This window comes from Chlorocebus sabaeus, chromosome 1, assembly GCF_047675955.1.
Source record: "Chlorocebus sabaeus isolate Y175 chromosome 1, mChlSab1.0.hap1, whole genome shotgun sequence".
Classification (NCBI taxonomy): Eukaryota; Metazoa; Chordata; class Mammalia; order Primates; family Cercopithecidae; genus Chlorocebus; species Chlorocebus sabaeus.
In genome coordinates, this window is record NC_132904.1 from 21608658 (window position 1) to 21897015 (window position 288358).

A 288358-nucleotide genomic window follows, 5' to 3' on the forward strand; every position below is an offset into this window, starting at 1 on the left:
CTTTCTACCTCTATGACACAGTAATATATGAAAGCTTAATGTAAAATTAGAGCTAAGTTCAAGTATACAAAACAGTGGTGGCACAAAGAAAGGGTGGTCAGCTCTACTCAAGGGAGTCATGTACTGAATCTCCAAGATGACAAAGGAGCAACCCAGGCAAAGAAATGGAAGAGAGTTCTATGAGGAGGAAAATCCATGGAGTGGGCGAATGCGTCATGTTCTTGTGGGAAAAGGTAGAACTTCAGGGTCAGTGCAGAGAGATGAGGTAAGAGAAGCCAGATCACGAAACACCTTGTGTTTGGGACTAGGAATGTGAACTTTATCCTGGAAGCCTTGCCAGATGTGTATGGGGGTGGGTAGTGTAGATCATCTAGGTAGCAGGATTGAAGGAAGGGAGTGACGTGATCAGATTTGACTTCTGTGTGAAGAATGGATTGAGGGGGTTGTGAAGGGACTCAGAGAAGCTAGTGAGTGGGCAGAAGCAGAGTACAGAGAGAGAACAGAGGGCTGGACCAGGACAGTAGGGATAGAGAATAGAGAAACTATTGGAGAGTATTAGTGATATAACTGAAATCTGTTAGTGACAATGTAGTTATGAAGGACAAGGAAACGGGAAACTTAGGATGACTCCTGGCTATCTGGTTTGAGGGCCTGTGTGGACAGTGGTGCCATTCACAAGAAAAGTGCTTACGGAGGAAGAGTAAATATTGGGGGAAGAGGAATTCTGATGTGGACATGTTGAGATTGAGATGTCTGTGGGAGATCTAGGTAGAAACACATGTCAAAAGTTATTAGGCTTAGAGAGTTGTTAGATATACAGTCTGGAAGTCAGGGTAGAGATGTGTACCTGGGAGTTGTCAGTAGTTGAAGTCATGGAGTTGGATGAGGTTGCCTAGGGTGAACCATTAGAGTGGAAAAACCATGTAGGGCTCAGGAGGAAAGCCTTGAGGAAAAGTGCATTCCTTGAGGAAAAGTTCAAGTGGGATAAGGAGCCTCCAAAGGATATAGAGTCGGGTGTCCCATCTTTTGACTTTGTGGGCCATATTGGAAGAAGAATAATCGTCTCAGTTCACACATAAAATACACTAACACTAGTGACAGCTGATGACCTAAAAAAAAAAAAAAAACAAACCAAAATCTCATCATGTTTTAAGAAATGTTCTGGGACGCATTCAAAGCCGTCCTGGGCTGCATGCAGCCCATAGGCTATGGCTTGGACAGAGACCAACCAGATGATTCTGGAGAATGGCCTGGGGAATATGTTGTCATGATGGTTATGGAGGAGAGAGGCAATGCTGTCCAGCGATCGAGAGATCAGGTAAGGAAAGAGACGAAAAGAATCCTTTGGATTTGGCCATAAGGTGGTCATTGGTTACTTCACTGAGGTCAATTTCAGTGGAAGGAGGGCAACAAAGATTAAATTGCAAGGACAGAGGAGTGAATGGAAGGGGAGGAAGTGGAGATGGATAGTATAGATGATTCTCGTAGAAAGGTTGGCAGTGATCCTAGCTAGAGGGAAACAAAGATTTAGAGTTTTTTTTGCTTTTGTTTTTGTTTTTCATGAGAAAGGCTTGGTGGTGTTCTATAAATGGATGAACAGAATAACTAGAGTGAGAAGTTCAAGAAACGGGAAAAGGGGAAGATTTGTGGAGATGGAAAAAGATGGGATCCACAGCAGAGATGGATGAGTTACTCTTGTAAGAAACAGTTGGATGGGTTACTCTTGTAGGAAAGATATAGAAGAGGAGGTGAGGGTGAGTCCAGAGACCTTACATGGATAGGCAGAAAGTTGAGAAGTTTCTAAATAATCTTGTCTATGTTTTGCCCATAAAATGCAAGTAGTGAGTTCATCTCTGGGAAGTAAGATGAGAAATGGTTGGATAGTAGAGAAGAAAATTGATGGGGAGGAAAAAAACTTGAAAGGGAGATATATTAGAGTTCAGTTGCAAATAAGAGTCCATTCTAGCTATTATATGCAGAAGAGGACTTAATACAGTGAATTGGGTGCTTACAAAATCATTAGAAGAGCTAGAGGGCCAAACTCTAAACTGAGACTCTAGGAATGAATCCAGGACATCTCATCCCTGATCCCCCAGAGGAGTTGCTGCCTCTACGACAGTCAAGACACTGAAGAGTCTGGAAGTCACTACTGCAACTGTTGAATCTGGGAACATTCTCATTAGCTGTGTTATGGGAATCAGGAAGCTGTGACTACAACTTTTGGATACAGAGGGAGGGTTTCAAATTCAAGTCTCTCCAGGTGTTTCTCATTGGCAGACCTAAGTAACAATTTAAACTCTATCTGCAAAGAACTCTGGGAAGTTTTTAGATTTTTTAAATCTCTGCAGTGTAAGAATACACAGTTTTATTTCCATACTTAAATTCTAATAAAGCAACAACACCAGTAGCAACATGCTCCTACCTAATGTAACTATCCTTTGTTACAAACATCCTCCCTTCCATGCAAGCATGTGTTCATCCATTCATTAATAGTAGGTGCCAGAAGTGGTGTTTATATGGATAGTAAATAGACAAGATCTGGAATAGCAGCAACCATTGAAATTACAATCGAATTATTCTTACATAATCTTCCATCATTCTCCAAGTTCAAGATACATCTGCACAAGCCAAAGAGGTAAGTTAAATAATAATATGATAGGTATCACTAGGGATTTTCTGGTAAACTGGCTCTTAGAAAAGGAAAAAAATATACCCTGACGTGTAGTACTGTTTGCCAATTGCCATGGTATAAATACTCCCACCATGGCTGATGCCAAACTACCAACATGACATCACTGAAAATGAAGTTGTGAGGCAGTGTTAAAAATCTCGTGGTAACTATTCTCATGAATAAGTGATAACAACGACAAAAATTCTCATGAGCCTGTACTAGCTGATTCCAGCCCACTGATGGGTCACCAACCTTGCATTTTTCAAGTCTTCTGTAGTGGCACTAATCTCTGTTATTCTCCTAGAAATGTGACATTGGTTTTGATTTACTGCTTTGTTGGGAAGAAGATTCACTAGGAGTTTTCGCTTGGTCCTTCCTATCTTGACAGTCTTTAATCAATAGGTCAGGAAGTCAGTATGGAGAACCTGCCTATTGCTGAGTATATATATTCCAACTCTACATTCAGGACCTGGAGAGATAACCACAGATGGGTATGAATCTATTTGGCCCACTGTGAAATGGTTTGGGCCAAAATGCCATTTGTTTCCTGACTCACATTAATTCCCACTCATCCCATGACCAGGGACTAGCATCAGCTCAAAGCCAGTAATAAGCCCTGAAAAGTGTGGTATTTCTCTTTTCTCAGTGCAAAGTCACTCTCCTAAACGACCACAGTTCCCTTGGGGGAAAATTGGGAGGAAGATTTACAATATAAATTTGCACTGTCATATGCTACAGAGTACACAGTATTTCTAGTCACCTGATTTTAGTGTGGGAATTTAGTGAAAAGTTATGAACCCCTGATTCTACAATCAAATAGGACCTTAATGCCTACTGTGTATATTTTAGTCCTTGGTCTCCACGGTCAATTAGCCACCAACATAGTTCTCTGTGTGTCAGTCTATTCTGACTACTACTCTGGCCCTGCTGCCTTGAATGTCCACTTCACTTGTGGTCTCTGTGTGTTACTACACAGTCAATGCCGGGATCTCATTATCCCCACTAAGCTTCAGGAACACATGCAATGGCAGTATTTCCATCATCCCCAGCATATATGCTATTTTGCAACTTAGCACCTTTGAAGGAGGCTGGTACTCTCCTCATCAAAGTATTTGTCTCTGTCTAGATAAAGGGGGAGTCCTCTGGTCTCTCCCAGGAAATATACAGATGTAACTTGTTTTGTTGTGCTTTGCTTTATTTCACTTTGCAGACACTGTGCTTTACAAATGGAATGTTTGTGTCGAGTAAGTCTGTCAGCAACATTTTTCCAACAGCGTGTGCTCACTTCATGTCTCTGTGAGACATTTTGGTAATTCTCCCAATATTTCAAACTTTTCATTATTATTATGTCTGTTATGGTGATCTGTGATCAGTGAGCTTTCACAGTACTGTTGTAATTGTTTTGGGGTACCATGAACTGTGCCCATATAAGATGAAGAACTTATTCAATAAGTGTTGTGTGTGTTCTGATTGCTTCATCAATTGGCCATATCTCTCCCTCTCTTCTGGTCTCCCTATTCCCTATTCCCTGAGACACAACACAATTGAAATTTGGCCAGGTAATAAACCTGCAATGGCCTCTAAGTATTCAAGTGAAGAACACTTGCATATCTCTTCCTTTAAATCAAAAGCTAGAAATAATTAAGCTTAGTGAGGAAGGCATGTTGAAGCCAAGATAGGCCAAAAGCCAGGCTTCTTGTGCCAGTTAGCTGAGTTGTGAATATAAAGGAAAAGCTTTTGAAGGAAATTTAAAGTTCTACTCCAGTTAACACACAAACGATGGGAAAGTGAAACAGCCTTATTGCTGACATGGAGAAAGTTCTAGTGGCCTGCATAGACGATCAACCCAGCCACACAATTCCTTTAAGGCAAAACCTAATCCAGAGCAAGGCTCTCACTCTCTTCAACTGTCTGAAGGCAGAGAGAGGGGAGGAAGTTGCAGAAGAAATGTTGGAAGCTAGCAGTGGTTGGTTCATGAGGTTTAAGGAAAAAAGCTGTCTTCATAACATAAAAGTGAAGGATCGACAGCGAGTGATGATGCCGAACTGCAGAAGCTCTGAAGCTCTGAAGCCAGGCATTGACTCCTTCTCTCTAGCTGTGAAACCCTGACATGGTTTGGATTTGTGTCCCTGACCAAATCTCATGTCAAATTTTAATCCCCATTGTTGGAGGAGGGACCTGGTGGAAGGTGATTGGATCATGGGGATGGTTTAGGAACTGCAGCAGGCTGTCCAGAAGATCTAGCTAAGATCATGCATGAAAGTGGCTACACTAAACAACAGATTTTCAATGGGGATGAAGCAGCCTTCTATTGGAAGAAGATGCTATCTAGGGGCTTGTGTTAATCCATTCTGGCACTACTATAAAGACGTATCTAAAACTGGATAATTCGTGAAGAAAATAAATTTGACTCATCGTCCCACAGACTGTGCAGGAAGCATGACTGAGGAAGCTTCAGGAAACTTACAATCATGGCGGAAGGCAAAGAGGAAGCAGGCAAAACTTAAATGGTGGAAGCAGGAGGAAGAGAGAAAAGGGGGAGGTGCTACACACTTCTAGACAAGCAGATCTCTGGAGAATTCTGTCATGAGACAGCACTAGGGGGACAGTGCTAAATCATCAGAAACCATCCTGGACTATTATGGAGTCCAGGTTTCAGTTTATCTACTAAAGTAACAATAGAACTTGTATTAAATTATTGAGTGTGTACGTCAGCTCCAGCATCTCTGGTAAGCAAATCATACTGATAAATTTAGCCAGAATTAAAATTATGCTCGTCTCTACCTACCCAAGCATGGTTAGGACATATTCCTATGCCTATTCTCCAGGTTTTTAATTGGGATATAAATTTGCATGTTTTGTCATGTAAGCATTGCCTGGGTACAACTTTACAGTTGGTTCCCTGTGCACAGAGATTGTTTCTAGTCATGGGTCTGGAGTATGTGTGAAGCAATGAGGGTGGAGAATAGTCATAGAGTCTTCCACCAGGAAGCAGGACCATCCTCATTAGGTTAGATAAGAGGAATTGTTTCTACTGGTAAGAGAGGTTGGTAGAGTTAAGGGTTAAGGGTCTTCAAAATTAACTGAGTTCCCCTAAATGTCACCATTCTAATCTTTTGGAATGGTCTTTCCTAATCATTGCCCTAATTTTCACATATGAAATCTGGTGAGACTATGAATTCAATCTATGTTGTAAATCAGCAACCTATAAGATAAGAATCTGTGTCTAATTTTCAGCTACATCAATTTACTAGCTCTAAGAGATAAGATTTTTTTTGGGACAACCATAAAATGTTCTTTTAGGACAATTATAGGAAACTCCTGCATCTCTGGCTGTATTTTGAGCCATGAATTTAGAACCCTGAGCTTTTTATTATATTACTTTAGACTCTCCTGGATGGTTAGAAGTAGTTAGGCTACCTCATAGACCTCATATTCTTCATGACTATTGAACTCTGCTATGGCCTTTGCCATTTGATCTGCCAAAGCCATTTCTCTCTCTTTTTTTTTTTTTTTTTTTTTTGAGACGGAGTCTCGCTCTGTCGCCCAGGCTGGAGTGCAGTGGCCAGATCTCAGCTCACAGCAAGCTCCGCCTCCCGGGTTTACGCCATTCTCCTGCCTCAGCCTCCCGAGTAGCTGGGACTACAGGCGCCCGCCACCATGCCCGGCTAGTTTTTTGTATTTTTTAGTAGAGACGGGGTTTCACCGTGTTAGCCAGGATGGTCTCGATCTCCTGACCTCGTGATCCACCCGTCTCGGCCTCCCAAAGTGCTGGGATTACAGGCTTGAGCCACCGCGCCCGGCCCATTTCTCTCTTTTTTTAATTTTAATTACTTTTTATTGAAAACTGCACTGAACACTAAATGTCTGCCTTTACAATAAAGAAATACAGTAATGGTAACTCACACTAAAACAAAACATACTTCTGTTAGCCATTATTTTTCTGTTTGGGACAATTTTAAAGTTTTTCTTTTGTCACAAAAACAGCATTGTACCTGCACAAAGGCTCCAAATAGGCCATCTTTTAAAACAGGCAATGATTCACAAAAGATTATGAATAGAACATGTAACTAGTTGAAACAAATCTAATAGGATTTGTTAAAATAAGTCACATCTAATACATCTGAAGTGTTCTCATATAACATATCACATGAAGAAAAGAATACTTTATCAAAGTCAGAAAAAGTGAGTTTCTTTATTATTCTTCTTGAACTCCTTTAGTTCAAGACTTTCCACTCAATAAAATAGCAGAGGATCTGAAACTGAGAAAATACAAATGAGTACAAATAGCTTGTGAAACTTACTATTTTCTTTTCATCATCAGAGGGTTTTACTAAACTTACGACCAACTTGCCTGCTCAGTATGCAGTTCAGATGTGAGAGACTTTTCTCTGTACAGGAGCCTGTACTGTTTTCAGTCCTACGCATGCAGGAGTGTACCACAGGCAAAGAGTTTTCTCCCCACTTTGTAGTAATGTGATCTTCCTATTAGCAAGAAGAGGTAACCAGCCCCTGTAGAATGAAAGAACTAGAGTCACAGGATGAGGATTTCCTCTTAATATTTTTTATTTTTTATTTTGATATTTGAACTCCTGATGCAACATTCTAGAGCTGGGTGTTCAGGACCTGCTCTACCCAAGGGACTGATAAAGGAAAACGCTCTACTTATTCTTTGTGATTTGATGCATAGATGAAAAACTTAACACACAATAACAGAAGTTGATCGTTAATAAATCACATCCGCATCTTTCAGTGCTTCTGTAATCAGAAGACATCTTCAGCTTTCTAGCTCTTGCAGTTTTAACACTGCAACATCAATGATGCATATGTCCAGAATCAGTTAAAAAGACCATCAGATTCTTTTTCTCTTAGTTCATCTATGTTTCACTGTCTCTTGGTCCCATATGCATCTGAATGATTACTTTTCAGCATTGTTTGCTATTCCTCCTTGGGGTGCTCTCGATTGTCCCCGTGTTTTGTGGGCTGGTTGGGAGAGGGCGCTTGGGAAGGATGTGCCACTGTTGGGAGGTTGTGAATCACTGGGATGCCTCCAGGGATGATCCCTTCCATGGCTGCAGGAAATCCGCCTGGAGCCACACTCAGGATGCCTGGCGGATATCTGTATGTGGCACCATTTAGCTCAGGATGAATTGTTTGCTGGTCTACTGACCAAGGAGCTGATGTGACAAAGAATTCCTTGTTCACACAGTTTCTTAAGCTTTCCGGGATGCGAACTTTGATGGCTTGGTGGATCTCAGTGGCAGCCGCCTCCCTCATCTCCAGCGACGCCTGCTCGTTATACCAGGCAGTGTGAGAAATGCAGATGAGATTTGGGGCATCTTTCAATGGACCCTGAACAAAGTTGTCCTTCGTATCCTGCCCTCCTTGAGGGTCTGTGCTAAGGCTTTCTCGCCCACCAGGCCACCACGGGCTGCGTTCACAAGGAATGCTCCCTGCCTCATCTGCTTTATAGTAAAGTCGTTGATGAGGTGGTGGTTATGTTCATTGAGATTGTAGTGCAAGGAGACACAGTCACTCTGACACAGCAATTCCTGCAGGGTGTAGACCCTCTGAATGCCCAGGGACCATTCTATCTCATCCTGCAAGTAGGGGTCATAAAATATGACTCTGAATCCAAAGGCCTTGGCTTGAACTGCAACCGCCTGCCCCGTGCGACCAAAGCTCATGAGACCCACAGCGTCTACCCACGGATGCGGACCACTCCTGAGGCCACGTCGTGGATCTGCTCCATGCTTTGAACTCACGTGCCTTCCCGCAGTGCCTGGCACACCCACGTGCTCCTCCGGTACAGATTGAGGATGTGGCAGACGGTGGAGTCGGCCTTCTCTTCCACGGCTCCGGAAGGGATGTTGCACACAGCAATTCCAAGCTCGCAGCAGTCTTGATGTCCACATTGTCTTTGCCACTGCCTATCCGCACAATGACTCTCAGGGCCTTGAACTTTTCCAGGTCCTCCCTGGTGAGGGTGACGGTGTGGTACATCATGGTGCCCACAGCTTCATTTAAAACTGTCTTGTGGATTTCCTTTGAGGACTGCGCCTCACAGAAGGCCATGGTGGCCAGGTTCTTAGGCCGCGGTGCAGTCTCCACCATACAGCAGCACCACCAGGGGTGGGAGTGCCGGGGTCCATTCATGATACCTTCACAAATTCTGTCCAATTGCTATCTCTTGACTTTGTGCTTATCCACAAGGGCCATTCTTTATGGAACTTTGCAATTATTAGATCAAAAGGCAAAGCAGTCCTCTGAGAACTTATGGGAGCTCGCAGGAGTCTGAGTGCATGATACCACTATGAATCCATTCGCTTGCAACGCAGTCTGCATCGCGCAGTCAGTCAACGAATCTCACCACTACCCCAGGTCTGGAGTGCCGTAGTCCACAATACCAGGGGGTAGAGGCAGCTCCGGCCCGGGGGAGCCAGGTTCCTGCCCCTGCTCTGAGCCTGGGAAGCGAGCTGGGGGCCCACCCAGGGTGTCTGTGTGGTCTTGAGGCTCCTCCCCTGCTGGGGGCCCCACGGACCAGAGAGGTGCTGGGCACCCGCTGGCGTGAAGCGGCATCTGGCTGGACCTGCCACTCCAGTCCGAGCTGGCCCGCTCAGCCCATTTCTTTAAGAAAACTACTCCATTCTATGTGACCACAGATGATACATTAGGACAAAAACTGCTCTGTGAAGAGAGAATAAGAAAAGAACTCTAAGAAGAAGTATGGTAGCAAAGGAAATCAGATAACTAGGTGGCATAATTAACAAAGGACTTTGATATGGTTTGGCTGTGTCCCCACCTAAATCTCAACTTGAACTGTAGTTCCCATAATCCCCACGTGTGGTGGGAGGGACCCAGTGGGAGGTAATTTAATCATGGGGATGGTTACCCTCCATGCTGTTCCCCCTGATAGGAGTTCTCATGAGATCGGAGGGTTTTATTGTGGGGCTTTGACGCGTTTTGCTCAGCACTTCTCCCTCCTGCTGCCATGTGAAGAAGAACATGTTTGCTACCCCTTCCACCATGATTGTAAGTTTCCTGAGGCCTCTCCAGCCATGCTGAACTGTGAGTCAACTAAATCTCTTTTCTTTATGAGTTACCTAGTCTTGGATATTTCCTCATAGCAGTGTGAGAATGGACTAATACAGATTTTTATAATAGAGATCTTTGTAGGCTAAGAAGGCAGTCTAGTGAAATGGAAGAGCTAGGAGTTGCAAAGATGACTAGTAATGAGACAGGAGGAGCAAATTCTTAGCGGGGCTCTAACTTCAAACAGGAAGAAGGTTTCAAATGCAGTAATGATGCTGGGGAATAATCTGGGGACTGGATGGAAAAATATCATGAAATCAGAAAATGAGCTCCAATGACTGGATAGATGGGGAAAATGAAAGCTGGGTCACTGTATAGGATATTGGAATATCAGGAGTCTGAGATCTCAGGGTCAGAGCAGCCCTGAAGGATGACAAGGTCCAGGTGTGGCCTCACCTCTGGCTGGCTGAAGTGCTAAGGTGATCTGAGAACTGTAAGCTGATAAGATATCAGCCTGGATGTGGAAAGGTGAGAGCAAGGCAGAGTGTGGGGATGGACCTCATGAGTGATCTGATGTGCACAGTCTGGAGGAAGGTTGGGGTTGGAAGGAATCCTGTGGGCTGACAGACAACACAGAGGAATGAAGGTGGGTGGATGGGACATCAGAGGATGAACTGGTTTTATGAGGAGGACATGCTGGTAGAGGGACCTGGAAGTAGCTATAGGAAGCCAAGTAGTACCCTAATCTTTCTAACCTTCTGCACTGGGGCAAAGGGTGACCTCTGTTAGTGAGCTTTGTGTGCAAATGAACTCAATGAGGAACTAAATGAAAAACACTTAGTGCAGTGCCAGTCCCATAGTTGGCACTCAGTGAATGTCAGCTCGGATGGTTGTTAAAGAAAGGGATCAGTGGAAGGACTAAAAGATGGACTGATAGGGGTGACAGAGAGAGGGGCAGGTCTGCAGGTGATGAGGGGACAGGAAGGAGCAGCACCAGAAGTAGCGTCTTCCATCACAGGACTAATGAAGGCTTCTCTCCTCCCTTCCCTCCCCTCCCCTTCCTTCCCCTTCCCTTCCTACGAGCTTTATCAAGACGTAATGCACATACCATATAATTCACCCATTGAAACTGTACAACTCACTGGTTTTTAGTGTATTAACACAATTGTGCAACCATCACTACAATTGATTATAAAACATCATCACCTCAAAAAAAACCCCTCCCAACAATCCTCCTGTATCCTTCAGCCATCCCCCCCAATCCTAGGAAACCACAAACCTACTTTCTGTCTCTTTATTTTGGACATTTCACATAAATGGAATCCAAATGCACGATAAGTAAAATTAATTTCTTTCTTTCTTTCTTTCTTTCTTTCTTTCTTTCTTTCTTTCTTTCTTTCTTTCTCTCTCTCTCTCTTTCTTTCCTCTTTCTCTCTTTCTCTTTTCTTTCTTTCTTTCTTCTTTTTTTTTGAGTCTCGCTTTGTCACCCAAGCTGGAGTGCAGTGGCGCCATCTCAGCTTGCTGCAAAATCCACCTCCCAGGTTCACGCCATTCTCTTGCCTCAGTCTCCCAAGTAGCTGGAAGTACAGGTGCCCGCCACCAGGTCTGGCTATTTTTTTGTATTTTTAGTAGAGATGGAGTTTCACCGTGTTAGCCAGGATTGTCTCGATCTCCTGACCTCGTGATCCGCCCACCTCGGCCTCCCAAAGTGCTGGGATTACAGGCGTGAGCCACGGCACTCGGCCTCTTTTTTTTTTTTTTTGAGACAGAGTTCACTCTTGTTGCCCAGGCTGGAGTGCAATGGCGCAATCTCGGCTCACCGCAACTTCCACCTCCTGGGTTCAAGCGATTCTCCTGCCTCAGCCTCCCAAGAAGCTGGGATTACAGGCATGCACCACCATGCCTGGCTAATTTTGTATTTTGAGTAGATACAGGGCTTCTCCATGTTGGTCAGGCTGGTCTCAAACTCCCGACCTCAGGTGATCCGCCTGCCTCAGCCTCCCGAAGTGCTGGGATTACAGGCATGAGCAACCACACCTGGTGCAAATTTTCTTTTAAATCACTTTTTAACTGGAAAACTACTTCAATGCAAAGGAATGAAGCACTAATGGTGCACTCTCAGGCACTAGCAACAGGGATGTACATTGGGAATGGCAAGAAGGGGACAGGATTTGGAGACTCAAATGTTGCTTCCTCTCTGCATAAACTATCCTGCTTGTTTTTCCTCTTGAAATGTGCTTAGAAGGGAAAATGTCAAAAGTCAACCAGCCACAGAATCCAGGAGAAGGCCAATGAGTCACTGCAGTGGCTGAGGCCTTGCTGAGCATTGCACAAAGGCAAGGCTGGGGAATCTCTGCCCTTGGGGCTTCCCTCTTGAGGGGGAGACCACTATGTGAAGGCATGTGGGTGGGGGAAGAGACCCAACAGTGCTGATGGGAAGCTGGCAGCTGGGGTGGAGAGATCGTGATGGTGGAGCCACAGCACCTTATTATTATTAAGGGAAAGGATCAGAGGGAGGGACAGAAAACTAGGCAAGGGACTGCACAGAGGTCATCCCGAGGCCCTGACCTGTCCTTTAGTCTCCCCAGCCCCTCCATGGGACACAGTAACCTGTCCAGGGAGGGCTCAGGGCCCACCTGTGTTTCTCAAAGAGTGGGCGTAGAACGAGCAGCTCCTGAGATGACGCTGGGTGACTCACCCCATGACAGCCCCTAAATAACATTAAATCACACACTAAAAATAGTTCCTTTCTTTTAAATTCTCTTTCAGACTTTTCAAATAAAAGAGAAATGATCAACTCGGTGCCTGTTTCTAATATCTCACTAACATTTGCTCATTTATTTTTTATTTTTGTTTTTGGGACAGGGTCTCACTTGTCATCCAGGCTGGAGTGCAGTGGCGTAGTCTTGGCTCACTGCAGTCACAACCTCCTGGGCTCAAGCCATCCTCCCACCTCAGCCTCCCAAGTAGACGGGACCACAGGACTGCACCACCATGCCTAGATAATGTTTTATAGAGATGGGATTTCACCATGTTGCCCTGGTTGATCTCGAACTCATGGGTTCAAGTAACTGGCCTGCCTTTGCCTCCCAAAGGGCTAGGACTACAGGTGTGAGCTACCATGCCTAGATCATTTCTTTTTTAAATGAAGAGAATGGGTCTTGGAATCAGGGTCAGCCGCAGCAATGCTATTGCCCTAGAATTTAATAACACTGTTTTGTGAGTGTATTTTATGTGTGAAGTGTGTGTATTTTTTACATAACTTGGTCTTCCATCACTGGTAGTGATATAAAGTTTCCATCTTACGTACATTTTTTTACACCTTAATCAGTGAGTCAGTGTAAAGGAAAGGAAAATATGAGTTACATAACAGTGGGTGGGATGTATATATGGCAAAAATAGGGATGGTGGTCCATAAAAATGACCAAGGCAGGTGAAAACTGAACTAGAAGAATGGTCTGGTCTATGTCAGCTCAGCTGGTCTGTGACTCAGTGCTTCAGAATATGAGAAACGCCATTGCGGTCAGCCTGAGAGTCTTCTGACTTTGAGTCAGCCATGGACCCCAGGTTGAGGGATGGCTTCCCCAACGTTTGGACTTCCCTCCTTGTTGCTGTCACCTCACTGCACTGTAATGGGCAATTTACTTGTCTGTCTCTCTCACCAGACATGGAACCAGATAGCTGCCTTGTTTTCTTATGTCCCCAGCACCCAGCATGGTGCCTGGCACAGAGAATCCTCAGTAATTATTTACCGAGAGTAACAAATGAATGAATGGGTGTCTTCCAGGTTATTGCCCCTAATATACCGCATAGTTACCCTGAATATGCTTATTCAGTCACTGCAATGCTTACTAAGCAGCTACTTTGTGCAAGATGACCTGCCCTTAACGGCTTTATTTTCAGTCAACAATCCAATTATTTTGCACAGGGATAGTCAAGATAATGTCAGTGGTGGGGAGACCTGAGTTTGGATCCTGCCTCTGACACTCAGTATCTGGGGTGCCTTGGACCATTCACCTTCTTGAGTAAGAGTGTCCTCATGTGTAAAGTGATTTTATAATATTAACTTGTAGGATGGGTCCTGAGTCACTTCGGTGAATGCTGTTGCATCAATCAGAGAGTCAAAGTGAGTGAATGAATGAAGGAATGAATGACAGACAATGGCCCAGATCAGGTGGGGCGCAGCGTTGCTCATCTCTCATGGCCAGGAAACCCAGGACAGGTATAAGAAATCCTAAGCCTTGAGCTTTGTTTAACAAGGCAAAAATGGAGCAAACTGGTGAAAAAAGAGAAAGCTAGGAAAATTCTCTCCCACAGTGGACCCTGAGGCTGTGGCTGGACCCGAGCAGGGGATTTTGAGCAGGTGAGCCACGAAACAGACTGCTCCCTAGACTACTGAACGTCCCACTGCTGTGAGTACCCCTCCTCCTCAGAGATGTGGACTATGTGATGTTGGCATGGTGACCAGTTAGCCAGTCCCCCCACCCCCGTCCTCTGCATCCTGAGGTGACAAAGAGGCCCTGAGGAGTAGAATGAGCCCCTGACGGTTCCCCAGGCTCACGAATGGTAGGGAGAGCCGGGTCCAAGAATGAAGGGACCTGGCACCAGTCATGTGAACAATGGAGCCGTTGCCCTGGCAACCAAGCAGGCCTCTCCCTGGGCCTCAAGGCTGAGTCTGGGAAGAGGTGTCCTAAGAAAGGGAGGTGGGAACGGAGGGGGGTGTGCCAGTTTTCAGAACTGTCTGCCCAGCATGCAAGGGCTGCAGGAGGACCCTTTCTTGGGGAAGACGACCAGAGTCTCTGTTGGCCCATTCTCCAGAGCCACTGGGGGAGACCCGGGTGTGGACACCTCACTGCATCATCTGATGAGGACTTCCCCTCATGCCTACCCCTCCTCCCTGGCCTCCTGAGGGCTAGTTCAGGGGCGGGGGCTGTGAGATGAGGACATGGGAACTGACGGCAGGCATGACAGGTCTAACCTTGGGGTTGTCCGGGAAACTCTGCAATGCTTGCGGATCCTGTAGATGCAGGTGAGGCGTGTAGAGCTGGGGGTGGCCAGATTAGGGCTGCATTCTCCGAGCCTGAGAGCAGAGCCTTGCCCTGAGAGGCCCCAGGGGTTTTGTTAAAGTGCCAGCTTCTGGAGCAAGACAGTCCCGGCCTCAGCTCTTGACTCCATCACCCTGGCTGCATGACCCGGGGGAAGTCATTTCATTCCTCGAGGTCTCAGTTTCCTTGGCTGTAAAGGAGGAATAATACCAGTCATAGTATGGTGGCTTCGAATGAAGAGGGCAGCCCCTGTCAACACAGTGTTGGGTAGGGTAGCTCAGTGTGCATTCACTTCCTCTCCTCACCCTCCCCAGATCTCTCATTTCTCCCTCTAGGCACCTGTGGCTCATAACCCTGGAGGGATCGCCCTGGCCCCCGTTTGCACACAAACTGCCCAGATGCCCCATCAACACAAACTCCCTCCATTCTCCCTGACAGTCGCGGCTGTTGCTTGTTAGCCTCCTGAGGAAGATGGCCTGTGAGGGCACCGGGTGGGACGTGAGGGCACCGGGCGGGACATCCCCAGATGGTGGTGCTGGGGTTTGTCTTTGAGAAGTGGTGGTTACAGGTGTCCTTTGTCTGTCAGAATTTTCTCATTTTCCCCTTTGAGCTTGGGTTGCTTTTGCCATAAACAAAAACAAACAAAAAAACCAAAAAAAGCAAAAGAAAGAAAGAAAAGAAAAGAAACAGTGAAGAGGGGTTGCTGTACACCTTGAAAAAGGCCTGGGCACTCAGAGGCATTGGGGTTGACCGTTCAGGGCCCCAAGGGTGTCCTGGTCTTATGCGTGGATAGAAGCAGGTGGCTGGAGTAGAACCTGACTCAGCTGGTGGCCACCTGAACCCTGCACCCCCATGCCTTGCCTCCTCCACAGTCAGCGCTCAACACCCTGGTCAGGGAGCCTGCGTGGGCGTTAGGGGTATGAAGGCAGGGGACACCATCACAGCCAGACTCCTGGTCCTTTAGAACAAATGGGTCCCTCTTGTGGCTGCTCTCAGAGCAGACAGGCTGGCGGGGAGGGGTACATGGTGCCTGAAGGGAGAGGCACCAAGGACTCTGAAGCTGCTCTGGCCTGGCCCTTGTATGCCGAAAGGAAAGATCATTCCTGGCCTGACCCCCTGAGTCAAATTGGAACTGCAAGGCTCTTTCCTGCTTCTTCCCAACAGCAAGAACCTTGTTGAGGTTGAAATGCAGCCATTCTGAGAAGCCACGCTACGTGCAGGCTGCACTGCCGAGCTGAGAAGGGGCCCCTGGGGAGGAGCTGGCCGCAGGGATCTCGCCCACAAAGTAATAATCTCAGAGAGAAGAAGATCATACAAGTAGTTCACATACTATTTCTGGAGAACCTGTCAGGTCACAGCCCTGGACTGGGCTCATTGTGGGGGTGTGTGGGCAGAAACTAAGAAAACCACACTTCTTGTTCTCGAGTGCCTTAAATCTAGTTTGTGTGCTCATTCCAAACAGAGATTCTTACCTTGGATCCTTGGATTGGCTTCACGGGGTTCACGGGTTTCCTCAAATTATATGCAAAATGTGAGCTCATAAGCATTTTTCTGGGAAGAGGGTCAGTGCTTTCATCAGATTATTAAAGGATTCAAAAGAATAAGAACCACAGCTAAAGTAAATGAGATCAGAATGTTCTCATCCAATGGCACATGGGCCCTTGCAAAACAGTCACCTTGGGAGGGGGTATACGTGCTCACCAAACATCATCTTTCCTTCCATCAGGGGCTCCTGTAGGCTGTCCTCGGGGACAGCTTTAAAACTATGAAGGAATTTCAGGCTTACTTCTTCCTGACCACATTTCATTTTGTACCTAGAAGGACCGAGCTTGATCACCCACCTTACTTACCAGCTTTGGATCCAAATGACTGTTAGCTGTTTCCAAAACTTCCACTACCTTAACAAGGCAAAGATTTGTCACCCTCAAGAGTATTCAAACGAACATGATGGCATTACTGCAGGATTTCCCGAAACTGCCTTCGGAATGCAGAGTGGGAAGAGAGTATATCCAAGCATGTGTACTCCATGTAGTCTTTTGAGAATGACTAGAGTCTGATAGGTCAGTAAAAAGACGGCCGGGTGCAGGGGTTCACGCCTGTAATCCCAGCGCTTTGGGAGTCCGAGGCAGGTGGGTTGCACGATCAGGAGTTCGAGACCAGCCTGACCTACATGGTGAAACTCCATCTCTACTGAAAATACAAAAAATTAGCTAGGCATGGTGGCAGGTGCCTGTAATCTTGGCAACTCGGGAGGCTGAGGCAGGAGAATCGCTTCAACCCTGGAGTCGGAAGTTACAGTGAACTGAGACCACACCACAGCACTCCAGTCTGGCCAACAGAGTGAGACTATGTCTCAAAAAAAAAAAAAAAAAAAAAAAAAAAAAAGTCCACCAGGTAACTTTATAAGTGATGAATTGTAAACATAGCAAATTAACTAGCATACTCAGAAAATGAGATGAAGGGTCAAAAGAATGTGTAGAGAAAGACAGAGAACAGAGAGGTCACGGAGGCCAGGAATGTGCTGTCGTTTATACAGCATTCAAGAGATGTTTATTGATATCCACTTAGGACCGAAACAGGAGCTTCCAGTAGAATAGAAGAGACAGACACACAAATAACCAGCTATAGAACCATGCAGAATATGTTATAACAGAGGCAGGTGCAAGGCACTAAGTTCACTGAGGAAGTGACACCCCAAAAGTTTACTCATGTGGCACAAAATTCACCCCAAAGTGACAAATCCTTGAAGAGTTGTAGGGTGAACGGAGAGTACAAAGCAAATGTTCTCTTTATCTGGCCCACTGAAGGCAAAACTTAGAAGAAGGCTGTGGTAGGTTGTGTGAATGGTCCCAGTTCTTTTCTCCTCCCTGTAGTCTTGTCCATTGCCAGGTAACTTTGCAGTGCTCTCCCACCCTGGGCAGGTTGGAATCCCTGCTCCCGGGAAATGGGATATTAGCAGACATGTGAGACAAGCAGGATCTTTAAAAGGAGCTCACGTGATTCGGCCTGTTCTCTAGCACCCCTGCCATTGCCGTAAGAAGAATATTCTGGCGACTCAGGAGGCCAACGCTTGAGTCAAGGCTTGAGTTTGAGAATGGTCTGGACAACACAGCAATACCTTTTTCTAAAACAAAAAATTAACTAAAAAAGAATATTGCAGGCTACTTCACTGATCATAGGAAGAGAATGAGAGATATGCAGAGCAGAGTTGTCCAAACCAAGGTGTCCTAGCCAAACCCAGCCTAGAGAAGAACCTCCAAACAACCTCAAGATGCAGGAGTGACCCCAATAAAATCAGCATAACCCCTGACCCTCATTCAAGTCCAGCCTTGATCGGCATACTCCTTGTCAACCCAAAGAAAGGCAAAACATAATAATAATAAACTGTTGTTTTAAGTCACTGAGTTTTGGGGGTAGTTTGTTACACAGTGAAAGCTAACTGATACAAAGATCCCTTTAACAGAATTTTCAGTAAATTTCCCACTGTTGAGTTATCTAAAAGACAAGGCACTTTGTGAATTTCATAAAACAGATTCTTTCATCATTCAGTGATTATTCCTGAGAATCTGCATCTATCATGCTGAAGGTGCTATGGCAATTAAAATGGCCACAGAACCTTGAAGTCCAATTAAGGAGATGATATAGGATATAAATACGGAGAAGGTAGAATGTGATTAAGGTGTCACAAAAGAGATAAGAGGAGGGACTAAGAGAGTTGAAACGATTTCTTTCAAGAGAGGAGTTGATCAGGAAAGCCAGGATTTTAATAGACAGTGGAGAAAAGAATGGCTCTTTCCCATAGGGGACTTTGAAAGCCAGGACACAGGGATTGGGTCTTATTTCTTAGGCAGGTCACTCTCACTTGGCTGGCTAGACAGCTTCTTCCAGAAGCAGTATACTCCCAGGCAGAAGAGTCTCCTTCCAAAAGGACGTGAAATATAGATTACATCACAAGCCTCAGAGAAAATGCTCCATCAGTTATTCACTCACCCCACAAACCTTTACTGAACACCGTGCCAGACACCATGGACTCAATGATGTCTAGAAGCCAGCCCTGGCCTTGGAGGTACTGGGAGCTGAGGGAGAGGGGTAGAAACACACAAGCACATAGTTATAGCCATGTGACAGGTGCTACAGCCTAAGTGAAAGCAAGGCATTGTGGGAACCCGCAGAAGAGAGTGCTCCACCCTGCTCCATGAAGGCAAAAAGGGCTTCCTAGAGAAGGTGATACAAAAGCTGCGGCTGTGAGTCTTGGTGAATGCGGAAACATTTCCCAGGCAGACACAGGGAGAGGGATCGGGGGAGAAGATACTGGTATTTTCTAGGGTTCCATCCTTGGCCATGTTTCTTTTCTATTCACTCTTGTTCCACTATCTTCTTAGTCCCGTGGTTTCAAATGTCTTCTAGATGTGGATGACTTCTCAAGCTATGTCTCCTCAGAGGTTCAGAGCTACATCAGCTGCCTCCCAGACTTCACTGCATGGGAGTCCCACAGCACCCTAAATTCAGCTGTCTGGAACGGAGGTCCTCATAGTTCACCCCCAAACCTGAATCTTCCTTTGAAATTATTTTCTTGGTGAATGACTCCATCTCCTGCCCAGTCACTCAAGCCGGTGGGTCAAAAGTTCTCTCAGTTCTTTCTCTCTTTCCCTCTCTCTCTTTCTTTGATAGCAGTAAAATACAGATAACATAAAATGTACTATCTTGACCATTTATCAGTGGACAATTCAGTGGCATTAAGTGCGTTTACACTGTTGAGCAACCAACCTCACCATCTGTCTTCAGAAATTTTTCATCATCCCATACTGAAGCTAAGCATCAATTAAACAATAACTCCCCATTTCCCTCTTTCCCCAGCCCCTGGTCATCTCTATTCTACCTTCTGTCTCTATGATTTAGAATATTCTAGGTACCTCGTATAAGAGGAATCATACAAATCTGTTCTTTTGTGTCTGGCTTATTTTACTCAGCATAATATCTTCAAGACTCATCCATGTTGTAGCACGTCTCAGAATTTCATTCCTTTTCAAGGTTAAATAATATTTGATTGTATGAATATACTGCATCTGTTCAACCATTTATCTGTCAGTGAACACTTAGCTTGTTTCTACTTTTTGGCTATGGTGAATAATGGTGCCATGTACGTGGTGTACAAATAGCTATTCAAGCCCCTGCTTTTAATTCTTTTGGAAACATAATTCTAGAATTGGAATTGCTGTATTGGATGATAATTTTATGTTTAATTTTTTGAGGACTTGCTAAATCGTTTTCCATAATGGCTCCACCATTTTTTATTCCGCCAGCCACATACGGGGGCTCCAATTTCTCCATGTCCTTACCCAACACTTAACTGTTTTCTGTTAGGATTCTGTTGTTGTTTTTATTTTATTTATTTATTTTTTTTGAGATGGAGTCTTACTCTGTCGCCCAGGCTGGAGTGCAGTGGTGCAATCTTGGCTCACTGCAACCTCTGCCTCCTGAATTCAAGCAATTCTTCTGCCTCAGCCTCCCAAGTAGCTGAGATTACAGTAGACAGCCACTACGCCTGGCTAATTTTTGTATTTTTAATAGAGGCGGGGTTTCATCGTGTTGGACAGGCTGGTCTCAAACTCCTGATGTCAGGTGATCTGCCGGCCTCAGTCTCCCAAAGCACTGGGATTACAGGCATGAGCCCCCTTGCCTGGCCTGTTGTTTTTATAATAGCCATCCTAGTGGGTGTGAAGTGGTATCTCGTTGTGTGGTTTTGATAAGCATTCCTCTGATAGTCAGTTGATATGGAGCAATATTTTCATGTGTTTATGGGCAATTTGTATGTTTTCTTGGAGAAATATCTATTTATGCTCTTTGACAATTTATTAATCGGCCTGGTTTTTTGTTGTTGTTGAGTTTCAGGAGTTCCTTATATATTCTGGGTATTAATCTCTTATGAGATGCGTGATTTGCAAATATTTTCTCCCATTTTGTGTATTGTCTTTTTACTCTCCTGGTAGTGTCCTTTGATGCATGAAAGTTTTAAATTTTGATGAAGTCTGATTGCGTCCATTTTTTTTTCTTTTTATTTATTTATTTTGCTGTCTATACCTAAGTTCTTCTTAATAAACCTCCATCTCATTGTCATTACCACCTTAGTTTACAATCTTAGTCCAGGCTCTTATCTCCACATCTCCAAGCTCAACCTTAAAAAAAAAAAAAAGAAAAAGAAAAAGAAAAAGCATCAGTTAGCCACTCTCAAAGACAAATGTAATCATTTCACATCTTCACTTATTTATTTGGCTACATTTACAGAGCACCAGGCACTCTACTAGGTGAGGAAGATGGGATTGTAAATAAGGTAGGTCCCAGCCCTCAGGAAGTTTCTGTTCTAGTGATGCAGACAGACAACTAGCAGATAAATGCAGCCAAGAAAATGATTTTGAAGTATTTCTGATGGGCCAGGCGCAGTGGCTCACACCTGTAATCCCAGCACTTTGGGAGGCCGTGGTGGGCAGATCACCTGAGGTCAGGAGTTCGAGACCAGCCTGGCTGACATGGTGAAACCCCATCTCTACTAGAAATGCAAAAATTTGCCAGGCACAGTGGCATGTGCCTGTAATCCCAGCTATTTGGGAAGCTGAGGCCAGAGAATCACTTGAACCTGGGAGGCAGAGGTTGCAGTGAGTCAAGATCTCGCCACCGCACTCCAGCCTGGGCGACAGAGTGAGACTTCGTCTCAAACAAAACAAAACAAAATTCTGATGTGTCTTCCTTCTCAATCATTTGCCTCTCCCCACCCTCTTTCCTTCTGCAGTATTCCACCATTAAGGCTGAATCATGAAGACGACATCGCAGGGAAGGAGAGAGAGACACTGCCCAGAACCAAGAAGTTCATTGCGAAAGGAAGATGTGCTATTTGGGGGATCCTTCCAGACAGGAGGAGGAAAGAGAAAGCACTTCAGGGAGAAGGAAGAGGCCAGGAGTCTGGACAAAGGCCTCTTTGCCAAAGGCAGAGGCAAAGTGCACTGTTGTCAGCAGCAGCGGCAGCAGCAGTGATCTTCCTGGCGCAGCCAGACTCACCTCGCTGTAGATGAGGCCAGCGAAGACTGAAGGGTGGTGTTGAGAAACTCCCCTCCGGCCCCTTCTCCCTCTCCAGTCCCGCTCCCAATCACTCAAATGTGTGTGCTTTGCCCTTGGGTCCAGATGCCAGTTGAAAAGAAAGTCAGAAACAGCAGAATGGAGAAGAAAATCCTGAAGAACTATTTTTCTTAAAGCGACCACAGTCTGAACTGAAGAGTGAATGAGACAATATTTAACTTGAGCTGAAAAGACCCCTATTATATTGAACCCAGTATCCTGGCCTAGGAAAGAGTCAGAAGAGGGCCTGGAGAACAAAGTTGAATTCAGTTACAGTTCAGTTATGGGAACTGAAACATAATGACTTTTTACCTTCGCCACAGAAACAATGAAGATCATTATCGCCAGGGGCTACTGCTGTCTACGGCAAGGAGACGGGCGGGCTGCTGTGACAGGCAGGACCAAGGAAGCCTATTTCAATTCAGGTCATGGCCAGGGAGGGCCCCTTGGAGGAGGTGACCCTTGGCTGAGCCTCAAAGGATAAGAAGTAACCCAGAGGAGAGCCAAGGTGAGAGAGTTTCAGGAAGGGGAATTGTGGAATTGTGGACCTAACAGCAGGGGTTGGGAGATTGCACCACATGTGTGAGAAACAGGAAATGACAGTGCCAATAAGATGCAATGATCCAGGAGAGGGCATTAGAACCTTTAGAATCTTCCAACATAATTATAACCCTCCACCGCTCCACATTTTTAAATGATTCCTCATATGTTCTAAAATAAAGTTCAGATTCATCAGCTCCGAGCCCAGGACCCTTCTCTCCTGGCTTCCTGGGCCTCACTTGCACCACTGGGCCTCGTTCCCCATCCATCAGTTCTCCCCAACAGGCCCCTGCAGACACCTCGTTCTTCCCTCCACTCTGCCTTTCCTTTACCTGGGACGCTGGGCTCCCACTTCCCGACCTGCCTAATCCCCTCCCCTTCCTGTGTTTAAAGACCCAGCTCCTGCCATTTCCTCCAAGAAGCTTCTCTGACCTTCCCAGGTTGAGGGGGACCACCCCCTCCTTTGTGTCCCCACCGTTCTTCCTGGGTACAGCCACCATTCCCTCTGCTGTGACTGTTTGCCTGTCTTTCTCCCCATGTGACTGCATGCTCCTTGGGGGCAGGGACTGAGTCTTATTCATTTTGGCACACTCCGTGTTTTTCTGGTAGGTGGTTGTATATACACTGACATCTCCAAAACCTTTTCTGCCTCCCAGTTCTCTCTTGAGCTTTAGACCCATATGTCTTCCTGCCCCCCAGATACATTCGTGCAACTGGCCTAGAGCAGTGGTTCTGGCACAGGTGTGCATTGCAATCACCTAGAGGCCGTTCATGCTGCTGCTGCAGGAGACAGTGTGTGCACCTCTTCCCAATTCCCCGTTTAGTGATGCATGTTTAGTGATGTCAGAGGTAGCTTGAAATCAGTCATGACGGGATTGGCTCCCCAGGAACTGGAAAACACCACCCATCAGGGCTTCTCCCTATCCCTGGAGGGCCTGTTGCTAAGCCTTTGGCAGGATGCCTCTAGCTGGTGGACTAGACAGTTTATTAAAACCCAGATTGCTGGGCCCACCCACAGAGCTCCTGATTCGGCAGGGCCTGAGAATGCGCATTTCTAACAAGTTCCCGGTGATGCTGATGTTGTTGGTCTGGGGACCACAGTTTGATAACCATTGGCCTACAGGCACCTCAAAACCATGTCCAGACTCAAAGCCATCATCTTTCCCTCACACCCACTCGTCCTCCTGTGTTTTACGTTGCAGGGAATGGCAGCACCATCTACCCTGCTTCTGAAGTCAGAAACCTGGGAATCCGCTTGAAGCCTTGCCTCTCTCAGCCTCTGTGGCTCAGTGATCATCAGGTCCTGGCAACTGTCCTGCAGCAACCCTCCTCTCATCCTTCATCTTCTGCCCAGCCCCAGCGCCTGGGCCCTACCTACTTGTGCTTTCTCTCTCTCCTTATCAGCAGTCCTGCATCAGTCTCCTTGGTGAACACCGAGCTTTCATCCTCGCCCCCCGCGGTCCCTTCTCTGCATCACTGCCAGGACGGTCTTTGTGAAGTATCTGTCCAATCATGTTATACCCAGGCTGAACGATGTCAGCGGCTCCCCATTCATTTTCTTTAGGAGTGCTTCTGTCCAGAGCTCCTATTCCTCCCTCAATCATCAACACTGGCTTCCCTGTCCCCCTCCTAGAAACTGTTCTTTTTTTTTTTTCTTTTCTTTCCCGAGATGGAGTTTGGCTCTGTGGCCCAGGCTGGAGTGCAGTGGTGCGATCTTGGCTCACTGCGATGTCTGCCTCCCGAGTTCAAGTGATTCTCCTGCCTCAGTCACCTGAGTAGCTGGGACTACATATCACCACGTCTGGCTATTTTTTGTATTATTATTATTATTGTTGTTGTTATTTTTTTAGTAGAGATAGGGTTTCACCATGTTGACCAGGCTGGTCTTGAACTCCTGACTTCAAGTGATCCACCCGCCTTGGGTTCCCAAAGTGCTGGGATTACAGGTGTGAACCACTGCACCCAGCCCTAGAAACTGTTGTTAACCCTCTCCCCTTCCTAGGCTGTGCTGGGGTCTTTCCTGGGGCAGAGCTGCTTACCCCACAGCCTCCGGATTGCGTCTCTTCCTGCCTACTTTGTGCATTTCACTGCAAACTCATGAGACATAAGGGAGGAACTGAGTCTATTAGTTCTTTTTTTTTTTTTTTTTTGACAGAGTCTTGCTCTGTTGCCCAGGCTGGAGTACAGTGGCACTATCTCAGCTCACTGCAACTTCTGCCTCCTGGGTTCAAGCAATTCTCCTGCCTCAGCCTCCCAAGTAGCTGGGATTACAGGTGCGTGCCACTAAGCCCGGCTAATTTTTGTATTTTTAGTAGAGACAGGGTTTCACCATATTGGCCAGGCTCGTCTTGAACTCCTGACCTTGCGATCCACCCGCCTCGGCCTCTCAAAATGCTAGGATTACAGGTGTGAGCCACTGCACCAGGCCCATTAGTTCTTTTTAAATCTCTTCTTCTTCTTTTTTTTTAATGCTTACCACTGTGTCTGGCACACAGCAGGCCCTTGTCTTAGCTCAAATTGCCCCGTAAGAAGAGTAGGTATTCAAGTGCAGGCCATTTATTTGGGAGGTGACCTGAAGAGACACCAGTGGGGGAAGTGGAGAAAGCCAGTGAAAGATGTCTTATCAGGCCAGCTGCCCCCGGGGACTAACAGAAGCTCAGTCTCCGGTTGGGGCGGGTAGGGGGGCGCTCTGGGAGAAGATAAAGAACACACTTCAGAGCGATCTTCCTCAAAGGGGTACATATCCACTGTTAAAGCAAACTAACTATGGCCTGAGAAGGACTCCTTACTTCTGTTTCTGAGTCCTTGTGGATGAACTGTAATATAGCTTAATAGGCAGACAAAATTGAAATCCTAATTTAGGAGTATGCACCTGTAACAATAGCTGAGTCTCGGCCAATCCCAGCAGCCATACTTCAACCACTCATGGACTGGCGAATGTTCAAACTGTGTTCAGATAAGGCAAACTCTGTAACCAATCCACCTGTTTCTGTACCTCACTTCTGATTTCTGTACATCACTTCCTTTTTCTTTTTTTTTGTCTATAAATTTGTTCTGACCATGAGGCACCGCTGGAATCTTTCTGAATCTGCTGTGATTCTGGGGCCCACCTGATTCGCGAGTCGTTCATTGCTCCATTAAACTCCTTTAAATGTAATTTGGCCAAAGTTTTTGCTTTGACACCACCAACACCCATCTGTTGGTGACTAAGGGGTGCTTCTGGGGGCACCAACTCTCCAGTACTGCCCACCTGTGCAAAGGCCATTTACATAACCAGAACCAAGCCCTCAGTCCCTGTCTGCGTGGCCTGCAGTCTTGGGCTCATAGAAGTGGATGCGGAGGGATGTGGGCAGGCACCGCTGGCTCTGGCGCAGCTCTCCCTGTTTGATAAGTAGATCTGAAGGAAAGGGCGTGCTGGGCCAAGCTGATAGCACATTCCAAAGCCCTGAGGCTGGAAGGAGAAGCCTCGGGGAGCAGTAATTGTTCTCAAAACGGCGGTGAGGAGAGGTCTGCTTTGGGGCCTCCTAAATGGGCATGTTCCACGGATGAGTCTGGGTGGTGGAGCTCATGGTTCAGAGTCATGCTATCCCATGGGACTTTCTGATGATGGAAATGTTTCATATCTGCACTGGCTAAAACAGGAGCCACTGTGGCTGCTAAGTGCTTGAAATGTAGCGAGTGCAAGTGAGGAAATGAATTTTACATTTTATTCAGTGTTAATGAATTTAAGTGTAAATGTCCATAGGTAGATGTGATTAGTGGCAGATATGGTTGCTGTACTGGACAGGGCAGGGCTAGAGGCTCCATCCACCTCTCCTTTCGCTTCTCTGTCCTCTGCCACTAGAGCAATTATGAGCTCCCGTGACAGTGGGCATTACGGTACCCAAAAACACATCACCTGGAATGCTACAGGGTCCTCCCCTTAGTGGCTGAGTTTGGTCCTCAGAGCCTTAGCCTTGTGTCCAGCTGCCACCTGCAGGATTTGGAGAGCAATGTGCACAAGGTGTATTGATCCCTTGTCCCTGAGCTAGAGATGGCTGGTGCCTGGCAGCAGCCGAGCCCCTCATCCTCACTGCCCTTGCTCTGTGGAAACCCCTCTCTACAGCATCTGGCTGTATAGAGGATGAGTGGGGAGCACAACTCGCGACACATTCTCAAAACTCTTGGAGAGGGCTTAGTGGGGAACCCCCGGGCTCCCGGTAGCCATTTGTATGAAGTTAGCTTGTGGTAAGGGCCTTCATTTCAACAGGGGTTTGTGTCTCTGATGGTTAATTTGATGTGTCAACTTGACTGGGACATGAGGTGCCCAGATACCTGGTTTGACATTATTTCTGGGTGTGCCTGTGAAGATGTTTCTGGGGGACATTAGCTTTGAGTCAGTACACTGTGTAAAGCAAGTGGCCCTCCTCATGAGAGTAGGCATCATCTCATCCACTGAGGGCCTGCGGAGAACAGAAAGAAGGAGGAAGGTTTTCTTTAGCCGATGGCTTGATCTGGAACACTGATATTCCTCTGCCCTCTTCACTCCTGATTCTCAGGCTTTCTGACTTGGACTTTTTTTTTTTTTTAGATGGAGTCTCGCTCTGTTGCCCAGGCTAGAGTGCAGTGGCCCAATCTCGGCTCACTGCAACCTCCAACTCCTGGGTTCAAGTGATTCTCCTGCCTCAGCCTCCCGAGTAGCTGGGATTACAGGCGCCCGCCACCACGCCGGGCTAATTTTTATATTTTTAGTAGAGACGGGGTTTCACCATGTCGGTCAGGCTGGTCTCAAACTCCTGACCACGTGATCCACCTGCCTCGGCCTCCCGAAGTGCCAGGATTACAGGTGTGAACCACCACACCCAGCCCAGACATGGAGTTTAATCTCTACTATCAGCGTCCTGGCTCTCAGGCCTTCGAAAGACACCACCATTTTTCCCGGGTCTCCAACTTGCAGACAGCAGATCCCGGGACTTCTAAACCTCCATAATTGTATGAGCCAATTCCTTATAATAAATCATGTATGTTTATATAGACATATATGTATTATAATGACACACACACACACAGACACACACACACACCCTATTGGTTCTGCTTCTCTGGAGAACTCTAATACAGGGCCCATTTTTAAATAATAAAAGGCAATTCCCCAAAGGAGCTAGACATTTTCAGAGATGCTAGGCTTTCTGCAATAGGCCTCTACAGAAATTTTGGAATTGGAGGGCATGGCCTAACTCCAGACTCTAGGCTGAACTCATGGCCATGGAAGGACAGAAATTAAGCCTCATGGACAACTGAGAGATGGAACTAGGCTCTAGGTGTGGCCAGGCACCAAAGGCAAGTCACAGACCAGAAAGCCCCTTTCCACCAGTGGCTTTATTAGGACCCTAAGCCTCCCATCTGTGGGAAGATGGAGTCCTAATTCACGTTCTCCATGCTGTGTAGAAACCCCAAGCTGAGAAACTAACATAAAAACATGTTTGGCTGGGTGCGGTGTCTCACGTCTGTAATCCCAGCACTTTGGGAGGCCGAGGCAGGAGGATCACCTGAGGTCAGGAGTTTGAGACCAGCCTGGCCAACATGGTGAAACCCTGTCTCTACTAAACAGAACAAAACAAAAATATTAGCCGGGCATGGTGGTGCACGCCTGTAGTCCCAGCTACTCTACTTGGGAGGCTGAGGCAGGAAAGTCGCTTGAACCTGAGAGGCGGCGATTGCAGTGAGCTGAGATAGTGCCACTGCACTCCAGCCTGGATGAAGGAGGGAGACTTTGTCTCAAAAAAAAAAAAAAAAAAAAAGTTCAACTTCATAGGGGATGCAGCAAAGACAACCTCAGAAACTTCTCTGTGAGGAAGTGTCCTTGACCCCACATAATGTATGAAAATACTTCAAGCATTAACTGCTGCTGAATAAGGACAAAAAAAATAATAAAATATATGAGGAAGTTCAGCACTACTCATATATGGATTCATTCATTCATTCAGCAGTTTTTTTCTGGACACCTACTATGTACCCGGGACTAGGGATACATTGGGGTACAAAACAGGTCCAAATCTTGCATTCTTATAGCTTATGTTCCAGTTGGGGGTGGCAGACAATATATAAGTCACGTACAGAGCAGACTTGATAATGATAAGAGCTACGAAGAGAAGTAAAGCACAAAAGGGGATTAGGAAATTGTGGAGGAGGATGTCACAATTTAAAATATCATGATTAGGGAAAACTCACAGAGAAGGTGGTGAGAAGGTGAGCAAAGTGGGTGTCTGGGGAAAGAGTATTTCAAGCTAAGGGAATGGCAAATGAAGATGACCTGAGGCAGAAGCATGACTGGAAGTTTCAAAACACAGCCAGGAGGTTAGTGCAACTGGAGGAGTGAACAAGAGGGAGATTAAAAGAGATGAAGCTAGAGAGGTGAGCCACATTGTGAAATTTTTTTATTTTTTAGGGTTTTATATGTTATTGCAAGCCAATAATTTTAAGCAGAGGAATGACATGCTCTGACTCATGTTTTAACAGGAGTCAATAGTTACTCTGGGAATTTTTTTTTTTTTTTTTTTTTCAGACAGTCTCGCTCTGTTGCCCAGGCTGGAGTGCGGTCGCGTGATCTCAGCTCACTGCAACCTCTGTCTCCCAGGTTCAAGAGATTCTCCTGCCTTAGCCTCCTGAGTAGGTTGGACTACAGGCATGTGCCACCGTGCCTGGCTAATTTTTGTACTTTTTTTTTTTTTTTTTTTAGTAGAGATACAGTTTCACTATGTTGGCCAGGCTATTCTCAAACTCCTGACCTCAAGTGATCTGTCTGCCTTGGTCTCCCAAAGTGCTGGTACTGCAGGTGTGACCCACAGCGCCCGCCCTAGGATTTTTTTTCCTTTTTTTTTTAGACTTGAATAACTAGATGGAGGGAATTGCTATTAACTCATATGGGAAGACCAAAGTTAGATAATAATTTTGTGAGAAGATATGGAATTCTGTTTTGTACAGTTCATGTGAAGATACTGGTAGAAAGTTGGATAAATGAAATGAATTTAGAGCTGATAGAGGACATCTATGCTGGACATATAAATTGGAAGGTCACAAGCATGGAGACAGTATGATGGTATGATATCACTAAGAACTTGAGAGAATATATTAGGCTGGTGCAAAATTAATTGCGGTTTTTAGAGTAGTGATCCAAAGACTGAGAACTCAGAGGGTTACAAGGCTATAGGGTCAGACAGTCCAAATAGCCAAGAAACAGGATAATTTTCCTAATGAACAAAAAAATAGACTAATTTGAAAAGTAAGTATGCTGAAAGTGTTCAAGTAGTTAAAAGAGTAGCATCCATAACACACACAAAAAGATTATGAAACATGAGCAGACAGATATGATGAAAAAGAACCAGACAGAAATCATGCAAGTGAAAAATGTCATTACTGAAGTAAAAATCTCAATGGATGAGTTGGACAGCAGGCTAGACACAGCTGAAGAGAAAGCCAATGAATCAGAAGACAGAATGGAAGAAATCCATCAAACTGAAAAACAGGAAGATGAAAATTTCCTCAATTTTTAGGAAATAGGTGTTCGTATTAAGTGCTGTCTTTGGGTGAAAGCCCCCCTTCTTAAAAGCTAGGGGTCACTGTCCTAACCAGTCAAGCTTTTGAGTCTGAATCCAGAAATGGAACAAAATCCATTTGTTTTTGTTTTTGTTTTGAGACAAGGTCCCAATCCAAGGTTGGAGTTCAGTGGCATAATCAAAACTTAATGTAACCTTGAATTCCTGGGCTCAAGCAATTCAACCATCTCAGCCTCCTGAGCAGGTAGGATTACAAGTGTGTGCCACCACATTTGGCTTTTTCTTTTTCTTGTTCTTTTCTAACAGACAGGGTCCTGCTGTGTCACCCAGGATGATCTTGAGCTCCTGGTCTCAAGCTATCCTCCCACCTCAGCCCCCCACAGTGTTGGGATTACAGGCATGAGCCACTCTGTCTAGCCTGGAACAACATTCTTAGCAGAAAGGAAAAGGTAATTTATTTCTAGAATTAAGGAGTCACTGGCAGGATTGAAGTCCTCTGCTAATAAGAAGAGCTAACATTTATTGACTGCCTAGTGTGTGCCTGTCCCTGTTCAAGACACTTTACATGGGTCAGTAGCAGCTGGTGGCTCAGGGATGGGCTGAGGGAACAGGCAGTACCTCTGTAGATTAAGCGAAGCAGCTTCTCTCCATATCTGCTGGAGTTCTCCCTGATTTCGTCTTCCCTCTCGGTTTCAATAGCTCCTATTTCCAATCTCTTGTCTTCAATGTTGCTGTAGTTTCTCTAGGGTATTGTTGGGTCAGTTAACCATCAATTCAATAGTCAAATAACTGTTCTGTTTTTTTTTTAATTAAGCAATTTCATTGTGCCAGGTTTTTATGTTGTAAAAGTAAGGGACATAGACATTGATTAGACATGGAGCTAAGCATCTGATTGGGGACCAGATACATAGCTCATTTCAATACTATGTGATGAGTGTCACCATGGGGATTATGGCAGGTGCCTTAGAAGCATGGCATCTTGAGAACAATGCCTCAGAAAACCAGTAGACCTAAATAAGTGAAAAAAAAAGGGGGGAAGATTGCAAGGATTTGGCATTCCGGGTAATGGGAATAGAATGATCACAGGCATGGGAATGTAGAATTTTGATGCATGTAGGAAATCCTAAATTGTAGCCTGAAGTGCAATCTGGGGAATGGCTCTCCATTTCACTGAGGACAAAGTCCAAACTCCTCAGCCATGTGTATGATGTCTTTCATGATCTGGCCCTAGCTTCATTTCTTAGCACCTGTCCCACCCACCCTCTATTCTTGCACCATATTGAACTACCTGCAGTGACCAACTCAGTGCCTGGCACATAGTAGTTCTTCAATACATGTTCATTGAATGAATAAATGAGTGGCAGAAGACAAGCATGGAAAGGCAGGCAGTGGCCGAGCCATGGAGGACTCTGCTTGGAGCGTCGAAACCGAGATGGTTTATGCACCTAGGCAAGGCTGACTGTCTCAGAGGACCCTGTGTATTTATCACAGAATTCAGTTTCTGGGTCTTCAATATTCAGGCTTCTGCTGGAGTGGACTTTGTGTCCTCAAATTCTCTATCTTGTCTCTCCAACTAGATTGTGACTCTTTGAGGGCAGAGACCATGTCCAATGTCCCATCCAGTGTTGGACATCAGTACATGTTGAACTAAATCTGTTTGTAGAAAGAGCTGGAATTGCCTGTTTACATCTCCACAAAAAGGGGAAACATGAGATTTGATCTAGGGATGCCTGTCTGAACATTAGAATAATCATAAAAGCTGAATTTAGAAGCTAGTCCCCCCTGCTGCTGGCTCAACCATGACGGCAGGGTGGATCCCCTGAAGCTGGCCACACCAGAGTGGTCGCGTCTTCTCCCAGCAAGTGGTGCAAAGCTGTTGGGCAGTGAAGGGCAGAATAGGCCTTGTGAGGTTCATGGGCAGCGAGGCACTTTCCTCTACCAGCCAGACTGAGAGCAGTGAGCCTGAGGCAGAAGGATGGAGAGAGCTTTTTGTCTTCTTCAAGTTCCATTGCAGAGAAAGCAAGATACTTCACTTCCCTAAGCCTGGTTCCCTAAAAGATTGTGAGATGTGGGTGGAAAGCCCTTCGAATGCCAAAAGCAGGAAGCAGAGGAACATATCAGTTGCACTGCTTGTTAACCACTAGCATTGACTATTTACTATATATGAGCTCCGCCTTCAGTGCGATGAGACACAGACATGTGACATATGTACACAGATGGGAGAGAGAGCAACACACCTGAAAGCAAATAGGAAACAGCTCATAATGAAGAACTTCCTGGAAATAAGCACTACATAGAAGCAGAATAGAAGAGGAGTAAGAACACCAAGTTGGTGTTAGGCAAATCCGAGCTTGGTTTGAATCTGAACTCTACCACATACTGTGGGATTATGAGCTGGTTACTTTACTTTTGAGCCTTGGTTTTCTCATCTGTAAAACAGAGATAATGTTGCCAACCTATTTTGTAGTTGTGAAGACTCCATGAGATAATGGGTGTATAGCATGGTGGTTAGGAGTACAGCCTCTAGAATTAGACTCCCTGGACCCAGACCTTGACTCCCATCACTTCCTAGCTGTGGTCTTGGACAAGTTACTTAAATCTCAGGCTCCAGTTTCCCATTCTCACAATCAGGATAACAACAGTACCTACACCATTGGTTTGACGTGAGGCTTAAATGAATTTTATTTCATGTAAAGCTCTTACAATAATCTTGTAACATAGTAAGAGCTCAACAAATCTTAGATATTTCTGACTACACACAGCTTCCTGTCTGGCTCAATGAATTGAAGTCGTTATAAGAATCAGAGAAGATGTAGATCAATCAGTGTCATCACGAAAGCTTGGGTAAAAGAGGCCTAGAAGGGGGACAGAAACCAGAGAGAAGAGGGGACATTTTTTGGGGAATGGATTAAGCAAAAGCTTTGGAAATCAGAACAGCGAGGCTGGCCTGACCAGAAGATGTGCCAGGGTGGAGTTGAACGGCTGGGTCTTGTTTAAAATTAACTTAAGTAAATTCCTTTAAAATATCCAGTTTCTATAACGTGGTGCAAAAAACAACAGCTACCCCTTCCTGAGTGTTTGCATCGTGCTGAATGCTTCATATTTTAAAAATCTCATTCACTTCTCACAGCTATCCCCTGTGAAGAATAGTAGCTCTTATCATTCTCAGATTATTTTATTTCAGTGAGAAATTCAGCTCAGAGCTAAACACTTGTTCAAGATCTCCTTGCTAGTGAGAGGCGGGACTGAGATTTGAACCCAGATTTGTTGAACCCATTCTGAGGTTCTCTGAGGCAGGAACAGTCCTACCACAGAGGAGTTGCTACAGAGCCAAAGTTCTCATGACGCCAAAGATCTCGGGGAATCTACCTTGGAAGCTCTCAGACCCTTGCTGTATGTGGAACAGAAAGGCCACTAACAGCCACCCCTTGTGCTGGGGAGTTGGGCTCCAAGTTTCATTCCCAGCTAGTTGGTGCCAGTGTCTAAGTCTAGTGCGAGTCAGAGCTTTGACCCATCTAGTGAATAAGCCCCACAGAGTTCCAGGATGGCAGCCACAGGGCAGGGCAGCTCCCTGCCGGTGCATGATCACTAGGCCCTCCGTCGCCAGCCCTGCAGGAGATACACATTCATGGTCTGTCAGCCGTCCCGCAGTACAGCTTCGCACCACACCTGATTTGAAGCAGCATCTGAAATGAGGCTGGGAACAATGCTGTGGAGGCAATTCCAAGTCATTTCAAAGAAAGGTCAAGCTCTTTCCTCTTCCTTTCAGATAAGCAGATTTGTAGCTGTCCCTACCCCGCACTCCTTCTGTATAAAACCGACTTGAAGCTGCCTCCATTCAGTGTTGGCTGACCATTCCTGCTTTTAAGAGATCGAGGCCATCCTGGCCAACATGGTGAAACCCCATCTCTACTAAAAATACAAAACTTAGCTAGGCGTGGTGGCGTGCACCTGTAGTCCCACTGCTTGGGAGGCTGAGGCAGAAGAATTGTTTGAAACCAGGAGGCGGAGGTTGCAGTGGGCGGAGACTGCACCACTGCACTCCAGCCTGGCAACAAAAGCGAGACTCCGTCTCAAAAAAAAAAAAACAAAAATAACAGTCCAGAGTAGAAAAATACTTGCTGAATTATCAACGTAATAGAAACGAAAACCTATGTGCAAGCAAAAACCTATATGCTTTTTTTTTTTTTTTTTTTTTTTTTTTTTTAAAGACAGAGTCTCACTGTCCCTCAGGCTGAGTGCAGTGGTGCGATCTCAGCTCACTGCAACCTCTGCCTCCCGGTGTCAAGTGATTCTCGTGCCTCAGCCTCCTGAGTAGCTGGGATTACAGGCGCCCACCACCACGCCTGTTAATTTTTTTGTATTTTTAGAAGAGATAGGGTTTCACTATGTTGGTCAGGCTGGTTTGGAACTCCTGACCTCAAGTGGTCCGCCCGCCTCGGCCTCCCAAAGTGCTGGGATTACAGGCGTAAGCCACGGTGCCCAGCCAAACCTACATGCAAATGCTTATTGCAGCTTCATCCACAATATCCAGAAGCTGGAAGCATCCCAGTGTCCTTCAACAGGCCAACAATGGAACACTACTCAGCAACAAAGTATCGAATCACTGATCCACACAACATGGGCAAACCCCAAGTGCATTCATTATGTTGAGGGAAAGAAGCCGGACGCAAAAGGCCATACCCGAATTCCATTTATATGACATTATGGAAAAGGAAAAGCGATGGGGTGGGAGAGCAGACTCGTGGTTGCCCAGGGTTAAGGGTTGGGGAGGTTCGACTACAAAGGGACAGCACGAGGGAGTCTTTTGGGGATGATGAAAGTTTTGTATCTCAATTGTTGTGATGGTTGCATGATAGAACGGTATACCAGAGTGAATTTCATAGTATGTTAATTTTAAAAAGTCAAGCAACTGGGCTGGGCATGGTGGCTCACGCCTGTAATCCCAGCACTTTGGGAGGCCGAGGTGGGTGGATCACCTGAAACCAGCCTGGCCAACATGGTGAAACCCTGTCTCTACTAAAAATACAAAAAATTAGCCAGGTGTGGTGGCACATGCCTGTAATCCCAGCTACTTGGGAGGCTGAGGCAGGAGAACTGCTTGAACCTAGGATGCAGAGGTTGCAGTGAGCTGAGATCGTGCCATTGCACTCCAGCCTGGGCAACAAGAGTGAAACTCTGTCTTAAAAAAAAAGAGTCAAGCAACCGTTGAAGGTTTCAGGAAAAAATTGTAGTGAGGTGGGGAAGCAGGGAACTACATTTAGATACAAGTTAATTTCGATGGATCCCCGAGTGAATAAAGGCTCACTGTATTCAGTAACAAACGAGCTTGCTGTTCTCAAAATATATCTGATAAAACTGGAGTTTGTTGGACTTCAGCTGCGTAAAGAACAGAGAAGTCACAGGTATGTCTGGTGTAAGAAATTAGACTTTGCTTCTAAGAAATTACACAGTCTGTGCTAGAACTAAACCCTTCAAGTTCCACGAGCCATTATCCGAGATGATCAGTGTCTGATTGCGTCCTAGGAAAGTCCACAGAAATGCTGTCTTCAGTGGAATCCTGTCCCAAGGGGCATGCCCAACCTACACGATGCACCCCAACGCTGTCTGTGAAACTTACTTGGATGAATGTTAAGATCAGTGCTTACCTGAGGGCCATGACTTTGTGGCTTAGATGATTCTTCCTTTGCCAGGAAGGTCAATTATATACTGAACTCCGAACATGTGCTGACTGTATGTCTTTCCTGGTTAAATGCATTGTTCTAATAAGTTTATCAACTATAAAACCTAGTGATGATGGATTGTTTTTTTCTCCCCTCACCTTGCTGCTGCAAGAAAGATAAAGCCAATGTAGGGCTTGGGACGATGAGATCCAGAGTTAAAGTCAGGCTTCACAGCTGCCCAAATTAGCCAGGTTCTAAAGAAAAATCACGTGACCAACCTATTTTGCTCATAAACAATTTTATTTTTTTTTCTCAGTATGTGCCCTTGAAGATTCCAAAATGTTGGAGTTTCTGATTCTCCTGGGACCAAAGGTAAAAGCATTGTATGGAAACACTCAACCTTGGCTCATTACTCTCCTGAGGAGCGAAGTCGGGAGGCCTCAGAGAGAGGGAGCTGACACTCACACCTTATTCCAAGATGGGTAACACAGTGAACAAAGAATTAGTAAAACATAGACTCAGTCTGTAGAGGGCTTCAAATATACATATTCTATATATATAAACCTGTTATATAGGATTTCAACTTATTGGTTTCCTTGTGATTTGTAATTAAAGTACAAATGATAAAGATGTTGCACACTGCTGATTTCCCCTTCTCAGCCCCCCTCCCTCCCCAACATAAATAACATTACAAAGGTCAGCTGATCCTAAGAATTTTTGTTGTTGTAAATATTTTGTTTTAAAATTCATATTCCCCTTCCTCCCCTGCAAACTACCTCTGAGAGTTTGTAACATAGCAGCATGGAACGTACAAGACTGGGGACAGCATGGAGGTCTAACGGAGAGAGCGCAGAACGTTGCTTCTCACCGACGGGCACCAGATGGGCTTCTGCATTTCCACTGACAACAGAGGCTACGACAGGAAGCAGAGAATGAGCAATGCGGCTTTGTCCTCCTCCAAAGAGGAGGTTAGCTGGACCACTGAGAAAAGCCCTAAAGGCAGTGAGGTTTTTGGAGACAGAGCACAGCTCCAGAAATGTCTTGGCTCAGTATTTACACAATATCTTGAAGCTGCACTTTCCTTTTAAGAAATGTGTGTTTCTGAAGGTGCCTCTTCTGAGGCTGGTTGGGGGAAAGGAGAAACTTAAAAACAAACCAATTCCCGCATATGTAAAAGTCCTGTTATAAGTCTTAGTTATTTTCACACACATCATTAATAGTAGATACTGACAATGATTGGTTTCTTTTTTCTTTTTTTTCTTTTTCTTTTTTTTGAGAGCATGAGTAAAGAGAAAGAGAGAAAGAAGAAGTGCACTAAGGAGAGCGCCGTCCCTTCTTCAGCATTAAGTGACACTGGATGGTCTGGATTCGGTTCTTGGCTGGGACAAACTCGGGCTGAAGCTTCAATGTGGATTCATACCACACCAGTGCTTTTTCAAATTCTTCCTGTGAGGGTCAAGGAGACAAACGTGAGGGGATGGCATCACCAGGCTAAATAAATATTGTGACCTCTTTTTTCTCAAGAAGCACCTCTGTGCTAGGGACAACCCTGCAGCATTTGCTCAATGGATCTAAGTCTCTGTGGAAAAGTCTGAGGTTCCTCTGGGAGGAAACAGCTGCCTTCATCCCCGAGGTATAACATCACAAAGGAAACTACGGCAGAGCCCAAGAACAAAAGGAAAACAGGTACAGCAGCTTTTACAAACCCAACAACAGTCATAATTGTGGTAATAAGAAGACCTAACAGTCCTGAGTGCCTGAAATGTGCCAGACACTGTGCTAGGTGCTTTATGAAATCCTTCCATTTAATCCTCACAGAAACCTCTAGAACCATGCCTGACAAATGCCCATTATGCATCTGCCTAAATTTTCTAATGTAGCTAGAAAGACGGAAACTAAGTCAGGTATCTCAATTGGACTCGAACATTTTGAAGAGTTTTAAAATTCTCTTTAACATTTAAAAACTCCAACAAAGATTGGGAAATGATCCCTGCCATACTGAAGGTTAATCTTTTACTTAGAGTTACACTCTTAAAGAAGAGCCCAAATCAACTGGTTCAATGACTTCTAGCCAAATGAGAGACACAAGTCCTCGTTCATAGTAGCAAACTTCACATTTACTGGGGGCAACAACAGATTCTTCAATTTAAGAAGCAGAGGGAAATCTGCATATTCGGCAATACCTCCCTGGCAAAATACTTCTCGCCTCTGAAGTCAAGGAAGCTGGCAGCCCAGGGCTGCTCACTCCATAAGCCATTACTGAGAGCATCTTGGGAACAGCCCTATGTGTGATGCCACATTTTAGATGAAAGTGAACGGCATGATTCTCATGCTAAACTGGGTTATGACAGCTTTTAGGGGGTCCCCCTGGGATTTTCAGTTCTGAAATCAGTTCTTGTTTCTGATCAGAATGAGGGATCTGGATGACTTTGCCATTTTCTCTCTAAATGGTATTCCATGAAACTAGCGGAATTTCATCATTCATTAACTACTTGGTGAGCACCCACCACGTGCCAAAAACACTGTGAGGCACTGGGAACAGGGAGGTGAAGAGGAGTCTTGTCCCCAATGAGCCCATAGGCTACAGGGAAAGACAAATCCTTAAACAAAAAATTATAAAACAAGGTGAAAATCCAGCAAGAAAAATATGCACAGGGTGTCAGGAGGGCGACAACAGGTACCTTAGCCCAACCTGGAAGCAACAGAGCATGTGTGTGTGTGCACGACGTGTCAGGAGAGGGTCTCTGGAACAGGTGGTGTCTCCAGGAAACTGTAGGTAAATCTGACTCTGCTGTTGGTGTTAACTCATGTTGAGGAACTATGTAGTTGCAAATACTTAGAAGAATTTCATGTATTATTTTTTTACACACCTCTCAAACCCTTATCCATAAAACATAACATTTTTTTTTTTTTGGAGCTAGCAATTTTAGACAAGTTTACAGGACACTGGTGGGCAATGACATATTCAAAGAGGTTTTGAAATCAAAGATGTGCTACTGTTTGGCAGAGTTGGTACATTCTGCTCACACCCCCATCTCACCATTGCCACGTAGACATTGCCCAGAGTGAAGTGGTTCACAGCAAAGTGTGGTGCGATCTCTACTGCCATGGTGGCTACTATGACGGCATCGTTCCAGAGCTTGGCATTGTGCAAGATGTTGGCCAGGCTAATCAGGGGCACATCCTGGGAGAAGAAGGAGAATGGTGAGAAGGGAAAATTGGGTTTTGAGCTTTCATTCTTGTTTTTGGTGATCATAAAGAATACAGTCGGTGCTTCCTGGTGAATGATTAGAATAGTGCCACTCAAAGCGCTTTTCTGCTGTTTGCTACTGGTCTGTGATAGATAAGGTGCTTGTACCAGAATATCAATCAATTCCTTCTTTCATTGGCGGAGTCTTGCTTCGAAAACCAAACACAACAAAATGTCAGCTAAAGTAAACAATCTGCTGAATAATGTAGTTGGTTTCTACTGGTGAAGCTCCTTGTCTCATTGCAGACTGCTAATAAAAAGTCTGTGTACTGTCCACAGACCACACTTGAAGTCATGCTGTCAGAAAGTCAAAATAATTTCTGCAAGAACCATCATCTCATTAGGGGTTGGCAAACTGAGGCCTAACCTAGTCTGCTGCCTATTTTTAAAAAAGTTTTATTGGGACACAATCACTCCCAGTCCTCTACGTATTTCTGTGGCAGTTTTCATACTACAATGCTAGAATTAAGTAGGTGCACCAGAGGCTGTCTGGCCTCCAGAGTCTAAGTATTTTATTCTCTTGCCCTTTTCAGGAAGTTTGCTGACTCTTAGAGGTAGAGCCTCAGCCCTTCCCTATTGCCTAACAGTAGAGAGTACAAAATGATGGATGGAACAAGTAGCAATATTGTTGCAATACTGTTATCATCACAAATATCATTCCCTTTAAGTGCCTTACCTGAGCAATGCTACCCGTATCACGCCATATTGGGTTCTATAGCGACACAGAACAGAAAAAAAGGACCCATCTTTGTGACAGCCACAGAATGCATGACCCTAGATGAGCTCATTGAAGTTCAATAAGGTGCCCAAATTCACAAAGCTAGTAAGAGGTAGAGCTGTGTTTAAAACTCAGCAATGCCTGGCAGTGAATCCTGTGTTCCTTCCATCATTCCATACACTGCCTTGATGAGCAAAGACGACACCAGCCACGTCTTTAAAAAGTGTAAGATCTGGATTAATGCAGAACTCAGAACACATGGATACAAATGTGCTGATAAAAACCGTACTTTCTCACCCATCATAACAACAACTGGTCTTCTGGAAAAGTTTGGTGTCACACAGGGTTAGCTGGTTTGTTTTTTGTTTTGTTTTGTTTTGTTTTTGTGGAAACAGTAGAAGTCAGACAAGGATCAGGGACTGACCAATGCACGTGAAGAAATGGAAATTCGCTTCTATCTCTGTGCTTGGAAGCAAGCTCAAGCCAAGAGGATAAGCAAAACAAGTCTAAGAGGTCACCAGGCCCCTGAGGGCAAGCTAAACTCAGATTGACTTCTATGTGTCAGCCCACTTTGGCCAGTGCATTTGCTATATGTTGGGTGGCTCTGAACACAACAGAAAGGGGACTCAGTGCAGTAACGTCTTACAGTGATCTGGAAGGCCTTCCCCACATTCCAACCTGCTGAGGCTGGGGAGGCACACAGCAGGGATAGTTCACAGGCTTGCAGGGGCACATGCCCAGTCAGAAGGTCTCCTGCCCCATTCTCTCCTTGTAACATGTCCTCACTGGCTGAGCATGAGGGAGGCTGGTTGAAAGGTCAGAATAAACCATGGGGAATGGAAAGGACCAAGGGGCAGAAATTCCCACCTTCGGAGTCCCACTCACCTTCATCTGGTGTGGTGCATAGTGCAGAGCCTGGCGGAGGCAGTCGATTGCCTTCTTTCCTTGGCCTTTCACCCTCCAGTAGAGGGCTGCCATGCTGGAGAGGACCCAGGACGTCTGATTCTGCAAAGGAATGTTAGCTAAGGCTGGTGTCCTTTCAGGAACATACTCATTTATTACCAAGATTAAGTTCAGTTACACAAGTCACGACCATTCAACTGAGTATTTACTAAGTGCTGGCACTCTGCTTAGCACTTTCTGTTCCTCCCGTCCTTCATTAACCCTTAGAACAATCCTGTGAGCTTGATACGACGATTACAGCCCTTCTATAAATGAGAAAACTATGACTCAGAGAGGTTAAGTGTCTTGCCCAAGTTCACTCAACTACTGAATAGCAGAACTATATCTCATATCTATGTTCTATTTTATTTAACTTTCTGAATAGGTAACATATTCACGTGTTAAAAACCACAAAGTATACAGAGTTATACTGTGAAGTCTACCTCCCATCCTTGTCTCTATGGTAGACAAGGAAACGCTATTTTTAGTTTCTTACGTTTCCTTCTAGAATTTCCTCCCCTCCCCTCCCCCTCCCCTTCCCCCTCCTTCCTCCCCCCCCTTTCCTTTCCTTTCTCTTTTTTTTTTTTTTTTCCCTGAGACTGAGTCTCTCTGTCGCCCAGGCTGGAGTGCAGCGGCATGATCTCAGCTCACTGCAACCTTCATGTCCCAGGTTCAAGCGATTCTTCTGTCTCAGTCTCCCGAGTAGCTGGGGTTACAGGTGTGCACCATCACGCCTGTCTAATTTTTGTATTTTTAGTAGAGACAGGGTTTCGCCATGTTGGCCAGGCTGGTCTCGAACTCACGACCTCAGGTGATCCACATGCTTTGGCCTCCCAAAGTGCTGGGATTACATGAGCCACAACGCCTGGCTGGATTATAACAATTTAATCTCCGGCCAGAAATATGTAAGTATCACCACTTCCTTATAGCCCCATCACAGAGTTTGTTACTATACTCTTAGGCCTCTGCCAATCTGATGGGTGAGAAATGTGGTTTTAATCTGCATTTCCCTTCTTATGAGTGGAGCTGACCATTCTTTCGTATTTGTTAGCCTTTTGTACGTCTTTTCTGTAAACTATCTGCTTTTATATTTTAATTGTTCTGTGAGGCTTTTGTCTTGTCTGTTGGTAAAAAGTTCTTTATATTTTAGGGAGATCATCCTTGCCTATGATTTACAGATACGTTTCCTGAGTTTGAAGTCTGTCTTTCGACTTATGGTGCTTTGTGTGATGCAGATTTTGATTGCTACAGAATTTGTTTTTTTCATGATCTTCAATGACTTCTGGATTTTCCAGTTGTAGTTAGGAAGCCCTATCTCATTCCAAGGATATCAAGAAATTTTACTGGGCCAGGCTTGGTGGTTCACAGCTGTAATCTTAGTGCACTGGGAGGCCAAGACAAGAGGAGATCAGCCTGGGCACCACAGCAAGATCCTGTCTCTACAAAAAATAAAAAATGTAGCTGGGCATGATGCTGTGCATCTGTAGTCTCAACTACTCAGAAGGCTGAGGCAGGAGGATCACTTGAGCCCAGGAGTTTGAGGTGACAGTGAGCTATGATCACACCACTCAATGCACTTTAGCCTGGGGGAGACAGACTGAGACTCTGTCTCTTAAAAAAGCAAAAGAAATAAATATTTTACCATTTCCCCTACAGAATTTTTACAATTTCATTTTTTACATTTAAATATTTGATCCATTTGAAATTTAATCTGCTATAAGGTAAAAGATATGGCTCCAACTTAATTTTTCTCCAGATAGCTACTAATTTGTCTCAAAATTTAATTAATAATTCACCTCTCTCCCCAGTGAGATACTACCTTTACTATAGATAAAACTACAGTACTTAATTTAGGCTGAATTTTGAATTTAGGTCTAACTTTGGATTTTTAAAATCTATTTCATTTGCAACTTTTGGTTGATCTCTGACTCCCAGCCATTACAGAAGAGGCACTCAGAAGACATAACTGCTTGTCTGATTTCGGTTTTCAATAACATTTTTGTTAATTTTAGGATTCTACATTGTCAGGGAGTATAGTATTTACCTTCTGACCTATCACCCTATGCCTCACCTTTGTTTTAGTATTGGTTTTACAGCTGAATATAATCAGTGATCACTGACATTACCTTTGTGTGTTTTCCCCAATCATCTCCTGGTTGGCTAAAGCTCATCTTCTAATAGTTTCCTCAAGAAGGGCTCATGGGAACAATATTCTTTGAGATCACTGCTATGGGTTGAACTATGTTCCCCCAAATTTCATATTTTTAAGTCCCAATCCCCTGTACCTCAGAATGTAACTGTATTTGGAGGCCTTCAATGCAGTGATTAAGTTACAATAAGGCTATTAGAGTGGGGTCCTAACTCTAAATGACTGGATTTGTATGAAGGAGTTAGAAGAGGAGAGACACACCAGGGTCCTATGTGCACAGAGGGACAACCATGTGAAGAGGCAGCATGAGGCCAACTGCAAGCCAGAGAGGTCTCAGGGGAAACCAACCCTGCCAGCACTTTGATCTCAGGCTTCCAGCCTCCAGACCCGTGAAATAAATTTCTGCTGCTGAAGCTACCCTGTCTGTGGTATTTTATTCTAGTGGCCCTAGCAAACCAATACAATCATATATGTTGAAAACTTTCTGTCTGGTGCTTTCAGAGCTAAAAGACAGCTTGGTTGGATTTAAAACCACAGCTTATTCTTTCCTCAAATAATGTATTGGCATTTCTGTATTGCCTCTTGGTGTGGAATGCTGTTGAGAGAAATCTGAAGCTAGCCCGACTTGTTTCTCCTTGTTAAGTGACTTGTTCCTCCTTGTTAAGTGACTTGCTCTTTTTGACTGGTATTCTAAAAGGATTTTAAATAAAATGATCTTAGGCCGGGTGTGGTGGCTCACACCTGTAATCTCAGCACTTTGGGAGGCTGAGGCAAGCGGATCACTTGAGGTCAGGAGCTCGAAACCAGCCTGGCCAACGTGGTGAAAACCCATCTCTACTCAAAACACAAAAATTAGCCAGGCGTGGTGGCAGCTGCCTGTAATCCCAGCTACTCAGGAAGCTGAGGCAGGAGAATCACTTGAACCTGGGAGGAGGAGGTTGCAGTAAACCAAGATTGCACCACTACACTCCAGCCTGGGTGACAAAGCGAGATTCTGTCTCCAAAAAAAAAAAAAGGATATTTATTTAATGCTAATATTTGACACACAAAAGAACATAAATCATTAAATACATGTATAATATATAATTTCTTCTTTTTTCTGAGGCAGCTCTTGCTCTGTCCCCCAGGCTGGAGTGCAGTGGTGTGATCATAGCTCACTGCAGCCTTGAACTCCTGGGTTCAAATGATCTTCCTGTCTCAGCCTCCCACCTCAGCCTCCTGAGCAGCTGGGACTACAGGCATGCACCACCATGCTTGGCTAATTTTTAAATTTTTTGTAGAGATGTGATCTTGCCATGTTGTCCAGGCTGGTCTTGAACTCCTGGGCTAAAGTGATCCTCCTGCCTCAGTCTCCCAAAGTGTTAGGATTATCGGAATGCGACACCGTGCCAAGTAAATATAAAATTATATAACATAAATAGTAAGTATATAACTACGCAAAACATATTCACGCTGTAAAACATACAATAATGAATATTCCAGAAATGACCACCTTACTGAAAAATGAACTTGTATTTACCGATGTGTTCTTACACCATTCCATCCTCACCCACTATTCTAAATGTTATCTTTAGTATTCCATTTCACCTTTTAAACATAGTTCTATCTCTGACATACATGTATACTTGATTCAACAATATACATTAGTTTACTTCTTCCTGCACTTTATGAAAATGGTACAGTAGTTCCTCCTACTTGAGGGGGATACATTCCAAGACTCACAGTGGATGCCTGAAACCATGGATAACATCCAGTTTTATATCTACTTTTTTTCAATCTGATTACTGAGAGGCAGGGAGCATCTACAGTGTGGATACACTAGGTAAAGGGATGATTCACAACCCGTGTGGACCGAGCCCAATAGCAGGTGGTTTCATCATGCTACTCAGAATGGTGGACAACTTAAAAACTTATAAATTATTTTTTTTTCAATTTTCCATTTAATATTTTTGGACCATGATCGACTGTGGATAACTGAAACCGTGGAAAACGAAGCCGCAAAGGGGGGGACTATGGCATACTGTATGTAGACCTGTCGAACTTGGGGCTTTTTATTCAACATTGTATTTCTAAGATTCATTCATGTTGTATTTATTCAATTCCCTGCTACACAATTAAATGCTCATTAAGTTGAATACACTACATGGTATTTATCCATTTTCTGTAGATGGGCATTTAGATTGCTCCCTGTTTGTCTCCTGTTACAGTCTAGACTAGATACTGAAGAGTAGAATTTCTGGGCCACAGGATATGCATATGTTCAAAAAAAAAAAAAAAAAAAAAAAAAAACCCAGAGATTGCCAAATTGTTTCCCAAAGGCGCTATGCCAACTTACAGCCCCATTAGCATTGTTTAAAAGGACCTCTTGATCCATATCCTTCTTAACCCTAGGTATTATCGGTGAGGGGAAAATGGCATCTTCCTGTGGTATTACTTTGCATTTCCTGATTACTAGTGAGATTGAGAATTGTTTCTCATGTTTATTCATCACACAGATCACTTCTGTGAAATGCCTGTTAATATCTTTAATGCATTTTTCTATTTTATTACTTTTCATCAATTTATATGTTTTGTATATTAATCTTTTGTAGATTAAATGTGTTACACATGTTTTCTCTCTGGCCTGCCTCTCTTTAATTAAAAAAATTAAACTTTGATATACTTGAATTCATTAACATTTTCTTTTATAGTTATTTTGTTTCTTCTTTAAGAAGAAAACTTTCCTTACTCCATAGCCAGAAAGGTCATCTCCTACATTTTACTCTAATTTTTAACATTTTGTTTTTGATACTTGACTCCTTAATTCACGTGGAATTGAATTTTTGTGTCAGATATGAAGATTGAAATTAACTTAAGCAATTGCCCCAGTACTATTTCTTGAATAGTCCCTTCTCTTTCCACCAATTTTCAATTTACTTTTTCAATATATCACAGTTCTGATGTCAGAGCAGAGGTCCTTAACCTTTTTGGCACCAGGGACTGGTTTCATGGAAGACAAATTTTCCGTGGATGGGGTAGGGGGTGGTTTCTGGATGATCTGAGTACATTACATTTATCGTGCCCTTTATTTCTATTATTATTACATTGTGAAATAATTATACAACTCACCATAATGTAGAATCAGTGGGAGCCCTGAGCTTGTCTTCCTGCAACTAGATGGTCCCATGTGGGAGTGATGGGAGACAGTGACAGATCATCAGGCATTAGATTCTCATAAGGAACTTGTGTGCAACCTAGATCCCTCACATGTGCAGTTCACAATAGGGTTTGCATTCCTATGAGACTCTAACGCAGAGGAGGCGGAGCTCAGGAGTAATGCGAACGGTGGGGAGTGGCTGTAAATACAGACTAAGTTCACCTGCCACACACCTCCTGCTGTGTAGCCCGATTCCTAACAGGCCACAGACCAGTACCCATCTGTGGGGAGCTGGACCCCTGATTAGTCTATATCTGGGCTTTCTATTTACTCTTCCTAGCCATTTTTATTTATGCTTCAGCAAATAGCATAATGTCTTGTTTTATTAAAAAAGTAAGGCAACTCTCACTTTGTTTTTCTTTTCAAGAGTGTCAGGTCTATTCTTCATGCTTTACCTTTCCATATAAAGACCTGCTTTTCAAGTGCCATAAAAAAACCCTGCTGATATTTTGATTATAATAGCATTGACTCTATAAATCAAATTGGGGAAAACTGACATGTTTATAACATGTGTCTTCTTATCCATGAACATTATATATGTTTATTTAGGTTGTTTAAAATGCTTTTGGATAAAGTTATATCTCTTGCTGTACACAAGTCTTGATAATTTTTGTAAGATTTATTGACTTTATATTTTTACAATGAGGTATATTTTTAAAAATTACACTTTTAAGTTTTGTGCTGCTGTACAGAAATGCAACTTTTTATTTATTGAGTTTACAGGAAGCCACTTTGAGAAATACATTATTTCTAAAAAACTATCTGTGGAGTCTTTGGGGTTTGCTATACAGATAATCATATCATCTCTGAATGATATTTTGTTTTTTCTTCTTTATACTTATGCCATTTCTTTCTTTTTCTGAGATGGAATCTCGCTCTGTTGACCAGGCCGGGGTACACTGACGCAATCTCAGCTCACTGCAACCTCTGCCTCCCGGGTTCAAGTGATTCTTCCGCCTCAGCCTCCTGAATAGCTGGGATTATAGGCCTGCACCACGACGCCGGCTAATTTTTGCACTTTTAGTAGGGAGGGGGTTTCACCATATTGAACAGGCTGGTCTCGAACTCAAGTGATCTGCCCACTTCGGCCTCCCAAAATGCTGGGATTACAGGCGTGAGTCACTGTGCCCAGCCTAATTTATTTTTATTGATTTACTATACTTGCTAGGAGTTTCAGTACAAGGTTGAAAAGAAGTGGTGATTCTTTTTCCTGATTTCATGGAATTATTTTTCATATTTCCTCATTAAGAATCATCTTTGAAGTAGATGTGCTGTTGATTATTTTCACCACATTAAGGAAGTTAGTAAGTTTTACACCATAAATGGGTATTAATTATATCAAATGCAATCTACTGAAATGATTGCACGGTTTTTTTCCTTTAATGTGGTGACTCAAATTTTATGTTTTCCTGGAGTTAGACCATTTTCAGTATTTCTGGGATAAACCCAACTTGGTCAAGGTATATCTTTTTTTAAAGAAATGTGCTGCTGGATTCAGTCTGTGAACATTTTGCTTATGATTTTGATACCTAAGTTTACGAGTAAGATTAGTGCTAACTTAAAAATTATATATGACAACATATATATATATATGTAAAATTTTCCTTTCTCATAATGTCTGATTTTGTTGTAAAGGTTATACCTGTCTCAAGGAATTAACTGGTATGTCATTCCTTATTCTAATGTCTGGAAATCTGTTTATATTAGGATGAGGTATTTCTCAAAAGTTTGTAGAATTCACACTTGCAAAATCAACAGATCTTGTATTCTTTGTGAGATTTTAAAAAAACTTACTACTTAAATTTATTTGAGAATTATAAGATCCTTCAGGTTTTCTTTTTGTTCTCGAAACAGTTTAAGTCCATTACATTTTTCTAAGAAACCATCTACTTTTTTTCAAATTTATTGCCATAAAGTTGCAATTATATGCTTTTCTTATCTCTTAATTTGATATAAATGTAGTTTTGTTTCACCCTTTTCCTTGACATTGAGTATTTGTACTTTCTTTTTATCTTAATTTTGCCAAAAGTTTATTTTACTACTTGTTTCAAAGAAACAACTTTTGGATTGTTCATCTTCTCTATTGTATCTTTGTTTTCTATTTCATTGATTTCTACATCTAGTAACAGAACTTAGGAATACACAAATCGAAAGCTTACAGCACTAAAATAAGACATAAGCAAATTCGTAATTATTAATATAGTTGAATATTTTAGCCTCTCAATAACTTATAGAAGACCAAAAAAAAAATCATTAAAACATAAACAATACTATCATGAACTTAACCTAATTGATACTTCTAAAATGCTCTACCTAACAAAAGCAGAAGACAATATTCCTTTCTAGTGCACATGAAACATTAACCAAGATAGGCCATATTCTGGCCCATAAAACAAGCTTGAATTAAGCTGAAAAGAATTCAAATCATACGAAGTATGTTCATTTACTACAATAGAATTAAACTAGCTATCAATTAAAGAAAGATATCTAGAAAACACCCAAACAGTTGGAAACTAAATATCATACTCCTAAATAACTCAAGGGTCAAAAAAATCACAAGGAAAATTACAAAGCACTTTGAATTGAATGAAAATGAAAATATGACAATTAAATTTGTTGTAAATTTATAGGAAACTTTTAGCACTGAACATCTACATTAGAAAAGAAGACAGGGATCAAGTCAATAATACAAGCTTACATTAAAACCCTAAAAAAAAAAAGAAACTATTAAAAACCTAAAAAATGCAAAGCAAATTAAGTCGTAAGCAAGTAGAAGACAAGGAAATTACTAAGATAAGAGCAGACATAAATGAAAGAGAAAACAAAAAGATGGTGAAAAGTCAGTGGATCCTCAAACTGATTATTTAAGATCAGTAAAATTGGCCAAGCATGGTGGCTGTAATCCCAGCACTTTGGGAGGTCATGGTGGGAGGACTGCTGGAGTTCAGGAGTTTTGAGACCAGCCTGGGCAACATCGTGAAATCTCGTCTCTACTAAAACTACAATAAATTAGCCAGGCGTGGGGGTACATGCCTGTAATCCCAGCTACTCAGAAGGCCGAGGTATGAGAATCACTTGAATCCAGGAGGCAGAGGCTGCACTGAGCTGAGATCACACCATTGCACTCCAGCCTGGGCGACAGAGTGAGACTCTGTCCCCTCATCCCCCAACAAAAAAAAGTCAATAAAATTCATAAACTTCTAGTGAGTCTGATCAGAAAAAAAAGAGAGAAGATACAAAGTACCAATATCAGGATTAAGAGCGGGTCCATTACCACAGATCCTACAGATAGTAAAAGGATAAGAAAATAATATGAAGAACTTTATGTCAATAAACAATTTAAATGAAATGAACAAGTCCCTTGAAAGACAAAATTGCCAAAGATCACCAGAGAAGAAAGAGATAATTTGAATAGCCCTATATCTATTAAAGATATTAGAGCTATAATTAAAAACCTCCCACAAAGAGAACTCTAGGACCAGATGGCTTCACTGGCAAATTCTACCAAATATTTAAGGAATTCTCTACAGACTTTTTCAGAAAACTAAAGTGAAGGAAACACCTCCAACTCATTAAACAAGGTCATTATTATCCTGATACCAAAACTTCACAAAAACATTGTAATTAAAAAAACCACAGACCAATATCCCTCATGAACATAAACACAGGTACAAACTGACTGACTTATCCATAATGGAGGGTGTTTATATCGACAGATTTGCAATTTCTAACTGTAGATCTATCTTTCGTTTGCTTTACATATTTTGAGGGTATTTTATTGAATATGTATAAGTTTAGAATTGGCATATCTTTCTGGTGAATTAAACATTTTATCATTATGTAGTCATTCTCTCTACTCCTAATAATTTTTATTTTGAAATATATCTTGTTCAGGTAATTAATATAACTATGCCTACCTCCTTTTTATGAGTTTGTACCTGGTATTTCTTTTCCAACTTTTTAACATTTCTATTATGTTTTAGGTGTAGTCATAAAAATATGCAGTTCCTTTAAAAGTTTTCCAATTTGACATTATTGTCAATGCTATATTATAGATCTTTTTTATTTGTCCAGATTCTTGAATTTTTTTTTTTTGCATTTTCTTGTATTGAAATTTTTTTGGCTCATCCTCTTCTTACTTCATTATTTTATCCTCATAGGTTTTAGATTTGTGCATTCTTTTAATGATACCCTTACATTTTACTGTAAAAATTCAACAAAGTCTAAACAAACTATTTGCTATTTTGTAGTTCTACTATAATGTATGTAGGTATGGATTTCTTTTTATTTTTCCAGCTTGGAATACATGGTACTTCCTAAGTCTGTTGATTCATTTGTCTCCTTGTCTCTATAATATTCCATGTAAATTTTTTATGAAGCTTGCAATTCACTATTTAATTATGTCTAATTCATGTAACCCATCAACTGAATATCTGACTTACACAATTTATTTTAGTTTAAGATGTGCTAATTTGCCTTTTAAATTTACCTACTCATTTCTGATGCTATTTGTTTTCTCATCTTTGTAATCACATCATTTAAATGTTTTATAATGAAAAATTTCAAGTATATACAAAAATAAAGGAACTACTTTTTTTTTTTTTTTTTGAGGTGGAGTCTTGCTCTGTCATCTAGGCTAGAGTGTAGTGGTACAATCTTGGCTCATTGTAACCTCTGCCTCCTGGGTTCAAGCTATTCTCCTTCCTCAGCCTCCAGAGTAGCTGGGATTACAGGCCTGAGCCATCACACCTTGCTAATTTTTTGTATTCTTAGTAGAGACGGGGCTTCACGATGTTGACCAGGCTAGTCTCCAACTCCTGACCTTGTGATCCACCCACTTCAGCCTCCCAAAGCCCTGGTATTACAGGCATGAGCCACCACGCCAGGCCTGGAACTACTCTTTTTAAAGTTGCACTTCTGGCTGGGTGCAGTGGCTCACACCTGTAATCTCAGTAATTTGGGAAGCCAAGGTGGGAAGATTGCTTGAGGCCAGGACTTTGAGACCAGTCTGGGCAACATAGCGAAACTACATGTTTACGAAAAAAATTTAAACATTGGCTTGGTATGGTCCATGCCTGTCATCCTAACTACTTGGGGGGTTGGAGGATGGGGCAGGGAGGATGTGGCAGGAGAATCACTTGAGCACAGGAGTTTGAGGCTGCAGGGAGCTATGACTGTGTCACTGTACTCTCGCCTGGGTGACAGATGGAGACCCTGTCTCTTTAAATTACATATATAAATAAACAAAACAATATAATGAACCCTCACGTGCTCATCATTCAGCTTCAACACTTATCAACTCATGGCCAGTGTTGTTTCATCTATACCCTCGTCCATGTTAATGTGAAGCAAATTCTAGATTTCATATAATTTCACCAGTAAATTCTTTAGTATGTGCCTCTAAAAGATAAAAACTCACGTTTAGAACATAAGCTTATCTACATTATGCCTAAAGAAGTGAAAATGATTATTTAATATCATCAAGTATTCAGTTGGTGTTCCTATGTCCCCCAAGTGTCTTACAAAAGCTTCGTTTTGCTTTTACAATTTGAATCACAATCTAAATGAGCTCCATACATTGTAATTGGCTGCTTTCTCCTTAAATCTGTTGTGATCTCTGGAGTCCATCTTCATTAGTGTTTTTCTTTACAAATTTATTTTTGTAGAAGAAATAGGGTTATCTGTCCTGTAGGTTTCCAGCATTAGACTCTGCTACTGCATCCTCATGGTACCATTTAATGTGCTCCTTTGTTCCCTGTTATTTCTTGTAAATTGTAATTAGAGAAGTGATTGGTTTAGATTTAACTTTTGGGGGAAGAGTAGGGACAAAACTACTTTATAGATAGGAATGTGTACTTCTAATGATACGTACTTACTATCTGGGTGTCTCTATTTGAGATGTTAGTAGCCAGTGATGATCACTGCCGAAATTCATTAAGGGTTACAAAACTGTAATATTCTAATGTTACCACTTTCAGTTTATTAATTGGAATATTCCTAGAGAGACTTTTCCTCATCAGTTACTTACCCCCTCAAAAAAATTAATTTAGAAAAGGAAGGATACATGCTTTTTACTTTTAATTATATCTACATTGAAAAAAAAAAAAACTATTCCCATTTGATATGGTTTGGCTGTGTCCCCACCCACATCTCAACTTGAATTGTATTTCCCAGAATTCCCATGTGCATGTGTCGTAGGAAGGATCCAGGAGGAAGCAACCGAATCATAGGGGCTGGTCTTTTCCATGCTATTCTCGTGATAGTGAATAAGTCTCATGCGATCTGATGGGTTTATCAGGGGTTTCCGCTTTTGCTTCTTCCTCATTTTTCTCTTGCCACCGCCTTGTAAGAAGTGTCTTTTGCCTCCTGCCATGATTCTGAGGCCTCCCCAGCCATGTGGAACTGTAAGACCAATTAAACCTCTTTTTGTCCCCGGTTTCGGGTCTGTCTTTATCAGTAGCATGAAAACAAGATAACACAGTAAATTGGTACCAGTAGAGTGGGGCACTGCTGAAAAGATACCTGAAAATGTGGAAGCGACTTTCCAACTGGGTAACAGGCAGAGATTAGAACAGTTTGAAGGGCTCAGAAGAAGACAGGAAAATGTGGGAAAGTTTGGAATTTCCTAGAGACTTGTGGTGTAGCTTTGCCAAAAATGCTGATAGCAATAAGGACAATAAAATTCAGGCTGAGGTGGTCTCAGATGCAGATGAGGAACTTGTTGGGAACTGGAGCAAAGGTGACTCTTATGTTTTAGAAAAGAGACTGGTGGCATTTAACCCTGCCTAGAGATTTGTGGAACTTTGAACTTGAGAGAGGTGATTTAGGATATCCAGTGGAAGAAATTTCTAAGCAGCAAAGCATTCAAGAGGTGATTTGGGTGCTGTTAAACGCATTCAGTTTTATAAGGGAAACAGAACATAGAAGTTTAGAAAATTTGCAGCCTGACTATGCGATAGAAAAGAAAAACCCATTTTCTGGGGAGAAATTCAAGCCAGCTGCAGAAATCTGCATAAGTAGCAAGTAGCCTAATGTTAATCCCTGAGACCATGGGGAAGATGTCTCCAGGCCATGTCAGGGAACTTCACGGCAGCCCCTCCCATCACAGGCCCAGAGGCCCAGGAGGAAAAAGTGGTTTTGTGGTCTGGGTCCAGGGTCCCTGTGCTGTGTGCAGCCTAGGGACTTGGTGCCTTCTGTCCCAGCCACACCAGCCGTGGCTGAAAGGGGGCTGACATATAGCTTGGGCTGTGGCTTCAGAGGGTGGAAGCCTCAAGCCTTGGCAGCTTCCATGTGGTGTTGAGTCTGCAGGTGCACAGAAGTCAAGAATTGAAGTTTGGGAACCCCCACCTAGATTTCAGAAGATATATGGAAAGTCCAATTAAACCTCTTTTTGCTCCCAGTTTCAGGTATGTCTTTATCAGCAGCAAGAAAATAAATTAATACACCATGCATTCTCCAAGGTACAATTATCATTGCAAATTCAGTAGTTTAATTGTACGTGATGCATTTCATTCACTGCAGTTATTATCCTCCTGTTGCTCAAACTGTCTTATGTTTGGCCAATGGGAGCCTATTCAAGTTCATTCCAAATTCTTTTGATACAACCTTTGTTGTCATTGCCAGCTTCCTGGCTTTCCCAGACTTGGTAGAAGCTTTTTCTCCAAAGAATACTGGCTCAAATACATGGTAGAAGCTATTTCTCCAAGGAATACTGGTTCACCTAGATTGTGACCTTTAGGTACCATTTTCCACTAAAATGGAAGCTAAAGTCCACAATCTAGAGACTAAAGGTGCTTATTAATACTGGACCTGTCATTACCTCTAGTTTTTTCAGCAAATAAAGCTAGGACGTTTGTATTTTAAAAATGATAAAACACATCAGAATTTGTACCAATATTCCCAATTCAGGACCACAGGTGTTAATATCATCATTCTCACATCTGTATCTCCTTTCATCTCTACTGAAAATTCCAGTTCACACCAAAAAAGAACTCATTCATTTCACAATACATACACTTAGAATCTCAGAAGAAAACCATCAATATCATTAAAAACATTATTGAAAATAGTACAGGTTGAGTATACATAATCTGAAAATCCCAAATTTGATATGCTCCAAAATCTGCAACTTTTTGAGCACCAACATGATAACCAAAATGCTCATTGGAACATTTTGGACTTTCACATTTGGAATGCTCAAGCAGAATAATGCAAATATTCAAACATCCAAAAATATCTGAAATTGAGGACAGGTGTGGTGGCTCACACCTGTAATCCCAGCACTTTTGGAAGCAGAGGTAGGTGGACTGCTTGAGTCCAGGAGCCTGGGCAACATAGGAAAGACCTTGTCTCTATTAAAAAAAATTTAAAAATTAGCCAGGCATGGTGGCACATACCTATAGTCCCAGCTGCTTGGGAGGCTGAGGAGGAAGAACTGCTTGAACCTGGGAGGTCGTGGCTGTAGTGAGTGGTGATCACTCACACCTTTAGCCTGGGCGACTGTTTTCCTTATAAAACTGAATGCCTTTAACAGCACCCACGACACCTTTTGAATGCTTTGCTGCTTAGAAATTTCTTCCACCAGATACCCTAAATCATCTCTCTTAAGTTAAAAAAAAAAATCTGAAATTCAAAACACTTCTGGTCCCAAGCATCTTGGATAAAGGATAATCAATCTGTAGAAGATTTTCTTTGGTTCTTAGGGTAAATCTCATTAGGGATGTATTGTCAAATACAGTTGACCCTTGAACAACAAGGTTTGAACTGTGCAAGTTCACTTATACATGGATTTTTTCCAAAAAAAGTTAGACCAAGTGTGCTTGCCTCTCTTGCCTCCCCTTCCGTCTCCTTCACATCTTGTGCCTCTAATACCCCAGAAATAGCAAGACCAACCCCTCCTCTTCCCTTCCTACTCCTCGGCCTACTTAACATGAAGACGGTGAGAATGAAGACCTTCAAGATGATCCACTTCCACTTAATGAATAGTAAATATATTTTCTCTTCCTTATGATTTTCTTAATTTTATTTTCTATAGATTATAAGAACACAATATAAAATATGTATTAAACAACTGTTTATATTATCATAAGGCTGTCAGTCAATAGTGGGCTATTAGTTAAGTTTTTGAAGAGTCAAAAGTTACATGTGGATTTTAAACTGTGTAGGGAGTTGGCACCCATAACTTCCATGTTGTTCAAGGGTCAACTGTAATTGTGTTTTAAAGTCACTTGGAATAATTTCTCTTGATAATTCCCCTTGGTATGGTTATACTACCAACTGAATACATGGGCTCATTTAATTTTAAGTAGAAACTGCCTTATTAAAAATTTTGTGTAATTGTGCAAAATATTTACTTAGTTTCAAAGTCAAATTGAAAAAAATAATGTAGATTCAAGGAACCTAGCTTCATTCCTTGTCCTCTCTACCCTATTTTCTTTCCTCTATGGAAAACCATTTAAAAATATTTTTAAGATTTAGTCTTCCATTTTAAAATATCTTTTTCTCTATATATATTCACTCTTCCCTTGCCATTTTTTAAAAAAGCTAAATAGTATCCTAAGATATTATTTTTTTCCACTTTTTCTCCTCCACTTGACATCCTGGAGATTTTATTTCATTGAAATGGTCCTTGTTCTTTCTGACAGCTGCAGAAGCCTGCACTGTGTGGAAGCTTCCAGTGTGTGGATGTTCACACACAATGTATATCCATGGGGAACTTTTCATTTAATCACTCCACTACTGCTGGGCATTTGGGTTGTTCCAATTTGCTACAGTTCAGGTTACAATAAACAGCTTCATTCATAAGTAGTTTTGTTTTAATGTTTTTGCCAATGTATTTTTGGGAACAGTTACTAAAAGCAGAATTGCTGGCTAAAATGGTAAATGAATGTATAATTTTGCTAGATATAGTCAGTTTCTTCCCTGTAAGATCATCCATTTCACTTTTTTTTTTTTTTTTTTTTTCTTTTTGAGACAAGAGTCTCACTCTGTTGCCCAGGCTGTGCAGTGATGCAATATTGGCTCACTGAAACCTCCGCCTCCTGGTTCAAGTGATTCTCCTGCCTCAGCCTCTCAAGTAGCTGGGATTACAGGTGCCCACCACCACATCTGGCTAATTATTTTTTTTTTTATTTTTAGTGAAGACAGGGTTTCACCATATTAGCCAGGCTGGTTTTGAACTCCTGACCTCAAGTGATCGGCCTGCCTCGGCCTCCCAAAGTGCTAAGATTACAGGTGTGAGCCACCGCACCTGGCCCATTTCACATTTTTATTAGCAATGTATGGCAGTGTGTTTCCCCACAGTCTAAGAGGTTTTGTCTTATCAAACTTCTGAATTTTTTCCAGTGTAATGGGTGAAAAATATCTCAATGTAGTGTGGTTTTGATTTGTTCTTTTTCCAGCTTTTTGAGATAGAAGCATAGATCACTGACTTTCATCTCTTCTCCTCTTTCTGATTTAAACTAATATATCAATTTAGGATATAAACTTCCCTCAAGTATTGTTCTAACTGCATCCCACATGTGCTGATACACCATATCTTTTATACTGTATCATACATTTCAAAATATTTTCTAATTCCCTTTGTGTTTTCACTGATCCATGGATTATTTAGAGGTGTACTGCTTAATGTTACCAAAATAGCTAAAGATTTTTTTTTTCTTTCTTTTTTTTTTTTAGATGGAGTCTCACTCTGTCGCTCAGGCTGGAGTGCAGTGGAGCGATCACAGCTCACTGCAACCTCCGCTTCCCAGGTTCAAGTGATTCTCCTGCCTCAGCCTCCCAAATAGCTGCGATTACAGGCAAACACCACTACGCCTAGCTAATTTTTGTAATTTTAGTAGAGAAGGGGTTTCACCATGTTGGTCAGGCTGGTCTTGATCTCCTGACCTCAGGTGATCCACAGGCCTTGGCCTCCCAAAGTGCTGGGATTACAGGCTTGAGCCACTGTGCCCAGCCTGGAGATTTTCTATCTATTCTTTTGTTTCTCATCTTTTTTTTTTTTAGCTTAATTCCACTATGGTCAGAAAACATACTGCAAATGTTTTAAATGTGTTAAATTTAACTGAGGCTTAATTTATGACTCAGGTTATGATCAAGATGGCAAATGTTCCATACGCCTTTTTAAAAATGAGTAGTTTGTCATAGTTGAAATCAACTTATAGAAATGTCAGTTAGGTCAAGTTTGTTTTTTAGTAAGATGATTTATATTTTTACTGATTTTTTTGTCTGCTTAATTCTATTACCTATTGAGAGGTATGTTAAATTCCACTAAGACTGCAGATTCATGTTTAATACTTATATAACTTAAAATTATGCTATTAGTTACATATAAATTTACAATTTTCTATATCCCTAGTGGACTAATCATTTTATCATTATGAAATGTCTGTCTTTAACCGTAGTAATGCTTCTTACCTTAAATTCCATATTGTCTGATATTAGTATAGCTATACCAACTTTGTTTTTACTAGTATTTGCATGATATATCTTTTTTCTTTTCTGAAACAGGGCCTTACTTTGTCACCCAGGCTGGAGGGAAATGGTACAATCATAGCTCACTGCAGCCTCAAACTCCTAGGCTCAGGATTCTCCTGCCTCAGCCTCTGGAGTAGGTAATACTATGCTTGGCTAGGTTGGTTTGTTTGCTTTTTTTAGTAGAGATGGTCTCACTATGTTGTTCAGGCTGGTCCCAAACTCCTGGTCTCAAGCAATCCTCCTGTCTTGGCTTCCCAAAATGCTGGGATTATAGGCATGATCCACTGTGCCTGGCTGATACATCTTTTTAAAATTTGTTTAATTTCAACTGTTGCATATTTATATTAAAAAGCACATAATTTGGTTCATATCTGAAAACCCAGTTGATAATGTCAGTACTCTACCTGGAGTACTTAGTCCTTTTACATTTATTCTAATCACTGATATATTAGGTTTATCTGTCATTTTACTATTTGCCTTCTATTTCACACATTTCCTTTTGTCCTCCTTTGTCTCTTTTTAAAAATTAATCAAACGTTTATTCCTTTTCCTTTAATTATACAAGTTTTGCTATTCTTTAAGTGGTCAGCCTAAAGATTGCAACTTGCATCTTCAACCTATTACACACTAAAAATATGTATTATTACTTTAATTTCATTACTTTCTTGATAATGCTAAAACCTAGCACTTTATCCATGAATACTCACGGGAAGTTGATCTCATGTTAACCTTTTGGCTATGTTCCCTAGGAAATCTTCCCCTTGTGGAAAGGGATGAAAGCTGGAGACAAACTTATGCTGAGAAGCGGTCCACTCCTCTCCACTGTCCATAAAATGGACTTGACCAGAAACCAAGCTGCAGCTGGGCTGGTTGGCAAAAATAATTTTGCCTTGGTGCAGCTGATGCATTAGGCCAAACTAAGCATCGATGACTGGCTGGGGGCGGGAAGGAGACAAGCACAGGACTTGAGAGTTTATGTCTGTGACTGGGTCTGTGATAGGACAAAGTGGGTGGAGCAGCTGGCTGGCTCTGACCAAGCTGAGTTGCCTGCTCATCCAACGAGCACGGAGTAATGTCGACGAGCCTCTACCTGAGGCAGCGGGGGACAAAAGTAGGGGAATTACTCTGCAGCAGCCCACACCGGTAACCTGGCATACAAGCTGGCACAGTGGCAATGGCAGCAGCTTGGTGCAAGTCTAGGGCCACTGGTGGAGCCCTCTGAGCTGCAGCCTGAGTCCCGTCCTGAAGGTTCTGATAGCATAGATGGATCAGATGGATTTAACCCTAAAATAGAGTCTGGTCAATGCCATCTGCTGACAGTTAGTGACAATTAAAGTCAATGTGAACTCAAAAACTCCCTAAAGAGACAATTAAGAGATGGGCTTTTGAAGCAATAATAAATAATGTCTAGTATTTTAAAGGTTGAAGCTAAGAGAACATACCTTTTGCGAACAGTAAACAGGAAAGGGGCACTTTTACTTTGTTATCAATGCCATTGAATAAGGCATTGGTTTCAATTGTGGTCCTCGGGTCAGCAGTATCACCTGGGAATTTATCAGATATGTAAATTCTCAAGCCTCGCCCTAGAGCTACTGAGCTAGGAAGTAAGTCATAGGGCACCAACAATCTGTGTTTTAACAAGGCCTCCAGGTAATTCTTATCTACCCTAAAGTTTTAACTCAAGGTCGTGGAAGTCAGTCCATGAGCCTAAAATGGAAAACAATGTTGGATTAAACTTCTAGCTTTATTTCACTAAATATCTAATATCTGTTACAGGTAACATATGGTAAAAAATAACACTGGTTGGTAAACCTATCTGGACTGAGATGATTGTGAATAAACTACAAATACCTGAAGAATAGCCACAGCTTTGAGCTTCTGAGTGTCAGGGTTCTTGGAGCCAAGCCATGTCCCTCTCCAGGACTCTCTGCTCATGGGGCTATTATAAAAGATATTGATTCTTTTTTTGGAACTTAGGGTATCTAAGCTAGGGTAGTTCCCACAATTAATACTTTGATTTGTTCCCTTCTACCTGAACTGACACTTGGCAGAAAACGCGGGTGGGCAGAGAATGGCCCCTGGACTAAGGTGTGAGCTATGCGAGGGCTCACTCTGGGGGTGTACCGGATGCTGCTGCAGGGGCATGAATGTGAAATGTCTAACTGGTCCTAGGACTATCTAATATGGTCTGTACGGTTCCCTTCTGCCTTTTATTGTTTTATTATTATTGTTATTTCATTTTTATTTCAGTTCCCATCTGCCTTTTATTGTTTTATTATTGTTGTTACACATTTTTACTTTGGAAGATGTTACTGTCCTCGTTTTGTAGAGCCATTCTCATTTCTGTCTCCTCGAATATTTACCCATGCTGTGGCTTTGTGCTCTTTCCTATACTTCTGAGCCTCCACGTGGGATAGTTTTCCTTCTACCTGAAAAAACCCTTTAGTGATTTTTTAGTACAATCTGTTGGTAACACAAATCTTCCAGCTTTTAGTGGTCTAAAATCTTTATTTAACTTTCATTTTTTAAAAGTGAGGTATAACTTACATAAACAAATGCTCAGATCCTAAGTGTAACATTCCCTTTTGACAATTAAGAAACAAAGACATAGAAATATCTGACACTCCAGAAAGTTCTTTCATGCTGTATCCCAGTCAACACCTTCCCCCATGAAGTAATTACTGATCTGATGTCTATCCCTATGTTATTTTCCCCTATTCTAGAATTTCATGTAGTTAGAATCATTATACATTTTTTTGTGACCAACTTCTTTTGTGAGAATAATATGAGAGTCATCAATGTTGTGGATGTTGGTTCTTTTTTGCTGAATAGCATCCACTGTCTCAATAGAGCACTCTTTACCTATTCTTCTATTGATGGGCACCTCACTGTTATCAGTTTTCTTGGCTGCTGTAAATATTTTTTTCCAAGTATTTTGTGGACATACATTTTCATGCCTCTTTGATAAATTTCTAGCAACAAAATTACTGGGTCATGTATATATAACTCTTTAATAAACCGACAAACTGTTTTCCAAAATAATCATATTATGTCTACTCCCACTAGCAACATATGAAGGTTCCAGTTGCTCCACATCCTCTCCAACATTTGTCATTGTCTGTCTTTTTCACTGTAGCCCTTCTAGAAGGTATGAAGTGGTATTTCACTGGGATTTTACTTTTCATTTCTAGATCACTAATACATTGGGTACTTTAAAAATATAATTACTACACATATATCGTGTTTTGTGAAATGCCTATTCACAAAACTCACCTTTAAAAAACTGCATTGTCTTTTTAAAAATTACTAAATTGTAGTTCTTTATATATTTTGAACTCAAGTCCATCAGATATATGTATTGTGAATTTTTTCTTTAAGTCTGTTTTCTTGTATCTGTTGAAGATAAATTTTATTTAAATTTTTTTTTAAGCTGGAGTGCAGTGACACAATCATGGCTCATTACATCCTCAAAGTCCTGGGCTCAAGCAATCCTCCTACCTCAGACTCCTCTGTAGCTAGGACTACAGGCATTGCTGGCTAATTTTTAATTTTTTTGTAGAGACGGGGTCTTGCTATGTTGCCCTGGTTGGTCTTGAACTCCTGGCTTCAAGTAATCCTTCTGTCTTGGCCTCCCAAAGTGCTGGGATTGGAGGTGTGAGCCACCATGCCCAGCTGAGAAACTGTAATGAAGTCCAACTTACCAATTATTTTTTTCTTGTATAGTTCATGCTTTCTAAGAGGTCTCTGCCTACACCAAGAATTTAAGGAGAATATCTTATGTTTTGCTCTGGTAGCTTTATTGCTTTAGCTTTACTTTTATGTCTATAATTTATCTCACGTTGATTTTTGTGGATGATGTGAGGTATGGGTTAGGTTTTTTCTTCTATATGCATATCCATGAGTTCTAGACATATTTATTAAAGAGATTTTATTTCCTTCATTCAAATGATCTAGTGCCCTTTGAGGAAATAATTTGACCATATTTGAGAAAATCATTTGACCATATATGTAAGGGTGTATTCTTGGCCTCTCTCTTCTGTTCCACTGTTCTGTTGGTCTATCATTTTGCCAATAACACACATAATGATTACTTTATTTGCTTCATTTTTAAAGGATATTTGCAGGGTACAGAGGTCTAGGTTGGTGCTGTTTTCTTCCAGCAATTGAAATGTCACTCTGTTGTCTTCTGGTTCCACTGCTCCTACTGAGAAGTCAGCTGTCGGTCTCGGACATTTGAAAGTGCGTTCTTTTCTCTATCTTTTAAGATTATACTCTGTCTTTTGTTTTCGGCAATTTGTTATGATGTTCTAGTAAGGCTTCTTTGTATTTATATCTGTGGATCACACACTTTCTTGATTCTGTGAAATAATGTCTTTCATAATTTTTAGGAAATTCTGAGCCATTACCTCTTCAAACATTGCTCCTGCCTTGTTCTCTCTCCTCTTCTCCTGGGATTCTGTATGTTAGATTTTTTTTGGATGTGACCCACATGTCCTTTATTCCCTTATCTCCCCTCTGCCTCCACAAATTCCTTTATGTCTTTATAAATCAGTTGGGATATTTTCTAATAACCTGTTTTGACCTATCTTTCATCTTTTCTGCTGTGACTAATCATCTGGTTTACTGTTCTACTTGTTATTGTAGTGAAAACTCATAAAATTTATCTTAACCATTCTAAGTATATGGTTCAGTAGTGTTTAGTATGTTCACATCAGGTAACCAACCTTCAGAACGTCTCCATCTGGGAAAACTGAGGCTCAATATCCATTAAAAAACTTTTCACAGCCCCTTCCTCCCAGTTGCTGGCAGCAATCATTCTATTTTCTGTCTCTATGAATATGACTACTCTAGATACCTCACGTAAGTGGAATCATTCAGTATTTGCCTTTTTGTGACTGGCTTATTTCACTTACCGTAATTCCTCAAGATTCCTCCATGTTGCAGCATGCGTTGGAATTTCCTTCCTTTTTAAGGCTGTATTCATAGTATGTATATCCCATATTTTGTTTATCCATTCATCTGTGGATGGGCACACAGATGGCTTCCACCTCTTGGCTACTGTGAATAGTATGGCTATGAACATGGATGTGCAAGTATTTCTTTGGAATCCTGCTTTCAGTTCTTTTGGATATATATCCAGGAGTGGAACTGCTGAATCATATGGTAATTCAATGTTTAATTGAGAAACTGTGATACTGTTTTCCATAGTGGCTGCATCATTTTTTTTTTGTTAGTTTTGATTTCATAATCATAAACTTAACTCTGCAATCCAGCTATATGTGGAGGGATATAATGAAAATGTAGAACTCAAAGAACTGCAGTGAGAATACAAATACTATAGGATACTGTGAGCAAATGGGGTGGAATGGTGCTCTCCTGAGCTACAAAAGGAAAGGTCTGGTGGTTAAGATAAAACAGAAGTGAAATTTATTAGAGTTGTCTGCAGTCGGCAATGGCGATCTTCTTGCTTGTCTTGCCATTCCTGGACCCAAAGCATTCCATGGCTTCCACAATATAAGATCACATGCTTGCCAGCCAATCACTTGGCCATGGCAGTGCAGATGAAAAACTGGGAACCATTTGTTTTGGGTCCAGCATTTGCCACGGACAAGATGCCAAGACCTGTATGCTTCACAATAAAGTTCTTATCAAATTTATCCCCATAGAGGGACTTGCCCTCAATGCCATTATGGTGTGTGAAGTCATCAACCTCGATATTCCATATAAACTCTGGAATAATTCTGTGAAAGCAGGAATCTTTATAACCAAATCCTTTGTCTTTATTGTTCAGAGTGTGAAAGTTTTCTCCTGTCTTTGGAAATGTGTCTGCAAATAGCTGAAAGGAGATGTCTCCCAAGGGCTTGCTGTTGATGGTGATGTTGAAGGGCACAGTGGGGATGACCATGGCCTAGTGACAGGGGCTGATGGGGGGCAGCAGTGTCTGCAAAGCCAGCTGCATCATTTTATATTCCCACCAACAGTGTATAGGCATTCCAATTTCTACATCCTTGCCAATGCTTATTAATTTTTTTTTTTTTAATAGTGGCCATCCTAATTGGTGTGATGTGATATCTCGTTGTGGTTTGATTTGCATTTTCCTGATGATTTGTGGTATTGAGCATATTTGCATATGCTTGTTGGCTGTTTGCGTATCATCTTTGGAGAAATGAGTATTCAAGTCCTTTGTATATTTTTTAATTGGGTTATTTTGTTTTTAAGTTGTACAAGTTGTTTATGTAATTTGGATATTAACCCTTTATTAGATGTGTGACTTGCAAGTATTTTCTCATAGTCTGTAGGCTGTCTTTTCACTCTATTGTGTCCTGTGATGCCCAGAAGTTTTAAATTTTAATATAGTCCAATTTGTCTATTTTTACATTTGTTGCCTGTGCTTTTGTTGTCATATCCAAGAAATACAACGTCTTAATGCTTTTTTCCTATGTTTTCTTCCAAGAGTTGTACAGTTTTAGGTCCTACACTTAGGTCTTTGGACCATTTTAACTTTTGCATATGATATAAAGTAAGGGTCCAACTTCATTCTTTTGCATATGAATATACAGTTTTCCTAACACCACTTGTTGAAGAGACATCTTTTCCCCATTGAATGGTCTTGGCATCCTTGTGGAAAATCATTTGACTATATATATGAGGGTTTATTTTTGGGCTCGCCATTGTCTAATTTGATTTTATACCCATTGACTGAGTTCTTAATTTCAGTTATTGCAATTCTCAGCTCTAGAATATCCATCTGATTCTTTTTATCTCCCACAAGTTCCAATTATCTGGGGGGAAATTTCCCTTTTATTTATTTTCTCCTTGTCTTCTATTTTCTTGAACACATTATCATTGTTATTTCAAGTCCTGGTCTTAACTCCACTGCCTAAATCATCTGTGGGCATATTTCTATTGTGTGCTCTTTCTCTTGGTTTTCAGTTCCATCTCTTGAATGTCTAGTATAATTTTACTAAAGGCTTGACATTGTGTCTAAGAAGGTGTCGAGGCTCCATATGATGTTATCTTCTAAAGAGAGCATTCATACATTCTTTAGCTTGGCAAGTAGACAATAAACTTAATTCAATAGCTGACTGAATTTGGGCTGCCATGCCATTGTGTAAAGGCTACAGTTGGCAATGGTGATCTTCTTGCTGGTCTTGCCATTCCTAGACTCAAATTTCACTTACCCTTAGTTTTGTCCCTTCATAAAAGGCACAAATCTCCAGACTTTCCAAATGAAATCCCGGGATAGTCATCAAAAGCCTCTTGTCCTCAATGCTGGGTCTTTAACTCTAATACTAGCCTCCTAAAAACGGTTTTTCACAGCTTTCTACTTGGCTTTCTGGTCTCCTGTGTTTTGTAGCTTCAAAATTTGCCTATGTATTGTGAAGAGTACTAGGCTCACATCTGTCTTTCCCTTCTCAGCAGGATCTTAGCCCTTCTAGTATTCAATCTTATTTCTCTAGCCCTGCATGACTTCTAAAGGCTGTTTTTTTTCTCTGCCTAGACTAGCCTCCTGTATTGTAGCAGATCATTCTCTCTTTTTAAAAAAAGCTTGCTTTCCATCTTTTTCCTCTTTATAATTCCGTTTGGCTATTTTCCATAATTTTCTGCTTTCATTTTCTCTTCTGCTGCATCTAGTCCATTTTTCTAAGATTGTTGACCTTCTTCCTTCCTTGTAAAAAAACTCCTTAGAAATTAGGTTTAAAATCCCTTTATCTGTAATATAATTTGAAAATACTGTTCCCGGCTTTTCATTTTGTTCATTGTGCTTGCTTGAAATGCAAGTTTTTAAAAAAAATTAAGTTATTCATCTTTTTCCTTAGTGTGTATGAATTTTGAGTCAATTAGGAATTTTTCCCTATATCCAATTTACAGAGAAATTCCCATGCATTCTATTTGTCCTTGTATGAAGTCATTTTGTTACATTTATTTTAATCTCTGATCCATTTAAAATTTATCTTGGTGTGTAGTGAAGGAATGGATGTATTTTTTTTTTTTTTTTTTTTTTTTGAGATGGAGTCTCACTCTATTGCCCAGGCTAGAGTGCAGCAGCACGATCTCGGCTCACTGCAACCTCCGCCTCTCGGGTTCAAGTGATTCTTCTGCCCCACCCTCCTGAGTAACTGGGATTACAGGTGTATACCAGCTAATTTTTTTGTATTTTTAGTACAGACAGAGTTTCAACATGTTGGCCAGGCTGGTCTCGAACTCCTGACCTCAGGTGATCCACCTGCCTCTGCCTCCCAAAGTGCTGGGATTATAGGCATGAGCCACCACACCTGGTGGAATGGATACAATTTTATCTTTTCCTCTATTTAGCATTAAAACATACATTTCCTTTCACTGATGAGATGCTGCCTTTACAGTACTCAAAATTGCCATATGCAATTAGTTTTCTATTCTTTCCCATTGGTTTGTGCATTCATGCAGCAATATCAAACTACATTAATTAAAGGCTTCATGTACATTTAATGTCTTCTAGGTTAAATCCTCCTCTTCTCCCACTGTTCTTTTTTTCAATTTCTCTAATTATTCTTGATTGTTTCTTCTTTGAGATGAACTTAAACAATTATTAATAGCTTGCCTGGCACCAGAAAAAAACATGGCATTTTTGTTATTGTATTAAAATGACAAATTAACTTAAGAGAACTGACATTGTATGACGCTGAGACTTCACATGCAAGAACATGGTTAAGTCTTTCCATTTGTTCAAGCCTAGTTTGCATTTTTCAGAAGAGTTTTAAATTTTGGAGATTTTAGAAAAACTTGCCCAAGGTATTTTCTTTTAAAATTCTCTTACAACTTCTGTTTTTTTTTTTTAATTGCATATATGAAAAGTATTTATTTTTGTATGATAACTGTACTGATTTCTGGCTTAATCTGTTTTGGTCAATATCCATTTCCATGCTAAGTACTTTAAATCTTTGGAAATTTGTTGAGTCCTTTTTTATGGCTAAGTAATATGTTAAGTGTTCACATATGATAAACGTTCCTTCCTTGTGCATGTAAAAGAATAAATTTTGGGCTGAGCATGGTGGCTCACACCTGTAATCCCAGCACTTTGGGAGGCCGAGGCGGGAGGATCATAAGGTCAGGAGTTCGAGATCAGCCTGGCCAATATGGTGAAACCCCGTCTCTACTAAAACACACAAAAATTAGCTGGGCGTGGTGGTGCACACCTGTAGTTCCAGCTACTCGGGAGGCTGAGGCAGGAGAATCACTTGAACCAGGGAGGCAGAGGTTGCAGTGAGCCAAGATAGCACCACTGCACTCCAGCCTGGGCAATAGAGCGAGACTCTGCCTCAAAAAAAAAAGAAAAAGAAAAAAAAAAGAATTTTGTCACTGCTGGATGCAGTGCTTATATGTCAACTAGGTCCAGTTTGTAATTGTGGTTTTTTTTGTCTGCTATAATAATAACTGCTATCAGTTATTATAATTTTATTCAAAACTACTTCAATTAGGAGTATGTCTATTTCTTCTGCCAGTTATGTCACCAATGCTTACCTTATATATTTTAGACTATATTCTTAGGTTCATACTGTTTACAGAACATACCTACCTGTGAATTAAATCTATATTACTTTCCTATAGCTACTGTGACAAATTAACACATACTTCGTGGTTTAAAACAATAAAAATGTATTATTTCACAGCTGTTAAGGTAGGAGGTCCAAAATCAGTATCATTGGGTCAAAGTCAATGTGTCAGCAGGGCTGTGCTCCCTTCAGAGGATGAAGAGAATCTGTTACTTCCCTCTTCTGGTTTCTTGTAGCTGCTGGCATTCCTTTGCTTGTGGCTGCATAACTCTGCCTCTATTGTCACACAACCTTCTCTTCTGGATTAAGTCTCTCTCTGTCTCCTTCTTTATAAGAATACATGTGATTGGCTTTAGGACCTGGATAATCCAGGATAAACTGGATAATCCAGGATAACTGGTCCATCTCCAGATCCTCAATTTTATCTGCAAAGTCCTCTTCTTTCCATGCTGTGTATGTACATAGTTTTCACAGGTTCCAGGGATTAGAACATGGATACCTTTGTGGGGGACACTATTCAGCCTGCCACAGATCCCTTTATTGTTATAAAATATTCCACTTTAACTCTAGTAATGCTTCTTATTATAAAGTTTACTTTCTCTGACAAGGGTATAGTTATATAGCTGTTATTTTCTTATTTTATTTTATTTTATTTTAAATCTAGCCCACATTTAATTCTTAAGTTACACAGTCTTTCTCCATTTAACTACTGATGTACTTGGGTCTATATTTGCCATTGTACTATTTGTGCTCTACTTTTATGTACCTTTATCTTCCTTGACTTCCTTTGGATTAATCAAATGTTCTACATGATTCCATTTTCCTTCTATTAAGTTACATTTTAAAATAATTTTTAGTTGTTAGCCTAGAGCTTAAAACATGCTTTTTTACTTATTAAAGCCAATGCAAATTATTACTTTTACTACTTGGCTGATACCAATTAAGCCTTAGGACTTCTAAACTCCATTTGCTTCCCTCTCGTCATTAATAATATTGTTACCATGAATTTCAGATATACAGGACATAAAATTGAAACTCCTCAGGGTGTACAATTATTATTTTGTACAGTTACTATTCATTTACATATGTTTCCCAGTGTTCTTCATTCTTTCTTCCAAGTCCATATTTCTATCTGGGATTATATTCCTGATGAACTTCCTTTAATTTTTCAATGCAGGCCTACTGGTACCAAATTCTCTCTGTTTTTGTTTGTTTGAACACATATTTGTCTTGCCTTAATCTTTTTTTTTTTTTTTTTTTTTGAGACAGAGTCTCGCTCTGTGCCCCAGGCTGGAGTGCAATGGCGCAATCTCGGCTCACTGCAAGCTCCGCCTCCCGGGTTCACGCAATTCGCCTGCCTCAGCCTCCTGAGTAGCTGGGACTACAGGCGCCCGCCACCGCGCCCGGCTAATTTTTTGTATTTTTTTTTAATAGAGACGGGGTTTCACCGTGGTCTCGATCTCCTGACCTTGTGATCCGCCCGCCTCGGCCTCCCAAAGTGCTGGGATTACAGGCGTGAGCCACCGCGCCCGGCACCTTAATCTTTTAAGAAGATTTTGGCTGGTTTAGAATTCTAAGCTTGCAGTTTTCTCATTCTTGCACTTTAAACATGTTGTTACAACGGCTTCTAGTTTCTATCATTTCTGTTCAGAAGCTAACAGTCTCATTGTTGCAACTGTGAAGGCAACTGGCGAATTAAAGATGGGCTACATATTCTTTGTCACTACCATCAGGTAGAGGATATTTTCCCTGTCTGTAATTTTGAGCAGGCCCCAGGACTTGCTTTGAAAGGCAGCATGGATGAAGTAGTGCTGCTTCAGTTTTATGCACAAGCTCTGAGAGGCCTGGCCTGGATGCTTCTGCTTTCACGCTCTTGGAGCCCTCAGCCATCATGTGAAATGGCCCAGGACCCTGCTGGAGAGGGAACTGCAGCTGTGCCCCAGCTAATGCAGCCACCCCAGTTGAGGCACCAGACATTTGAGTAAAGCCATCTTTGGTGGCCAGCCCCAGGGGAGTCCCCACATGTCTGCAGTTGTGTAAATGACTCCAGGTGAGACCAGAAGAAATGCCCAGCTGAGTCCAGTTCAGACTGTAGAATCTTAAGCAAAGAATAGTTTTGTTTTAAGGTAGTAAATTTTGGGGTGATTTGTTAGGTAGAAAAAGATAACTGAAATAGTATTTCGTATTTAAATAGAACATTGCCATGGTAGAAACTTAAGACATGTAGCACTAGTTTGGGGACTGGGTTATAGATATTTGCTGGAAAAGCAGCAAAGAGACTACTAATGGAAGCTGGAAAACCACTGAGGAAATAGGTATTTCAGGCTGGACAGAAGCCATGTAATCTACTGACAAAATAAGTGAGACTATATCTTGGAAGATACAAAAAGTACCTAGTGAAGTTATATATCTGGCTAAGGTTTCCAGGAAGAATGCTGAAAGTGATAAGCAATTTTTCAAAAAACACCTGTAAAAGGTATTAAAAGAGAGAAGAACTAAACAAGGAACTGCTCAGTTTCAAGCAGAATTTAGAGGAACATACTTTCAACCTGGGACTTGCAGGGTTACAAAATCAAACTTTCTTGTTACCAGTTTCTCCAGCAAAAGGTTCTGAAGTTTAAAAAATAAAAATAAAAATAAAAATAAAAAAATCCAGAGCGTTAACAGTAGGACTATGATCTCAGGGTCAAGATAAAATAAAGGACATGCAATACAACCTTGTTACTACTACAGATGCTCCCTGACTTACAGTGGGGTTACGTCTTAATAAACCCATCGTAAGCTGAAAATATTAAGTTGAAATGCATTCAGTACACCTAACCTACTATACATCATAGCTTAACCTGTCATTGCTTAAATGTGCTCAGAACACTTACATTATGCTATAGTTGAACAAAATCATCTAACACAAAGCCTATTTTATAAAGAAGTGATGAATATCTCATGATTTACTGAACAGTGTACTGAATATAAAAAACAGAATGGTTGTATGGGTAGTTGAAGTATGGTTGCTACTGAATGCATATTGCTTTCATACCATCCTAAAGTAAAAGAATTCTAAGTTGAACCATCATAAGCTGACGACCACCTGTACTTCAGAAAGATTTAAGCCAGTGCCTAGCGGATGCTCTTAGTTAGACAAAAGGCATCTAAGACTCTAAAGGGTATCATCCCTGATTCACATTCAAAGTATATAGAGGACTTCTTGAAGAAATTTGTGGGTGTGGCTTCTCTCTGGTGGGGTGAGTGATTTATAATTTGAAAGTCCACAAAGTTTTTTAAAGAAGTTGTGCCAGTGTGGATAACTGTGCCAGCTGCGACAGAGCCTAGAAGCAGGCTGAGAAAGCTATTCAGCTACAAAAACAGGACATTTCTCGTGGACAAGGAAAGACAGCTCAAAGAAAAAGTCAAGAACTGAGAAACAGAAAAGGGAGCCAACTTCAGAGAACCAAAATAGACTAATCAAACGTTCCCTACCCCTGGAATTGGGGGAATTGGTGACATACAGCCAGATGGAATTCACAACTGCCATGGGATTGCTATATGCCTTCAATTTCCTCTCTTGTAAATTTAGTCAATTGATGTGACATCATATCCTTGCCATAACAATGCAGGTTGTATGTGCAGGGGTGGATTAAGACCAATAACTTTTTTTAAAATTCATAGGTTTAGAGGTGAAGAGAAGCTGCATCTGAGGAGTCTCTTCCATACACAGGAATCCTCTCTTATCTGAGGGGAATATGTTCCAAGACCCGCAGTGTATGCCTGAAACTGTGGATAGTACCGAACCTTATACACACTATTATTTTTTCCTATATACATGCCTATGATAAAGTTTAATTTATAAATTAGGTACAGTAAGAGAATAACAATAAAACAACAATTAAAATAATATACTGTAATAGAAGTTGTGTGGATGTGGTCTGCATCTTTCTCTACCTCAAAATGTCTTATTTTACTGTACTCATCTATTTTTGAACGTCAGTTGACTGTGGGTAACTGAAAACCATGTAAAGCGAAACCCACAGTTGAGGGGGAACTACTGTACACAAGTAGACTCTGAGCCTGATGCCATAATTGGATGGGACTGTGGTGTTCTTGGGGTGGGTGTCATTTTGCATGTAGGAGGAATTTAAACAATTTGAGCCAGTAGGAAGACTCGGGCAAATGAGAGATGCCCTAAAATTCTATTTGCTCTCCTCTTCACCCATGTCTTATCAAGAAGTGAAGTCCTATCTGTTTCCTTGAATCTCAGCTGGTTTTGTGATGACTGGCTCTGACCAACAAGAATGCAGTTGAAATGATGCTATATCAGTTTCTAGGCTTTGAGAAGCTGGGCAGATTCTGTTTTTTACCCTTCTGAAGCCCTGACCCATCACGTGATTATTACTGTGCCAGAGAGACCATGTGGAACTGGAGAGACCAGATGGACTTGGAGGGATCACATGGTACTTAAGAGACCACCTAGAGATGGAGCCTGGACAGCTCCCACTCTTCCAGGCTTCCCCAGAGGCACCAAACATGAGAGTCAAGGGCTCTTGGGTGTGCAGCCCCAGCAACGTAAGTGACTTCAGGTGAGATCAGCAGAAGTGCCAGGCTGAGCCCATCCCAGACAGCAGAATTACAAAGAAATAAATGGCTGCTAAGTTCTGTAATTGTAAACAGCCATTTGTTTGTTTGTAATGATAGGTAACTGATATAGAAATAGTATTTTTCCTCCTGCCTTTTAAGCTTTTAATTTTCCTAGGTGTGCTTTTCATTGTACCTATTCTGCTTGGGGTCTGCTGAGCTTCTAGAATCTGTAGGCCACCTTTCATCCATTTTGGAACATTCTAGCCCATTTCTTCAAATATCACTTCTGCCCGATTCTGTTACTTCTCTATCTCCCAGACCCTAATTAGATGTATGTTAGATCTTTGGAGTTTTTTCATCAACGTTTCTTATGCTCTTATCAGTCCCCACACTTCCTTATTTTCTCTGTGGTTCTGTCTGCATATTTTTCTAGTTCACCAATTCTGGGCTGTGCTCTGTTCAATCTGTTATTAAACCCATTCAATGAGTTTTCATTACTCTATTTTTAAATTCTAGAATGCTTATCTGATTTTTAAAATAGTTTCTAGTTCTCTGGTGAAAAGGTACTTCTTTTCATCTATTTTCTTCATGTTTTCCCTTACTTTTGTGAATATATTAATTGTAGTTATCTTAAAGTCCTTGTCTACTGAGTATAATATCTCTATTATCTGTAAATCTGCTCCTGTTGTCTACACTTTGCCTTGTTATCAACCATACCTTCTTGCTTCTTTGCGTATCTAGTATTTTTTTCTAAAAATTGTATTCTGGTCTTTCTGTATAAAAGAACCACAGCAGCTCCAGATATTAAAATATTTCATCAGGGCAATTTTTCCCTTCATTCTATTAGGCAAAGAAGTTGTAAGACTCATCAACTCATTCCTGCCCGATAATGAGTTAGGTTGGGGCATGCAGTTTGGCAAGACTCAGTCTGTCTGGGTCATTCCTGTTTCTTAGTTGTGGCACACCAGGGATTCTGATTATTAACTAAGCTAGACCTAATTAGACCTAATGCTAGATTAGGAACTAATTTAGACCTAATCAGAATCCCCAGAGTGCCACAACTGAGGAACAGGAATGACCTCAGGTGTCTGAGTAGGTAGGTTAGGTGTCTGTCTCCTCAGCCCTAAAGACTTCTTCCTGTTAGAGGTCCCCAGCTCACTTCAGTCTTGCATCCAAGTAGTATCTAGATGAAAATCCTGAGGGGAAAAAGCCATATGATTATGGCTGGCTCTGTCATTCGGCATCTCCTTATTTCCTAAGCAGTGCGAGATGGAGATATTTCACTCTACCTTTCCTAAGTTTTGGGCCTAATCCCCCAGACTCCTGTGTAGCCTTAGCTCTAATCAAAATGCTCCTTGGAAAACAACTGGTCATGTGTTTGATTTCCAATCTGTTAATTCCACCTTGAACAACTGCTAAAAGCTTTACTGCTTTGTCTTTTTTCTCAGTAATGGCTTTCTCCCTAGGCTAAGGCCAGTTCTTAGCTCATACCCAGAATCAACAAGCGCTGGCGGCATAGGCAGGAAGACACAGCTGGCAATCACCACTCACTTTGGAAAGGTTCTTCTGTCACTAGTAATTTAGTTCTTTCATATCTTGTTGCTTGCCTAGTTCTATGATAGCTTTAAAAACATGATTTTAGAAGTTTATCTGGTTCATTCAAGTTATTGTAAGGCAGTGAACTGCCCTGACCTACTACATCCTAACTAGAATATTACTTTTACATGTGTATTAACTTTTAATGTTATTTGACTAAATTCTTATATTCTTTGTAGTTGGTTTTCCATGGATTCTTTTGGGTTTTCCAGACATATGATTTCATCAGATACAGTAGGCAGTCTGAATGCCTTTGTCTATATTAATACATTTAAACTCATGTTGAGTAGTAGTAGATAGAGGGGACGTTCTTGTCTGGTTCTTGACTTCAGTGGAAAAGCATTTAGAAGGCACCTAGTAAGTTCCTGGCTTTTCTGCTAAGAGTGTGTGTGTGTGTGTGTGTGTGTGTGTGTGTGTGTGTGTGTATTGTGCTAAGAAAAGTATCAATTCTTAGAGTTCTTAACCTAAGTTTGTATTGAATATATCCAATGTTTGCACAAGTCTGGATATGATTATATGATTTTTCCCCTCTATCAATATGAAGGATGATATTAATGGTTTCCAAATAGTAAATCAATTCTGTATTCCTAGAGCAGCCTTTTAGTCATGAAGTGTTTTTCAAAAAATGCTGTTAGATTGTTTGCTACTATTTTATCACTTTTGAATTGATAACAAGTGAAACAGGTTAGTAGTCTTTTTTTTTTAATGCCAATTTTTTCAGATTTGGGGAACAATGATACGTTTTCTTTGTAAAATACATTTTCTTTTTTTGATACTCTGAAATATAGCAGCATTGGAAATTTTTGGTCTTTAAAGGTTTGAAAAAGTCCTCTGTGAAGTCACCTGGGCCTAGTGTGCTTTTGGGTTGGAGTTAACGATTTTTTTCCATTTCTTCTAGGGCAATCTTTCTGATTTAGATGCTGTTTCTACTGAGGTCATTTTTTCTGCATTGTAGGTTTCTAAAAAATATTATTTCACCTAGGTTTTCAAACATATTTGAATAAATTATATGTTTTGGTCAAATTAGTGTGATTCTCTAAACGTCCTATTTTTATGGTCATGTCCTCCTGTCTTTCGAATTTTACTTTGGCGATCTCATTTTCCTTTATTAGGTTAGCTAATGATGTATCTATTTTATTGATACATACCTCAAACTCAACTTTTGGATTCATTATTTCTTCTGATTTTCTGTATAACTAATGCATCTTTTTTCTTTCTTAATTCTTTTGCTTTTAGTTTGGTTTATCTTTTCATCCCAGTTTTGGATGTTTAATTCATATCTTTTCTTATTTTTCATTTTTACTGCTACAGGTACTTAACGCTATGAAAATTTCTCTGAAAACTGTTTTAGTCTGTTCTACAGACTGTTATTTTATTTTCATTTATCTTCAAGAAATTCTAAATTTTTTAGTTTTCCTTTGACTCAGGAGCTGTTTAAATGACATGTTTTAGAATTTCCAGGTAGGAGGGCTTTTATATTGTTATTTATTATTATTATTATTATTTTGCATTCTGGCCAGAAAATGCTACTTTTATTTTTTCCTTGGAATTTGTTCACTGCTCTGATACAATTTTCACGAATGAACATTCTATGTTCAAATGACAAAAAGATGTATTTCCTATTATCAAAGTTCAGAGTTTGATATATCTAATAAGATCTACCTTACTGATTATGCTATTTAGGTCTTTTATATCCTTATTAATTTTTTGTTTGGTATTACGTGGTATATTTTAATGTTTCCGTGAATCTCCCTTAGTCTCTGCTTTATGACATTTGTTTCTGCGTTAGTGGATATATAAATACTAATAATTATTACAAGTTTATTGTAAACTGTAGTCTTTAGCATTATAAAGTATATTTCTTTGTCATGTCAAGCTTTTTGATCTAAGTTTTTCCTTGTTAGGTATGGAGATCATAAACTTTGATCTCTTATTTGTATTTGCCTTGTACCCTTTATCCATTCTTTTATTTTTACCTTAAATCTTGTTAAATTTTATTTGGATGTTTCTTGAACATAGGATGTTTGGTTATGCTTTGTTAAACAATTTGAACATCTTGTTCTTTTAATAGTTAAGGTAAGAACATTTGCAATTATGGATATAATTGTTTGTCCTTGGTCCCTTGAATACATCTGTTTAATATGTATACATGTGTATTATTTTACTATATTGTCTATCTTATTTGCATACTGTGTCTTTTCAGGTTATCTTTTGGTATTTAGGAAGGCTTGTATTGTATCTATACAGTAAGGCCTTTATACAATACCATTACTCTCCCTTCCTTCACACTTTTTTTGGGCTATGTTCTATTGGTCAAAAAATACATACAAACGGTATGGAAATTACCTGTAACCTTTTCTTACATTTCTACCTTTCCTCCCCACCAGCATTTAATTTGAAGTATCATTCTTTAATTCCCAACCAGTACCTATTAAGTAATCAGTGAGCTTATTTCACCTCTCATATATTCTCCTATTCTCTCACCATTTTTTGATAATTGTACTATAACTAAATTTTCAGAGCTCAATCCCCAACTTAGGATTTTTCAACTTTGACAGTGTGAAAGCAACAGGCATACAGTAGAAAACAGTACAACACTCTCGTGAGCTGTAGCTGCTAGTCAGCCACATGATCACAAGGGTAAACAGCTGATACTCTATAATATACTGTGCTGCCAGATCATTTTACCCAACTGTAGGCTAATGTAAGTGTTCTGAACACATTTAAGAAAGGCTACACTAAGCTATAATGTTTGGTATGTTAGGTGTACTAAATACATTTCAACCTATGGTATTTTCAACTTAACAATAGGTTTATCAGGATGTAACCCCATGGTAAGCTGAAGAGCTTCCATAACACACGATACTGTCTTGCCTCTCTTAGAGTCATTATTCAGTCTTGGCTCTATAGACAATTATATAATGCTTGCTACTAGTCCCTTATACCAATGCTGCTCTGGTCATTTTCGCTGTCTGAAGTTTATCTCTAGACAGTCTTCTCAAGAAGGGGCTCATGGAAACAATATTTGTTGCATGTTAATGGCAATTTGTCTGTGGACTCTATATTGATGGTTGGTTTGGTAGTACATAAAATCCATGGCTCATCTTTTTTTATTCTTTAAGTATCCTAAATATGTTACTCCATTGTCTTCTGGAATCAAGAGTTGCTGTTGAAAAATCTGATTATATTTGTTTTCTTCCAAGATGGAGTAATTTTGCTTCAATAAGCATTGCTGTTGACTGTTCTGGATCAGTTTTCTATGGCACACAGTGCACCCTTTTAACAAAATCAGAAATAGAAAAAGACTCAAATCTTATTTGAATATAGAGCTTAAAATATGTTCCTCTCTAACATAATATCTTCAATTTTTCTTTAACTCTCTATTTTATTTTAGTCACTTGTCACTTCTGTCCTCTATGTCCCTTTCTGTGTTTGTGCTGTATTTCTCTTGCTGCTCCTTCCAATTTTGTCATCAGTTCTGTGACAAAATTTTTCTACTACTGACCTGTTTGGCCTGGCACTCAAGTTTAATATATATCAGTTTTCTATGTCCTGTTTTTATATCCATTGCTAATCTTTCTCCTGTGTTTTTATATTTTTGCTTTGTGTTCTTTATTTATGCAGGCAACTGTTTTTTTTTTTTTTTAAATGAGACAGGGTCTCACTCTGTTACCCAGGCTGGAGTACAGTGGCATGATCATGGCTTACTGCAACCTCAATTTCCTGGGCTTAAGCGATCCTTCCACCTCAATCTGTCAAGTAGCTGAGACTACAGGTGTGTGCAAACATTTTAATTTTTTTGTAGAGACAGGGTCTCGCCATGTTGCCCAGGCTGGCCCAAACTCCTGGGCTCCAATGATCCTTCTGCCTTGTCCACCAAAGTGCTGGGATTACAGGCATGAGCCACTCTGCCTGGCCTAATATTTTAATCCATGGAGAAAAGTTGAGTCTGAATTATAATGTGTTCCATTACAATAGTTTCCTGCTGTGTGTTCTTTGGTAAGTTTTGCTGCTTTTTCCTATAGTATTCATTCATTCATTCTTTATTGAGACGGAGTCTCACTCTGTCACCCAGGCTGGAATGCAGTGGCATGATCTCGGCTCACTGCAACCTCCGCCTCTTGGGCTAGCACTGATTCTCCTGCCTCAGCCTCCCAAGTAGCTGGGATTACAGGTACATGCCACCACACTCGGCTGATTTTTGTATTTTTAGTAGAGATGAGGTTTCACCATGTTGGCCAGGCTGGTCTTGAACTCCTGACCTCAAGTGATCCACCTGCCTTGATCTTCCAAAAGTGCTGGGATTACAGGTGTGAGCCACTGGGCCCAGCCGGTTTTCTTTTATTTTTGTATCAGTGCTGTGTCTGCTCTGTTTTTATTACTCAGGATTTTCCTGGTTGGGCTACTTGTAGAAAGTTCCTTCAGGTAGTAGAATTTTGCTGATGTTTTCTGAAATTGCTAACCCTGCCTGACTTCTGCTACAATTCATCCTGTATGGTTTTTGTGTGGATCATAACCACTTTTGGCAATCCTTACATTTTTTTGAAGTCTGGGGATCATGTGCTTGCCCTAGTTTCATTATAATTGGGGTCTGCTGATGATTTTTCCATGTGCGATATCTGGAAGATGAAGGAAGTTGCTATCTCACTATCTCACAATGTCACATTCATATTTGAAGTTGGGTTAATTCTTTAAATGACTATGCTAAATTAGCTATTTAATATTATACAGTAGTAGAGAGATTCTTAGTCATAAAGTAATAAAATTAAATTAAAAAACTCCTCCTCTTTACACAAATATCACACAGAAGAAGAGGTGTCTTAGAATCTCTCAATGATATTTTCTGTAGGCTCTATGAAAATGCAATTTGGTAAATATTTTGTTTCATGATTTCAAGAGAAAAGACATTTCAAAGTGTGTTTCCCATCCATCATCCAAAATACCAAATATTCTTCACCATCAGAAGAATATCTGACTTATTTCATATACCTAGATTCCATGGTTTCCAATACTAACACCTCTACACACACATACTGGGGTAAAGAAGAGAAAACTGACTAGGTAAGTTTCACCACAGAAGGTAGGCAAAGAGACAGAAAAGAATATTAAAAAAGTGACTGAAACATTCTGAGGGGAGTTATTTCACATTATCCTTTGAGCTACCAAGTGCTAAGTAACTAACAGAAGAGGTTAGAGACACTTAGGAGCAAATAACCTAGAAAAGAAGTTAGAAGGAGGGCAATTGTTTCCAGCTTTTCTGTGGGGAGACTTACCTTTTCCAAAACTTTGGCAATTCGGGTGCCAATCTGTTCAAGCGACTGTTGTGGATATTGGTCTTTGCCGAGATTTTGTAATACCTGGAAGGAAGGAAGATGGCAGATTAGTAGAATGAAAACGACACAGGATCTAGATGATACTGCTAATGTTGAGTCGGGCACCATACCACAGAGGCAAACTGTTTTTCTGGGATACATGCTGTGGTCCTATTGGTAAGGTAATCTATGGAAGATACATTTAAGGTTGTTTTAGCATCCCCTCAGCTCTCCCACATTTAACAAAAATTACAGAATATAAAACACATTCATTATAGCAACATTAGACCACAGAGTAAATGAAATAAACTATGTGTAATCTTGTCATTCAGACATGTAAAGACATATAGAGAGGTATTAACCACTTTTAACACCTTTATATGTCTTTCAGATATTTTTCTATGTACGTTTCCTCACAAAATATTGAATTATACTATATACTGTTACCTATGTTTTCACATTATATATTGTGAAAGTTTATTCATGTCAATAAGAATATTTCTATATATTTTCTAATGGTGCCACTGTATACTATCTTACTTCTATACCAAAATTTATTTAACCAATGCTCTACTGTTGGATACTTGTGACATGTTTTTCCAATTCTTCTAGGTAGACGCTTTGCTAGGTATATATTGGGTCTGCCTTCCTTACCTTCCTTCTTAAAAATGTCAACAGGAGAATTAACTGCCCCAAACGTTTTTCTCAAGAGTCTGTATCTGATGGCAAGGCAGAACTACTCCCCTTGAGGGGTAAATCAGGATTAAAATTCCATGGTCATAAACAAAAAAAGACTAATAAGCTCAGTCCAAAGGCCTGAAAGAAATCAGGCTTGGCCCAAATCCACCTAGGTGATGCCTAACTGAAAAAAAGCCCCTATTTTTTTTTTAAAGGCCTGGTCACCTGTGCTTTCCACTATCAATGTGCATCCTAATTGTCAGGCTAAAAACCAGCTTGAACAAAGTTGAGCACTCACCTCTGTTAGCTGACTCTCCCCTGTGTAGTGCAGGCTGGCTCGGTTGGAAACCCCATGCAAGTGGTCCAGGGTATGCATACTCGTGGGGAGATTGCCATTGCAAAGAGGCTCCATTGCTGGCTGCTGTATAGGGGTGGCAAAGTCTATGTGTTCTGTGATGCTGAGAAATGGAGATGACCACATTAGGAAATTTTTGAGTGGGTGCGAAGGGAAGAGAGACAGCGTTAACAATCAGCTCATCATAGCTTCAACATGCTATCCCCTGATTTTATTTATTTATTTATTTATTTATTTATTTATTTATTTATTTATTTATTTTTTGAGACGGAGTCTTGCTCTGTCGCCCTGGGTGGAGTGCAGTGGCCAGATCTCAGCTCACTGCAAGCTCCGCCTCCCAGGTTTACGCCATTCTCCTGCCTCAGCCTCCTGAGTAGCTGGGACCAAAGGCGCCCGCCACCACGCCCGGCTAGTTTTTTTTTTGTATTTTTAGTAGAGACGGGGTTTCACCGTGTTAGCCAGGATGGTCTCGATCTCCTGACCTCGTGATCCGCCCGTCTTGGTCTCCCAAAGTGCTGGGATTACAGGCTTGAGCCACCGCGCCCGGCCTATCCCCTGATTTTAAACGAGGTAAATTTTCTTCTAGGATTTCTTCTTCCAAGATATAAGTGGTGATAAATACCCACAACTGGTTATTATCTTTTAGTTTTCTTTTATGCACAGCAGCACATTCCTCCCCACAGAAAAAGTTACCTAAAGCTTAGATAGTAAATTTTATAGAGATAAACAGCCGTACACTGTATTTAGGTGTAAGACTAAGTACTTCCTTTCATTTTCCCACCATATACAAACTATTATAGACTATCATATGCACTAATATGACAAATTGGCACTGCCATGTTTTACTTGCAGCTATTTAAAAAGTCTAACAATTATTAGGCAAACATTCACTCATTATTTATTTACAGCCTATTACATGTCAGATACAAGGACTATAATAATGAGTAAAACATAGTCAGTCCCTGCTGTTATCATGTTCATTCTCTTGTGAGTGATTCATTTATTACATGTGATAAGTTATAAAAGATAAAATATGGTGCAATGACAGTACACTCCAGGAGGGTATATGTTGCCTCTGCACTGGTGGAGCAGGGAGGTAGCTAGTAAAGGATTCTGTAGAGGTAAGATTAAGTTGAGGCCAGAAGGTTTAGTATGAATTAACCAGCTGAGAACCCACAGTGAGAACAATGCCACAGACAAAAGAGACACCATGTGTGACAGTCCTGGCAGGAGAGAGGGCAAAAGAGAGGATGAAAAAACAGGCAGGGAGCAGATCAAGAAAAGCAGATCAAGTCCACTTTAAATAGCAGTAAGAATTTCCTAGAGTGCTTTAAGAATGATTTGATTTATATTTGAAGAATTCTGAGTACTGTGGAGAGAATAGGTTGAACAGAGGCAAGAGTGAACAGAGCAAGAGGACCAGCTAGGAGGTACTGGATGAACCGATGTAGGGATGGTTATGCTCTAGTTTGAGGAGGCAGCAATGGAGACGGAGAAAAGTAGGTGGTTTTGAAAAATACTCAGGGAGTAAAAGTGCTAAGAATTGGTAACAGGCTGAATTTGAAGAGCAAGGGAGGAAAATTGTTAAGGATAACTCCCAGGTTTTTGGCCCAAGCATTGCTGGAGCTATTTACTAAAAACAGGAAAAGAAAAAACAAACGAAACAATAATTTTTTAATATGGAGAGTGGGCAAGAAAATTATGACTTTAGTTTTCCTGAGCATGGGATGCCTGAGTGCAATCTAGACAAGACAGATCAGGGAGACAGACAAATGAGTTGAAGGCATTGTAGAAGGTCTGGTATGGAGATTCAAGTTTGGGAGCTGTTAGTACATCTGTGTTGATTGGAATTTTGGGAGTAGATCAGTCTGACTACACATGATTACAAAATAAGAAGGCTTAGTGGTAAATCCTGGGGAACTCCAACACTTAAAGGGTAGAAAAGGGGTCAGCAAAAGAGAGTGAGTGTCCAGTGAGGAGAAAGCAGTTATCAGAGGCACCTAGTATGTCTCGGTAGGTGTTTGCAAATCTGGATTTGCTCTGGCTCCCTTACAACTGCATGATATTCATGAGAAAATATGGGTTTTGTGCTTCTATAAAGAGGATCCAGTCTTCAATGCAAACTAAGCAGGTTATACATGGCTGCTAGATAGCTTACGAAGGACAGGTGAAGGCACCGGGAAGGGAGGCACACTCACGGCTTTGCTACAATGGGTTGGGTCCACCTGGGGGCCATGGTCAGCATGGTCATCCTTTGAAAATTCAGCTCTAGAAAGGATAACTTTTCTACTCTCTGCTAAGAGGGCATCCTTAAAGTCAGCTGGGTTCAGTGGAACTCAAATGCCATAAAGGAGGGAGAGGCTTAACATACTTACTCAATGTTTTTTGAAGAAACTGCAAGCCAGGTACTCACGATGGCAGTCAGCTCTACCCAGCGGAGTTTGACGCATTCGTCTGGGCTGGGCCATCCCAGACGCTGGTAGTCACGTTTTTTTCCTGGAAGGAAAGTATGCCATGAATCCACGCGATTGCAAAGGAACAGAACCCAAAGGGCCTTGTGCCCTGATGATTACTTCACCCAGATTGGTGTATTTGGAGGTGCTAGTCATTCTTGTAGTCTTTAGCATTTCCCCCATCTATGGTCTAATTAAAATCTTGTCATTATGCAATGGGACTAAAGATCATCTCTGAGTAAAGACAGGTGGAGAAGTAAGAATAAATGAGTTCTTTGGTGGATTTAAGACTGAGCAACAAGAAATAAGGGTTAAGATATTCTTCAATGTTAACATTCTTACCAAACTTAATTTTTGCCCCCCTCTGTATTTTGATTTAATAAAGACAACTCCAACTTAGTAGAAACATATATCCCTAAAGCAGGGTTTCTCAACCTGGTATTATTGACATTTTGGGCTGGATAATTTTTTGAGGACCTGTCCTGTGCATTGGAGGGTGTTTAGCATCATCTTTGGCCTCTACCCACTGGATGTTGGTAGCACCATTCCCCAGATAAAACAACAAAAATGTCTCCAGATATTGCCAAATGTCCCCTGGGGGGCAACATCACACCCAGTAGAGAGAACCACTGCTATAAAGAAGAGCAGCAGGGAATAATGATGTTAATGAAAGATGATCATCTCCCCCCAGCCCCCACCACAACACCACAGTCCAAGAACCAGCCTGGTTATCATCTATTTGAAGAGCACTTCCTGTGTATTCAGATCCCGTGCTAAGTGCTTTACATCCTTAATCTCGTAAGTTTTTTCCATTTTTCTTTTTTTAATTAGAGACAGCACCTTGCTTTCTTGCCCAGGCTGGAGTGCCATGGCATGATACTAGCTTTCTGTAGCCTTAACCTCCTGGGTTCAAGTGATCCTCCCACCCTGGCCTCCCAAAGTGCTGGGATTATAGATGTGAGCCACTGCATCTGGCCTGAAGTAGGTTTTAACCCTCATTTCTCAGATGAGAAAACAGAGACTCAGGGAGACTAGATGACTTGCCCAGGTCACCTGGCTAGGAAATGGCAGAGCTGGGATCCTGATCCAAGTCTGTTTGACTCTAACATGTATGTTCCCAATCAACAAGCTATTTAAAGCTACAAAAAATTTTAAAGCTCTGTTTATTAATATCCCTCGTAGGTACTACTTTTTGGGTCTGGGTGCTTTACTTACATCAAATCCCCAAGAAAAGAGCAGAACTGTCTTGTCTGGGAGGGGTTTTCTGAAGGAGTTATAATGGAATAGGCAGGAAGGAGAACTTTAGTTCTGTATAGCACTTTTTATATTATAGGAATTTACCAACAGTAGAAAACTGTTTGAGGTACAGGCAGGGGTTTAGATTGAGATTTTAACAAAACAGAAAGGAACAGTTTTGAAAGAGTTTCAAATTAACTCTCTTTAAATTAATAACTTAAATAAGCCATAATTTTCACAAAAATCTTATTTTTCTTTTACATTTAATAATTTCATTTGAAAAATATTTATTGAGCACCTGTTATAAGGGGCTGAGAACCATAAAAGACACTAGGGGTACAGACAGGAATCATAAGACGGCCTGCTCTTGAGCTCACAGTCTAGTAAGGAAGGTAAACATAAACAAATCATTACAATACAATAGGAAAAGAGCTAGAGCAAAGATATAGAACAATTGCACAGAGGAAAGAGTAACTAATTCTGCCTGAAGGTAACAAGGAAGAGATGGCACTTGATTTTGAAGTTTAAGGATGAGGGATATTTTAGCACGGCAGAGGGCAGAGGGGGCATAGGGCATTCCAGGCATAGGGAACAGCATGTGCAAAGGCACTGAGGTAAAAACATGAGCATGGTTGATTCAGAGAATGGTGTTGAAGGGTACACAGAGGCGGGCTGTAAAGGGTCTTGTACACCACACTAGGAAGTTTGAATTTTATCCTGTAGGCAATGGGAAGGCTTCAAGCCCACATCTCTCCATCTGGTTCACAAGGATATCATAAGAGGCTCTGTTAAATGCCTTGCTGAAATCCAGTTACATTATGTCTATGGCACTTTCCTGGTCTTCCAGTCTAGTAGCCCTAACCAAAAAAGGAAATGAAATTAGTTAAGCATTATTATTAGTTCTTAGAAAATCTACAATGGCTCTTAATGATCTCCATTTTTCCCCCATGGGCTCACAAACTATTTAATACTTTGCTTTATAACTTGGTCAGGATTTATCATGAAGCTGATTAGTTAGCAGTGAATAGAATCCATACTTAACTGAAAATTGGGATTTTGAATCTCTCTAGTATTTCTGTCCTCTATGCTTTAGAGCTTTTAATGCCAATAAGTGGTTCCATGATCCCATTTGCAAGTACATTCAATGCCCTACTTGGGCCCACCAATTTGAATACATTTAAAACTGCTTAAGTGCTCTCATATCATCTCAACCATATTCAGCTTTAGTTTTCACTTTTATAATACATTTTTAGTTTTTTTGTTTATAAAAGTAATACAGGTTTATTGTAAAATATTTTAAAAATGGAAAAGTCATACAGAAGAAAATAAAAATCACCTATAGCTCTGTTAGCACCCAGAGATGACCATTTATAACATTTTGATGTATTTCCTCCTACTTTTGTTTCTATGTACTTGTTTATTATACCATATTTCATCAAATCTAAGATGCTGCCAACTGTAAATATACATTATTTTAAAGGATTTAAGAAAGAAAAACAGTGCCAATTATTATATAAGATACTATCAACTCTAAGATGTACTCCAATTTCAGAGATATTGAAATGTGAAAAAAATGTAGTTGATGAAATACAGCATAATGATTAAGGTATTCTCTACATTTACTACTTTATAAATTGCTTTTCTTAGTATATTACCAATATTTTGGCTGCATATTATGCAGCATGGACGTGTTATGATTTACTTAGGCAATTACAACATTCAGGTTGTTTACAAATTTTTATTATAAGCAACACCATGATCAATAGCTTTCTACTTACATCTATGGCACTTGTAAGATGATTTACTTAGGGTAAATTACTATAAGTAGAATAACTGGTATATTTTTAAATTTTCTGATGCACCTAGTCAGACTACCCCAAAATTCACTTCATTTAAATAAAATGTGTGTTACACATTTAAAAACAATTTGATAATCAAAACTGGTATCTTACTGTTTATGCCTGCACTCCTTTGATTGCTGATGAGGTTGACATCTTCTCAAGTTTAGTGGCCATCTCTGTGTGTGTGTGTGTGTGTGTGTGTGTGTGTTTGGTGAACTGCCTATGTATGCTGCATACATTTTATTGAAATACTGTATGTTTCATATTGATTTGTAAGTGCTCTTTAAATGATATTGATACCCTCTGCTTATCATATATTCTGTAAATATATACAAAAATAATCTACAAAAAATACTATGCTTCAGTCTTTTGTCTTATTTTGTGGTGCTTTCCAGTGTCAGAATTATTTTCTTTCTCTCTCTCTGCCTTAGAAAGTTCTTTCCACATGGAAAGAACATGTAAATATTCACCTAGTTTTTCTTCCTTTATGATTTATTACACATAATGTTAAATCCACTGGAATTTCATTTCCATAATGTTTTAGCGTTTGAACACTTTTTTCATTGATACAGAAGACAGACTGGTTTCTTGATCACTTTGCCCCTTTATCATCTCATCTGAACTATTTCAAGTTACAAATACAGCCTCTGTGAGAAATGAGACAGTGATATCTAAAACAAGAAATTGGCATATTAAACATTCAAATTTACCTTGTGGCCCAGGAGATGCCACCTTGGGGCCAGTGATCTCCAGGTTTGCTTGGTAACGATGTCCATTTTCTATCTGACTTGTTTCTACTTTTTTCCCAGGAGTTTTCTTATGATCTCCTTTGGGTTTCTTTACACGTTTGACCTGGAATGTAATCTGGGAAACAGAAACATGTTAGGGACAAATGAGACCAGTGATCAAATCTGTCAATGACTTGTGAATACTAGTTAAGAATAACCAAGTCCTGTGCTCAGGTTCTCTCCTTGAATTTAACTCTTAAAGACCTAAATAAAAAATGGTTAGTGAAATGAACAAAATAACCTAGTCTTGAAGAATGTATAGGAGAAACGGAAAAGAAAGATGTCTGAACTGGACAGTTCCAAGTCTGCAGGCTCTGACTGTGGCTTCACACCCATCCCATTTCCTCCTGCCTCCCAGAAGAGCCAGCAATACATAAGTAACATGAAATGCTTCCTCCCGGTAAAATTCCAATGTGAAGGCTGTCCTGGAGTGTGCAGCCAAGTAGTGCCACATATCCAACAGAAACTTCCACTTTGCATACTAGGATCCCCTGAAGGACATGGGCTACAATTTTGTAAGAATTAAGTTGGCAAACTTACCCATTCTGTTGCTTCATCATCTTCACTTCTGCAGTCTCCGTAGCAAGAGCTTCTGGCCACTCCATCCTGGGGACCTTTCTTCAGCACCCGTATTCCTTGTAAGTCTAGACGTCGCCCTTTCATCTCCAGTGCACCCCCAAAGCCTTCCAAAGGCCATGCCTGTTGAAATTCATCCACCAAAGCCAGTATTTCTTCTGACATTTTGGTTTCATCTGAATTCTCCATCTCGTCAGAGCCATTGCTCTCCTCAACCACCGTACCTGAAATTCAAGGGCCAGCATGTTAGTAAAAGGTACATAGTACTCATTCAAGTCCTTGGGTGACTCCAACCCTGCTTTTGGAGAAACGTTTTGGCTCTGCTTAGAGGCACTTCTATAGCCCAATGTGATAAAAATACCATTCAGCATCTTCAAAATACATAATAAAATACCAAGTTTGTCATCTAGCGTTTGCCAAAAGCTTGGCTGAGAACAGTGGCAGCTAGACAGCAGGCAGGCAGAGATTCTCTTATTAGTGAGCATGAGGACAGGTATGTGATACACTATTTTTTAAAAAAGATCCACTTGCTCTACATTCAAAACATAGACGGCAAGGATGAAGCTTATTATGTTATTTAATATATGGGATTCTTCAAGGTTTATTCAAATATCTGGACATAGCTGTGTGTCCAGACCATATAGCTGGCTTAACTGACTTAACTGAAAAATGATTTGTTTAATGGAAAACTATCCTAATTCTACATGAAGGCTCCCATTTTTCACTAATGGCTGATATAAGAAATAGCAATATACTACAATAATTTCTTTCTAAAATGATTACCAAGATATTATTTAGGTGGCTCAAGTCTCTAAAAGACCCCGATGGAAGACTCGCAGCATAATGGCCTAGCAAAAATTCTCTCTCTTGAGAACTCAGTATGTTACCTTTATTATCCAATGAAGGCTACACAACCCTCTTGAGTTTTCCTCTATGCTTGAATAACAAGGAAGTTCAGGCAAAATCAGCCCAAGTTTCTTAATAGAAGGCTGTCTTTTAAAAAATTCTGCACTACTTAACTTTTCCTGTTTATTTTGTATTAATGGCTGGATGTTACATTGTGCATTCCATGAAAGTTATCCCTAGTCCCTTTAGGAAGTAGATAGGGTAAAAGAACAAATAACACAACATCTCCTTTTGTAGCATACACCCACAGGAAAACCTAAGAGCTCTGGGTTGATACCTCACAAAACGCCAGTTTCATTATTCTAGTGCGGTAATCTTCAGTTGGTAATTCTGGCTTGTTCAGGGATTTACAACATGGTATCACAGCCATGCACCACATAATGAAGTTCTGGTCAATGATGAACTGCATATACCACAGTGGTGCCATAAAATTATAATAATGTATTTCCCCTGTACCTTTTCTGCATCTAAATACATTTAGAGACGCAAATATTTACCATTGTGTTATGCTTGCCTACAGTGTTTCAGCAGATAAACGTGCTGTAGAAGTTTGTAGCCTAGGAGCAAGAGGCTACACAATATAACACGGGAGCACAGTAGGCTATACCACCTAGCTTTGTGTAAGTAAGTACAGTACACTCTATGATGTTCCCACGATGGCAAAATCACCCAAGGACGCATTTCCTAGAACATATCCCTGTCGTTAAGCAACACACTGGAAAAAAAATCATGCTGTTTAGCTACAAAGAGTTCTGCAAACCCAGTAACCCAAGGTTACTGCTTCCCTGTGCTCCTAACATATGGTAATATTTATCATTATTTAAAACTTCTGAGAGAGAGGGGCTTTCATCAATGGAAACTGATATTCAAATGAAGAGAGAATACGGAGCTTGCTGCAGGCTTCTGTTGCTGGTAGCCATTAGGCTTTTCTAAAGGCTGCTGGGGTTGGGGCAAAAGCAATTCCTAAAAAACAACACTAAATATGTACATATTTTTATATTTTCTCCTCACAGGTGAGGAATAAGTAGATTATAAGTGTGCTCTGAGTTAGCAAAAAATAAACCAAACTTTATTGATAGCCTACTATGTGTCTATCTCTGTAAGCTGTAGGTGGGAACAAAAAAAAAATGGAAAGTTTCTAACCTTAAGAAATTAAATATAATGAATTTATAATCAAGTTGGAGACAGAAAACTACATACATGAAATAATAAAGAGAACAATTAACTTTTTTTTTTAAGAGGAAAAAACACTTGCATGTAATCACAAAATGCTTCTTAGAGAAAGGCAGACTACCTGAGGCAGGATTTAGATAGACAGAGTGGAGGGCCAGGGAGGTCACTCCCCAGAGTGACTTTTTTTTTTTTTTTTTTTTTGAGACAGAGTCTTGTTCTGTCACCCAGGCTGGAGTGCAGTGCAGTGGCGTGATCTCAGCTCACTGAAACCTCTGCCTCCTGGGCTCAAGTGATCCTCCTGCCACAGCCTCCCAAATAGCTGGGATTTTAGGTGCAGGCCACCACACCCAGCTAATTTTTTTTTGTATTTTTGTAGAGATGGAGTTTCGCTATGTTGGCCAGGCTGGTCTTGAACTCCTGACCTCAGGTGATCCGCCTGCCTCAGCCTCTCAAAGTGCTTGGATTCCGGTGTGAGCTACTGCACCCAGCCTTCCAGAGTGACCTTTTTTTTTAAAAAAGCATGTATGCATAGACTCATTTGTCCACACACATACATACAGGGATAGTAAAGGCACATGGAAGGCATGACCAATTTCAAATTAATTACAACCAAGAATGTATACAGGGGATACCAACAAATAAGATACTTAGGAAAGGTAGGTGATGTTACAAATGTGTGAGAAAGTCATGAAGAGGATTCGTTGCAAAGGGAGCCTCTTGTTTCTTAAGCAGAAGAATAACAGGATGAGGGCCATAATAACTACAAAGGTTAAAGTCTTAGAGTAGTAAATCAGTTTGTGTATTGGAACAGGGGTGTTGGACAAGGAAAGAGAAGACAGAAGACAAAGAGACCAATTAGAAAGGTATTTAAGAATCTTTATAAGAGTTATAGAAGTGTCCCAAAGGATTATAAATCATGCTGCTATAAAGACACATGCACACGTATGTTTATTGCAGCACTATTCACAATAGCAAAGACTTGGAATCAACCCAAATGTCCATCAGTGACAGACTGATTAAGAAAATGTGGCACATATACACCATGGAATACTATATAGCCATAAAAAAGGATGAGTTCATGTCCTTTGTAGGGACATGGATGCAGCTGGAAACCATCATTCTCAGCAAACTATCACAAGAACAGAAAACCAAACACCGCATATTCTCACTCATAGGTGCGAATTGAACAATGAGATCACTTGGACACAGGAAGGGGAACATCACACACCGGGGCCTATTGTGGGGAGGGGGGAGAGGGGAGGGGGAGGGATAGCATTAGGAGATATACCTAATGTAAATGACGAGTTAATGGGTGCAGCACACCAACATGGCACATGTATACATATGTAACAAACCTGCACGTTGTGCACATGTACCCTAGAACTTAAAGTATTAAAAAAAAAAAAAAAAAGAGTTATAGAAGTAGGTTGTCTTAAGGTAAAGGGAAAAGGAATTTTTTAAAAAGGGAGGGTAAAGAGGTATACAAGAAAATGTTAATGGAGAAAAATTAGTAATAGGATAGGCTCAAAGATGATTTCAAGATTTTTAAGTCTAATGTGAAAAACTGGGATTTTTAATATATGACTATAGGTTTAGAATCTGTGAATATGTAAACAGAATGATATAAAGACAATGGAGTTAGGAAAGGGCAACAGGATAAAGACTTGGAATTGTAGACACTAGTCATTAATTCATGAAAATATTTGTTGCAGTATCTAGCAATGTGCTGAGGGCTGGGTGGTAACAACCCATGGAACTTACAGTCTAGACAAGAATGGATGGAGGAATGTATCTTCAGATATTGTCCTATATAGAATACTGCCCTACACAACTGTCCTGTACAGCTGAAAATACAGAATTCTGGTTTGGTGAAAGGTCTGGATTGTAGAGAGATCTCGGAAGGTTTCAAATTATGCTTGAAGCAAGAGGAATAAGTAAATCTTGCTGCTTGTAGGACAGATGGTATGATATAAACTGAAAACGATTTTCGTTACCATGCACCACTTTCACACTGGGAAAAAGAAGAATAAATATTGTGAAGTTGGAGAGAATGTGAGCATCCACAGTGAGGTTTATGTGAGATGTGAGTTCACATCCTTTACGGAGATGAAGCCTATTCCAGGGTAGTGGGAAGGTTTATGGTTGTATCTGAGCCATATTAGGTACTATCAAGAATCACAGGGACTAGGAGAAGTGTTAACAGATGAAGCTATGGGCCAGGCATGGTGGCTCACGTCTGTAATGCCAGCACTTTGGGAGGTCGAGGTGGGCGGATCACCTGAGGTCAGCAGTTTGAGAACAGCCTGGCCAACATGGTAAAATCTTGCTTCATAAAAATACAAAAATTAGCCGTGCGTGGTGGTGGGCGCCTATAGTCCCAGCTACCTCGAGAGGCTGAGGCAGGAGAATGGCATGAACCCGGGAGGCGGAGCTTGCAGTGAGCCAAGATTGTGCCACTGCACTCCAGCCTGGGCAACAGAGCAAGACGCTATCTCAAAAAAAAAAAAGAAAGAAAGAAAGAAAGAAAGAAAGAAAGAAACGTAGCTATGCATATGTAGTTCTGCTGAAAACAAAAAGAAGCTTGAAATGTTCCACACACACCTGGAGATTCATGTTTAAGTCTGGGCATCTCACTTTAGGAGATGTGCAAAGCAGAGCACATTCACAGAAAATATACTTGGCAAAAAGTACTCAAAACTTCAGAAGAGGGACTGAAGAAATCTAGGGGGATCCAGTGGCAGGAAGAGTAGCTGATATATCACACCAAAAATTCGGGCTTGAAAAGATTTTGAAAAATTCCAAGGAGATTACTTCAAAGACAGTGAAGAGACTAGATGCCGTAACATTAAGTTATTCAAGGAAGTGGGGACATTTAACTGAAGAGAAGCAAAGACACAGGAAAGGAAGGTAGGCAGGAACAATAACCATTTTCAATACCTACGGGAATGTGCTATTAATGAGAAACAAGACTGACGTTGCTGGCCTCATAAGACAAAACTAGAAATGAGAGGTCATGTTTTAGCTCAATATTAGGAAAGACTTTTGGATCAGATGACAATGGTTATCCAGGAAGAAACTGGGATCACCATACCTGGAATAGAAACAGAAGCCAGTTAATGGCTACAAAGAACACTACTGAGAGGGAGTGGAATATCAGAAGCCGATTAACAGAAGGTGACTATATTTGATAAGAAACAGCATTAACAATCTTGGAAGAGAAGTTTCAAGGAGTTTTAGGGAGCAGAGGATGGAAAGATGAGTGCTAGATTCAAAACAAGACAGAAGTAAACATAGCCATAGAAAGAGGTAGAGAACACAAATTCAAAGAGATGACCAGCAAAATCTGACCAAAAACATCTTCCTCCAGAAATCTTGCATGAGTAATATCAGTGGGTGCTAGAGTACTTAAGATTGTGGCGTCTAAAGGCAAGTAAGGCACATACTATCTTTAATAACAATCCTGTAGAGGGAATATGTCCCTTTGTCTCACAAAAAAGAAAGAGTATTCTAAGGAATTAGACAAACTTGGTTCCAAATTAAGATTACCACCATAGGGCCAGGCGCTGTGGCTCATGATTGTAATCCCAGCACTTTGGGAGGCCGAGGCAGGTGGATTGCCTGAGCTCAGGAGTTTGAGACCAGCCTGGGCAACACAGTGAAACCTCATCTGTACTAAAATACAAAAAAATTAAGCTGGGTGTGGTGGCATGTGACTGTAATTGCAGTTACTTGGGAGGCTGAGGCAGGAGAACTGCTTGAACCCAGGAGGTGGAGGTTGCAGTGAGCCAAGACCACGCCATTGCACTCCAGCCTGGGTGACAGAGCAAGACTCCTTCTCAAAAATATAAAAAAAGATTACCACCACAGGGCCTTGGGCATTTCTGTTTTGAGTCCTAGGGTTCTCTTGAAAAAGCAGTCATCTGGTTTTAAGTCGATTGGAAAGCTGCAGATACGCTTATGATTTAACATATAAGCAATGACATAAAATTTCAAGCCAGTAATCAGAAAGCACAAAAGACTTAGATTAAATCACTCAGATTAAGGTAGGTAGGGAAATCATTCTCTTCTGAGCAGAAAACAATAATCATAAGTATTCGTTGCCACCAGTGGTGTTCTTCCTTTTTCTAGCTGGGTCAGTATAGCAAGAGAAAACTGGGAACTCTGAGTAGATAACCTAGAAAAGCAAACAGGGAACCTTTCCTGTAACAATTCTTGTGCAAATATATTACGGCTCCCTTGAACTGAACAGATGTTTACTGATCATGTACTATGTGTATGTGCCTGTAAAGACTTTGACTCCTGAAGTTGCAGTTATACCTATGTTCATAGAACATTTACTGGGTTCTGAGTACCAGGCACTAAAATAAATGCTTCACCAAGTTATTTCATTTAAATACTCAAAACCACTCTATAAAGCATTTTTGTTGGTTTGTTTTTAAATAAATGAGGTAAGAAAGGCTCAGGAAGATTAAGTAACTTGCAAATCTGATCAGATCTACATTTTAGAAACAACTCTTTGGACGTACAAAAAATTAGTAACACTGGTTGTTTCCACTTTTAAAATTCTGTATTGATTACACGTATTATCTTTCTTCACATACAGATTAAAATAAAAGACTAGATTTAGAGAGCCAAATTGAGACGCTACTGCAATAGTGCAGGCAGAAATGAAGAAAGTCTGAATTCAAGCAGTGGCAGAGGGAATGAATGAAGAGATACAGATGCAACAGGTCTGAGAGATTGACTGGATACAGTGGTGTCTGGGTGAGTTGTGATGTTGTTAACAGAGATCAGGAATGTAGAAATTAGAAGTATTTCAGAAAATAGGGCCAATATGAGGAGAAGTTCAATTCTGGATATGTTACATTTAAGTGCCTATGGCACATCCAGATGAAGAGTACACTTAAAAAAAAAAAAAAAAGTAGAAATAAGATCTGGAGTTGTAGAGAATGTCTTAGCTGAAATATAGGTCTGGAGTCATTGGTGTAGTCAAGGGTATTTGAATCACCAAGAGATAATACATAGAAGGACGAGAATAGAAGGTCAAAGTCAGGATCCTGGATAACCCAACAAATAAAGGGCAGAATAAAGAGTAAGTGAAAGAAATTTTAAAAGATGGTGTGTGGATAGAAGAAAGCCAAGAGAAAGTGATATTCCAGAAGCCAAGAGGAAAGAAGAGAGTTTCAAGAAGTGGGGAGGAGTTATGCATAGTTCCACGTACAGTAAAGTGGTCAAGTGGGTGAATACTAAAAAGAAGTCATGCATTTTGGCAGTTCTGATAATCTAAGCAAGAACCATTTAGTACAATATAGCTCAAAATGTGGTCATAAAATGGAACCTTGGGAGAGGGCGTAATAGGTAAGCCCATTATTCCAAATCTTCATATTTTATTGGGTTAGTGTAAAAGCAACTTATGTTCCTTTTACAATGATTTACTCAATATACTAGTAACATTAAGAAGACTGATACATAAACAAATCAGATTTGTTCTAGCAACAGAAGACACTGAAGTAGAGAACAAAGAAAGTGTGAAGAACACTTTCACACTATAGTTTGTCTTCTGCCTCACCACCTAGGGGTCACCCTCATGATGCTACAATATGATTGTTAAAAGAAGAAAACAAATTCTTAAAAGTAGAGAAAAGCCTAAGTTTAAAGCTTGAGAGTTGATTTTTCCCCAGAAGCACAGCTTAGGTCAAATCAACTTACTTTCAAGTCTAAGGGCATCTGAGTCCCTCCCTGAATTCTCAACAGAGAACACAGGGTCCTCCTCTGTTCCTCTCTCAGAGGGCTCTTCTTCAGCAGCATCCAGTGACTGTGAGTTGTCAAAATATTTCTGTTTGTCATGGCTGTTGTCCAGGGTTTTCTCATGACAATTACCTCAATGACAAGAGACACAGATACAGCACATTAGAAATCTCTCTCTTGTGTAGCACTATAGTACAAGATCCTAAAATATCAAGAAGAGCAAAAATGTGACAATGCTGGTTTTTCTTCAGCAGAACATACAAAAATCAGTGAGCTGCAGCACCCAAAGCCAGATCATTACTGTGATTCAAGATTTTGCAATGAAGTTCAAGTTTCAGCTGTAGGCTATTGTCAAGTATTTGGGAGGATAAAAACAACTGTAACAACAAAGATTAAGCCCCAAGACCTTGTTCCATTCATAACGGCCATGAAATATTTTCTTGAAGTTAGAAATATCATCAAAAAGTTTTCCTTCTATCTGTGAGAAAGGACAGGTTAATACCTGGATAAGTCTGAGATAAATAATAGCAGAGAAAAATACTATTTTTGCATCATGGCTTAAAATGAGATATATCAAAAGATGACAAATTATTAAAAACTAAAAGCCAAAGAATTAAAGGGAGATGATGGCAGAAAGTCAACAATTAAGACTGCAATGTAACATTTGGAAATGTTTTGCAATGCTTCTTTTGGAAAACAAGTTCTGGTCATGTCAATAAAAATAACTTTTGGCACATATAGTGGGAATGACCTCTACAGCGACTTTTACCTATGAGTCAAAGGATTTTGATCCTATTAAGAGTTTTGTGTTAGTATGAACCAAAACCCCCACTATTCAGCTCTACCTGATGGTCATTCTCTGGGTAGGAGAGTATGTTACCAGATAGTTGTATCTAATATGGCAGCAATCTGACTGACATCTGTCCCTCCTTTGACTACCCTTGGTTAGTTCTAGCTGATCTGGCAAGCTGAATAGCTATCCTCTTTGCCCGCTGTGTTCCATGGACATTGTCAATGAAAATGCATTTCCAATGGAGAATCACAGCTTTCCTGTTAAAGGAAAATTCTTTGGTTAAGAGTGTACAAGTAGCTGCTCTCCTTTACCAGAACATTCAAACACACTCTAAGTTTATTCTTTAGAGAATGTTGTCTCAAAGATAGACCTATCTATCTATCTATCTATCTATCTATCTATCTATCTATCCATCCTTCTATCAATCAATCAATCATCTTATCTATATGTACAGATTCACCAAATGAAGCTCTCTCTACATGAATGGAAACACAAGATGTCTCTTTCTTGACTGATGGCTCTCTTAGATTTCACAATTTATGGAAGTACTTCTAATGCCATCTCCCTTACTGTGCCAAGAAAATGTAATGGACTCAAAGCCTTTTCCAACTTAATGACTTTAGAGTAAGGGAACCACATGCTTAGAGAGTCACTTTCTATTTTCCACTTTTACACTATTATACATTGGAGGCTACCATATTTAACAAGACTATGTCAGAAATTGAGGATTCTTTTAAGAGTTTCAGCTCTCAAGATATTGACAAACAACTTGGGGAGACAATAAATACAAGACAACAAAGAATACTTGTTCCAAATAAGTGCTTCAGAGAATAAGCTTAGAACTCGAATTTTAAAGAATAGGCAGGTCTTATAGAAGGGGAACTACAGGAAATAGAAGAAATATTTTTTGAGAGCTTTATATTTTTTCCTCCACTTTACCCTCATAAAAACCGTGTGCATCTTCATTTCACGAATGAGGAAACTGATTCTCAGTGAAATAAAGTAACTTGCCTAAAGTCAAAAGTAGTAGATCTGAGATCTGGATCAGGTTTATCTTATTACAAGGCTTCTAGGCTTCCCCCTGGTCAGTAGGGAAGGCAGCATTCTAGGCAAGGAAGAATAAAGTGTTGGGCAAAGCAACAGGGACAGAAATTCTCATTTGTGTTTGGCAGCAGTGAAAAGTACAGCTTGATAAAGACTGAGTGTGGTGTGTGTGTGTGTGCGCGCCTGCCCATGGAGGGCTAATGGGAAAGAAGCCACGAGCAAGGGGTGTGTGTGTGTGTGTGTGTGCATGTCCGCCCATGGAGGGCTAATGGGAAAGAAGTCATGAGCAATGGTAGTTGCTTTCTTTCTCCAGATTCTCCTATGACAGGACAGAGGTTGTTAATTTGCCCTCACTTCTGTTTTCACCATCTGGTATGTGTAGTTAAGTCAGGGGAGCTAAACATAAGAGCATTAAAATAAAACAGAATAATGACATCAACCAACTCTGCACACCCAATTGAGTATAATTTATTATGAAGAACATCACACTTCTCAGAGACAATTCTTAATTGGGATATAAATAAGCATGACTATTAAAAGCAAAGAGGAAATAATTATGACAATGATGCTGATTAAAGCATTCTTCACATTGACTGACACAGGTTGTATAAAACATTATAAAAGCAAAGGACAAACCTTTAATACTAGAACCCAGTGAAATTCTGTGTTTTCTGAAGTTGATTTCCTCCTTCAACATTTGATTCTCTTCTGTTTCTCTCCCACCCTCTGCCCACAGTAAAAATTTAATTGGTCTCATCTTTTTAAACGTATGCAATACGAAAAAATACCTTGTAGGTAATTTATAAAATATTGTGTGCACAAGGGACCCTGAAGCTAAATTACTCCTTCTGCATGACCTCAAACTCAGACATCTTGTGCAAGCCAAGTGCATTCTAAGAATGTCTTGTCCTCAAATTCAGGAAATTGGGGCCAACATCTCTCAGAAGGAGACGAGAAGAATCAGGGAGGAGAACAGGAGGAATAAAAAAAGAATAAGAGGTTTGTGTTAGGGTATTTCTTAGAAGTAGGCATCAAAATGATCACATAAAAGCTACATGCTTTAAGATTAGAATTGGGAATACTAACTTTCTTACAATAAACTATTAAAAACAGACCAGTTTGGCCAGGTGTGGTGGCTCGCGCCTGTAATTCCAGCACTTTGGGAGGCTGAGGCACGAGTATCATGAGATCAAGAGATTGAGACCATCCTGGTCAACATGGTGAAAACCTGTCTCTACTAAAAATATAAAAATTAGCTGGGCTTGGTGGCGCATGCCTGTAGCCCCAGCTACTCAGGAGGCTGAGGCAGGAGAATCACTTGAACCTGGGAGGCGGAGGTTGCGGTGAGCTGAGACTGCGCCACTGCACTCCAACCTGGTGACAGAGTGAGATTTCTTCTCAAAACAAAACAAAACACCCAAAAAACCAACAACAACAACAAAAAAACCAGACCAGTTTAGGATTCTGATATGATTTGCATACATAGTTTGGCGACAGTTGCATTGCCTAATTTTTAAAATTACTCCTTCCAGTTTCTAAGGGTAAATGAAGTATTTCAGAAGAACTTAAAATTTCTCTTCTTTAGACTACAGTATAGGTCTGCTCCAGCTCAAAGGGGAACTAAAAAAAGTTGCCTTTGTGGAAAAATATTGCCTGTTTTCCTGGCAGAGGTCGGAATGATGTTCTCATTAAAGAAACACAGGAAAATATTGGAGAAGGAAAAATGGAAAGATACCTGGAAAGTAGCAAGTCATCTTCTATACATAAGACTTATTTTTTGCTGACACAAAATGGGGAGATTCTATGACTTACACTAACCTTGAGAGGTATGATTTTTCTTTAAAGGAACAACACTATTTAAATCAAATGCTTTAGGTAACAAGGTCCCAGGTGAAAACGGAAAACACTTTTCTGTGTAATGCTGTTACTTGCTTGCAAAGCATTTAGCATCTAATTCAAATCCTGGCAGTTTGGTTTTTCTTAGAAGTAAGAGACTACAAGACTATCAACTAAGTGTAAAACTCCAAAAAGGGTATTTCTGATTCTGGAACTACTATGAGATCCTAGTATATTAACATTCTTTTCTACACTTAAAGTATCTCCTGCATAAATAGGGTTATTAATACTAACCTATCCTACAAGGGTGTTTGGAAAAACAACTACATATTTAATATACCTTGTCAAAGTAAAGTCTCCTGAGGGGTAAAGGCACAACTTACCATGTCGCCAAACAGTTTTTCAAAGTATACTAAGGTCTCAGGATCTCCTATCTTCTCATCTTAATTGTTTACAAATTGCTAGAAGATTATTTTCCACTTTCCAATTAGAGTTGGGTAAACACATATTTATTAAAAAGAATTCTTACCTTCTAAATCTCATATATTGGTAGAGATTCCTGGTTGGGTAACTTAGGATGCTTTTTGGTTAGTTATAATAAAGAAATGCCACAAATGAATTGAGAGGCATCAAAACTTGGTAAGAGCCAAGTAACTAAAGCCAGCACCAATGATAAGATCATGTGGTTCTTTTAGCATTAGAGCAGTGGTTATGGGTACAGACTGGGGCAAGACAAGTTACTTTTACCTTTTTGTGAATCAGTTTCCTCATCTACAAACTGAGTTTTTTGTTTTTGTTTTTTAAGAGGTGGGGGTCTCACTATGTTGCCCAGGCTAGACTTGAACTCCTGGGCTCAAGTGATCCTCTTACCAGCCTCACGGTGTGTGCCACTGCACCCGGCTGCAAATTGAGCTTAATAATAATATCCATTTCATTAGGTTGTTGAGAATTACATGCAAAGAGCCAGACCACTGCCCAGCACATGGTAAGATGCTAATATTATTAGCCCCTGACTCCCTGAAAAGCTGCACTGGAATAGTAAGTTATCCCAATGTAATCTTTTTAAAGTAAGGCCTTTTAGTTATACCCAACTCAGAATCTCTAGTATGATCAATTAACCGGCTATTAGAAATTATCAGGGTATCCATCTCACGCCAGTTAGAATGGTGATCATTAAAAAGTCAGGAAACAACAGATGTTGGAGGGGATGTGGAGAAATAGGAACACTTTTACACTGTTGGGAGTGTAAATTAGTTCAACTGAAGACAGTGTGGCGATTCCTCAACGATCTAGAACTAGAAATACCATTTGACCCAGCAATCCCATTACTGGGTATATACCCCCAAGGATTATAAATCATGCTACTATAAAGACACATGCACACGTATGTTTACTGCAGCACTATTCACAACAGCAAAGACTTGGAACCAACCCAAATGCCCATCAATGAGAGACTGGATAAAGAAAATATGGCACATATATGCCATAGAATACTATGCAGCCATAAAAAAGGATGAGTTCATAATCTTTGCATGGACATGGATGAAGCTGGAAGTCATCATTCTCCACAAACTAACACACAAAGAGAAAACCAAACACTGCAGGTTCTCACTCATAAGTGGGAACTGAACAATGAGAACATATGGAAACAGGGAGAGGACCATCACATGTCGGGGGTGGGGGGCTAGGGGAGGGGTAGCCATTAAGAGAAATACCTAATGTTGATGACGGGTTGATGAGTGCAGCAAACCACCATGGCACATGTATACGTATGTAACAAACCTGTATGTTCTGCACATGTATCCCAGAACTTAAAGTATAATAATAATAATAATTAAAAAAAGAAGTTATCAAGGTATCTGTGTAATTTCAACTTTCTGTGTGTGTATGTTTGTGTGCATGTATGTAGGGGACACTGGAGGCAGCAGAGAGTCCATTTCTACCAATCTTTTAGAAGAAAGCAGCAATTAATTCAGATCAAACTCCTTAGCATATCTAAGCCCCAAATTATTTAGTATACTTAGAAATTAGTCTCACAGTCGGCTCTGTGCTCTCTAAAGGACATTTTAATAGACAGACTGCCTTACAATATGAAAAAAGGCTACAGGTACCATGTTACCTATAGTCATTTACCTCTTTGCTGTTCAATAACTCCCTCCGTCTAGGTTTTTTGTTTTGAGACAGAATTGCTCTGTCACCCAGCTGGAGTGCAGTGGCATGATCTGGGCTCACTGCAACCTCTGCCTTCCAGGCTCAAGCCATCCTCCCACCTCAGCCTCTTGAGTAGAGACAGGGTTTCAGCATGCTGCCCAGGCTGGTCTCAAACTGCAGAGCTCAAGTAATCTGCCCTCTTTGGCCTCTCAAAGTGCTGGGATTACAGGCACGAGCCACTGTGCCCAGCCCCCTCTAGTCTGTTAATCTTATTTCACTCCTTCCCCAAACATACTTTTTGCTTTCATACAGTAAATACAAGTTATATTCCTATGCAATTTATTACATAACTAATTTCTAAGACATAAATAATAAACTGATTTGTAATACGAGCCATAATTCAAAATTTAAGGCAAAGATGTTATAAAAGTGGTCTTTGTGAAACAGTGGAATATTCTGTTTTCCTACCATCCCTGCTTGAACAGGCTTATATTATACTATATGGTCTCCTTTTTTCTGCCTTTCAGAAAAGTTACCCTACAGGAAGCATTCTGATATATTCAATTAAAGTACCTAGGTGGAAAATACAGACAACATCACCCTTTTAACAGGTATGAGTGACTTTTTATATAGTATTTTCTCCTTACCTTTCTACCCAACTGCACTCAAAATTATGCAGTTAAAAATGATTTCTTTTGGAAATAGGTAGCTTAGAAACACATGGTGACTGTTTCCTTTTATTATAATTTAAGCTACCTAATAACACTATTTCGTATTTATCTTTAGTAAAATATAATCTGTCTTTTAGAAGAGATAGCAAAATGCCATGAACAAAAATATATCTTTCAGTTGTTCACCACTGTCATACAAAATTACTTAAAAATATTACCAGGAAGCTTTTACTACAGGTGACATGTGGGACTTCGGTACCACACAGAGTAACAGGTATAGCTGAGGAAGAAGGAGACCTTACTGGGAATAGATACCTTTATGATTTTCACCTCCAGCGGTTATAACAGAGTCTAAAAGACCTTTTACCAAGAGGAACACTTCCATGGTATAAATTCAAATCCTGCCTCAGTTGCAGCCTTACTGTACAAACTTGGGCAAATCAATTTACATCTCTGTGTCTAGGATGTTTTACTCTGAAAGGGAGAGACAAACTACTGTCCTACTGTCAGAGGATTCTTGGGAAACATCGTTAATGAAACCACTGCTAATGTAAGCATACAGAACCTGAATCTGGGTGAAACCTAGGTTGCCGATGACTGCATCTGAGAGACAAACGAAGATGCCTCACCTCCTCTGCTCTGTTTTATCCTCTATTTGGAAAAGAAAAAATAAGTGATTTGAAAAGAAATAATGGCTCCTTAGACCTGTTCTCATTCAGTAATTACTGCTGAATGAAATTCTTTGCAGAATGTTTTAAAATAATGGTTACGTACTGACTGACCTCAAAAGTACAATGGCAGAGAGAAAACAGACCATATTAAAGACTTGAAATCAGCACTCTCTCCTGGTGAGGTGATTAAGTCAGAAGAGTTTACAGGAAAAAAAAAAAAAAAGGAAAGAAAGAAAAGTATGTGATTCCCAAATATGAGTGTGTGTGTGTGTGTGTGTATGTGTGTGTGTGTGTGTGTGTGTGTGTGTGTGTGTTTCCCTTTTACTACATATCCTGGAGTTGAATTCTATCCTGGGAAATATTCTGTTCACACATGGTCACACCTGGAACTTGCTTTGCCCAAGAACTTAGAGCTGAATTGATTTCTGCAGACCTATATGCCTCTGCATCCCACATGCCCTGCCTCCTTTTAGAGTAGAGAAAGGAGAACTGGCTATAAATCTAGCCTCTTGGTCTTGCCATGTAGCCTTCTCTTAAATGACTAAAGCACAGGAAGCAAAGTCAGCACCAGTTGAGACACAGATACCATGACATGTAGGCTGTGTTAGAAACTATTTTAATGAAGAATCCAGGCTTTCAGCAGTTATAAGTGCTTCTAGAAAGGTAAATGATCAGATTACATATCTAAAGCAAATTTAAAATTCATTGTAAGTTTACTATGAGACTTTTCCATGCAGAAATTGTATTGAAAAATAAAATTAACAGACATAACTATTTTTTTTTTTAATTTAAATCTCTGGCTTACTTCAGCCTAGGGAACTTTTCTTTAAGCAAGATTACTGGGGAAACAAATTCAACAGACTTCCTGAGACTGACCCATAGTGTTAGTTTTCAATGAGGGTCAGGAGAGCCATTAGTTTATAACTTTCATTAAAAACAGGAGGGACTGAAGGTGGGACAATACAGGCCACTTGTTAGATGTGTTAGCTCCTAGTGGACCAGCAAGACAATACAATTCCATTTTTCTTCTCCCTCTTACAGTGGGAACTGTAGACTTTAAAGGAGATTTGTATCTACTTATGTATATTGAGGGGGGTTTCCTAGGAAAGCACTCTGGGCAAACTTTGGGTAGGTACAAGTTAATTACTCTTTATTACATTTAATACTTAGTTACCTGAGTAGTTCAGACTTGAAATATCATCAGTTACTTTGCCATTAAAGAATATTCTATGTGCTAAATGTTGGGGGGAAGAGCATGGAATGCTTGGTGAGCTGGGGTATGCAGGTGAAAAAAGGATAGGTTTCTGTACTCAAGGAGCTATGAGAGTCTTATTAGAGAGTTGTGTGATGCACACAGATAACTAACACGGCAAGTCAAAGGAGCCAAAGGAGAGGCACAATTAAATTGTCTGATTACACATTACTTGTAATTAGGAGATCAAGTAAGGCATATGGTGGAAGTGGGTCTTGAAAGATGGGTAAAAATGGTACTTTTGTGTGTATGTGCTGTGGGAAAGAGCTGGAGAGTTATGGGATAGAGCTGCAGAAAAAAATGTGTGCTAACTCATCAAACTAGCAAAGCAGGATGTATGTAGTCAAGAAAACTACCCGCAATAGCATCATCATTTGGTGCCAAGATTTGGTACAATTTCCATGGATTCTGCAAAAGGCAGATGTCACAAAGTTCTTATAGTCAATGACTTTAAAATACAACCTATCTTTCTGATTCCATCACACACTCTTACAGTGAGTCTGCTTCACTCAATTCTTAAACTTAGAACAAGCTTACAAACAGTTGGAGGGGGCTTAGATTTCCTAGCTACCCACAACCATTAGTGTTTACCATCTGCCTCTCCTTTTTCCTGCTATGAGTGGTCACCTGCTGACGCAGAGGAAAGTGATCTAGTAGGAAAGTGATCAATAGACTTCGTTTACGTAACAAGTATGATATTTAGGCCAACCAAATGTCCTTTGCATTGGTATAGGTAATAAGTATATTTAAACCAAAGTTTTAAATATGGTATTGATGTTTAAAACTTACTAGCAAATTAGACTTGGTTTAGGTAGTAAGCATGATATTTAAACTTACCATTGGTATAGGTAATAAATTTGATATTTAAACCAACAGACCTTGTACATCGAATAACTCTCTAACAAGACTGTCCTAGCTCCCTGAGAGCAGAAACCAATCCTTAATTATGCCCAGCACTTTTTGGGCTTATTAGGCTTGCCTTTTTCCCCTAGAGCAAGGATACAGAGCAAGGCTAAGGCTAATGAAGTTACAAAGGCTATTTTGTCTTTTTTCCTCCTCAAATTAAATGAATTACAAGGACAGTATCTTCAAATGAGAACTCAAGATCCTAGTTATTCCATAATTGATCAAGATTTGAGTCTAGTAATACCTCATAGGTCCTAGATAGAAGGAAAAAGATCAAACACTAGGAAATGTCCTTTGCATTGGTAGAGGTAGCAAGTATGATATTCAAATCAAAGTTTTAAAAATCCCACTGAAGTCCCTCTATCAAACAATGTTATGAGCAGAGACTTGTGGATGGATCTCGGTAATAAAGCTTTCTAATTCCCTGATTGCAGATCCTGCCTCAAGGGTATGAAATTAAGATAGGTACTTTAATTTGAACACATCTACTTACACCTAAGTAAATATGGCCAAAGCATGATCAAGGGGAAAGTGAAAAGCACATGATGATATCATGTATTTTTGTTACATATTGTTTCCTCTTACTTTATGCCACCAAATGAAAGTCACCTGGGGGCACTCACCTCAGTGGCCACTTTGCAGGTAATAACATAGTTTCCAGGATCTTACTCAAGTCTCTCCCAACTTTCAACATTTATGGCTTTTAGCCAGTGTACTGTGAGAGGGGTGGTGAATTGATTATTAATTTGTTCATATTAGGTTTTTCTCTAGCTGTATTTCTCATCATCAAGCAAAATAGGGCTTTATTATTAGAGAGGTACAGCAGGAATCAGAAAACTTGCTTGACAGCAGTACCCCCTCAGCTGCCATGGACCTCTAGCTCTTTTTCCTGAAATGTACATAGGCAAATTGTGCTTATTACTTTCTATAATCATCTCACTGTATATTTGTGACCTGACTGGGTTATTAACAAAGCCTGACAGCTAAAGAGGATTAAAGGATGGCAAAATTTGAATGACAAATTTAGGTTTGTTCCTATAAAAGGCAACTAAACGGGAAGACAAATCCAAAGCTATGGTCTTTTCAATATCTGTGAAACATGATTTAAATTTCTCCTGCATCTTTGAAATAATAATTAAATAAACTTTGCTGGTTAGGGAAAAGTAACAGATTACTGAAATTTTCCTGGCCAAAGAGTGGCTCAGTATGAAATAAATTCAACCACTAGTAATAAATACTAGCGATGCAAGAAAACAGGGGGAGAAAAACTCAAACAGCATACACATGTACACTTACATATGGCAGGCATCCTCAGTCTTATGTGTTTTAAAATCTCACGAATGCTCTTTTCTAATGATTATCAGACTCACGGCTTTATATCCATCAGGTCATGGAACTGAGTAGAGATCACCCAATGATTAAATTTGAAAAGGGGTTTACATAGTTGGTGCTGTTTTAAAAAATAGTCTAAAACTAGGAACTCATTTCAACTGTCTCAAAGCAAACATAATTTTCTGAGGCACAAATCACTTAGAAATTTTAAAAAGAACCCGCTCTACCAACGTAGAGTAAGTTGTCTGTGTATTTTGCCAATTAGAATAATTTTTTCTTATTTTTTTTAGGAGACAGGTGTCCCATCATGTTTCCCAGGTTGGGGGCAGTGGTGTGATCAGTGCTTCATAGTTCCGGTCTCCAGTGATCCTCCCACCTCAGCTTTCTAAGTAGCTGGGACTACTGTGCACACCCCACAAGCCCAGCTAGAATCATCTTTCTGAATGGAGAAGAGTTGTATAAATGCTTGCTACCTAAGATGGCAAAGCTTAACATTATGTAAACTGAAATGTCTCCAAAACATCTACAATGATGAAGGAAAACTCAAGATTTAGACAACGTCCAATGAACTTGCCTAACTCACTACACACAAGTGTACATAACAAGAAGTCAGTCCCCTTCACTTCCTGTCAGGAGAATGAAATACAACTGCAGCAACAAACCATATTAAAAATACCTTGTTCAATGAGTAGTGGGAACTATAAAAAACAGATCCCCTCTTGCTTATAGAGCTTAGACTATCTTTCTGAGAAACGCCCTATTTCTTCAATCACCCATCAAGGTTTTCTATTATTTTATTAAAAATACACAATTAACTTTTCATGTTTCTCTTTTTTTTTTTTTTTTAGATGGAGTCTCTTGCCCAGGCTGGAGTACAGTGATGCAATCTCAGTTCATTGCAACCTCCACCTCCCGGGTTCAAGCAATTTTCCTGCCTCAGCCTCCCCAGTAGCTGGGATTACAGGCATGCACCACCACGCCCGGCTGATTTTTGTATTTTTAGTAGAGAGTGGGTTTTGCTATGTTGGCCAGGCTGGTCTCGAACTCCTGACCTCAGGTGATCTGCCCATCTCGGCCTCCCAAAGTGCTGGGGTTACAGGCGTGAAGCCATCATGCCCAGCCACCTTTTCATGTTTCTAACAAAGTTTTTTCAGAAAGCTTTCCTCATTTGTGTTCTATTATTATTATATGTTTTTTAAAGAATGATTGTTGGCCACCCGTGTGTGGCACGGCTCACACAGTGGCTCACACCTACAATCCCAGCAGGCCGCGGCGGGTGGATCACCTGAGGTCAGGAGTTCAAGAGCAGTCTGGCCAGCATGGCGAAACCCTGTCTCTACTAAAAATACAAAAAATTAGCCAGGCATGGTGGTGGGTGCCTGTATTCCCAGCTACTGGGGTGGCTAAGGCAAGATAATTGCTTGAACCAGGGAGGTGGAAGTTGCAGTGAGCTGATATCTAGCCACTGCACTCTAGACTGGGCGACAAAAGTGAGACTCCGCCTCAGAAGACAAAAAAGAAAAAAGAAAAAAGAATGATTCTTGGTATCATCTCCTATTTGCTTTAAAGTTATTTTAGTCACTAAGTAATAGGATAAAATATGAGCTATATTTTAGAAACTATGCTAACAGCTCTAAAAGTAATTCAATTACATATAGAGAGCTCACTTCAATACTTCCATTATTCTAAAATTTATTAATGTTGTTTTAGTGTAGATATTTCCCCATTTTAAAAAATGCTTTTGATAAAATGAAGGCACCAATAATTTCTAAACTGTTAAACCCAGAGCTTCCCACAGTATATTCATTTACCAATGACTATCATGACTTTTCCATAGCTTAGCAGTATCATTACTTATATAATTTTTTAAATGAATCTAGGGTTTAATCTTACACTTATTTAGGTTAAAAGGGAAAATCATTACCATTTTTTCATAAATCACAGGTTTTATGCACCAGTTAAACATTTTTCTAATGCCCAGCAAAATAAACCATAAATATTAAAAGTAAAATACCAACTAAAAGCTTACAAATGAACCAATACAGGACACACTACTATTGTCCTCTTTGTCCTTCTCAAACTCTCTGTTCTTCTAAACCTCATGACCCTGCTCTTCCAGTGCCTCTATTTAGTCACTCTTTCACTGACGCTGTTCCTTAAATGTTAGTATTTTCTAAGATTCCATTCTTGGCATTTTCTTCACATACTGCACATTCTGAGGGAATCAGAGGCATCTCCAAATGAACATGTCTATCACTGAACTTGCTATTCCCAGCACAACATCAATGCATATATGATTTCTCCTCTGTATTCTCATTCTTAACAACATTGACATCTATCCACTTACCAAAGTTAGAAACCTCTCTAGTTAATTCACACTCTGAGACAACTGTTTTCAGCCTTTCCTCTCTCATCAAATCTCCAACATTCTCAGTACCTCTTCTCATCTGACAAGTCACCTCATATGTTGCTGAGAGGCAATCAGAAGTCCCACCATGAAATCTTTCAACATACCTATAACTTTATTTATATATCATCCTTGTTCCTAAGGACCACTCTTACATTTGTGCCTTAGATTTCATCCCCTCCTGTCTACTCAAGAATTCTGCTTCTACAGTTAGCCCTTTGCTGCATCTTCAATTTTTCCCACTTTGCTGGATCATTCCTACTGAAACATGCTGCAGTGCTTTCTACTGTTAGAATAACAAAAACAAATACCTTCAATCCCACAGGCCCCTCCAGCTATATCCCATTTTTCTGCTCTTCACTATAGCAAAACTTAAGAGTTGCTTGCCATCCTCACTTCCTCACTTCCTTCAAAACCGATTTCACACAAGCTTTTACAAGATTACCAACAATCTCCATGTTACCAAATCCAGTGGTTCATTCTCTGCCCACATCCAGCTCAATCTCTCAGGATATAGCATGCTGGTACAATAATAATGATATGCTTGATAACCCCTTAAAACATTTTCTTCACTTGGCTTGTTGGATAAAATACTTGAATGGTTTTTCTACTAGCTTACTGGCTAATCCTTTATTGCCCTTTTTCTTCCTGACCTTTAAATGTTGGCTAGAATACCCTAGTAACTGATTTTTGACCCATTTTCCTTTTTATAGTAATTACTGCTGTAATTTAATCCAAGCTAATGACTTAAAAAATGCATATGTCCATGACCCATAAATTACGATCCTGGTCTCTTCCCTATCATAAAACTCATATATCCAACTACCTATTCAACATCTCTACTTGAACACTTAATAGGCAACTCAAATTTCACATGTCCAAAACCAAACTTGTTTTTCTCCCCAAATCTGCTCCTTTCTCAGACGTGACTATCTCATTAAATAGCACCACTATTTACCTGATTGGTCAGGTTCCAAATTTAAGACTCACCCTTGACCTCTGTTTCTTTCATTTCCCATATCCCTTTCTAGTAGTGTCGTGTTGGTTCTACCTTCAAAATATATCCCAAATACGATCATTTCTCACTTTCTCCCTGTCCACCCCAGTGGTACAGGCTGGTATCATCTCTCACTGATATTTTTGCAGTAGCATCCTAACAGATCTTCATGCTTCTGCTCTTATCCCACTAGTCTATTCTCAACAGAGTAACCAGAGGAATTATGTTAAGATGTAAATCAGTTCATTTCACTCTTGCGTTCAAAATCTTCCAAGTCAGCAGTCCCCAACCTTTTTGGCACCAGGGGCTGCTTTCGTGGAAGACAATTTTTCCAAAGACTGGGGGCTGGGTGGCGATGGGGTTTGGGGATAATTCAAGCACATTACATGTTTTGTGCACTCTGGTATTACATTATAATATATAATGAAATAATTATACAACTCACCATAATGCAGAATCAGTGGGAGCCCTGAGCTTGTTTTCCTACAACTAGATGGTCCCATCTGGGTGTGATGGGAGACAGACAGATAATCAGGCTTTAGATTCTCATAAGGATCGTGTAATCTAGATCCTGCGCATGCATAGCTTACAATAGGTTCATGCTCCTATGAGAATCCAATGCCACCACTGAGAAGGCGGAGCTCAGGCAGTAATGCGAGTGATGGGGACTGGCTGTAAATGCAGGTGAAGCTTTGCTTGCTGGCCCACCACTCACCTTCTGTGTTGTCCAGTTCCTAGTCATACATCTTTCTCTTAGAAGAAAAGCCCAAATTATTAAAATGTTCTGCAAGACAGTAAAAAAGTGGCTCTATCCTCCACCATATTTATCTCCGCTTTCATCTCCTAAACCTCCACCACAGCTGGAGAGCCCTCCTTGCTATTTCTTGCATGAACCTTTGCAATGCTATTCTCTCTGCCTCCACAATGCTATTCTCTCTGCCTGAAATGCTTTTATGCTGTATGTCTGCATGGCTTAGAACCCCTATCCTCCCTCAAGTCTATGTTCAAATGTCACTTTCTCAGTGGGGTCTTCCTTAATGACCCCAACCCCCTGAGCACTCACTTTCTAGTTAAATGATTGTGTTTATTATCCACTGTCTGTTTCCCTCTACTAGAATGTAGCTCTGTAAGAGCTGGAGGTATTTTCTGTTTGGTTTCCAATTCCTAGAATAGTGACTGGCATATAATAGATAAGTAAGTGTTCATTGAATGAATGAATGAATGAATGAACCACACCCAGTTTCCTTTCATTGAAAGAAAACAAATTGTTGCTTTAGAAGATTATATCCTCTATCAAATTTCATATTTCTTAAATATTATTTGGCCAGGCTAACAACCTATAATGACTGGATGAATAGCTGTGAAAAGATCTCAGGCAAGGGCTAACAGGCTCATTCTTTAAAATAAAACAGATTTTTTTTTTGGTATGCAGGACAAAAAATTCACATTAAAAACCAACAAATATTTATATATAATGTCTTTCAGGGGCTGAGGTATAAAACCATTGGTCATCAGAATCTGATAATACTGTCTCTAAGTTGTTATAAAAACCAAAATATCCCTTTTGTTCATAAAAGCTAAATGCTGGAAATCCCAAAAGAAAAATACTGTCTACTAAGCTAATACTACAAAAGTACAGCCATAAGATCTTCCATGTAAAATAGAAGGCTATGTGGCAATTTAATGATGCAAGATTCAGAAAAGATCAGGGTGATATGTTAAACTGAGAGACCATTTTAGGTATGCTCTTGGGGTTCATTATGACTGCCCCCCAGTCATAATGTAAACTAGATTAAGTTTACATCCATGTTTTATGTAGGAATGTATCTCTTTTGAGAGATGACATAAAAAGTGTAGTGATTATACCGCTTTCATAAAATGTCCCAGGAATCTACAAATATGAATTATTTCAATCTTTCAATCATGGCAGTGGAATAATTTATGACTGGCTAAAGGTAGAAGAATTATGCATAGGAACCACACTGGCCCTGGAAGACAGAGGACTCACATTTTAGTTTCAGCTCCACCAATGATTGACTGTAATTTGAGTAAATCATAACCTTTGCTTGTAGGTTCATAAATACAAAAATTATTTTTCCTATTCTCTCCTCTATCACAGGTTAAATACATGTTAAAGATATAAGTTAAAAAACTGTTTGTTAATCAAATAACTACAGCCCTTTTAAGTAAAGAAATAACACATTTAGACACATTACATACACAGAAGTACATTTGGTTTTGTTGTAGCATATACCTGCATCTCAGGATTTTAAAATCTGCAATACATTAACCAAAGTTTTAATTCTTTTTACAGAAATAAATAGAGGTGACCTAACTAGTAGCATATTTAAAATGCTGTAAGAGTCAGATGCAGTGGTACACATTTGTAGTCCCAACTGTCTGGGAGGCTGAGACAGGAGGACTGCCTGAGCCAGGAGTTAGAAGCTATGGTGTACTATGATAGAGTCTGTGAATAGCCACTGCACTCCAGCCTGGGCAACACAGTGAGACCCTGCCTCTAAAAGAAGTGCTATTAAAACTGGGTCTATAAGAATATCTTTTTTAAAAAAGCAGATACCTTCACTAATTCTTACAAAAGAATGTAAAAAAAAAGTGATAAAGCAAAGATCCTTAATTGCAGGCAGTATATATGCTGGATAATCCACTGGAGGGCAGCAAAATGCAGGATTTCTTTTTCTTCGACATCTGAACTCTGTAAAATTGCTTTAAGCTGCAAGTTATAAAACTATAAAAATTTAGGTTGAAGAACACAGACTAAAACTACAGACAATGAACCAAGTTATAAAAGGAGATATGATTTACATAAATAGATGCTATAAATATAGAAACACTGTGAAGAGAAGACAAGATAATCCATCTGCACATTGGAATAGATATTAAATCTCATGAACATGATTTGAAAATTCTACTTTTTTCTCCAGAGACAAAAGCTATCAAATATGTATTAGAGAGAGAAACTTGCAGACAATTATAGGAACACCTAAACATTAAAGTCTGAGTTCTTCTGCATAACATTTATTCATACTTTCTTAGGATCTGGGCCAATTTTTTTAAGTGGGCATGTGCCTCAATTAATTAAGAAATGACCAGAGCTCAGAAATCTTGGGTTTAATGCTTAACTATATGCTGTAAAGATCAATGTTGCTGTTTGTGGCATAAAAGTCTAATAAATAGAACTTACCATTGGTTTTATGCTAATATAAGAAAAATAGTAAATATAGGTCATTAAAAACAAAGTAAAATCACATGTAGCAAAGATATAGTAAGACACTCTAGATTACTTTAGTAGTAGAAAATATCTTTGCTAGATGTAACTTTTTAATTTGCAGATTAGTATTTCAAAAATATTTTACAGTAATAAATGCTTGGAAAATCCACTATCATGTTGTAACACCACATCAATGTATTTCTGGACTTTTCTACAGATTCAATATTTAATCATTTTGCTCATATTATTATTAAAAGTTATTTTCCATTTTTTAGAGAAGATAACCTTTACTGTTTCATAAAGTTTCATTCTCTGTGACACTTTTATTTTTTCTAATTAAAAAAAAGGCTGTTTTTTTTTTAGTGTTGAGCACTTCAGACTTTGCTTATATTCAAAAGCATTATAAGCTTATTTAACAGATTCTATTTTACTTTTAAAAGGACGAAGTTGTTATTGAAGAATGAGTTTGCTACAGTAACCAATTCAGTTCTGCATAAGTTAAATAAAATTGTAAAATGACAAGCCTATAAATGTGGAAAACAGTAGGTATTTTAAAACTGCCCAAACAAGATGTTTAATTGAAACTGAAAGCACTAACTTTTACAGTCAATTCAAGAGTGGGAAAGTAAAAAAAAAATCAATCTATTAAGTTCTCCTTCACAGCATCCTTGAAATGGTAGTGATATAAAACTACCTATAAAAGACCAGGATTTATGAAATTGTATTCAAAAGAGGGAGAGATGAAGATGATAAACAGTTGCTATAAGAACACATGCATCTAACAAATGGCAGCCAATACATTGATTTCTAGGTTAATAAAAGTTTGAAAACACTGTCAGATAAATAATGCTTCACTGATCAATAGTTTTAGCTATAAAGTCTTTATAAGTACAAAAAAATTTTTTTAGCATAGTGATTGTGTATTTTTAAGTTGAACAAAAGAGTATTTAAAAGTAATAGAATAAATTACCTGCACAGGCATTCCAAGAAACACAAACTAAAAATCTGCATTAAAAAATTCCATGATTATATATGAAATAACAAAATTCTTGCTAATGTTAAACTGCCCATCCCTTTACCACTAGGTCATACTATTTAAGACATTATACTATAGTTGCTGTAAACATAATTATTTATTCATTTTTCTTTTTTGAGACGGAGTCTCGCTCTGTCACTCAAGCTGGATCATGCAGTGACACGATCTCGGCTCACTGCAACCTCCGCCTCCTGGGTTCAAGCCTGAACTTCAAGGTTGATTCTCCTGTCTCAGCCTCCTGAGTAGCTGGGATTACAGGCGCCTGCTACCACGCCCGGCTAACTTTTGTATTTTTAGTAGGGACGGGGTTTTACCATGTTGGCCAGGCTGGTCTTGAACTCCCGACCTCAGGTGATTTACCCACCTTGGCCCCCGAAAGTGCTGGGATTACAGGCTGGTGAGCCACCATGCCCGGACAAAAATTATGAATTCTGTGACCTGGCCAACAATTATCATGAATTCTGTGACTATTACATGGAAAAAGAATCATAAACCTTGTCACTCTCTTGAAACCTCTGTATTGTCATAATAAAAACTTAAAACAGATTATGTCAGACAAGATAACTTATAAAACTTACTTTAATATTGCAAAAATGAAAAAGGAAACGGCAAACAGAATCATCTGATTTCACAAAAGGTAAAGAAATCCTAATCATCCATCAGAGGGTTTTTCCTGTTTTTTTTTTTTTTTCTTTGTTTTAATCAATTATTTAGCAAAGCTCAGAGATAACTAGAATAGATGCAACTGTTTAGATTTCAAACATAAGTTCCTGGTTTCTATAAAGGTGTTTGGCTTCTTTCAAATTTTAGCTTTTCAAAGCTGCAACTCAGGAAAGTAACTATGAATGAATGGGATTACTTTGGAAATAAGCAACTCAAAATCATTGTCAAAGAAAAACACAACATTGAAATTGTTTCACTACTACTAATGAATTTTTAAACCTAGAAAATGCTATAGCATACATATCCATTAGGAGGTAACAGTATTTATTTAGGTGTTAGCAAATGTTGGATTCTTTTCAAATTCATATCAGAAGGATTTTAAGTCTACCAGCAGTAATAGACTATTAGCTGTTCTTAGGTAACCTATGACATTTGAAAGATCACAGCATTCTGAGAAGATGCAGAAGAATTTAAAAAAAAAAGACGACTACAGAATATTTCCCAGGATTAAGTAACTTCTTCTGTTGGCCTTAGTAAGTTTGAGCAAACTTTCTAACTAAATTTCATAAATTCATTAATTACAATGTAAAAGGCGCTAAATATTTTTTATGGATGAGCTCCCTCTGAAAGAACTATTATAAAAAAATTGTTTCCATGTCAAATTATTTTCTTTTATTGTTATTATATTGGACCCAATAATATTCTTTGAATACTCTGGACTATTAGATACCACAACTCTGAGAAAGATCTGCTCCAAGTTATTAGTTTCCTGGACCAGTTGAGGTTACATTCTGGGGAAAAAGTTCAAGACAATTGTATTCCCTCTCTTGACATGAGTGACATGAACTAAGAATACATTTCAATAAACTGAAATACTAAAAAACATGTGAAATTAATGCCAAGGAGGAGACTTTTTAGAAAACGGTCACTACATGTATATAGTGACAAAACCCTTCTCAAAAACAGAAATAAATTCGAACAGAGTTGAGGGAGAGGATAGTAAATAAAGAAAATAAGAGATTCTATTAATATAAAAAGCTCATTGAAAAAGTAAAATCCTTTTTATAAGGTTGTTCTTAGGTAACCCACAACATTTAAAAAACCACAGTGTTGCAAGAAGATGCAGTAGAATTAAAAACAAACAAACAAAAAGACCACAGCATATCTTCCAGGATTAAAAAGATAAAAATTCACAATTTACACCTTTAAAGTTCTGAGCACCTTGTATTCACTATGAATTTCTAATGGCTGACTTTTAGCCAGTATCTACTATATGGTAAGAACAATGCAACTATTATGTATCCATAAATATAAAAAATTTAAAAATAAAAAAGAAAGTAATGGCAGAGCTACAGCTCAAACATGAATCTGTAAGATTCTACTGCTAGCCACTCCACTCTACCACCTTGCTGTACTGTTTTGGGACTCTGGCATTCATAAAATAACTTTAATTCAGATTGTGCTTAACACTGATTCACAACTGAGCTACAGAGTTATATTGCTGGGAGATTCTTGGTTTCTTCAGTAAATAACTGGGCTTTGATATTTAAAAGGCAAGCACTACTTACTGTCTGTCATTCTATTAAAATTGTAAGGCAGTCTGGTATAGTGAATCAACAAAACCACTTCTGGTCCCAAATCTACTAATAATTATTGATGTCTTTTAGACAAGTCACATAAATAAGTGGATGTCAGGTTGTTCTTTGTTTTTAAATATCAAAAGTGAAGGAGTTGAACTAATATCCATGTGATTAAATATTATAATCGAATTTGAATATTAACAAAGCACCCACTGTGCACTCTACAATGGCTAGATACTGAGGATCCACACATACGTAAACTGCACCCATTCCAATCGAAGGCAGAGAGTTAAAATTCATGATTTTAGTTTTTCTTACAGTGAAGGTTAAACAAATAGAGAACCAAATATCATGTGATTCTTAGAAAGAAGGTTCTAATAATGAAAGTGCAACAGCTTTAGACATTAGCTTTACCCAGGTGGATACACTTATACACAGGCATATATGCCCAAATATACGCTGTGGGAGAGAGTGGAAGAAGGGAAAAATATGCCACTGAATGTTGGGTCACTATTTTAAAGGTAGAGTAAAGGTCTGAATCACCTTCAATGAAAGACAAGGAACTGTATTTCAGTGACTGAGTATATAGAACTGCTTCGATTCAAATTGTATACTTTGACTTCACGGACAGGAAAAATGTACTTTACCAGGAATGTCAGTTATTATAAAACACTAGAGATTTTAGAGGGAGGGAAAAAAATCTCAAAGCCTATTCATCCCAGTTGAATATACCACGTATTTTAGTCAGCCTTCTTAACCAGAGTTCTAAGAGAGAATTAAGCCTTAATACCCTAAGGCATCTATAGGAAGTAAAGAATTAACATCTTTTCCTATGCGTCTGGAATTATACTAGTTATTTAAAATCCTTGGGTAAAATATAAAAAATCACTTTCTGTGTTCTTTTGATCAGAAGAGGAACTCTGGCTGAGCTCATTAGTTTGTCAGCATTTAACAGCTGCTTACCACTGCAAACAGAAGTGATGTTGTACAGAAAAGGATAAAACTGCATACAGCGGATCAACTTCAGGCTGTTTTCACACTCTGGGCATTTGGTGGTTAATTTCAAGGCCTGTCTAAAGGCCTCAAGTGCTCCACTGATATTCTTCAGAGCAAGGTAAGCATTTCCCAGGCTCAAAAAGGTCAGAGGCTGAAAAGAAAAAAAAAAAAAAATTGACAAAATGTTAATGAACTACTATTTTCTGAGAGTTACAAAACGTTTACAGTATATGGCTTTTGGCTCTTTTTAGGTTACTCCATAAACGTTATTGCTAACTGTCCATTTTATTCATACCAGCCAATTCTAAACTGTACAATACATGTAAACGTGTTTTCTACTTTTTTTGCTAAGATAAAAAATATATAAAGTATGTAATATAAACTATATATGTATATATCCCTGTAACCACCACACTGCTCAAGATACAAAAATATTTTCAGTACTCCAGGAGGTTGCCTTGGGCAATCCAACCCCAGAAGTAACCATTGCTGTGATGTTGTGACTTCTGTCATCATAGTTCTTGAACTTCAGATAAATGAAATCAAACTGCATGTTCTCCTATGATTACAAGTAGTATGTGTCCTTTTGTAGCTTCTTTCACTCAACCTAAAATTCATTCATGCTTTTGTGTACATCAGTAGCTCATTGTTTTTTAAGCTGATGTGTAATGTTCCAACATAACACAGCTTGTTCATCTGATTGGCAGTTGGGCTATTTCCACTTTCTGTCTATTACGAATAAAGTTACTATGAATATTCTTGTAAATGTCTTTTGATAGGTATATTGTCCTCATTTTTTTTGAGTATATACTTAGTATGAGTTGTAAGGTAGATGTATATTTAGTTTTAGTAGATACAACCAAATAGTTTTCCAAAATGGATGCACAAATTTACACTCCTACCAGCAAGTGTGAGAATTCAGAGACTCTGTATTGTCAGTCTTTTTAATTTTAGCTATTTCAGTGAGCTGCAGTGGTGTCTAACTGTGGTTTTAATTTGCATTTCCATGATGAGTAATAATGCTGAGGGTTTTTTTTGGGAGCCCATTGGCCATTTGGATATCCTCATTTCTGAAGTGCCTGCTCTTTTCTCTATCTACAAGAATTAGATTGCCCTTAATGCCTTGAAGGAGTTTTCTGTCTATATATTAGTCCTTTGTTGAAAATATTTATTGCAAAAATCTTCTCTATGGTTTGTTTTTTTACTCTCTGAATAAGTATCTTTTGATAAACAGAATTTCTTAATTTCAATGAAGTTCAGCTTATCATTTTTTTCTTTCACAGTGCTTTTTGACATCTTTGTCATAAAGTCTTTCTCCTATGTCTTCATAAAGAAACTTTGTTTTATCATTCATATTTTGGTACATGATCCACTTCAAATTAATTCTGTGTATGGTGTGAGGTAGAAGTCAAAGTTCTTATCTTTCTCCATAGGGATATCATCCAATTACTCCAGCACTAATTTGCTGAAAAACCAAAATGTTTTTTTTCATTGAACTACAGGTACACCTTTGTCATAAATCAGTGGCCATATTCACGGTGGTCTACTTCTAAATTCCCTATTATGTTTCATTGATATGTTTTGAGTATCTTTGTATCAATACCATACTCATTTAATTATAGTAAATCTCAAAATCTGGTAATAAAAGCCTTCCAACTCTGTTCCTCCCCATTACCCTGCCCCCATTTGTGTGTACGTGTGTGTGTGTGTGTGTGTTTGTGTAGCTATTCTAGGTCCCGTTCTATGTAGATTTTAGAATCAACTTATTAACACACAAACACATATATGCAATTACTAGGTATTTGAGATTGAATTGAATCTATAAATTGATTTGCAGAGATCTTACATCTGAGCAATATTGACTCTCTCAATGTGTGAACACGATGTGTATCTCCATTTACAGGTTGAGTATCCCTTATCCAAAATGCCTGGAACCAGAAATGTTTTGGATTTCAGATTTTTAAACATCTTGGAATATTTTATTTTATTTATTGGTTGTACATCCCACATCTGAAAATCCAAAATCCAAAATGCTCCAATGAGCATTTCCTTTGAGTGTCAGGTTGGTGCTCAAAAAGTTTTGGATTTTGGAACGTTTGGGATTTCAGAGTTTTGAATTTAGGATGCTCAACCTGTATTTATGTCTTCTTTCTCTTAGTGATATCTTGTAATCAGTATATAAATCTTGCACATCCTCTTTTAGGTTTATTCTTAGAAATCTGATGTTTTCTTTCTTTCCTTTTTTTTGAGACAAGGCCTCATTCTGTTGCTCAGGCTGGTCTGGAACTCCTGGGCTCAAGATATCCTCCCACCTCAGCCTCCCAAGTAGCTAGGACGACAGGTGCACACTACCACACTTGGCTAATTTTTTTTCCTTCTTTGTAGAGATTGGATCTCATTGTGTTGCCTAGGCTGGTACTGAGTTCCTAGGCTCAAGCGATCCTCCCCACTTGGCCTTTCAAAGTGCTGAGATCACAGGTGTGAGCCACTATACAAGATCTGATGTTTTCTTGATGCTATCGTAAATAGCGTACTTTGTATGCTATTTTCCAATTGTTTGCTGAGACTGTTTTTATAAGCAGCCCAAAGTATTCAGTTTAGGCCATTTTAACTGAAATATATCTACAGTGTTTTTTACATTTGCTTGTGTGTAAACCATATGTTTTATATTTATCATTAAAAATAGTTAAAAAGATCTAAGAATGTTTTATTTTCAAAATATACAATATATCCCTATGAAAAACAATGCTTATGATTTATCCAATTACCTGTTTTTGATTCGGGCTGTTAGATCATCAGAAATGTCTCACTGTAACCAAGGCAGGGAATAAAAAATATTCTAGATTAAGGAATTCTAACCTAAGTAGCTCAGATTACATTCAAACTATTACTTAGTAGTTCACACCCAGATACAAAATTAAATCTCATACTTAGACTTTAAATGTATCTTTATATTTTGCATTAGGAAACAAAGTGTTATAATTACCTCTATGACAAAATGATGGCTGTTAAAATATCTTGCACTGAGATAAACTGGTTAGCATTTTGGAAAAAAAGTTGAACTTTCATCCCTTGATCCAAAAAATAAGTACTGAGTATTTACTAGGTTGCAGGCATAGTTTTGAGCATTGAGGTTACAGCAGAAAATAAGAAAGATAACTGCTCCTTCATAGACCTTACAGTCTTGTGTGGGGGTGTCAGCGAGTAAAATGGGACAGAGAAAAATATAGAAGGAAGAAATAGAGGTAGTACTAGGTGGGGGGGTGCATCATTTAAAATAGAGTAGTATGAGAGGGACTTACTGAGAAGCTGGTATTCATAAGACTTTGAGGAGGTGGAGCAAGCAATGAAGATTCTTGGTGGGATGAAGTACTGCAAGCAGAGAGGACAGAAAATGCAAAAGCCCTGAGGTAGGGGCATGCTTAGTATGTTCAAGGAACTACAAGGAGGCAAGTGAGGCTAGGATAGAATGTGCTAAGGAATGACTTGACAGGGACAAGGTCAGAAAAGTAACAAGGTCATGTAGGACCTTCTACACTATTACAAACTCATATTTTCCTGTGAGTTCTATGGAGAGCCACCACAGGGATCTGAGCCAACAAACAACAACATTTGACTTTTTATAAGGATTTTACTGCTTGCTGTATGAGAACAGACTGGGGAACAATGGCAGAAGCAGAGAGACCAGTTTAGAGGCTACTAAAATAATCCAGACAAAAATAATTATGGTTTGGATGGGATAGCAGTGGAAGCAATGATAAGTAGTAAAATCTGAGGTATATTTTGAAAACAGAATCAACAAGGTTAGCTAGTGCCTTGAATTTTCCCTGAGAGTAGGAGAAAGGTATGAAGGAAGTCCCTAAGTGTTTGGTCTGAGCTACTGGACAGATAGCTTTGTTATTTCCTGAAATGAAGAAGACTGGGAAAAAGAAAGTTGGAAAGGTGTTAAGGAGCTTGGTTTTGGCCTTTAGTTCTAGAGTGCCCTTTAGACATCTAAGTGGAAGCGTCAAATAAGCTGCTGAATAAAGGAGCCTGGAGTTCAGGGCAAAGGTGACAGGTCATTCAACAGGAAATGGGCAGTCTGCTCAAGATATGAAGCTGAACAACTGGATATCCAGGTAAATATGAACTCTGATCCCTACTTCACACTACAAAGAAAATTTAACTTGAAATGAATCATAGACCTAACTGTAAAGCCTAAAACTATAAAATATCCAGGAGACAACACAGGAAAAGATCTTTATATATCTGAGAATCAACTATTCAACGATTAAGCCACAGAAAACAAAAACAAACAGTTTTGTGAGAACACTTGAAATCTAACAATAGAAATCAACATTGAAAAGACTGGCAAACTTAAGGTCAATTTTTAAATGCTAAGATAAAAAGGCAAAGAGGGAAAATATTTTTAACACATGAGAGATGGAGTTAAAGAGTTTATCATACAAAGGGTTTGCACAAAATTTAAAAAATAACATTCCAAAATGAACAAAATATATACACAAACTTTTACTTTAAAAATACAATTACAAGGCTGGGCGCAAGGGATCAAACCTGTAATCCCAGCACTTTGGGAAGTCAAGGTGGGCGGGTCACTTGAGGTCAGGAGTTTGAGACCAGTCTGGCCAACATATTTCTACTAAAATACAACCTTGTTTTGACTAAAAATACAAAAATTAGCCAGGTATAGTGGTGTACACCTGAAATCCCAGCTACTTCAGAGTCTGAGGCACGAGAATAGCTTGAACCTGGGTGGCGAAGGTTGCAGTGAGCTGAGATGTCACTGCACTCCAGCCTGGGTGACAGAGCGAGACTTTGTCTCAAAAACAAAAAACAAGCACGAGATAAAACTTTATGTTACAACAGAGAAGTGATATATTTAAGCAAGCAAACTTGCTTTATAAATGTTAATTCAGAGGTAGCATAACACAACTAGAGTATTTGCTCTGTGGCCAATCTCCCTGAGTTCAAAACCAAGCTCCGTGACTTTCCACAAATCCCTTATTCTATACATTTAACTCTTAAGAATTTCCTCATCTATTAAAGGGGAAATTCAATCTCACAGGGTTGTTTTGAGGATTAAATTAGTTATTACATGTAAGATGCTTAGCATTGTGCCTGGCTCTAGTAAATAATCAAAAAAACTAGCAGTTATTTCAGTTGTTCAATTCTAATAAAGACACAGGTGGAATTAATATTTTTAGACCTTGTTCATGGCAATATATATTGGCCCAAACATTTTAGTGGGTTGTTTCGTATTTTGTTCCAGAGCCATCAAAATATTCACTCTCTTATTGATTTAGTAATTCTACTGTTAACAATCTTTTAAGGCCTTTGCAGAAAACCATCAATGATAACAGCTAAGTACTGTTAGCAACCTAAATATGCAACAACAGAAAAGTAGACTGTGGCATATCAATTCATTGGTCCTTTACACAACCATTTAAATTGATGGCTTTAAAATTAGGTAGGAATAAATTTTTTAGAGATCACCTGTACAGTAGAATTGAAACATTATGAAATATTTGTATAGAAGACATGCTTATAAGGAAGAATTTCCAAACACTGATAGTTGGGAAGAGGGTGTCAATTAAGGTACATTTTTGGGGCAGGGTGTGGTGGCGCATGCCTGTAATCCCATCACTTTTGAAGGCCGAGATGGGAGGACTGCTTGAGCTCGGGTGTTCAAGACCAGCCTTGCCAACATGGTGAAACCCCATCTCTACAAAAAAATACAAAAATCAGCCATACGTGGTGGCACATGCCTGTAGTCCCAGCTACTGGGGAGGCTGAGGTGGGTGCACTACTTGAGCCTAGGAGGTGGAGGCTGCAGTGAGTCATGATTACGCCACTGCACTCCAGCCTGGGCAACAGAGCAAGACCCTGTCTCAAAGCAAAAAAAAGGTATATTTTTGGGGTACCCACCCTGAGCCATTAATTTATCTTTTTATTCTTATTGTAGCACCATGGTATTTAACAACTAAAATTTTAGTATTTTAAAATATCAAAAGGTAACCAATCACTAAAGGAGGTCTTTTTTCTTCAGAAGAATACTACCTATGTCCCTTGGCTGAAAACAGTAAAAAGGGAACCATGAAAAGTTTCAAGGGCATACCGCTGCACTGCGCTTTCCACTCCCACTTTGTCACATCTGTTCCCACTGTACCAGCACCTGGTACACAGTAAGCATTAGATAAATATTTGATGTACTTCTCTGGCAGTGTGACCTGTTACATAATATTGAGATTGTAAACTTTTGCTTAAAATCCAGTTGTGAATTTGTGTATTTCAAAGGAAAACAGGCAATATTTTCTTCTCATCCTTAAAAAATCAGTTTTCAGATACCGTAAATACACCTAAACCATTCATGCACATCTCTTCTGAAGGTTTCTTTGGATATAAAACCTATAAACATTTAGACATTAGGTATAAAATCAATTTAATTGTATATTTATTGTAACTGAATTTCATGAAACCTAAAATGACAGGAATTATAACATCCATCCTGATTTCAGAGATGTTAAAATATGAAAAACAAAAGTTGTATCTTCAAAACCATGAACTACAAAGCACCGATGTAACTCCATAAGCTGCATGTGAGAGGTTTGGGGCACAAAAATCAATGTACCTATTTACTCTTATCAAAACCACCTTTGAATTATCCTCTGGCTTGAATGGCATAAATATTTCTATAAATTAAAGTTGTAAAACAGTGTAATATTAAGCAGTGCACATGCTGTGATGAGTAGGATAAAATACAAACTCAGATGTTTCAGACTGACATAAAAAAGTGGCAGTGTATTTTTACAGCTATGTTATTGTTATTTAAATGTAAGTTTCCAAAAAAACTTAACTGTATAATTATAAATTTCACTCAAAATTTAAAGAACACATCAAAATAAAACAAAAGCCTTTTCACACTCTCTTGAAATAATGCAAATTCTACTGTGAAAGACAGAATATGACATTTTTTATGCTTTCCCTAGAAGAATACAAATTGTAATCCAAATTTGAGTTATCCTTCATAGTATACGGAGCTATGAAAACCCCTAAAACCTCACCTCAGAGCTATTGATGGCCAAAGCTTGAAGTAGCAGCTTAGTGGCATCAAGATGAAGGCCGTAATGAATCAAAAGGTTGGCCAAGTTGACAAGAGGAACATCTTGGTATTGAAGTGGAGCTAAATTCAAAGCCCTCTGAAGACAGGCAATAGCAAAAGTGCTATTTCCTACTGCTCTCCAGTATAGTCCAGCTTCATTGAGTATGAGCCAGACAGGAGCATTTGGCTGCAAAATCCAAAAATACTTCAGTTAGTACAAGAATACAGTACTTGTTCTAAATAAGATTTTTAATAAGTGCATTTTAACTTTCAGTTATAATTCAGAAGCATTTAAGTTTTAGATGTCTAAAGTAAATGACTCACCTTATTAATAGCATGAAATAAGAAAGACCCAATTTCTTCTTCTGGGATAGTATAGTTATTAATACGGGAAAGCAAAATCTGAAACATCAAAAGGAAGACGGACTCAATTGAAAATAACAGGGAAGACATTTGAAAGAATTTCTATAGATGGTAGTCTTTTCTTGAGCTCCTCAGGAACAGCTAATCTGAACAAATATTTATAATCATATATATGACATAAATTCATTGACATACCAACAGGTGTTGACTTGCTCACATGTATGTAATAGTTTGTTTAACTAAAAAGTTAAAAAGATATATATACCCACACACATTGAAGTAACCTACCATACCCCATTAAAGTCAGCCTAAGTGTTCAGAACCCAAGAAGAAATTATTCAACAGACAACAGCATGCAATATCTGATGTAATAAAAATCTACTATCTTTCCTTCCTGGAAAATACCAGATCCTCATTATTCTACTTCATTGTTCCTGCAGCATTTATATAACCGTAAGCAACTCTAAGGCACAGATCATGGTCTGTTTATCTTTGTATTCCTAGCATCCACAACAATGTCTGGCACATAATGTTCTTGCCTAAGGAAATGTCTGTCGAATGTAAGTAGTAATAAGTGCCTATAGTTTTGAAATTAACTTAAAAAAAAAAGAAAAGGTGGTTGTGATGGTCTGTGATTGCTAACAAGGTAATTTTTTTCATTTTTGTCTATGGAATGATATCTAATATGGTAATCTATAGGAATTTAGGAAAAGAGCATAACCGAACTTCTAATGTTTGCAGAGTCATTATCAAATTAATATAAATTCCTAGGGACCTCATATAAGGTCACAGCAGGGTTGATAAGGCCAGAGAAAGAGATTCTTCAAGCTTTCAATTTATATAAACTTCTGGGGGCCTGGAGGATGCAAAGCTAACTTTTAGTGGTTGCAATGGCCTGTATTACACCGACTCCATTAGATAATTGAGAGTTCTGTGCTACTCATCTTTGAAGTGCTCTGAGTTAGAGGAATACTGTTTAGGTGATCTATGTATAGCAGCCCCGAGGAACTCTCTGGCACTCTTTTAAGAGCATGACTGACTTTGCCATCATTTCACCAAGTCTTTAACTCTATCCTTCCATTTTATATACTTAAAGCTCAACAGCTACCTTCTATCAATTTTTTGTTCCATTTAAGAGGCTTCTGAAGTCACCCAGAATGGACGGCAATAAATACCAGCCTAAGTGAGCCTTACTTTTCGTGCATGGTCATCTGGCATTTTGGCTTTCAGATCCATGCGAACCTCTAATTCTTTGACTAAGTAGGACAGAGTGTGGCTTTTTCTGAAGTCAGTTATGGAACAGTCAGGGGTTTGGGCCTCTTCTTCTGTAGAATAATCATCACTGCTGAGTTCGTGGATCCTGGCACAAGAAAAAGGAACAAGATTCATATTTTCAAAGTTTGGGTGACTTCAAGATAAAGACTTAACCTTTCAAGTCCAAGGCTGGTGCTCTCAAAGAACCGCCAGATGACAATCATGCAGAATCAGGTGCTTTGCCAAATCCATCAGCACTTGCCTGAGTCCTTTGTTTTCCGGAGGCAGAAAATACGTTGGCAATTCCCCACCAACAGGGACTCTAGGGTAGCTTTCTGTACAATCTGCTCTTTTAGGCCACAGAATATGTTGTTTGTCCTGATAAAGAAATAACATTTCTCATAAATTTCTTAGGAGTCAATATTTCAATATGCTAAAGAAGCTTTTAAAATGATATAAATATACTACAATAACTGAACAAAACTGTAATACCTTAAGATTATGGTAGACTCTATAATATTCCTGCTACTGCAGATTGTTAATCTAAGTCAGTAATTCTACCTGCTTTACCACAGACTGGTTCAGGGTTGGGCTAGGGTATAAGCCAGTTGAGCCACTGAGACACAAGAAGAGGTTTGCTTGGGGTTTTTGGGAAACAGAAGCAAGTCTTAGGCTCTTATGTTACTTATGAACAAAAAATCATGTTGTTCCAGTTGCTGCTGGCTGTCATCTTATGACCATGAAAAAAACCAAGCTTTTGGATGAAACCAATACTGTGGATGGTAGAGTGAAGAAAAAAAAAAAAAAGAAAGAAAAAGAAGAAATGGGTCACTGATGACATCACTGGGCCACTGAATCAACCAAACCTGAAGTTTATCCTATTTCTGGACTTCCTGTAATAATAGGCACATTTTCTTTGTGTTTAAGTTAATTTGAGGTGGAGCTTATTACTTGTACCTGAAAGCATACATAAGCCTATAAAACCTGGCATTGAACACTATTTTTCCCTAAACTAAGGTCTTTTTTTTGCCAATGACAAAGTTTAACAATTGTTTTATGATTTGTAAAATGTTCATTTTCTCTAAATATAAACAAGATGTACCAGAGGCTTACTAAACTTAAATCTTGAAGCCCTCAAACTTTGGGGGATTTATATTACATACAATTAAATCTAAGTGGCTGTTTAATTCTGTTAAACCCTTGATTAAATTCTGAAAATTTAATGGTGAATAAAAATCACAGTCTCTGTCCTCATACCTTGGTATCTGCCTCAGCTAACCTACAATTCTTTCTTAGCTAGTCTAGAAATGCACATGTACTAACTTGTTTATTGTCTATGTCGTCTACTAGAGTGTAGGCTCCAGAAGAGCAAGGGGGCTTATCTATTACACTGCTAGCATTAGCCTAGCACACAGATGGGATCTCAATAAAAGAATGCTGATCAAGCGAAGTATATAAAAACATACTCTTGGGTCAAGTTTAGAAACTTGTTAAGGTTGGTAATAATACTCACAGGATAAAGCTTTAAATTGAAATCAGGGTGTCTATCTGCTCTACTTGATTGGGAAAAACTCAAGGCAGAAATTGCACCTTACTCATTCACTACCTAGCAAAATGGCTTCCATTTAATAGAAATGTAATACACATTTGCTGAACTAATCTGAACAGTCATAGAGGCCATATTAATCAGTGAGGTTGAGGGCACTGCTTTAATGGATCTTGTCAGTTTGAGAAAACTGCTTCATCATCCTCTATTAACTTACCCTATATGCATCAGAGTCCCTGCCCCAAATCCAGAGAATAGAATGGGCTACGGGAGAAGACTTGACCGAATCATTGATATCACTCTGATTTGATTGAACATCAAAGTTCACAGACATCATACTGGAGGTTGATGAATCCTCACCAAACTAGAAAATGAAACAAAAAGTTCAATCAAATTGAAAGTGGAAAAGGAGTTGTGACTATAATTTAACTCACACCAAAAAAGCAAGTGAATACTCAAAATTAGTAGAAAATCAGAAAGTAGCTCAGTAATAAAGCAATTGGATCTTTTAATTTTAAGAGCTATGCCCCAATGATATTCTTTCATGGATAATACATAGTTAGCAACTTTCAATAACTTTGCCATTGGAGTATGAGAAAAATGGCATAGGTCATTTTCCTGTCCCTCTGCTTCATTTTTATGATTTAGTCTCTTTAGGTTAATAATTAGCTAATTTAGAAATCTGGTTCATTATTCCCCTTTTCTTCCTACACTAAAATGCTCACCACTCTAAAATTAGTGTGCTGTGTGTGGGTAGAAGCGAGGGAACTTAAGAAAGTGTTCTTAAGGGTTCTATCACTATCACTTAAGGATTACAGACTGCATTCAATCAATTACAAATGAAAGTTTTAGGGGTGAAAGGGTAACTTAGAAGATGGGAGAACACAAACATATACAGCCTTCTTTCAAAGCAAGGTGGAACAATGTTGGATATACTTACAAGATGCTTGTGTATTTCTGAAACCTTGCTAGATAATGAGAATGGGACTGGGGATGGGATGGGGTAGGAAAGACATAAGAAAAAGGAATGAATATGATGAATTTGTAGCTCTAGGTCTTTATGAATAGGAATGGATTCTTTCACTGTATAGTGGTGATACAATTTTATGAGTATAGTCTATCGGAAGCTATACTCCTTCAAATGGTCTTGAGACCATCAAAAAGTCCAAAAGGTACACCGGGTTTCAATCTATTTCATTTTTAAACATCCCCGTTTTTCCCTTTAAAATGCTTGGTTTTAAGACAAGGAGCTATAATGCCAGAGGGTGTGAATCTGGTCTTCCTTTATTCTTTCCCTTGGAAACCAAACACGAGATATTGCTGGGAGCTGGTTTACAATACTCATAGGAAGCTTTTGGTCCCTATCACTATTTCCCCTTTCAAATGGCTTCTTAATTTTTGTCTCTTATTGTTTCCCAATGCGGTCTGGATTTTTCCAGATTAAAGAGTTCTAAGTTTTTGTGGTTTGTCCTGCTATAGATGGTCTCCTAATCTCTTAGTTATCTTAATTAGTTATTGCTGAAAATTTCTATATCTACAATTAGAGACATGATGAGTTTTCTCTAAGACAGAATAAATGTTGTTTTATTTCTAATACAGGTTGAGTATCAGTTTTCTGAAATGCTTGACCAGGAGTATTTTAGATTTGAGATTTTTTTGGATTTTGGAATATTTTATTACACTTACCTGTTAAGCATCCCAATAAAAATGTGAAATCCAAAATGCTCCAATGAACATTTCTTTTGAGCATCATGTTAGTGCTCAAAAAGTTTCAGTGTTTGAATCCTTTTTTTTGATACTCAGAATTCTGGCTGTACTTGCTGTCTGTATCACTTACTCAACATCAATTATATACTATTTGGTATCATTATATTTTTGTGTTAGTTCTTCCGAACTAGATAGATTAGGATTGTACACGTGCGTATGTGTGTGTACACATATGTGTGTATACAGGGACAAAGTGAGAGAAAGTGCACACCTAGCAGTGTGCTTAATAAAGATTTTCTGGGCCAGGTGCGGTGGTGCACGTTTGTAATCCCAGCACTTTGGGAGGCCGAGGCGGGCAGATCACCTGAGGTTGGGAGTTCAAGACCAGCCTGGCCAACATGGAGAAACCCTGTCTCTACTAAATAATACAAAATTAGCTAGGCGTAGTGGCACATGCCTGTAATCCCAGCTACTTGGGAGGCTGAGGCAGGGGACTCGCTTAAACTGGGAGGTGGAGGTTGTGGTGAGCCGAGATCAGGCAACTGCACTACGAACTAGGCAAAAAGAGCAAAATTCCATCTCAAAAAAAAAAAAAAAAAGATTTTCTGTCGATAATGAGTATTTTGTTGGTGGTATTGGTTGAGGCAATATAATTGGACTGATTATTTCAGGAAACGAATAGCATGGTTGCTCTCAAATTTTAAATAGGTCTTACTCTAACAGGTAAAGTGGGGAGATGAAAGCTTTGAGTTCAATAATAATAATAGCCCAATTCTAGCTCCCATGGTAAACGAGAAAAGAATCAAATGCATGTGCATATAAATATGTAGATGGTACTTTGAGAAAGAGAAAGCATCCACGGAGTTACTGAGTACTCCCTATAAAATCTGACTTCGTAAACAAAACAGATCATCAAAATCTCTCTCCCTCTCTTTTTTTGAGACAGTCTTGCTCTGTTGCCCAGGCTGGAGTGCAATGGCATGATCTGGGCTCACTACAGCCTTGACCTCCAGAGCTCAGGTGATTCTCCCGCCTCAGCCTCCTGAGTATCTGGGACTACAGGCGCAAGCCACCATGCTTGGCCAATTTATATATGTTTTTGTAGAGATGGGGTTTCACCATGTTACTCAGGCTGGTCTTGAACTCCTAGGCTCAAGTGATCCTTCTGCCTTTGCCTCCCTAAGGGTTGGGATTACAGGCATAAGCCACTGTGCCCAGCCTCAAAATCTTAAAGATCTAAATGATAACCACAAATTTTAGAGATCAAACATATAAAGAATCACGGGAAAAAACAAAAGTTTAAAAAAATCTTTATAAAGCAAAAGTTTATAAGAACTAGATTGGACCAAGAAAAAGACCTGAACATAGTCCACATTTTCAAAGATATCTCCACGATGATAGCGTACAGGCTGGTCCCACTGGCAATGTAAACTATGCTGTTGGTTTACCAGTCGGCATATCTGATGATTTCCTGGAATAAGAAAGGAAATTACACAAATGATGAGCAAGGTCAACAATGCCAATGTGATTTTCTTAGACTAAGTCATTTAGTATCAACCCTGTATCCCTCAAGAGCCTAGCAGGCTACTTATATAGGATGTACTTATATAGAGAAGTATTCATTAATGGTTAATCAAATTAAATCATTTTAAGAAGTCCCAGTTTTTCCGCCTATAAAAACAAAGGGACTCCACTAGATGATTACTGAGGTATCTTTCAGCAATTATAGTCTATGATTGTAAAATCTATTGATTACATCGTTTTAAGAGACTTTGGCTATCTTTCTGGAGAGAATTTGCTTTATATACTTCATAATTTTGTTTCAAATGCATATGTAAGAGCTCTGGTTGCATTTCAGTAGACTGGGCAGTAAGTAATTCCAAAGACTAAGCATACTCTTTACTCTCACAATAGCAAAGAAAACGTGTTAAGGGAATTGTAAAATAAACTATAAATGGTCACAGCTAAGCGTCAAAGGTTAAGAGGCTTTCTTGACGAACATACTTATCAAAGGAGAAAGGTATAATTAAGAGATTCTATTAATTTATTCTCTGGTGTTCAGTTGTCAGATCTGCTCCCTCGTAATTAGAAACAAAACATTCTAGATATAACCAAATCATTGCTCTCAGGCCAATCCAAGTTCCTATAAACCAGTGGTTCTATTTTTATGGATCACAGATGCTTAAGAGATTTTAATAAAAGCTATATACCCTCTTCCCAGAAAAATAAAATTGGACACATACACAATTCTACATACAATTTTCGAGAGGATTTCAGAACCCCCTGAAACTAATCCATCGATCCAGGTTAAAAATTCCAGTCTAAAATTTTACTTCTAAAATGTTGCTTTTAAGAGAGCAAGAAAAAAAGGAGTATGGATGGGTTGTTTCTAGGTGGGTCTGGCTTATATTCCCTTAGTGTAAGGCCTTGTTACACCACAGTGCAGAGTTTTTAGACCCGGGGCAACAGGCATCACCTGGGAGCTTATTAGGAAGGCAGGCTCTCAGGCCTCAACTCAGACCTACTGAATCATAATCTGCATTTCAACAAGATCTCCAGGAAACTGATATGCATATTAAAGTCGGAAAAAAAACAAACAAACTGATGTTGAGCACAGAAGGCAAATACCTTAAGATTTCTAGGATCTACAAGACTTGTTTTTTATTTCAAAATGTAAATTTGAAAAAAGCAAGGCAGACCACACCAGCTCCCCAAGGCTCCTGGTATACCCACCGTGATGAATCATGCTTTCAAGATGTAGGGAGGTCATAAACACAACGTCACACTGCTTTAAGGCTACAAGAAAGTTATGATAGTAAAGCATGCTAGAAGCGAATTTCCTAACCTGTCTTCAATTACTTGGAGTCACTACTTACCTAACTGTGCCTCTTTTGCCATCTGAGTCTCATGAATGATATTTCTTAAGATTTGCTCCTCCTGAATCAGTTTATGTTTTTCTAGGATTTCCTGCTGTCTCAGGTAGTGGTCATGCTGCTTTTGATACTCTTTTAACTCATTCAGTGTTCGCTGGAGAGATCTTAACATTTTTTAATACCAGGAAAAAGTTAGAGCTATAAAATCATAAAATTTTAAACCCACTTAAATGCACAGATTTTTCTGGTTCTCAGCAACAATTACTGCATGTTTTCCTTTTATTTAACATACAACCCTGTACCACCAGTTCAATAATAGGGCAAAAAGATAAATGTGAAATTCTTCCTTTAAATATCATTTTTTAAAAAAAGAAATGGGGTCTCGCGCTGTTGCCGAGGCTGGATGCGGAGGCCTGATGGTAGCTCACTGCAGCCTTGTACTCCTGGGCTCAACTCCTGGGCTTAAGGGGTCCTCTTGCCTCAGCCTCCTGAGAAGTAGCTGAGACTACAGGCACATGCCACCATGCCTGGCTAATTTAGTTTTAGAAACTGGGCCTTACTATGTTACCCAGGATAGATTTGAACTCCTGGCCTCAAGTGATTCCTCCCCTCCACCCTGCCTCAGTCTCCAGAATAACTGGGATTACAGGCATCAGCCATGACACCCGGCAATACAACTATCATGACATCAAATGGTATGTTGCATTTTTCAGGTGCCATAAAAAATACATGACAATATACAAGTTAACGTATTTAACAACTCCATTACTCTCTACAAAATCTGCATTAGTTCCATCAATATTCAAAGTCTTTCTAGAATCCTTTCCTCCTTTTCACTTTTTCCCTAGATTTTGCTTAAAGACAAAGTTAAGAGTTAGGGGCCACAGTACCTTGCTTTCATACTCTAACTTATTGGTTACAGGCCAGGAAAAACTACAGAAACTATACTTAGAAAGGAATATGCTTCACCACCTGATTTCAGTAAATCAGCTGCCTGATTACATTTAATCACAAAACCCATACTGCCTATTACACACTATAACATACAGAGATTTTAGGAGCTATACAGATTGTGTAAAGATAAAGCCAGCTCAGTTAAGAGCATGATACTGGAAAAGCTCAGCCAGGTATAACAGAAACCAGTTATGAATAGGCAAGTTGTCATCCTTTTTACTTCCTACCACGTTATGCCTTAAACAGATTGGAAAATAAGCAAATACAAAAGCTTAATGAGTTCTAAATCTCTATTCTCTACTAACCAAAGTAAACTCAACTATTACAGCTAATTCTGAGATATGAAAAATTCACTTCGGAGTTAACATGAAGTTTCTTAACTAGCCCTACTGACTGAAGGAAATGTTTTTTAATTTATTATACCTCAAGGATCAAATACAATAGAATTCCATTACTGTACAACCTAACACACAATCATGATTAAAACGTGGGCCAAATAATGTCTCTTGATCCCATTTAACTACCTTAACAAGAGTCCAACCCTAGAAGCCACCACCTCTCTCCAAGAGGAGAAATATCAACTATTGCACATGCAAGTGACTTTACTGAAACTTAGTATATTCTATGGAAATAAAAATGTAGTCAACAAAGTTACTAAGTATCCCAGTCTCCCCATCCCAACTGACTTCATAAAAGTAATCAATGGTCAATAAAGATTTAAATGACAGCTTTTACTACAAGTAGTCTCTAGTTGCAGGAATCCATACAATTAAAGATATTCCTCTACACAACCACTGAATTGTGCTAAACCACCAGGACTAACAGAAAAAGCATAGGACTTGTAGTAGTGAAGAGGTTTCTTTCTTAATTCCAATTACCAAATTAACACTGATATCCCCTACACAGATTTAATCTAAGGTTCTATAGTGCTATTGCTTCAGTGAAATTTTTCCTCTCAATTACCTATGTTGAGCCTCCAATTTCTGCTCCAGTTTTTGCTGACATAGGACAGCATGCTTCCTCTTTATAGCTTGCTCAAACCCAGGTTTGGCCTGCAAAGCGTGGTCGTAACAGAGCACTGAGTGGTTATATTCCCCAAGCATCTGAAGAGACAAAAAAACACACACACGCACAAGGGAAAAAAACGTGAGCCATGGCCTGATTGCATCTGTCCAAATCCTCTAATGATTTATGAGATCACACCTACATCTTACTCTACAGTGACCATTATTTTGATCAGTGACCAGATCCCTACAATATTAAGGCATACTATAGGATGGTTTAGTTGGAAGGTATTGCTAACCTTAAAAGGTGTACCCTGTAGAAGTTTAAAATTCCAATTTAATTATTATTTTTTTTCAGCAAGAGGCTAGAACAATACATTATTGTGTTGAGAATTTTTTTCCTCCTAATTTCATTTCCATTGTTCAGATCAAAAAATAAATGGAAAAAAGTAACATTCTACTGAGCAGGGAGAAAAAAAAAAAAAGAAACTGGCAACTACTAGCATGACTCATGAAACTAACAGTTGTACTTACTGCATATATATTCCCCAAAGTGTAATAGCTGGTGAAGAAGTCACTATCATCCAGAGCTGCATGGACCACGACAGCAGCATCAGCAGAGAAGTGTGCTCTGTGTAGAACGTTTGCCAGGTTGACCAGGGCAATGTCTTTATTGTGCCTAAGGAAAGCAGCACATATTCCACGATTATATAGAACCACTTGACAAGGAAAAATGACATTCAAAGTTACTTGTGCTTAGGAAACTAAGATATAGGTGGAGCAAATAAGATAATCATAGTGTTTCATTTTTAAATTATTGATGGTTCTTAACCTGATAGCTACAAATTTTGTCTTGCAGACACTGTATGATTTTACAATTTATTTAGGACTTATATTTGCTTTAAGAAAAGTTAAACTTAGTTTACGATAATTCCATTCAAGTCCTATGTGAATCATAGGGCATCTACATAACATATTTTTTCCTCAATGGAAATGGAAAGTATATTACACAATTATCACTTTGAACTTTTTGACATCTGTGATTTTTTTTTTTTTTTTTTTTGTCGTGGGACTTATTTCTTTGAAGAGGGATGGAGAAAAGTATATAATGCAATGCTGCTTCTTACTGCTTTCTTATGTATTGTTTCTATAACAGTCCTGAGGAATGTGGAAAATCAAGTCCAGAAGAGGAGGAATCTTACCTGGAAGAGAAGTGAAGTGCTCGCATGGCACATTCTACTACCTGATATGGCTCATTCTTAATTCTCCAGTAAAATGAAGCCATGTTATACAGTACCCATGAGGAAGAGTTCTAGAGATTAAAAAAGTGAAATTACAAACAGGACTCAAGACAGTTTAACTCAGAATAGTCAAAAGGAGCACCTTTAATATTCTGGCTCTTCTGAAATTCAAGATGAAGAGCCAGACTAATGATAAGCAATGATAAAGAAGAGGACACAGTGCAAAGAAACTGTACCTGTCAAAAGGGTATTCTAATCATGAACTGAGCAAGTGCATTAGTGCGTGGTCTTCATATAGAGACCATCCGACTCCAGCTTATTCCCGAGGGAAATAAAGCTGAAAATCCCACCAATTGACCACAACTTGTTGAGCTCTATTTCAGGACTTCAGAAGTTAAGTCAGAAGACCTCATCTACTTAGAAATAGCTCTAACATGAAATTCCTGAAATTAACATTGTACAAATTTTTCTATTTATGTAATATCTGAGTGAAGGCACAAACCTAAACAGGCTTACTCTAAACATAAAGACAAAAAAAAAAAAAAAAAAGAGGAAAAAGGGCCAAAAACATGAACAAACAGCTAAGAAGTATGTAAAATGTGTAACTTCACAAAGAAATAGAAATTTAAAAGATACAGGTTTTTCTTTTACGAAGTGGTAAAGACTAAAAAGAATGCCAATACTTACTGAATATTATTAACTTTAGATATTGAACTATAGAAATGCTAAGTTACTATAGCATTTCTGGGGGACAACTTGATATGTATGTAAAAAGCTTTAAAAATGTAATGTATATTACATTAACATACATATTAATGTATATTACATTTACATTAATTGTTGACTCCCACAATTCTATTATTAAAAATGTATACTATGGGGAATAATTACGTTTTAACTATAAAGCTGTGTAAAAATCAAACTCCAAAAGAATATATTACAAACCAGTTTTGAAATTATTCACTTTACTTTCTTTTATAGATTTTCATAGTATGAATCTTTCACAAGGGCCCAATTATTTTTAAAAGAGCTATTTTAATGTAGTTAAAAAGTTTAAATTTAGTTAAATGCAGTTTCTGAAGACTACAATAAGTACAATCCTGCATTATTCATCCTTAAGTATTCTATCTTCAAGAAAAGTATGTGATTTTTGAGTGATGCAATTTCAGATTTTTGCACTATAAGCAGATTGACTATGCACTTCTACTACTTGAAGTTGGTTAAAGGACAATACATTCTTCACAACTGACTTGTGGCCAAGGTTTCAGTTTTCTTTTTCATGGCCTTTTGAGAAAGTTGTTTTTCAAATCAACAAATGCTTTGATTTTGATTTTCTTCTTTTATTTTCATGTCAATGTCAGAGTGTAAACTGGGACAAAAAGTTCAATTAAAAGTTCTACATGAACTACTGAAAAGAGTATAAGTTAAATATATATCACAGCATACTGGTGGTAAGGTAAAAATATATATTTAAAGAAATATCTTTCTGTAATTATCATAAAATCTCCCCCAAATCTATAAATGTTCTAATGTTACTGTGAATTACTCCCTCCTTCCTTTGACCACTTTCTGCCATTGGCTCTTAGGACACTGCATTCTGCAGGATACCCTTTCTGGTCTCTTTTGCTGGCTTTCCCCCTCTGCTTGATAACTACTGTGGGAGGCACCCAGGAGTCAACTGGCTTCTTCTCAAACTTCACTCTTCCCCAGATGACTTCATCCAGTTCCATGGCTTCAGATATTCATTATTTAATAATTACTCTCTATGTGCCCAACTCTAACTTTCCCTGAAATTCCAAACTCATATAGGTGTTTCAAATTTAACATGGCCCAAATAGAACTCTTATTTTCTCTTCTCCCACCCCAACACTCTCCTCCTTCAAGTTGTTCGAGTCAAAAATTTAAGAGTTTTCCTTGATTCCTCTTTTGCCCTCAATCCCCATATTCTAACTCATTAGCTTCTAAACTCCTAAATATCTCCTAAATAGTTCAAGTCCTCTCATTTCCACTACTAACAACTGCTAGTCCAAACCACCTTCATCTCTCTCTTGAACAACTGCAACAGCTTTCTAACAGGTCTATTTCTAGTTGTGGTCCTTTCAATAACTTCTTCATATAGCAATCAAAGTGATCTTTTAAACCATTAATTGCAATACATTGCTTCTCTGCTCCAACTTCTCAGCACACTTAGAATAAGATCCAAAATCCTTACCCTGGATTTCAGACCCTTACATAATCTGGCACTGGCCTACTTCTCTGGCTTCCATTCCTTATCATCCTTCCTCTTGCTCACCAGGCTCCAGCAATATTGGCCTGAATTTGGCTGCACGCCACCTGTTATGGACTGAATGTCTATCTATGTCTCCTCAAAGTTCATATGTTCAACTGTTATCAGACCTGTGAGGAGTGGATAAAGGCTAAATGAGGTCATAAGGGTTGGGGCCCAAATTTGGTTTCTTCCTATAAGAGTCCTTATAAGAAATGGAAGACAGATCTCTCTCTCTCTGTCTTCAAGCATGCACACAGATGAGGCCATGTGAGGACACAAAAAGAAGGTGGCCATATGCAAGGCAAGGAGAGAGCCCTCACCAGGAACCAAATCACTGGCACCTTGATCTTAGACTTCCCAGCCTCCAGACTATGAGAAATAAATTTGTTAGGCCACCTAGTATGTGGTGTGAACAAATATATTTGGTCTTTGTCCCCAGTTCCTGACACACAAACCTAAAACTTGAAGAATCACAGCAGTAATGTGTGTCTTTCATATGCTAATGGATGACTGGAGGCAGGTGGCCCCCAGATAGCTTCAGGACAGATGCTGGTCCCAGAAAAACCAAGGCATGATTAGAGGGTTAAATCTTTCAGAATCCCATTGTCCCCTTGTCCTTCGGGGATGGGAGAGAAAGTAGAGATTGAGTTCATCACTCATGGCCAATACTTTAGTCAATCATGCTTACATAGTGAAACCTCCATAGAAACTCTTAAACAACAGAGTTTTGAGAGCTTCTGGGTTGGTGAACACATTGAGATTCTAGGAGGGTGGTGTTCTGGAGAGGACATGGAAGCTCTGTGCATCCCTTCCCCCTATTCCCTGGCTTATGGCTTTGGCTGTTCCTGAATTGCATCCTTTACAATAAACCAATAATAGTTGGTAAAGCACTTTCCTGACTTCTGTGAGCTGTTCTAACTTGGGGAGGCAGTTGTGGGAACACTCTGACTTTATAGCTGATTTGTCTGGTAGCCTTGACATGCGACTGGCATCTGAAGTGCAGGTAGCCTTGTGGGACTGAGTCCTTGACCTGTGGGGTCTGTGCTAACTCCAGGTAGTTAGTGTCAGAATTGTACTGAGTTGGAGAACACCTAGTTGGTGTCGGGAGAACTGGAGAATTAGTAGTGTGAGAAAAAACTCCATACATTTGGTGTCAGAAGTGTTTTGAGCAGAAACGGTCCAAAGTGGTACTTTGTTATGGAAGCCAGAGCAGACAAATACAACCACCTAACCTCAATCAGGATTCAGAGCCTTTGCTGTGGCCTAGGATGCTCTTCCATGGTCTTTGAATTTTGGTTTCTTCTTATGATTCAGGTGTCAGCTTAAATTTCACCTTTCCGGAGAGAGAACCCCAACTGCTAGATCTAAAGTAGCCACCCAGTTACTTTCTGTTTTAATTTTCTATAGAACACTTACCACTATGGTCTACTCTCAACTAACCATTCTCTGAAGGATACTGTAAAATCCTGGGCCAGTTTTCTCTTATTACTCATCAAGTTCTGGGAACGTAAAAGTTTTATATTACCTTCAGAAAAATAAGATGAAGATGGTAACACAGCTACAAAAATAACCATATAAAGCATTTGAAAGTCATTATTATCATACTTTTATCTGAAAATTCCTCTCAATATACAGAGTTATGTATTTGAATAAACTGTATACAAAGGTGGCAATTATACATCTTATTTTATACCACTACAATACTGCTTAGAAACTAAACTGCATTTTATGATACTCCTTAGGCACAAAGAAGAACAAAAACATTTTCTAAATGCCCACGTTAATCCTGAATGACACATTTAAATTCTTGGGTCCTGTTACATAATTTCCTATTTCATTTTTTTTAAAAGTAGATGTTCCCTTAAAAGAAAGTTACAGAAGATTTTGTTGCTGGTGGTGATTTTCTGTCTCAGAAAACAGTAGTAATATATGTATTGTGTATAGATAATATTAAAGACACTAAAACATTAACTTTTTTACACACACGATGTATATAATCCAGCCTATAAACTCTGTTGCTAATGTCAGTTTGTATTTTGTTTTTCATCAATTAGTTTAGATAAAACTTTCCAGCATCTCTTCCTGGGAAAGGAGACTAGTCTATCCATATTTCTCCCCAGCACTGAACTATGCAATTTGCATCAATGTAAGTGTAATTTCAAATTGTCTTCTAGACTAAAACAAGTTACTCAGGTATTTTCCAAGAGAAAAATACCTTCTGTTCACACAGAGTCTGCTGGCTCTTTAAGTGACTGCTGACTTACCTTCTGTAGGCCTTCATGAATGAGGTGGCCTATGTCATCTATACTCCTTCCTAACCTTTTAGATAAATATGTGAAGATTGGGTCTTCTTTAGGTAGTAGAGGTGCAGAAAGATTAACTCTCTCTTGTACACCCTGAAGAGAAGAAAACAATTCAAAAGACATATCAAAGGATATAAAAGATAACAAATAATTCAGTATCTTACAGTATTTATTTTGAAATACTAATATTTTGGAGTTTTAAGAAATAAGAGATGCCTGTAAAATTATAAAGCTGTTTGGAAGGAGAGAAGAAAGAGAAATAGTCTTTATAAGTGAGAGATCAACAGAAAGAAGAATGTAAAAAAAAAAAAATCCTAAAGTTCTCTACTTACTCTCAAGTGCTGAAAAGCATGTATACTATATGGAAGTTCTAGAATTTTAGTACAATCAGGTTGCTCAGGGTCTGGAGGGACAGGAGATTCTGTGTCTATATAATCTTCAGGACTAAAATCAAAAAGAAGCAATGAGTGAATAAAAGGTGAGATAAACAATACTTCATTTATTTATTTAGAGAAAGGGTCTCATTCTATTGCCCAGGCTGGAGTGCTGTGGCATGATCACGGCTCACTGCAGCCTTGATCTCCTAGTCTCACGCGATCCTCTCACCTCAGCCTTCCAAATAGCTGGGACAACAGGCATGCACCACCACAACCAGCTATATATTTTTTTTATTTTTTGTAGACAGGTCTCACTATGTTGCCCAGGGTGGTCCTGAACTCCTGGCCTCAAGTGATCCTCCCATCTTGGCCTCCCAAAGTGGTTTACAGGTGTAAACCACTGCGCTCAGCCAATAGTACTTTAAGAAATGTCAACTTTTCCTCATATTCTCATAGCATCTCAACTTTACAACCAATTATTAGTCAATATTCATACCTTTTCATATACCTGCCATGAAAAGTCAAACATTTTGGGAGTTCAAATTAAAGTCAACAATCACATAGAAAATAGTAGATAGATCACAGAATAAGATCACAGACTTTTTAATAACTAATATAACTGCTCAATTGTTTCTAGAAACGTTAAACCAATTTATACTTCCACTGACAGTCTCTCTACATTTTTACAAGTTATTATTTTTTTGATATGCTTTCCATTTTGGTAGATGAAAACTATCTAAATATTGCAACTTATACTTATTTGATCATTTCTGAGAAATTTTTTTCCATGTTTATTGGTCATAAGTAATGTTTTGTTAATTTTTTTTAAACTACAAATTGTTCAATTTTCTTTCTTTTTCTCTTCCTTTTTTTTTTTTTTAAGAGACAGGGTCTCACTCTGTCACCCAGCCTAGAGTCTGGGCTTTGGTAGAGTGGCACCATCATAGCTCACTGTAACCTTGAATTCTTGGGTCAAGTGATCCTCTCAGTTTAGCCTCCTGAGTAGCTACAACTACAAGTGCACACCACCATGCCTGGCTAATTTTTACATTTTTTTGGTAGAGACAGGGTCTCGCTATATTGCCCAGCCTGGTTTCAAACTCCTGGCTGTTGGCAATCCTCCCGCCTTGGCCTCACAAAGTACTGGGATTACAGGTGTGAGGTACCACGCCCAGCCAAGTTGTTCCATTTTCTACTGTGGTGTTAAATATTTTAAATTAATTTATAAGAATTCTACATGTAGTACGCATTGTGAACTTTCAAATTCTAAAACTCATCTGTGATTGAAGCTTACTCTTATTACAGAAATAATTTCTTACTAATTTGAGAAAAGAATGTTTGAAAAAGCAATTTTATTTTTGGAAAGAGAACTTCTTTACCTGATGTCTTTGCTCTCCAAAGTTATGTATGTGCCATCATACAGATCCAGGTCCCCTAAGGGCACCTTGGCTTTGATGCAGTCTGGGTCTTCTTTATTATGTCTCTGTTCCAGTCCTGTGTCTCTGTCCTCATTCTCTTCTATGTGAATTTTTTGAGCAACTAATTGTTTCTGTTGAGAAGAAAGTAAGAACAGAATGGATTCTTCTAATATCTTAGTCTAACTACCATTGAAGAGAAAGGGGAATTTGAGCTGAAGAGGTCAGAATCCTCTATGCAGGAAGACAAGAATTCTGAAAATGCCCTTAGTTAACTTAGTCAACACACACAAGCTTCTCAAAAAAGATGTCCACATACAGAAAGTAACAGAACATGACATTTATCATAGTGGCACACATGTGCCTTCATAATATGATTTCTGACTACTCATGAAGCACATCTACTAACTTAACTTTCCTGGCACAGAATGGCTCTGCAATGAAAACAAACCTGTCAAGTTGTTTCAATCCTTCAAGATATAGAGCATGCTGCTATTGGTACCTGGGTATTCCAGTTAATTCCTGTCACTCATAAAATATCTATTTTTTCAAATGTACAGACAAATAACACAAATATCCATTTTTCAACACCCATATCTATCATATGCCAATATTTTATCTTCCCCCACCCCACTTTTTTTTTTTTTGAGACAGTGTCTTGCTGTCACCCAGGTTGGAGTGCTGTGGTGGTGCGATCACAGCTCACTGCAGCCTTGACCTCCCGGGCTCAAGCGATTCTCTCACCTCAGCCTCCCAAGTAGCTGGGACTACAGGCATGTGCCACAATGCCAATTTTTTTTCTTTTTTTTTGAGACAGGGTCTCACTTTGTCACTCAGGCTAAGTGCAGTAGTGCGATCATAGCTCACTGCAGCCGCAAACTCCAGGGCTCAGAGGATCCTCCTGCCTCAGCCTCGCAGGTAGCTGGGACTATAGATGCACACCATCAAGCCTGGCTAATTTTTGGGTTTTTTTTTTTTTTTTGTACAGATGGGGTTTTGCCATGTTGCCCAGGCTGGTCTCAAACTCCTGAGTGCAAGCAATCCACTTGCCTTGGCCTCACAAAGTACTGGGATTACAGGCATGAGCCACCATGCCTGGCCAACTTTTCTATTTTTTATAGAAATAGGGTCTCACTATGCTGCCCAGGCTGGTCTCAAACTCCTGGGGTCAAGCAATCTTCCCACTCTGGCCTCCCAAAGTGTTGGGACTACTAGCATGAGACACCATGCCCAGCTGAGATTTTTTTTTTTAAAGAAAAAAAAAAGGGAGGGAGTTCAAGGTATTCTTTAATGTTGTCTAAATCTCTAACTACTTATAATTAATCTGAGTTTGTGTGTCATTTCCACATGTATTTTTATAAAATACTATATTACCCATACTCTACTAAAATATTACTTTCATTATATATGTATCCCAAATCAACATACAGCATTGCTTTGCAAGTTTTAAAATTTTACATAAATGGTATCATACTTAATGTATCTACAACTTTAAAAAAAAGGTATGTATGTTTTTGATATTTATCTACATTAGTCAGAATAGCTCTAAATTTTTCATTTAGATGGACGTATAAATATGTATTTATCCATTTTCCTGTAAACATTTATGTTGCTTCTTTTAAAAAAACTTTCTTTGCAATTAAAAATGCTACAATATTCTTATGTCTCCTTGTATACATGTGAAAAATTCTAGCAAGGGCAGAAATATGGGGTCATATGGATGCACATTTTCAGTTTTATACAGACGTGTCAATCTGCTTTTCACAGTGGTTATAACTATTAGAATTCTCCCAGTAGATCATAACACCTATATCCCCAGAATCTTACCAATGTTTGGTTTTGTCATACTTTTAAACTTACGCCAATCTAATAGCTAGGAAACATTATTTTGTTATATTTATTATGGTAGTAGACTATGTTATTGTGATAGACTGTATTACTATTCACTAAAATCCTGCCCCTCCTTACAAGGTGATACGTCACTGTTTTGCCAGACTCAGGCTTGAGCAATATGACTTGCTTTGGCCAATGTAACATAAGTCCCATGTGACCCTTTTACAGGAAAGCTTTTATAGAGTTAGTGTATGCTTCACCATGTTCTTTCTTTCTCCCTCAGCTACTGAGAATGCCAATATTACAGACAGTGGCTGCTCTGTCAGCCTAGGTCCTGGCTTATGGATCACAGTGACATGGTACAGATCCCCAACAGAGCCCCAAATGATCATTTAGCATGGCCTTATTGTTTTATGTCATTAAGATTTTGGAGTTACTAATGGGGACAGAGCCTATGATCTGTTTCCAATTATTCCCTCCACACTTTTCATGGAGATATGCTATCCTGCCCTACTGACTTCAAGGCATGACCACATGGCTTGCTTTGGCCAATGGAATGTGAGTAGAGATGGTGTATGTCACTTCTCAGTAGAAACTTTAACCAGGCTTATATTATTTGGTTGTTCTTCCTTGAGCCTTCACTTTCCTTCATGAGAACAGCACCGAGGTTCTGCGGCTATTTGTTGCCAATGCACAAGTTGACTAATACACTATAAAATATGGACTATATCAACTAATAGAATAATATTTAATAAGATTGAACATATTTTCATGTTTATGAGATATTTTGTGAATTAGCTGTTAAAGTTTGCTCATTTTTTTCCCCAATAGGTTTTCTTTTTTAAAAAACTGATGTGTAGGAATGGCGTGGTGGCTTGTGCCTATAATCTTAACATTTTGGGAGTCCAAGGCTAGAGGATCACTTGAGTTCAGGAGTTTGAAACCAGCCAGGCAATACTGCGAGACCCCATCTCTACGAAACAAAAAATTAGCCAAGCGTAGTGGTGGTGCTCGCCTGTAGTCCTAGCTACTGGAGAAGCTGAGGTAGGAGGACTGCTTGAGCCCAGGCAATGAGGTTACAGTGAGCAATGATCATCCTACCTGCATTCCACCTGAGGCAAGAATGAGACCCTGTCTCACAATAAATAAATAAATAAGAAATTAATCTGTAGAAATTTATGGAAAAAGTAATTCTATAAACTCATCCTCTATGAGTTATATGCATGGTAAGTATCGGCTTTTAGTTTGTAGCTTATCTTTTATCATTTGAAGAAAAACTTTTAATTATAAGGTGGGCAACTTTATCAACTGTTTTCTTTTTTTTTTTTTTGAGACGGAGTCTCGCTCTGTCGCCCAAACTGGAGTGCAGTGGCCAGATCTCAACCCACTGCAAGCTTCACCTTTCGGGTTTACACCATTCTCCTGCCTCAGCCTCCCGAGTAGCTGGGACTACAGGCGCCCGCCACCTCACCCGACTAGTTTTTTTTTGTATTTTTTAGTAGAGACGGGGTTTCACCCCGTTAGCCAGGATGGTCTCGATCTCCTGACCTTGTGATCCGCCCGTCTCGGCCTCCCAAAGTGCTGGGATTACAGGCTTGAGCCACCGCGCCCGGCCTATCAACTGTTTTCTTAATGGTTTGTACTCTGTTTTATTTACGAAATCCTTCCCAAACCTGAGATCGTAATTACATCAATCAATTACAGTCAAGTACCACATAAAGATGTTTTTGGTTAACAACAGACCCCAGTGGTGGTCTCATTAGATTACAATACCACATTTTTACTGTACCTTTTTTATGCTTAGATATACAAATACTTACCATTATGTTACAACTGCCTACAGTATTTAGTACAGTAACATGTTATATAGTTCTGTATACATGTTATACAGTTTTATAGACTAGGAGTCTATACAATATAGCATAGGTGACTGTAGAGTAGGCTCTATCACCTAGGTTTGTGTAAGTACACTCTATGATGTTCCCACAGTGGTGAAATCCCCTAACAACACATTTCTCACAGCATAGTCCTGTCATTAAGCAATGTATGACTGTCTCTGAATTTTTTTTTTTTTAGTAAAAAGTTTCACTTTTCATACTTAGATTTTTAAACCGTATAGGAAAATTTTTTTTTTTTGTACATTGAAAGGTATTTTTTTCCCACATGGACAATCAGTTTCCTAATATCATTTATAAAGAGTCTATCCTGTACCCATTTATTCAATCAGTTTTTAAATTTCATCATTTTCTAAAACCTTACATTATACCTAAGCTTTCAAATTTATTGATCTAGAGTTTTTATAGTATTAATAATTATGTCTTTAGTTTAAAAAATCTTTATCTTATATCTGCTTTTTCATCACTAACATTTCTTTTTTTCTGTCATGTCTCTTTTTTTCTGATAAGTCTTGCTGGTAGAGTTTGGTCTATTTTATTTTTTAAGTAAACAATACTGTTTTCTTGAGACTGTTTAATTTCTTATGTTATTATTTCCATATTTATATTATTTTAGTTAATTGGTTTATTATGTTTTCTAACTCGTGTTGAATATTTAACTCATTTCTTTTCAGTCTTTTTTTTTTTTTTAAGGACAACCTCTCGCTATGGCTGTCCTGTCTGGACTCAAACTCCTGGGCTCAAGCAATCTTCCCGCTTCGGCCTCCCAAGTAGCTGGGATTACAAATGTGAGTCACTGTGCTATTTATTTTAATAAATGCATTTTTCTATAAATTCATCTCTAAATATATCTAAGCTTCATTTCAGGATTTTTGAAATGAAGTGTTCTCACCATAGTCTAAAGTTTTGTGATTTTTCTCTTTAAACCATGGGTGATTTAAGAATGTCTTCAAGATTTTCAAAATTTGTGTTTTCTCTCCTTTTTCCTGGGCATGTGTATTTTATTTCTTTTAACTCAATTGCACTGTGATCAGAGAACATATTATGCATGATAAAAAAAACTTTGTAAATCACTTCCTTTATATCCTGGTAGTGGTCAATTCTGGTAAATATTCTACATTGAAAACACTGTATGTTCTCTTTGTTCAATTTAGGGCATATGCGCTGCCTCTATATCTTTTTCTGTGTCTTGCTATATACATCTACGTATAGATTTGTACAGAGATCCAAAGGTGTTACTTCCTGTATCTTATTTTTGTTGGACTTATCAGTTTCTGATAAAAATCTGCTAAAGTTGCTTCCTCTGGCTGACTTTTCATGTAATTCTGTCAGTTTCTGCTGTCTTGACATAAACATACTCACATCCATGAGGCCGAGTTGTTAGGTACATACAAGTATATGATATTATATTTTGTGGTAGGTTGTTAATATGTAGTATCTGTCTGTTAATTATTTTAGGCTCTTACTTTGTCTGAGACAGGCCCACTGTTCTTAATCATAGTAAATCTAAAATTCTGAAAACCTAAAGCTTTAAAAAAATTTGTTGCATTAAAATTCACATGGCAACAAAACCTGATGGAAAGCCATTTTACAGTCTTTATACTCTTAACACGCATGGTCATACATGTCACTAAAGAAGTATTAATGTATCTGATTACAGACTTTAAAACAGCCCTGATAGTAGAATGTAATATAAAATATTTGTGCCGATCACATTTCTTTTTTTTTTTTTTGAGACCTGGTTTTGGTATGTGACCCAGGCTGCTGGAGTACAGTGGTGTGGTGCAATCTCAGCTCACTCCAACCTCCATGTCCCGGGCTCAGGTGATCCTCCCGCCTCAGCCTCCCAAGTAGCTGGGACTATAGGCGCACATCACCACGCTGGCTAATTTTTCTATTTTTGGTAAAAACAGCATTTCTCCATGCTGCCCAGGTTGGTCTCGAACTCCAGGGCTCAAGCAATCTGCCCACCTCGGCCTCCCAGAGTGCTGGGATTACAGGCGCGTGCCATTGTGCCTGGCCTAACATTTCTAAAATTAAACAACCAAAACAAAAAAACATATTCTTAAACACATATAGCCTCAATGATTTCAAATAAGGAACTGTGAACTTGTATAAATACATCCATATCAGCTTTCTTTTGCTTAGCATTTGTATAGCAGATACTTTTTCTATGTTCTCTCCTCTCCTCTTATATCCTCTTTTTTATTTGTAAGTTTGGTAACTATTAGATTTCTTTTACTTTTTTTTTTTTTTTTTTGAGACAAGGTCTCATTCTGTCATTCATGCTGGAGTGCGGTGGTACTATCATAGCTCACTGTAAGCTCAAACTCCTGGACTCATGCAATTCTCCTGCCTCAGCCTCCCCAGTAGCTAGGACTCCAGGTGCCTGCCCACCATGCCTGGCTAATTTCAAAATTATTTTGTAGAGACAGGGTCTTAAATTCCTGGTCCCAAGTGATCCTCCTGCCTTAGCCTCCCAAAGTGCTAGGATTACAGGTGTGGCCCACCACACCTGGCCTGCATGTCTATTATTTTAGTGCTTGCCTCCTACTTTTTTTGTTTTTGGTTTTCATCAGTAAATATTTCAGTACATTTTGAAAAGAAAAGCCTCTTTTGTAAAAAATAAAACCACCACACCACGATCACATGTAAAAAACATAATTCCTTAATATCAAATATCCAGTCTGCATTCAAATTCCCAATTGTTTCTTCTCTTTTAAAAATATAGTTTGTGGCCGGGCACAGTGGCTCCCACCTGTAATCCCAGCACTTTGGGAGGCCGAGGCAGGCAGATCACCTCAGGTCAGGAGTTCAAGACCATCCTGGTCAACAAGGTGAGACCCTGTCTCTATTAAAAATATAAAAAAAATTAGCTGGGCGTGGTGGCGGGTGCCTGTAGTCCCAGCTACTCGGGAGGCTGAGGCAGGAGAATGGTGTGAATCCGGGAGGTGGAGCTTGCAGTGAGCCGAGATCGTGCCACTGCACTTTAGCCTGGGTGACAGAGCATGACTCCGTCTCAAAAATAAAAAATAAAAAATAAATAAATAAAAATATAGTTTGTTTGAATCAGAATTCAATACAGTCCATACGCGCTGCAATTGGGTGATTTGTCTCTTACATCTCTTTTAATCTATTGGATACTTTCTCTCCCCACTCCCTTGTAATTTATGTGTTAAAGAAACTGGGGCCAGACATGGTGGCTCATGCCTATAATCCCAGTACTTTGGGAGCCTAAGTTGGGAGGACTGCTTGAGCCCAGGAGTTTGAAACCAGCCTATGCAACAAAGTGAGATCCTGTCTCTACAAAAAATAAAAAAAAAAAATAGCTGGGCATTGTGCACGCCTGTGGTCCCAGCTACACAGGAGGCTGAGGTAGGAAGACAGCATGAGGAAGACAACCAGGAAGTTGAGGCTGCAGTGAGCCATGTTCACGCCACTGCGCTCCAACCTATGTGACAGAGCAAGACCCTGTCTCAAAGAAAAAAAAAAGGAAAAAAAAAAAAGGAAATTGGATTGTTTGTTCTGTAGAGTTTGCCATTCTAGGGGAATTTGCTGACTAGGTCCTCAAGGTTCACTGAACATGTTCCTCTATTTTCTGTATTTCCTGAATATTGACAGCAGGATCTAGAGTAATAATCTTTTTGTATCATGGACTTCTTTGGCAGTCTGATGAAGCCTATCATACATAAATAAAGCTCTTCTCAGAATAACCTTTTAAATATATAAAATGTAAGAGATAGAATGACAAAGGAAACCAATTACAATGAATAACAAATTATATTGTGGTTTATTTTTTGGTAAGACTACTTACAAAGTAGCAAGCAACATTCTTAAGTTTTTAATATATTTGCCAATAAATTTTCCCATAGCATTTTAATTTATTCAGTTATTTTTATCTTTTGAACATAACAGTCTAACATGCTTTAATCACTGAACATGCTCCAACCCAATTGCATATTATTAATTTTATCTAGTTTGACCTCAGAGAGCACAATAAGTAAATTTAGCAACTTTTTCAACAATGTTTTTAACTTATTATCATACAATATATGAACTTCCAATAGGTTTACTTTTCTTCTTGTAGAAAACATCCTTAATATTTTCTCAACTGAAGTGAGAGTCTGTGGTTAGTACTGCCTTTGTACGTCAGAAATTATCTTTACTTTGCCCGCATTTTTAAATGATAGTTTAATATAAAATTTCAGTAGAATTGATTTTCCCTTATCCTTCACTGTCTTCTGTTATCTAAGATGTTCATATAGTTGTCACTACTTGGTAGATAAACTGTTTCACCTAGTCTCATGGCTTTAAGTCTATCTGTCAATGACTAACAATTTTCTATCTTCAGCCTGAATCTTTCCCCTTGACTTTGCACTAGAAGAATCAACTGCCCACGTGATGTCCATTCAAATGTTAACATTTCAAAGCCAAACTCCTCCCCAATCTTGTACCTCCTTCAGTCTTCTTTATCTCAGCTAACATCAACTTCAATCTTGCAATCACTCAGGTCAGAAACCCTGGAGTATTTCTTCACACCCTCTGTCTCATCCCCTTCTTTCCAATCACTCCATGACCATCATCTAGGTCTCACAGTCTTGTGGCTGTTTCCAGGTTCTATCCAGTTACCAAGTTCAGAATCAGACCTTTCAATTTTGGTTTCAAGTTCCTATCGCAAATATTCTACCCTAAAATGATATTCAGGAAATTGAAGATGTAATTATTGAACTATTGGATGATTCAGTTCCTTTTTTTGGTCATCAGCATTAGTCTTTCTGTTTTTGATATGTTTTCTTTTTTTTTTTTTTTTTGCCAGGCTCTTTCTATGAGCAGAATGGCTTCATCCCAGTCTTCAAGCAGTAAGCCTCATTCTGTTCCTACATCTTGCATGGAATATTGTCAGCTCCCTTAACCCCACAGTGCTGAATATCAGATACTATAGCCTGCTCCTGGCCTTGGAGCCCAACAGGTCGGTAGCTTTGGCCACATTCCCAATTTAGTGCTTCTCCTCATTTCTGGTTTATGGAGATGCTTATACTACTTTCAAGCCTGCCCACATTTTATTTTGGTTTCTATTTTTATATTTTACCTGTCATTGCTATGCATATGAAGCAGAAGCTTCATAGTAGAAGTATAAACAAAAATAGAGGTTTATACTTAGTAGAAGTATAAACAAAAATAGAAGTTTATACTTAGTAGAAGTATAAACAAAAATAGAAGTTTATACTTAGTAGAAGTATAAACAAAAATAGAAGTTTACTAAGTATAAACTTCTACACTACCTTAACCAAAAATTGGTGGAGTTAGTATTTTTCATTTCATTTTCACTGACTTAAGAAATGGCACTTTCTTCCTATATATCCTCTAATTTAAATCTCTTTCTCTTTATATAATATTGCCCCCCAAAATAGCAATAAACATATATAATGTGCCTATATACCTGAAAAAAAAAACCACAGATTTTCTGCACCATTGCATCTTTCTGAACACTGGGTTTAAATAAAAATAGATCATGCTTCCAAGCATGAAGCACTATAAGGATATCTACTGTCTAATTCCTAGTATTGACAAAAATCAACATTTCCAAATTTACAAGTGATAAAACCAGTGTGTACAAGGTGAGAAACTATTTTACAATGTTGAGGTATTCAAGTTCTAGAAATACTCTAAATATACTTCTACCTAGGCAAAGCTGGTTAACATGTGCTACTTTTCTCTCTTAATTCACAGATTTTTTAAAAGTACATATTTATAACTATTTGTAGACATATGTATATTGATAAATACACTAGTCTAAATGTATGTAAATGAAATTCAGGACTTTTACATAACAAGAAAATATAAGCCAACTTAGTTTACCAGGTATGCCAGCTTTTGGCTGGGTGCGGTGACTCACGCCTGTAATCTCAGCACTTTGGGAGGCCGAGGCAGGTGGATCACCTGAGGTCAGGAGTTTGAGACCAGCCTGGCCAACACGGCGAAACTCGTCTCTACTAAAAGTACAAATATGAGCTGGGTGTGGTGGCAGGTGCCTGTAATTCCAGCTACTCAGGAGGCTGAGGCAGGAGAATCGCTTGAACCTGGGAGGTGGAGGTTGCAGTGAGTCAAGATTGTGCCACTGCACTCCAGCCTGGGTAACAAGAGTGAGACTTCGTCTCAAAAAACAACAACAAAAAACCAGATATGCCAGCTTTTAAAGTCAAGAGATACAGTTTTTGTTTCTGGTTCTGCCATATCTTGCTTTGTGAAGTCAGACAATTCAGTGTCTTTAGGTCTAATTGTTTCCTTGCCTCTAAAATTAGGATCTTATGATTCCTTCTAGTTGTGAAACACTCTGATTCTACTCTTACTACTTTTATTATTCTCAAGTTTTTTTTTTCTCATTTTGCAATTTGATTTAATGTTTCTACAACTTACAGTTTCTTTACAATTTAGATTCAATTTACACTGTAACTTTTAAGCAGATTTCACGAGGAAAAAACCCTAGATTTTCAAATAACAAATACTCTTTGCTATTAAGCAAAAATCAATTTATGGAAACACGTTAGAGAAACACAAAACTGATGTTTAATTTATTTTTAAAAAGAGGTTAGATTTTATTAGCACTAGTAAGGTTCGAGCTTTCAAGGTACAAGGTGATTAACGTTTTTCACGTCAACCATAAGAAGACATAATAGGAAGACATTAGTTTTTACTACCTGGGAATAAACAATAATTACATTTTTAGGCTATTAAAATGTTTCTTTCTCTCAGATTTTACCCAAATTATTCTAGGAATATCTTCAGAGATTATATCATTTTCATATTTGATGAAAAAACTTAAAAACATGGAAACTCTGTTCAAAGATAAATGAGTTTTAAGAGTCAGGCACATACCCAGGCTAGAGTAGTCTGTTTTTCTCACTATTGCTCAAATATCACTTTGATAAAATGATTTTTAAAAAATTGCAGGTAGTATATTCCTGCAAAAGTTAGAAGAATCAGACTTAAAAAATAATATGCTTTAGCTTTTCTTTGAACACAATGGCTCCTGTGAAATGCAGCAAGCTTCAGCTGCATCGCATGTGCCCAGTTGCCTCACCTCTAATTCTTTGAGGTAGTTAACTGTTGTTTCTTGTCTCATTAATATGACTAGGTCATGAGGATGCTTCAAGTTCATTGGTGAATCCACCTGCAAGCAAGCAATAAACAAACAAAGCTCAGATTCATTAACGCTTGTTTGGATTAACAAAGTCTCCTTTAATATGCTTTAAATTACTGTTCATTCACCATTGTAATCAGTGTTATTGCTCAGCAAAACTCAAGGAGTATTTCAAAGTGATCACATGTAAATGTTAGCAAAGGAAATGACAAGTTCAACAGTTGTCCTGTGAACTCCAACTTGGAAGAAAAAGCATTCAAAGTACATATCCTGACTTGACAGGTGATGTACTAGTAAAGAAGTATTTGGCAATGATTGATAAAGTAACTTCCTTAAATGATGTTTCATGCCTGTAATAATAAAAAATGAATTGTCTTGTTTTGATAGCACATTTCATATCTGAATAGGCTTGGAAGTGATAAAAGGAAAATATTAAATGCACCTCTTTTTGAAAGCTATTTGTAGAAGTCATAAATCAAAGATAATAGAAAATAACCTTGAGATTTATTACTTATTGCTCATGTTCTCTGGATCAACAAATCAAACAATTATGTTGAAGCTGTAGAAAAAATGAACACTCATATACTGGTAGCTGGCTTATAAATGTGTTCTCATTGTTTGGAGTGTCATTTGACAAAATATATCAAAATGTTACAAGTGCATAACCTTTGAGCAAAACAAAGTCTAGGAAACTATCCTACAGACATTGTTCAATAAGTAGGCAAGGATATACATAAGGATGCTCACTACAATATTTGTAGCTGCAAAAGTAAAATTAGAAACAACCTAAGTCAATCAATAAAGTGACAGAGAGACCCACTGTCCAAAGGAATGGGATACAGAAAAAATGTTAAAGCTACTGCCAGTGACCAGAGTATAAGAGCTTTACATAAGGAAGCAGGAGAAGGTGCTTAATTTACAACTCTATCCAGACATCAAGAGATAGCTATTTAGTACATGACTCTATAGATATTTTTAAATGAGATTTTTAGAAAAAATAAAATTGGGGGAGGGAAGGACCTGTGGAAGTGTGACAGTCCCATTCCAAAATGCCTAACCCAGGCTGAGCGTGGTGGCTCACACCTGTAATCCCAGCACTTTGGGAGGCCAAGGCAGGTGGATCACCTGAGGTCGAAAGTTTGAGACTCAAAAGTTGGAGACCAGCCTGGCCAACATGGCGAAACCTCATCTCTATTAAAAATATAAAAATTAGCTGGCATGGTGGCGCAGGACTGTAGTCCCAGCTATTCGGGAGGCTGAGGTAGGAGAATCGCTTGAACCTGGGAGATGGAGGCTGCAGTAAGCTGAGATTGTGCCAATGCACTTCAGCCTGGACAACAGAGCGAGACTGTCTCAAAAGAACAAAAAACAAAACAAAACAAAACCAAAAAACAAAATGCCTAGTCTGTTTACCTGATCTGTGAAGAATTGCAAGAAAGAAAAAATGAGATAAATGAAGATTGAAAGAACTATTTAAAGCATAACCGGCGCGGTGGCTCAAGCCTGTAATCCCAGCACTTTGGGAGGCCGAGACGGGCGGATCACGAGGTCAGGAGATCGAGACCATCCTGGCTAACACGGTGAAACCCCGTCTCTACTAAAAATACAAAAAACTAGCCGGGCGAGGTGGCAGGCGCCTGTAGTCCCAGCTACTCCGGAGGCTGAGGCAGGAGAATGGCGTAAACCCGGGAGGCGGAGCTTGCAGTGAGCTGAGATCGGGCCACTGCAGTCCAGCCCGGGCTACAGAGCAAGACTCCGTCTCAAAAAAAAAAAAAAAAAAAAAAAAATAAAGCATAACTTAGCTTTAGATTAAAAAGTTACTAGATAACAAAGTTTTATAATATTTGAATAGCATGGGTCTGGTCAACATTCAATTGTGAGGAAGTACTTATCATTTCCTTGAAGCTTTTAGTTCAGCAAAGATACAGAGGAGGCATAAAGATAAAAGTATTAGCAGAAGGAAGGGAGTTCACTGACAGCTGTGTTTCTCTTTTTGAGGTGACAGAAAATGGCAAATATCTTTGCCAGATAAAGGCTGACTGCAGAAGTCTTACAGTCTGACATACATGTTTTCTGAGGTACTTTCAAGTTCTTAAATTTTAAGATGTATGATAACTGTCTTTGGAAAATGTTAACGTGAATTTCTCACCTCTCAAATACTTCTCCTCCTTAGAAGATTATCAGAGTATGTTTGACAACTTTGTAAATACAGTTACATGCCAAATAACATTTCAGTCAATGGCAAACTGCATATGTGATGGTGGTCCCATGAGATCATGAGATTATAATACTGGTTTTTTTTTTTTTTTTTTTTTTTTTTTTGAGATAGAGTCTCACTCTGTCTCCTGGGCTGGAGTGCAGTGGTGTGATCTCGACTCACTGCAAGCCTCCCCGGTTCAAGCGATTCTCCTGCCTTAGCCTCCCGAGTAGCTGGGATTACAGGCGTCCGCCACTACGCCCAACTAAGTTTTTGTAATTTTAGTAGAGATGGAGTTTCACCATGTTGGCCAGCCTGGTCTCGAACTCCTGACCTTGCGATTCGCCTGCCTCGGCCCCCAAAGTCCTGTGATTATAGGCAGGAGCCATGGCGCCCAACCTAATACTGTATTTTTACTGTGCCTTTTCTATGTTTAGATACACAAATACTTACCATTGTGTTACAACTGCCTACAGTACCATAACATGCTGTACAAGTTTGTAGCCTAGGTGTGTAGTAGGCTGTACCATCTAGGTGTGTGTAAGTATACTCTATGATGTTTGCACAAGGCTGAAATCATCTGATACATTTCTCAGAACACATCCCCATTTTTAAGCAATGCCAAGGCCATGTTACAACATCCATTCAACCAATAAATGTTTATAAGCCAGGCCCACTATGAGTCGATGTTTAGAGTCTATGTACTCCTGTGTTATATACAACCTGTAAAAGAATGGTAATATGTCATTCAAAGTCTTTAGCATTGAAAAGAGGCGCTATAAGCCCAGAAGCAAAAAAGAGACAGGAATTAGAGAGAAGCAGGTTAAAAAGGACATAATGAACACACAAGATCTCAAAGCACTTTATGGCTTTTTCACAAAGGATAAACAACCCTACAAACTTCCACTGCTGCACAGCACAATAAATGATGCAAACAATAACCTAATTGTAAAGAAAAACTAGAATAATTTTCACTTAACTTTAAGGAGGTGAAGAAATCATGAAAAGTATTTTAGAGAAAAATTTAAACTACAGGGAAAACCTGATCAAGTACCTGGAAATCAGACTCCATGGAATTCCATTATTCAGAATGATTCATTCTCTAAGAGTTCCAAGTAAACAAAATTTGACTGTTACTGTAGCAATGTATTATAATAAAGAAAATGACAAGCCATATAAGGCAATTCAATTTCATTTTCCTTTTAATACATTATATAAGTACAAGTTGAATATTCCTTATCTGAAAATCTGAAATCTGAAATGCTCCAAAATCCGATACTTTTTGAGTTCACTGGAGCATTTTGGATTTTGCATTTTCAGATTAGGAATACTCAACCTGTACATGTATCCAATTATATATAACATGAGTAAATATTTTACTCCTATCAAATTATTTTCATGTTTTGTATTAATTAACCAAGATATGGTTAATATCTACACCACCAATCTGGAGCCCTATCTCAACAAATTCAGTAAGTTCACATGGTAACATGGAAATATCACTCACTATACGAGGGTAATTATTTCACTGCCAAATCAGATTAAGGGTGAACATTTTAACCAATCTAAGAGTATAAACATTTTTGATGCCCTACAAAAACAAATTTGAGTCAATCACTTTTTAATTATTCTTTATGGCAGAAAACTGAACATTTCTGTTGTAACATTAATTCAAGCTCTTATGTGCAACTTATTCTTCATATATACTGCACACTTTTACTGTTTTTTAAATGGTATTCATCTGAGTACACGAAAGCAACATGGGAAACTCACTCTTCTCCAAATAGCGGTTGGAAACTGATGAATATAATCTTAAATTATGCCATTCTCATTTAAAAGTTTTCCCCTTAAGTTAGAAACTAGGGACAAAATAATTTAAAAATTTTAATTCAGAATTAAAGTTATTTAAATATTAAGATAATATGAAGCAAAACATAAATCAAAATCTCCAAAGACGCCAACATTTTGCCTCTATGTAAAATCTGAAATGGTTCTGTTGAGTGAGTATTTGTAGTGTCTGCTATGCAATATCCGTAAGTCCCTCCTTGTGGCAAAAGCACCCCACTTGCTTCCTTCCCTACATGGGAAGCCCTTGTCAGAGAATTCCTTTCCCTTGGTCATGGTGATTATTTCTAAGATAGTACTCCAGTAGGGTCAGTTGGTCCTAAAGAGACTCTAATCCAGAACTTTGAGCTATTGGTAACTAGCCATCTTGTATCTACATGGGGCCTGAGAATGGGGATGAAGAAGCAAAGAAACAGAAACAGAAAAAGTGATCCTTGTTATACTATTTGAGTCCTGAATCAAACTGTATCTGCAGCCCTTAGAATCTGCCTAAACAGTCCAATGAAAACTTTACAATACAGAAAGTATTGGTGTGTTATTTCTAAACTTCCACCTAATTTTCACCGATGTCCCTCTGCCTAGGTCATCTTATTACTACTGTGGCTCTTTTAAGAGCCTCTGTGCCTTTGCACATACTGCTTCCTCTACCTGGAATGCACTTCTATCCTTGTGCCGTACATGAAGGCCAAATGACATTTCTTTTGTGAAGACATCCTTCTCTTGAGTTCCCATAGCACTTTATACACACTTCTGTAATAGCGTTTATTATATTTAATTACTATGTCTGTCTCTCCAAAACATTTTTGACCATAATCACAGCTGGTTTAAATTTAAATACACATAAATCATTCAAAATCCAGGTACCAATTTTTGCTACATATAGGTATCTATTTTTTTCTACTTTTATTTTAGGTTTGGGGGGGTACATGTACACGTAAGTTAAATGGGTAAATTATGTCACTGACGTTTGGTGTATAAATGATCCCACTACCCAGGTAGTAAGCATAATACCTTACAGTTTTTCAACCCTTCACCTTCTAGTAGTCCCCAGCATCTACCGTTCCCATCTTTATGACCATGAGTACTCAATATTTAGCTCCGACTTATAAGAACATGCAGTATGTGCTTTTCTGTTTATGCATTAATTTGCTTAGGACAATGGCCTCTAGTTACATCCGTGTTATTGCAAAGGACGTAATTTCATTCTTTTTCCCCACTGCATAGTACTCCATGATGTATATGTACCACATTTTCTTTATTCAGTCCATGGTTAATGGGCACCTAGGTTGATTCCACATCTTTGTTATTGTGAACAGCACTGTGATGAACATAGGAGTACACATGTCTTTACGGTAGAAAGATTTATTTTTTTTTTGGGTATATAATCAGTACAGGAACTGCTGGATCAAATGGTAGTTCTGTTTTAAGTTCTTTGAGAAATCTCCACAGGGGCTGAACTAATTTACATTCCCATCAACTGTGTATAAGCCTTCCATTTTCTCTATAGCTTTGCCAACATCTTTTTTTTTTTTTTGGTCTTTTTAATAATAGTCATTCTGACTGGTGTGAGATGGTATCTTACTGTGGTTTTGATTTGCACTTCTCTAGTGATTAGTGATGTTGAGCATTTTTTCGTATTTGTTGGCTGCATGCATGTCTTCTTTTGAGAAGTGCCTGTTCATGTCGTCTGCTCATTTTTTAATGGAGTTGTTTTTTGCTTGTTGAATTAAGTTCCTTACAGATTCTGGATATCAGATCTTTGTTGGATGCACAGTTTGAGAATATTTTCTCCCATTCTACAGTTTTACTCTGTTGATGTTTTGCTGTGCAGAAGCTTTTTAGTTTAATTAGGTCCCACTGTCCATTTCTGGTTTGTTGCAATTGCTTTTGGGGTCTTAGTCATAAATTCTTTGCCCAGGCCTATGTCCAGAATGACATTTCCTGGGTTTTCTGCTAGGATTTTTATAGTTTTATTTCTTATATTTAAGTCTTTAATCCATCTTGAGTTAATTTCTGTATATTGTGAAAGGTAGGGATATAGTTTCATACTTCTGCATATGGCTAGCCAGTCATCCCAGCACCATTTATTGAATAGGGAGTCCTTTCCCACAAACATTTTTTATATATTTCTTTTTCTGCCCTCAGTATGTAACTTGCTTTCAGGGATATGTTAGGCATTTAATATACTGTTGATTGTTTGAGGACAGTGTCTGTTAGATACTCTGCCACATTTATTAGATACACCAACTCCATCTGCTAAAGCATTATCATTCGCTGATGACTATTTGGAAAAAAAGGTAAAGTGGCTAAGCTACCAGAGATCAGAAACAAAATATGCATCTGACCAGTCTATGACTAGCTGTGTGGATTTAAACAGATCATCTTCCCTGCCTGGGCTTCTGTTTCTTCATCTATAAACTGAAGGGACACAAGCAAATTATTTCTAAAATTCCTTTTAATTTTCAAATCCTACTTCTATAAAAGATTTAATGTTACCATAAAAGTATCACATTTTTACTAGCCAGACCTATACCCCCGAAATAGTCTGATATTCAAATGAATGAAATTATCACTCTTTCAATTTGCCCATATAAATTCATACTCACTCTGGGCAGGAATATTTTCCAAAGCTGTAGTTAAAAGCTTCTTTCAGGGCCGGGCACGGTGGCTCATGCCTGTAATCCCAGCACTTTGGGAGGCCGAGGCGGGCAGATCATGAGGTCAGGAGATCGAGACCATCCTGGCTAACACAGTGAAACCCCAACTCTACTAAAAATACAAAAAATTAGCCAGGCGTGCTGGCGGGCGCCTGTAGTTCCAGCTACTTGGGAGGCTGAGGCAGGAGAATGGCGTGAACCTGGGAGGCAGAGCATGCAGTGAGCAGAGATTGCGCCACTGCACTCCAGCCTGGGCAACAGAGTGAGACTCTGCCTCAAAAAAAAAAAAAAAAAAGCTTCTTTTAAACTGTCAATTTGTCAAATGAAACCAAGGCTCCAATTAGCAGTGGCTATTTCTGAGCAGTTAGGTTGTTCATTTTATTACAGGCAAAATCAGCTCTCTTTATCCCTAAGCTACTTAATACTAACAAAATCTTTTCTAGAATTATAAACTAAATATATTTTACGTAAAAACAAACACAGTACCATATAGACAATATGAAGGAGAAAATAAAAATTACTTGAAATTTCACTTTCAGAGATATCTGCTGTGAGATATATATCATGTCAGGATAACTTCTACATACATACACAAACACACAGAGCTTTGTAGATAAATATTTTCACAAAAATAGGATAATCATGTATCTACTATATTATTTCCTTCCTCTCTCTATTCCTCTCTACACTTTGTCAGGCTTCCCAGTAAATACAGATCTATGTCAATATTTGTAGTGGTTAATATTATTTTCCTAGGTTTCTAACTAAAATTCAGGTTTTTGGTTATTCTCCCTTTTTAACAATACTACAACAAACATCCTATACTAAAACATTTGGCTGGACACAGTGGCTCACACCTGTAATCTCAGCACTTTGGCAGGCTGAGGTGGGTGGATTACCTAAGGTCAGGAGTTCAAGACTAGCCTGACCAACATGGTGAAACCCCATCTCTACTAAAAATATAAAAATTAGCCAGGCGTAGTGGCACATGCTTGTAATCTCAGCTACTTGGGAGGCTGAGGCAGGAAAATCACTAGAATCCGGGAGGTGGAGGTTGCAGTGAGCTAAGATCGTGCCATTGTACTTCGGCCCGGTCAACAGAGTGAAACTCTGTCTCATAAATAAATAAATAAATAAATATAAAAATAAATTAGCTGGGCGTGGTGGCAGGTCCCTGTAATCCCAGCTACTAAGGAAGCTGAGGCAGGAGAATCACTTGAACCCAGGAAGTGGAAGTTGCAGTGAAAGGAGATCATGCCACTGCACTCCAGCCTGGGCAACAAGAGTGGCTCCTTCTCAAAAAAAAAAACAAAAAAAAACCCACAAACCTTTTTAGACAGCTATCAGATTATTTCTTTCCTGTAATAGAAAGAAAGCTGTTAGGTTAAAGGAATTGGACTTTTTTTTTTTTTTTGGCATTTTAAAATTTACAGTTTTTGCTAGATTTTCTCCAGAACAGTTGAATCAACTTAAATCCCTAACAACAATGACCGAGTTCCTACACATCCTTAGGAATGCAGAAATAAGGGTGAATATATATATATATATACACCTTTTTTTTTTCTTTTTTGTTTAAAGAGATAGGGTCTTGCTCTGTCACCAAGGCTAAAGTGGAGTGGTGTGATCATAGTTCACCGTAACCTTGAATGCCTGTGATCAAGCAATCCTCCCACCTTAGCCTCCGGAGTAGCTGGGACTGCAGGTGAGCTGCTGCGTCAGGCCATGAATACATTTTAGTTTCTTCCTTGGCCATATGTATTTCTTTTGTGTATGTGATATCGTAAAGTATATATTTGGTCTTCCACCCCACCCACTTTTTCTTGGCATACAACTCCTAAAATCTTTAGAATCTCCAAAGTGCTGTCTTTTTGTACAGTAGTGAGTTGACTTATGGCTGGTAGCCCCTAGGTAGTTTCAGGATGGGGGCAGGTCCTTGGAAAGACTAAGGCATGATAAGGACTTTCAGCCCCACCCCTCCACCTCTGGTGAGAGAAGAGGGGCTGAAGGTTAAGTTGATCACCAGTGGCCAATGGTTTACGCAATCATGCCCATGTAATAAGCCTCCATAAAACCCCAAAAGGACTGAGTTCAGGAGATTCCAGAGAGCCAAACACGTGGAAGTTCCTGGAGAAGGCATGGAAGTTCTACACCCTTTGCCCCATACGTCGCTCTGTACATCTCTTTATCTGCATCTTTTCTAATATAATAAACCAGTAAATATAAATAAGTTTCCTTGAGTTCTGTGAGCTACTCTGGCAAATTAACTGAACTCAAAGAGGCAGCTGTGGGAGCCCCAACTTGAAGCTGGTTGGTCAGAAAAGGCTGGGACTGAATGGGGTGGGCGGAGTCTTGTGGGACTGAACTCTCAACCTGTAGGATCTGAAGCCACTGCCAGGTAGACGTGTCAGAACTGAACTGGAAGCCACCTAGCCGGTGTCAGCTGCAGGACTGATTGGTTGCTTGGTGGTGGTGTCAGAAACATGTTGTAAGAGAACAGTGGGAGAAACTGAGATGTTTTTTCCATTCACAGTGTACTTACAAAAAAATCTCACCTGACTGATGGTTCACACCTGTAATCTTAGCACTCTGGGAGGCCAAAGAAGGAAGATTACCTGAGATCAGGAGTTCAAGACCTCCCCTCCTCCCCGAATAATATAGCAAAACCCCAACTCTACAAAACAATTTTAAAAAGTAGCTGGGTGTGGTGGCATGTGCCTGTCTTAGCTACTTGGGGGACTCATGTGGGAGAACTACTTGAGGAGTTTGAGGCTGCAGTGAGTCATGATTGTGCCACTGCACTCCAGCCTGGACAACAGAGACCCCATCTTAAACAAAACAAAACCTTGCTGCCTCTCTTTAACTATCTGACAGTTTATATATCATATTTTAAGAATGTGGTTTCTGGTTGATATGACTCTAGGTGATTATTCTCTTCTTGTCTGTGCTTTCTGACTTTTTCTACAGTGAGCATGTATTATTTAAATTTGTAAAGTGCTTATTTTTTCTAATGTGCTATCCATAGGTCATCTTGTTAACACTGAAACTTTAGAACACTATGTAACATGTTTTATCGTTTTTTTTTTCTTTTTCTTCTTAAACTGTAATGACAACTATAAGCTCAAGTCTGAGGAAAAATCTCATATTTTTCCCTCATATATTCATTTATAGAAAAAAAAATTCCTCTCACAGATAAAGGGCTAGGTAGAACACCTCAAAAATGCAACACCTTTTGTATTTTCTTGCTCCTTACCTTTCTTCCCTCAGATTTTTACCCTTATCACAAATCTAGGTCAAAGCTATTTTCAAATGATTGCCTAAGGGACCCTTCTGTATGCGATCCCTGCCAGGCTACTATGGTGGCAAGCAAGATGAGTTTCACATGGACAGAATGATGCAGGCAGAAAGTCTGTTGCTCCACTTCTCATGGAATTATCTCTTCAGGATTCAAGTCTAACCATCATTGGCTTGCATCTTCTTTGAGGTTTAGAGAAGTACAAGTTCACAAAATAGTACCCTGGCTTCCACTCTTCAGAGAGATACACATGAGCTCCTGGCTATAACTGTCAAAACAAATGTGTAATATAAACAGATCTTTTACTAGAAACAGTTCATTGTATGAGATTGAGAAAACTATTACAATGAACTGCAAAGATTTGGAAATATATTTGTTAATTAGGACTTTTTGAAGCTAGAGTACTTATACAGTATTTTTGAAAAATCAGAGGCCAGGTACGGTGGCTCAAGCCTGTAATCCCAGCACTTTGGGAGGCCAAGGCGGGAGAACTCCTGAGGTCAGGAGTTTGAGACCAGCCTGGCCAACATGGTGAAACTCCGTCTCCACTAAAAATACAACAATTAGCCGGGTGTGGTGGCGTGTGCTCGTAGTCCCAGCTACTCAGGAGGCTGAGGCAGGAGAATCGCTTGAACCTGGGAGGCAGAGGTTGCAGTGAACTGAGATTGCACCGCTGTACTCCAGTCTGGGTGACAAAGCGAGACTCTGTCTCAAAAAAACCAAAAAAAAAAAAAAACACACACAAAAAACAAAAGCAATTAGAAACCAATTTTAATCTTACAGGATATCAAGTCATCAAAGTAAAAAACAAATTTTAAATAAATGAAAATGCTATATCTTGACTATCATCTGAATTTCCATGGCCTTATATCCCTGTTTTCTAAAGTTTTACCCTCAACTGGATTTTACCTTCTCATTTTCAGTTCCTGAAATATACAAATGGATCTTTACAGGTGCAAATTTACATAAAATAACCTAGGTATGGGACACGTGTATTGCAGTTATCTATATTTGAACATCTACAGTGTTGCAGTCCATTTTATGAGAATATTCATGTCTGTAAACAATCACCATTCTCCTAATTGGTAAGCAAGTTAGTAACCATTTTCAACATGAACCAAAAATGAATAACTTCTTACAGTAGTGCTACCAGTCCACATTTTCTAATTTATGTCACCAGGACACATACAAATAACATAATTAATAAAGTAGAACATTTGCAACTATAAAAGGAAGGTAAGTGAAAAGCTGGATCAAGACACAAAAGTCATGGGTTTTCTCCCTTGCATACTTGACTATATTCTTACAAACACAGACATAATGTAGTTTTGTTGTTAGAGCTGTTTTATATGTAACTCAGAAGGGACTCAAATTCCAGCAGCAAATATTTATCGGGCACAGTGGTAGGCAGAATGATGGCCCATGTCTTAATCCCTACAACCTTTGAATATATTACGTTATGTGGCAAAAGGGAATTAAGGTGTTAATCAGACTAAGGTTGCTAATCAGATTACCTTAATTAAAATAGTATCACCTGGATTACAAGGAGGCTCTAATCTAATCATAAGGAACTTAAAAGTGGAATGGGGCAGTCAAAGAGAGGGATGCGACTAAGGCAGAATGGTCAAAGGACTGCAACACAGCTATCTCTGAAGATGCAGCAAAAGCGGGCCAAGAGCCAAAAAATGTGAGCAGCCTCTGGCAGCTGTAAAGAGCAAGGCAATGGACTCGCCCCTACAGCCTCCAGAAACGTATGCGGCACTGCTGTCTCCTTGATTTTAGCCCAGCGAGACGTGGGTTGGACTTCGAACCTACGTAACTGTAAGATTATAAATTAGTGTTGTTTCAAACCAGTAAGTTTGTGGTAATTTTTAATAGCAGCAATAGGATGAACCCACCAATATATGCACCCACTAAGTACCAGACATAATACTAGACATGAAGAAAGTGAGCACGAGCCTAAAAATTATTAGTCAGATAGGTTAGTCAAATATTTGAAAGGGGACACTAAAACCAGTGCCAGAAATTGAACCTTATTAGCTAGATCATTACTCAGGTGATGGCAAACTCAACAGCCAGGGAATTACTTTGATATTTCGTGCTGGAAATGACTGCTCTACAAAAGAGAGACAATCAAATATAGTTTAACTTGATTATGCATCAAAATAGTAGTATCAAATGTTGGGGGAAGATATCAGCATAACTAATTTATTTTACTGCAATCCCATCCCAACAAGTGTGAAACACGCATTAGTAACAAAGGTTTAATTTGTCTACGAAGGCAACAAAACCAAACTGAAGGTTCCTTTTTGTTCATATGTCTACCGATAGCCACAACACTGCTAAGCTATGGGCAATGGAAGGAATAAGTAGTCTTTCATTAGAATCGAATTATAAACAAAGGTTTTATGTATCCCAAATACTGTTGGGCATTTTCAAACACTACTGATGCAGTCTTTTAGGACAATTTTGGCATTATCTAAGAAAATAAAATATAACGCATTATTTGAACCAGATAATTCCATTTCTTTTCTTTTTTTTTTTTTTTTTTTTTTTTTTTTGAGACGGAGTCTCGCTGTGTCACCTAGGCTGGAGTGCAGTGGCGCGATCTCGGCTCAATGCAAGCTCTGCCTCCTGGGTTCACGCCATTCTCCTGCCTCAGCCTCCTGAGTAGCTGGGACTACAGGCACCTGCCACCACGTCCGGTAATTTTTTACATTTTTAGTAGAGATGGGGTTTCACCATGTTAGCCAGGATGGTCTCGATCTCCTGACGTCGTGATCCGCCCACCAAAGTGATCGGCCTCCCAAAGTGCTGGGATTACAGGCATGAGCCACTGCGTGCCACCCCAGATAATTCCATTTCTAAGAATTCATCTTACAGATACGTGCATAGAAACATGCAAAGATACACAAATGAGCACCTTCACTTACTACAGTATTGTATGAGATAGAAAAAAACTAGAAACAATCTAAATGTCTGTCACTAGGGGACTGATTAAATACATTACAGAATATCCATTCAATGCAACACTAAACAGTCGTAAGGAAAGAGGAGGTAGCTTTTTATTTTTGACATTGACAGATGTCTAAGTCTTGTTATTAAGTAACTAAAAGTTAGTCATGAGGGCCAGGCACAGTGGCTCACGCCTGTAATCCCAGCACTTTGGGAGGCCAAGGAGGGCGGATCACTTGAGGTCAGGAGTTCAAGACCAGCCTGGCCAACAGAGTGAAACCCATCTCTACTAAAAATACAAAAATTAGCCGGGCGTGATGGTACACACGTGTAATCCTGGCTACTAGGGAGGCTGAGGTGGGAGAATAGCTTGAACCCAGCTGGTAGGGGTTGCAGGGAGCCGAGATCACACCACTGCACTCCAGCCTGGGCAACAGAGTGAGACTCCATCTTGGCGGGGGGGAAAAAAGGCATGGAACAAAATGTTTCTGGCTCTGTGTTTAAAAAAAAACAAAAAACAAACAAACAAACAAAAAACTATGTGTTTGCAAACACACAGAAATATTTAAGAATACACAAGAAAGGCCAGGCGCGGTGGATCACGCCTGTAATCCCAGCACTTTGGGAGGCCGAGGCAGGTGGATCACCTGAGGTCAGGAGTTCAAGACCAGCCTGGCCAACATGGTGAAACCCCATCTCTACAAAAATACAAAAATTAGCCAGGCATGATGGCAGGTGCCTGGAATCCCAGCTACCCGGAGGCTGACGTGGGAGAATCACTTGGACCTGGGAGGCGGAGGTTGCAGTGATTCCAGATTGTGCCATTGCACTCCAGTCTGGGCGACAGAGTGAGACTCCATCTCAAAAAAATAATAAAATAAGAATACACAAGAAAAAGTTCACTATGACTGCTTCCAGAAAAAGGGACTGCAGTAGTTTTGAAACTTTCACTTTCATTTTGTAACATGCTGAGTAGTTTGGGAAAAAATACTTTTCAATAATAATTATGTATCTTACAGTTTTTAATTCAATTTAAAATTGAAAAAAGTTTTTTTTTTTTTTTTTTTTTTTTAGAAATTTGATGTTTTACAAATAAAACTACAGAAATTTTTCTTATGTTGGTAACAATGTTTAGAACTGCAGAAAAGAAAACAGGGTGTGGAATGAAAACATCTGAGCCTGAGTTCACACTTTGAGATTTCCTAGCTACATGGCATTGGCTAACGAGTTTAATCATGTTCAGCATAAATTTCTTTATTCAGTAGAAAGAAGATCAACACTGATACCTTACTGGGTCTGTAAGAAGATAAAATGAGATAATGGGCGCAGTGGCTCACGCCTGTAATCCTAGCACTTTGAGAGGCTGAGGCAGGAGGACTGCTTAAGGTCAGGAGTTCGGAACCAGCCTGGCCAACATGGTGAAACCTCATCTCTACTGAAAATACAAAAAATTAGCCAGGCGTGGTGGTGCACGCCTGTAATCCCAGTTATTCGGGAGGCTGAGGCAGGAGAATTGCTTGAATCTGGGAGGTAAAGACTGCAGTGAGCCCAGATCATGCCATTGCACTCGTCTGGGCAACAGAGCAAAACTCCGTCTCGAAAAATAAATAAATAAACAAACAAAATAAAATAAAATAAAATAAGTGCTGCCAGGCATAGTGATTCACCCCTGTAATCTCAGCACTTTAGAAAGCCAAAGTAGGAGGATCAGTTGTGCCCGGGGGTTCCAGACCAGCCTGGGCAACATAGTGAAACCCCATCTCCACACACACAAAAAATAAATTAGCCAGGCCTGGGAGCGAACACCTGTAGTCTCAACTACTTGGGAGGCTGAGGTGGGAGGATTGTTTGAGTCCAAGAGTTCAAGGCTGCAGTGAGCTATGACTGTACCACTGCACTCCAGCCTAGGAGACAGAGCAAGACTGTCTGAAAAAAAGAAAACAAACAAAAAACCTGCAGTGGGCAGGGCATGGTGGCTCACACCTGTAATCACAGCACTTTGGGAGACTGAGGAGGGCTGATTGTTTGAGCCCATAAGTTCAAGACCAGCCTGGGCAACATTACAAAACCCCATCTCTACAAAAAAATATAAAAATTAGCCAGACGTGGTAGCAAGTACGTGTAGTCTCAGCTACTTGGGAGGCAGAGGTGGGAGAATCGCTTAAGCCTGGGAGGCTGAAGTTGCAGTGAGCGCGGTGGCTCATGCCTATAATCCCAGCACTTTGGGAGGCCAAGGCAGGCGGGAGTTCAAGACCACCCTGGCCATCCTGGTGAAACCCCATCTCTACTAAAAATGCAAAAATTAGCTGGGCGTGGTGGCAGGCACCTGTAATCCCAGTTACTTGGGAGGCTGAGGCAGGAGAATTACTTGAACACGGGAGATGGAGGTTGCAGTTAGCCGAGATCGTGCCACTGCACTCCAACATGGGCAACAGTGCAAGACTCTGTTAAAAAACAAACAAACAAAAAACTCAATAAAATAAACAATAAAATACCTGAAGTGAATATGGAAAATGTAAGCATAAGAGAGACAGATAAAAGACATGTTGGAGAGAGAATATCTCCAAATAACCAACAAGAACGTAGATGATCTTGCGCCACTGCACTCCAGCCATGATCTAAGGCACCATTTTACATCTCTGGTTCAGAGATTACCATGTTCTTAGAGAAGACTTAGGTTGCCTAGGACTTTTATTTGTAAGAGAGAGAAGGAATAAACTGGCTTGTCACCTTTAAAGCAAATGCACTGTCCCTGCTCCAGACTACTGAAATAATGGTGGCCCCTCTGTATTTACATTAGCTATTACAGGTGTACATAACTCCTTGCTTGTACACATTCTTTCTCAGTATTTCCTGAGCGTAAACCATATATCAGCCACAGTTTTAGGCACTGGGGTTGCTTCACTGAACAAAGTTTTTGCCTTCACAGAGCTTATGTTCTTGTTGAAAGACAGGCAATACATATAATACAGTGCCAGGAATAAGTGCTATGAAGAAAAATAAGGCACAGCGGGCTGGGCATGGTGGCTCACACCTGTAATCCCAGCACTTTGGGAGGCCAAGGAGGGTGGATCACCTGCAGTAAGGAGTTCAAGACCAGCCTGGCCAACATGGTGAAACCCCGTCTCTACTAAATACAAAAAAATTAGCCAGGCATGGTGGCGGATGCCTGTAATCCCAGCTACTTGGGAGGCTGGGGCAGAAGCATCATCTGAACCCAGGGGGTGGTGGTTGGAGAGAGCCGAGACTGCACTATTGCACTCCAGCCTGGGCAACAGAGTGAAACTCCATCTCAAAAAAAAAAAAAAAAAAAAAAAAAAAAGCAAAGGAAAATAAGGCACAGTAAGAATACAGAATAGTAGAAATAGATGCTGTTTTATTTTTCATTTTATTTTATTTTTGAGACAGAGTCTTGCTCTGTCACCCAGGCTGGAGTGCAGTGGCACAATCTCAGCTCACTGCAAGCTCTGCCTCCTGGGTTCACGCATTCTCCTGCCTCAGCCTCCTGAGTAGCTGGGACTACAGGCGCCCATCACCACACCCTGCTAATTTTTAGTATTTTTAGTAGAGATGGGGTTTCACGGTGTTAGCCAGATGGTCTCGATCTCCTGACCTTGTGATCCGCCCACCTCAGTCTCCCAAAGTGCTGGGATTACAGGCGTGAGCCACCGCGCCCAGCTCAAATAGATGCTGTTTTAGATAAAAGTAATCAGAAGAGATGACATGTGAAGAGAGACCTGAAAGGAGAGAGAGGCTGAGCCATGATGCCATCTGCAGAGGAAGAAGCAAGGACAAAGGTCCAAAGGCAGAATCAAGCTTGGTGGTTTGAAGAACATCCCGAGGGCTGGTATGGCTGAGGCAGAGCACACCACACCATACGAGGAGGACAGTGGTGTCTGAGGCTGGAGGAGTAGACGGGCCAGATTCTAGACCTTACAGGACCTAGTAGGCCATAAGGAAAACTCCAGATCTTAATCTAAGTATGATGGGAAACTACTGAAGATTTTCTGATGTTCTTTGTTTCCCTTCTATCCCAAAGGGAGTGACATGATCAGCTGTGCTTTTTAAGAGATTACTTTGGCTGCTCTGGAGATAACAGATCTAGGGGACAAAAGTAGAAGCAAGGAGACCAGGTAGGAAGCCACTGCATAGGTTCTGTAAAGAGATGAAGACAGTATTGACTGGAGTTACAGAAATGCAGGTGGAAAGACATGGCTGGATTCAGGAAACATTCTGGAAGTAGGGCTGACAAGTTATTGCTAGGTTCGGTATGAGATATGAGAGAAAGAGTCAAGAAGAAAGCAAAATTTTGGACCTGGGCAATTTTGTGAATGGGGGAAGATGAGGTGTGGTGGGGTAGAAAATCAAGAGTTTAGTTTAGGACATGATGTATTTGTGCTGACAGCTAAATGGTGATGTTCAGTAGGCAGTTGGATATGAGAGTCTGAAGTTCAGGGAGAAGTTGAAACTGCACATAAGATTTGAGAGTCTTTAGAATATAAAAGGTATTTTAGGCCCCGAGACTTCATAAGATCATCCCATGAACATACATACAGAGGGAAGAAAAGGGGCACACCAACATCTAAGACTCATCAAGAAAAGGTGAATTCAGAAGAAGAGAATCAGAAGTCAGGGCAAGGGATTGAGAAGAAGAACCAGGAATGTGTGGTGGCTCTTCTGTATGCTAATGTATGTAAGAGCTATTACAGGTGTAAAAAGTTGCTGGTTGCACACATTCTCTCCCCCTTATTCAGTATTTCCTCAGTGTATACTATGTGTCAGCCACTCCTTTAGGTAAGCATGTAAGAAAATAGCTGAGTAAGATATGAAGACAAATGCTGGGCTGCTAAGAACTCAAGATTAGTGAGAAATGAGCATAGGCTCTGGGTATCTTGACAAGAGTTGTAGCGATGAAGGATGAATTGGAGGGGGCTTAAAAGAAAAGGATGAGAGAGGAGACTCCATGAGCACAAATAACTCTTTTGGGGTGTCTGTCTGTAAAAGAGCCACACATACACACACACAGACATTCCCCTTATTTTCACTTCTGCTATCAAGCAGTACAGCTGAGATGCAGGTTTTACCTTACACCCTGCTCCTTAACATTTTGGAATGCAAAGTTGTTCTAATTAGCCCTCTTATTTATTCTTCTTCACTATCAGAGCGCCTTCTGTTTACTTTCACCAGTGTGGCTTCTAAACTGCAACAACTGCTGAACCCCACAGCTGGTTCCAATCCCTCCTCAACAGTGCAGCTGCCATTTCTCATCTACCTCGCCTCTGTTTTTTCTGATTCTTTTCTTCTGCTTATCTTTTTTCTTGTCTCTTGTTGCCCCGTACTTTTTGCTTTTTGATGCCTGTGCATTAAAGCTGACCTTTTAGATATATCTAAACTGGTACAAAGACAGCGAGGATGATTTCCCCTTGCATAACACAGCATGACTACAGTAGATAAGCAGGAATGATCTCTGAAATTATGGCTCTTCTCATCCACTGTGCACCTTTTCTGAGGGCCTAAGGGCTGATTCACTAATGCGTTAGTCAAAGCTTTAAAGACATGGAAGTCTGAGGCTTCCTTTAGGCTTAGTCCCCAGATGACTAACATATTACTGAATACTATAAGGATTCATTGAGAAATGTCTAGTGTGGCATTTACCTAAGTAGGGAAGCCCAACATAGTACGGTAGATGCTTTCATAAAGGAATTCAGGAATGCTATGGAAGCACATAGAACAGCTTATTCAAATTTGGGCATCCCAGAAGCTTCACTGAGAAAATGATGTTTATATTATGATGAGTATGACTCAGCTAGACTTGAGTGTTGGGGGAAGAACAGCATGTGCAAAGGCCCAGAAGAAGTGAGAACACGGCATATTTGGGGAAGCTCACAAAAGCTAAGTCAGTATGGCTGTGTGTGTTATTCTAGGGTGAGGGTGGGGTATTCAAGGATGACCAGAGATAAGGCTAGAGAGGAAGGGCCAGGTCACGTAAGATATGTTCAAGAATCTGTCTCCCTTCCCCAACTAAAACCTTGTCAATATAAAGAGGTTGGACCATATCCTGGGATATGTACCAAACTATTAAAGGTAGCTTTCTCTGGGGACTGAGAGTGCACAGAGGTGGAGGGATTTCACTTTATTACTTTAAATACTCCCATGCTGCCATGGTGCATGTTTATTTTTACAACGCCATGCATTATTTCTGAATTCAATTTTTTTTTTTTTTTTTTTTGAGGCAGAGTCTCACTCTGTCACGCAAGCTGGAGTACAGTGGCACGATCTTGGGTCACCAGAACCTCCACCTCCCGGTCTCAAGCGATTCTCCCGCCTCAGACTCCCAAGTAGCTTGGATTACAGGTGCATACCACCATGCCCAGCTAATTTTTTGGCATTTTAGTAGAGATGGGGTTTTATCATGTTGCCCAGGATGGTTTCAAAATTTTTAATTACATAAAACAAAGGACGAGAACAGGAAGCTGTGGCAATAATAAGGTGGCCTGAATTAGAGTAATGATAGTAGCTATGGGAAAAAGTAAAATATAATTAGTAAAACAAAGACCTTGGTAAGGGCTAAGGGAGACAAAGGAATTAAAGACAACTAGATTTCTGACATGAACAAATAGGTAGTTAGTTGTATTAGTTTGTTTTCACGCTGCTGATAAAGACATGCCTGAGACTGGGCAATTTAGGTTTAATGGAGAACTCACAGGTCCACGTGGCTGGGGAAGCCTCACAATTATGGTGGAGGAGATTTGGGTGGGGACACAGTCAAACCATATCAACAGTGGTTGGTAGTATCTTTCATTACATTAGCAATAATACGGCTTGATGCAATTTAGGGGTAAAAATGAGTTTCAACTTGGTCATTTTAGCTTGAAGTACTCAGGAGACATTCACACGGAATTAAAAGTTATAGGCTGGGTGTGGTGGCTCATGCCTGTAATCCCAACACTTTGGGAGGTCGAGGCTGGTGGATCACCAGGTCAGGAGTTTGAGACCATCCTGGCCAATACAGTGAAACCCCATCTCTACTAAAAATACAAAAATTAGCCGGGTAAGGTGGCATGTGATTGTAGTCCCAGCTACTCGGGAGGCTGAGGCAGAATAATTGTTTGAACCCGGGAGGCGGAGGTTGCAGTGAGCCGAGATTGCACCACTGCACTACAGCGTGGCGACAGAGCGAGACTCCAACTCAAAAAAAAAAAAAAAAAAGTCTTCAATCTACAACTCTGGAGGAAAAAAAATATTTACAGAAGGAATGCAGATCCTCTCGGCATATATATGGTAACTGATGTCCTCAGACAAGATGAGGGTGCTCAGGTGTATGTAGAGAGTTTAAAAAAAACTGGAACAGAAGGTGGAATTCTAAAACTGAATTTCTTAGACTGATGTGTGGTCTACCTGCATTATACTCTCCTAAGGAGTCTGATAAAAACGTAGAATCCCTGGCTTTACCACCAACCTACTGAATCAGATACACTGGGTGTCCTGGAAATCCGCATTTTAATTATTTCTGTGCAAGGTAAAGTCTGAGAACTACTGATTTAGAGGGTGAGTATGAAAAAGAGCAAGGGCAAAAAAACATAAACAACAAAGTTGAGGAGATGATGAGCTGGCCAGGCGTGGTGGCTTACGCCCGTAATCCCAGTATTTTGGGAGGCCAAGGCAGGTGATTGCTTCAGCTCAGGAGATCAAGATCAGCCTAGGTGACACGGTGAAACCTCGTCTCTTCAAAAAAATACAAAAATCAGCTGGGTGTGGTGGCACATGCCCATAGTCCCAGCTACATGGGAGGCTGAGGCGGGAGGATCACTTGAGCCCAAGATTTCAAGGTTACTATGAGCCATAATCATGCCACTGAACTCTAGCCTGAGCAACATGATATAACCCCATCTCTACAAAAAATAAAAAATAAAAAAACTAGCCAGGTGTGGTGGCGTGCACTTGTAGTTCCAGGTACTAGGGAGGCTGTGGTGGGAAGATCACTTGAGCCCAGGAGTTCAACGTCACAGTGAGCTATGATGGTGCCACTGCACTCTAGCCTGGGTGACAGAGTGACCTTTAAAAAATAAAAAACATTATGGCAGGGCGCGATGGCTCATGCCTGTAATCCCAGCACTTTGGGAGGATGAGGCAGGCGGATCACCTGAGGTCAGGAGTTTGAGACCAGCCTGACTAGGAGAAACCCCATCTCTACTAAAAATACAAAATTAGCCAGGCGTGGGGGCGCATCCCTATAATCCCAGTTACTCATGAGGCTGAGGCAGGAGAATCACTTGAACCCAGGAGGCAGAAGTTGAGGGGAGCCGAGATCATGCCATTGTACTCCAGCCTGGGCAACAAGAGCAAAACTCTATCTCAAAATAAATAAATAAATAAATAAAACATAAAAAATAAAATTGAAAAATTGAAAGAGTAACTGGGAAAATTATTTAACGTTCTAATTTATCTCTGTATATTTCCAAGCTCCTTTCACTGCCCTACAGTATAAACAAAGTCCAAATCTGGGTAATTTATAAGAAGAAAAATAATAGTGGACGATATCTGAAAAAATGGACTGAATGAGAATCACTTTGAAGCGAAGGTCTTGGACAAACTGCAAAGGTTTGGCAGATGCCTAGCAAATGAGTGAATAACTGCCATGACCTGTCCAGGTGTAACTAAATTCCGGAAGTGTATAAACATAGAAATAGTCTTCTATGACAAAAAAAGATGAGTTACTTTTGAAAAGCGCAGAAATAAAGCTGTCAGCTTCACAGTGCCATATGGATGCTCTCTCCCAGATTAACCAAATTACTTAACATCAGACCAAAATTAAACCAGGCCTTCGCTTACAAGCTATTAATGGCTGGGCACAATGGCTCGCACCTATAATCCCAGCACTTTGGGAGGCCAAGGTAGGAGGATTGCTTGAAGCCTGAAGTTTGAGACCAGCCTGGCTGACAAGAAACCCTGTCCCTACTAAAAATACAAAAATTAGCTGGGTGTGGTGGTGCTAATACCTGTATTAGCACTCAAATACCTGTAGTCCCAGATATTTGAGAGGCTGAGGCAGGGGAATCGCTTAAACCCAGGAGGCCGAAGTTGCAGTGAGCCGGAATCACACCATTGCACTCCAGCCTACGTGATAAAGTCAGACTCTGTCTCTCTTTAAAAAAAAAAGAGGATCTGTACTCTGAAGATATTGGCCTGACTGAAAGGCAAAATGATTAAGTAAATGCCAAATGAACTCACACTTATTTAGGATCCTTTCATACCCACTTACCCTGAATCTTACATTATCACAAAACATTCTACGGAGATAAAGCAAACTGGAAAAGAAGATATCTTTACTTCACTCTTTCCATTTTTGCTTTTATGTTTCTTCGTAGTCCTTCATTTGTAGATATTATGAGAGGAAAAAATGTACTTGAAACTCACTGAGTACAAAGTGCTCACCTGCATGCTACTGCAGACTAATCCATTTTTACTTACTATTGCTACCAAATGCCACACATTAGTTACATGACTTTGAGTGACTTTCTCTCTTAGGAGTTGTACTATATAATCTTTAAGAATGTTTACCAAATCTGAAAGTCTACAGTTCTAAGAAAGATTGGAGAAGAGGGAAATGGTGACAAAGAATACAAATATTCAAATGCATAAGACAGCTGATACAGATGATACACTTTATTTACTTAAATTTTTAGCCCTCCACTTAAAAAGAAAAAGGATATCCAGAGGCAGAGAACTCAGTGCTAGCAATACAACTTCTTCATTCAATAAGGCTACAGCTAACAAACTGGTAACATTTCAAGAGTTTCTCTGTTAGCTGCTACCTAGAATGTGGAACATACATTTTTTTCAACGAAATGATGTGCTATAGAGTGGTTAGGCTCTTAGGCAAATTCACAAAAGTTTAACCTTTGATGCAAGTAAATTGCCAGACACTTGATAAAAAATAGAAAATAGAAAGTAGATATTGCCAAACTAGGGATTAAGCAAAAACAACACAAAATTTATCCTGAAACCTATTTTTCACAAAGTCAACCAAAAGATCCACTGGCCTGATGATGCTAGTGATCCTTTTAGTAACTAGATTATAATAGCTCACTTCTTAAGTCCATGGGGTCCAAGTTAAGGACCCTTGCTTAAATAAAGTGAGACGGCTTTACTAGGTTCCAGGTACCAGCGACAGAGACTAGGGCATCAGAGGTATGTCAAAGCCCAAAGCTAAGAAAACAGCACAGAGCCAAAGAGGAGAAGAGGGGGTTTCTCTTTCCCCTGACACCAGTGGAAAAGGAGCTTAGTGACTGGAATGTTCTCTCCACATTCCAGCTCCAGGATTCCCTGGACTATATTTGGGAATTCAGTGGCAGCTCAGTAAACATAACCTAAAAATTGGGGAAGGTATGCTTCCTAGTTGAGGCAAGGATTGTGAAATGCAACAACTTGCTGGGCATGGTGGCACAAGCCTGTAGTCCCCACTACTCAGGAGGCTGAGGTGGGAAGATCAACTGAGGCTGCAATGCATGGGAATAACCATGCACTTCAGCCTGGGCAGTAAAGACCCCCATTTCTAAAAGAGAAAGAAATAATTCCTTTAACTGCCATGCCAAGTAATGGACACCAGCTGCTGCCTGCAGCAGCCCCAGCTCTGATTGTGAAGAGGCTGCCTGCAGGAATGCATGCTCCTTGCTCTTAATTAAGCCCCCTTTTAAACCCAGCAAAGGATGTACCATTTTCAATACATATGCATGTTGAGAAGTCTGCAGTATGTAACTGGTGGGTGCCTATCTTTATTGTCTGCTAAACCTTGAAATATAAAAAATCAAATGAATTTATCTCTCCTGGTAAAGACGCCTTGCTGTGCTTAAAAAGTTACAATGGCCGGGCACAGGGGCTCACACCTGTAATCCCAGCACTTTGGGACGCAGAGGCGGGCGGCTCACAAGGCTAGGAGTTCAAGACCAGCCTGTCCAGTATGTAGAACTCCATCTCTACTAAAAATACACACACACACAAATTAGCTGGGCCTGGTGGCACGCGCCTGTAATCCCAGCTACTCAGGAGGCTGATGCAGTAGAACCGCTTGAACCTGCAAAGCAGAGGTTGCAGTGAGCCGAGATCACGCCATTGCACTCCAGCCTGGGCAACAAGAGCGAAACTCCGTCTCAAAAAAAAAGAAAGTTATAATGATGGAAAATGTCCGTTTAAATCTGTGTTTTGGGCAATTCAGATTTTTAAGTCACAAGTACTTCTTTACGATTACTGTGGAAAACAATGACCCATGTATCTACTTTGGATAGGTTTAATATCAAAGGTTCTCAAAAGGTATGTACCACTCTAATTTTCCAAAAGCTGTTAATCCAGTTAGCCCTTAGCCCTTTCCCTGGTAGTAGGTCACTTTAAAACTGAAATCACACTTTTGCTTTCATTCAAATATTTTAACCAAGAATAAGTAGCAAGAATTTGGTATGTCAGTTAGGACAAAGTAGACAGATGGTCCCCACCTTTCCATGGTTCAACTTACAATTTCTTGACTTTACAATGTTGCAAAAGTGATACTCATTTGGTAGTAACTGTACTGAGTGTCCATACAACCATTCTGTTTTCCACTTTCAGTGAAGTATTCATGAATTACATGAGGTATTTTGACACTTTATTGTAAAAGAGGCTGTTAGATGATTTTGCCCAAATTTTGGCTAATGTAAGTGTTCTGAGCAGTTTAAGGTAGGTTAGGCTAAGCTACAATGCTTGCTAGATGCATTAAATGCGTTTTTGACTTACAGTATTTTTGACTTACAATGGGTTTATCAGCACATAACCCCTTCATAAGCTGAGAAGCCTCTGTATATACTAAGCTTTTAATTATGTTTCTGAATGTACAAATAAATCTGCAATATATATGGATTTCATATACTAAAACGATATTTCAAGTCCTTAAGTACAGTATACCCAAATGTGATAATTAATCACGACCTAAATTGCGAGTTTGGATTCTACCTACATACAAATTATTGCCAGGAAGGGAAGCATGGGTCATGCACAATCAGCTGTCAGAGTGGAACTCAGCTACTCACCACAGCACCCAACTCCTTTACTTTATTTAGATGTGGCACCTTTTCTTCAGATTAAATCCAACTTTCCTCCCCTGGTCTCTTATTGTTACACTGTAGACACCAACCTTATTTCTTCTGGCATAAAATATTGCGGCTGCCTGAACATAACACTGTAAATGTCATGTATAGCAAATAATTGGAAAATTCAAAGAAAAGGATCACTTAAAAAGTCATGTAATAAAGAAATCTTACTTTTTAAAATTTAAGCCTAATTACATAGTGCAGGAGTGACTTGGCAGCGATCCAAAAGATTCTTCAGATCTCCCCTTCTTCTCTGAGGCAAGTTTCCAGTAACCCCTGCTTTCGCACATGAATACATATGTATCCAAAGTGCAAAAAGAAGGAATTTGTTTAAAAAAAACCAAAAACTCTACTTTCCCATTGCAATGTTAAGCATATACATAAAACATTGCCACCAGCTTTCACTTTTTAGATGGGCTACTTTTTCAGCTGGGTGGTAGGACACCAAAATGGGAAGGAGAAGTCAATGTCATAGACTATAAATAGCTGTGGCCAAAAACAATATTGCAGAAGAGCCAACAGGAGAAAGGCTCCCCAAATTGCAGCAGGAGTGACTTAATTCCACGTCTCCCTTCATAAAGACCTCAGGGAAAACCACCATCAGGAAACAAAGAAGGGTGGAAGCAACCAGCACTCACATATGAACTTACAGTGTTTTCTTGGGTTTCTGAAACACATACACATATATTTAAACTCTCAGTTAGTATGGCAATGAAAACGAAACTGTTCTTTATGTATGTCACATAGAAAATGTTACCCAATAGGAAGACCGTCTTTTCTCAGATATGCTGAGAAACACTCATGAACACCTAGGCGGATTTTTAATTACATTTAATTTACTTATTATATTTGAGATAGAATTTGCTATTACATTACACGGCAAATCTAAAGGTAAACCTCACCTTAAACGTTGCAGTGTGCTCCTATCATGATTCATCACACACAACCCAAAGGACCAGTAATTACCCACCACACTAGTTAAAACGTTTTAGATCAGTGGGCTACACTGCATGGGGCACACACTTCACTTTCTATATGTTTGCTAGACACTTCAAGATTGTTCTCCAGTGTTCGAAGTCAGTAAGTTTACCAAGATTCTGTAGCGGAACACACACATACACACTCCTTAGGCATCAGCAGCATTTACAAAATGCAGGCAATCATGAAGTTATATAAGAAAAGCAGTCTCGCCTCTGAGGAATTAGTTCAGGCATACAAGAATCCAGGAAATCGCATATCGTCTATGCGAGGCTAGGTCACAGGAACTAGGTAAAGAAACAAAGCAAAGTACACTGGGAAACGAGGGCAGTAACAGCTGAAAAGATGCAGGCAACGCCACCAGCGGCATCTTCAAGCATTCTTTGGGAAGGGGAGTGTTTCTATATTGTTTCTAATGAGCCACTGCTGACCTAAGTAACGGTACAAGCTGAAACCAACACAGCCAGAAACGAAATCCACCATGTGGTAGACGAGACTAGGGGAGCAGCATGAATGGTCCACAGGCTAGGGGTGCAGAAGCTGTCACACACCCTGGGATCGCGCACACCCTGGCGCTGCCACCTGCTTTCTATTTCCTCGGGGAGGGCCGGTGACGCGTGAGCCCGAGAAGCACCAAAGGCAGGAATCCTGAAATCTGTGATTTCTAAACCCCGAGCCAAAAAACGGTCCGTAGGGCCCGTCCCCCGCAGCTGGGCGACTCTTCCCCATGCGGCGCGCGACCCGCGAGGTGGAAGGATGAGAACTTCCAGGCGGCCAAACGAGGACCAGGAGACAAGTGGGGAGCGGGAAGTGCCTAGTCCGAATGCAGGGAGGCCGGGGTCGCGGTGCCACCACAGTGTGAAGGTAGGCTGGGGGCGGGGCCGCGCGGAGCCCAACAGCCAGGGGCCAAGCAGGGGAATCCCCCCTGGGCGAGGGCGGGCACGGGCGAAGAGGGACGCCCCGGCCGCTACCTGCTGCTGGATCTTCCCGTCCTCCGTGACGACCCAGTGCGTGGTGGCGAAGGCCCCTCGTGCCGCCACACTCAGCAAGGTTGAAAGGCTGAGGAGCCAGCCTGGGCCGGAGCAAGGCGGCAGCTCGTACCGGCCACGGACCCCTACTGCCACCGCCATCTTGCCCCCCAGGCCGGGCCACTCACACCGGAAGCGGAAGCTAGTCTCCGGCGCCTGCCATCTTGGAAAGGTCGGTGCTGGAGGAGGAGCAGGAGGAGGAGTCGAGAGGCGTCGCTCGCTGACTATCAGGTTCCCTCCTCCTGGGTTTGGGCGGCCAGGAAGAGCGACGTTCGGCTTTTCTCCCAGCTTGGCTTCAGGGATGGAGACCACTTTTTAGTTATTGTTTTTCTGTGGGTGGTTCGATCTCGGAGCGTGGGAACCGGAAGGAGAGAAAAGTAGTGGCTTAGGTGGAGCTTAAGCAGAAGTGAGAGGAGTCAGTTTTGTTGTTTTTTAAATCTTTGATTTTTCGTTTTATTTCTGGTAAATAGTTGGGGAACAAAAGGTGTGCTTTCCACCTATGGGAAGAGAGGTGTTGCTTTTATTCTTAAAGTCTCACAATACTGGAAGCTTCAGAATGGAGACGGTTGTTAGTCTAGCGCACCGCTGTCCGGTAATGCGAGCCACGTGTGCAATGTAAACTATAGAGGGAAGTAATCCTACTAGTACATTTTATTTAGCTCAAAATACACAAAATATTAATTCAGTGTGGTCGGTACACATCATTGAGGTAGTTTCCTTTTTTTTTTTTTTTTTTTTTTTTACTAAGCCTTGGAAATCGGTATTTTACACTGACAGCTTATCTAGTCATATTTCAGGGGCTTAATAGCCGCATGTGCCTACAGTACTGGTCAGCACAGGTCTAAGCTAGAGGTCTAGGTCTGGAGACCAGAAGCTTTGGCATCACCTGGGAGCTTTTAGACATGCACATTCTCGGCTCTTCTCCCTCTCCCCTGCAACCTGCCGAATCAGACTACATTTTAGCAACAGCCTCAGGTGACTGGTATACATATTAAAGTTTGAGACCCACTTCCCTCTAGCGAACCAGCAGGCAGGCAGGGGACAAGCTTGGCTGCCAGCTTCTTGCTAGATACGTCATTTTAGGTCTTTCAAGATTGTCCTCTGTGTTTGTTATTTAAGGTTGGTATGCTTTCGGTTTTCTCCTTGGGAAAAGAAGGATGAAAATATTGTTTAACCACTTCCCTACAGAAGTATATGCGGGAGAGCAATTGCTAAGTGTTTAAATACCACGCTATAGAAATATAGAAACAACCACAGCATTGGTTTTTTCATGTTGTTGTTTTTTCTTCATTCCAGGAACAGCTTTTCTTAAAGGCCTGAAGACTGAACATTCATTTCATTAAAAATATATGGCTTATTTGCTTTTTGCCTGGTACTCTGATAGTCTCTGGGTTTGGAAATATCACCATTGAGCAGTGTGCAATATAGTGAGATATTATTGGCAGGTTAACAATTAAAATACAGGATAATGGGGGTGTATGAAGGCATATGTACAGGAGAGAGCAACCAACCAGGTGAAAAAAGGCTTGGAGCTCAGGTACTGGTTCAGGCAGAATAATAAGTGAAAAGGTGAAGTCAGCCGGGCGCGGTGGCTCACGCCTGTAATCCCAGCAGTTTGGGAGGCCGAGGTGGGTGGATCACGAGGTCAGGAGTTCCACCTGGCCAAGATGGTGAAACCCCGTCTCTACTAAAAATACAAAAATTAGCCGGGCGTGGTGGTGGGCGCCTGTAATCCCAGCTACTCAGGAGGCTGAGGCAGAGAATTGCTTGAACACTAGGAGGAGGGGATTGCAGTGAGCCGAGATCACACCACTGCACTCCAGCCTGGGAGACAGAGCGAGAATCCGTCTCAAGAAAAGAAAAGGTGAAGTCAGTGGCATGTTGTAAGAGTTTCTTTCTTAGAGTTTAGACATAGGCAACAGGGAGTGTTTCAGAATTTTATTTTATTGTTTGTTTATTTTTTTGAGACGGAGTCTCGCTCTGTCGCCCAGGCTGGAGTGCTGGAGTGCAGTGGCACGATCTTGGTTCACTGCAAGCTCTGCCTCCCGGGTTCACGCCATTCTCCTGCCTCAGCCTCCCGAGTAGCTGGGACTACAGGCGCCCGCCGCTACGCCCGGCTAATTTTTTGTATTTTTTAGTAGAGACAGGGTTTCACTGTGTTAGCCAGGATTGTCTCGATCTCCTGACCTCGTGATCCACCGCCCTCCTTGGCCTCCCAGAGTGCTGGGATTACAGGCGTGAGCCACCGCGCCCAGCCTCAGAATTTTAAAATAGAGAAGTGGCAAATGATGGAATCCCTTTGGTCTCAGCATCTTACTTTGGGGGCATAGAGGTCAACCCTCTTTCTTGTGTGTGAAGCTGACATCATCATCATCATCTAACATTTCTTGAGTGTTTAATACATCCTGGGTCCTGTATATGCATAGTTCCTATTATTCATCACAACTTACCAAGCTCTGGCTAGTTAAGTAAGTTGGCCAAGATTGTATTGCTAAGTGGTAGAGCTCAGGTTTGGACTCAGATCCACCTGACTCTAGATCTGAGAACCTGAAAATGAATGAAGGATAGTGAGGAATTTGAGAAAGTCCCCAGCATCACATATTTTGCTATCAGTAATTTCGTCGACTTTCACAAGTTAACCTCTAAAGGGGTGGAATTACAGCTTCTATAGCTTTATTATACCACCTACCTATTTTCTGTAGATAACTCTTATCTTTTAAGATCCTGTATTAGTTTTCTAATGCTGTGTAACAATTGCCACAAACTTAGCTTAACACATTATCTGACAGTTTCCTTGGGGCAAGAGTCTTCTGGTGTGGTGTGACTGAGTTCTCTGCTCAGTGTCAAAAGGCTCATATTAAGGCTTCAATCTCATCTAAGGCTTGGGGGTCCTCAGTCAAGCTCATTCTTCAAGTCCTTGGCAGAATTCAGTGTATTGCCAATGTAGGACTGAGGGCTCCATTTTGTTACTGGCTGCTGATTGTGGCCATTAACACTGAGGCTACCCACAATTTTCTGCCATGTGGCTCTCACGATGGCAGTTATTCCTTGAAGGCAAGCAGGAGAATATTTCCACTGCTGAAATCTCTTGAATTCCTCTATCTCTAAGCCCAGACTTAAAGGGCTCATGTGAGTTGATAAGGTCTATCTGAATAATATCCCTTTTTATTAACCTCAGACAAACTGGTTAGTAACTTTAATGCTGTCTCCAAAAATTTTGTTTGCCGTATAACATTATCTTAGTCCATTTTGCGTTGTTATAACAGAATACCTAAAGCTGGGCAATTTATAAAGAAAAGAGGTTTAATTGGCTTATGATTCTGGTGGCTGAAAAGTCCAAGATTGGGCAGCTGCATCTGGTAAGGGCCTCACACTGCTTCCACTTAGGGAGGAAAGCAGAAGGGGAGTGGGTGTGCATAGAGATCACATGTTAAGAGAAGCAGCAAGAGAGAGAAATCAAGAAAGCCAAACTCTTTAACAACCCACGCTCATGAGAACTAATTCATTCCTGAGAGAGCAAGAACTCACCCCTGCACCCTGCCCCACCGTGAGGGCATTAATCTGTTCATGACAGATCCACCCCCATTACCCAGAAACCTCCCCATCTCCCAACAGTGCCACATTGGGTGCCAAATTTCAACATGAGTTTTGGCGGGCCCTAAGCACATCCAAACCTATAATCACAGGAGTGATATTGTATTCATGTTTTCCCCACACAGCCAAGTTAGGAAATTTCTCCCTTTTCTACTCTATTAAGGTGAAATAGACAAAAACTGTATATATTTAGTGTACAACATGATGTTTGAACATATGTAGGGGAGATTTTATGAGGTTAAGGACCATTGGGGATCATCTTAGAATTTTGCCTACCACAGATCCTGACTGCCAAGTACCATTCTTCTAGTCTTTCACTGAACTGTTTTAAGTATCACAGACTAATTTAGACATACTTTTGCTCCTGTTCCCTGCCTAAAATCCTTTCCTCATGCTGCTTTCTCAAATCTATTTAAGATACAGTTGAAATCCTAGCCTGCAAAAATGTCTGTCAACTTCTTTGCTGCCTCCGAGTTCTGTAGCAGTAACATGACAATACTATGCTGCTGTGTGATATTATTTTATAAACTTTGAACACCCAAACTTGAGTGGTTCTTGCAAAAGTTCTTAGTTCTAATATGGTGAGACAGAACACTCAAACAGTAAGTCGGGCAAAGCAAATTTTTTACGAATAGGCAGCAAAGATACACAGAAATGGAGGATCCGTGGTTAGCTGATCCCATGGCTCAGGAAAGCTGCCCTGGGCAGATAGATAGAGCCTCATCTGCATATACCCCATGTTGCAGCACAGATGAGGGACTCCAAAAACACTTTGGGTTTTATACCCTGGATATGACTGAGATTGCTGAGTACAAGTGTTGCAGAACATCCTGTTTTAGGAAAAATGAGGACACGGCCCAGGTTGTTCTGGAAGCTTCCTCCTTATCTCAGAATGTTGCATTCTCAGTACATTCTGCCTGAAAATTGCAAGCAAGTGGGGGAAGAGTTGGCATGGCCAAGGCCATCCAGGGACCTGTCATCTTGCAATTCTTTAATTACCTACACTAGCAACTGAGGGCAGGAAGCATTTTCTATACTAACATTTTTATCTTCCTTGGAGCTTCCATACAAAATAGTTACAGGTTTTTAGCTACCCCAAATGTAGCATTCCCATTTTGTGTGAATAAAACAGTTAAACATCTTAACCTAAATAAAATTGTTCCTACTAATTTTCTACATCCAGATCACTTGTCCCCGTTCTTTTATTCTGTTGTTCTGATGTTTCTTTTTTCATTATACTTTTCCTTAGATGAAACTTACAGAAATACAGGATGGCAGTTGACAAAATTGCTGATATCTCAAATTGTGATTCAATTCTTAGTTCAACAAATGATAGGCAAGCCCCTAACTGCATGTAATTTAGTCTTTGAACATATTTTAGCAAATAGGTCTTTTATTTACTATCACTATAAATCATAGAATTCTTAAAGTTATGAATTAGAATTCATTCTGTTGATAGAATGAATGATCTTTCTGGATTAACTTCCTCCCTTGGGCCAGCTTACCTGAAAATTGCAAAGGATTTACATACTGCCTATTCCTTAGAGAAAATATTTAAGATATAAATACTCCTAGGGAGGAGGGTAACACTGGCTTACATTCTGTTATCTTTTGCTTTATAATAAAACCAACATTAAGTCTTAGAGGTTTAAATTTTAATTCTTAAAACATGATTTATTATTTTTCAGTTTGTTGGTCTCAGCTGGGTGGTTCTTCTGTTACTCCTGGTGTTAGCTGGGGTCACTCTTAAGGCTGCATTCAGCTGGGAGCTCAGCTGAGGCTGAAATGTTCCAAACTGGCTCCAACACGTCTGGTGCTTTAGTTGGAGTGATTGAAATGGCTGGGGGTAGCTGGGCCTCTCTCAGACAAGGTAGTTACACAGGCTTCTTACAGGGTGGCTCAGGGTGCTGAAAGAATAAAAGGAAGCTGCCAGGCTGTCAGAGGGTCAAGGCCCCAGAAGTGGCAAAGCATCACTTATGCATTCTTCTGGTTAAGGAAAGTAACAAGCTTAGCCCAAATTCAAGTGTGGATGGAAACAGACTCATCTTGATAGGAGAAGCAGCATGTTTGAGTAGGAATGGAATTATTAGCATCCTACTACATATAATTAAGTCTTTAAGAGCAATTTTGAATTGATGGGAAGCCGGGTCGGGGGGAACAGGTTGGAAAGGAGCCTGGTTATAGCAAGAGGGCTTTACTTGTGTAACTCCTCAACATCAATATGCACAGTGAGTGAAGAGGATTTTTTAAAGGGAGGTAGAGGATACCTAATATAGTAATTTCATTTAGAAATCATTTGTCAAATAGATCAGGAAGTCTGAAGTATGAGGGCTACCACGGATGAGACCAAGGATTCAAACTCACAGTGACACTAGGGCTGCTCTGAGGATAGCAAGATAGTCATCTTAGGTTTTTATTGATACGTTAGATTTTATATTAGTTTAAGCTTTAGTTTCCATCACACTGAATACAATGATCTCTCTCCTGCTGTCTTTTACCCACCTACTGAGGAAGCACATAATAGGTGGTCCTGTAACCAACTTGAGAGGAAAGGCATCCCGAGGTTCAAATTTATTCAGACCTGAATCAGCCAGATAAATGGGCAGAATCAAGGAACCATGATTTTCCAGAGGAAGAATGCCCTAATGTTAGAAAGAGCATGGTGTTAACTGTCAGTTACTGAAAGCAGTTCACTATTGTAGTAGTGGATGAATTTAGGACTTCTGAGGTCAAGGTTAGGAATCTTAGAACTTGGAGATAGCCCATTCTCTAGCACAGCTTGGTACATTCTTAAAAGCCAAGTGTTCTGTAATTTTGTTGCCTTGATCTCAAATGCTTTTCCTTGAGGTCTTCACGAGGCTGGCTTGGTATCATTATCCAGGTCTCAGCTCAAATCAATCGCTCAGAGGCTTTTTTCTGACCATTCTTTCTATACTGGCTGAAGCACAATAGAATGCTTCAGTATCCTTATAGCACTTACTACTCTGGTACAGGCTTAAGTTTGTCAGGATCTGCATAAGAGTATGTAAATTCCATGAGTTTGCCTGTTTTGTTCACTACTATATCCTCTAGGCTTAAAACAGTGCCTTCAACTTACTATGAGTTGAAAGCTTACTATGTACAAAACACTGTTCTGGATGTTTGGGATTATGAATCAACAACATGCAAAAATCTTTACTTTTGTTGCATTTTAGCCACATTATATTCTAGCAGTAGGGGACAGATAGGATTGAGGTTAGCTTCGAGGACGTGAAAAAGGAGTTAGATGTGTGGATATAAGGAACAGTGACTAGAGGGGACAGCTAGCTAATGCAAGGGCTTAAGGCAGGAGGATGTCTTTGGCCTGCATGAAGCTAACTGTCTGAGGCAGAGTGAACAAGGGGAAGAAGAGCAGCTGAGGTCAGAATTAAAAGCCATGGTAATGTTTTTGATTATTATTTTGAAATGGGGAGCCAGTGAACAATTTCTGGCAGAAAATTAGACGTCTCTTTGCTGCTGTGTTTCGAGCAGATTGTACAGAGTTAAGTGTAACAGCAGGGAGATCAATTAGGAGGTTATTATGAAACTCCAGGCAAGAAATAATGGGGATAAAATTTGGCATTCCTTAGCTATAGGCCTGGAAGACCAGGCATGGTGGCTAATGCCTGTAATCCCAGCACTTTGGGAGGCCGAGGCTGGTGGATCACCTGATGTCGGGAGTTCGAGACCAGCCTCATCAACACGGTGAAACCCCATCTCTACTAAAAATACAAAAAACTAGCTGGGCTTGGTGGCAGACACCTATAATCCCAGCTACTTGGGAGGCTGAGGCAGGAGAATTGCTTGAACCTGGGAGGCAGTGGTTGCTGTGAGCCAAGATCACACCACTGCACTCCAGCCTGGGCGACAAGAGCAAAACTCTGTCTCAAAAAAAAAAAAAAGCTGTAGGCCTGAATGTGATCACCTTATCCTGATCCACTTAAAATCCAACTTTCCCACACTCACAACCATCCTTGTTGCTACTTCAGGAACACTTTCATAAAGCCTGGCAGTTAAATTACTAAGTTCCAACTTGCTTTGCACATTATCTGAAGATAGAAATGATTTATTTAATGATGATTCGGCAATTATCTGATGTTTTGCTTTGATTAAAAAAAACACACAAATCCTTTTTTCAGGTTATGTTAGCTCCTAAAAATAAATTCAAATCAGAACTTTGAAGGATCAAAATTAAAGATAATTTACCAAATTGATGACTGAACTCCTTATAGGCCGAGCATGGTGGCTCACGCCTATAATCCTAGCACTTTGGGAGGCCAAGGCGGGCGGATCACGTGGTCAGGAGATCGAGACCATCCTGGTTAACACAGTGAAATCCCGTCTCTACTAAAAATACAAAAAATTAGCCAGGCGTGGTGGTGGGCACCTGTAGTCCCAGCTACTTGGGAGGCTGAGGCAGGAGAATGGCGTGAACCCGGGAGGTGGAGCTTGCAGTGAGCCAAGATCATGCCACTGTACTCTAGCCTGGGCGACAAAGCAAGGCTCTGTCTCAAAAAAAAAAAAACAATAAAGACTGAACTCCTTGAAGGTAGAGAGCAGTTCTTGTCCATCTTTATATTTTCAGCCTATTGTCACAGTAGAAGCAATCAATAAATGTTAATGAATATCCAAGAATCTGAAGTTACCGTAATTATAACACATCAAGACACAAAACAAAATTACAAAAGGAAATTTATTTCAAAAGCATAAGGGGACATTTACATTTAAACAAGGTGATAAACAGGTGTCTTGCAAAAGAAAAAAAATCCATGGCATTAAGTTTTTCATTCAAATTCGGAAGCAAAAATAACCTAAGTTGTGCACTATTGCCTTAGGAAAGGGAAGGGGAAGGGTGAGGGATAAGTGAACAGTCAACTCAGTATCAAACTTGAGAAAGTAAAGTCACTTCTGTGCAGTTTTGAGTTTACAAATATGCTTATAAAGAGGAAAAGTGGTAAAATTATACTTAACGTTCAAATTTATTTAGTTGTAGTCTCAATACAATTTCTGTACCTGAAATGGCTTTGGGCCACTGGCTGATCTATCTCTGAGGTCCAGATTAGCTGGTCGTTTTCAAATGGCAATTTTATATTCCTTTGTTCAGATTCCAAGGGAGTTTAGGTTCAGCTCATGGTCTTTAGGAATGTTTAGAGATTATTGCCACCACTCCATAGCCAAGCTGACCAACTTTTGCTCACTTGTATCATTCTAGTCTTTCAAAACTATTTTCCCCATACACATGTGCAGTAATTCTAATAAAGGAGTTTTGCCTCCTCTGCAGTGTAGAGGTAATGGTAATGAAGACACCTGCATTAGAATCACAAACTATTCCTCAAAAAAATACATCAGACTAATAGAAATGTCATTCAGGCAGTTGATTTGAATAGCAAACTTGGGGAGGGAAGATTAACTGTGAAACAAAAATATACAAAACATTCAAATGCAGAACAAAGGGTCTATGCTACTAAAAATGCCCATGACATTAAACACTCCACAAACCCCCCATCTGTCTGTTGTTTTAACCTAAAAATTCTATTGGCTAACTTATACAATAATTTTGATTAATAACCTGAGAAGTTAAAATCTTGAAAGTGGCAAAAGCAAACCGAGAGAGCATCCCTTACTTATTGGTACCATGTTATCAAGTCACTTTTTCTGGGTAGCCCTGGTTATTAAATCTCCAAATTCTAAATTATACTATCTCTTCCTGTAGAAACCTGTATGTACATCAAATTCAGTATTTTGGTTGTATTTCACCAATAGCAACTCCAATTTATCTTTGAAAATGCAGTCTTTATTTTTAGTTTTAAATAACAATAATCATGTAAGTGCAACTGACTTAGAATCCCTTGCTAGTGGGAGTAAAAACCTAAATAACAAGTTAACGGATTCAGCCTCAAAAGGATAATCACCGTGTCAGACTACCCGTTCCTGGAATTTAAAAAGTGATTTATGTTGTGTAGTCAAGTTTCACAGCATGCATATATATATATACACACACACACACACACATATATGCTTATGTATGTATGTATATTATACATACACATTTCTATTCAAATAGTAAGATTCCATATTCAAAAGTTTGTATCACAATATATGGAAAAGAATTAAGTAAGCAGTGCAAAGCAACTTACTTTCTCCTAAAAATGTAATGTCATTCCTATATTTTAAGAAAGCTATGTAAGTATTTTGCTTTTATGACACTAGGTAGGAATGCTGCACCACTGCCCAGCAGCTTTATTAAACAATTAAAACAAAATGTTAAGATTGACCATTACTCTTCTCCATATATTGGGCAAAAAACTAAGAGGGAAGAGGAAAATCAGTAACCTTTCAAAACTGATGATCTTTCTCAGCAGAACTAGACTGAATTTCATTACATTTTAGAATGAACAGCTCTCAACAACAAATTATCAAGATGTTTAAAAGTAAAAGATTCACAAGTTGAAGTCTGAATAATGATACTGCAAAAACAAGTCAAGATTGCAGACAAAGCATCCAAAAATATCACTGTGGTTTAACTTGGACACAACCATGGTTTGTTACAAAAGTAGATCATACATACAAAGGTATAAAGAACATTAAGTTTTTAGCTGAAGGCAGCAGTCTGTTTAAAGGGACATCCCCGGCAATCCAATGAGTAGTAGAATTTAAGTATATTAAGCTCATGACAATGCTGAAGAATGCTGATGTCTTATTCAGTAGAGTCTTCCCCGACTACGATTTCCTCGTGTGCCCCAACCTCGGCCACCTCTACTTCCCCTGAAGGCTCCTCTCTGCTCTACGAAAAAGCGAACAAGGGTTTAGGTCTTGCTTAGGATTTCATGGTACAGCAAACGCAGAAGAAATGTAGCTCATAACTCTGAATACAGCAGTAGGCCCTATAAGAACAGAACTAATATTCTGCTGTTCCATCTACAAATTTAGCCTGCCTATAAAACAAGAGCAACATATATACTGAAGTACATAAGGCAAGGTACCAACTACATTTGTGATAGTTGCTTAATTAAATGTATCCCAGTAACAAAGTCGTTTCAAGGTGATGTTACGATAACTACACTTTTTTTTGGAGGGTCTTGCTGTGTTGTTCAGGCTTGAGTGCAGTGGTGCGTTCACAGTTCAGTTCACCATAACACTGAACTGGACTAGTGATCTTTCTGCCTCAGACTCCCCAGTAGCTAGGTCTACAGATGCACACCACGTTTTTTTTTTTCTTTCTTTCTTTCTTTTTGTAGCGACGGGGTCTCATTATGTTGCCAGGTGGATCTCAAACTGTGGGCTTCAAGGGATCGTCCTGCCTCAATGCTGGGACTACAGGTGTGAGCCACTATGCCCTGCCTGTACACTTTTTAAAAAACTTAATTCTTCAAATTCACAAATAATAATTCTGCATATTCATGGGGTAGCATATTTTGATACAAAGAATGTATAGTTATCAGCTCAGGGTAACAAGCATATCCATCATCTCAAACACCTATAATTTCTTTGTGTTGGGAACATTCATTATCCTATTTGAAAGTATATATAGTCATGCTATAGTGGTACAGAACACTAAGACTTATTCCTATGTTATTTTGCATTCTCCCTCAAATCTCTCCCTATCCCTTCCTTCCCATCTTCTCAGCCTATAGTATATGCTATCCTACTTTTTACTTCTATAGGGTTAACTTTCTAAAACTTCCACAAGTGAGAACATGCATTAATTTTCCATTGCTGGCTTATTTCACCTACTATAAAGTCCTCCAGTTCCTTCCATGTTGCTGCAAATGAAAGGACATTTTTTTTTTTTATGGCTGAATAGTATCCCATTGTGTATAATACCACATCTTGTTTATCCATTCATCTGCGGATGCACCTGTTGATTCTGGGTTGATTCCACATCTTGGCCAATGTATAGTGCTACAATGAACATGGGGATGCAAATGTCTGACTTTTACTTTTAATCACATTTACATGATTTACATATGATTAAACATGTAAATGAGAGATCTCTTCACTGAACTTCCAAACTTCCTCATTGTGGTTTTGATATGCATTACCCTGATGCTTAGTAATGTTTAGAATTTTTTCATACATTGGCCATTTGTATGTCTTGTTTTGAGAAATGTCTGTTCAGATCATTTGCCCATTTTTTATCTATATTTGTTTTGCTATTAAGATGTTTGAATATCTTCTATATTCTGAATATTAATCCTCTGTTGGATGAGGAGGTTACAAATATTTTCTCCCATTCTGTAAGTTGTCTTTTCACTGCTGATGGTTTCCTTTGCTGCACAGAAGCTTTTTAATTTGATATGATCCCACTGGTTTATGTTTTTGTTGCCTGTGCTTTTAGGTCTTAGTCTTAAAATCTTTTCCCAGACCAATGTCCTGAAGTGCTTCTCCTGTTTTCTCTCATGGTAGTTTTATTGTTTTAGGTTTTACATTTAGGTCTTTGATCCATTTTGAGTTGATTTTTGTACAGGGTGGGAGGTGGGGATCTAGTTTCATTCTTCTGCATATGGATACCCAGTTTTCTCAGCACGATTTATTGAAGAGACTATCCCTTTTTTTTGTCCTTCCAATGAGTGTTCTTGCTACCTTTGTAAAAAATCAGTTAGCTTTCTGGTTCTCTGTTCTGTTCCATTGGTCTGTATCTACTTTTATGCCAGTATCATGCCGTTTTGGTTACTACATCTTTGATTTATATTTTGAGATCTGGTAGTGTGATAAATCCAGCTCTGTTCTTTTTGCTCAGGATTGCTTTGGCTATTTGGGGTCTTGTGGGTCCATATAAATTTTCAGAATTTTTTTTGGTGGCAATTTCTCTGAAGAATGTCATTGTTATTTTGATAGAAGTTGTATTGAATCTGGAGATCACTTTGGGTAGCATGGTCATTTAAAATATATTGATTCCTCTAGTCGATGAGTATGGAGTGTCTTTCAATTTGTCTGTATCCCCTTCAATTTCTCTCATCAGTGTTTTGTAGTTTTCCTTGTACAGAAACCTCTTCCAGGCTGAGCGCAGTGGCTCACGCCTGTAATCCCAGCACTTTGGGAGGCCAAGGCGGGTGGATCATGAGATCAGGAGATCGAGACTATTCTGGCTAACACGGTGAAACCCTGTCTCTACTAAAAATACAAAAAATTAGCCGGGCCTGGTGGCGGGCGCCTGTAATCCCAGCTACTCAGGAGGCTGAAGCAGGCGAATGGCCTGAACCCGGGAGGCGGAGCTTGCAATGCGCCGAGATGGCGCCACTGCACTCCAGCCTGGGCAACAGAGTGAGACTCTGTCTCAAAAAAAAAAAAAAAAAAAAAAAAAGAAGAAGAAACCTTTTCCATTCTTGGTTAATTTATTCCTAGATTTTTTTTTCATAGCTATTATAAATGGGATTACCTTGATTTCTTTTTCGGCTAGTTCATTGTTCATGCATAGAAATGATACTGATTTTTGTATACTAATTTTGTATCTTCTAACTTTTCTAAATTTATCAGTTCTATGAGTTTTTTGGTAGAATCTTTTTTTTTTTTTTAAATATATATATAACATCATGTCGTCTGCAAAGAGAAACAATTTGACTTCTTTCCAGTTTGGATGGCCTTTATTTCTTTCTCTTGTCTACCTGCTCTGGCTATGACTTCGGTAACAACTTCTTAGTTCTTTATTTTATTGTCTATCATTACTAAAGGTAACTTATATAACTATGAAAAATAAATTATCAATTTCAAAAATCAGGTTAGACTAAAAAATGTCCCCGAATGCAATAAATATGCAATTTTTGTTTTGATCACAGTATTTCACACTAGACTCACACAAATGTAGATCTAAATGCTGAGTTTTTTTCACTGCTTTACCAGCTACATAAGCTTCTCAAAGTACTGCCAAAAAGGTGCTATGTGTGTATGTGCGTCTGAGTGTGTTTCAGCTACTGATATAAACTAAGCATATCTTTTGCTGAAAAATCAAGTCACTTGTGTTACACAGTAGAAAAAGTCTCTCTGATCCATTGGTCAGTCACTTTTATAGCCACAAAGGTGTCGTCCCCGTGAAGAAAACTGATTGCAGTTATCAGCAAGGCTGGACTTTTAATCATATGTAAATGAGATCAAATCTTTTCATTAACTTCTAAACTTCCTCATTATAGCAATCTTGTTAGCAGCAATAGAGAGAGCTTGGTTTTGCTGTTTTTGATCCACAATCTTGGAGGCTTGAAAAATACCTTTTCAGTCAATATTGCAATAAATTATTTTGCCATTATGTCTTATTAGGGCGATGTCTTGATGTCTTTTTTTACCCCCCTTTCTGCAGAAAGAAAAGTAATTCAATTCTAAGACAGGAAACTCACTGGACCTTTCCCCGATTTGGCTAATATTTATCTGCATAATAGAATGGGTCTGATTCAAAGTCACCCTCTTAATGCCATGACATATTTTTACAAGTTGATTAGTATGCAAACCATTTGAAAATGAAATCATTATGTTTATTATTCTAGTGAACACATTCAGAAAATCAGAGGTGGTTTCTCCAAGGGCAAGAAGCTCCCAGAGACAGACACAGTAACTATGGGGGCATTAAAGTAGTGCAGTAGCCTTTTGTGGGCCATGACTTCTACATTTTTGACTGTTCAGACTTAGAGCCACCTGTGCAGATGCCTGCACATTTCACCCTACCATACTCATTATTCACACCAACACACTTAACACTGTCATAGATACCATTATTAGCTTTAAGCTAAAAGACTACTACAATCCACTCTTTCAATTTTAGTATGAATTTGGATTACACTCTATTCAGCTGTACCTAATGAGGAAATTAAATACACTGTATGAAGGTACTATTTGACGTAGTTACCTTTTCTATATTGGCTAATGCTTTTTTACCTCCAATTGATACAGCCATTTCTATAGTACAGAGATTCACCAAATTTTCTTCTTTTTGAAGAGCTTCATCCTAAAAATACTTCTGCATTTTCATGATCTTTTCAATGGTTTCAAGCTTACATTTTTTTTTAACTCACTGCTCAGTTTAATTTAACTCAGTTTAAATTAAACTTTAAGGATTATTTTTATATTCCAAAAAGTAAAGAACACAAGTCACAAAATGTAGAACATTTAGTACTTTTAGGTTACTGGGGGAACTTTGTGCACTGGAAGGAAAACTAAACGTTTTTCATATTCATATGTTTATGAATGCACCGGGAAGTTGAACTAATTTGTGAGAACCAATACCATGTTTGTAAAGCAAAAAACAGAGATACTGGTTAGTAAAGCAATAAACTTGGATACTGAGAACTACTTTCATTTCAATAGGTGAAATAAAGTCAAGCAAATGCTTCAAATTTTGTTGTGAGAATACCTATGACTGATCACATTAAATTCTCAAATGTAAAATAATTGCAGAAATTCATTGTTCTTTCCAATAAGAAGAGTCAGATTTTAGTTTGCTTTTGCATGTTTGCTTTGCTTTGCCCTTCTGTTATTTTGAAGACTGGGAATAACTGAAGTAGTGACTCCTGGATTTTTGTCTTGAGTAAAACTTTGCTTATGTTTTTCACATTGACAGTTTTTTTTGTTTCTTTTTAAAAAACACCGTATACAATCTAAAGTGTCAGATTTTTCACATTCTTTTTCCACAAGCATTGTATCACCTGATTCTCACTATTGAGCAGGCAGTGAGTTTCACACAATAGAATCCTCATGTAAAATCAAATTAACTTGCCCAATAAAAAGGAGTACAATTCTTGTATTGCCACAGCTCTTGATTACTCTCATTAAAGCCACATTCTCCCAGTATGTGAGATAACTGTTGATTTTAAGAACGGTACTGTTAGACACATTAAATCATACAAGTGACAGAGAACAATGTGATTCAACCAAGTAACAGAGAATCCTTTCCCCTTACAAAATACTTTCACAAATACTGTTATTAGAAGGCTGTAAAAGCTGTTACCTCATTTTCAGATAAGAGGCAAGGAGATGCACATTTACATACTGTTATGTAAGTAAAAGAGTTCAGTGATCATCCTTAAAGATGTCTCAGAGTCTGGAGGGGAAGGGTTCATATTTCAGTCTAAAATTGGCTTTCTATAATCTGTTTACTCAAACATTAGAAGAATTCAACTGTTACAGAAGTAATTTACTGTTACAATTATCTCACCTTGGAAACAAAATTACAGGTATGGTTCAGAATCTACTTTTTATTTTTTTTTTAATTTTAAGAGACAGGGTCTTGCTTGGTCACGCAGGCTGGAGTGCAGTGGCACCATCATAGCTTACAGCAGCTTTGGCTCCTGGGCTTCAGCAATCCTCCTGCCTCTTGCCTCCTGAGTAGCTGGGACTACAAGTGCGTGCCACCATACCCAGCTAATTTTTAAATTTTTTGTAGAAATGGGGTCTTGCTTTGTTCCCCCAGGCTGGCCTCAAACTCTTGGGCTCAAGTGATCCTCCCACCTCGGCCTCCCCAAAGTGTTGGGTTTACAGTTGTGAGCTACCACGCCTGCCTAAACTTTGTCTTCTTAAGCAAGGTAAGGAACTGACCTGATATTTCTCTCCATTCTTTTAAAAAAAAAAGATCCATGAGGAAATAAGCTAATGAGAGATAAACTTTACTTTTGATTCAATAGCCATGGGAGAGGATGGACTGGTATGAAGCTCTCCTGGCTCTAATGGCTAAAGGGGAATAGGAAGCACTTATAGGAGGACTGCACTCTGGGTAGAGGGAGAGACTGCAATAGAACACATCTTCCTTGCTAGATGATGCCTGAACATCTGACTCCACTTCTGTGACTTCTTTTCAACTAGCTACAGGAGATGGGAGTATAGGCAGCAAGCTGACAACGTCCAAGAAAGAGCATTCATACTATTATCTCTCAGAAGCTATACCCATCCCTGAGGGAGAATGCACAGAATGCCTTGCCTTGAAGCTGCAACTGGGAAAGCATGGGAAGAATGGTTCTGTCAACTTCTTTTGTTTCTGTTGGTTCCTCTGAATACAAGAGGCATATTTTTCTTTAAGTGCTTACTGTTTAATGTTGCATGCTCAATACAGTGAGCCCACAAGGGTGAATGAGAGAGGAATGGGATATATCGTTTCCTCAACAGCCCTAGTTCTCCAAGCTAATTCAGAAAAGTCATCGGATAGAACCATGACACTGTATATAATTACTAATTAAAATAAAGTACAACACAATTTCTGCCTAATCTCCCATATTGCTTGTACCCAAACGGAAACGCTCACCATAATTAAAGTTGCCCAAATTGCTGCTATATTTCCCACTGGGAGGGTTATAAATCTGCCTGGCATCTCTTTTTGGTCCTGCTGAAGATTTCTTGGGTGGTGAACCTGAAGTTGTATCTTCACTGGCTCTCTTTTGCCTGTAACAATAGGAAGAACAGCAATTAAAAAACATTCTATCATGCCAAAATCTATCAATACATTTATAATTTAGCATATCAGTTATGAAAGACATCCTAAAGAGGATAATCTCATCAGAAAAAAGGAATTAACATTCGATGTCATCAAATTAACCATAGTTTCGTTATGCAGACAATGTCAGAAGGCATTTACAAGGCTTTAAAATAATCTGAAATATGTAGCTTCATAGACTTACATACAAGTGTCTCACTTTACAAAATGTGTCAGAAAAAAATCGTTTTGTTACAGGAATACAAGGTAAGGCCGAAAGTTCCAGGGTTGCCTCCCACCAGTTTATTTTACAAATATTGAAATCAGATTTTTATATGAATCATTTAACACTGCACCCTTTTGAACAGTAAATGTAACTACTGAATTAAGTTTCGATAATACTCAAATCTCTTTTAAATATATTTCTTACCCAATCTCAACTTTTTGTACAGGTTTCCAGGATAGTGTTACTGTGCTCTTATAAGAAGGAGGAATGTGGAAGAGATCCTGGAGAGACAAAAACCAGACAAGAATTCTAATGTATTTGTTGGTGGCAGGGAGTGGTGGTGAGGGTAGGAAACGAAGACAGATCTTAAAGATTAAATTTAGGAGACAGAGCTTACTGCAACAGAAAATTAAACAATTTTGTTTACAAATCACGTCTATTACCTCATTAACATAACATTGTGCACATAACAAACTGTAGTGTAGCTAATTTTTTTCTAAATGTCAGTATACATTTCAGGATAAAATATATCAATATTTATCCAGTTTAATAAACAAAGTCAGCAAATAAATTTTGTTTTGGTTTGTTTTTGCACAGATGCAGTCACCATGGTGCTTTAAGGAAAATACAATGGTGCAATCTGCATGTGCTTTTGCAAATTTTTAAGGCGTTCAAAATTAGAAAAAAATCTAAAGCTTTACTGCCAGCACCATAGGTAAAGTAAAAACAAACAAAAAACCACTAAAGCTCTGGCTAATCATGTTTCCCCCTGCCCTAGGAAATATCTGTGAATTATTAATAAGGCAAAAAAAACCCTGTAAGATTTAAATACCGAATGATCAATGTGCTAGGAATGCAAATGTTTGCTGAATGTGTTAAAATAACCTGGAATTCAAATAATCTAACCTTATAATATCCTCACAACTGAATAAACCGCTAAACACATTTATTCTTAGTAATACTTCTTACCAGTTTTACCTTGATTTTTGTACATAGGTAAAATTAAATAAAAGTAAACTTTTCTCCCAGTTAAAATGAGTATACTAATAAAAAAAATCATCCCTGGTATATAAACTTAAGTCCAGGGTACTATATAAATGTAGGGAATTGGCCAATGCAACATGCTTTGAATAAAAAATGCTTGAGATTTCTAACTGGAGTGATTTTGCATATTATAATGTTAACTGAAAAAAGGACCACATGAAGAGGAAAGGGCAAATCTTCACTTATAAACATGTTAAATCTCAGATGACGACAGGAAAATGGTGTATAGTTTAGGGATTCATTAAAATAAAAATGAAGTTATGAAATTAGATGAGTCTGCCTGGTAGGTAAAGATTGCAAAAAATGTCAAGGATGGATTAAAACATACCTATGTTCTCCCTAAAACAAAAAATTTATGATGTCACATACTTCTACCCTACTTAAAAACATTTCAAGATTTTCAAGTAAGGCACCTGTGATATTATGTGATATATACAGTTTGCCCACTGTGTCCATGGTTCCTGCATCTGTGGATTCAAGCAACTGTGGATGGAAAATACTCATAAAAAAATTGCATAAAATTATAAAAAAGCAAAACTTGAATTTACTATGCTGAATCCTTGAGAATGAAGTGATGTGTAGGTACTGTATTAGGTATGTAAAAATAAAATTTAAGGTTCTCCCAAATGTATTACACCAAGGGGAGAAGTTAACTCTTGGAAACTGACTCATAACATGGCTGTTTTCTTCTCTGAGGCATGACCGTTGCCTTCCTGACCTCTGTGTTGAGATTGCATGAACCAGAGTCTACTCTTTACTTAAACCTAGACTAAATGAGGGAGATAGAGACCACTGTGACTATTACCTCTTTACAATAAAATGTTAATCCCTTTAGAGTGTAATCAGTAGTAGCCAATCATATATCTATCTGTTAGCCTTTGTATGGAAAATGTCATTCTTTTTAGCACCTCAGTTTATGCCTGTATCAGTTTTTGCCCATATAAACAATCCTCATTTTTCTCCATGCCAGGAGCACTGACCAGCATTCTTTGGTGTAATTCTGCTCGCAGATGGCCAATCTCATACTTTGTACCCGAATAAACTCTTTTAATTGGACCCTGGGACTTTTAATTATTTTAGGTTGCTAAGTATGATAAGTAATCTAGAGATGCTTTAAAGTACAGGGGAGGGTTTGTGTAGGTTATATGCAAATACTATGCCATTTAATAAGGATTAATCTGAGGGTTTTGGTATCCAGGGGGGCCTGCAACCAATCCCCCTTGGATACAGAAGGACTGTATTGGCTGCATTTTGGTTTCTGTCCATGATTCCTGGCTTATAGCTCCAATAATTCTTGAAATTTCCTAAGTGACTAGAGCAATATGATTATCTTTTGCTAAAACATTTGGCCCTTTGTTACTGTTTCCTGAAAAGCTCCAGAGCAATAAAGGTGAAAGACAATCTTTTATTTTTAACAAGCATCTTTCAACCACACCTGAATTTATATTAATAAGGTGATTTTTGAAAAGTCCCTAGATAACCACAGGATGGGGGAGGTGACTGCCTGGGGAACCTACCACATACTTGTAGGGTTGGAACTCAGTCCAGCTCCACCTCCAGGGAGGAGAGAGGGGCTGATTTAACACCAATAAAGGTCTATCAATCACTGATGGCCAATGATTTAATCAATCATGCCTATGTAATGGAGCTTCCATAAAAACAGAAAAGGACTGTGTGTATGTGTGTATGTGAGTGTGTATGAGAGTGAGGGGGGTTGGGTGTTCCAGGACGGAATATGAACAAGAACACATCCACGTGCTGGGAGAGTAGTACGCCCCAATTCCATGGGGATGGAAACTCCTGCACTCAGGACCCTTCAAGACCTCTCCCTATGTATCTCTTCATCTGGCTGTTCATATGTATCCTTTATAATAAGCCAGTAAACGTAAGTAAGTGTTCCCCTGAGTTCTGTAAGCTGCTCTAGCAGCTTAGGTTTGGTTAAATTGTGGGAACCCCCATTTATAGCCAGCCAATCAGAAGCATGGGTAAAACAACTTGTAGCTTGCAACTGTCATCAGAAGTGGTCTTGTGGGAGTGGGCCCTCAACATGTGGAATCTGATGCTACCTCTAGGTAGATAGTATCAGGACTGAATTGGAGGACACACAGCTAGTATCCACTGCAGAACTATTTACTTACTTGATGTATGGGGAATAACCTCCACCCATCTGGTGTTACAAGTGCATTGTGAGTATAGCAGGAGAAACTGACTTTATTCCTATATTCATAGAGCACTCTACATACAGGTTGCGGACCCTATTCATCTCTCTTCCCCATACCTTCCTTTAGATAACTTACAGATTCCTGAAAAGAACATTTTCTCATCTGCATGCAGGTAATAAGCATTTGCTAAGTTTAAAATGTTCTTAACACATTGTATCTTCAACATAGACTTGTATCAGCGGTTCAAATACAGTCAAATCTCACATTTTTATATATGAATTTGCTATGCAAAATAATTCCTTATATTTAAGATTTGTAATAAATGGCAGCTACTGGAAACATTTCCTTAGGAGATTAGTATAATATTCTTACCTCTTCTGTGTTTAATGCCTTTTCACTTTTCTACTTGGCACTATGATACTCCTTCCTCAACATCTAATCAGAGCTGCTTTTTCTCAAATGCTTCCCTCTCTCTCCTGACACAAACTGCAGTTGACCCTTGCACAAAACTTGAATTTGAACTACATGGTCTCATTTATATGCAGATTCTTTCCAATAAAAGTTACACCTAGTGTGCCTGCCTCTCCTTCTACCTCTTTTGCCTGCTACCCCGAGACAAGACCAACCCCTCCTCTTTCTCCACCTACTAAATGTGAAGATAACAAGGACGAAGACCTTTGTGGTAATACACTTCCACTTATTTTCTCTTCTTTATAATAAAACTTTTTTTCCTGCAGCTTTATTGTAATACAGTATATACTACATATACGAAATGTGTTAATTAACTGTTTATGTTATTGGTAAGGCTTCTTGTCCACAGCAAGCTATTAGTTTTTTTAAATGATTTTTTATAAAGCCAGTCAAATTTAGCAGTGAGGTGGGGGTTGTATACCAATTTTGGTGATGATGATGTTAATAAGTTCTGATAACCCACTACCATTGTACCAGTCAGTGGTTAAGTTTTGGGGGAGTCAAAAGGTATGCATGGGGTCGGTATCCCTCAGCCCTTCATTATTCAAGGGTCAACTATAAATATTCCATATCATTTTTACATTAGCTTTAAGGCATACTAGTCCCAATTTTTGTTACTGGCAGGTTACGTGCTGTAGGTGTTACAAATACTGTTTCTTTTTCCCATCTGGCACAATACAATTAAGCTGTAATTGTATTGTATAATATAAGTGATGGCTACCTTATGATTTTTTCTGGTTCTCCTAGGTTATTATTTTATTTAGGCTAGCAGATACTTGGGAAGGGTAAAGAGAATCGAAAAGTAATTATGGCTTAATGGAAAGGTATACCCTAGCCTACAGTACAGAAAGCTCTCAATTTATTACATAGTCAAGTTTATAAAAAAACAAACACAGGAAAACATTTCATTGTGCTACACACCACATGTCCATTCTTAAGAGTAAGCAAAACAGGGATTTACTGGCCACTCAAAAGAACCCAGTAGCATTAAGACCACTAGAACTTAAGTCACTGAAATTTCTTAGACTGTATCTATCTGTTTCAATGCTTTGAGATAGAAGTTTGCAAGCCTCCCTTTGTTGGAAGTATCTTATATAAAACTTTAAAATAAATAAATGTATGATTTTGTGGTAACTGCAGAAATGTCACTTGGTATTACAGACTTACCTTGATTAAAACATTGATATTGTTTGTTATTTTCAATGCAACGACTTTAATCTTGTTCTGCAAAGGGAAAGGAAAATTAAGACAAACTGCCAATAATTTCTATGAGGCGTAATCCATTCTGACACGGAACTAGAGTAATTACACTTCTCTATCAGAATCACTTGTACGGTCTTTACATAATTCCTTGGTTTAAATCTATAGATAATGTGTATTCCTATTGCTTGACTCTAAACAAATCTAGATGTGGCAAAGAAAGTAAATAATCTGTGTTCCCTTGACCGGTTAGAATGTACCTAAAAAATGAGTAAGGTCACATAGAAATAGAAGTTGTTTTAAAATAAATCAGGTTAAGTTATAGGAACACAATGAAAATCTAAAAATATTTCATTAGGACTGGGATGAAGACTGTTAAATTAGGTGAGATAAGGGAAAATGAAAAACTCCCAACACAAGTCTATATAGTTTGGTATGGAGCTAGCAGTTTATGAAGTGTGAGCCAGTATTCTTACCTCTTCTGTTTTTAAGGCCTCACCCGTTTTACCCTGGAGAGCTAAGCGAAGTTGTCTGATATAAACTTGCAGGCCCCGTGCAAAGTACTGCAGCCTAAATGAAAACGTATTTGTTAATTAGCAATTCATCACTTCAATTTTGTTTTTAAACTCAATCTTATACTATAGCAAAATGATCCTAAGTGCAGAAATGGCTACATGACCAATAAATTAAAGAACAAAATTTTAAGTTGCTTCTGATCAAGAGCTTCATCAAGTATCAAACTTCCGCCTTACCACATGGTAGAGGATAGTAACAGGTAACACAATGGCTCAAGCATTTCAAAATTTAAGATGTGAATTTGTTAATGGAACAATTCAATAAGCAGTGTCTTTGTGAAAACTACTTATATTGACTTCTCCAGGGCTGCTTCTCCAGTAACACTATTATTAATAACCGTAGCTACAGTTTACTAATACCTACTACTTGCCAGGCACTGTGCAAAAAGCTGTACATTCATTGTCTTATTAAATTCCCACAACTCTATGAGGTAGGTACTATTATCATTTAACAACTGAGAAAAATTTGGGGAGAATAAGAGATGTTAGGGTACCTGCTCAAGATCATAAAACAAGTAGGAAGAGCTAGAGTCCTTTATCCCCCATGGATTTGTTAAGTCATTTCTTTTTTTTTTTTTTAAGTTTGCTTTTACTGTTCCTTTTTTTAGAGACATGATTTCATCGCCCAGACAGGACTGCAGAGGCATGACTGCAGCTCACCGTAACCTCGAGCTCCTGGGCTCAAGTGAGCCTCCCATCTCAGTGCTGCAAGTAGCTGGGACTACTGGTGTGTCACCATGCTCTGCTAATTTTTTAAAGTTATTTTTTATAGAGATAGGCTCTTACTATGTTGCCCAGCTGGTCTCAAACTCCTGGCATCAAGCAACCCTCCTGACTTGGCCTCCCAAAATGCTGAGACTACAGACGTGAGCCACCGTGCCTGGCTCACTTCTGTCATATGTTTACAAACATGTAATCTGAACCCTCCATTCTGTACCACTGGGGTAAGGCAGGATATGGAGAAAGCTCTCATAGAACAAAAGCAAAACCCAAGGAACTTCAAGATAGCTACCACCTTTGCCAAGGATTGAGCCACCTCAATCATATATCACCTGATTTTGAAATCTTTGAGCTTTTCTGCATTCAGTTTGGCTGTTAAGAAATCTGGAAGTTTTCGGCCCAACTGGTGAAAACTGTACAACAAACATTCCACATAACTGAACTGTAGCTTGGGTTCTTCATTACCAGCATTCTCTCCATTTTCTGCTTCTTCTGGAGGGAGGGGCATGTATTCCTAAGAGAGAAAAATATACAGATGTTTGCAATCTGCTCTACATATTCGAATTATAAACAGATATTCAGGGAATTATAGTGCATGTGTTTAAGACATGGAGCATTAAAAACTACCAAAACCAGACACTTGGATTTCTTTTTTACTTACCGGATCAATGCTCTAGCCTGTCAATGCTCCATATTAACCTGTTACAGCTGCTATTATTAATAATGAAAATTAATGTAGCTAATATTTATTAGGCACTTACAGATAAAGGCACTGATGCCCTGAGAGAGTAACCTTCCCATGGTAACAAAGTTAATAAACTAAAAAGCCAGAATTCAATCTAGGTTTGACATCAAATATTGATGCTCTTAACGACTATACTATGCTTACTACAAATATCTTTTCTGAACATTAGTCCATATTAAGTACTGACTCATTACAAGCAAAGTGCTGCCAATGGCATTCAGTATCAGTGCTGTAACAACCCAGTAAGTTACATCTGGACGAGCACCAGATGTTGATGACTCAATTCATGCTAAGGACCTAATGCTTATCACTGTGTTAATTATACAAATACATCAAATAAGAAAATCACTCAGTGATGCTGCTAATGATTTTATCAGACAGCCTATTTTCTCCCTAATTATAAGAAACACCAAGATTAAAACAAAGTAGACAACAACATGTGGCCTAAGAAGCTAACAATACTTGTTAGGATTACTGTTTAACTGAAATTTCAAAAACTGGTTCTTGTAATCTAGAAATTAATACAAAATTAGACTTTGAGCTATATACTATCCCATAAGGAAAGGAAAAAGTTCTTACCAATAACTTATCAAATAATTTCCTTAAATTTGTTTCTAGTTTTTCCATGTCACCACAAAATGAACTCATCTCCGCCAACAATTTCAATACCTAAAACACACAATTCACTATTACTATTTTTATGAATAAGCAAGGGTTGTAAAGTAAGAGTAATTCTAGATAATGATTTAAGACTTTACTTATTTTCAATTATGCTTTTACAGAATTGTTGTAACGTTTGAAATGGAAGAAAACCTTAGAGATGCAGCCCAAGATTTTACTGTGAAGGAAAGTAAAGGTCAGGGATTACGTGGCTCGACAAAGTCACAGGGAGTAAGTGGCTGGGCAGACCCTAAAACCCTGATCTCATGATTTCCAATATATCTGTGAGAAGGAGTATGGAAAATAATCCATATGACACTTTCTGCTACAAGTTAATGATAGTGCTAATTACAAGGCAAAAATGATACATATATTAACTATAAAGACACACTAGTAAGAACTCTCAACAGCTAAGAACTAATAACTCATGGTTAAGGTGGGCCTCATTTCCTATTAAATTTAGTCTCTGGATACTTACTCAAAATATTGGTAATGACCACTATTCTCAAGGTTCATTCCTGCATTTCCCGATCCCAGTCTGATAGGCCTAGCCCAGCACATTTGAAGCAAACTACCTTGCCAGTGCACAGTGAGATTCTTCTCTATCCCAAAGACCTATGAGGGAAATGGCAAACGCATTTCCATATTTCAGTCCAATTCAATAATCACTAATGGGTGCTTGATTCAAAATCAAGTTTTGTGCCAGATTCTGGGGATACAGAGGTGAATCAGGTTAAATGTAGAGAGAGATTATAAACAAATGTGAAGTATTACAGATGCTGTGAAAAAATGTTTATATACATTCCAGTTGAGATACAAAGGTGGGGGGGGGGGGTAGTGAATTCTATTGGAGAAGAAGGAATAGAGGATATTTTGTGTTAATTCAGTTTAAAATTGGCTCTATCAGTTATGGATAGAAATGGATGAATTAACACCTTATTTAAAAATATTAAGGCTACAAAGGTAGAGACCGACTATAAAAACTACAGGCAGTGCTTTCCCACTGCAGCAAACCTTAATTGAATCCATGAAGCAGTCCTAATGCAATTAATTCTGGTCTAGGGAGATTGCTGGCTGGCCATTACCAGACATTTAAATTGCTCCCTTAGAAATCAGATCTAAGTTAGTGGTTTACATTTTTGTTAAAATATAAGAATGCCTTATCAGTGCTAAAGCTGACATTTTTGCTTACCTCCAACTGTATATCAAGACCTTCCACTGGGGTAGTCAAGGTACCGAGGTTAGGGAGAACCTGCTCACAGAAATATGTCACAAACCTTGTGGAATGGACATTTTTCTGTAAGAAATCAAAGAAAATGTGCATTGTCAAAAAACAAGTATTTGCTCAAATATTATAGGAGAATTTCATTCAATAAATGCTGAGTGCTACAGCATCAAGTATTCTGACTATAAATACAATATAGTGCACACCCCAGCATGCCCCAGATATAACCTCAATAGGTGATCTACGAAGGGGCTTCAGTAAGTTCATGGAAAAATGTAATTAAAAGACAAAGAATAAAAAATATAAACTTTATTTATCAACATAAGCTCCATCAAGGTCAAGACACTTTTGCAGGCAATGATACCAGTCATCCCAGAGAACTGAGGGTCCTGGAAACTTAACCATGTCAATGCAGTCTTTTTATATTATTAACCAAAGAAATGTGGGTGCCCTTTAACGATGTTTTTAAGATTAGGCAACAAAAAGAAATCAGAAGGGCCCAAATAAGGACTTTCAGGTGGATGCCTAATGATTCCTCATCAAAACTCTTAAAAAATTGTCCCTGTTTGATAAGAGGAATGAGCAGGAGCACTATGGTGGTGGAGGACTCTGGTGAAGCTTTCCCAGGCGTTTTCCTGCTCAATCTTTGGCCAACTTTCTCCAAACAAGCTCATAAAAAGCAGACGTTATTCTTTAGCCCTCCAGAATGTCAACTAGCAAAATGTCTTCAGCATCCCAAAAAACTGCTGCCATAACCCTTCCTCTTAACTGGTCTCTTTTTGCTTTGACTGGGCCATTTTCACCTCCTGGTAGCCATTGCTTTGACTGTGCTTTATCTTCAGAATTGCACTGCGAAAGCCATGTTTCAACTCCTGTTCCCATTCTTCAAAGACATGCTTCAGGATCTTGATCCCACTTGTTTACAATTTCCATTGAAAACTCTTGTTCTTGTCTGCAGCTAATCTGAGTGCAGTGGTTTTGACACTCATCGAGTAGGAAGTTTGTTAAACTTTAATTTTTCAGTCAGAATTGTGTAAGCTGAACCAACTGAGATGTCTATGATGTTGGCTGTTGCTTCTGCTATTAATCGTCAGTCCTTTTCATTTAGGGCATAAACAAGTTAAATTTTTCCTTGCAAACTGATCTGCTGCGATGGGCTTCGACGTTGTCTTGTCCTTTCTAAAAATGAGTGATCCACTTGTAAACTGTTGATTTCTTTGGGGACATTGTCTCCATAAACTTTTCATAAAGCATCAATGATTTCACCATTCTTCCACCACGCTTCACCATAAATTTGATGTTTGTTCTTACTTCAACTTTAGCAGAATTCATGTTGCTCTGACAGGCGCTCTTTTTTCAAACTGATGTCTTACCCTTCTTAGTTCCCCAAACTATATCCTGTTCAGACATGTTATAAATACTAGTTTATTTTGGTGAAAAATATTTTGAAATCCATGCATAGTTTTTTTTTCACAATATGCATTTTCCAGGAACTTTCTGAAGACCCCTTATATACTTTACTGCAAAGTCATCTGGAGCATTGGGACATCTATACATTTTGATCTCTTCCTTGATTCTCAGGTCAAATTTGGGACATGGCCAGGCATGGTGGCTCATAATCCTAGCACTTTGGGAGGCTGAAGTGGACGGACTGCCTGAGCTCAGGAGTTCGAGACCAGCCTGGGCAACACGGCGAAACCCCATCCCTACTGAAAATACAAAAAAATCAGCTGGGCATGGTGGTGTGTGCCTGTAATCCCAGCTACCTGGGAAGCTGAGGCATGAAAATTGCTTGAACCTGGGAGGTGGAGGTTGCAGTGAGCCAAGATCACGCCACGGTACTCCAGCCTGGGGGACAAAGTGAGCCTCTGTCTCAAATAAATAAATACATACATACATACATACATACATTGTGAGAACCTTTTAGTGTTGGATTTTCAGACTGCACATTTCTGAAAAGGGATAGTTCTATTATTTAATTTTCTTTGTAGAGACAAGGTCTTGCTATGTTGCCCAGGCTGGTCTTGAACTCAGCCTCAAGTGTTCTCCCACCTTGGCTCACAAAGTGCTGGGACTGGGATTATAGGCACAGGCCACCACGCCTGATCTAGGATAGTTCCTTTAAATTGTGTTTTTCAAATGAACGTATGCATATCCCAGAAGATGCATGGCCAGAGGAAACACAAAGCCTGAGACAGAATACAAAATTCTCATGACTTAAAAAAAAAGTCTTTAGGAAGACTAAAAATTTGTATTGGCCAGTCGTGGTGGCTCACACCTGTAATCCCAGCACTTTGGGAGGCCAAGGTGGGCAGATTGGTTAAGCTCAGGAGTTCAAGACCAGTCTGGGCAACACGGGGAAGCCCTGGCTCTACAAAAAATACAAAAATTAGCCAAGCGTGATAGTCCATGCTTATAGAAGCCGCTACTTGGGAAGCTGAAATGGAAGGCTTGAGCCTGGCAGGTGGAAGCTGCAGTAAGCCAAGATCGTGCCACTGCACTTCAGCATAGGTGACAGGGCAAGACTGTCTCAAAGAAAAAAACAAAATTCTTTCAAAAAAATTTCTTGCTGCTTTGGGTTCTCACCAATTCCACTGTGGCCTTTATAAACACAGACCAAGCATCCCTCATCTGAAAATCCCAAATCTGAAATGCTTCAAAATCCAAAATGTTTTGAGCACCAATATGATGCTCAAACGTCATGCTCAAAGGAAATGCTCATTGAGACATTTCAGGTTTTTGGATTTTTGAATTAGGGATGCTCAACCAGGCACAATGCTAATATTCAAAAATCTGAAAACACTTCTGGTTCCAAGCAAGCATTTCAGATAAGGGACACTACTGGAAAGGTTTAAGGGGAATGTAAAAGTGAGTATTTATGGAAATATACACAGCTAATACAGTAATCCAAATACCAGGTGTGTAAAAATAAAGAGCTCACAGAGAAGAGGGGTACTGCCTGCCGAGTGCACTGTAAGAGCCTGTCCACACAGTCAGGATCCGAGGGATTGAAGGTCTGTTCTAGGTCGGCCTGTTCAGCCACCAACTCTACAAGTTGCTGTCTTCCACTCACTGTCTGTAAGCTTTTTAACCCAGACAGTATCTTCATAAATAGAACAAATTCTTCACCAGTCACATCTTCTAGGACCTGGAAAAGAGACAATTCAGAATAACAGTATACTCATCATGTGAATGGGACAGATCAACATTGAAAGAAAATAGCTAATTTATTTCAGTTACTAAAGTCAGTTTGATATTAATGCTTCCGAAATACTGAGGAAAAGGCAACTTCTAGCTTCAGTCAATTGAACTTCAGAGTAAACCAGGCATTCTCCAGAGGGGCAAAAATTGGTTCTTAGAAAATGTTACATTTTTATGTACAAAGCACAGATATACATATAGTACCATAAACAGATATACAGTATATATGTGGCATTAAAATTTCATGGAAGAGCAGTTAAGAAAAAAAAATTTTTTTTAATTCTTAAATTGGCTATTCAGGGGAGTGACTTTAAAAAATGGCTGGAAAAATTCTGTAGTAAACTGTTGAATCAGATTGTTTCCTATATTTAAAAGCAGTCTAATTCATATTAATATGGTAATTGTTGTACACAAAATAGGACACCTTGCAAGTCTCATGTTAAATCTTCCATATCAGTGGGTCTAAATTTTTCTATTCATGGACCAAAGGAGCTCACAATCACGACATGCTCTACCAGATTACTAGCTGGGGCATAGGTAAAATAGTCTGATACTCCCAGCTACAGATCTATCTCTCTCTCACTGAAAAATAATCTTATCAATAAGGAAGTGGGTAGTAGTAGTCTGAAATTTCTATAGCCTGAACCATAAGAGTGATCACATTCTTTAAAGAAAACACTGAATCTTCTTGAACATATTGCTCAAGCCTGTAATCCCAGCACTTTGGAAGGCCGAGGCGGGCGGATCATGAGGTCAGGAGATCGAGACCATTCTGGCTAACACGGTGAAACCCCATCTCTACTAAAAATACAAAAAATTAACCAGGCGTGGTGGCAGGCGCCTGTAGTTCCAGATGCTTGGGAGGCTGAGGCAGGAGAATGGGGTGAACCTGGGAGGTGGAGCTTGCAGTGAGCCAAGATCGCACCACTGCACTCCAGCCTGGGTGACAGAGCGAGACTCCGTCTCAAAAAGAGAAGGAAACTATTCTCAAACTTTGGCACATTGAGTGAAAAGTTAGTTGTGACACACCTTGCCAATCCTAGCGTCTACAACTATGCTAGATGCTGGGAGCAAAGACAAGCATGGTTTCACCCTTGAAGAGCGGATAGTGTCAAGGGCTAAGGTGAAAAGAGGTCATTTTGATGTGATAATGTTTCATTTTGAAATAATTCAGTGTACTATGAGAGAGTATCCTAAAATGGAAGGGAGGGGTAGCACTTAGAGAAAGTTTCCTTAAGGAGGTGATCTGCAGAGGTTGCACACATTTTAAGGACACTACCACAAAAAGTTTAAATGTAATCAGATTCCTTTAAATTACCAAATTGATTCATCATTACCACTGACAAAAGTGCTAAATACAATCTAAGAAAAACTCGGAAGTTCTATGGTGGTTCTAATGGGATATATGATATACCATTTTATACACAAGCCACACATAACATTGAGGAATACTGCCAAAGTCAAGTATGTTCTTTTGCTTTAGAGAATTTCCACCAAATGAAGACCAAAGCTCACCTTTTTGGATTCAGTTAGTATAAGCTCTTCCACTTCCTTTGTTAAGACTTCATCTGGTAAAGTCTTAAGTTTTGTAGAAAGGAATTTAATTGCTCGTTCTCTAACAATGTCCTCTCCTTGAAGTATTTGGCTGAACAACCCACCTAAAGTCCCTGCAAAACAAAATAGTTGCCTGTAGCAAGTCAATTCTATAGTGTAATGGTGTTTTCCCATTTAACTCAATTTATAGTATTTATTCTCAAACAAGTTAATGAACTTCCCAAATATCATCCTCATTACTAGTTAATAGTCTGAAATTTCTACAGCCTGAATCATAAGAGCACTTTCTTCATGAAGACATAGTTAGCTTGAGCATAACTTTCCTTTTTTATCATTACTAATAATAAAAACCAAGTATTTTGGAAGAATTTCTTTAAAGTGTCAAAGGGAGTTCTTCCAACAGATTTCTAATGGAAAAATTTGATCTGTTTTTGCAGTTATTTCTGCTGGTTTTTCTAGTCATAAACATCTTGACCTAAGGAGACTTTTTTCACAATACTTAAAATTTTTATGAAACAGAACTCTGGGTAAACCCTAGAGTTTATTCTTAATGAGTAACACCTAACTTTGTGATTCTGTAAGACATCAAACACAATTCAGAATAAGAACTGGCCTTACCTTTTGCATCCATTTTAAATATACTTAACAGGGCATTGTTCACTAGGTTAAATTCTGCAGAGTCATCTGGATAAAGAAAAAGTGGCATAATGAATATAAAACAAATTTAAAATATCATCTGCTTCAGTTTCAAACTTGATTCAACATAGTTTCTCAAGGTTACATTGACAGGAAACTTGTAACTTAAGCCATTTCCTCAAGTACCAAAAAGATACATGTTCCTTATAAGGGTAGAGAACCCTATCCGGCATGCCTGAAAAACTTTTATTAAGATGCTACAATTATGAAATGACAGGAAATTGGGGGGAAAATTATGATACATCAAAATGCTCAAAAGAATCTAGTCATTACACCTTAATAACAGAATTAAAAACAAAACAATACTAGGAATTAGGTAACCAGAAATCATTACACTTTAAACTACCGAATGAAAGTAGGAAATTTAATCTATCAGATGTAGGACCTCCAGCTCTCCTGCACCCCACTCAAAACCTAAAAACAGAGTCAACATTTCAGAAAGAAGATAGATATTTAGAGAAAACGGTAATAAAATCCCTTACCTGTCTGCAAAAGTTGCGTTAGTATATCTGCCACTCGAGGAAGATTTTCTCCAGTGGCAAATTGAGGCAGTTCTTTAATTGCTTGACGTCGAATCTGGGCATGATTTCAAACAAAAATTAACAAAATACTATCACCTGTAAAATAACACACACAGCCTTTTTTTTTTTTTTTTTTTTTTAAAAAAAAAAAAAAAAAAAAAAGACAAGGTCTTGCTCTGTTGCCCAAGGTGGAGTGCAGTGGTGCAATCATGGCTCACTGTAGCCTTGACCTAGGCTCAAGAGATCCTCTTGCCTCAGCCTCCTTAGTAGCTGGAAGTAGAGACGCAAGCCTCCACGCCTGGCTAATTTTAGAGGCGAGTCTCCCTATGTTGCCCAGGCTGTTCTCATACTTTGGGAGGCCGAGGCGGGTGGATCACAAGATCAGGAGTTTGAGACCAGCCTGGCCAACAGAGCGAGACTCTGTCTCAAAAAAAAAAAAAAAAAAAAAAAAAAAGAATTTGCTCCAATTTAATATGCAAGTTACACAGAAAAAAATGTAAAAAGTGATCTTCAGATTATAAACAACTGTTTATAGGCTAATTATATGCAACTGTTAGGTTTTTACTACCTATGGGCTTATAATATAGTATTCCTTAAAAATGGCTACTGTGGCAATGTTATACCTAGTTAACTGTTTACTTTAGAATTTTCAGTATTGACTACTAAATACAACATTTGTGGCTATATCCTGCATGTTTAATTCCAAATACTGATCTTGGCTTATTCGATTTTTATATAAAAAATGTACAGCAGGCCAGGTGAGGTGGCTCACACCTGTAATCCCAATGCTTCAGAAGGCCAAGGTGGGAGGACAGCTTGAGGCCAGGAGTTTGAGACCAGCCTGGACAACACAGCAAGACCCTACAAAAAAATTAAAAATCACCCGGGAAAGGTAGCCTGTGCTACTTGGGAGGCTAAGGTGGAAAAAATGCATGAACCCAGGAGTTCAAGGCTGCAGTAAGCTATGGATGTGCAACTGCACTCCAGTCTAGGCAACAGAGTGAGACCCTGTCTCTATTAAAAACACACAAAAAAGTATATCTAGCAAATTCTGCATGAAATGTTGGCAATTCACTGTTTCATCTGAAAAGACAAGAGCTAACAGTTGAATATTCTTAGGAACCTGTGTCAGCAGCCAGAAATATTACCAGTTAATTCTGTTCAAAAAAAAAAACCCAAAAAACAAAAACTATTTCTTGTAATCTAGTAATCCTATTCACTTATTACACAGACCATTCAGACCATTTTTCTGCCATGCAAAATATATAAGGGTAGTGAAAGTACATTTTATTTAAATATCTAAGCACAAATTGATTAAAAACAGTCTAATTTCATATGCACAATGAATAACAATCTATGAAACAAGATGTGAGCCACAATCCATTTTTAACAGTGGACAAATAAGCAAAACTAAGTATTTTGAGATTCTATGCATTTTTCATAATTTAAAGGTGGTGAAAAAGGCTAATACATTTTATCATATGTAAATTTAAGCCTGGGTATGATGCCATGCCAGACCATACTGTAGTATTTTATTGTGTACTCTGATATATCAGATTGCTACTCCAATTGTATTAGCCACACACAGAAACATCTGAAAGACTGCTATAAAGTGTCACTCATATACTTACAGATACATCTTCATCCTCACAGAGGTCTAACTGTGCATTGATAGCAGAATCAGCCAATTCTGGAAAATGCTTAAAGAATTTTGGAATAAATTGAGCTGCTAATCGTTTTTCCTTAGTACCACCTTTCACACCATCCAGTATCACTTGATAGGCATCTTTATGCTGAAATAAAGACAGATACATGATTTTGAAAGATGGGAAGCTAAGTAAAAGACCATAAAACATGTTAGTGTATGCTTTAAATTTTTACACAGGCTAAGAAATAAGGTTGATTTTCGGAGGTTTACTACTTAAATGGGACACTTATCTTCCCAATTCTGTTCTTCCTCTATCTTTGGTTAATTTTTGAGTTAGGGGAGATGGACGAGTCTAATTTTAAGTGGAAAAAGCATACGTGTGTTTGTTAATATACCAACGCTTCTTCATTCTAGTGATTACTGACTCTAAGCTTGTGACTGTGTCATGCTTAAAAAATTTGTAATGGGCCAGGTGCGGTGGCTCACGCCCGTAATCCCAGCACTTTGGGAGGCCGAGGCGGGTGGATTACCTGAGGTCAGGAGTTCAAGACCAGCGTGGTCAACATGGTTAAACCCTGTCTCTACGAAACACAAAAATTAGCCAGGCATGGTGGCATGCGCCTGTAATCCCAGCTACTTGGGAGGCTGAGGCAGGAGAATTACTTGAGTCTGGGAAATGGAGGTTGCAGTGAGCCGAGATCGCACTACTGCACTCCATCCTGGACGACAGAGTGAGACTCCGTCTCCAAAAAAAAAAAAAAAAAATTGTAATGATGGCCAGGTGTGGTGGCTCACGCCTGTAATCTCAGCACTTTGGGAGGCCGAGGTGGGCAATCACTTGAGGTCAGGAGTTCCAGACCAGCCTGGCTAAATATGGTGAAACCCCCCTCTCTAAAAATACAAAAATTAGCTGGGCGTGGTGGCAGACATCTCTAATCCCAGCTACTCAGGAGGCTGAGGCAGGAGAATTGCTTGAACCCAGGAGGCAGAGGTTGCAGTGAGCTGAGATCGCACCATGGCATTCCAGATTGGGTGACAGAGCGAGACTCCATCTTAAACAAGGAAATAAATCATAATGAATACCATAGACTTCACAAAGAATCGCACCATATTTACTTAAAAAAAAATTTACCTGTTTCCAATTAGCACCACGAAGAAGGTGAAGGGAATACATTCCAGAAATTTAGCAATTCCAGCAATGTTAGGAAGTGCAGCTTAATTTTACCTCATAGCAGTATATGAAAGCCATGACCATTCCATAGAGCCAATTTTGGATTAAGACAGACTCTAATGTCACATGTTTAAACTTTTTATTGGAACAATACACTCAAAGCTCATTTGTTTCCTTAAAAAAAAATCACAAGTGCTCTCCCTCAAATACTCATAATGGGAGGAATCAATAAGTTCCCAATCCTCCTTAAGTTCTTGCCTCTAAACCAGTTGTTTTATGAAATGACGCTGATAAAGATGGTCAATAACAATAACAAATACAGAAAGACTACACATATATCTTCTGTTTGGACATATTAATAAAAGTAACTGCAAAAAAAACCTTAAAAATTATAATCTTGACCAAACGTATACACAGTATAGTGTTTATTATGTATAAGGAGTGTTCTAAGTGCTTCAGACACATGAGCTTACTTCACGCCATCTAGTGGGGAATGACCAACAAATATCCAATGAACTATAGAATTCCCAGATTTATTTTACAGTGATTCTTTTTGTGGATAATGCTAAGTGAAAAAATAAAGCAGGATGCAAAGTTACAGAACAACTCCCAAGTAACAGAAATTTCTGTGAATAAGGTTAGCTTCTTCATGAAATGCAGATGTATCAGTCTTCAGGAGTCATCACTGAAAAATGTATTATAAACACATCAAGACCCCGTCTCTCCAAAAAATATAAAATTAGCCAGGCATGGTGGTGTGTGCTTGCAGTCCCAGCTACTCGAGAGGCTGAGGCAGGAGAATCACTCGAGCCCAGGAGATAGAGGCTGTGGTACGCCGTGGCTGCGCCACTGCACTCTAGCCTGACAGAGCAAGACCCTGTCTCAAATAAAGAAAGGTGTATGACATACTTTTCACAGCAAACATTAAAAAAAGAAATCATGCTGACTTCTCTACCACTTTACATTCCTGTGGTTTGCCTCAGACTTCTAGGCAGGCTTCATAAAATCAAAGTTTGTTCTGACATCCTTACTTTTTGCAGGGTATCACAAATCTAATTCCCTTTAACTCAAACTTACTTATAAAGCCATTTGAAGAAACTCCCTATGCTGTCCAAAATTAAATGAAAAAGAAAAAAAAAACCTGCTTAAAACAAAACTTCCTTTTGCCAAGAAAAAAATATTAAATCTGGAATCAACTAAAAAGGAATCATTAGCAATACTTACTGAAAGTCTACCAGGGACTGAGTGACTCCTTGTCTATATCACAACAGGTGTTACTACTATTCCTATCTTCTAGATGAGGAAACTAGGGCTCAGAGAAGCGAAATAAATACTTCCACGTCTGAGGGATTATGAACTTGGTTAGTCAGTGGTTTTAGCTTAATCATACAAAAAACACTACTACAAGAGTGGTATTTCAAGAAATAAAAGTCCAAGAAGCCTACACGCCAACCCTGCAAAGCTAGTGTACTCAATGATTGGCAGAACAGGAGGAATCGGGGTTTCAGCATTATAGACATCTAATCAGCCAGACTGCCGTGGTCCTTTAACAGGTGTCTGATACACTTTTTAACTTTTAAGATTTTGACTACATCATATAAAATTAAGTATATTTTAAGTAAATTCATAATAATTTGAAACAGAATTTAAAATAATGGTGGGCCCACAACTTGCTCTGTTATGGCTAGTTAGGAACCCTGGGCAGAGAGCAGCGGAAAAGGAGATTAGAAAGGTAAAGGAGCACACAAGAGTGAGACCTGAAGGAGTGGCAGAGGCAGAGTGGAGGAAAGGCAGGATGAATGCATAGGCAGAACATGGGGGTTACATGAGAAGATGATAAGACTGGAAGATGTGAGGTATTAAATAATTCTGCACTTAGAATTTGTCATCTGCAGTTTGCTTATTAGAATATACATGCCCAAAGATGTACGTATGTGTGTATGATAAAGTTCCCTTTATCCATTAGAGATAATCTGTGTAAATGGTTTTTCTTATATTTTGTAAATGGTTTCTCTGTTCCTTCTTTGAACACATTTCTTCAACTATGAAAAAGAAATGCTTACTGAAGGGCAAGGTACAGTGCAAGAAGAGAAGCAATCAATCTCAATCAATCAATCAATAAATGGATTTAACCCTTGAGACGTTATAATGTAAGTATAGGAATAAGAAATAAAATACAAGTCTGAAGTATTGTTAATAAGTACATCATGCCAAGGGGTTCAAAAAGAGAAGGATTTGATCTGCTTTGGGGAAATTAGCTGATAAAACCTCGGAGGGCTTGTATTTACCCTTATATATTTAGAAGGCACTACTCTGAAAGGAGTATTGACAATAACGGGGAGGGACTAGTCTGTAGTGGCAGCAATCAGAAAAACTGTTGTGCTTACCTCTCTAGTAAAGATTGATAATCAAAATAAAAGTTAGAAGGAAGTCAAGACTGACAAACTCGAATGCAGTCTCAGAAGTATCCAGACACGTGTTTGCCAGGAAACTTAGTACTGATCATAAATCTCGTAAGTTGACCTGAAAATCAGGCTTTGCTACATCAGGAACATGAACACAGTTTTCTCTTCTTAAAAACAAGTGAAATGGTATCCTCTCTACTAAGTTGGCTTTTGCCTTTGTTAGTTAAAATTACAAGCAATATCCTAAAACCTACTGTCTTTTAGTAAGTGATTTTAGGCATTTTATCTAAAAGGGGAGAAGTATAACCCAACAGAGCAGAATTAGTAGGCATTATCTTTGGTTCTCCTAAAATTCACAATGTTTGAGCAGCCTGAGCTAATCACTACATCTCATTATGCAGAGAGAGTTTAGATAGTTGCTTGACAGCTGTCAATACAGATCGCATTGATGACCCATAATCTACAGGGAACTGTGTTAAATTCCAGTGTCCAGCCGGATGTGTGGTACATGGTAGGTGAAACCTACCGAATAAAGCATGAATTCTCATTAAAGTGTAGACAAAGTTATCCTTTTCCATTTTTTCACAAACTTGTGTCTTAAGTACCCTTACTAAATAAAGAGTACATTTTTGCTGCAAGTACATTTTTGCTGCAAGAAAGACATTTTGACTCCTTGGGGGAGAACTCTCAGTTCAATCTGGTTTTTATCAAGATGACATGAGAAGGAAATGTAAGCAAATCTCAAAATTAAAGTAGGGGAATGGGACAGCATTATCTATACGGTTTCAAAGGCTTCTTAGAAAGATTCCTGACAGAACCACAGTTCTAGCTTTCACCCTATCCCCTCTACTGATGCGCAACAAAATCAAACACAGGTAGAACAATTTGTTACAAAGTTACCCAACTAAGTCCCAGAAAAATTATACGATTGAGAATATCTTCACTACTAGTTCTTTTTAGGAATAACAAATTCAAACTGATCCTACATAGTTTTTATCTTTTTTTAAAAAAATTTTTTGTTTGAGATGGAGTCTCACTCTGTTGCCCAGGCTGAACTGGAGTGGCCTGGTATCAGCTCACAGGAACCTCTGCCCCCTGGGTCCAAGTGATTCTCCTGCCTCAGCCCCCCCAAATAGTTGGGACTTCGCGCGCACGCCACCATGCCTGGCTATTTTTTGTATTTTTAGTAGAGATAGGAGTTCACCATGTTTGCCAGGCTGGTCTCGAACTCCTGACCTCAAGTGATCTGCCCACCCAGGCCTCTTAAAGAACTGGGATTACAGGAGTGAGCCACCGTGCCCGGCAGTTTTTATCTTCTTAACGAAGAGAATATTCCTCCTTCACAACCGACCTACACACTCTATCCACATGTACAACAGAATATCCGTATACATTTCTCACTGATAATGGTGAAATTCCCTACTGACAGGGAATGACGGGAAAAAAAAATCACCTGCTATTTCAAACTAGTACATTCACAATTCTAGATTAAGCTACAATAAAGCTCCAACATGAATTTTTTTTTTTTCTTTCAGCTCAGAAAGGTCTTATTTGAATTATGTTCAGAAAAGGGGACGGGAAAGGTACTCCCACTACTGTTAATAGACTAGAATCTTCCACTTTCTCCAAGAAGGGATGCGTAAGCAGAAAAATCACAAAGTTCTAACTAAGCACTGAAAAGCTATGGTGTGGGATTTCTAAAACAATTATCAAAGTTGCCTCCAGGACAGCCTGGTTCTTCTCCCAGCCACTTATCAAGTTCAATGTACTCCGCTACTTGAAAACTCATACAGGGAACAAATGGCTCGTACGGATAATTCACTGCTGAGAAACTGTGTATCCGCGGCAAGCATGGCAAGAGCGCTCTTCCAGAGAACTCCATTCAGAGCTGCACTCTCACACACTCCTTCGCCCAGCCCTGTTTTATTTTCTTCAAACACGTTTCATTAAAAACAACAAAAAAAAAAAAAAAAAAAAAAAAACCCTTTTTTTTTTTCCTCCACCTCTGTTGCCCAGGGTGGAAGAGCAGTGAAGTGATCTCGGCTCACTGCAACCTCCGCCTTCCAGGTTCAAGCAATCCTCCCACCTCCGCCTCCTGAGTAGCTGGGATTACAGGCGCGCGCCACCACGCCCGGCTAATTTTTGTATTGTTAGCAGAGACGGGGTTTCACCATGTTGGTCAGGCTGGTCTCGAACTCCTGACCTCGTGATCCGCCCGCCTGGGCCTCCCAAAGTGCTGGGATTACAGGCGTGAGCCACCGCGCCGGGCCTCACAATGCCTTTCTTATTCATCATTCACTACACTCCCTCCTAACTGTATATTCTGAGAGCGCGCGGACCTTTCCATCTGTATCTCCAGCGCTCGGCGCTCAAAAAATGTACTGAATAAATGAAACTGTGAGCCCTCATCAAAGTCTGGACCAGAGTCCCTCTTCTGCTTCTCACAAACTTCTGTCTCTTAAACACTCTTCTTCAACTAGTAGCAGAATTTTGCCTCCAAAAAAACAAAAACAAAAACAAAAACAAAAAAACAACACATCTTGACCTCTTGAAGAAAACTCCCGATCTAATCTTGTTCAGAAAAGGGGACGGGAAAGGAGAAAGGCTTAAGAGAATCCTGTAGAGGAAAGCCCGGGAGGAGAATTAACGTGAGCCTGAACGGGCTGAGTTAGGTTACGCCAAGGTGGGAAAAGGCTGGGCGAGGGAGGAGGGGAAGCCTGGAATCCTGGGGACCGCGGTCTCCCTGGTGAAGCCGGAGTCTACACTCCCAGAGAGGCCCACCCCGACGAGACGGCCTGGGAAGGTTAGGAGCTCCCCCGGGAGGATGAAGCCGCAGCCCCCGCCCGGCCCGGGAAAGCGCGGCGGGCTGCGCTTTGGAAAGGCCGCGGAGCGCCGGGCCCTGCAGGCCGCCCGGGGGCTCACTCACCTGGCCCACTTGCTCCGTGGCATCGGCCAGGATGCCATAATTGCGGTAAAGCTCCTCTACCGTCGGCATGGTGAGCGACAAGCCCAGGGCCCGCTTCCGCTATCCTTGTCCTCACCGGCGCCACCGCCGCCTCGGAACTTCTCCAACCCCACTACCTGCACTATTACACCTCCAGCTGCCGCCAGTGCCGCCGCCAGTCACCGCTCACAGCGCGGCTCCGCCCCCGACGTCTACGTAAAGGCGCGCACGTCGGGAGCGGCCTTCAGTAGAATCCAATGCGCCTCCGCGATTTTTGTCGCCCTCTAGAGCTTGGAGGAGCAAAAAGCGGCAAGGATGATTGGATTATCTCACGCCTTTTTGAAAGCTTGAACCTGGCTGGAGGCTCTCGATGGGAGGGGTGGGGGTGGGCGGGGAGATTAATACAAAGATAATAGCGTTTCTGCCCTTAGAAGATCTTATATATGAGAAGTCACAAACGGTTTCTTCCTGATTCAAGAAAGGTAATATTAATCAGTGGCAACAGAGGGTAGTGGGTCCGGTGGGAAGCAAAAAGCATTCCTATGCCATTAAAAAACCCTCTGTGTCCACCACGCTAATCAAGTGTGGGGTCAAATTCGGCTTGCTGGAAGAATTTGCATATCTTTGCTGCCAGTGTAAAGAATTGGGGCCACCTGATTATGTATAGTATCCAAGAGAGTAATAAATAAATGAAATCACGTACGCTTACTGATAAGAATTTCTAAGATACAAGTTTAGATGAAATTTTATATATATATAGTATAATTATCATATCTATATATAGCTGGGCGCTGTGGTTCACACCTGTAATCCTAGCACTTTGGAAGGCTGAGGTGGGTGGATCACTTGAGGTCAAGAGTTCAAGATCAGCCTGGCTAACATGGTGAAACCTGGTGTCTACTAAAAATACAAAAATTAGCCAGGCATGGTGGCACGCACCTGTAGTCCCAGCTACTTGGGAGACTGAGGCAGAAGAATTATTTGAACGTAGGAGGCAGAGGTTGCAGTGAGCCCAGATCATGCCACTGCACTCCAGCCTGGGCCACAGAGCAAAACTCTATCTCAGAAAAAGAAAAAAAAAGTTAAAAAGCAGGTATAAGTTGATCCCATTAGGTAAATCATACAAAGCATACAAAACAAAGTTATGTGTGTATGTGTAAAAGGATGTTAAAGGATGTTAAAATTTCAAGATTGAAACATCAAACTCTAATACACTGTAAATTTCAAAGCCAGATCCACTTGTACAGAATATACACAGGAAATGATTACAAAAGAACTCACTGGCTCTTGTACTTCTCAGTTAGATTGAGGATAAATTTCAAATCCTAAAAAGGATTAGAGCTGAGTGTGATAGCCAACAGTCCCAGCTATGTGGGAAGCTAAGTGAGGAGAATCACTTGGGCCCAGGAGTTCAAGTCCAGCCTGGGCAACATAACAAGACCCCTGTCTAAAAATAAGAAATCAAGTGTAAAATTCAATGTTAAAAAAATTACAATTTGGACTTTCATGGAGAAACAGAAAAAGAATTAGGGAACGAAATGAGAGCAATTGGTGATAAGATTTTTTTATTTTTATGTTTTAGAGAAAGATGTTCTTGTGAGTACATTGAGGGCAATTTCTATCCCCTTCCCTCAAGCGTGGGGCCATTTTGAGGAGCCTGAAATATGGTCCCAGGTGGTTGAGAGACACAAAGGACTGGACATGCCTGAGAAGCTCGGGTTACCCATGGCTGCAGAGTGGAGGTGGCCATGTTGGGATCTACTGTGTTCCCAGATTTTGCTGGAGCAAGGGGATGGGAGTGATTCCCTTATAGCAGAGATGAGCCCTATAAAAGAGAAAGACATTCTGGATTCATTTTGAGTCCTTCTGCCTGAGAGTAAGAACGCCCCTACGGCAAGAGTCAATGGCGGCAGAAAGAGAGTGGTGACTGCGAGCAGCACATCAACACCTCACGGGGTCACCATTGGGAGTGGCCTCTAAAGGCCCTTGGAGTGGCCACAGGACAGACCTGGTCTCTGTCAGACCAGAGAGAGCCTGTGGTACTGCACCGTCCAGACCTTTGTGAGCTTCTACTCTTCCTTTCTTCTCATGTTCCCCTCTCAGTGCATTTGCACAGGAGGGGTCAGAAGCTGCCCACCAAACTGAGTGGAGGATATAGAGAAGAAAGGCAAGATGGGGAGCAACCTCAGCTGGAGAAGAGAACAAGATCTGGTTGGAAATTAAGTTTGGATTCACATGTTGAAATGGATGTTTTAATTTCTGAAGCAGAAAAGGCTGGTTCTGCCAGAATTTCTCTCTAGGGCTGGAATGAGATGACCCTACCTGCTATGGTCTGAATGATTGCGTCCCCTCAAATTCATATGTTGAAACCCACCCCCCAAGATGATACTATTAAAAGGTGGAGCCTTTGACAGATGATTATGTCCTGAAGGCTCTGCTCCCACTAATGAGATTAGTGCCCTTATGCAAGAGGCTTGAGAGAGCATGTTTGCCCCTTCTATCCTGTGAGGACACACAGACGGCACAATCCATAAAGAACAGGCCTTCATCAGACACCAGATCCTGCTGGTGCCTTGATCTTGGACTTCCCAACTTCCAGAACTGAGGCAATAAATTTCTGTTGTTTATAGATTATCCTTTCTAAGGTATTTTGTTATAGTAGCATGAATGGACTAAGACACCACCTGAATAAATTTTAAAGAGGTGGTGGAAGACAATAAGAAAGCTATATATATATGTGTGTGTGTGTGTGTATTTTTACATATAGACATATATAGCTATATATAGCTTTATTATTCTCATATGTTTTAATATATTATAGTTTAATATATAATATATAATATATGTATGTATATTTTTAGACATAGTCTGGCCCTGTGGCCCAGGCAGGAATGCAGTGGTGTGATCTCAGCTCACTTCAACCTCAACCTCCTGAGCTCAAACCATCCTCCCACCTCAGCCTCCCAAGTAGCTGAGACTGCAGGCGCATGCCACCACACCTGGCTAATATTTGTAGTTTTAGTAGAGACAGGGTTTTGCCATGTTGCCCAGGCTGGTCTCAAACTCCCGAACTCAAGCGATCCGCCTGCCTCGGCCTCCCAAAGTGCTAGGATTACAGGCATGAGCCACTGTGCCCAGCCAATAAAGCTGTATTTTGATCACATCCTTCAAGTTAAGTATTTGATGTAGTGATACATACATGTTTAAACATAGAAAAAGCAATCTGGGGCAGGAAATAAAGCTGTGTTTGCTTGGGGGACCTTTGCTTTGGCTTAATGTTTTAATTCATTACAATAAGTATGCCAATATATACACATAATATATTTTATGTATCCATTTTTAAAAACAAATTTAAGAAGAGGAAAAAAACTCAACTTGTGTTTCTATGTTCTAAAATATAGCTATTCATACAAACTCTTTTAAAACTGACCCTTGACGGCCAGGTGCGGTGGCTCACACCTGTAATCCCAGCACTTTGGGAGGCCAAGGTGGGAGGATCATTTGAAGTCAGGAGTTTGAAACCAGCCTGGTCAACATGGCAAAACCCTGTCTCTACTAAAAATACAAAAATTAACTGGGCGTGGTGGCAGACACCTGTAATCCCAGCTCCTCGGGAGGCTGAAGCAGGAGAATCGCTTGAACCTGGGAGACAGAGATTGCAGTGAGCCGAGGTGGTGTCACTGCACTCCAGCCTGGGTGACAGAGTGAGACTCTGTCTCAAAAAACAAAAACAAAAACAACCACCAAACAAACAGAAAAAAACCCTCACCCTTGTCTAAGTTGCCAGGCAGTTTCATTCAACACTGCTCTTCCTGATGCAGTCTATTACTTAACCATGTTCGTCAGGCTTGTGAATGCTTCTTGGTCTTCTTTTTCCTCTGTAACAGTCCTGGGGCTTGCTTTAAATCGTTTCCTATTTTTCTCTATTTCTAGCTGGTCACTTAAGCTAATGGGTTTTGATTGGTCCTAATGATGATAATGATGACAACATCGATGACGATGCTAATGGTAATGATATTGGGAGTCATCCCAATAATAACCAGCATATATTAAGTGATGGCAGAGTTCTGAGCACTTCATGTGAATCAATTCTCAAAAACTCTATGGGCTAGGACATACTATTCTCATCTTCACTTTACAAATGAGAAAATAGACAGACGTCAACTAACTAGTACCATGTTCCTTAACGCAGATCAGTTTTGAGTCCTGGTGTGTCCAGAATTGGTTCCTTCTGTTGGGTTCTTGGACTCGCTGACTCCAAGAATGAAGCCGCAGACCCTCACAGTGAGTGTTACAGTTCTTAAAGATGGTGTGTCTGGAGTTTGTTCCTTCACATGTTCAGATGTGTCTGGGGTTTCTTCCTTTTGGTGGGTTCATGGTCTTGCTGACTTCAGGAGGGAAGCCACAGAGCTTTGCAGTGAGTGTTACAGCTCATAAAGGTAGTGTGGACCCAAAAAGTGAGCAGCAGCAAGATTTATTGTCAAGAGCAAAAGAACAAAGCTTCCACAGCGTGGAAGGGGACCCAAGCAGTTTGCTGCCGCTGGCTCAGGTGGCCAGCTTTTATTCCCCTATTTTGGCCCCACCCACATCCTGCTGATTGGTCCATTTTGCAGAGTGCTGATTGGTCCGTTTTTATAGAGTACTGATTGGTGCATTTACAAACCTTTAGCTAGACGCAGAGTGCTGATTGGTGTGTTTTTACGGAGTGCTGATTGGTGCATTTACAAACCCTTAGCTAGACACAGAGCACTGATTGGTGCATTTTCACAGAGTGCTGATTGGTGTGTTTACAATCCTTTAGCTAGACACAGAGTGCTGATTGGTGCGTTTACAAACCTTTAGCTAGACACAGAGCGCTGATAGGTGCGTTTTTACAGAGTGCTGATTGGTGCATTTACAAACCTTTAGCTAGACACAGAGTGCTGATTGGTGAGTTTACAATCCTTTAGCTAGGCAGAAAAGTTCTCCAAGTCCCCACCCAACCCAGAAGCCCAGCCAACTTCACCTCTCAATCCCCACCTCTAAACAGGACACCCCAACTGCTGTTGGGAATTGAGCAATGACCACTCTAGCTTCTTCCTGCTGGCTAGGGGCAAAGAAGGGGCCCTGCAGTTGTAGTGTCCTCCAGAGGGGAACTCTTTAGGCCAGTGAAAGGGCCAGCAGGTTGGTCCAGGTGTCCTCCGTAGAAGTTGTTAGTTGAGCTCATTTGGGGTTCTGTTTGTAAGACCATCTGTAGCTTGATGGCCTTGATTCTAGAGGAAACAAATTTGTCAAGGAGGTTAAAAATACAGGGCCCTAAGGCGAGTAATAGCAAGATGGCTGTCACAGGACCTAGAAAGGGGAGAAGCCATGTTGCCCAACTCCAGAGGTTGGTATGAGTTTGAAAGGCATTGTCTGATTTCAGAAGCCTTTTCCTGTAAATGCTGGGTGACATCTCGTACTATCCCTGACTGGTTAGTGTGAAAACAACACCCTTCCCCTAAGAAGGTGCAGAGTCCTTCTTTCTCAGCAGTGAGGAGGTCTAGGCCTCAGAGGTTTTGGAGAGTCACTGCTGCCAAAGAGTCTATTTGGGATTATAGAGTAAGGATAGATTTCGTTATTTCTTGCAAACTATCTGAGAAATCCTTTGAGGGTATGTGGCTGTAGGATAATGAATAGATAAACTGGCTATTCTGGTTCCTGTAGCAGTAGCCATTCCTAACCCTATAAGTAGGGGTATTACTTGTGTGGCTCTGCACTGATGGACTTGAGCTTTGAGGGGTACTGATAGGGTCTGATTTCCTGGGGCAATGTTAATGTTGGGACTTAGAAAGACTAAGGTGCAGGTGCCTGTCCAGTTAGTGGGGAGCAGATATATGGGGAGGCAGATATAGGTCGACGTTCCACATAAGAAGAATATACCTTGGCTGGGTAGACAGAACTGGTTGTGTATGTCAAAAAGGTGCATGAGTCTGTTGTTTTCATTTTCCCATACTCCTAGAGTACTTGCCAAGGTAGCTCCGGTGAGTGGCTGGAAAGGGTTGTTGGGAGCAAACTGAGTGGCTCCCTGTGTTCTCTTTTCCCATTGGAAGAAAAAAACATTTTGTATCTACTAGGAACCATTTGAGAGAGTGATTAAAAGAGGGGATGAGAAGGCTTTCACTAGTGATGGGGACGCTGCTGCAGGGAGTCCAGGGGTGGATGGTCATGCAGGGAGTATGTTTTGCCCTTACAAAACCCGGACTGTTTGTTAAGCAGGGAGGAGGTGATGATTTTTTGGGGCCCTGAGAAGTGGACAAGACATCTGAATGGAGCTGTTTGGGTGACTCGGAGGTTACCATGATCAGCTGGGGCTTGAAGCTATAAGGTGTAATTACACTGATGAGGTAGCAGGTGCCCCAGGGGCAGGCCTGATAACAGGTTGCGTTGGATGCATAAAGGGGCTTGGAAAGTTAAGATGGTATTCGTAGTTACAGGGCTGTGTGTGGGCTTTTCATTGCTTGTGTAATAGGTGGGGTTGGAAATATAAGAACGCAAAAGTTGGATTGCACGTCCTGTTACGGTATTCTTGGTCCTATCAGAGATGGGGAAGTCGGCTAATGATAGCAGATTTAGAAGTCGGAAAGGGTCTTTTCCTTCATAATGAGGGTGGTAGGTTAAGTTGGTAAGGACCCAGTATTTTTTGCAGGAATGGGAGTGGCAACGTAAGCAGAAGTTGATAGAGAGATACAAAGCCAACAGTCATTTGTCAGGGAAAGGTTGCACTGGTTTAACAGAGAGTGGATTAAGTTGAGAGTCTTGTAGAGGTAATTAGGAGCTAGTGGAAGGAGAAGGGTGATTGTATAAGGTATCCAAGGAAGCAGGAGGAATAGATAGACAAAGAGTAAATAGGAAGGTAAAGAGTGTGCTCTGGATGATGAGATCATCTTATCCAGTCTGAGTTAAAGGTAGGAGTAAATTGCTGTCAGAAGGAAGGGAGATAGAAAGAAGGTTGATGTGACTAGGATTTTCATCCCGACTGGAGCTACAGTATATAGTCCTATCGCAAAGAGTATGGTTAGTATGCTGCTTAATAATAAGATGAAATAGTAAAAGGATTCCATTGAAGGGACAAGGAGAGGTGTTAAAGATTATGTAGGTTTTCACTTATCTTTTTTAAGGAGGATGGGTTTTTCTTCAGGATCAGTGGTAGGAACCTTTCTAGTCTGGAATGTTTCCTTCTGAAATAGGAGATGCAAGTCCTTCAATGGTTCGCAGGTGTATCAAGGCTGGTCTGCCTGATCTTGGGACTCCTGAGCTGACGGTCCTGCAGGTTCCTCAGGGGGTGTCCAAAATTTAACTTGGGTGTGGTGAATCCAAGATTCCACTCCTGCCACCTTAACTGCAGGGGGATAGAGGATTACTGAGTACAGTACTTCCCACAAAGAATCCATACATGGGGAGGTAGAGGGGAGAGATTTGACCAATACTAGATCTTCTGGTTGAAACAACTCTGTTCCCTTTTCTCTGTGACAGCCTTCAGGTAGGCTTTTAAGGTTTTGTTGATATTTTGCCAAAGAAGTTATATGTTTGACCAAGTTGGCCATTTCCTGATCAAGTAGGCGGTCATTTGTGAGAAAAGGTCGTCCATACAGCATTTCATATGGACTGAGCCCCATTTTGTGAGGAGAATTTCGGGTTCTCAACAAGGCCATGGGCAAAAGAGTAGGCCAGGGGAGATGAGTTTCTTGTGTTAGTTTCCTTAAGTGCCTCTTGAGTGTTTCATTTGCCTTCTCGACCTTCCCTGAGGATTGTGGCCTTCGGGCACAGTGAAGGTAATATTGTATTCCTAGCGCCCTGGAAATTCCCTGAGTTATTGTGGCTTTAAAAGCCAGACAATTGTCACTCTGTAAGCTCCGGGGAAGCCAAAATCTAGTAATTATTTCATGAATTAGGACTTTAATCACTTCCTGAGCCTTCTCTTGCAGGGGAAAACTTCTATCCAATTTGTAAAGGTATCAACACAGACCAACAAGTATTGAAATCCCTTTGACTTAGGCATATGGGTGAAGTATAACTGCCAGTCCTCTCCAGGATAGTGATCTATTCTTTGTTTCCCCAAAGGGGCCTTATGATGGACCAAGGGATTATTCCTTTGGCACACCTCACAGACTTTGACTACCTGTCGGATGGTCCAGAGGAGATTTGGCCCTGTAGATAGGGACTTGACCATTTAATGAGTGTTTTCAATACCCATATGAAAAGTTTGATGCAGGGTTTTAAGTATTTTCCACTGGCTTGCTTCAGGTATAAGTACCTTTCCTTCTTCTGTCATTAACCACCCTGAGGCAAGAAAACTATGCCCCCATGAAAGTTCCCATTCTGTTTCAGCTGGGGAATACTGGGGCTTAATCTCTTGGAGTGGTTTGTTGCATACCAAGGGTCTTTCCGTAGGCATTTCTAATGGAAGGTTCCGCCTGGCAGCAATTTTGGCCTTAGCATCTGCCTGAGAGTTTCCTTCGGCCTTTTCTCCTTCACCTTTCTGATGGCTTTGGCAGTGTAAGACTGGCACCTCCTTGAGTTTTTGCGTGCAATAACTCCATAATTTCCTTGTGGTATTTAATGGGGGTTCCCCCAGAGATTAGGGACTCACTTTCTTTCCATATTGCAGCATGGGCATATAGGATTAGGTAAGCATACTTGCTATCTGTATACACATTTATTCTTTTTCCCTTTCCAAATTCTAAGACTTGGGTAAGTGCCATTAGTTCTGTCAAGATCTTGCACTAGTCTCCACTGAGCGTTTGGTTTTTGTACTCCTAGAATTGGGGTGTTGCAAGGACTGCTGCATTTCCTTACTAAGCCTTGAGTTTTTAAATGTTTAACACTATCCTGTAATCCTTTATGAGCTTCAGGCCTTAAGGGATATTGCCTTTGATAAGGAAAAGTGGTGGGATCTTTTAGCCTGATTTGGACTGGGCAGGCATTTTTTGCCCTTCCAAATTGTCCTCCCAATGTCCAGACTTCAGGGTTGATTCCCTCCTCAAGTAGGGGACAACAAATAGGTAACTTGTTCCCCATATTCATGTAGATAATAGCTCCAGCTTTGGCTAATATATCCCTCCCTAATAAGGGTGTGGGACTTTCAGGCATAACAAGAAAGGCATGTGAAAAGAGCAAAGTCTCCCAATTACAACTGAGGAGGTGGGAGAAATACCTGGTTACAGGCTGTCCCAGGATTCCTTGGATGGTAGCGGACCTTGAGGACAGTCATCTGGAACAGGAGATTAACACTCAGAAGGCCACGCCAGTGTCCAGGGGGAAGTCAATTTCCTGGCCCCCAATGGTTAAACGTACCTGGGGCTCAGTGAGGGTGATGACATGAGCTGGTGCTTGCCCCAGGCACCCTCAGTCCTGTTGTTGGATTATCTGGTTGGGGGCTTCTGGCCAACTGAACCGTTGCACTCTGGGGCAGCGCGCCTTCCAGCGATTGCCTCAGCATAGCAGATGTGGACAAGGGGGCGGCTTGTTTCTCGTTGGACAATCTTTTCTAAACTGTCCTTGTAAACCACACAGATAACAAGCCCTACCAGGTGATTGGCCTGCTCCATTTTCTGTCCTGTCTGAACCACCAAGGTGTGTTTGTCTGAGGGCCATGACTAAGGCTGCGGCCTTTCTCTGATCTTGTTTTTCCTTTTGGGCCTGTTCCTCTTGGTCCCTATTATAGAACACCGAGGTTGCCAGGTTTAATAATGCCTCCAGATCTTGTTCAGGGCCCAGGGCTTGCTTTTGGAGCTTTCTCCTGATATCTGTGGCTGATTGGGTAATAAACGTATCTTTTAGGATGAATTTACCCTCTAGTGTGTTGGGTGACAGGGGAATATATTTTCTTAAGGCCTCCTGTAGCCACTTGAGGAAGGCAGAAAAATTTTCTTCCTTTCCCTGAGTTATGGTAGACATAATTGAATCATTTATGGGCTTTTTCCTAATTCTCCTTAGTCCTTCTAGAACACAGGTCAACAAATGTTTACGACTCCAGTCCCCATGATCTGAATCGAGGTCCCAGTGGGGATCTATACTGGGGATGGCTTGCTGACCAGTAGGGAATTTGTCCCTTTCTTCAGCTGTCATTCTATCATTTACTTGACTAAGATACCAGGTATCTCCAAACTCTTGGGCTGCAGCTAAAGCCTCATTCTTTTCATTAAAGACTGGGGTTTGATCTAAGGATAGCATGGCATCTCTTCAAGTGAGATCGAAGGTTTGCCCTAGACCCTGTAGGACATCTATGTACCTATCACGATCATCTGAAAACTTCCCCAGGTCTGCCTTGATCTGCTTTAAATCAGAGAGGGAGAAGGGGACATGTACCTGGGTTGGGCCAAATTCCTCTCCCCCTACTTCAAGAAGCTTGAAGGGGACATAACCAATAGCCCAGGGGGTTTTATGGTTCTTTGGAGATCTCTTTGCTTATTTCCTTCTGGGCCAAGGAGATTAGAGGAGGCTTACCATTAATAGGAAGGGGAGATATAGGGAGGCTAGGATATGGGGGTAAGCTGAGAGGTCCTCCTGTGGGATGTAAATTGCAAGCTTTGCATAGTTGTGTTTTCTCCTTCAATGAAAAGAAAGCTTGGACTTAAGGTATTTCACTCCATTTGCCTTCCCTCTTACAGAAAATGTCAAGCTGCAGGATAGTATTGTAATTTACACTTCCCTCAGGTGGCCGTTTTTCCCCATCAGAGAGCGAATATTAGGGCAAAGCTGTAGTGCAGAAAAAAACGAGCTGCCTCTTTTTCAGGGTTTGTCAAATTGGTCCCAATGGCTTAGGGTGCATTTCAAGGGTGAGCCTCTTGATGCCTGAGTGTTTCCCATCTGAAAGACAAAACCGCTCACGGTTTTGGTTTGTTTCTCCCCCTGCCCAAGAACCCGCAATGGTCCCTGGACCCTGCTGATTGGAATAGTTGCGCTCACCAATGCAGCAGCAGAAACACCTCTGCCCAAGAACCCACAACGGTCCATGGACCCTGCTGATCGGAATAGTTGTGCTCACTGACACAGCAGCAGAAATACTAGTTTTTCTCCTAGACCACAAGGAGGACTGAGGAAGGTCGGATTTAGTGGCCCTTACCGATGCATTCTCAAAAACCTGCACCCTTGCCTGTCCTCCTAGACCATAAAGAGGACTGAGAAAAATCGGATCTAGTGGCCCTTACCGACACATTCTTGAAAACCTGTTAGAGTCCTAAGCATTCTCCTGTTAGTAATTGGGACTTTACTTGTGTCCTATAAAGATGTTATGCCCCAAAAATGACGTGGAGGGTCATACCCTGAGGGAGGGGAGGGATCTCCAGAGTCGGAAGAGTGATGCCTTTCGTCCTCACTTGAATAGGAAGGATATCATTTCTGAGGCTTCCCACATCCTAGCTTCAGGAACAGCTTTTATTAGGCCTCTAGTCTGAGGAGGGATCCTAAAATTCTGGATAGTCCCCCGCTGCCAATGGGGCTTTGGGCAAAAATTATGTCTTTCTGATTGGTGAGCCTGGGTGCCTAAAGAAGGGAAGAGGGTCCTGAAGTTTATACTAGAAATCATTCTTATAGGAGAAACTAGAAAAGCACCAGAGACAGGGAGTGGTTTTTAGAGGTGGGACTAGCCTCTGAGAAGAGAGGCGGGATGAAGTTTGTCTGACAGGCACTAGGACCCAGGAGGCAAGGGGTCAGGATAGATAGGATAGATGGGCGAGTCTCGCTTGGGCAACATGACTTTGAGAGTTCTGCTCATGGCCGCAGGGTCAACCAACTTGTTGTCAGGACCCCAGACCTGAATGGCTTTCCTCTCTGTCGACCCTCGGCTCAGCCCTGAAGTACAGGAAAAGCAGAAGCAGCTTCCATGCAAACCAATGCTCCCAACTCTGAAGAGTCGAGGGTTGTTAGAGAGCCCTTTCCCAGAAAGTCTGACACCCATGTCTTTAGTTCAGTGGTCACCACTAGTCGCTTTTAACTGGCCGACAGGTGCCTAGTATTTAGTCCCCGAATTCTAAGGAAAAACAGGACAGAATAGCAAATGAAAGGGGTCTGATGGAACTCACTGCTTGGCAATAGGTGATAGTCTCTTCATGGTCACCAAAATGTGTCCAGAATTGGTTCCTTCCGGTGGGTTCTTGGTCTTGCTGACTTCAAGAATGAAGCCGCAGACCCTCGTGGTGAGTGTTACAGTTCTTAAAGACGGTGGGGTCTGGAGTTTTTTCCTTCACATGTTCAGATGTGTCTGGGGTTTCTTCCTTCTGATGGGTTTGTGGTCTCGCTGACTTCCGGAGTGAAGCCACAGAGCTTCGCGGTGAGTGTTACAGCTCATAAAGGTAGTGTGGACCCAAAAAGTGAGCAGCAGCAAGATTTATTGTCAAGAGTGAAAGAACAAAGCTTCCACAAGGTGGAAGGGGACCCAAGTGGTTTGCTGCTGCTGGCTTAGGTGGCCAGCTTTTATTCCCTTATTTGGCCCCACCCATGTCCTGCTGATTGGTCCATTTTACAGAGCGCTGATTGGTCCATTTTACAGAGTGCTGATTGGTGCATTTACCAACGTTTAGCTAGACACAGAGTGCTGACTGGTGTGTTTTTACAGAGTGCTGATAGGTGCGTTTACAATCCCTTAGCTAGACACAGAGTGCTGATTGGTGCAGTTACCAACCTTTAGCTAGACACAGAGTGCTGATTGGTGCATTTTTACAGAGTGCTGATGGGTGTGTTTACAAACCTTTAGCTAGACACAGCATGCTGATTGGTGCGTTTACAATCCTTTAACTAGATAGAAAAGTTTTCCAAGTCCCCACCCTACCCAGAAGCCCAGCCGGCTTCACCTCTCACTGGCAGCCTAATTCCAAAGCCCACGGTTTTTTTTGTTTTTTTGTTTGTTTGTTTGTTTTTGTTGAGACAGGGTCTCCCTCTGTGACCCAGGCTAGAATGCAGCGGTGAGATCATGGCTCACTACAACCTCAATCTTCCAGGCGCAAGCCATCTTCCCAACTTGGCCTTTCTTTCTTTCTCTCTTTCTTTCTGTCTGTCTGTCTGTCTGTCTCTCTCTCCCTCCCTCCCTTTCTCTCTCTCTCTCTCTCCTTCCTACCTCCTACCTCCCTTCCTTCCTTCTTTCTTTCTTTCCTTTTTTTTTGATGGAGTTTCGCTGTATCACCAGGCTGGAGTGCAGTGGCACAATCTCAGTTCATTGCAACTTCTGCCTCCCAGGTTCAAGCGATTCTCCTGCCTTAGCTTCCTGAGAAGCTGGGACTACAGGTGCACGCCATCATGCCCAGCTAGTTTGTTGTTGTTGTTGTTGTTTGTTTGTTTGCTTGAGATGGAGTCTTGCTCTGTCACCCAGGCTGGAGTTCAGTGGCATCATCTCGGCTCACTGCAGGCTCCACCTCCTGGGTTCATGCCATCCTCCTGCCTTAGCCACCACCATGCCCGGCTAATTTTTTGTATTTTTCAGTAGAGATGGGGTTTCACCATGTTAGCCAGGATGGTCTGATCTCCTGACCTTATGATCAGCCCGCCTCAGCCTCCCAAAGTGCTGGGACTACAGGCGTGAGCCACCGCGCCCGGGCCCTGCTAGTTTTTGTATTTTTAGTAGAGATGGGGTTTTATCATGTTGGCCAGGATGATCTCAATCTCTTGACCTCATGAACCAGCCGCCTCGAACTCCCAAAGTGCTGGGATTACAGGCATGCACCACCATGCCCAGCTAATTCTGTATTTTTAGTAGAGATGGGGTTTCTCCGTGTTGGTAGGCTGGTCTCAAACTCCTGACCTCAGGTGATCTGCCAGCCTCAACCTCCTAAAGTGCTGAGATTACAGGTGTGAGCCACCGCTCCCAGCTGGCTCTTCCCTCTTAAATGGGATTAAGGCCTTTATAAAAGGGGCTTCACACACCATTTGGCCCTAGTTTCCCTTCTGTCACTGCAGCCTTAGCCTCCTGGGCTCAAGCAATCCTCCTGCCTCAGCCTCCCAAGTAGCTGGGACTATAGGTGTGTGTCATGCCCAGCTAATTTTTAAATTTTTTTTTTTGTACAGACAGGGTCTCACTATGTTGCCTAGGATGGTCTTGAACTCCTGGTCTCAAGCATTCCTCCTGCCTGTCCTCCCCAAATGTTGGGATTGCAGGTGTGAGTCACTGTGCCCAGCCCATCTCTTCCTTTTTGTTGCTTCTCTGTGACACTCGAATCTTCCTACTTTGTATTGCAGTTGTTTGTATACAGCTCCACTGGATAATAAAACTTGATCAGGAACTACTTAGTAGATGTTTAGTAAGTGTTAAATAAATGAAAGAATAAACTAAAAAATAATAAAAATAATTTGAAGTTTTCCAACAACAGTTTATTATAGTGCGACAAAAGCTTCTACCAACTTCTTGGCAGTAAGATTGTTTTAAACTTTGTTTTCTTTTTATTATTTTATTATTAGGAAAACTACTCTCCCCTTTTCCTAACTTCCCCTTATCCCACCTACCTAACATCAGTGACTTTTGCCCCAGTATATTGTGGCATTTAGAGTGCTGTGAAATAGATCTTTATCTTTTATTTATCTTTACATTTATTTATTTTGTAACTTTAAAATTGGGTTTGTCTGTTAAATATTAGCTGAAAAGCTTAAAGGACCACCTCCTCCCCTGCGAGGACTTCCAGTACTTTTTTTTTTTTTTTTTTTTTTGAGACACATCTCACTCGGTTGCCCAGGCTGGAATGCAGTGGTGCTAGCTTGGCTCAATGCAACCTCTGCCTCCCAAGTTCAAGCCATTCCCATTTCTCAGCCTCCCGAGTAGCTGGGATTACAGGTGTGTGCCACCACGCCCAGCTAATTTTTGTATTTTTAGTAGAGGTGGGGTTTTGTCATGTTGGTCAGGCTGGTCTCAAACTCCTGACCTTTTATTTGGGGAAACATTGGCTGCTATATAGAGGTGTGACATTTCTGATGGATTTATTCCTTTTTTTTTTTTTTTTTGAGATGGAATCTCGCTCTGTCCCCCAGGCTGGAGTGCAGTGGCATGATCTCAGCTCACTGCAACCTCCACCTCCCATGTTCAAGCGATTCTTCTGCCTCAGCCTCCTGAGTAGCTGGGATTACAGGCACACGCCACCATGCCCAACTAATTTTTGTATTTTTAGTAGAGGTGAGGTTCCTCCATGTTGGCCATGCTGGTCTCGAACTCCTGACCTCAGGTGATATGCCCGCCTTGACCTCCCAAAGTTCTGGGATTATAGGTATGAGCCACTGTGCCTGGCCCCTGCCAGTACTTTTTATGCCTTATATTTTGGATCCATCTTTTGCCTACATTCTGAGAGCTTTTATTTTAAATTTCCATCTTCCAAGGAGGTCTTTTTAATTCTAACAGAAAAGAGATCATGGCTCTCTGGAAGAAACCAAGAAAGATTTCCAAATTAAGGTCTAACTCGGTCTTAATTCAACTAATGATGATAATCATAGCAGATATACATTAAGTGTTGACCGTGTGCATAATAGCATGTGTGTTACAGTAATAGCTAAACCTTGTGGAGTGACTGCTATCTGTCAGGCTTTGTGCTAAGTGCTTTCGATGTTTCAGCTCAAATGATATTCACAACAACTTAATGTAAGGTTATGTAACTTTACGTGACCCTGTCTCCAGGACCACACAGCTGGTGACTAGAAGTTCTTGGGTTAATATCCAGGTAGTCTGGCTCTGATGGCTGCACCTCTATCTACTAAACTGCCTCTTATTTAAATACGTTTATTTCTAAGTCAGGTGTGGAGCCTCCCAGTTCCTTATCAAGACACTTCCAACCTCCAATCCAATTTGGGTCTGGCCAGGGTAGCTTCACGTGATTATGAATAGTATCTACCTCTAGGGTTGTTGTGGGGATTAAATGCAATAATACAGGCTAGTGCTTAGGACAATGCCTCCCTCATGGTAAGTGCTCAATGTTCACTTCCTTCCCTCATACCATTTTAGGTCTTATTAATTTATATTTCAAGAATGAATGATCTTTGGTCACTGTCAGTTACTCTTTGGAGATAAATTTGCTCCCTCTGATTGCATCTCAAATATGGGAAACTAGGGTGTATTAGTTTTCGGTGGCTGCCATAACAAATGATCATACACGTGGTGTCTTTAAACCATTTCGTGTTCTCACGGTGCTGTCATAGTTCTGGGGGCCAGAAGTCTGAAATGCAGGTGTTGCTGGCAAGACCACGTTGCTTCCAGAGGCTCTCAGGGAGATTCCGTTTCTTGCCTCTTCCAAGTTCTGGTGGCTGTCAGCATTCCTGGGCTTGTGGTAGTATCACTGTAATCTCTGCATCTGTCTTTACACGGCCTTCTCCTGTGTCTACTGATTGAGGGGCTCCTTGGTCACAATACCTGGGAACCTGACCTGGGTTCCTAAGCACTAACTAGTAGTAGGGTAAACAACTCACTGGAAAAGTTGAATTGTTTGCCTGAAAACAAGCTCTAGACGTACCACCTACTGAAGAACAGCTCACCTCCTGCTGGTCTGCTGCCCATTGCAATGCAGCAGCCCCAGATGTTGCCATTATTGTTCTAGCTACAGAAGAACAGGGGCGAGAGAGAGAGAGAGAGAGAGAGAGAGAGAGAGAGAGAGAGAGAGAGACACCACTAGCAGTTAAGAGCACTGGATTAGAAGGGTGACAGAGGGGACCAATGAAATATTATCCTTGGGACTTTGAGCAGGTTAATAAAGTACTCCAAACCTCAGTGTTCCCATTTTAAAATGGGAATAATAACAGTGCCATGCCATAGGGCTGTTGTGAGGTTAAAATGACAGCTCACTGTGCAGAGCCTGTCACATAAAGTCTGCCTAATAATAATGATAGTAAGTATCATGTTTTGAATGTTTTCTCTGATGCGTCCCTGGGTATCCCCACTTTACAGATGAAACAGGTAAGGCTAAGGAAGACCAAGAGAGACGACCAGGTGTGGTGGCTCATGCCTGTAGTCTCAACACATTGGAAAGCCAAGGTGGGCAGATTGCTGGAGCCCAGGAGTTTGAGACCAGCCTGGGTAACATGGTGAAACCCCCGTATGCACCTGTAGTCCCAGCTACTCTGTAGGCTGAGGTGAGAGAATCACCTGAGCCAGGAAGGTTGAGGCTGCAGTGAGCCATGATCACGCCACTGCACTACAGCCTGGGTGACAGGAGTAAGACTCTGCCCCCCTGCCTCAAAAAAGAAAAAAAAAATCAAGAGAAGAGAGATTATTAGTGGCAGAAATAATAGTAATTATTATTTGAGACGGAGTTTCACTCTGCTGCCCAGGTAGGAGTGCAGTGGCACGATCTCAGCTCACTGAAACCTCCACCTCCTGGGTTCGAGCAATTCTCCTGCCCCAGCCTCCCGAGTAGCTGGGACTACAGACACACACCACCACGCCCTGCTAATTTTTGTATTTTTAGTAGAGACGGGGTTTCACTCTGTTGGGCAGGCTGGTCTCAAACTCTTGGCCTCAAGTGATCCACCTACCTTGGCCTCTTGAAGTGCTGGGATTGCAGGCGTGAACGATCATGATCTGCCAAATTATATTATTTTAAATTTTTAATTTTTGTGGGTACATAGTAGGTGTATATATTTATGGGGTACATGAGATGTTCTGATGCAGGCATGTGATGCATAATAGTCATATCAGGAAGAATGGAGTATATCCATCCCCTCAAGCATTTATCCTTTGTGTTACAAACAATCCCAAGTATACTCTTTTAGTTATTTTAAAATGTATAATTGAATTATTATTGACTATAGTCACCCTGTTGTACCATCAAATAGCAGGACTTATTCATTCTTTCTTACTATTTTTTTGGTATGCATTAACCACCCCCATCTTCTCTCCCCCTCCCCGCTACCCTTCCCAACCTCTGCTAACCATCCTTCTACCCTCTATCTTTGTGAGTTCAACTGTTTTGATTTTTAGATCCCACAAATAAGTGAGAACAGTGGCAGAAATTATTATTATTAATGCTTTTTGGGCCACTCAGTTAAATTTACTCTTTTAGCCTTCTTTCTCTATCTGCAGAGAAGAGTAATTCCTACATTAGTGTACTATGAAGATTTAAAGGACAAAAGTACTTCGAGGGTGATCAGCTTGTTTTATTTTTAACAATTTTGGCTCACATTTACTTAAACGTATTAACAGCTGGCATCACTCATTTCATGCTTTTGAAAAAGCCTTACATGTGTAGGGCCACTTTGTTTTGCAAAATGCTTAAAGCTCAGGAAATTTGCTCTGGATTTCTTAAATAGCTAGGGAGTTTGGAAGGTGGGAAGGAAATAATTGAGAATTTCTCCTTGAGCTGAAGAAAGTCCACTTTGTCTGAGTTACGGCATCTTCTTCAAAAGGCATTTTATATAGTGCAAAGTGTTTCATATAGTCCACTATTGATCATCGGGACATTTAGCTGTTTGGGAATTACCAGTAAAAAAAAGTGTAGTGGAGGCTGGGGCTGGTCTCAACTTCCTAGCATGGATTGATTACCAATCTTTAGGGTCTCGGGGATAGAGAGAACCTGAAGGAGGAAGGGAGAGCAGCTGAGATGATGCAGCAGCTACTACTGATAACAATGGTAACAACAGTAACAAAAACGACAGCCAACATATATCGAGTGCTTTTCGTATGCTGTGCAGCTCCATGCTAAGTGCTTTCCTTGTGGGATCTGCCCCTCTCTCCAGGTTTGGGAAGTGTAGATTTAATTCTGCACTATAGCAGAGAGATCATGAGGTCATATAAGTTTCCCGAGTTTATTTAGGTTTATTAATTGGTGATAGAAACAAGATTTGAACTCAGATCCTTTTGACTTCAAAGCCTAAGCTCTTAGATTCTTCTTCTTTTCTTCTTTTTCTTTTCTTTTTTCTTTTTTTTTTTCTTTTTGAGACGGAGTCTTTCTCTGTTGCCCAGGCTGCAGTGCAGAGGCCTGATCTCGGCTCACTGCAACCTCTGCCTCCCGGGTTCAAGTGATTCTCCAGCCTTAGCCTCCCAAGTAGCTGGGATTACAGGCACCTGCCACCACGCCTGGCTAATTTTTGTATTTTTAGTAGAGATGGGGTTTTACCATGTTGGCCAGGCTGGTCTCAAACTCCTGACCTCAGGTGATCCACCCTCCTCGACCTCCAGGTTGCTGGGATTGCAGGCATGAGCCACGTGCCTGGCCTTCTTTTTTGTTTTTTGTTTTTAGAGACAGAGTCTTGCTCACCCAGGCTGGAATGCATGGCACGATCTTGGCTCACTGCAGCCTTGAACTCCTGGGTTCAAGCGATTCTCTTGCCTTAGCCTCCCATGTAGCTGGGACCACAGGCACGCACCACCACTCCCGACTAATTTTTTAAAAAGTTTTCTCTAGAGGTAAGGTCTTTCTTTGTTGCCCAGGCTAGTCTCAAACTCTTGAGCTCAAGGGATCCTCTCCCCTCGGCCTCCCAAAGTGCTTGTATTATAGGTGTGAGCCACCTTGCCCAGTCTAGCTCTTAGATTCCACAGCTTTACATCTTTTTCCACTATCCTGCACTATAGCAACTAACTGCAGCTGGAGAAAATTCTTTCCTCTCTTTGTTTTCCCTTCCTGGAGAATGAGCAGATTCTGTACATCTTTATTCCTGCCATGTTCCTCGTTCATTAATCAATACAGATAGCAAATACCTGCTGCATGCAAAGGGACATAAGTTGGTATCAATTTTGTTCAGCAAGGCAGAATGGTCCCAGAATAAATTCCCAAATATGAAATGGAAGAGACATTGTGGCTGGCTGCGGTGGTTCGTTCCTATAATCCCAGCACTTTGGGAGGCCTAGGCAGGCAGATCACCTGAGGTCAGGAGTTCGAGACAAGCATGGCCAACATGGTAAAACCCTGTCTCTACTATTAATACAAAAATTAGCCAGGCATGGTGGTGGGCACCTGTTGTCCCAGCTACTTGGGAGGCTGAGGCTGGAGAATCACTTGAACCTGGGAGGCAGAGGTTGCAGTGAGTTGAGATTGGGCCACTGCCCTTCAGCCTGGGCTATAGAGTGACTCTGTCTCCACAAAAAAAAAAAAAAAAAAAAAAGATTTTTAAAAGTATGGGTAATTTTTAGATTTTAAAATTAAAAATGTAGTTCTTATTCACTGAAGAAAATTTGAACCCCAAAGAAAAGTACAAAGACAGAAATAAAAATTACCTACTATCCTATGTTCAGAGACCACAACTTCTGTTAACACTCCAGTATGTTTGCTGAAAAAATGAAAATGCTCTTCCTATTTCTTTTTTTTTTTTTCTTTGAGACAGGGTCTTATTCTGTTACCCAGGTTGGAGTAGTTTTTCCTATTCACATATAAAAATATAAATTCTAACTTACAGAAAACATTTAAAATTTTTATTAGGGGTATATCATGTTGTAACATGTTTTTCACTTAAATCAGAAACCTTTTCCTATATTGTTAAATTTTTTAAATGTTTTTTCCTTTTATTGATATATTATAATTTACATATTGATGGTGTACATTAATTTACATATTGATGGTGTACATATGTTTGTTACATGCAAAGAATGTGTAATGATCAAGTTAGAGTAATTGAGGTCTCCATCACTTTGAGTGTTTATCATTTTTATATGTTGGTATCATTTCAAGACCTCTCTTCTAGTTACTTTGAAATATACATAATATGGTTGCTAAGTATAGTCACCCTAGTCTGTTATTAAATATTAGAACTTATTTCTTCTATCCAACCATATGTTTGCTCCCATAACCAACTACTCTTCTCTCCCTCCCCCCACCCCCACACCATTCCCAGTCTCCGGCGTTTTTCGTTCTATTCTTTATCTCTATTAGACCTCTATTAGATCAAGTTTTTTAACTCCCACATATGAGTGAGAACATGTGGTATTTGTCTTTCTGTGCCTGCCTTATTTCACTTAACATAATGATCTCCAGTTCCATCCGTATTGCTGCAAGTGATATTATTTCATTCTATTTTTAATGCCTGAGTAGTATTCACTTGTGTATATGTACCACATTTTAAAAAATCCATTCATTCATTGATGGGCACTTAGGTCAATCCCGTATCTTTGCTATTGTAATAGTGCTGCAATAAATATGCAAGTGCCGGTGTTTCTTTGATATACTGATTTCTTTTCTTTTGGGTAGATACCCAGTAGTGGGATTGCTGGGTCATATGGTAGTTCTAATTTTAGTTTTCTGAGAACTCATACCGTTTTCCATAGGGGTTATAATAATTTACATTCCCAGCAACAGTGCATAAGAAATCCCTTTTCTTCACATCCTTGCGAGCATCTGTTTTTTTGCCTTTTTAATAGTAGCCATTATAACCGAGGCGAGATGATAGGTCATTGTGGTTTTGATTTTCATTTCTCAAATGATGTTGAACTTTTTCATAGACCTGTTGTCCATTTGTATGTCTTCTTTTGGGAAATGTCTATTCATGCCCTTTGCCTACTTCTTTATGGGATTGTGTGTTTTTTTAACTGTTGAGATGGTTGAATTCCTTGTATATTCTGGATATTAGTCTCCTGTTGGATGAGTAATTTGTAAATACTTTCTCCCATTCAAAAGGTTGTCTCTTCACTCTGATGATTGTCTGTTTTGCTGTGCAGAAGCTTTTTAGTTTAATATAGTCCAATTTGTCTATTTTTGTTGCCTTTTAAGGTCTTAGCCATAAAATCTCTACCTAGACCATGTCCTGAGGAGTTTTTAAAATATTTTCTTCCATTCGTTTTATAGGTTTGGGTTTTAGGTTTAAGTCCTTAATCCATCTTGAGTTGACTTTTGTGTATGGTGAAAGATAGGGATCAAGTTTCATTCTCCTGCCTATGGTTAGCCAACTTTTTCAGCACCATTTATGGAAAAGGGTGTCCTTTCCCCAGTGACTGTTATTGGCAGCTTTGTTGAACATGAGTTCGCTGCAAATATGTGGATTCATTTTTGGCTTCTGTATTCTGTTCTGTCGGCCTATGTGTCTATTTGTATACCAATATCATACTGTTTTGGTTACTGGAGCTTTGTAATACATTCTGAGGTCAGGTAGTGTGACACCTCCAGCTTCATTCTTTTTGCTGAGGATTGCTTTGGCTATTCAGGCTCTTTTTTGGTTCCATATGAATTTTAGGATTTGTAAAATATTTCTGTGAAAAACGATGTTGCCATTTTGATAGGGATTGCATTGAATCTGTAGGTTGCATTGTTAAAATATGGTCATTTTAACAATATTAATTCTCCCCTTCCATGAGCATGGGATGTTTTCCCACTTGTTTGTGTTGTTTTCAATTCCCTTCATCAGAGTCTTGTGGTTTTTCTAGTACAGATCTTTCATCTCCTTGGATAAATATATTCCTAGGTTTTTTTTTGTTGTTGTTAGTTATTGTAAATGGGATTGCCTTATGTTTTTTTTGTCTTTTCATTACTGGTGTATAAAATGCTTATGATTTTTGTATGTTCACTTTGTATACTGCAAATTTGTTGAATTTATCACTTCTAAAAGTTTTCTGGTGAAGTCTTTTATATTTTTCTAGATAGAAGATCATGTCATCCACAAAAAGAAACAATTTTTTTTGTTGTTTGTTTGAGACAGAGTCTTGCTCTGTTTGTTTGGTGGTTGTTTTTGTTTTTGTTTTTTGAGACAGAGTCTTGCTCTGTCACCCAGGCTGGAGTGCAGTGGCGCCATCTCGGCTCACTGCAAGCTCTGCCTCCCGGGTTTACACCATTCTCCTGCCTCAGCCTCCCGAGTAGCTGGGACTACAGGCACCCACCACCATGCCTGGCTAATTTTTTGTATTTTTAATGGAGACGGGGTTTCACCATGTTAGCCAGGATGGTCTCTATCTCCTGACCTTGTGATCCACCAGCGTTAGCCTCCCAAAGTGCTGGGAATACAGGCGAGAGCTACTGCACCTGGCCAAAAGGGAACAATTTGACTCCCTCTATTCCAATTTGGATGCCTTTTATTTCTTTTTTTTGCCTGATTGCTATGGCTAGGATATCCAGTACTATGTGAAATATGAGTGGTCAAAGTAGGCATTCTTTGTGGTGCATTATCATTCGCTGGTTTATTTGAAATCTTTCTTTTTTTTAATATATAGGTATTTATTGCTATAAACTTCTTGCTTAGCATGGCTTTTGCTATGTCCCACAGATTTGGTATGTTGTATTCCCATTTTAATTTGTTTCAAGAAATTTTTTGATTTTCATCTTAATTTCTTCATTGACCCAATGATCATTCAGGAGCATATTGTTTAATTTCTATGTATATGTATAGTTTCCAAAGTTCCTCTTGGAATCCATTTCTGGTTTCACTCTATTGTAGTCTGAGAATATACTTGATATCATTTTGATTTTTAAAAATTTGTTGAGGCTTGTTTTGTGGCATAGTATATAGTCACTCTTAGAGAAAGTTCTATGTGCTCATGAGAAGAATGTATATTCCGCAGTTGTTGGATAAAACGTTCTGCACATGTCTGCCTGTTAGGTTCATTTGGTCTAAAGTCCAGTTTAAGTCCAATATTTTTCCCTGTCTAAATGATCTATGTAATGCTGAGAATGAGGCGTTGAGGTCCCTCACTATTATTGTGTTGCTATCTCTTTCGTTATTTTCTTTATGAATCTGAGCACTCCAGTGTTGGGTGCATATATATTTATAATTGTTATAGCCTCTTGCTAGATTCATCCCTTTATCATTGAATAATGACCTTCTTTATTTCTTTCTATGCTGTTTTTGACTTAAAGTTTTTAAAAAATCTGATATAAGTATAGCTACCGCTGCTCATTTTTGGTTTCCATTTGCATGGAATATCTTTTTTCATCCCTCTACTTTCAGTCTATATGTGTCTTTATAGGTAATGTGTATTTCTTACAGGCAGCATATGGTTGGATTATGTTTTATCCATGTAGCCATCTATGTTGATCTCAGCTGAGCTGGTTGCTCACTTCTTTCTCCTTCTGTGCCTCAGGTATTTCCTGTAACTTCTCTGTTGGACTTTGGTGTTCTCTCCTGGATGTCCTATTAGAGGTGTGTTATCTATTCATAATTTTGGTTCTTCATTCTGGAGAGGGTGAGTGTCCAATGTCTCTGGTCAGCCATCTTGAACCAGAATCCTCTAAATATAGTTTTCGCATAGCTACAATGAATGCCATTTCATTATAACTTATTTAATCATTCAACTGTTATTAAGCATTTAGGTTGTTCTGTTTTTCACTATTATCAACAATGCTTGATGGGCATCTTTGCACATACTTCTTGGATTACATCTCTGATTGTTTCTTTATGATATATCACTATAGGTGGAATTACTTAAGAGAAGAGATAAGCTCATTCTTCAAGGCTTTTGGATCATGGTGCCAAATTGCTCTTTAGAAAGATTTACCACTTTCCTGTCCCATCAAAGGGTTGTTCCAAGAAGACTTTTTATTTTATTTTATAAATGTTAAGTAAAGGTTTTCTTTCTCTTTGAGTTTTGATTTACAGACTTAATATTTCTGGGCAACTTCTCTATGCATATCTATTTACTGTTTCCAGAGACGATGCCAAGATGGTGGCCAAAACACTACCATCTCTCTCTGAGTAGCCTCCTGTGACTAGCACTTTTGACTGCATGTGATGACCACTTTCCTATGTGGCAGAACCTGCCTCTTACTGCATATGCCAGTTCTTCATTTTTCTAGCCTCTCTTATCAAGGCTTGGGCATATGATTTACCCTGGCCAATGAAACCAGAAGATAATTCAGGACTATTAAGAGAAAATATTTTTAATCCTGATCAAGGGGTAACCTCCTATTTCTCCCAACCTTTGAATGTGGTTGTATGGGGATACAATTTTAGGAGCTGTGGAAGCCATATTGTGACTGTAGAGGGAAGACCAAGAGTCAAGACTAATGATGGGAAGACAAACTGTTGGGGCACAGAATGATTCCCCCAAATGTGGCACTTTGATGTACTGAGTGCTTTGAGAATTGAAAGGCCTCAGAAATAAGCCATAGAACTAAGGCCTCTCTCCTATCTTCTACTCCCTCCCTATCTCTCTGATTCTCTTTCCCAAAGGAGCACTGGGAGGGACTCTTTCTAGAATTTTCTTATCTAAGAAAGCGTCTTTCCAAATGAACACAATTGTTCTTACTTCCTCCATAGGAATGTCATCAAATAACCAAGAAAGATCAATCACTGGAGGAGAGAAGAGATTAGGAGTTGTCACTGCATCCAGACAGACTTTTCATCTGTTCTGAGGGTAGCTCTGAGAGACTACCAAAAAGAGCCAGTCACTGGGAGAGTGTTTTGGAAGGAGGAGCTATTCGTTTGGCCAAGTCATTTAACTTCCTTATGCCTCAGTCTCCTTATTTGTAAAATCAGGATAACAATAGTACCTGATTTAAAGGTAGTATTATGAGGATTAAATGAATTCATAATGTAAAGTGCTTAGACAATTGCCTAGAACATGGTAAACCTTTTCTTTTTTTTTTTTTTTTTTTTTTGAGACGGAGTCTGGGTCTGTCACCCAGGCTGGAGTGCAGTGGCCGGATCTCTGCTCACCGCAAGCTCCGCCTCCTGGATTCACGCCATTCTCCTGCCTCAGCCTCCGGAGTAGCTGGGACTACAGGCGCCCGCCACCTCGCCCGGCTAGTTTTTTGTACTTTTTAGTAGAGACGGGGTTTCACCGTGTTAGCCAGGATGGTCTCGATCTCCTGACCTCGTGATCCGCCCGTCTCGGCCTCCCAAAGTGCTGGGATTACAGGCTTGAGCCACCACGCCCGGCCATGGTAAACCTTTTCTAAGTGTCAGCTATTGCTGTTGTGGTGGTAGTGACGCAGGATTTTTCTCTGTCACTTTTTCAACTGGGGACCTGTGGCTGGTGATGCCCCTGCCTGAGCCTCACTCAGGCATGCTACCTGCTGCAGGAAGTGGCCTGACCATTCGGCCTGCCTGGGCTACACCTGGCTTGCCCACTGGCTCAGCCCCAGTCTGCCTGTATTATAGCTCGTACCTGCATTCAGCAGTTCTCAAGTTCTTGTCCTGTATCCAAGAAGAATAAGGATATGCTGGTGATTGAAGGGTAAGGAGGGTGGAGAAGAATTTTACTGAGTGACGGAACAGCCCTCAGCAGAGAAGGGATGTGGGGATGGCCACCCAACTGAAGTCTGGTGGTTTCCTCCCCCAGTGTGGCTGGGTCCTGGGATTTTATGGGCACAGGATGGGTGAGGGGTAGGCCGTAAGTACTATTGGAAAAGGCAACATTCGATTGGTTAAAAAGCATTATTCAGAAAGAACCAACTGGGAAAGGGTGGGCAAACAGGAACAGAAGTTCTCACTCCAGACTGCATTTTTCTTTCAGAACCAGCAGCCTAGTCTTTCAGGCTTCAGGCTGTTTTTGGCTTGAAGGTGGAGTTTCACTGGGGATCCGCTCCTATCTGCCTAGGCATTTGTCTGCCCCCTCCTGCTATCAGTAGTGGTGGTGGTAGGGAGTTCTGTGATTCCCAGGGACTTGTACTTTCACTTTATGATGACCTCTGCCTCCAGCTCCTGTGTGTGGTGGCACGAGCTGTCTCTAGTTCTCCCTGTGTCAACCTGTGTCTTGACATACAGCCCCTTCTCTAGTTTCTACTGAAACAAATATTTTTTTAAAAACCACAAGCAAACAAATGAACAACAAACAAAAGCATATTAATAAATAATATAAACAATTCCATTCTTGCTAAACATTCATAAATGCTTAAGCTCTACTGGAGACTTGAAAAGATCACAAGAAAGGGATATATTAGCATGCACACATCTATCACCTTGTTTTCCCCTTCTCTTTCTTTCCTTTATCTCCTTCTCTGGAGCAGAATAGTTTCTTTACTCATCTTATGGATAGAAACTTAGTTTCTTTCTTGTTACTTGAATATGTCATAAAAACTTGCTTTTTGCACCAAGAGCCTGTCAGTGATGCTGCACTATTACTAAGAAATAAAGTCTTGTTACGTTAGGTTGTGTTATGTTGCAGTAATGAACATCTCCTAAATCTGGGTAGCTCAGAACAAGATTTATTTCTTGCCCATTCAAAGTCTCTTGTGGGATTGGGTGACATTTCAGGGCAGACTTCCTGCATGTGGTGGCTCAGGGTTGCACGCTATCTGTGTGTGCTGTCAAAATCACCGCAGTGGGGGTAAGGGTGAGGTGGAGAGTTGGGCACTGGCAATTCAATACTTCCACCTGGAAGTGACAGGTTACTTCCTCTCATATTTCATTGGCCAGAGAAAGCTACACAACTACTTCTAACTTCAAGTGGCAGGAAAGTACATGCCTTCCTTGTGCCCCAAAGGAGAGGGAAACAAGATATTGGCAAGCAGTGTTAATGTCTGGTGAAAAAATGATCTCGACTTCATTCCATTGACACACAATGAGGTGCTAACAGAACCAGGATGAGAATCTAGAACTCTGGCTCTGTAATCTGGGAGCCTTCCCACTGGAGGTGGTGGTGATCAGGAAAACTAGACACCTATCAAGAGCTTGAGGTCTGAAGCAAGGCTAAAGTCAACACTGTCCAGACTACACCTCAAGTTAGCAAGTGCAGAAACTTCCGCTTCATTTGCACAAATGTGATTTTATTTCAAAACCCGGCATAATTATTTTGGGCTCCTTTTTTGGGGGGACATTTCATCTGCATTGAATTGAATATTCTTAGAGTACATTAAAATATACCATGTAAAACCAAAAGCTCATTAAGTCTTCACTGCAAGAGAATCAACACAACAACTGAAGCTCTTGTGAAAACTATTATCACCAAAGGACTTTTAGACAAATAGTTGAGTAAATGCAATCAATCAGATTGGGTCTGGCATGTGGTTGGGGTTCAATAAATATCTGCTGAATGAGTGAAAGAATGAACCCTATTTTCCAGGCCTTTTACACTTATTCAACCAAAAAATACTAAATGCCAATGTGGTATATGGTTACCTTGATGGCTCCCAAGGAATCACACCTCCCAGTCTATGCACCCTGAGTAATGACCCTCCACGTGAACCCTGGGCTTGCTCAGGTGACTTGCTTTGGTCGATGGAACATCAACAAGCATGAAGCAATTAGAAACTTGATGAGCATTTGTGTACTGGGGTTTGTCCTCTTGTAAAGCTGCACGGGGAAACCCAGATGAAAGACCACTGGGAGAGAGAGGCTCAGCTGCCCCAGCTTCCTTGGCAAAGCCCACCCCCTAGCTCACCCTACAGTTGAATTCAGTTGCCTGAGAAACCAGGGGAAACCAGCAGCAGGACAGCCCAGCCAAATCAAAGAATTGTGAGATATAACAAATCGTTGTTGTAGGCTGGAGGTCAGCAAACTTTTTCCATAAAGGGCCAGGCGGTAAATATTTTGGGCTTCAATTTTTGTTGCAACTGAAATGGGAGAGTTCCCTGATTCCCCTAGCAGGATGTACGACAGGGGTGTGACTCGCCTGTTTGGTTGCCCCACAGCTCAGATCCCTAAGGGAAGCCTGCAGATGGACAGTTGCAGAGGCCAGGGCTAGTGCTTTGAGCTCTCGGCCCCCTGGTAGTGTCTAGGGGTGGGTGCCTGCAGCCCAACCCCGTGTTACAAAGCTCTTTTAGCTTTGCCATCTGCAGACAGCTTTGAGTGTTAATCAGCTCAATGGACCCTCTCTGCCTTACCACAAAGGCAGAGGGTCAGTGTGACAGCCTTTTGTATCCCCTCTTGCCCAGTGTCCTGAAAGAAGCGGATCACATGCGGGCTTGAAGCATGAGTGCAAGGCTTTTTTGAGTGGTAGAGGTGGCTCTCAGTAAGATAGATGGGGAGCCGGAAGATGGAGAGGCAGGGTGGTTAATTTTCCCCTGGAGTTCAGCCACCCAGTGGCCAAACTCTTCTCCAACTTCCCTGGCCAACTACCCTTAGCATCCAGACATCCTGTTCTCTCTTCCTCTGCCGTGTGGCTCTGCTGTTGCTTCTCTGCTGGTCTCTGCTGCTCCTGTCAACATTCAGCCGCTGTGTGTGTGCCCGCTAAGGTCTCAGGTTTATATGGGTGCAGGATGGGGGTGTGGCGGGTCAGGGTGCTCTTGGAAAATGCAACATTCAGGTGAGAAAACAGGAGTGCCTGTTCTTACTTAGGCCCATGGGCACAGGCCGAGGGTGGATCCCTCACCAGGGACCTCGCCCTTCTCTACCCAGCACTTCCCTGCCCCGCTCCTGTGTCGCAACTACTGAACTCTGCCATTATTTTGCCGTTATAGCATGAATACAGTCATAGATGACACATAAACAAGTGGGCATGGCTGCTTTGTTTTCAAAAACAGTGGCGAGCTGAATTTGGTCCACAGGCTGTAGTTGCTGACCCTATTTTAGGCCTCTAAGTTTTGGGAAAGTTTATTTTGCTGCAATAGATAATGGAAATAACCTGCTATATTCTTCTAATTATTCAAGGTATCCTCATTTCTGAGAACATTCCACAGCTATGACTTCATCCATGATGACTCGCTGGTGTGAAATGCCCTCGTTTCTTAGGCCTGGCCCTAGGAAAATTGGAAAGTCAGCAGCCTGTGTTTTTAGCCTCCCTGTTGAAAGATTCTAAGAGAACCAAAAAGAAGTGGTTGTTTAAGTGCTTCTTTCACTAGGAGGAGAAGGTGCCAGTTCTTAAGTTCCAAATGAGTGATGGGGACTTTTTCCTGCCTCAGAACCCTACGGCTCCATGAAGTCTGAACAGGACGACTTAAAATTGCATAAGAGGCAGTTGGAGGGAAGTTTCTTAGCCTGATCATCTTGTTATATCATTAGAAAAATTCAATTGTCACGGTAAAATGATGGCTTCTGACCTATCCATTCACATGTTGCCCAGAAGTCTCAGCTTTCCTGGAATTTCTACTAGAATTCCAAGAACTCTAAGTAATGGTCTTTAAAAATCAGAGTTATTGTATAATGAAGGGTTAATCATCAAGGAAATAGAGCCCCACCCCCTTGTTACTTCAAATTGGCCTCATATCTGGTGGATAAGAGTGCCGATTCCGGAGTCCAGCTGCCTAGAAGAAAATCCTGCTTCCCATCCATTTAATGACTACATGACCTTGGGCAAATAATTCAATACTCTAATTCCAAGTTTTCATGTATAAAGTGGTGATAGTAATAGTATTTATCTTTAGGATTTTTGTAACAATGGAATGATATAATTTTCATGTATTTATCACCGTGCCTGGCACATACTAAGTACTCAATACATTGTGGCTATTACAATTATTAACTCGCTGTCAGTCAACTCAATAGAATTTCCCAATTCCTTAGAATTTATCATTTTAATCATTTCCTGAAGTGTTCTCACCTCTATAGCTCATTGATTTGTGTGAAACATTTTGGGAATAAGTAGCACAGTAGCACTCCTATTTCCCCAGTTGTATTTATTCTTGCTCAATGAAGCTGGCAGGAGACAAGCATTATTGTTCCATATCCTTGGTTTACAGCGGGGAAGAAAGAGGCAGGGACTTAGGAGAGTGTAATGAAGAACTAATATTTAACTGTTGCAGGGCAATTCCTTAAGAGACAAACTCTGAGAAGATGTGAATGAAGGAAGTTGATTGGAGAGTGTTCTCTGGACCAACATCTGTTGGGAGGTAAAGGAAGCAGGAATGGGCAGAGGGAGAAGCTGGGTGTCATTTAGTTGAAACAGAGGCCTCAGTCATCCCTTTGCAGCCCTGAGGCTGGAAAGATCCTGTGGAGTTGACCTAAATGAGGCAATCGAATTGGGCCTTTAAACCCACCAACTGATGAGTCTTTGGTTTTTGGCCACAACTGGTAAGGACAAGGCTACTGTCTTCAGCTGGGAACAATGTCCAGAGGGGAGCTGTCAAAACTCTGCTGAAAGTTTTAGGGGGATCTGGGTGACCTCCCACAGCATTAACAACATACAGCTTCTACTAAGTGCCACAAATTGTGGTAAGAACTTTCACACACATCATTTCATTCACACCTCACATTTCACAACAAAATTGTGAAATAGCCAATGAAGAGAGCTATAATATTTTTAGTGCCTTCTGTATGTCAGGTGGTTTACAACCCTTAGTTCATATAATTTTCCTAACAACTTGTCAAGGTTGGAATTATTTACTGCCTTTTATATGGTAAAGATAAACTTAGGCACGTTAAAATTTTCACAACTTTATTTAAACAAACATTGATTCGTGAATTAGGCAGCAACAAACTGCAAGTGGCTCAGGACTCCGCTGAAGGGACGCAAGGGGAAAACTGTTCTGCATATGCAGAAGCCAGGCGAAGACAATATTGGGTTGAAATGAAACAGTAGTTTTAAGATCCCTAGTTAGAGGTCAGTTGTTGGTTTCTGAGTGGCAGAGCCCCTAGTTAGGAATTAGTTGTCAGTTTCTGACTGGTAAAGCTTAAGTTTTGTTTTCCTAGGATCTGACCAATTCAGGCTGAGTTGGGCTTTGGCTTGTTTACAGAAAAACTCAGAGTGCTGAGGCCCGGCATGGTGGCTCACACCTGTAATCCCAGCACTTTGGGAGGCCGAGGCGGGTGGATCACGAGGTCAGGAGATCGAGACCATCCTGGCTAACACAGTGAAACCCCGTCTCTACCAAAAATACAAAAAATTAGCCGGTGTGGTGGCGGGCGCCTGTAGTCCCAGCTACTCGGGAGGCTGAGGTAGGAGAATGGCGGAAAACCGAGGCGGAGCTTGCAGTGAGCCGAGATTGTGCCACTGCACTCCAGCTTGGGCGACGGAGCGAGACTCCGTCTCAAAAAACAAACAAACAAACAAACAAAACTCAGAGTGCTAGAGTTGCCTTCGTGTCATTGCTTCCCAATTAATTATTTTGACAGAGAGAAGTGAAACTGGCAGTTCAGAAAAGCCAAGTTGTCACTCAGGATCCGAACCCAGTTCTGTCTGACATCAAAGTTAGTGCTGTTCCCACTGGGCAGTATAGACTCATGTTCTAGATGAGGAACTTGAGGTTTAGGGAGGTTAAATGAATTTCCCAAAAATCAGAGCTGGCGGAGAGCTGAGTTGGGGCTTGAACTCAGGTCTGTTATGGGATGCTGTTTCCCAGGCACCATGCTGCTTTGCAGGATTGAGAAAGTTGTGCCCTGGCAAAGATGAAAAAGACCATGATACGGTGGGAAAACAAAAGGCAGCTAAGATGAAGCTTAACTTCTCTGAACTCTCTGAACTGTCCCTAACACTACGAGGGCATCAGGACATTTCCTGACAGCTGCAGTGTATCAGCTTTGTGCAATTCACTAGGGATGGCTGAGAAGGATTTCAAAATCTTCCTCTCAGTTTAGCCTCCCCCACTCCCCCGCACCGCCCCCGGCCCCTTCTACTCCTGTATCGGCCTCTAGAGACTAGACACGACTTTGAGTTGGGGGCTAGAAAATCTTACTTGGGAAGATTAAGTGAAAAATTAAGTCAGGTTCCTTTGGCTGTGCTAGTTGCTGCGCGTAGGGGCCACTAGATGGCGCTCACCGCCTATTCCTGAAACTCCAGTTCCTCAGTGGGGGCTTGGTTGCCTCGCTCCCTCCCTCTGCGCTGTAATAACAGTATTAATAGCTAATAGTTATTAAGAAGTTACTATGCGCCTAGTAGATTACTATGCTAAGCGCTTTACATAAATTATCTCATCTAATCCTTACCATAACCCTTGAAAATAGGTAGTTATCCTTAATTTACAAGTGAGGGTAAGTAACTTGCCGGAGGTAACAAAGCTGATAGTCTCTGAGTCAAACCGGGGTTCAGCCTGGTCCTCTGACGTTAGAGCTTTGACCTTCACATTCGATCGTCTCTCTAGTCCTTATGTAACAGATGAGGATGAGTGCTTGCTCTGTGCCGGATGCCACGTTACAGCAATAAGTAGTGGGATCCAGGCTGTGAATCTCAAACTTAACTACATTCTCATTCTGTCTCTCTCTGAGTTACCTTCTGAAGGTGACAAAAAATGAGACTGTTGGACCACTCAGACTCAGTGGGGCTCCAGGCTGATTCTGGAGCCACCCTAAGATTCTCCCCGCGAGCACCTTCTGCTTCACAGAAGAGAACTCTCCACAGGCTTACCCTGCTGCCAGGCAGCCCAGACTCAAATTCAAGTTCAGATCTCAGCTCCATCCTTTACTGGCTCAGTGTAACTTTGGCTAAACTTCTCCCCAAAGTAAGTGCTTTCAACTCTGCTCCCTTGGCTGTAAAAACACAGAGTCACAGTTCCCAATCTTGTAGTGTTGCTGTGAGTCCACAGTCTAGGTTGGGAAGGGGCATTTGAGAAATGGGGGTCCCCTTACCCTCCCTTTCTGAGTTAGTTCCATGGTGTAAGGGAGCCCAGGAGGGGCGTTGGGCATGACTTTTCCAAAGTGGGTCAGAGATCCTTTAAGATTGATGACATCCTTTCTGGAGATGCTGAGAGAAGCAGTTACTTTATTTGTGTATCTGCTCGGTGTCTCTTTCCCTCTCTAGACTGGTGCCCTCCAATAGGACTTTCTGTATTTATGGAAACGTTCTATAGCTGCATTGTCCAACATGGTTGTCAAGTCACACGTAGTGTTTAGGTACTTGGTGCTAGTGAAACTGAAGAACTAAATTTAACCTTTATTCAATTTTTAAATCTTTTAAATTTAAAATTAGATTTGTAGCTAGTGGCTACTTTATTGGACAGCAAAGCGCTAGATAGCTCAGTGTTCACTATCGTATCCCCAGAGCCTGGCACAGTATCTGCCCTTCGTCAGTGCTGGATATATATGTTTTAAATGAATGAATGCAAATTATCCACATGAGTCTTCCTAAACTACAAAAGTAGGCATTTGCGTGTAGGAAGGCTTGGGGTCCGAGATAGCCAGAGGTTTAGTGAGCACCATTTTCAGGAAAGAAAGAGAGGAGGAAACTATCAAATGTGTAGGTATCACCTAAGAGAGGAAATCTGAAACAGACTACGGACTATGCTAGGTATAAATACTAAGTTAAGGAACATTTTTCGCCTCCCTGTTTTGTTGTTATTTCATTTTTCCTGCCGTGATTAGGAATCAAATCCTTAAAGCAAGAAGGGAACTGTGGGCTTGATGACAAAGTCCCGAAGAAGGGGAGGAGCTGTGAGACTGTATGTCTGCACAGTGAACCCTGACGGGGAGAGAACCCGAGGGATAGAGCAGAAGGCAGGAAGATGGCGGGGATCTTGGGCTTGTGTGGGAGGGAAGGGAATAGAGATATTGCTCTGGGATTTAACAATCTGGAGGCTCAGTTAGGTCACTCAGTGTAAACTCAGTTACCTTTATAGTTCCTACTTTGAAGTTAAAATTGGAGAATTGAGAATACTGGCTCTTTCCGTTTTCCTGCCTGTGGAGTCTCTCTGGCCTTAGCCTTAAGCCATTTCTCTTTCTCTCTCTCTTCTCTCCTTCCTGTGAGCCTGTGTAAATTAATAATAATAATAATCAACATTTATCAAGCACATAGAAAGACTCAGAGTCTAAATGGATTGTATCTTTTTTTTTTTTTTCTTTCTTGACACGGAGTCTCACTCTGTTGCCCAGGCTGGAGTGCAGTGGCATGATCTTGGCTCACTGCAACCTCTGCCTCCCAGGTTCAGGTGATCCTCCCACCTCAGCCTCCTGAGTAGCTAGGATTACAGGCATGTGCCACTATCCCTGGCTAATTCTTTTTGTATTTTTAGTAGAGATGAGGTTTCACCATGTTGGCTAGGCTGGTCTCGAACTCCTAACCTCAAGTGATCTGCCCACCTGGGTCTCCCAAAATGCTAGGATTACAGGTGTGAGCCACTGCGCCTGGCCTGGACTATGTCATTTAACCCTTCTATCGAGCTCTGAGGTAGGTGACGTTAGGCAACATTTATCAATTAGTTATTATTACCAAGCACTGCTCTAACTCTTTAAATTTTCACAACCACCCCACTTTCCATGGGTAGGTGCGATTGTCATCATCATCAACATCCTTCAATTTACAAAGGAGTGCTCTGTGACCTAGAAAGGCTGAGTAACTTACCCAAGACTACACAGTCAGTGAGCAGCAAAGCCAAGATTTGAAACCTGGGCAACTGGGCTCCAGAGAATAACCCTACTGCCAGGTTCTGGGAGTTACTTCATAGGTATCAACTCTTTTAATCTTCATAGTAACCCTATAAGGTGGAGATAATTACTGTCATACCCATGTCATGGGTGACGATGCTGAGGTTTAAGGAGGTTAGGTAACTCGTCCCAAATAATACAACTAATTAGATCTGGGGCCGAGATTTGAACCTAGGCAGCTGGACTTCTGAGGTTACTCTTTAAACCACTGGGGTGGATGTTCTGGGTTGAATAATATCCTCTCCCAATTTATGTCCTTCCTAGAACCTCAGAATATGAACTTGTTTGGAACAGGGGTTATTGCAGATGTAACCGGCTAAATTGGGATTACACTTTAATCCAACACGACTGGTACCCTTAAAAGAGGAGAAGCGACACCCAGATACATGGGGAAGATGTCCATGTGGAGATGGTGGCAGACATTGGAGGGAAGTATCTACAAGCCAAGGAATGCCAAAAATTGGCTGCAAACACCAGGAGTTAGGACAAGATGAGGAAGGATCCTTCCCAGAGCCTTCCGAGAGAGCCTGGCCTTGCCGACCTGCTTTCAGACTTCCCGCCTGCAGAACTGTGATAAGTCTCTGTTGTTTTAAGCTACCCAGTTTGTGGTACTTTGTGGCAGCAGCCCAAGAAAACGAACAGTGGGATACACATTCTAAGATGGAGAAGGAAGTGACAATTATTTTTTTTCCTTTTTTTTTTTTTTTTTGTTGAGACAGAGTTTTGCTCTTGTCACCTACGCTGGAGTGCAATGGTGCAATCTTGGCTCGCTGCAGCCTCCGCTTCCCAGGTTCAAGCAATTCTCCTGCCTCAGCCTCCTGAGTAGCTGGAATTACAGGCACACACCACTATGCCGCATAATTTTGTTTTTTGGTATTTTTAGTAGAGATGGGGTTTCACCATGTTGTCCAGGCTGGTCTTGAACTCCTGACCTCAGGTGATTTGCCTACCTTGGCCTCCCAAAGTACTGGGTTTACAGGTGTGAGCCACTGCTCCTGGCCAGAATTGACAATTCTTAAACTTGCTGGTCAGCATGGAGTAGTGTATTCTTTGGAGTTGCTCTGAAAACTCAGGTTAAGGTTATGTTTTAGGGATGATGAGGGAACGTGCAAGGGAATAGAAGCGGGAGCTCGACTCTGCACTCGAGGGACTGACGCAGTCCCACACAACCAGATGGTGGAGGGCTGCTCAGGTCTGTGCCTCCTCTTAGGTTTATGGTTTAGGCTTTGGAGGCAAATGTTAATAGACCCAGGTTTACATTCAGGCTCCTACCTACTACCTGGGTGAGCTTAAACAAATTCCTTAAATTCCTAAGCCTCAGTTTCTTCCTCTGAAAAAGTGGTGATAATAATAGTTTTTCATTTGAGAATGGTTGCAACGTTTAAATGAGGCAATACAAATAATGCCCCTAGATGCACACATGAAGCCCTCAGTGAATTATAACTGTTATTTTTCTCCCGGGAAGTGGCAAAGCGACTGAAGGAAGGAATGGCATCAGGCCTGGATGGTTTATGCTCCCGCGTTGAACTCCATAAGGTTGAATGTATATGACCTCCAGGGTCCTGCGCAGTTCTACCATCTCCCCCCATCTCTGGTGCTTCTCATCGAGGTGGACTCAATGAAATCTTTTACTATAGCCTTTTCTTTCCTAATCCAGTAGGTGGCGATAAGCCTCCGTCATTTTTCTTTTTGAAGCTTTTGGCTCTTCAGCCCTGGTTTTGGCTGTGTTGTGGGACGAGGCCATTGGGAGTGATTGCAACGATTCAGACCAAGGAGACTCTTTGAGGAAGTATTAAGCACCCCCAGGGCACAAACAGGCGTTCATCCTCACCCCAGAGGGACTTCCCAAGAGCTCTTCTGACGATGTTTATCCCCGGGGCAGCCAACTCAGACACAAAATTTATGCTTGTAATAAAAGGCCTCTGATTTTGTTCCCAGAATAAGGATACATCATCTTGTTAAATCCCAGAGGGAGCACAGCCCTACTGGCTAGGAGGTGAACCCCATCTCCGTGGTAAATCTCATGCTGTTTTCGGAGGCAGCTACACGCCCCTGTAAATTTTGAGCCCACAGCGTGGACATCATCTGGGACTTCTTAGAAATGTAAAATGTCAGGCTCTACCCCAGACCTGTTGAATCAGATGGTGCATTTCAACGATCTCCCCAGGTGAACTATGTAGCCAGGAAAGTTTGAGAAGTCCTGGCCTCCAGAATCTCAGAGGAAAATATTTCTTCTCACCAGCCTATAATTAGTTCTCTTTAGTGCAGTGGAGAATAAATAATAAGCTAACATTGTCAGCATGTGTCATATTTACAAAGAACACTATTACTATATGCCTAAAGGAGATATATAAATAATATCTATTTATCGCCGGGCGCGGTGGCTCAAGCCTGTAATCCCAGCACTTAGGGAGGCCGAGACGGGCGGATCACGAGGTCAGGAGATTGAGACCACCCTGGCTAACACGGTGAAACCTCGTCTCTACTAAAAATACAAAAAACTAGCCGGGCGAGGTGGCGGGCGCCTGTCGTCCCAGCTACTCGGAGGCTGAGGCAGGAGAATGGCGTGAACCCGGGAGGCGGAGCTTGCAGTGAGCTGAGATCCGGCCACTGCACTCCAGCCCGGGCTACAGAGCAAGACTCCGTCTCAAAAAAAATAAAAAATAAAAAATAAAAAATAAAAAATAAAAATAATAATAATAATAATAATAATATCTATTTATCTATACACACACATATAGTCTTTTTTTGTTTTTGAGACAGGGTCTTGTCCTGTCTCGCAGGCTGGAGTGTAGTGCTGCAATCTCTGCTCATTGCAACCTCTGCCTCTTGGGCTCAAGCAATCTTCCTGCCTCAGCCTCCCGAGTAGCTGGGACTACAGGCACAAGTCACTGTGTCCGGCTAATTTTTGTATTTTTGGTAGAGATGGGGCTTCATCATGTTGGCCAGGCCAGTCTCAAATTCCTAGCCTCATGTGATCCACTTGCCTTGACCTCCCAAAGTGCTGGGATTACAGGTGTGAGCCACTGCACCCAGCCTACACATACAGCTTTGATGGTTTACCTTTCTAATATCCCCTTAGCTCAATCCCATTTATAGCTGAGAAAACTAGACTTGGAGGTACACAAGTATCCAAGAGGAGGGCTGAGATGTGAGCACAGGTTTTTGGAGTCCACAGTGACTAGATTTCAAAGTAGCAATAGAAAGAATAGCCAGCATTTATCCAGTGCTTGCTGTATACTAGGCCCTATGCCAAATGTCAAATGTATTATTTAACATCATCTTTTCGATGGTTCTAAGGAGAGGATACCATTGTCCCCGCTTCACAAATGAGAACACCGAGGAGCAGAGAAGTCAATGGACTTGGTTAAGGCCACATAGCTGCTAAAAAAAAAAAAAAAAAAGACCAATCTAGAATGATCACCCAAGGCAGTATGACCCTGAGCCTGAGAGCTTAAACACTGCAGCTTAAAGTCTTCCTGAGAGCTGTTTGAATTCCTCATGCATATGTCCTTTTGAAACACTTGCCTACGATTATAATGTACTTTGGACTACATCATTAGTTTGATCTTTAAATTAGTAGTTACAGCAGGCTTGTTTCTTCCCCAGTGTTTATTCCCTTCTCCTACTACCTATATTAGTTTTCTAGGGCAGCTGTCACCGAGTGCCACAAGAAGGATGACTGAAAACAATAGAAATTTATCGTCTCCAGTTCTGGTGGAACTGGAGAAGTCTGAAATCAAAGCATCAGCAGGGCCATTCTTCTGAAACCTGTAGGGGAGAAATCCTTCCTTGTCTCTTCCTAGTTTCCAGTGATTTTCTGGTAGTCTTTGGCGTTCCTTGGCTTGCAGCTGCCTTAACTCCAGTCTTTGCTTCCATCTTCATGTGGTGTTTGTCCCTTATGTGTCTGTGTTTTCTCTTTTTTTTTTCCTACCTCAACCCAAAAGGTACAAAAATAGGTTGTAATTAGGTAAGTTAAGATGAAGTCGTACTAGAATAGGGCGGACCTTGTTTTCAATATACTTTTCATTTTTATCCAAGTAACAAGTACAGAGTTTGGAGCCATCATAAGGAATGAAATATTGGCATTTGCAGCAACCTGGATGGAGTTGGAGACAATTGTTCTAAGTCAAGCAACTCAGGAATGGAAACCAAATATCATATGTTCTCACTTACAAGAGGGAGTTAAGCTATGAGGATGCAAAGGTGTAAGAATGATATAACGGACTTTGGGGACTCAGGGGAAGGGAGGGAGAGGGGTGAAGAATAAAAGACTGACTACACAGTGGGTACAGTGTACACTGCTCTGGTGATGGGTGCACCAAAATCTCAGAAGTCACCACCAAAGAACTTATCCATGTAACCCAAAAGCACCTGTTCCCTCAAAACTACGGAAATAAAATAAAATTGAAAAGAGTTTCAACAGTCAAATGTCACTCCAAGAACTAGGACCAGAGCGTTTCCAGCTCTTCCCAAGGCCTGTTCTGGCAGCCACTTTGTGTCAGCGCTGTCTGCACGTCTCTGGTTATAACCTCATTTTCCTAAGTGGCACGATGCTCACTTTCGGTGGTTGTTCATTTTTGGTAAATGGCAAGCCTGTGGGACAAATAGGGGCGATTTCTCCCCTCAGGTAGTGCAGACCCGATGCAGGTTAGGTGCCTGAGGAGGCTGCGATGAGCAGGTGGTCCTGACATGGGAGAGTCCCGCAAGGCCCAGAGGTGGGTCATTCTTGGCACACTGATGGCGCAACAAAGGGCCTCATGTGAGGACCCATCACTAGGCTTTGCACTGTCACCGTGGCGAGGGAAACGGCTGTGACTCTTCCGTTTTATTCTTAATATATATGCTCCTCAACTTACAATGGACTATGTCCTAATAAATCCATCATCAGTCAAAACTATCATATGTCAAAAATGCACCTAACGCTGCTAACACAGCAGATGGTCCCCGACTTTCAACCGTTCCATTTATGCTTTTGCCATGTTGAGACAGTGCTGGAGCAAGGTGCTCTCAGTAGAAATCGTGACCCTATCATGATTTATAAGGAGCTCCTCTACCTACAGTGGGCTTATCTCCCAAAAGATCCATCTCAGAGTTAAGAAGTCTTAAGTTGAAGCATCATAAGTCAAGGACTGTCTGTGTGCATTTTACTTACATAGAAAGGTTACACAATCCATGTGTACGTTATAATCCATACCAGGGTCATAGCTACAGGACAGTTCTGAAGTCTGTGATAGCCCCACTTCCTTCACCTGGATCACCACGGTCTCAGTGTGCCCTTTGCGACATGTGACCTCTATATGGAAGCAGTCACCAGTGTACCTGTGGCAGAAGGTGGCAGTGCCATGCGCTCACCTCCCTCCCATTTCCTCAACCCTTTTCTCTCCTGTGGGTTTCTCTGCTTTCTCTTCTTCTCCCCGGGCTTCCTCATGGTTCTCATTGCTCTCATCCCCACTGCCCTTCCCTGGGCTTACACTTTCCTGCCTCCCTCCCCCCGGCCACCTTTCCTCTCAGCTTGACTCCACCTCTCCCGTGATTTCTGATCTTTTCCACCGGCCTGCCTTTGGGCTTCTCCCTGGACACTGCATTTCTTTTCACCCTCTTTCCTCCTCTCTTTGCTTTCTACTCCCAGGCCTTTGCTCACTGGCTCAGTCCTGCTCTGCTCTCCCTCCTCCCGTGGCCCCCACCCTGCACCTAGGTGGGTGCCACATGGACTTGTGGGAAGCCGCCATCCTGCACACACCACTCTCTATGACCCTGTTTGTAAACATCCTGCTCCTTTATTTGTTCAGAAGAGCAGCCTCCTCCCCACCACAACTGAAACCCAGCACAGGCCCTTGGGTGACAACAGCCTCAGGAACCTCCTGATGCAGGGCCCAGGGGTGCTTTTTCTTCTTACAGGGAAGGACACCAGCCATGTTGGTATAAGGGCCCACCCTGTTCTAGTATGACCTCATCTTAACTTAGTTAATGACAACCTATTTCTAAATACAATTGGTCACATTCTGAGGTACTTGGCATTAAGACTTCAACATTTATTTGTGGGAGACACCATTCAACTCGTAACAATATCTCTCAACTCCCGGCCTCAAGCAATTCTTCTGCCTTGTGCCTCCCAAAGTGCTGGGATTACAGGCAAGAGCCACCATGCTTTGCTCCATAACAATATCTCAAAAGGCAGTACAGTGGCCTGGTGTGTGGGTTCTGGAGCCAGAGTGTTGCAGTACAAATCCTGGCTCTGTCACTGAATGACTTAGAGCAAGTTACTTGGAGTACCTGGGCTTCAGCTTCTTCCTCTGTAAATCAAAGGAGAACCTCAGAGGAGCGTCATGAATTAATATAGATAAAGCATCTAAAACAGCGTTAGATTAGAAATTGCTTATGCCCCTTCCAAATCCCTTTACCAGCTGGTGCACCCATTCCTAGACATGGCTGATAACTCACACCAGTGATCTTCTTTGGAAAAGGTGGCCCATGGGAACCACCCTGTTGGAGATGCCCGGGAGGTTGATCTCCCCTCCCTGGTATACTGGCCAAGGCTGGACTTTATCTGGGACCACATCCTTGCTTAGCTCTTTCTCCTTGCTTGAGCTCTCCTGAGAGCACAGCCTCAATAAGTGAAGTGCATCTGAATTCCTGCCTCAGGCTCTACTTCCAGGGCATCTGACCTGAGCCAAGTGCCCTGGATGAAAGTATTAGATTGCTGTTACCATGAACATGTTCAGGGAGTGTATTAGTCTGTTCTCACTCTGCTAATAAAGACATACCTGAGACTGGGTCATTTATAAAGGAAAGAGGTTTAATTGACTCACAGTTCAACATAGCTGGGAGGCCTCAGGAAACTTACAGTCGTGGCAGAAGGGGAAGCAAATGTCCTTCTTCGCATGGTGGCAGCAAGGAGAAGAAGAATGAGCACAAGGGGGCAAAGCCCCTTATAAAACCATCAGATCTCATGAGAACTCACTCACTATCAGAGCATGGAGGTAACTGCCCCCATGATTAAATTACCTCCCACTGGGTCACTCCCATGACACGTGAGGATTATGGGAACTACAGTTCAAGATGAAATTTGTGTAGGGACACAGCCAAACCATATCAGGGAGCCAGGAATTTACCTCCCAGTCTCCCTGCCTTCCCCATGATTTGGTACTGCAATTATATATATATATCTATATACGTTCTGCCATTTATCTTACAATGCCAAGAATGAAAAGTTTTCCCTGTACACATTGACTGGTTCCTGGGCTGAGACGGTCCAGGCACATCCAGGGGAAGCTGTCCCTTCATCACCACTGGCCACCCTTGAGAGTGTGTGCAGGCCTGAAGCATTTCTCTTCATTTTCCCTTAGCTTCTGACTGCTAGAGGTTCCTCTGCACTTCACTTTGGCAGCCCACTTTTTAGTGTTTGCTCCTCAGTCATTTGTATGGAGGACAATGTCTGCTTTATGACAGCATCTGGGATTAGTAAATGTTGTTGGCTCAGCCTAACACAGTTCCACCCTATCTGAACTCAGGTTGGCTTGCTACACCTTAGCCCTGTCCCTGTCATCATCATCATCATCATCAATCATCATCTTCATCATCATCATCGTCATAACTGCCTCTTAGCAAATGACTAGTATGTGCCAGATTGTCCATAGTATATGTAATAATAACAAAGACATCAGTTTTAACCTTCAACAATACCTGAAATAAAGAGTGACATCCCTGTTTTATTAGTGAGGAGCAGAAGCTCAGAGAAGTTAGGTTACTTCCTGTGGCCACACAGCTGAGCCAGACTTTGAATCACAGTCATCTGGGGGAGAACCAAGTGTAACTACTCAAGTTCTTTGTTGAAACTACGTTCTCTAAAAGCCCCGAAACCATGAGCCATTGATTTTGTCTAGCGAATAGCACTTCTGATAGCTGGTGTTCTAGGCCCTTCCCAGAAATAAGAATTGACGTTTTAACTCCTTGAATCTGTCCTTCCCTTTTCTTCTCCATCTTGCGCTTAAAGTTTCCTCAAATTGTTTTACTTCTATTTGCCATCTGACGCTTCCTTACTTTAACCTACCGCATTCCTTCTCCTCCATTCCCCAAGCCCCGGGCAAATTCATGCATATTATTTGCCGATTTCTTTCTGTTCCTGAGATTCATTTCTCTAACTTTCACTCAAGGTTATGCCACCCAAATTCCAATTCATACTAAGATTTGCCTTTTCAGACGTACGTTTAAATCAAAGCATATGAGATTCTTGTTCATCACAGATATTAAGAAGGCGGTAGTGGTCATGTCATTTGTCATAATTTATCATGATATTTGGAAATACTTCATTAATTAAATTCCCAACCAAAGCGTCCTTCTTTCCCCTTCCCAGGAACCCATTAATTAGAATTAGATTATTTCAAAATCATGACTTGGTAGCAACCTGTGACAGATATCTGAGTTACTCAACAAATCACAGGGGTTCTATGAAGTTGCATAGGAAAAGCTTTGCAAATGACAATACCCACTAACGAACTCACCATTTCCAACAATTCTCTGGCACACATCCTTCCCTGATCAGCCCTAGCTTCTATCCCCTTGCATGACCCAGGGTCTTTGTGAGTGGGTGTCAGGCTCTTGATGATTGATGAAAGGTGAATATCTAACAAATGCAATGCAAATTCAATTGCAATCAATTGCAAAGTGAAACTGAAAATATTGCAAAAGATGTAGGATTTCATGAAGTCAAGGGAATTGATATTGGAGGATGGTCTGAACTATTGGCAAAACAGGAATCAGAAGAACCCTTATAAATGGAAGCAGATAAGGATGAGGATGCCTGAACTTCTTTGAGAGAAAATAATTAGAATATCAAAAGCTTAAGGGAGTCTCTTGGGCAAAATGAGGAAGCTTCTAAATATTTTTCAAAAATGACTCTTTTATTTGCTCTCACTGAGAATGTTAAATATGAAATAAAGAATGCCCTATTGTGCAATCATACAATTTTGTGAAAAATTATGCCAAAGGAATCAATGCATGATTTATTCTTTATTCGGGAATAGTAATGACCTATAACTTGTTATTTGTAAGTTTAAAATAAATCAATTTTTATAACTTTTCACTTCTGTTTTTTAATTTTATTTTATATTTTATTACTATTTTTTGAGACAAGGTCTTGCTGTCACCCAGGCTGGAGTGCAGTGGCATGATCACGGCTCTCTCCAGCCTTGACCTCCCATGTTCAGGCCTCCCAAGTAGCTGGGAGCACCATGCTTGGATTGATCCTTCCTTCCTCCCTCCCTCCCTCCTTTCCCTCCTCCCTCCCTCCCTTCCTCCTTTCTTCCTTCCTTTTTCCTTCTCCTCTCTCTCTTTGTTTTCTTGTTTTCTTTTCTTTTTTCTAGATGGGGTCTTACTTTGATGCCCAGGCTGGTCTCGAACTCCTGGCCTCAAGGAATCCGCCGACTTTGGCCTCCCAAAGTGCTAGAGTTACAGGCGTGAGCCACCATGCCCAGCCCACTTCAGGTTTTAATATAGAGCCCCAGTAAACCTGGTTTTCTCTATTTTCTATGACGTTTTCCTTTCAAGTAAGTTCATTCACTGTAGTCACCCCTGGAAATCAAAGCCTGTCTGTATAAGACAGAGTGCCTGCCCACAAGGAGCTTCTGGTGTCATTGGTGAGGCTTTCCAAATGCACTGGGCACAGGACAGTGACGAGTGAGAGGATTCCCTCCTGACCAGGCTGTAACCACGGTTCAACTGGGGAAAGAGGAGATGGGAAAAGGAAGGAGGAAATAAATGTCTTCTACATTCATTCAAGATCTGCAGGATCTTTAGCCTGGTCTGGCCTTGCTTTCTTTGACTCCCAAGATGACCCTCTCCTTCTACACAAACCTTTTTTCCTGCTGCTGTCAGGAACATGTTGACAAGACTCTTTTGTTGGCTTTCTGAGGGAGCTCATGAAAAGCACTTTGGGAATTCAGCAAAACACCGGGACTCTAACTGCTCCTGAATGAGACAGAATTAGAAAATGGCTTCAAATTGAAAACTTAATTTTCAATTAGTGTACATTCAGGCAGGAGTGGGAGGGATTAAGGGATGGCAGCTTGTTTGGTTAACATGCTTTTTAGAAGACACGTTTGCAAGCTATTAGTTAGCTTCCTCCTTTCCTCCCCTCCCACCACCCTAAGTGCTCCTTGCTCTGTAATTTGGCAGCCTCTAGCTCGCCGGCCTGCTGTGCTCTCAGTCCCCGACTGACTCAGATGCAGATGGCAACAGCGGCAGCCACAGGAAGTGGGACGCAGCCTGTGGTCTCCGAGATTGGCTTCTGTGTGTCCTCCTTGCTGTGGACCCCGTGAGGTCACAGGTGAGCTTGTCACCTTAAAAGACGTATGCCCTTCTGATGGCTTTAAAAAACACATTTGGAAAAGAAAAAAACAATTTTTTTCCTCTTTCTTTCTCCAGCATATTTGGCCATATTATGAGACTCACCATTGGGCAAAAATATTCAGTGCAACGTCTAAATTTGGGATTTGAGATGAGTAGGCTTGAAGGTGGGAAGAAGAGTGCTGTAGGAGTGGGGTATGAAGTTGGATATAGGGGATAGCAGAGGCACAGGTCAGCGATACGGATGGCTTTATCTGTTCTCTGGTGCCCTCTTTCTCATCTTTAGATAGGTGTCATCCTCTTCTCTCCTTTTCCCCCTTCCCTAATTCACAAATACTCATCAGGCCCTGAGTGTTCCAAGCAACCACAGCCCGTTCCCCTTGGTTAGCCCTGCTTTCTCTGGTACTTTGCTATCTGTGATGAGTTATCTGTGGAGTCAGTGTCTCTAAAGTGCAGCCTCAATTAACACGTGCACGTGTAACACGGCGTGTTTACAAGCCCTGTAACTGGAAATCATTAATTCAGTCAGCAGAGCAATAACTTCATTAGGAACTTCCTTCTGTCATTAGTAGGCAAGAGAAAGTGTGCCACTGTGATTAAACATGCCATTTCAGACGTGGCAGGCAAGACTGCTATCTGCTTGGCAGGCGAGTTTCATCTTTTCGTCTTCCTTCCAACTCTTCTCAGATACAGCAAAGCTGGCTGCAAACGTTGGAAGCCAGCTTTTCATTCTATCACAGGCATGGCCGCTGGCTCCGCTGATCTGTCACTAGGGTTTTCCTGACTCCTTCTTCGACCTTGGCTCATATCCCAGCCCCAAGCTCCTGGCGACATCTGCTCCCTACAGATTGGCCTGAACAAATTCCAAGTGCCTTTACTTAAGGCTGTCTCTCTCTTGGTGAGTGCAACCCAAGGCTAATTTCTGCAACCCCTTCTCAAAGGCATCAGTGTCCTCAGCTGCCACTAGTGAAATCCTTCCCAAGGTTAAACTCCTCTCCAGAGAAGCGATCACCACACACTGTTTCTTCATTAGCCGTATCGTGCTAATGAGGGACTCTTGTTAATCGCTTCTCTGCCATCCAGGCTGTAGCCTTGCAGCCAATTTCCAAGAAGTGTTGGATTTAATTGAAGAAACGATGAGACTGGCTCAAATGCTAACACAAGCTTCCAGACTGAAAAAAAAAAGGAGAATGGGAAGGAGTTTTGAAAACAAACTCCTACTAGACAAATACCAATGAATCTTGACAGCTCAGATGCAATTAATTGACTTTGAGAAATGAAATTGAAAGCTAGGATTTTCAGGCTTGAAGGGGTCCTAGAAGTCTTGTAATCCAATCCTTTTATTTAAAAAAAATGTGGAAATTCTGATTTAAAGCAGCTAAAGGACCTGCTCAAGTGTCTAATAAGGGAGTGGTAGAGAAAGGTGTCTAGCTCAAAGCCTGGGAGGACTGTTCCTGTTCCCTGTGATATTCACTATACACACAGCTCTTCTCTTTTCTCCTGTTGTAAAAGCAGTTGAGAAGGTTTTTGGTGAAGATATCAATGCTCACCTACTAACGTTTTTCTTTTGTTTTGGGATGGCGTTTCACTCTTGTTTCCCAGACTGGAGTGCAATGGTGCAATCTTGGCTCACTGCAACCTCCAACTCCCAGGTTCAAGCGATTCTCTCACCTCAGCCTCCCAAGTAGCTGGGATTACAGGCACCTGCCACCACGCCCAGCTAATTTTTGTATTTTTAGTAGAGACGGGGTTTCACCATATTAGCCAGGCTGGTCTCCAACTCTTGACCTCAGGTGATCCACCTGCCTTGGCCTCCCAAAGTGCTGGGATTACAGGCATGAGCCACCACGCTCGGCCTACTTACAGTTTTCAAGGATGTCAGTATGTTGCTCCCCAAAATTTAGGGGCGTATCAGTCAGAACTCTTTTGGTTGCAAGATATGAAATTACAATTTGTCAGAAAGGAGAATTTATCCGCTCATAGACTCTAAGGGAGGTTGGATAACTAAATTATAGAAATCTGGGATGCAGGACAAACTAGAACAAGCTCTGGAATATCACCAGCTCTTTCTTTGTTTTCCACTGTGTCTCCTGCATTCTTTCTCACTGAAGACTGCTGTTTTTCTCTTTTTCCTTTTGTTCTATTTTTCATATGGAGGGGAATAATTACTATCAACAGTGCTAAGTTTTACGCCTTACAGCTCCTACCATTGAAGAGGACTTAATCACACATACATAGTCTCGATCCTTAGAAAGTGTTTGGTTGGCTGGGGGTGGTAGGAGGAGCTGGCTTTACATATTTCAACTTACTTGAGCGTCATAACAACTCTGGGAGTTTAGTACAATTAACAACATTTTGCTTTTGTAGATGGACATGATAACACAGAGAGGTAAATTTGCTGGCCCAATGCCACATAGATCAAAAGTGGCAGACTGGGATCGAGACCTGGGCCATCTGGATTTTGGGTATTGCATTAAATCATCAGGCTATTCTGTGTCTTAAGTGGCCAGACATTATTATGTATGACAATGAGTTTTGGAAGAACCTCTTCTACTTCCTTAAATACTTTACCTACCTGTTGAATAATGATGTTGGTTGATTTAATTCAAAGTATTCATATTCCCCTTAAAAATAGAAATAACCCTGGGGACAATATCCTATAATTTTTATTAGTAAGATCCTCTCAAATTCAACGAACATTACTTAAATCCCTATTTTATTTATTTATAGAGACAGGGCCTTGCTGTCACCCAGGCTGGAGCACAGTGGCATGATCATAGCTCCCTGCAACCTTGAATTCCCATGCCTAAGAGTTCTTTCTGTCTCAGCCTCTTGAGTAGCTGAGACTGCAGGTGTGTGCCACCATGCATGGATAATTTAAAAATATATATTTTGTAGAGATGGGGTTTCACCATGTTACCCAGGTTGATCTTGAACTCCTGGGCTCAAGTGATCCTCCCACCGTGGCCTCTCTAAGTGGTGGGGTTGCAGGCATGGGCCACTGCGTCTGGCCTTAAGTGCTTATTTTACATGCTACATTAGCACCATGAAGTGGATAGTATAATCTTCACTTTACAAATAAGGAAACTAAGACTTGGTAAGGTTAAGCAACTTGCCAAGGTCACACAGAAATAAAGCAGGCAAGCCAGGATGTGCACAGACCTGCCTTTCTCTGAGCCTATCACTCACTAGAATACTGTATTTGTCAATGAAATGAATCCGTCCCATGCTTTCTGGTTGGCAGAGCTCGTTTTACCAGGGAAGGAAGGTGGAAAGTAAGAGGAGAAAAAGAAATTGTGTCCTTGAGGGGTAAAAGTGGGATTCCTTAAAAGATCTAAGGGGATCGATGTATGAACAAAAGAGGATGAATGTGAGGGGCTATACCAGAAAATTCCAATTCTCTCACTTTACGGCCCAGAGAGAATGGAAACATTCATTGACGTGAATGGAAGGCTCCAGCAATTAGGGTGTTAGTATTCTGTGTAGACACAATTATGTTGTAACTACCAATTATGGGAAAACTCATCATTTTACTGTAATGTAATTACATTAAATAGCACCAGTCATGTCGGTGTGAAGACTGGGGCAGCCTCTAATTATCCACTGTACCCAGACACCTCAGCCTGGATCAGGAATAATTGGTGTAATGTGGTTCTGCATTTTAGGGTTGGCCTCCGTATTCCTCAGGAAATCTTTTCTTGCTTTCTGATCCTCCCTTGTGTGCGTGATTCACTGTGTTTGTGACCTGGAAGCTGATGAGGTGTTAACATCCCCAGTCTAGGTGTATCTTAGTATTTCCCTGAGCAAGAAAGGAATTGAGAGGAAAGCATCTCTTTATTTTTTATTTTTTATTATACTTTAAGTTCTAGGGTACATGTGCACAACGTGCAGGTTTGTTACATATGTACATATGTGCCATGTTGGTGTGCTGCACCCATTAACTCGTCATTTACATTAGGTATAGCTTCTAATGCTATCCCTCTCCTCTCCCTCCACCCCGCGACAGGCCCTGGTGTGTGATGTTCCCCTTCCTGTGTCCAAGTGATCTCATTGTTCAATTCCCACCTATGAGTGAGAACATGTGGTGTTTGGTTTTCTGTTCTTGCGATAGTTTGCTGAGAATGATGGTTTCCAGCTGCATCCATGTCCCTACAAAGGACATGAACTCATCGTTTTTTATGGCTGCATAGTATTCCATGGTGTATATGTGCCACATTTTCTTAATCCAGTCTGTCATTGATGGACATTTGAGTTGGTTCCAAGTCTTTGCTATTGTGAATAGTTTTGCAATAAATATATGCGTGCATGTGTCTTTATAGCAGCATGATTTATAATCCTTTGGGTATATACCCAGTAATGGGATGGCTGGGTCAAATGGTAAGGAAAGCATCTCTTACAGTTGGTGAGCCCTCTGAGGACCAGGACTTTATTTATTTATTTATTTACTTATTTATTGAGACAGGGTCTTACTCTGTCACCCAGGCTGGAGTGCAGTGGCACAATCTCAGCTCAATGCAACCTCTTCCTCCCAGGTTCAAGTGATCATCCAGCCTCAGCCTCCCAAGTAGCTTGGACTACAGGCGTGTACCACCATGCCTGGCTAATTTTTGTATTTTTTTTAGTAGAGACGAGTTTTCACCATGTTGGCCAGGCTGGTCTCAACTCCCACCCTCACGTGATCCACCCGCCTCGACCTCCCAAAGTTCTGGGATTACAGGCATGAGCCACTGAGCCCAGTCTAGTTTGGTTGCTTTTCAAAAATTCTTTTTTTCCCCCCCACAAATCTCATTCTTTTCAATCCAAATCCCATTCTTTTCAACATTGGGAGAGTGCTTTCAAGGATTAGTTTGTGTGGGTGTCTGTGTTGGAGGTTATACATTTACTTTTTTTTAAAGCCAATCACTTGTGAATTTGATCTCACTGAATATCCTTGGGGAAAACCTACATCTTAGAAGGACAAAGGGAGGTGCAATGAGGTGAAGAGGCTCAAAGGTATGAGAAAACAAAAAAAATGGACTCAGTTTTCTTCTTTCTTTGATGCTTGGATTTGGCAGTGATCTGATTTAAACATTAGGAGAGAGCAGCAGATGGTATAATTTATATTCACATATAAAATGCTTTCCCAAGTGATTTGAAGGCCCTGGTGGATTTTAAACATTGTAATAGCTGTGATTATTTTGTTGTATTTTATAGACACATTGTGTTTTGGTCATTCCTGATTGATTTCTTCTCAATTCTAAAAGCAGCAGTGCTAAGGATAGGCATCTCCCATTTAAGAGATACGGAGAGCAGGATGGAGGAGATGATTAAAAAATAGATTTACCATAGGAGACATCAGCACAGGTCACTGCATCCTGAACTGAGAACAGAGACCCTGAGAGCCCAGCCTGATGGAATTTAGTTCATTCTCAACAGAAAACAGATACGATTACAGTGGAGGTCAATAACCGAGTTGTACCAGCTGCAGGATTTGTAGCTTCCTGCTGACTGACGGGCCTCACCTTTCCAGATGAATTTTCTTTGCTTATATTAAGTCTCCGCAGAGAGGATTTTATTGCTCTCTGTGGAGTTAGAGAAGTTAGGCTTTTCAGTTTGGACCTTATGATTCTAAGTGAAACTGCAACTGGCCTTCTTAATTAATATCTAGAAGAAAGAGCCGTTATTTTGGAGAAACCCTCAAGCTATTTCAAAGAGAGGGAAAATCAGGATACCGTGAGGTGCCTCATCTTCCACAGGGAGAAGGTGAGGAGGATGGCACTGAGCTGGAACCTGGAGGCGAGAGCATTTTAGGAAACTGAGTCATAAAAATGACCCCACTGGATGTGCTTCTGGCAATGCTGCAGACCCTGGAATAAGCAAATATCTAAATAACGGAACAAAGTTTTCAGAGTTAGCAATCCCTCCTGTTTGTTTTGATCTTAATTGTTGACTACCTAACTTAAAACATTTTATTGTCTCCTTTTATTCCCAATGTGATTAATGCTTATGATAAAATTCAGAAAGTCACAGAGGAGTCATTATCCTGTTTCTCTGTTGCACTGACCTCGGCATCTTGCCTGTGTCCCACGTTTGTCCCACGTGCCTATAGATTGATGTGTCCATTTCACGCCGATTTAAGAAATGGAAACTGAACAGCTAGAGGAAACCTTCCCTAACACTGAAACCAATGGTGAATTTGGTAAATGCCTTGCAGAAGATATGGAAGAGGGACAAGCATTTAAAAGATCTAGAAACACTGATGGCTGAATTATGTGTTGTGTTTCAGAGCAAGAATGCTTGGACAGTGATTGGAAAGGGAGGTAAGAATATTAAGGCTTTCTGTACAGACTACAGTGCCAGGGTTCTAGCCCCAGAGGGCAGTGGCCCTAAGTGCATGCTGAGTATCAGTGCTGATATTGACACAATTGGAGAAATTCAGAAGAAAATCATCCCTACCTTGGAAGAGTAGCACCATTATAAAGGAAGCAACTTTGATTGTGAGTTGAGGCTGTTGACTCATCAGAGTCTGGCAGGAGGAATTATTGAGGTCAAAGATGCTAAAATCAAAGAGCTTCAGGAGAACACTCAAACAACAATCAAGGTTTTCCAGGAATGCTGTCCTCATTCCACTGACAGAGTTGTTCTTATTGGAGAAAAGCTATGGAGTTGTAGAGTGCATAAAATCATCCTTGATCTTATGTCTGAGTCTCCTACAGAGGACGTGCACAGCCTTATAATCCCAATTTTCATGGTGTAACCTATTACATTACATGATGTAACATCATTACATTATGGTGGTTTTACAATGATGTCTGATGGCCACCTTGGATGCCTGGTGGGGTTTCCCAGGCAGGGAAGAGGTGCTTTTGACAGAATGTCTACCAGTCAGTGTGGGCATTCCCTGCCACTATCTAGAAGAGATTATTATGACATGAGTCCTTGTTGAGGACCACCTCCTCCTTCTTTTGGACAAGGTGCCTGGGGTGGTAGCAAAGCTGAGAATCTTCATCTTTCTTCACTACCACCGCTGAGGGTAGGAGACATAAGGGCCTATGACAGAAGAGGAAGACCTGGAGATGGTTACATAGCATGGCTGGCTTCAATGCTGATGAAACTTGGGACTCTGCAATAGACACGTGGAGTGCATCAGAATGGCACATGGCTTATGAGCCACAGAGTGGCTCCAGATATAGTTATTCCTATGCAGGGGATTGTGGCTCATATCGTGGACCTATTATTACTACACAAGGAACTATTCCCAAAGATTTGGTTGGATCTATTATTGGCAAAGGTGGTCAGTGAATCAAACAAATCCATCATGAGTTGGAGCTTCAATTAAAATTGATGAACCTTTGGAAGGAGGCGAATATTAGATTATTATCATTTAGGAACATAGGATCAGATATGGAATGCACAGTATTTGCTGCAGACAGTATGCAGCAGTTTTCTGGAAAGTTTTAACTAATACTAGTGAAGGACTGAAGGAATCCCGCATCATTTTTTTTTAACCTGCTTCTGTTTAAAAAGCCATCATGCCTCTGCTTCACAGGTGTTAGCATTTGAGGTGTAGTGAAACCTTTGCTGTTCACCAGATACAATGTTTTAGTTCCTCACAAACAGGGTTGGGGGTGTGGGGAAGGGCTTGTAAAAACTAATGTGGAAATTTTGAAACAGCGGTAGAATGAGCCGATTTTATTTTGTGTTCATTGTTACTGGTTTAAAAAAATGTTCCCTGGTTTTAAAAAATGTTCCCCCATGTAATTTTTGTGAACACCTTACTTTGTAGCCATTGTAACATTTGAGGGGTGAGACAGAGAGGAAAAGTAGCAGTGGGCCACCATGTCCCTGGCATCTGTTCACAGCAGGGTGCAGAGTGTAAGCCTCTTTTGTAAGAAACGTTTTATGATTTTTAAGATAAATTTAGATAAACCTAAAATAAAGGGTCACAGAGGATGTAAAATAAAAGTGACAGACTCCCTTCTTGCCCCTCACCCCTCCATCATACCCTTTAAAAGTAACAACTGTGAATTGTTTCTTGTGTTTACCCTACACGATCATTGTAAATAAAAGATAAGCGTGTGTGTGCGTGTGTGTATGTTTGTGTGTTTAAATCATATTCTTTATATATTTCTACAGCTTGTTTTTTAAAAAAATTAACACTACATATCAGGCATTGCTCTACATCATTAACTATAGATTTAAATGGTTTATTTAAAAAATATTACAAATTATTACAGTGCATAAATGTACTATTACTTACTTCCGTCCGTTATTGATGAACATCTCGGTGGTGGTGAGGATTTTTTTCTTTCTTTTTTTTTTTTTTTTGAGACGGAGTCTCGCTCTGTCACCCAGGCTGGAGTGCAGTGGCGCGATCTCAGCTCACTGCAAGCTCTGCCTCCCGGGTTTACGCCATTCTCCCGCCTCAGCCTCCGGAGTAGCTGGGACTACAGGCGCCTGCCACCACGCCCGGCTAATTTATTTTTGTATTTTTAGTAGAGACGGGGTTTCACTGTGTTAGTCAGGATGGTCTCGACCTCCTGATCTCGTGATCCGCCCGTCTCGGCCTCCCAAAGTGCTAGGATTACAGGCTTGAGCCACCGCGCCCGGCCGATTTTTTTTCTTTATCCTGTTAAAAAACTGCTGTCATTGCAAACAATGGTACCCTCCACATTTTTGTGCCAGTTCATCTGAGAAACCTGAAGACGGGAGCTGGAAGTATCTTCAGAGGTCAGCAAGTTCAGTTTCCTCTATTTGCAGGTGAGAAAATTGAGGTCAGACAAAGAAGGGAAGTGATTTGCTCAGGATTATACATTCCGTTACGGTTTCACCATGTATATGATCCTGATCTCTTGACTCCAGAATCCTCTGTGTGTTGGAATTTAAATATAAGTGACTATTGAATGTTCCTTGAAATAAGTAGTCTGCAGACTGGGTTTTCCATTCTTCCATTGTATAGTTTTCTGCTGGGGCTGCTGCATAGAGATGTGTATTCTGTGCACTGCATAAAAACACTCAGACTAATAAGAGGTGAACGAGGGCTGAAATGGAAGGTTTGCTTCATTTGTTAAGCTCTGAATCTGGTCTCGGTGCTACATCTGAGTGAACTTTCCCAGACTGAGCACCTTTCTCAAAATTACCCAAAGGCACGATGCAGGCTAGCAGAGGTCTCATTTCTGGGATTTGACTGTAAAACAGTAATGCAGCTTGTTGTGTCTTATGCAATGCTGTTAATTCCAGTGGACACAGAATTCCACTGTTGTTCACACTTTCTTATCTGGTCTTCCTGATGACTGACAGTTTGCATTTGACAGATAACTGGGTGGGATTAGGGCCACAGGATATGGTCACAGGTGGGTTAAATTTAACAGCCAAGTGTGGCTGACAGAGAGGCCTCTCATGAGCAGAAGATGTTATTTACTGTTTTGTGGTTTCATACTCAGCTTTTTGGAGCCAGTGATGTTCTCCCTGCCTTGTGAAGCAGGGACACAAGGGGCCCTGCTTTTTAGTTGAGAGGGGTCTCCTTTTCAGATAATTGGTAGCTTGGCGCTGTGCATTTCTCATTACCTATTTTCCCTTGTATTCCCCACTCTGCCCCTGACTATTGTAGATTCCCTCTTCAGCTGCTGGTCAACAGACTCATCTTGCATGACAACCGTTCAGCTAAGGACAATTTGTCACAACAGCTCCAGAAAAGTTAGTTCACTTTTTAAACAGATTCCTGTTTTTGTTACAATGACTTCTTTTTTTTTTTTTTTTAGAGTCAGGGTCTCAGTCTCTGTTACACAGGCTAGAGTGCAGTGGTGTGGTTTTGGCTCATTGCAGCCTCAAACTCCTAGGCTCAAGCCATCTTTGCACCTCTGCCTCCTGAGTACCTGGGACTACAGGTGCATGGCACCATGGCAGGCTACTTTTGTTTGCTTATTCATTAGTTTTGTAGAGATGGGGTCTCACTAAGTTGCCCAGGCTGGTCTCAAACTCCTGGACTCAAGTGATCCTCCTACCTCAGGCTCCTAAAGTACTGCGATTACAGGTGTGAGTCACTTTGCCAGGCTGGTATGATGACTTTTTAAAGCAAAAACACACTCAAATAAAATGAACTCAAAACACACTAAATATAAATGTTATAAAGCATAGTGATATTCCAGGATTCCATCTGTAGGCATTTACTGGACCCAACAGTTTCTAGTCAGAGACTATATGGGACTTTTTGACTTGCACATCATTCTGAGTGACCTCCTATTTGTTCATATTTAAAGACTTTTTAAAAAGAGCAGTTTTAGGTACAAAGTAAAATTGAGAGGATGGCACAGAGATTTCCCATATACTCCCTGTCTGCAACATGCATAGCCTCTCCCATTATCAACATCCCCTACTAGAGTGGTACATTTGTTACAATCAACGGACCTACGTTGACACATCATATTCACCCAAAGTTCATAGTTTACATTCTGGCTTACTCTTGGTGTTGTACATTCTACAGGATTGGGCAAGTTTATGAAGACATGCATATATTTACCATAATAGTTTCATACAGAATAGTTTCACCACCATAAAATGTCTTTGTGCTCATCACCTATTCATCTCTCTCTCCTCTAAACCCTAGCAACCACTGATCCTTTTATTTTTTTTTAAACTTTATTTCTTCTTAAAACAAAATAAAACAAAACCGGGAAACGTGCAGAATGTGCAGGTTTGTTACATAGATATATGTGTGCCGTGGTGGTTTGCTGCACCTATTGACCTGTCCTCTAAGTTCCTTCCCCTCACTCCACACCTGCAACCAGCCCTGGTGTGTGTTGTTCCCCTCTTTGTGTCCATGTGTTCTCAAGGCAACCACTAATCTTAATTTTTTTAAATTGATATAAAATATAGATGTATAATTCACTATCGTTACCATCTTTAAGTGCACAGATCAGTGGCAATAAATACCTTATTTTTGTCCCCCTCTTCACTTTCTTCTCCCCCATCCCCTTCTTGGCCTCTGGTAACCACCAGTCTACTCTCTATCTTTATGAGATCCACTTTTTTAGCTCCCACATATTATTGAGAACATGCAGTATTTGTCTTTCCGTGCCTGGCTTATTTTGTTTAAAATAATAGACTTCATTTCCTTCCGTGTTGCTGCAAATGACAGGATTTCATTCTTTTTTTATGGCTGAATAATATTCCATGGTATATACATACCACATTTTCTTTATCCATTTATCTGTGGATGGGCACTTAGGATGATTCCGTATCGTGGCTATTGTGAATAGTGTTGCAATAAACATGGGAGTACAAATATCTCTTTGACATATTGATTGCCTTTCTTTTGATTATATGCCCAGTAGTGGCATTTCTGGGTCTTATGGTAATTCTATTTTTCATTTTTTGAGGAACTTTTATACTGTTGTTCATAGTGGCTATATTAATTTACATTCCCACCAACAGCGTATGAGGGTTTCCCTTTCTGCACATCCTCGTCAGCATTTGTTACTTTCGTCGTTTTTTTTTTTTTTGAGACAGAGTCTTACTCTGTCACCCAGGCCAAAGTACAGTGGTGCAATCTCGGCTCACTACAATCTCCACCTCCCCGGTTCAAGTGATTCTGTTGTTGTGCCTCAGCCTCCCCAGTAGCTGGGATTACAGGTGCCCACCACCATGCTGGGCTAATTTTTGCGTTTTTGGAAGAAATGGGGTTTCACCATGTTGGCTAGACTGGTCTTGAACTCCTGGCCTCAAGAGATCCACCCACCTCAGCCTCCCAAAGTGCTGGGATTAGAGGCATGAGCCACCACGCTCAGCTCTATTTTTGTCTTTTTATACAAGTCATTTTGACTGGAGTGAGATGGTATCTCATTGTGGTTTTGATTTACATTTCTTTGATGATAATTGATGTTGAACATTTTTCATATACCTATTCGTCATTCATGTCTTCTTTGAGAAGTGTCTGTTCAGATCTTTTGCCCATTTTTAAATGGAATTTTTTTTTTTTTTTTTTGCTATTGAGTTGGTTGTACTCCTTATATATTCTGATTATTAGTCCCTTGTCAGATGGATAGTTGCTAGTATCTTCTCCAATTCTGTGGGTTGTCTCTTCACTTTGTTGATTGTTTCCTTTGCTTCGCAGAAGCATTTTATCTTAATATAATCCTAATTGTCTATTTTTGCTTTGGTTGTCAACCACTGATCTTTTTATAGTCTCCATAATTTTGCCCTTTCCAGAATGTCATGTAGTTGGAATCATACGGTGTATTACCTTTTCATATTGCCTTTTTTCACTTAGTAGTATACATTTACATTTCTTCCATGTCTTTTTATGGCTTGATAGTTCATTCTTTTTAGCACTGAGTAATATTTCACTGTTAGGATGTACCAGAGTTTGTTTATCCACTCACCCTTTGAAGGACACCTTGGTCACTTCCAAGTTTGGGCAATTCTAAATAAAGCTGCTGTAAATATTTGTGTGCAGGTTTGTGTGTGGACAAAAGTCTTTAACTTCTTTGGGTAAATACCAATGAGTGCCCTAAAATGTTTTGCTTTGCATTCATAGGCCCAGTGAGAGGAAGGGGGGTGGGCAGTATCAACGAAAACTCTTCAGTATGTTAGGTAGGAGCATTTTTTCCCCATGTTTGGAAATCCTCTTGCATTTGGACTTTTTTTTTTACCCTAAATATATGCTTCTGTGTAATGATTTTAAGTACAGCTCAGTGAAGCAAATGGTGTGGAAAGGAGAACACACCTTTCCCGGAAAGAGCTCCCTCTCACCTGCCTCCACCCACCTCCCGCTGCTTTTCATCCTGTATAGTGTAAAATAAACCTTGATTGCACCATAGTTCATGAACTGACTGGATTTGGTTTTATGTCTAACATTTAAGTCTTTAATCCATCTTGAATTAATTTTTGTATAAGGTGTAAGGAAGGGATCCAGTTTCAGCTTTCTACATATGGCTAGCCAGTTCTCCCAGCACCATTTATTAACTAGGGAATCCTTTCCCCATTTCTTATTTTTGTCAGGTTTGTCAAAGATTAGATGGTTGTAGGTGTGTGGTGTTATTTCTGAGGCCTCTGTTGTGTTTCATTGGTCTATATGTCTGTTTGGGTATCAGTACCATGCTGTTTTGGTTACTGCAGCCTTGTAGTATAGTTTGAAGTCAGGTAGCATGATGCCTCCAGCTTTGTTCTTTTTTCTTAGGATTGACTTGGCAATGCAGGCTCTTTTTTGGTTTCATATGAACTTTAAAGTAGTTTTTTCCAATTCTGTGAAGAAAGTCATGGCATTGAATCTATAAATTACCTTGGGCAGTATGGCCATTTTCACAGTATTGATTCTTCCTATCCATGAGCACAGAATGTTCTTCCATTTTTTTGTGCCCTCTTTTATTTCATTGAGCAGTGGTTTGTAGTTCTCCTTGAAGAGGTCCTTCACATCCCTTGTAAGTTGGATTCCTAGGTATTTTATTCTCTTTGTAGCAATTGTGAATAAGAGTTCACTCGTGATTTGGCTCTCTGTTTGTCTGTTATTGGTGTATAGGAATGCTTGTACATATAGGATTTTTGCACATTGATTTTGTATCCTGAGACTTTGCTGAAGTTGCTTATCAGCTTAAGGAGAAATATCTCTCATTTTCAAATGGGTGTGGCTTTGGGAATTTCCTTGTCTGATTTAGTCGGAAGCAATTGAGCAATCCTGTCAAAAATGAAGTTTAGAAACGCACACATGTGATATGCACTGGAATAAGTTAATACTGCTTTATGGTTTGATCAGGATTCTTGAGAAACAATGAGCACTGAGTGCCCAGATGGGTTACTTAGTGAGGCAGGTTAGAGAAAGAAATATTGGAGCGATTGTAGAGAAAGAGGAGGGAAGAAGGCAGGAGGAATGCAGAAAAGCCTTCAGGAGGAACTCATCAAGGCTGTCAGGAGCACTACTATGAAAAACTGGAAAGCTGTGGAGCAGGAGAAGGAAAAATGCATGGAGTAGGGTTGGTATCTGCCCAGGAGCAAGATGGGCCAGTGTGGGAGATCTCTCAGGAAAAGGGAGGGAAGGCACCGGAAAGCATTAAGTTGTGGATATGTCAGGGAGGCCGTGGAGAGGCAACTCAGCCTGAACAGGTGGTGGGATCTGGGCTTGCTTTTCCAATGACAAAGAGATGTGAAGAGAGAGGGAGATAGATAGGTATATAGATCTATAGATAGAGAAATAGAGACACAGAGAGAGACAAAGACAGATGACAGATACACAGACTGAGAAAGGAAAAGAGAAAGAGACAAAATGAGGGGAAGTGGAGGGAGGAAGAGAGAGAGAGAAAGAGAGAACAGAAACACAATGAAGACTGAGGCAAAGAGACACAGAGAGAATTAGAGAGTATCCGAGTTCCTCTGAGGAGAGGAAGATGTGATGGAACCAGGAAATGAAGCCTATTCACAACCAGACTGGAACAAGAGCCCTGCCAAAACATCATCTCCTAAAGAGAAGCATGCCCTAGTTGCCTGTTGGCCCTTGGATTCTGCACACTGCAGGTTACAAACTCTCATTCTCCAACTGACCAACTGCATAGACCTCAGGCTAAGGAGACACAAGTCACAGAGGCACTAGAAAGACAGAAAGATGTGAGAGGCAAGGGAACTGGGGGTTTGGTCATAAGAGGGAAGCGCACAAGTCAGCCAGCCAGCAAACCTTTTCTCCTTTGATGGAGGTGGCAAGAAGGTCACCACTTTAAAAATACCCCCAGAGCCCTGCATGACCAAGTTTTTTGAAAAGAAAAAGAAAAAGAAAAAGAAAAAGAAATCAAAACCTATTATTAAGGCAGACAAAGGGGTTCCTTCTTTCTGGGTGTAGGTGGTGTTGGGGATCTTTTGTTAGATTTTGGGAGTTCAGGTTTCTTTTGCTTTGCTTGCTACACCAGCTGCCCTCTTTTGCTGCCTCTATAAAGTGACAAGTCAGAAACGTTACCAGGGATAATCCAGTGTTTTACTTCATTAAGATGTGGCTTACTGTGATGGCAGACCCTGCCACTCCCAGTTTCGGTGAGTGGGTGAGATGTCCCACTGCGACTCTCCTGCCGGGTGAGTCCATGAGCTTTTCCTATCCTAGCTGCAGAGAGAGCTGCACTGAGACTGAGGACAGTGGCAGCAATTCCCTTATCAAATGGTCATGAAGAAGTGTGTCTTCCATTGCCTCACTTCTTATCTCAGAGGAAGAACGCTGGATGTTTGTAGGAACAAGCCATTTGTAGTTTTGTGAAAGTGCACACCTTCGATTTGAAAGCCTGTGTCATTTAGATAAATTTCTGAAAGCGGGTACAAAGTATTATACCAAATCTTTTGAGGCTAGCAGATCCCAAAAGATTGCTCAAGATGGATAAATATTTATATGTTTCGCCTGAAAGTGGTGAGAGGCTATTTTGTTTTCCGTGGGCCAGAAATCAGCAAAAGAAAGAGGTCTTGTATCCATTCACATTTTTGTATCTTCAATTTCCATGATCAATTAAAAGACAGTAAACTCTTATCCTGAATAGAAGTACAATTAAGTCCAATAATGAAATCATCAAGTACTACTGAAGTGGAACTTGGTGGTAATTAGTTTTTTGATACATAAATACAATTTCCAAATGCAATTTGTCCCTAAGTCCAGGCCGCTGATTCAATTCACCATGTTTGCTATTAAAAGGGAATGTGCAGTAAGGTGCGTTCCAATTCCTCATGGATACATCTCTCCAAGGAGAATGAAATGAGTTGGCTAACATCTGAAACAACTGGTGGGACATGGAGGAGAGATGCTGTGCAGCTCTCCTGGGATCCGGGGTGGAGGGTGTGCCTCCAGCATCTCATTGGCATGTGAACCGTTCTATCAGGTAGCAAACTGACTTTCTCTATTTCTTCTTTTCCTGTGTCTGCTTGTCTCTCTTTTTCTTTCTCTTTCTGACACTTCCCCTCCATTAGTTTATCTATATGTTTATTCATTTGGTTTTTTTTTGTTCGTTTGTTTGTTTTTGAGACGGAGTCTCACTGTCACCTGGGCAGGAGTGCAGTGGCGCAATCTTGGCTCACTGTAACCTCCGCCTCCCAGGGTTCAAGCAATTCCCCTGCCTCAGCCCCCTGAGTAGCTAGGATTACAGGCGCCTTCTACCACGCCCAGCTAATTTTTTGTATTTTTTTTTTTTTTTTGTAGTGGAGATGGGGTTTCACCAGGTTAGACAGGACAGTCTCAATCTCCTGACCTCGTGATCCGCCCACCTCCGGCTCCCAAAGTGCTGGGGTTACATGCGTGAGCTCACTCAGTATTTTTTGTGGGCTGCCTGCTATACTATGTCAGGTGCCGGCATGTAGCAGTAAGGAAGGGAGACACGGTTCCTGTCCTCAGGGGATTGCGAGTCTACTATTCAACTTGAAAGAAATACTTAGTTAAGTATAATTGTTGCAGTGCTAAGAAAGGTCCTATCAGAAGGCAGAAAGAGGGCTCTATCCTGGTCTGAGGGGTGAGGAAAAACTTCCCAGAGGAACTGACATTGTAGCTTTGATCAGAAACATAGATAAGACTTAGGCAGAGAATTTGGAGAAAACTGTCCAGGCAGAGAGGAGTTCAGGACACTAAATGCAACAGAGAAACAGGAATGCCCATGCCAGTGGGAGCAGAGGCGGGAAGCAATCAGGACACGTGGATGAGATGAGGCTGTGCAGCCACAAATGGTTAGATCATTCAGGGCCTTGTATTAATAGCTCCTGTCAGAGGTTTTAGATTTAATTTTAAAAGAGGTAAGAAATTATTTGAAGATTGTAACATAGAGGAGCCATGGGGTCCTTCTGTTTAGTTGCAGGCTACCCTAAGTTTCAATAATGATGTGCCTCTTCATTTGGAAGCTCTGATCACTCTTCGAGTCAGTGTCCACCATTCTTCAATATTTTCAGAGATATACCAGCTGGGAGGGAAATATAGCTGGTGGCCCATCCTCCTTCAAGGAGCTGTAAAGTCAGAATTTCAATGCCCCTGTGACAGGAAGCCCTAACAATTATGGTCAGAAGTACTTCAGGCAAAGGTTAAAGATTTGTGATGTGGGTTCATCAGATGAGAAAAACACTACTATGACTGAGTATATTTACAAAGTGTTTACAGAGAGTGATAGCTCTCCTCCCCACCTTCCTAACTGAAATCCTCTTAACAAGTAGTCAGATCATTGCTTTATTTTTCCCTCTCAAGCTGTGGGCCATGGAGGGGCTGAGGAAGGAGGGATTAGGACTGACTTTGATTCTTTCCAGAAAATACCACAGTGACGTATTCGTTGACCTCGTTTTCTAAATGAATGGTGACTGCACCTTCAGTTGCCCCAGTGTATTTGTTAGGTGAGGGTAGGCTGTAACCGAGCAGTTTAAAGAACAAAAATATATTTATCTTTTGCGTATTACTTCTGACATGAGCAATTCAGGTCAGGAAAAAAGCTCCACTTCTCTTGGTCATTTGGGAACCCAAGTTTCTTGTAAGTTGTTACTCCTCTATCTCCAGGGACATCGTCATCAGCTGCATGAATAAAATGATGCTAGGTTTGTTGCTACATCAAGATTCCAGCTGACAAAAGGATGGACTATAGCCTCCCAGAAGACATTCTCAGAAATCTTAAGTGACACATGTCACTTCTGCTCACGTTCCATTAGTGAAAAGTTAGTCCACGATAAGAACTTAGTCACCTAGGTCACACTGACTTGCAAAAGAGGCTGTGCAATGCAATCTACATGGCTGGCTGCATTTCTTTTGCTATGGAAGCAGGGAGAGTGGATTTTGATGAACAGCTAGAATTCTCCATCACACCCAGTGTGGTAGATTGATTACAGAGTGGGCCCAATTCTTCACATCTTTCTGTGTCTGTACTCTTGGCAGTGTGATGTGGGGGCTCTTCCCACCAAGAAATAGAGTCTGTTTTACTGATCCTTGAATTCCGACGTGGCTTTTACTTTGCTTTAGCCAATAGAAAATGGTAGAAGTGGCAGTGTGTATACCGTTGGTCCTTTCCCCCAAAAGCTGTCCATGGAATCACTATAACTAGGACTATTGATATGCAGGTAGACTGAATATTGCACAGGAACCAGGACCTCAGAGGCAAGAACTTCATACCTGCAGAGAGCAGACCTGGTTTCTAGGATCCTGAAATGCACCAAGAAATTACTAAAGAGATGTTAAGGCACAAATATGTGTAATCCTTATATAGCAACTGACCCAGGTCCAAACTTTACTTCACCCCTTCTGCCATTCCAGACCTTGCCTTTTGACTTCAGGGCCCCTTAGCTGGCTGACCCACTTCCCAAACTATCAACTGCTCAAGAAAGAGTTTCTGCAAGATGACCAGCAGGTGATATATTAATACTTCATGACTGGCTCACTCTTCCTAGGTATCATAACTAGCAGAAAAAAAGCTGGCTGTATTTATTACTATTGAGATGATTTCCAGGTAAGGGAAGCCATTGCTATAGCAATTCCCTCCCAGTGGCACCAATGCAGGTTTAAAAATCTGGACTCTTTTCCCACATCCAAATGGGGCCACTTAGAGTTCATCATCTGTTGATAGGAAAAGTTATCTGCACAGCTGTGGATCCACATTAGTTATGCTCTGTGCAGGACAACACTGTAAATTATTTGCAATATGCTGGAACTCAATACAGATTGAGTTTATAAATATGATATTAAACTCTTAAGAGGCAGTTGCAGACCTTTTATAAAGCCATTAATTTTTAAAGTGGTTTAGGATTCCAAATTAGCAGCCGGGTGTGGGTGCCAGCTTCCAAAAACAGATGGCGCTGGCTTTTCTAAAAGCAATAACAAGATCCTGAGATTAAACGGAAGGATCAGGACTTGGATGCTTTTTGAAAGTCTATTTCAAAACCCTGAATAATGTGTAAGTTTCAAAGCCCTCCTCCTGGAGGCTTCCCTGATCACCCCAGTTCTTTGTCTGGAGTTCCATCATCTGGAGTTTTATCTTCTGGAGTTCCATCATCTGGAGTTCCATCTTCTGGAGTTCTGTCGTCTGCAGTTCCATCGTCTAGAGTTTCATCATCTCGAGTTCCACCTGAATTCTAGCATGCTTGCTGCATGCTGACATTTTAAAACTAGTCACATACAACTTTGTATTATATACAGTATTTCATTTCTCTTATGTGTACCTTATATTTTCTGACTAAATGTCAAATAGCTAAAATAATTCTACATATTATAAACCCTTCTCAAAATATGTTCTACAGAAAGAGAAAGTTTCTGCAATTTGACCTCACAAAGGTAACCACTGTTAACCATTTAGTGCAGAATCTTTCAGATATTATTTTTGGTCTCTGTACTAATATATATGTATCTCTAAACAGAAATTATGCCATTTGTACTATTTTACAACAGCCTTTTTACACGCTTCTCCATGTACAGTGTAAGCTCCTTGAAGACAGGGATTTTATTATTTTATTATTATTATTTTTGAGACGGAGTCACTCTCATCCAGGCTGAAGTGCAGTGGTGTGATCTCGGCTCACTGCAACCTCTACCTCCCGGGTTCAAGTGATTCTCCTGCCTCAGCTTCCTAAAGTAGCTGGGATTACAGGTGTGAGCCACCATGTCTGGCTAATTTTTGTATTTTTAGTAGAGACGGGTTTCGCCATATTGGCCAGACTGGTCTCAAACTCCCGACCTGAGGTGATCCGCCTCTGCCTCCCAAAGTGCAGGGATTACAGGCATGAGCCACTGGGTCTGGCCAAAGACAAGGATTTTAGCTCAATAACTTATTCTGTGCTCATTTAGTATCTACTATGTATTCGGTGCAACAAGATAAAAAATGAATAAAGTGAAAAAAGTCTCAGATCTAAGGAGTTTTGCCTGCCTGGCCAAAAGAAAATTAAAAAATTATTATTATGAAACAGTGTGACAGGGAATGTAACATAGGTTTATATAAAGTGCTATGAAGAAGTCTTCAGTCAGCCCACAGGGAAAGAGGACACACATCTGTCCAACTAACTCAACTGGCTGCAGAGAGATTAATTTGGGTCATTAAGGAGCAGGACTTGGCCCTGGGTTCCTCTCTCCGCTTGCCCATACCTTGAAAATATTGGCTGTAAATAATTTTTTTGGAGCCTGTTGATGTGCAGCACATTAAAAACTCTTACTGTCTCTGTCTCTCTTAGCTGATCACACTGACAAAAGAGTGTAATGTATTATTAAATGCCTATCTGTAGGATTCCAGGATTCTGAAAATGAATGTGCTTTAACAAAACGAGTATCACTGAAACCACCTCCTGTACTTCCCCACTAGCAGCACTACTATCCAGCCCTTCCCTGAAGTGCCATCTGGTCAAGTTACTTCACGTCTCTAAGCCTTGGTTTTCTCCCTGTAAGGTAAGAATAATGGTGCCTCTTCAAATACTAAGAGAAAAATACATGCGTTCCTCAATGCTGATGATTAAGTGAGATGATATATATGACAGCTCCCAGCTTTCATAGTGGCTATTCAGCAACTGTTAAGGTAATGAGTATATAAAACAAGCAGGACCCAGGGGGTGCAATCAGCAACTTTATTTCATCTCAATATCCCTTTAGAAGGCTCTAGATAAAATTTCAAGTAAATTCCAAAACATTTCTTTTCACTCTAGGGAGACCTAGGGTTACGTTAAGCCATAAACACAGTCTCAACTGAATAATTCTAATGATCAGTCCAGTAGAGTATTTCAAATTCCAAAACCAATTTCACAATCAATCTCTCCTTTTCCAGCTGGGGCCTGTTACAAACTAGTCACTTTTCATGGATAAGGGTGTTTTCTTCTTTATCCCCTTCTACACACGACACTTCCATCTTCCCTCCTTTCTTTTTTTGTTTTTATTCCTTTCCCCAATGCCCAAAAGCATCACAGAAGATTGCCTCAAGGCCATCCAGGCAGCTAAATCTTGGCGTTTTTTCCTTCTTTTTGAAAAGGGGTCTTGCTATGTTGCCCAGGCTGGTCTCAAACTCCTGGACTCGAGATCATCCTGCCTCAGCTACTCAAGTAGCTGGGATTACAGGCATATACCAGGATTACAGGCATATACCACTATGCCTCCTTCCCTTCTTGCTACTGTAGTTACATTTTTTTTTTGTTCCACCACCATGGTGCTAAAGGGTTGGAAAATAAAGGGTAGAAGGAGGGCAGCTAGAAGAGGTAAAGAGGTTAGGAATATCCCTCTATGATTGGCATGCACCCAGGATGGTTCTGTGCTCTCTCCGCCTGGCAGGTGTTGAAAGCTGACTCTCTCATGGGACCTTTTTGTGCATTCTTTGGTGATCCCAAACATCACCTTTACCTAAGCCAGTTTTCTCTACCTTGGTGCTATCAATATTTGGGGCTGGATAATTCTTTGTTGTGGAGAGTTGTTCAATGCACTGGAAAATGTTTAGCAGCATCCTTGCCCCACACCCACCAGATGCTAGTAGAACCTCCCCAAGTTGGAACAACCAAAAATGTCTCCAATCATAGCTATATGTCTCCTGAGGGGTGAAATTCCCCATGGCTGAGAACCATTGACCAAGGCAAATATATTCTATTTCAGTAGTTGCTTACTCCCTCTGCTATTCCATGAATCTAGTATCTGCTTCCAGAGTATAAATTAAGAGTATATGCCAATCAAAAAATACAGCAAGTTTCCAGGCTACAATACTATAGCACTCACCAACTCACCTCTTGCGCTCTGGATTTCCTGAGTAAGACTGAGGTGGACACCAATCTACCATGTCTTCAATGTGTCAAGCCTCCAAATGGTCCAATTCAAGTCCCTCACACTGTATTGGAGGACAGAAGCAGGCAATCCACTATAGCCCTTGGAGAACATGCTCTAAGAAAATAATTCTCACAAAAATATTTCTCCATCTCTATTCAGTACTCTTTTATGCCCTCAATCTGGTGATATCTAAGGAGTTTCTAGGACCTCTACTTTGAAGTATTTACTCGTTGGCATATATCACAGCCTCTTTTGGTAGCTGAGGGCTATCTTATCTCATTATCTCAATTAAAACTTCCAGTTTAACTTTGTTTTATATTCTTATCACTTCCTTTGTCTTTCTTTATAACCAATTCCAGCACCGACATAAAGATAGTAAGAAAACAGCTATAGCTGCATCCACTGTCTATTGCTAAGGCAACAAACCACCCCAAACCCAGTGGGTTAAAACAGTATGCATTTATTACTGCTCATGGGTCTAGGAGTCAGCTGAATAGTTCCTTTGGTTTCAACTGGATACACTGATGCATCCATGGTTAGCTGTGGGCCAGGTAGGCAGCTCTGTAGATCTTGGCATTGCTTTCTTACACGTTTGGAAGTAAACCAGCTATAGCTGCTGGTCTAGGGTGGCCTTGGTTAGACACTCTGCCACTTGGTCTTTCATTTTCCAGCAGCCTGGACTGAACTTGTTCACACGGCTGTGGCAGGGCTCCAAGAAGCACACAAGCTCTCTTTAACTTTATATGTATACTTTATAAGTACCAAACGTGTTTGTGATAAATTTAAACTGTAAAACTAGCTGAAATTTTTATACACTCTTTAGCCAAGTGACTGTTAAATTTATGTTTTCACTCTGATTTTTATTCACCTTTTTGGAAACATCGATTATCACCTACATACAATGTCCTAAGAATGGTACTTAGAGCCAGGGAGAAAATGTTTTAAAAACATCTTTTGTTTATTATGTTATCTCAGCCTAGAATTCACTCCCCACTTGTGCACCTGGTACTTGCAGTATCATATCCAGGGAAAATATAAGTACTTGCTTTTATTGTAAAGTTGTGTCCTTTGGAGCCCTCATTTCTGATGAAGTAGCCCAGGAACCAACACAGGAGGCAAGAGAGAGAAACGAGATTTGGGGGATGATTCTGGGCTGGCTTGTCTCAACCATCAGCCAGGGCAGCTGCAGTCGCTTCCATTTTATATTTGGAGTATTTGATGGATTAGGTTATTTTGGGGCACATATTCATTCCCTTCCCCCCATGTCCTCCGTGGGAGAAGAAGACTTTCCCACACATTGATGTTCAACTTGGCTGTACAATTTGCTTTGGCCAATGGCATGTGGATTGAAGTGACAAGGTGCCATTTCTGAGCCTCAGCCTTGAAGAGGTATTGCTCTTTCTAGTCACCCTGCAGGGAGCTTCTGAACTCGATCCCAAGAAGGATGTGTTTAGGTAGCTGCTGCTCCTCCAGCCTCATCCCCAGAATGAGACACTTGAGGCATAGCCAGACATACGTTAATAATAAACATTGAATATTGTATGACACTATGGTGTTTGTGATTGTTTGTAATGCAACAGCAACTGATCAATACAAACTTCTAGTTAGGATCTTACTTGTAGTGAGGGTTTGTTCATTCATTCACTCATTAAAAAAAAAATCAAGTGCCTTACTATATACCAGTTAGAACACCACTGGATAGGTGGCCTTAAAAATTGATTGGCTTTGTTTATCTTCTTGACTTTTGCTCTTTACATTTGATGTGAAGAAGCTTACAGTCATTTATAATACATAGACTCTAAGAAATAAAATCAAGACACACCACTCTCAAAGGAAAAATAGTGCTAAAACATCAATTTAAGAAGTGACTAAGAACTGACAGAAAATTAGTCAATTACTTACAAGAAATAAGCAAGCCATATGTAAGTACACACAACTCTTCAAAAGTATCTTTTAAAGAAGAGATGTTGCAAGGTGAGAGGACTGGCTACCAGGATTTACAATTCCAGCTCCTCCTCTGAGGGTTGTATACCAAAGAAACCCAGTAGGAGTCCCTGATAGCCTTAGAGGTAGGCCGAGGCGGCTGATATGACAAAGCCAGGTTTTTCTCTTCCTTGTGTGACTAGCTCCTATCTTTCAGACCCGGGGAAGGTGACAGAGCTGATCGGAATGTATTTAGAATGAATCTTCCTTATGAGCTGTCAAGTTCAGTGGAATTGCCAGACCTGGGCTTTAATAATTTCCTGGTTTTTAGTACCCGAGCCTATGAAGATGATATATAGGCCACAAAGGATGGAGAGTGGTCTGGATGGGGTAAAAAGGTGCGGGGAGGGAACTTGGAGCTGCCATCATAATAGGTGTCATGTGTAAACTCATCCATCTGGGTCCCTGGGTTGCACACCTGTCTTTGCAGCTGGAGACAAGGGGATGGAGTGGGGAGAGGTGAAGCAGTTGGTGATAAAATAAGAAAATAGGCAAAGCTTGAATATGGGGCCTTCTAGCCTTCCTTTTAACAACACCCTGCTTGAACCCTGCCTTTTCGTATCCCCACACTCTCTCCTTCCCCATCCTCTTTTCAATCTATCTTATCTTCTTTTCTTTAGAACAATCTCTCAGTTGTATTATAGGGCACAGTGTTTTAGGACTCTGAGATTTTAGGGTCATAAAGAACAGCAGTCCAGACCTTTTATTTTATAGACAGGGAATCTGACACCAAAAGATGGACTGACTTTAGCACATTGACCAGCTGACCAGTGGCAGACCCAGGATGGAGCCTTTTGATCTCAGATGATGCTGTTTCTATTACTCAAGGGGGAATTATTCTCTGCTAAAAACTTGGGATATTATCATCATCTGGGAATGCTGAAGAACAAAATAGATATGCAAAAGGACAAAAGTTGAAATGAGGAATTTTGGATTTCAAATACGGGCAAGCAGGGAAGACATTTGCGGACTGAGGATCCCTCCAGTACCCTTGAGATAAATTTCTGCTATTTCCTACTCTGCCTCAGGGTGGAGGGGGAAACTTCTTTTGATGATACATCCTCCAAATGTACCTGGTATAAAAGAGGGACCATCCTTTCAGAAGCCCAATATGCCTTCACCTCCCATTCCTTATACTTTTAGCCTCCATTCATTCAGATAAGGAATTTCATGCTT

General features: G+C 40.4%; 3 protein-coding genes and 2 pseudogenes across 6 annotated transcripts; 1 reads left to right on the forward strand and 4 right to left on the reverse strand.

Moving 5' to 3' along the window:
* Positions 1-7609: 7609 nt before the first annotated feature.
* Positions 7610-8890, reverse strand: LOC103237175 (C-terminal-binding protein 2 pseudogene; annotated as a pseudogene).
* A 26987-nt stretch (positions 8891-35877) lies between these two features.
* On the reverse strand, positions 35878-178140 carry TTC17 (tetratricopeptide repeat domain 17). 3 transcript variants are annotated; one of them, XM_008001222.3, is made up of 25 exons: positions 177946-178140; positions 150872-150961; positions 140027-140196; positions 138603-138714; positions 138232-138363; positions 133660-133769; positions 132992-133136; positions 132417-132556; positions 130503-130663; positions 128985-129097; positions 126137-126283; positions 124636-124751; positions 124314-124479; positions 123081-123158; positions 122719-122943; positions 115625-115808; positions 94055-94225; positions 86231-86490; positions 85613-85766; positions 81748-81868; positions 79316-79475; positions 78301-78384; positions 40450-40569; positions 38637-38780; positions 35878-37042 (listed from the first exon to the last, which is right to left on the reverse strand). In XM_008001222.3, exons 1-25 carry the CDS (start codon positions 178102-178104, stop codon positions 36911-36913), a joined length of 3594 nt encoding a protein of 1197 aa, XP_007999413.1. In that variant the 5' UTR covers positions 178105-178140; the 3' UTR covers positions 35878-36910. The 3 variants fall into 3 exon arrangements, with proteins under 3 accessions (XP_007999413.1, XP_072873302.1, XP_007999434.1); XM_073017201.1 differs by lacking the exons at positions 35878-37042; positions 38637-38780; positions 40450-40569 and adding an exon at positions 52094-52253; XM_008001243.3 differs by lacking the exons at positions 35878-37042; positions 38637-38780; positions 40450-40569; ... (1 more) ...; positions 79316-79475; positions 81748-81868 and adding an exon at positions 83359-83918.
* LOC103237230 (peptidyl-prolyl cis-trans isomerase A) lies at positions 62648-63325 on the reverse strand. The gene is given in 2 exon segments (XM_073017209.1): positions 62648-62841; positions 62843-63325. Coding segments are annotated over 2 exon segments (474 nt in total). The 5' UTR covers positions 63232-63325; the 3' UTR covers positions 62648-62756.
* An 8149-nt stretch (positions 178141-186289) lies between the features above and the next one.
* API5 (apoptosis inhibitor 5) lies at positions 186290-218352 on the reverse strand. 2 transcript variants are annotated; one of them, XM_037999506.2, is made up of 14 exons: positions 218152-218352; positions 211633-211794; positions 209963-210056; positions 209403-209468; positions 208746-208897; positions 206971-207177; positions 203997-204101; positions 202724-202813; positions 201732-201913; positions 200581-200674; positions 200072-200128; positions 195432-195508; positions 194834-194970; positions 186290-188393 (listed from the first exon to the last, which is right to left on the reverse strand). In XM_037999506.2, exons 1-14 carry the CDS (start codon positions 218218-218220, stop codon positions 188371-188373), a joined length of 1515 nt encoding a protein of 504 aa, XP_037855434.1. In that variant the 5' UTR covers positions 218221-218352; the 3' UTR covers positions 186290-188370. The 2 variants fall into 2 exon arrangements, with proteins under 2 accessions (XP_037855434.1, XP_037855432.1); XM_037999504.2 differs by having other exon boundaries at positions 186290-188398.
* Positions 218353-269640: 51288 nt separating this feature from the next.
* LOC103237236 (heterogeneous nuclear ribonucleoprotein K pseudogene) lies at positions 269641-270960 on the forward strand (annotated as a pseudogene).
* The last annotated feature ends 17398 nt before the right edge of the window (positions 270961-288358 follow it).

What these genes read in the sequence shown, in the direction of transcription:
- TTC17 (XM_008001222.3), bottom strand. Translation starts at nt 178,104, where the DNA reads ATGGCGGTGGCAGTAGGGGTCCGTGGCCGGTACGAGCTGCCGCCTTGC. An exon ending in GGCAAAAGAGGCACAGTTAG is followed by an intron (nt 129,098 to 130,502) that starts GTAAGTAGTGAC and finishes TTCTTATTCCAG; the next exon opens with GAAATCATCAGATATGCCGA. An exon ending in GGGAGAGTCAGCTAACAGAG is followed by an intron (nt 78,385 to 79,315) that starts GTGAGTGCTCAA and finishes CCTTCCTTCCAG; the next exon opens with GTATTACAAAATCTCGGCAA.
- API5 (XM_037999504.2), bottom strand. Translation starts at nt 218,220, where the DNA reads ATGCCGACGGTAGAGGAGCTTTACCGCAATTATGGCATCCTGGCCGAT. An exon ending in GTCTTGATATACAGTTGGAG is followed by an intron (nt 202,814 to 203,996) that starts GTAAGCAAAAAT and finishes TGTGTGTTTTAG; the next exon opens with GTATTGAAATTGTTGGCGGA. An exon ending in TTTGGGCAACTTTAATTATG is followed by an intron (nt 188,399 to 194,833) that starts GTGAGCGTTTCC and finishes GCTTTTTCGTAG; the next exon opens with AGCAGAGAGGAGCCTTCAGG.